The following is a 258,951-nucleotide window of genomic DNA, read 5'->3' as shown; positions in this document are numbered from 1 at the left end:
TCTAGAAAAGGTCGGAACTCGCTGTCCGCAGGAGATCGAGGAGGAGTGCAGTAGTCTAATTCTGCGCAACCGCGCTCGCATCTCCACCTCAGCTCCTGTTCCGGAAATAATCGAACCCTCCAGCCGGAAAGTGAGCTATGCCGGAGTTGGCACTTCCCAGGTTGCACTGAAGATCGTCGACAGTTAACTTTAAAAAGTAATACAATAAATGTTAGAGAAATACATTAAGAAAAAAGAAAGTGAAAAGTTTCTCCGGAGACGACTAGTCTGTGCTGGCGTGACGCCATCACGTAAAGAGAGTGACGTCAAGATGTACACGTCGGCTAGCCGGATGTCCAAGATGGTGGTTACGCGCTGGGCTTTCTGTAACTAGAGGAAGCGGTGGGTAACCGGCTTTTAGTACACGGGTGGCGGGAGCCGGGAGGTAAGCACTAGCCTCTCTTTCCTCCTGTCCCCTCGCTGAGGGATAGTTTATGTCCTGTCACACAGCCTCTGCTTTCCGACTTGTTTGATTCCGGCCGACTGTCTACTTGCGGCTAGGTTTCTGTGCTTGAGGTAGAATCTCCTCTGGCCACGGCCTGCGCCAATACAATGCTTCTCGGAGAACACCGATTTCTGTCCCGACTCTATATAGTCCACTAGAAGGCTTCGCATTAGGAAATGTGGTTTGTCATTGTGTGGAGGGGGTGAGCTGCCCCTGTGTTACCCCCGGGGGGGGGGGGAGGGGCAGAGCAGAGCAGGTGCTTAAGTAATGTAGTCTGCCTTGACAAATCACTGTGTAAGAGCCATAGCAGGGAACGATTGGTGGACGTTTTGGTTATATATATATATATATATATATATATATAGCCACGTATGTAAGCATGTTTCTAAAGTAACATAGTAGATGACGACAAGATCTGTATGATGTATCCAGTCTGCTCAACAAGAAAAAATCATTACATATGGTATGTGATACTTCATATGTATACCTGGTCTTGAGTTGGCCTTGCCATTTTCAGTGCATAGACCATAGAAGTCTGCCCAGCACTATCCTTGTTCTAAAATTTCTGAAGTTAAAATCAAAGCCCCAGAAAAGCTCCACTCCATCCTATTCAAACCTATTCAGCTATGATCAGGGCACAGACCGTAGAAGTCTGCCCAGCACTGGCCTTTTGCTCCAACTTCTGAAGCTGAATCTATCAAGTCACAATCAGAACACAGACCACAAAAGTTTGCCTAGTACTGGCTTTGCTTCCTAATTATCAGTGTTGCTTTTGTATCTCTGCTAAGCTTCTTTGGATCCATTCCTTCTAAACAGAATTCCTTTATGTATATTCCACGCATTTTTGAATTTGTTACCATTTTCATCACCACCACCTCTCACAGGAGGGCATTCCAGGCATCGACCACCCTCTCCATGAAAAAATACTTTGACATTATTCCTGAGTCTGCCCCCTTTCAACCTCGGTTCATGTCCTCTAGTTCTTGAGCCTTCCTGTCTGTGGAAAAGGTTTGTTTGTGGATTAATATCTTTCAAATATTTGAACGTGTGTATCATATCCCAGTTTCTCCTTTCCTCCAGGGTATATATGTTCAGGTCAGTAAGTCTCCTCGTATGTCTTGCAATGCAAATCCCGTACCATTTGGTAGAAACAATTTTGTCTCGAGCTTGGTTCCTTTCTTTACACATGAGTGGTTCACTGCAGGCTTACTAGCTGATCCTAACAGATGATTTTCTTCATAATTAAAATCTGGGTACAAAGCTAGTAAAACATTAGAAGTGATTGCTGAGTCTACCTAAATTATGCAAGCTTAGTCCACTCGAACAGAGCAAGTAAGATATGTGTAAGATTTCTTGTTGATTCAATCTAATAAGTGATCTTGGGCAAGTCACATAACCCAGTATTCCCTCAGGTACAAAATTAGATTTTCCCTGTCCCCAGAGGGGTGACATACCTATGAACTGCTACTTAAGAGGTGTGAGCTAAATCCAAAAGCTAAAACACTTGGCACTGTCTTCCTTTTATTAAGGTATGCTGATTGGCTTTTAAGGGCTGTTCTCCCTTATCGTGCAAGTTCTACTTGGTTATATAGAACATTTCATTATATTGGTATAGGTAACTTGCAGTAAAATTTTTCATAAGGCTCGGGGGTAGGCTCATGGGCTTTCCCCAGTACATACTCTCCATCTCACTTTATGCAGGGACTTGGCTGCTGGTACTGCTGCAGGAACAATGGGCCTGTTTTCCCTTGTGAGTGCATCTCTCAGTGAATTTGTGCCACACAGTACCCAAACTCCTGTGCCAATCTCGTAGGAGCAGTTAAGTGCTTTGCACAAACTCCCTGAGAGTTGTCCAGTGCTAGAAGACAACAGAACTTGTGCTTCACTGGCAGCAAACCTTACAGCATGATGATGGGGGAGGAGGGGTAACAACTGGAGGGAAAGCTTCTTTGTACAAATGTGGTGTGAAGACACAATGATGGAGGGTGAATGAGGACTGAGACTGTTTTTGATTGAGTTGGTGGCTGTGTGTATTGTACATAAGTATTGCCATACTGGGAAAGACCAAAGGTCCATCGAGCCCAGCATCCTGTTTCCAACAGTGGCCAATCCAGGTCACAAATATCCAGCAAGATCCCAAAAATGTACAAAACATTTTATACTGTTTATCCCAGAAATAGTGGATTTTCCCCAAGTCCATTTAATAATGGTCTATGGACTTTTCCTTTAGGAAGCCGTCCAAACCTTTTTAAAAATCCGCTAAGCTAACTGCCTTTACCACATTCTCTGGAAACGAATTCCAGAGTTTAATTACACGTTGAGTGGAGAAAAAGTTTCTCCGATTCATTTTAAATTTACTACATTGTAGCTTCATCGCATGCCCCCTTGTCCTAGTATTTTTGAAAAGCGTGAACAGACGCTTCACATCTACCAGGTCAACTCCACTCATTATTTTATAGACCTCTATCATATCTCCCCTCAGCTGCCTTTTCTCCAAGCTGAAGAGCCCTAGCCGCTTTAGCCTTTCCTCATAGGGGAGTGGTCCCATCCCCTTTATCATTTTAATCGCCCTTCTCTGCACCTTTTCTAGTTCCACTATATCTTTTTTGAGATGCGGCGACCAGAATTGAACACAATATTCGAGGTGCAGTCGCACCATGGAGCGATACAAAGGCATTATAACATCCTCATTTTTGTTTTCCATTCCTTTCCTAATAATACCTAACATTCTATTTGCTTTCTTAGCCGCAGCAGCACACTGAGCAGAAGGTTTCAATGTATCATCAACGATGACACCTAGATCCCTTTCTTAGTCCTAACGTGGAACCTTGCATGACATAGCTATAATTCGGGTTCCTCTTTCCCACATGCATCACTTTGCACTTGCTCATATTAAACGTCATCTGCCATTTAGACGCCCAGTCTCCCAATCTCGCAAGGTCCGCTTGTAATTTTTCACAATCCTCCCACGATTTAACGACTTTGAATAACTTTGTGTCATCAGCAAATTTAATTACCTCACTAGTTACTCCCATCTCTAGGTCATTTATAAATATGTTAAAAAGCAGCGGTCCCAGCACAGAGCCCTGGGGAACCCCACTAACTACCCTTCTCCATTGAGAATACTGACCATTTAACCCTACTCTCTGTTATCTATCTTTTAACCAGTTTTTAATCCACAGTAGAACACTACCTCCTATCCCATGACTCTCCAATTTCCTCTGGACTTTTTCATGAGGTACTTTGTCAAACACCTTTTGAAAATCCAGATACACAATATCAACTGGCTCCCCTTTATCCACATGTTTGTTCACCCCTTCAAAGAAATGTAGTAGATTGGTGAGTCAAGATTTCCCTTCGCTAAATCCATGTTGACTTTGTCTCATTAATCCATGCTTTTGAATATGCTCTGTAATTTTGTTCTTAATAATAGTCTCTACCATTTTGCCCGGCACCGACGTCAGACTTTTGGGGGGAGGGAAAAATGTAGGAGACAACAGGAGCAGCATGGAGGGAATATAACTATCTGGAGGAGATAATTTTGTTTTTACTACAGATGTACTTGGAGCATACAGGTGTACTCTGAGATGACACCCCTCTTATTGTCCAGGCATCAGCTGCTGTCCACAGTGGTCCTATGTATGTCACTGAATATTTTTTGCCAGACTGGCCCTTGCTTGAAAAATAGTGACGAGATCACTGCATTAGTAGACTATATGGGAAATAAGCAAGGGAAGAAACAGAGTATGAGATTCGTTTTTAGCGACACAGGGAAGTGACAGTGAGAGAAGTGACACTAGTTCCTGTGTTCAGTGTGAGTCTTCCACACTACCACTTGCCACAACCATCTCCTGTGTATGAGAGGAATCTGAAGTGCACGTACTGTGAATCTTTTTAAATACTGGTTCAGAAATTGTAAACTCTGAGATTGCTGGTCTGATAACTTAGTGATCTGTTAACTTTGGGTGTTGTATGGAATTGAGGATGGACACAGTGGATCTGAGTTTGAGGGGAGTTTCACTTTTTTTTTCTCAATTAAGTGTCAGAGACATTTTAATTGGTACTTGCCGATTTCTTGGGAAAAGGCCATAATTTTCCCTATTTTGAAAAACAATTCATTAGATTCAGCCTTACCTGAAAGCTATAGACCTGATTCTAATTTGACTTTTATTTCTAAATTAGTACAGAAAGTTATGGTGATGCAGTTTAAAAGATTTTGTGGACAAAATTAATGCTACCCCCTGCAAGTCAGGCTTCAGGGAATTATGAAACAATGAAACAACTTTGGTATCCTTGATTTGTGATATCCGTGAACATTTAGAGGTGATGTAGCACTGGTCACCTCGTTAGACTTATCAGCAACGTTTGATCTGGGGACTCACCACCACCTATGTTTCCTTAGAGACGTATTACAAGGGATGGCGTGTAGATGATCTTTCTGATTAAAAAAAAAAGTGGAACCATTTTTTGTTTCTCACTCCCCTATAGCATCTAAGACCATGAGTCTAGACTGTGGAGTTCCCCAAAGCTCCTTACTATCACCTTTATTATTCAATCTGTTTTTGAGTCCATTAGCACTCCTGATCCAGGAATTGGATGTTTTTACCCATTTTTTTATGCCAGTGACATTCAATTAACTTTAATTGATCTGAAAAACCATGATATTTCAACACTAAATGATTGCCTTGAGAAGATTGCTTCATGGTTAGAACCTCATTTAAAACTTAATGCTCAGAAGTCCAAAGCTACTTGGTTGACCAACTTCATATCGGTCCTTTCAGTGGCTCCATATTTATCTGGGCATACATTATCCTTGTTCCCATCTTTAAAAATTTTGGAAGTTACTCTAGATTCTCGGTTATCTTTTGATATACATACCGTAACTGCTTTGGAACCCTACATTTAATCAGATCTATTAGACATTAAACAAATTTTTGCTTCATAAACTTGTACATTCTTTGGTGTTGAGTAGGTTCTGTTGTGCAAATTCACTATTCAATGGTTTCCCTAATATTCAGAGACTTCAGTCAAGCCAGAATATGGCCATAAGAGTTATTACTGCTGCTAAAAGATATAGGATCACACTCCTTTTGAGAGCAGCTCATAGGTTCCCTTTCTCATTTTATATGAGGTATAGGTGCTCGTTTTCAAAGCACATACTTACAAAGTTACATAGAGGTGTATGTTCAAAGCACTTCGACTTACAAAGTTCCATAATAACCTATGGAACTTTGTAAGTCTAAGTGCTTTGAAAATGAGCACCATAGTAACATATGTAACTTCGTAAGTCTATGTGCTTTGAAAATGAGCTTCATAATTTTTTGGAGATTGCCTATAAAGTTCTTCATTCAGGTCAACTGGAATATTTGGCAAATTTATTCATTCCTTATTGTCTACCAAGAACATTAAGATCATTAAATCAAAACTTCTTAGTTCTTCCATCCCTACATGCACAAGACGTGAATCTATGTAGACTGCTGCATTTTATTATTTAGCTCCAGCTTTGTGGAATTCTTTGCCAACTTATCTTTGGTTAGAATTTAATTCAGTTGACTTTATTTTGGTTTAATCATCTTTATTGGATGTGAAACAACGTGTGTCAACTGTAAGAGATATCACTAACTTACATCCAAGCATTTTTATTAACAACCCTCTTCTGACTCATCACTGCCCTCCCCTTCCTCCCTAATGTCCAGATAGAACTGTCAATCTGAGTTTCAATTCAACAGTCTGCTACGTGCTAATGGTGAAAGTGTGTGCCAGAAGGGTTCCCAACGGACTCTCTTACCTATCTATATATTACATCTTTGCTTTATCCTTCACTATCAATTAAAATGTTTTATTATGTGTTGTGTTAACATTGTAAGTAGTATACTATGCCATACTTTGTATTGTTATTTGAATATTTTTACTGTTGTAATTGCTTATTGCTCATGTGTACTGCCGTGAGTGAAGTCCTTCAAAAAGGTGGTAAATAAATCCAAATAAATAACGAATCTACTGACTTTAAGAAAGGCCTAAAAACCTATTATTTTATCCTTGCCTTTCTTGGATCAGATATGGGCTAGGTTTTCGCTGCCTTAATAAAATAACATGACATCAAACAACAATACACAAGTGTCATTTTATCTTATTTTATGTCACCACTTTTATGATATTCTTTTGTTAACCATTCTGATTGGTAGTTCCAAATAGGACGGTATATCAAATCTAATAAATTGCGATGTTTTAGTCCAAATATTCCTTTTACCAGCCTAATGCTGCAAAATGCCATAACTTCAGAATTCTAGTTTTGAGTAAATAACAGTGGTTATATATGTGATTTTATTATTTTTTTTAACAAATCTTTTATATAAATTTTCACCATGACCTTTATCAAGTCTATTTTCCTCCAATCACACCTACATCCATACTGATCATTCATCCATATAATACTTACACAAAATATGCAAATTAAACTCAATACCTATTCTCACAGAATACAAGCTCCTATGTTAAACAGGATATAACAATCACTATAACCAGATAGTACAAACATCCCGTCATTAATCGCTGTTGATGTTTTCCATTAAATCTTCCAAGACATCTGTTCTTCAATCCCCACAATGGATAGTGATCTTATATCACTGAATACTTGAGTTCATTATTACTTTGATGTCCTTCAGCAATATTCATGCCACTCTATATCGATGATATGGAAAACACTTCCGTTTCTCATACCAGTCTTGTAACCAGGGTTGTATTCAAGCGAGCTAATTATCTTGTTAGCTGGCACTTGCTTGCATACTTTGGTTGTTTTACCACAGCCTTCAAGTTGGCTTAATGCTTTCAACTCCGTCAAATCCTCTCACGAGAGGACAAGGAGAGCGCTGCCCCCGGCAGTGAAGCTATATAATGACATAACTGGTAGTACTGAAAGTATGCCTTACGGGCCTAATTGATACTCCCTCTGTAGCTCTGCCCAAGGTTTTATCTGTCCATTATCTTTCACCACATGGAACAGATAAAGCACCCCGTTTTTAAACGCCCCCCTCTGAGAATCCCGGAGGAAAAACCTCATTTCCTATCAGTGGAAGAAAGGGTGTCCCATGTGTGCTTTGAGCTATTTAGTGATTGTCCCACCCGATACCACGCTTTATGGAGTGGAGTGTAAAACAGATCTAGTGGGGTGTGCATTCCACTCTAGAGTGTCTGTATGCAATAGGAAACTAAAATGCCAGGGTGCTCCCAAAGCAACCTCTGTCTCTTGTACTGAAAAATAAGCAGTTCTACGGAACCAATCTGCTATTCTGCTATATGTCGCATGCCATTCGCTAAAGTCAGTAATTGAATATCTAGGAGCCCCATTCCTCCCTTAGTCCATGGTTTATAAAGAACTGAAGTAGGTAGTCTTGCTCTCCCTCCCCTCCACAAAAATCGTGTTAGCATATTATTAATTTTTTTCTTGTGTGAAAGAGAGCGAGTTATCGTCAACATCTGAATAATATATATCCAGCGTGGGAGGATGAACATTTGTACTAAAGCTGGTCTTCAAAGCCCTGAAAGGGAATGGCCCTAAGTACCTGAAGAATAGGATGATCCTCCACACACCGCCAAGGACACTAAGGTCTTCCCAAGGACTATCACTAATCACACCCTCTCCAAAAGACATTACATGATGTGATACCCGCAAGCGAGCCTTCTCCGGAGTAGCCCCGACACTCTGGAATGCACTGCCTGAAAGGCTCCGCTTAACACAAGACTTTCTCTACTTCAGGAAGCAGGTGAAAGCTTGGGTCTTCAACCAGTCCTTTAATGGAAGAAGTAACTAACTTGTTAGTGTCACTCACATACACAAGGAGTGACTCAGGCTGCACATACTGCAGCAGGACATGTTTATCCACTCCTACCCTACCTGAGATAATATTTAACCATCTCTCTGACCACATGTACAACTTTCTTTAAATCGGTCACCTTACTTTCTATCTCTTCTTACTTTCTTACCTATCTATATATTACATCTTTGCTTTATCCTTCACTATCAATTAAAATGTTCTATTATGTATTGTGTTGACATTGTAAGTAGTATACTATGCCATACTTTGTATTGTTGTTTGAATATTTTTACTGTTGTAATTGCTTATTGTTCATGTGTACTGCCTTGAGTGAAGTCCTTCAAAGAGGTGGTAAATAAATCTAAATCAATAACAAATCTACTGACTTTCTAAAAACCTATTATTTTATCCTTGCCTTTCTTGGATCAGATATGGGCTAGGTTTTCGCTGCCTTAATAAAATAACATGACATCAAACAACAATACACGAGTGTCATTTTATCTTATCTTATGTCACCACTTTTATGATATTCTTTTGTTAACCATTCTGATTGGTAGTTCCAGATAGGGCGGTATATCAAATCTAATAAATTGCAATGTTTTAGTCCAAATATTCCTTTTACCAGCCTAATGCTGCAAAATGCCATAACTTCAGAAATCTAGTTTTGTTTTTATCAGAAATGTAATTTTTTTTTTTTAATGTGGAAAGGTAAAGTATGCAACTATTAAGTTGCGAACAACATATGGGGGCTGTCACTTGTATAATTGCTTCTTGGCAGACTACTAGTGGGGTGGGTTGCTGTTGGCTTCCCTGGTCATTTACCTAACACCCCCCCCCCCACCCCCGTTAATGCCAGGTACTTATTAAGGGGTCCTTTTACTAAAGTTTACTGCATGCTAATGGAATTAGCACACACTAAATGCTAAGAAGCCCATGAGTATAAAATGGGCTTCCTAGCATTTACCGTATGCTAATTCCATTAGCACGTGCTAGGCTTTATTAAAAGGGTCCCTACTAATTTAGGATAAAAATCGATTAGTTTTTTCTTGTACATTCCGTTGTCTTTTTTTTGTTATGCCTCCTTGCTATGGACTAGTCAAGATTAAGTCTGCCATCATTGCAAAAAATGCCCCCCACCCCAATATAAAATAACCGGAAGACTTTTTCTCCTCACTTTTTTGTGTAATTGCTTAAATCTCAGACTTTGTGCAAGCTGACTTGAGCACTTGGACAGTTTAACATATTAAATTATCATAAACACCAGAGGCTAGTTTGGATGTTGTCATATTTTGAAAGATTTGATTAAAAAGATCTGTCAATATTCAGCCAGCGGTGGTCAGAGAAAAAACACCGAGCATTGCAGGTAGAACTATATCCCGATATTCAATGCCAGGCCATGTCTGGGCGCCAGACCATATGTGGGCCCTGCATAACGGAAGCAGGTATCATCCCCCCATTTGGATATCCCTTGGGGTTTAGGGGGTCCAACTGGTAGGAGTGATACTCAGTTGCTTCTGCCCATCACTTCTGTGGACTCAAAATGGCCTCCATGACCTCTAGCAGCAGTCTCATGGTACTAGCAAGTACCGTGAGACTGACGCTAGAGGTCATGGCAGTCATTTCAAGTCCAGATTTGCAATGGGCAGGAGCAAGTGAACATTACTCCTGCCTTTAGGGTCCCCTAGATCACCAAGGATATCCAGTGTAGGCTGGGGGCAGGGGTCTGGTTGTGGTCTGTAATTACCTTTGGGGGGTATGGAGGGGGACACTAGAGACTCCCCTCATGCCACTACCCAGAAGTTAACCAGGCATCTGCCAATATTCAGATTGATGCCTGGTTAGCTTAGCAGCTAAAGTTAGGACAGCTTTTTGCTATTTTAATTTAGCTGCTTACTTAACTGGTTAGTGGTCTGAATATGGCAGTTAGCCACTTAAGTACCGGCTCTGCTCACAGACTGCCTGATATTCAGCAGTGCTGTCTGGTTAAGTGCTGCTGAATATCAGTGATTATTAGGCAGGCATAAACAACGGGGCAGGAGACTCTAGCTTAACGTTGAATGAAATAGAAAGTAGTAATTAGCTCGGGTATGGTGAGCTAGTGTTTTCAGTAGGATACTTTTCTTTGATGTTTGTGTAATGGCTGGCTGGTATTTGAGGATAAGAAGTGAAACCACATAATTTGTTATATTGAAACACTGGTTGATATTCTTATTTTGCTTAGTTTTAAAACTCTCTAGAAATCAGTGTTGCCTTCTTGTAAGTGATGAGTAAACAACTTATGCCTTTTATCTGGGGCCTGATATTTCTTTTTATATGTGGTGGTGATAAGCTTTTTATAAAATCAAATTTAGCTTTTTCCCTGACAGCTTTTGAGATAAACTTAACATAAATCAGGGTTATAACGTGTAAATCATTATTGTTCTCATTGTTAGTTTTCATGGCATAAATTACTCTTAGAATAAGATTGAATTTGCCAAGTGGTTACCTGATACCAGGATGTGTTGCTTTAGGGCAAAGCAGTTTCCTGGTAACATCCTGGTTGGCTGGAAGTTTGCTTTGTTGGAAAGAAGTGCACTTACATTTCAGGATCGAAAAGTTTGCAGTCATGCTGGTGGGCAGTTATAAAACCAGTCTCCACATAGAAAAACAGTTATTGGATGAAAAGCCACTTTCTGAGGTAGTTTAAAAACAAAAAAAAAAGGTAGGCAAGTTTTACAAAATGCCAGTAATCATTCTGATTCAACCAAGTCCCTTCAGAAAAGTTCATAAATCAAAATATTCTTTCTAAGCTATCTCCCTTGGCAGATTTTCAATATCTGCAAAATTAAATGTGATTAAATATATGTGAAATTCAAATCCAAAGTGGCATCTAAATAGGCTTTCATATATAAGAAGCCTTTATAGCATTTGGATTTTTTTTCATGTTGATCAATATTGAATAACTGCTTTCAGGAATTTTCCCTATTCCAGTTTTTATAAATGTTTTCATCATTTACCCATTCACAAAAAAAGAATTTACTCCAACTTCAAACTAGAAATAAAAGAACTATATTCATTAAGGACATTTCTTCCTTCTCTGTGCTCCCCTCTGCACCCACCCATCCACAAACATTAACTGAAACCATAATGGAGCAAACATTCTATGCTAGAATGGGATTTTTGGCTTTTTGTAAGTTCATTGTAAAGAATTAAGTCTTAAAGAATTGGGCAGTATATCAGGAGAATCACAAGTAGTTCTCCATTTTAGTATAGATGATGCATTAAGCTGTTCAGAACTTGATTTGTGGATCAGGTGAAACAGCTTCAGCATGAAAACCATTGCAGGGGAAAGTGGATGCAAGAACAGAGTTAGTGCTGTCCTATGCACAGTTCAAACTATATAGATTATCAGGTTTGGAGATCAACACTTAAAAAAAAATGAAGTATCTGTTTTGCATGTCTGCCTCATATTCACAGTAAACCTGATTTGGAGGAATGTTGTATGAGAGCCCTGATTTCTGTCATCTTGCACAGATCAATGTATATGTGGACTGAGCTTGAGAGGATACTGGCACCATAACCAAATCTGAATTTGGTTTAAATAAGGTGAATGTGTTACTTAGAAATATGCAGCCTAACTTCTGTTATACATTTTGCTGAACAGTACCTTAATGCAGTGGTTCCCAAATCTGGTCCTAGAGGCATTCCAGCCAGTCAGGTTTTCAGGATATCCACAATGAATATTCATGAGAGATTTGCATGTACTGCCTCCACTGCATGCAAATCTCTCTCTTGAATATTCATTATGGATATCTTGAAAACCTGGCTGGCTGGGTGCCTCCAGGACCAGGTTTGGGAACCACTTGCTTAATGGGCTGCAATCCAGTAGGACTTTTTGGATTTACACAATGTATATACTTGTGATCTTTTCCATATAGTGGATGTAGTGCATGCAAAAAGAGATCTCTTGCATATTTCTGGTCAAAATCCTGAAAACCCGACTGGGCTACAGCCCTTGAAGATGAGGGTTGTGAACCTGTTTTATATAATATTCAGACCAAACATTACCTGTAAGATCGGAAGACAGACACACTTATTCCACTGAGAAGTCTCACTAGTCCCAAAAGAAAAAGGAAAAATTCTACTCACCCCAATACCCAAAGACACAAAGAAAAGCGCAAGCGAAATAACCAATTACAGACCAGTAGCATCCATACCACTAATAACCAAAATAACTGAAGGAATAGTAACTAAACAACTCACAAACTATTTAAACACTCAATACTGCATGATGCCCAATCAGGATTCCGATCGAACCACAGCACAAAAACAGTATTAATTACCCTTATGACTAAGTTTAAACAAATGATTGCAACCGGCAACAATATACTCCTCCTACAATTCGACATGTCAAGTGCCTTCGACATGGTTGACCACGAAATCCTATTACACATACTTGAATATTTTGGCATCGGAGGAAATGTCCTAAACTGGTTCAAGGGATTCCTAACCCAGCGGTCATATCAAGTCACATCAAAGTCAATCACGTCTGCTGCATGGACACCTGAATGTGGAGTACCACAAGGATCACCCCTCTCACCAACCATCTTCAACCTAATGATGATCCCCTTGGCAAAACTCCTATCAAATCACAACCTCAACCCATATATATACGCCGATGATGTAACAATATACATCCCTTTCAAAGAAGACATTAAAGAGATCCTCAATGAAATTAACCAAAGTCTACACATCATGAACACCTGGGCAGATGCATTTCGCTTGAAACTAAATGCAGAAAAAACTCAATGCCTGATACTCACTTCCCAGTACAACACGAATGAATTCACTGCTATAAACACACCAAAACTAAACCTTCCAATCTCAGAAACGTTAAAAATCCTTGGAGTCACTATCGACCGCCACCTAACACTCGAAACCCATGCAAACAACACAACCAAAAAGATGTTCTACTGCATGTGGAAATTGAAAAGCATAAGACCATTCTTCCCAAGATCCGTCTTTTGCAGCCTAGTGCAATCCCTCGTACTCAGCCATCTGGACTACTGCAACTCACTATACGCAGGTTGCAAAGAGCAAATACTGAGGAAACTCCAAACAGCCCAGAACACAGCAGCCAGACTCATCTTCGGAAAACCAAAATATGAAAGTGCAAAACCCTTACGAGAGAAGCTACACTGGCTCCCACTTAAGGAACGCATTGCTTTTAAGGCATGCACATTAGTCCACAAAATCATTCACGGTGAGGCCCCAGCTTACATGTCTAATCTAATAGATCTACCACCCAGAAAAGCTAAAAGATCATCCCGAACTTTTCTCAACCTCCACTTCCCTAATTGCAAAGGCTTGAAATACAAGGCGCTGCATGCGACAACCTTTTCTTACATGAGCATGCAATTCTGGAACTCACTGCCACGCAACCTGAAAACGACCTATGAACAAGCCACCTTCCGCAAACTATTGAAGACCCAACTTTTTGAGAAAACTTACAGAAAGAACCAAAATACATAAAGCCCACACCCACGGTTCAACAATGCTTCAATACAGCCACTCTGAATTCTCATCCCCTGTACTCTCACCACACTCATACCTCTACTCATAGAAAATGTATGCCTTTATGCTTTCTTGTTGTATGTACTGCCCTTTTAGTTTCCCGTTGTTCCCCCAATGTTTAACTGCTTTTCCCCATTGTTATATTCCTAAATGATACTCTGAGTTTGTCTCGCCTAACTCCTCACAATGTAATCCATAACCGAGTAGTAACAAACTGTATTTCTATCTCTCACAACTTATTGTAAGCCACACTGAGCCCGCAAAAAGGTGGGAAAATGTGGGATACAAATGCAATAAAATAAATAAATAAATAGTAGCCCCTTAAAATCCACAGACTGAACTACGGTAGTTTGATAGTTGAAACCAAATTAAACCTAATGGAAGTCTTTGTGCGGTTTTCAATATATTTTGCATGCAGATCTTCTCATCTATAAATGGTATATCTTGCCATACTGTGGGGTAATTTTATAATAGGGTGCCTGTGATAGGCTTTGCATATGTGGTTTTTTTTTTTTTTTTAGACTTTTATAAAGGCAAAATAGATGCCTGTGTGCCTTTAAAAAATAAGCATTCACAACCAGCCTCAGTAGTGCATAAATTTACACCTGCTCTGGAGAAGGTGTAAACTTGTGCATATCCTATATAATAATTCTCACCTCCAACGTTCTGAGGCTGCCTGGAACCGTGGAAAAATGGAGTTGATCATCCCACTGATTGGCTGCGACTCGGATGACGTCAGCAGCCCAATGCACAGCAACAAACCGCGACCCAGGCAGGAGGAGGACCCCTCCCCCTGCCAACCGCTCTCAAAAAGCGCCGGCGACATCCCTGTCCTCTCACAAAACGCTGCCGCCCAGCTGACGAAAAAAACGCGACCCAGGCAGGGGGAGGAGTAGGGAAACACGCGGAGTGTGTTTCCCTACTCCTCTCCCTGCCTAAGAAACAACCCACATAGCCCCCCCCTCAGTGCAACACCCAAGTCCCTCCGCGATGGCGCATCACACAAGCACCTACCCCCACGGTGCAGCACCCAAACCCCTACCCCCCCCCCCCCCCCCCCGGCCACATCAACCCCTCGCCACACGCAGACGCAGCAGCCGGTACACAAACAAAAAAACAGAACAAAACTGAAACAGACATCTGCCAAAACGGAAAGACATCTGCCATTGGCTGTCGTCTCTGCAGCCACTCCTCCTCTCCCCTGCACGTCACTGCCCCTGGAGGAAACCCCAGAGGAGCACAGCGACGTCTGAGGGGAGAGGAGCGGCTGCAGAGACAACAGCAAATGCCAGGTGCCTTCACGGAGTTGAGGCGCCGCCAACCCACCCCCCCCCCCAAGCAACGCTCACCCCCCCCCCTCAAAGCCCCTGAACCCCCTCCAAACCCCCACCGCCGCTGCAACACACCTCCCACCCCGCCCCCTCCCAGTCCCTCCCGATTACTATACAAAGAAAACAGAGCTCCTCCAACCAGAAAAAAGAGGTGAGCGTATTTAGTTCCATGTAAGCAAGGAAGCCAATTTAGTTGATCTCTGTTTCCACTCTCCCGCACAGCTGTCATTGCTATACACTCAAAATACAACAAGCAAACTTAAGAGCTGCTGCATCCAGGTTGTCATTCTTTATTATTGGTCCATCTGTAACAACTCTAAAGCCCCTCACCACCCTCCAAGCCAGCAGCCATTCCCTCACAGTTTGCCATCCGCCCACCCCCCAAACATTCTCACACACACACACACACTCTAGCACACAAAAAAAACCCAAAACTGACAGCCACCAAAAACACGACCTGAAGGATCCCTCACTTTCAACCCATCACCACAGGAACGTAGACCCCCACTTCCAAAAACCCCTGCTACTCCCTCACCATCCGCCCCGCCACCCCAACCATTCACACACAAACACTCTCTAGCACAACAACAACAACAACAAAAAAAACACAATGACAGCCAACACAAACATGGCATGAACGATTCCTCACTTTCATATCATCAACCCATCTACGCACACCCCCCTCCAAGCACCCCGCCACTCCACATCACAAACCCCGCCCCCTCAAACATTCACACACACAAACAATCTCTACCACACCAAAAACCTACACTGACAGCCAGGACAAACACGACCTGAAGGATCCCCGACATTCAACTCATCACCACAGGAACGCAGAGCCCCCCTTCCAAGCACCTACTCACTTTCAACCCATCACCACAGGAACGCAGACCCCCTCCTTCTAAGCCCTCTCGCCACTCCCTCACAGTTCACCATCCCCCACCCCCCTCCCCCTAACATTCTCACTCACACACACCATCACACCCTCCCAACTAGCCAACCCCTCCCTTTCCCAAATCTCAAACAACATTCTGAAAACAAAAACACAATATCTATCACACACACAAAACACTTTACTAATGACAACAACCCACAACACGACCTGAAGGTGATGGGGCACAAGCAGGCGGTGGCCGACCACAGGGCCGTGGAGAACACCTGGAAACCTGTGCACAAAGTGGTGAGGTTGCAGGGGAGTGGGAGAGGGGAGGGAGGACGGCCTGTAAATCAGAAGAGAGGAAAGGGGGCCGTGGGACTCGGAGGGGACAGAGGAGGACAGCGAGGGGGGGGGGGGGGATAATCTTGCTAGCGCCCATTTCATTTCAGACAGAAACGGGCCTTTTTATGAGTATTTTATAAAATATACATGCACATTGCTGCATAAGCCATGTCTTTATTTGCTATCATTTCTGTGTTTCTGTCACAACTCTGTCGTGCTCTACCTAGTCCCTACCCTTAGGAAGGCCTATGTGCAGTGTATGTAAAAGTCCTGTGAAATTGCATCAACTTACACGTGCAGCATTTGCCTCAGTCTTTTATGAGCTATTTTCCATGTATAAAACATGCATTGCCCATGGAAAATGCTTTATAAAAGTACCCTTCCGTGTTTATAATAGTATGATTTAATCATATGTCTCAAAATCAACCAGAAACAAAGCAGGATATTTGTACTCGGAAAAGATTTTCTTTCAACAAAGATATTTGTGTTGCTTGTATGCAGAAATCCAGTCAGAAGAACAGTCAGTTTTAAAGCAGGTTTCTAGGTTTTCTAATTGAAAAGCTAATTGTTTTCTTTCTTGTTTACAGCTGTCTTGAAACTGAGGCATTCTGCTCATTTCATCCATTGTAGAAGGCCAAAGTTGCAGCAGTATTGTTGATTCTAGAAATTCATCATGCAGCCACCCCCACAGACAGTTCCTCCAGGAGCTGGTGGGCCTCCTCCCATGGGAATGCCTCCAAGCACATATTGGCGTAGCAGCCCCTTTAGTAAACGACCAAATGTACCTGCTTCAGTGCAACCTGTAACGGATCCATTTGCTTTTGGCAAAAAGACTGCTCAGAGCACACCACTAAATCCATCCAAAGGAAATCTAGTTTCACCTGGACCCGTCCATCAGCCGACCATAGTGCATTCTCATCACGCTGGGGATTATTCACAGGGAGTTCGTATTTCTCAGCCAGGAGCTGCAATGCAGCATGGAACACATCTAAACACATATAGCAATGTTTTGGCACCTTCAGCATCCCCAGCACATTCGACAAGTAGCAGCACAGTTATCTCTCAAGTCACAAACCCTGAACATCATGACCCTTCAGGACCACCTCACTATATTATGGGACATCCAAATGCTCATTTTCAGGATGGGGTCTTCATTCAGAACCGATCACAGAGTAGCCAGGATCTGACTAGAGACCGCAAGGACATAAGTTCAGTGGCACCAACCACAAGCTCTTCCCTCATTCAGCCTTCTTCACAGTGGAGGCCCATTCAAGGTGGCTCACAGCCTTCAGCTCAGAATTACTTGCCATTTACTGGCCATTCTTCCTTGAATACAAATTATGGTGTTCATCATACATCTCCACCCTCCCTTTACACAGCCAGTTCTCCTGTGCCTGTCCAATCTCAAATACCTTATGTTCAAACCCAGCATCAACAAATCCAGCAAAACATGACAGCAGCATCTCTGCCAATTGGTAGCAGTGAAAACAGGCTAAATGTTTCTCAAAGTAACAGTTCTCAATTTAATAATTCTTTTCAGCCTGCAAACATGTTCCATCAGAACACAGGACTGATCAACCCTTGGTTCAGCCAGCCTCATCAAGAGCAATTTTACCCACAGCCATATGTATCTGAGCCCAGCCTTCCAAATCCTGACCCCTTGACAGAAAATACACTTCAAGATGGGTCAGAGGCCACGAGCAATAGGATTCTTACAGATACAGGCACAGTCTCCGTGTTTTTCAAAACGGATGAAGCAGAGAATAAGGAAATACTCTCCTTGGATCGGCATGCTGACTCCAGAAACTTTGGCCATGATTCTCTCGAGCAAATTCCTGGACTAGTAAACCCCCCACCAGGTGATGCTCATCAGACTTCAGCAAATGTTGTGTCACAGACACCAGTTAGCATAAATTCAACCAGTGAGACTGCTCAGAAGGGGGCAGAAGTTCAGCAATATTTTCCACAAACTGAAAGCAGTCAGCATGATGCTCAGGCTGTGAGGTCTTTTGATGATTACAGTGTTGGTGATAAAACAGTTATTGATGATCGCAGTAGTGCTGGGCCGCAGTATGACAATGTTGAGAATATAGAGTGTGTTCAGAATCAAGAAGTTCTTCCTAGTGAGTCACTTAAGGTTAATTCCGTATCCTCCAACATAAATCCTGATCTTTTGAGGTATGGGTTATCTGGGCAGTCACTCTCGCAGAGTAGCATGGCAAGCCATGGAGAAGGGGGACCCAATCTGGAGTCTCCAGATTCTGTACCTCACCCTATTAGACCTGACAGTGTTTCATCAAACTATAGCAACATCAGCCACAGGAGTGCATCTAGTTCCACCAGGCCTCAGGAAGTGGGAGGGACATTTATCCAACAAGAAAGTGGCAAACTTGATGAGGACTTCTCCACTGGCTTTTTTAAACAGATTGACTCCTCTCCCCTGGGAGCAGATTCATGTGAACAAAACTCAACCAAGAATTCCTATCGTGATATGTCCCAACCCCCAACACCAAGTCCACCAAAACCAACAGGAATATTTCAGACTAGTGCAAATAGTTCTTTTGAGCCAGTTAGATCCTATGGTGTTGGCATAAAGCCTGCAGAAGTTGATCAGGCAAAAATGGTGGAAGAAGTAAGAGGTAATCAGATAGTGCAAAAGAACACAAAAGCAAATTCTGATATCCCAGCAGCTTCTCCAGGTAACCTTGAACAACCACCTGACAACTTGGAAACCATTTCCGTGCCCCTGGTTCATCCTTTTGGTCATACAGCTATTGGAGACCCTAGCAACTTGTTACAACCTGTGAAGGGACCTTCAACAGAAAATGTCTCAACATTACTCAATAAAAGGCCCTCATCAAGAGCTCATGGAGCAAATAAAAAGTGTGAAAGCCCAGCAACTACTCTGTGGGCACAAAACGAGCTGCCTGTTTTTGGAGGGAATGTCCTTTTGGCCCCAGCTGCTCCTCCTGTGCTTGTGACTCCTAAACCCCGGACAGCAGAAGTTATTCAGCCTCCAGAGGATGGCTTGCTGGGTCAGGAATCCAGTAAGATGGGTTCTTTTCTTGTGTTATCGTCAGATGGACATGTGTCTTCTGAAAACCTGGAGAATCCTCCCAAAATGGGAGATGACGAACCACTTCATTCCCAGGCGAGCTCAGGCTATGCAAGTCTGTTATCTTCTCCACCCACTGAGTCTTTGCAGAATCCACCTGTCTTGATTACGCAGCCTAATCAGAGCTATAGTCTGGCTCAGCCAATTAATTTTTCCCTTTCTTTACCCAATCAGCTAAACCCGAATCAGAATAATCAGTCCGTGAAAGATCCTGGAGTAGTTGAAAGGCCTGTTCCAGCTTGTCTAGCTCCACATGTTAGTAATACTGCTGGAGAGAGTGGTCATCTGTCTGTTATGCCAGCTGGATGTACACCACCATCTTTACCTACAAATGTCCCAACTGCTAATGCTGCATCAAACAATGCACTCACTTCTGAAACAACCTTCAGTTCAACTTCAAGCTTAGTACATCCTATGCCACATCAGCTTCCACTTAACTTAGTTACTGAAAGTCAAAAGAATTTCCCCCCAGAGTTTGCTGGTAAAGCAATGGTCCCTGGGACAGATCCATCTGCTGATAATGCAGGCGTAATGCTAGTACCACCGCTGAACACATCATTGTTAAATAAGTCTTCCACCAGCTACTCAATAGGGCAGGAAGAAACTGCAGGTGCCCTTGATTTCACGACAAGTCGAGCACCAACCAATCACAGTGGTGCTATTAATTTTATGCAAGGCTGCAAACAATCACATGCTGGCAGTCTAGTAGTCCCTCATCAGACTAATGCTCAAATTTCACAGGAAGGAGCAGAAACGAGTGATAAACAGCCTTTTTATCGACAGGTAACTAAAGATACGCAGCAACAGGCTGTATCGAAAAAAGTACAGGAAGGTCCACAGAGTTCACAACAGCCAATGGCATTGGCTTCTCAGCTGCCCACAACCACACAGCTTCCAGGTCCTCCAGCTTACCAGAAGACCTCTGGGAGTGTACCTGCTACAGCAACGCAGCAACTCGGAACTCAGGTACCAGGTGCTGTTCAGGCACCACTGCCACCTGTGGAGCCAGCTCAGCCATCAGGAGAACAAACCTTGTCCTCAAGTGGTCCTGCAGCTTCAGCCAATCTTTCAGTCATGCAGCAGGATGAGCAAAGGTTCCCACCTTCTCAAGCACCACAGCACACACCTGGCCCCCAAGTAGATCCTTCTACTTACTACTATTATCGGCATCCTTATGGGGCATATCTACCACCTTATCCACAGTCTTACCCCCAGCCTGATCCCAGAGCTGCTCAGCTTTATTACCAGGTACAGAGAAAATATCTTGATTTGATTTTTTTTCCTCTTAACATTTTGCTTTTGAAAATAAAATCTTAAGATGCTTTTTTTATTTATTTAATGTATTTATAACCTGCCTATATCTACATGCATAATCTTAAAATGATAAAAAAAAAAAAAAGTCCACAGCACAATAACAAACATTCCTTGTCACTTGCAGCAGGTGAATCCAGGAACTAGTGGGTTAAGTCTGCCTACCAGCAGGTGGAGATAGAGATAAACAAACTAAAGGCAGTGATGCCAGACGGCCAGCTCCTTCTTCAGTTAGTATGTCTCTATCTCAGCAGGTGGTGGATGGCTTTTTCTCCAGCTCCTGGGCCCAAGGCCTCTGAGGGTGCTCCTGGGCTGGTGGCCAGTTTGAACCAGGGGTGGCGGACTGGTGGTGTCCCCTTTGGCAGCATACACAGTTGCTGGGTCCCTGCTGCACCTCAGATTCCCTCTGAACAGGCTTTTGCTGTTCCTTTCCTTCCCTGTTTGTTTCTGCCTCCTCACTAAAAAAAAAGAGAAACAGGGAGTGTGTTTTTGCTGAGAGCAGGTTTGTGTTACTGCTGTCCGAGTCCTGTTTTCTGTTGCCTGCTTGTCTGAGCCTGCCTCGAAGTGGAGTTGTTTTTTTCTTCAGCTCAGCTGTCAGTTCCCGCGCTTTCCTGGTCCGGGGTAAGTCCTGCTGGGTTCCTGTTCGGGGACAGGCGATGGCAGCGGAGGCGGTAAAACGCTATTCCTGATGCGGGAAATGGCTTTCGGCGGCGGGCCTTTGCAGCGCAGGGTGCACTGATTTGTCGGGACTCGACGGAGTGGTGCCCCCCCCCCCCCCCCCCCCCCCGAGAGCATGCTTTCCCGCCCAGAGCCTGGTGATTCTCGCTCCATTTTGCAATCGGTTGCGGAGCCGGCTCTGGTAGCGGTTTTGGGCAAAGCTTCTTCTCCGCTGGTAGGGGAATCGGGGGTGCCGTCAGGCAATGTGGGTGGTGGTGCAGGTGCCATGGCTGTGAACTCCGTTGCGGGGGAGGGGTTTTCGCCAGAGTTTATTTTGCTGCTCCATCAGGCGTTTTTGTTGAAAAGGGCCTTGCCCCCCCCTCATACGGCTGCAACAGCTTCAGCCTTTGATTCTCCCTGGGGGTCTGGGGGTAACCAAGAGATTTTGGGTTTTTCCCCAGAGGATTTCTCCTCCCTTAAAAAGCCTAGGCTTTCTTTGGGGTCTGAGGAGGGGTCCTGCATACAGCTGCCTGCAGCTTCCTCCGTGGTGGCTCTTTCAGAGCAGACGGGGGTGGAGGACGGTGTCCTCACTGACCAACCGGAGGACTCTTCCGCCGTGAGAATTTTCCATAAGGAGGAGTTGTCCTCCTTTATCTCTCAGGCACTGGAAGCCCTGGATATAGAGGGTGAACCCCAAGATGGCTAGTACCAGACGACCTTTTAAGGCCTTTCCGGTACATGAAGTTATTGAAGAGTTGATTTTGGCCCAGTGGGCGAATCCGGATGGGGGGGCTGAAAGTAGCCAGGGCTATGGCCAGGCTGTATCTGGTTTCAGCAGACCGTTAGAGCAGTTTGCTCTACCTAGGGTGGATGCCTTGGTGACGGCGGTCACTAAGAAGACTACTCTTCCAGTGGAAGTTGTTGTGGCACTTAAGGATATACAAGACAGACAGCTAGAGGCCTCTTTAAAACATGCCTTTGAGGTGGCCACTTTGACACTTCAAGCTTCTGTTTGTAGTTCTTATACGGCTTGAGCTTTTCTCAGTTGGCTACGTTCTGTCATGGATTTGATTTCGGAGTCTGATATGCCGGGAACTCCTCAGATGTCACTGATGGATATTGGACTGGCGTACTTGGCGGATGCCTTGTATGATTTGGTCCGTGCTTTGGCCAAACTCATAGCCTTGACCGTTTCCTCTCGGCGTCTTCTGTGGCTCTGTCATTGGGCCGCAGATATGGCCTTTAAGCAACGGCTCATTAAATTGCCTTTCCAAGGGAAATTGCTTTTTGGGGAAGATCTAGAAAAGATTGTTTAAAGATTTGAGGGATTCAAAATCTCAGCGTCTTCCGGAGGATAGACCCAAGTCTACTTCCAGGCATGGAGCCTCGAGGTCACGTTTCAGAGAGACGCGACTGTATTGCCCTGGGCGTTCCAACGCAGCCTTGCAGCGTTCTTCCTTTCGCAACGAGAAGCGTCCGGCTGGACCCCCCTCTCATCAGGGGGCTCCTTCTCGGGCCTCCCAATGATGGGGCGCAGGTCCACTCGGGAGGAGAGCAGATCGGTGGTTGGCTTTCTCTGTTTCTTCCAGAGTGGGCCAGAATTTCTTCGGACCAGTGGGTCCTCGATGTGGTGCGAGAAGGTTACAAGCTAGAATTCTCTCCCGTCGCAGACTTTTTTCTGGAGTCCCGCTGTATATCGTGGGCCAAGAGGACAGCGGTTCTGCAGTGTTTGCGAGACCTGCTAAGGATAGGGGCTATCGTGCCTGTTCCTCCTCCTCGAAAGGCGCACAGGTCGGTACCCCATCTTCTTTGTGGTTCCAAAGAAGGGAGGGGCTTTTCGGCCTATTCTCGATCTCAGAAAAGTAAACCAGTTTTTGCGGGTTCGTCACTTCCGCATGGAGACATTAAGGGCAGTTATTGCTGCTGTTCAACCAGTTGAGTTTTTGACGGCTCTCGATTTAAGGGAAGCTTACCTGCACATTCCCATTTGGCAGCCCCATCAGAGATTTCTCAGATTTGCGGTGCTGGGTCAGCACTTCCAGTTTCGGGCCCTTCCTTTCGGAATGGCCACTGCCCCACGCACTTTTTCCAAGGTCGTGGTGGTGGCGGCGGCATTCCTGTGGAAGGAGGGGATTCGAGTGCATGCATATCTCGACGACTGGCTGATTTGGGTGATGACAGCAGGGGAGAGTCGAGTGGTCATCGACCGAGTGATTGCGGTGTTGCAATTCTTAGGTTGGGTGGTCAATATGGACAAGAGTCATCTAGTTCCTACTCAGAGTCTGGAGTATCTTGGAGTGCAATTCGATACAAAGCGGGGGAAGGTGTTTCTTCCCGAGGGACGAAGGATCAAATTGCTTTCTCAGTTATGGACCTTATTGAGTCATCGCGCTCCCCTAATGTGGGACTACGTTCAGCTCCTTGGTTCCATGACGGCGACCTTGGAGGTCATTCCATGGGCCAGGGCTCACATGCGGCCTCTTCAGAATTTCCTTTTGAGCAGATGGTTGCCGACGTCGCTGGATTATCAACAACGCCTTCCTTGGTCGAGCCGGGCCAGAGACAGTCTCGCGTGGTGGCTCCGGTCAACCAATTTGCACAAGGGTGTTTCTCTGGCGTCTCCCAATTGGCTGGTAGTCGTGACGGATGCCAGCCTTGCGAGCTGAGGAGCCCATTGTCTTCATCGAGTAGACCAGGGATCGTGGACCCCTCTCGAAGCGACTTGGCCGATAAATCATCTGGAGTTGCGAGCAGTCATGAATGCGCTGCAGAGTTTTCAGGACCTTCTGCAGGGGCAGGCGGTTCGTGTATTCTCGGACAACACCACGACGGTGGCCTACATCAATCGGCAGGGGAGCACTCGCAGTCTTCCCTTGGCAGTGGAAGCGTCTCGTCTTCTAGTATGGGCGGAAGCGCATGTTCAGAGTCTGTCGACAGCGCACATTGTGGATCAAGACCATGTTCAAGCGGATTTTCTCGGTCGGACTCTTTTGGACGCAGCGGAATGGACACTGTCAGACTCAGCTTTTCGGCTGATCTGTCAACGTTGGGGAAGACCAGTAATGGCTCTCATGGCCATGGCTTGCAATGCCAAAGTTCCACAGTTCTTCAGCCACAAACGGCAGCCAGGATCCGCAGAATTGGACGCTCTTCTTCAGCCATGGCCGGAACAACAGCTACTGTATGTTTTTCCTCCGTGGCCTCTGATAGGGAGAGTTCTTTGCCGCATAGGACGGCATCGGGGGCCAGTCGTTCTAGTGGCCCCAGACTGGCCCCGATGGCCGTGGTATGTGGCTCTCGTTCGTGCACTCTCAGAGCCACCATTGCAACTGACTCCCGATCTGCTGCGTCAAGGGCCAGTTCAGATGGAAAATCCCTCCCGTCTTATGGCCTGGCTATTGAGAGGCGGCAGCTGAGGAACAAGGGATTTTCAGGACCAGTCATTGCCATTCTTTTGGGGGCAAGGAAGCAATCTACTTCAGCAGCGTACACGCGAGTGTGGAAAGCTTTCTCGGCGTGGTGTGCTTTGCGTGCTGAATCGCCTTTTCGGGCGGACATTCCAGTTATTCTGGAGTTCCTTCAGGATGGTCTTCGAGTGCAGGTGGCTGCTCTAGCTTGTTTTAGGGGCAAACTGGACGGTTCCTCTTTAGCAGCTCACTCTGATGTGGGTCGTTTCCTACGCGGGGCTCTTCAGCTTCGGCCTCCTTTGCGGCAGCCGTGCCTGGCGTGGCATTTGAAGGTGGTACTGCGAGCCCTCCAGGTCCCACCATTTGAGCCGTTGAATAAGGTTTCTGAGAAGGATCTAACACTTAAAACAGTGTTTTTGGTGGCCATTGCTTCGGCTAGGAGGATTTCTGAAATTCAGGCTTTGTCTTCCAGAGATCCTTTTTTGCATTGTTCTGAAGCAGGGGTGTCAATCCGGATGGTGCCGTCCTTTCTTCCTAAAGTGGTTTCGGCTTTCCATGTTAATCAGACGGTTTATCTGCCGTCTTTTCGAAGAGAGGATTATCCGGGGGAGGTTGCCTCGCTACGTTTCCTGGACATGCAGAGAGCCTTGTTTCTGTACTTGCAGATCTCTAACGAGTTTCGATGCTCGGATCATCTCTATGTGCTCTTGTCGGGATTGAAAAGAGGTGAGGCGGTTTCTAAGGCTTCCATTGCTTGCTGGATTAGGGAAGCCATTGGAGCGGCGTATCTGCTACAAGGGCGGGCGTGTCCAGTGGCCCTGAAGGCACATTCTACTTGGGCACAGGCGGCTTCTTGGGCGGAGGCGTCAGCGTTATCTCTGGAAGAGATTTGTCGGGTGGCTACTTGGGCGTCCCATCATACTTTTGCAAAGCATTACAGGCTAGACGTCTCTGCTCGGGAGGATGCGAGTTTTGGGGCGGGAGTGTTGGCGCGGGGAGCGTCGGCTTCCCACCCTACTTAAGGAATGCTTTGGTACATCCCACTAGTTCCTAGATTTATCTGCTGCAAGTGACAAGGAAGGTAAAATTATGTCTTACCTGATCATTTTCTTTCCTTTAACGCAGCAGATGAATCCAGGATCCCTCCCTAGTTCAGCCGACATTTTATTTTTTTCATTTTCCACACAGTGTGGCTATTTTTTCCTTCCGGGTTCTCTTTGCAGAGTTCAGACAGATTTGGGAACACGGAAAGGATTCCGATTTCTGGATCAAGTTGCAGTTATTTCGAAGTTCTTATTTGGTTCTCTGTTTTTCATAGTGAGGATGGTTTCTGGTTGTTATTGGTTTCATATTTTTGGCCTTGGAAAATGCTTACGAATGACATACTTACTGAGGAAGGAGCTGGCCGTCTGGCATCACTGCCTTTAGTTTGTTTGTCTCTATCTCCACCTGCTGGTAGGCGGACTTAACCCATTAGTTCCTGGATTCATTTGCTGCGTTAAAGGAAAGAAAATGATCAGGTAAGACATAATTTTACCTTCTGAATGGAGGTCCAATAAATTAATGAACTACAAGTACACTGATGACTGCTACTACCCCTGAACTTCAATACTAAACGCTTGTGAATAAAGCACCGATTTCAGTTGTTTCCTAAAATTGAGTGTATCAGACAATAATCTAATATACCAGGCAAGCAGTTCATCTCTCAGGACCAGCAAACAAAAAAGCACATTTTCGTGTTTCTGCAAGTTGAAAATCCTTGAGAGGGCGCCACTAAAAGCTGTACAGTCTTAGATCTCAGTTCTCGCCGTGATGCATAAGGCCGCAAAGTTGTCATCAGATAATATGGTGCTTGTTGCTTCAAGGCTTGATGCACCAGTAGGAAGACCATAAACCAGATCAACTCCTTATCATGCTGCTGTTAGAAATCTTTATAATTTTATTTATGTTCAGTTTATAATGTTAAAACTTGTGAAGCTAAACTTTGTTCTCCTTGTGAAAACAGAAGAACATAACATAATTCCACTTTTTATGAAAATAAAACCTTTTGTTTTTGTAAAGCAACTTCAGAAGGGCTGTACTGTTCTTACTGTACTTGTCTGCAGTTCCCTGCCGATCTGCTAGGTGACTTTAAAAGAACAGTGAGTGGCTGGTTCGCTGTGACCTTCTTGTAGCCCTTGATTCAGATTAACTGCTTTCATGCCAAATCCTTCTTTCATCAAGTCCAAAACATGCTTATCTGTGCCTTCCTCCTCTGTTCACTTTCACTTTTTTAAGGGGATCCAAATACTGGCAAAACTTCTAAGTGCAATTATAATATTGATCCCTCTGTCAGAAAAAAAGGACTTTCCTCCTATAGGTCTCTATGTAGCCATAAATAGAAGTAAACCTTACCTTGCTTTTTCATATTTCACTGTGTTTCTGTGTAATTGTTTTATAGAAGACTAAGAATTTAGTTTTTGGGGTTTTTTTTTATCTTTCAGGACAAGTGCAAAGATATTGGGTATGCTGGCTTTTGCTTTTGCATTTTCTACCTGTTTGGCCATCTTAAGATCATGACATACATTCACACCTAAGTCCTGCTCCTCTTTTGTGCACAGAAATACTTACCCACCCCCCCCCCCCCCCCCCCCCCAAGATTTTGTAGCCCAAATATGATTAAGGATTTATTTATTTTTTTATTTTTTTTTTCCCCTTGCAGGGCCAGTTCAAAAGTATTAGGTATGCAGGCTTTTGCTTTCGGTTTTTCTACCTGTTTGACCACCTTAAGATCAAGACATACAATCACCCCCAAGTCCTGCTCCTCTTTTGTGCATAGAAATGCCCCCCCACAACGCCCCCAATAAACTGTACCGTTTCCTTGGGTTTTTGTAGGCCAAATGCATGACACCGCATTTTTTAGCGTTAAGTCTTAACTGCCAAATCTGGACCATTCTTCAGCCTTTACTAGGTCCATCCTCATGTTATCCACACCATCAGGGGTGTCTACTCTATTGCAGGTTTTGGTATCATCTACAAAGAGACAAACCTTACTAGACAGCACTTTTACAATATTGCTCACAAAAGTGTTAAAAAGAACTGGTCCAAGACCAATCCTTGCAGCACACCACTTGTAACATTCCTTTCCTCAAAATGAACTCTGTTTACCACTACCCTTTCTCGCCTTCCACTTAACCAGTTTTTAACCCAGTCAGTTATACTGAGGGCATTCAGTTTATTTATATCATTAATGCAGAGCTGTGTCAAAGGCTTTGCTAAAATCTAAGTACACCACATCTAGTATTCCCTTGAATGATGATTTTTTTTTCATTAGTAAGAGTAATATCTTTAGACCTTAATCATGCAGAATTTAGAAATACACAATATCCCCTGGAGTAAATCTCAGAACTGAGCTGTGTATTCTCTGAACTGACACACGTTGTTTTTTGTAGAGCTAGAGAATACTGCAGCCAGTTAGCTCCAGATATTCAGCCGTGAACACTATTTGAGAGTCGGACAGATTGGAAGCTTTAAAGATTATTCCTGCATTGTAGCAAAGATGTAGTTCAAGGTGCTAATCCTTTTATTGTAAATGGGACTCCTAAAACAGGGGAAAAAAAGACAATAATTGTAGCTTGTTTGGACTATGAATGACAGATGTGCAATAATTGATTTTATTTTACATCCTCTAAGAGGTGGTAATATAAAAAATTGTTTCAGGAGGATGCCTATGGAGCTTATGATCCTCGCTACCAACACTATAACAGCAGTTCCGCTTATGTGGATCCTGGGAAGTATCGGTACAATGAACAGGAACGTCCCAGCTCCAGATCAAGCCAGTGCTCGGATAGACCACCTTCAAGGTACAAAGTGCTGACACTGAACTGAAAGTGATAGTGTAATCTCCCCGTTGTTTGTAAGTCCTAGGAATAGGTCTTTTCTGCATAAAAACAATCAAAAATTCATTGTAGATATTGAAGCTGTCTTATTGTCTGACTTTTTTCTTAAATTTTGTAGAAGAACTTAGGGGCCCTTTTCAGAGTGCTGGTAAATCCAACACTGGCTTTCCACTTGCTATTCCGGGACTACCACTTGCCCAACACAGCTGCCGGTGGTTGTTCCGGGTCAAGTGCGTGGTTGTTCCGGGTCAAGTGCGCGCCACTTCCGGGAGAAAAAACCCCGGAAATGACCACTGGGTTACCACAGGAGCCTTTACTGCCACCTCAGTGAGTGGCGGTAAGGACTCCCTACTGCCTGGCCACGTGGTAAGAGTTTTCTTACCGCTTGGCCATTTTGTTCTTGGGGCTTTTTACCCACTGCAGTAAAAATGGTCCTGGTGTGCAAGAAAAACAGCCCCAGCCACTACCTCGGGGTCTTTTTTCCCGCAGCTTGGTAAAAGGACCCCTTAGATATTAAATTTTTTAAAAGTCACTTGCAAAGTTACACAGTGGGGTAAATGGAGGAACTGCTGTTCTGACTTTCAGGAGTGTCTTGTGCAGATATTTTACTGATAGTGTAATTCACGAATTACTCTAAAGCAGCTTTAAGGAAGTCAGATTTTAGAAACAGTGACTATCCATTTTATTCCAAGTCAACTAAAAAAATATAAGTAGTGGAATATGAGGATGTTAAAGAGATGGAAGAAAGACACAAAATGGTAGCATGGAGCTGAGGAAAAAAACTGTTTGTATTTTGAAGGATGAAGCTGATACAGGTTCAAGAACTTCTAAAAGCATCAGAAAAAAGTTGGCAGTGTTTGCTGACTGCACAGGAAAATATTTTTGTGAAGCGTAGTAAGGCCCTGCCTGACACCTTAAATTGAATCAGTCATTTCCCATACAGAAAGAACATGAGCTGTCATAATCAAACTCGGAGTGCTATCACTGTACACAGTTCTATGTAGTAATCACAAAATTACACAAGTCTTTTTACAAAGGAATTTTTAAAAATGTGTGGTGAAATATAGGGCTGTTTTTTATGTTTTAAATTATAACTGACCTTACTATTTACATGGAAATACTTTTAAAACAAATAGGAGGAAATATGTTTTCACTCAACGAATAATTCATCTCTGGAACTGTTGCCAGAGAATCTGGTAACAGTGGATAGTGTAGTTCCTGGAGGAAAAGTCCATAGTCTACTATTGAGATAGACATGGGGAAGCCACTGCTTGCCCTGAGATTGGTAGCATGGAATGTTGCTACTAATTGGGTTTGTGCCAGGTACTTGTGACCTGAATTGGCCACTGTTAGAACGATGCTGAACTAGATGGACCATTGGTCTGACCCAATATGACTATACTTATGTTCCAGGGAACCAGTTTTAGATAACTGTTGGTTAACCCCATTACTACCTTTTGTGGTTCTCTGTGTAATTTGTATATGCCTCCTTTTAGAATTTTTTTTAATCTTCTCCTTTCTTTGTCCTCCTGTTTTGTAGAAATCTCAGACCTTAATTGAGGGTTCATGGTTTTCACAGTAATGGGTTATTTTCTATGAGTGAAGGTTTTCTTCCTTTTTGTGCACTGTGATCCTTTCTCAAGTTTGTTCTTGAAGATTATGTACAAAGCTGATATAAAAATAAAACGAGGGAAGAGACTTGTATACCTTTTTTTCTAACAGATTTTAGTTTATTGGTGGGCCTGGGATTAAACACATCATCTTGCAATCTCAGTGGCACTGTCGATCCTAATATTTTACAAGTAATTTCCCATGTAAATTGTATGACAACAGATGTTTCTCATTTTAGTTTAAGTGCAGGCCATGGGATACATAATTAATACTTAATCTTTAAACCAGCATTGAAATATGGGCTTCAAAGTTTGGGCTTTGTTGAACTAATAGGGATTTACCCCCTTAATTATTGTTTAATCTTTTTTTTTTTTTTTGTCACGTGCTTCCTCTTCAGGCAAGAGTACCTGGATTATTCTAATCCAAAGAGTGGCTGGAGCTCGCATAGCGATTATTATGCAGACTATTATTACTCAGGCCAATATGATTATGGAGGTAATATTGATCAATATTTTCAGGAATTGGTGCTAGAGAGCACAGTATTCTGTTGGTGTATTTGATGTATTGATGTGGAATGTGAAAAACATTTTGGTTTATGCCTGAACAGAACTCCTTTGTGATCTTCCCAGCACGTAAATTTGATTCTGTACATTGTAAAACTTTTCACAGAAACTTAAACTTAAGACAGCCTTATTTCCCCCCCTCCACCTTTTTATTTCTTTATTTTTTTAACTGAGCATTAGTACATTGTTCAATAGCCAAACTAATTGTCATATTATTTTTGTAAGCCTTATTTTGTGAAAATTAATTTTGTCATTTTACTGGGTTAGATCCTACTCGATGGGACCGTTATCCAGCAGCTTATGATCCCAGGTACAGAGACCACAGGAGTTATGACCGTAGATACTGGTATGAAACGGATCATGATGCCTATCAAAGGCTCTATGCTACCAGGTTAGTGATAGTGGAACATAGGGGTACGTGTTAACTGGCTTGCAGGAAGTGGAAGGGAAGAGTTGTTTGTGTAATTAATTTTTAGTAATTTTTCTATGACATTTTGTTGATATAAAGATTTTCAAAATGTTTGCTGCCTTTTTTTTTTTTAAACTTTTTGCTTCAGCAGGGCCCCTCATTCCCACTGTCCACCAACAATCTCCAAAATTAGTTTAAAGAAAAAATTTTACAAAGCTATGAGCAGCTCATGCTCTTTTGCAGAAAAGAAATGTTAAAAACCAAGTTTAGTTTCTAGTAGAATTACTGTTGCTCTTGAGTAGTTTGCTTACTATAGTTCTGAATATCAGACAGGCATATTATATTGCCTTGAGGAATTAGAAGAGGATTTGTCAAGCAGAGGAGTTCTTTCTTTCAGGTCTGTTGCACTGTGTAAATTTTTGGAGCGTTTGTCCTTTTGCTAAAACAGTGGACAAAGCAAATTATATCTTGTCCATATCAGACCAGTCCGAGACCTGTGGGTTTGTGCCTGTCAACTAGCAGATAGGGCAGGTTGTACAACTCTTTGTCCTATATCTCCATTTTGGCAACATGCAGCTATAGATCCTCAGTATTTCACTGTCTCAGACAGATGGTAATGGTTGACTATGCAGCTCCTAGACTATGCTTGGTATTAGCTCCTGTGGCAGCTAGAGAGCTGTGAAGCAGGGAGCTCCCTGGCAAACAGTGGGAGATCTCAAAGAAGAAATAGAAAATAACACACTGCTGGTAGAGCTTGGGGACAGTTCAAAGGAACCCCCTCCCCCCCAACCCCCCCCCCCCCCAACAACAATAATCCAGTACTTCTCAGAAAGGGCGGTCTGTAAACAGACCTTGTTGAAGTTGAGTTCAGCTTCTGCTGTGAAGAGGTGAGTCTGTCTATTAACTTTTTGATCCCCAGGTGAACTTACTGGATATATTGTGGCTGGAAGAGACTCGCTAAGCTGTCCCGCGGTAGGTGGAGCAAACAGTCAGCTGAATGCAGGCCATATCCACAGGCTTGATTTGTTATTGCACCTAAGGTGCCTGAGGAGAGCTGTGTAGACTGGACTATGGCACTCCTGCTGAGTGTGTGAAGTGCTACAGGGACTGCTAGAGAGTGTCGGGGACTGCTCCTTATGCTCACTAAGCAATACACCAGCAGAGGATGCAAGAGGCAGCCCGTCCGCAAGCAGAAAGCAGGCTGTGGCGAACAAAGAGATTTCCTGCATTCTTCTAGGAGTCTGAGAAAGGCGCAGCCATTTTATTACATGCAGCTGCAGACTTGAGGGGGGGGGGGATCTGCTGAACATCGAGGCAAGCTCCCTGAGTTGCAGGAGGAGTATTTGAATGTTCCTAGGGCACAGCTTAATTCCTTCATACCAACTTCCTCAGCAGCGTCTCTGACAGCAGAGACTCAATTCTCTCCTGAATTTGTGCTTTTATCATATCAGGTGTTTTGTTAAAATGCAACAAGGGGGGGGGGGGGGGGGAGCGGCTTGTCTTTCCATCCTTGCTGGTGGTCTTGCGTTCGGTGTCTCCTTTGGACCCTCGAGAGTCCTGCTTACAGCTTCCCTCAGTGACTTAGAAGAGGGAGAACTTCCCGCAGTAGAAGGAGATGATCCCACTGGTGTGGCTGTTTGTTTCATAAGGAAGATCTTCCATCATTGCTAACCTTGAATAAGGTTAATGCAGTCTGGCTGGTATTAGACCTCAGAGACTTTCCCAGTCCCATTAGATGGTGCAAGTTCCCATTTGATTGGAGTGGACCGAGCTATGTCCAAGCGGTAGTGTTTGGTGCCTGACAAGAAGGAAAAGCTAAGACTGCACAGGGCTTGGTTACTGCAGTAACTAAGAAAGCAACTATTCCAGTAGAAGGAGATTCTGCCCTAAATGTTCAGGACCACAAGGTAAAATCTCCCCTGAAGCAAGCATGTTGCTACTAATTGGGTTTTTGTCAGATACTTGTGACCTGGGTTGGCCACTGTTGGAAGCAGGATACCGGGCTAGATAGACCATTGACCTGACCCAGTATGGCTATTATTCTCTTATGAGATAACAACCTTGGGGCTGCAAGCCACTATTTGTTCTGCTTATGTGGCCAGAGCATCAGTCCTTTTGACCCAGCAAATCACAGCTCCTCAAAGGTAAAGGACCTGAATCATTTGAGGGCTTCAGCCATTTAGAGGTTAATTTGTCTTGTATAGCCAATGCTTTGTATGATTTGGTCAGAACTTCAGCTACAGATATGGTAGTGATGGTATCAGCCTGACAGTCATTATGGCTTAGAAAGCGGGCAGTGGATACAGCTTTGAAGGTACACTTTAGTAGGCTTAATTTTCAAGATAAACTGCTGCTGGAGAAGTCTTAGAGAAAATAGTTAAGGACTTAGGAAAACCCAAACTATCAGTTACCTGAGGGTAGGCCTAGATGTCCTCTTTCCAGCCACATGCTAAAGCAAGGTTTAGGGATGTCAGGAAGCCAGCACTCTAGGAAACCCAGGCCTTGAGGTCCACTTATTCTGCCCAGTGATGGGCTGTAGATCATTCTGTGACAGTGCAAATTGGGGACGGTCGTCTCTTCTTGAGGAATGGACTTGATCACATTCGATCAGTGGGTACTGAATGTAATAGGTCAAGGTTAAAAATTAAAGTTGGCACAACCTCTAAAAGACCTCTTTCCTGATATCTTTGTTGAGAACCCAAAAAAGGGGACGCAGTGTCATCTCTTCAGAACCTAAGGGCAATGCTTGCTGTACTGAAATCCAAACTGGGCACAGGAAGGTATTCAGTTTACTTTGTTTTTCCAAAAAAAGGATTATATTAATGGAGGAGTGGCCTAGTGGTTAGGGTGGTGGACTTTGGTCCTGGGGAACTGAGGAACTGAGTTCGATTCCCAGCACAGGCAGCTCCTTGTGACTCTGGGCAAGTCACTTAACCCTCCATTGCCCCATGTAAGCCGCATTGAGCCTGCCATGAGTGGGAAAGCGCGGGGTACAAATGTAACAAAAAAAAAATATTAGCCCATCTTTGATCTAAAATCAGTAAATCAGGCTCTCCACTTCAAGAAGGAAACGTTAAGTAGAGTTATTGCGACTGTTTAGCCAGAAAAACTTGTTCCAGCGCTAGACCTCAGAGAAGCATATCTTAACGGAGGAAGAATTTCTTCAGGCTGTAAAGGCTACGCCTTCCCTGGTGTATAGTGCTAAATTACGTGAATGTCACTTTGCATTTTTATTAGGGCTTGTTTTTCACAATTGGAGGCCAGCCGAGCTGGATGCGTACCAACAGCTGTGTGTGTTAATTGGGGTAGCAGACTGTATCTGATGTATGCCTTCTGGAAATGCAAGTACATACATATGTTCTGGTTGAGTCTGATACAATATCTGCCATTGGTACTGGGGAAACCATTGACTCTAGTCCTTTTCCATTACTTAGCTTTCCAATATTCCAGAACATGTGAGGATAGTTGTCCATCAATCAGCAGGTGGAGATAGTGAACTGAAAACTGAGCTGAGATATATCTGTTGGCATCCAGTTCAGCTATTTCTATCTCCAGCAGGTGGATGGACACATTTTTCAGCCTTTTGGGTTTGAGTGCTTTGCTCCTGGACTAGTTGGTCAACTGGTCCCCAGTTGAGCTTTACGGGTGGTTTGAGTCTGCGGACTACTATCTGGAGGTCTTCAGATCCCTGTCTCTGGTGCCCCATGAATTTACTTCTTCCTTCCCTTCACCTCTTCCCTGTTTCCTGTGGAGTTCTCCTTTTCCAGCACATTAAAAAAAAAGGAAAGAATCAGTCCTGAGCCTTTCTCATCTGTGGTAAGACTTGTAGAGACTGTGAGCTTGGGGAGAACAGAAAGCAGTAGTAAGTCTGACTAAAGTTTGATGACTTGGAACCATTTAGAGGGCTGCAAGTTCCTGACTCACCTCTTGGGACACGTGCTGTGCTTGTGGCAGTAGGGGTGAATGGTGACTCCCATGGAGGCAGTTAAGCGGTTTTCCTGCTGTGGGACCCGGCGGCCAGCATCGGGGCATTGTTGTGTGTGCAAGCCAGGAATCGTGCAGGACACAGAGAAAATGGTTAATGGCAGCATATCTTCAGATTTGGCGCAGTATTTGAATATGTCGGGGTCTTCGGGCTCTCCAGCAGGGTCTTTGTGCAGTTTGATACAGGAGAGATCAGGAATGCGTTCCAATTTGTCAGGGCCAACAGGTAGCAAGGAGTGATGTCTGGTCACATGTGGAGCACAGCCGCCATTTTACAGCCCCAGTGCCCAATAGAGCATTCAGCTGCATTGGGATCTTTTTCTCCAGATTTTATATTGCTGTTAACGCCAGGCCTATTAACAGAAGCAGGGACAGTCAGAGCTGCTGCAAGGCACTTCACTTTCTCGCCCCACTGCCTCTTTGGCTCCTAAGATCTTGTTCAGACATCCAGGAGTGTTCAGATGAGGTGCTTTCTTTCTCTGCTTCTCCCTTCTTATCTGATGAGGCCTCAGTCTGTTCAGAGGAACCATCAATGAAGGAACCGTTAGAGGAGGGAGAGCTCCCTCCTGAAGAAAGGAATGATCCGAAAGTACTGAGATGGTCTTATAAAGAGGAGCTCTGTACTATTTCTGAGTCACTGGCAGTACTTTCCATTGAGGAACCTTCTGCTTTGGCATCAGGAATTCCATCTTTGTCGATCATGAGGAGGCTTAGAGGTTCTTCTATGGCCCTCCCGATGCATCCAGACATTCAGGACCTGGTTACAGTAGAATGGATTTCACCAGATGCAAGGCTGAGAGTGGGAAGAGCCATGGCTCGCCTCTACCCATTATTTCCAGAGGAGAAAGATAAATTGCAGCTTCCAGGATGGAATCCCTGGTTATTGTAGTGACTAAGAAGACCATCTTGTTGGTGGAAGGGAGCATTGCCCTAAAAGACCTACAGGATAGGAAGCTTGAAGCTCGCTGAAACAAGACTTTGAGGTGGCCTCTTTGGGCCTTCAAGTGACAGTGTGCAGCTCGTTTGTGGCAAAAGCTTGCTTGAAGTAGCATCAGCAGTCAACAACACAAGGGTGTCAACGCCCAGATGGAAGCGGGGATGGCCTGCTTGGCAGATGCTATTTATGACATGTTATGGGTTACGGCCTGCAGTACATCTCTGACTGTCACGGCACATTGGCAACTCTGGTAGTGACATTGGGCAGCAGATGTAGCATCAGTTACACCTAGCTAAACTGTCCTTTTGGGGCCAGTGGCTACTTGGAGAAGATCTCAGTAATTTGGTAAAAGAGCTAGGGGAAACTAAGCCACTGCAGTTTCTACGCTTTGCAGTTCTAGGCTGTTGCTTAAGATTTTGTCCTTTGGTCTTGCCGGGGCTCCAAGAATGTTCACCATGTTTATGGTGGTGGTCTTCCTTTGGCGCCAGGTAATTGGAGTTCACCCATATCTCGTTGGCTGGCTTATTCGGACTCCTTGGTGGCGATGGACAAAGTTGTCCATCTTCTTCAATTGAGTTGGGTGATCAGTTTCGAGAAGATCTGACTAACTGCATAGCAGACGCTGGAGTATCTGGGTGTTCTGTTTGACAGAGCGTGGATCTTTCTCATGGAGCACAGGAGGTCAAAGCTGGTTCAACAGATTTGTCTTCTCAATCAAATTAGGCCCAGAGTCTGGGACTATGCCCAGGTTGTGGGGTCAATGACGACGGTGGTGGAAGTTGTGCCATGGGCAAGGGCTCGTATGCAGCCATTACAGGAATCTATTTGGTGTCACAGAATTACTACCTTCATCTTCCTTGGACACTGGTTGCCAGTTAAGATGCAGTGGTGGTTGATGCCCAGAAAGTTGACCATTGGAGCTCCCTTTCTGATAACACAGCACAATGGGAGGTGGTGACAAGAGAGGCCAGTAAGTTGGGTTGAGGAGCTCTTTACAAGTTCCTTCTGGCAACAGGGCACCTGGATGAAAGAGGGAGTCCGAGTTGTTGATTAAATCACTTGGCGCTCAGGGCAGTATGGAATGCCTTATACTGCTTTGCTCCCTTTTCTGGTGATTGAGTTTTCTCCAACAATGCAACGGCGATGGCTTAGATCAACCAGCAATGCAGGACCCAGATTCATCTAATGTCAGTGGAGGTGGCCTCCCTTTTGAGTTGGGCAGAGAAACATCTTCTCTGCTTGATGGCAGCTGACATCTCTGAGTCCTTGAATGTGGAAGCAGACTGTCTTAGCAAGCACTCCTTGGACACAGGCAAATGGGAACTATCCAGCCAGGGGTTCTCTGCTGATAGTGGACCAATGGAGTTCTCCACTTCTGGACTTGATGGTGGTGAATGCCAAAGTGCCCGAGTTCTTCAGCCCTTAGAAAAAACCAGGCTCGATGAGGATCGATGCTGTATTGTAGCCCTTGTTGGAGACAAATCTACACAAAGGAATCCTTTATAGAAGGCATGCCATCTAATCATCGCTAAGCTTGTTGGTTCCAATACCAGTAATTGGGAAGCAAAACCAGTCTGGGTAGACTTCTACAGTCTGTGTCCCTGATTGTGGCTGGACATTTGGATGGACTGGAATGGGGCTTCGATGACAACTTCAGAAGTTGGAGACCAAGACCAGAGCTGGGCTGACTTCTATGTCTGTGCCCTGAAAATAAAAAGGACAAATCAAGATCAGGTATACATATGTAGTATCACATCATACCTTAGGCTAAGAATTTTACCTTGTTGAGCAAACAATGGTCCGTATCGGTCTTTATCTGCCTTCATCTACTGTGTTACTATGTATCTTCCCTCCTTGGACCATGGTAGGCCGTGTGTTGAAAAGCATCATATTGCACCGAGGTCAAATAATTCTTGTAACCACGGAGGCTGTGGTATGTGGACCTGATTCGACTGCTGGATGGGGATGCTGTCCATCTTTCACAGGTACACGGTCTACTGATCTGTGCCTCTTAGGGCTTGGCCATTGAAAGGACTCAGTTAAAAGGAAAAGGTCATTGCTACCTTGCTTCAGGCTCAAAACGCTCTACATCCATGGTATATGCGAGGGTGTGGAGGACGTTCGAGGTGGAGGACGTTCGAGGACTGGTGTTCTGAGCATGGACTTTCTCCCTTCTCTTCTCAGATTACACACATCCTAGTGTTTCCACAAGCAGGGTTGGGTTCTCTAAAAGTTCAGGTTGCGGCTTTGACCTGTTTCAAGGGCTGACTACAGAAGACGTCTCTTGTGACTCACCCGGGTATCATTCAATTCTTGCAGGGAGCGGGCCACTTGCAGACTCCCTTTCGTACACTGTGTCCAGAGTGGAACCTGAGTTAAATCCTTTGAGCTCTTCAGAAGCCTTTTGAACCACTCCGGAAGGCCTCCTTTTGAAGATCTTAAGCTGAAGACAGTATTCTTGGTGGCTGTTGCATCGGCACATAGGGTTTTGAAGTTTTAGGCTCTTGTCTGGCTCCCTTTCTTTGCTTTTTGGAGGTTGGGGTCTCCCTGTTCTCAATTCCTTCCTTTCCTCTGAAAGTGGTATTAGCATTTCATATCGACCAATCTGTGGAGCTTCCGTCCTTTTGCAGAGAGGACTCGGTATTCTTCCTTGGAACTTCTTGATGTGCATAGAGTCCTCATTAGATAACTGGAAGTCACGAGTGAGTTCTTGCAAATTGGATAGATTGTGCTTTTTTGGTAAACAGAGGCTTGGTCTCATGGCTTCCAAGCCCACAATTGCTTGATGGTTGATTTATCATGTCGGCTTATTTGCTTGTGGGGAAGCAGTTTCGTTCTACAAGGCGTACAATGACATCCTGGGTGAAGACTACCTTACTGTCTCTGGTGGATATTTGCAAGGTGGTAACATGGTCGCTGCATACGTTTTCCAAGCACTACAGGGCGGACGTTGCTGCACACTCAAAATCCAGTTTTGGGGCTTCGGTCCTCAGGGCAGCAGCGCTAGGATCCTACTCGCGCTAGGATTTGCTTTTAACCATTCTACAGGTTCTGGAATAGTGGGAGGCTACGTAGTGGAAGGAGGAATTAGGTCTTACCTGAAATTTTCTAGTTTGATTTCTTTATTGATTTTCAATACAGAGATAAACAAGAGCTCACAACATAGCAACAAGCAACATTCTACAAAATATGGCAATGCCTGAGCTCATGTTTAAGAAGCAGCTATCCAATTCTAGGTTAAGGTTAAATTAAGAAAAGAGAGAGGAAGAAGAGAGAAAAAAAAGGGGGGGGGGGGCTGGAGGATACAAATCAAAGCATGGAGCATGCATAGGCCATGAGATACACCAAGTTTAGTGTTTATCACTGTACAGTGTTAAAATAAGATACAAGTGGTAGCCATTTCTCCCTATATAAAGCAAAACGAGGAGATTTCTTTGCAAGGAGTGATTTGTACTGTATTTGTAAATTTGAGGCAATAAGTTCCACCATTCCTGGTAGGTGGCTTGGTGTAAGGACTTCCAATGTGAGAAGATTACCTTCAATGCTAAAGATACCATCAATGCTAAGAGTCCCTTCACTGTGAGTCAGCAAACTCTTGTAGCACTGATCTCTGAGTATCACAAATTTATAGGTGATTGAGCCAGGAAGGTGAAAAATGTCTACCAGTTGTGACCAGATTTCTAGCCAGTATTTACGAATGCACACACAATCAAATATAAGGTGCTTAATATTACCCATTTGAGACTGACAAGACCAGCATACATTAGAGTTAGAGGGAGCGATAACATGCATCTTATATTGCGTCCATAGAGATCTATGCATAAAGAAATACATAGACTGTATAGTAGTAGAAGAATTAGAGCATCTGAAGAGGGACTTCCAAAGCTGTTCTCACAATTTATCTGAGACTAGTAAAAAAGGCCCGTTTCTGGAACGAATGAAACGGGCGCTAGCAAGGTTTTCCTGGGAGTGTGTATGTTTGAGAGAGAGAGAGAGAGCCAGAGTGAATGTGCGGGTGTGTGACAGAGTGAGACTGTCTGTGTGACAGTGTGTGTGTGAGAATGAGAGTGTGTGGCAGGGCCCCCTCCCCTGTTCCTAATGCCCCTCACCCCGTTCCCTCCCCTCCTTTTCCTCCTCCTTCCCACACTTTGGGTTCCTTAAGGCTTTCAAAAGTCTATGTACCCCCCGTGGCCCTAACGCCCAGTATCCAGATACCCCACCGCTTTCCTCCTCACCCCTCCCCCAAGATGTAACACTTTCACGTCCTTCATTTTTTTTTTTTTTTTTTTAAGTGTCCTATCTACCCTGTGTCCAAATGCCTGGCATTCAGATTATGTTCCTCTCGTAATTTTCATTTCTTTCATTCATTCAGAACTTGCCCCCACCCCCAACACTTTCGGTTCCTTCAGTCTTTTAAAACTCTGCTATGTACCCTGTGTGCTAATGGCCAGCATAGAGATTGTTTTCCTGTCCCAAATTTGCATGTCTTTCAGTCGTTCACAACTCCCCCCCCCCCCCCCCCCCCCCCTTCTCCAGTTTAACACTTTCGTTTCCTTCAGTCTTTTAAAACTCTCCTATGTACCCTGTGTCCTAATGGCCAGCATTCAGATTGTTTGTTTTCCTTTCCCAAATGTTCGTGTCTTTCAGTCGTTCAGAACTCCCCCCTCCCCCCATTTAACACTTTCGGTTCCTTCAGTCTTTTAAAACTCTCCTATCAACCCTGTGTCCTAATGGCCAGCACTCAGATTGTTTTGCTTTGCCAAATTGTCTGTCACTGAGGTCAGTGCGTGCCTGCCTAGCAGACCACTTCCAGCAGGCACGGTCCCAGGCACATCCTGTTGGAGGTGAGAATTATTATATAGGATAGGTTGCTGAATGTCTTCCTCCCAACATCTACGTAAACCTGTACATTTAGTGCGGAATTTGCTGAGAAGATATTTGTAGATGTGGGAAGCAGCGTGGCCAGTATGCTGAAGCCTCAAATTAAAATCCATAAGCTCTGGGGTTTGGGTCAGGAACTGTATTTGTAATCTACCTTTATTTTTCTTTTTTAACATGGAACTAATCTGAAGCCATTGGTAAAATTGGGCATCTGATAACAAAAATTCTGTTTTGAAATCTGAGAGGGCTTTCCATGTCTGACTACTCATATGGATCATATCTTTTAAAGACCAAATTCCTATACGCTGCCACTGAGACCACGAGACTTGCTTATTATCAATTTAAAAGTTAGGATTATTCCATTTAGGGGTGAGTGGCGTATCAGACCAAGGAATACCCATAGATTTATCCAAGGATACCATTAATTTGTAAGTGGTGTTGATGATCGGATTGGAAACAATGCTCTTAGGAAGGCACATGCCAATTAGATGGGAATGCTCTAAAGGGTCGATAAGGGCTTGTTCAAAGGTTAACCATCTGGGCGGGGAAGTAACATTCACAGGAGCGATCCATTCCATGCCCTGCCGCATAATGAAGGCTTTATGATAAAGCAGGAGATCAGGAAATTTTACTCCTCCATGCCTTTTTGAAAGCTTAAGTTTACTCAGAGAGATTCTGGGCATTTTAAGATTCCATAAAAAGTTGGTGATAACCTTTTCCATTCGCCTATAGAAGGCACAAGGGAAGAGAAGAGGACTCATGCTCATTGTGTATGTGATTTTAGGGACTATGATCATTTTGATAGTATCTAGCGTTCCCCACCAAGTGAGGTTTAATGGGGACCAGGCCGCCAGTGAGGACTCAACCTGCGTAAATACTTTGTCAGAGTTAACTTTAATGGTGTTGGTAAGGTCTCTATCGAAGAAGACACCAAGATACTTTATAGAAGAGGACATCCATTTACAGGGCAGCTGTGGAGTGGTAAAAGGAGTACAGGTGTCGTTCAAAGGCATCATTTCTGTTTTATCCCAATTAACTTTATATCCTGAAATTTTTGAGAATCTAGATATTAGGTTAAAGAGGGCTTTCAAGGATGATTGAGGGTTGATGAGATATAACATGATATCCGCATAGGCTGAGAGTTTGAACTCCTCCTTATTCAGAAAGATACCAGCAATATCTGCTGATTTTCGAATTGCCACTAGTAGAGGTTCAAGAGCCATATTGAATAACAAGGGGCAGATGGGACAGCCATGTCTGGTGCCTGTATGCAGAACGAATGGGTTAGAGACGTCACCATTAGCTACTATACGGGCCAAAGGATGGGAGTATAGCAGCTGCACCATATGGATATACGGGTCAGGGAAACCAAATTGCTTAAGAACAATAAACAAGTATTTCCATTCTACCCGGTGAAAGGCCTTTTCCGCATCAAGGGAAACAGACAGTATGGGATAGTCCCTTGACCGAGCAAAGTGGATAACATGACATAGTAATCTGGTGTTGTCAGCACCACTTCTGGACTTAACAAAACCAGCCTGATCCCTGTGTATAAGAGAATGAACAATGTTCTCAATTCTGCAACATAAAATCTTTGCATAAATTTTATAGTCAGTATTTAAAAGCAAAATTGGTCTGTAATTCTGTACGAGGGTGCTGTCTCTGTTGGGTTTAGGCAGCACTATTATGTTGTCATCCAAAAAGCGTCCTGAAAAAGCAGACTCTAGCAGCGCATGAAAATAGGTCAGCAGATGAGTTGATATAGTAGAAGAGAAGGCCTTATAAAATTCCATAGGTATACCGTCTGGGCCTGGCGCTTTACCTAAAGGTAGTTTATTGATTGCAGAAATTATTTCATCATGAGAAATAGGTTTGCTAAGATGTCTGATGTGACAGTCCGAGACACGTGGTAATTGTAATGTTGATAGGAAACGGTGCACATCAATATCCTGAACTGCAAAATCTGAAGAGTACAGTGACCTAAAAAAGGATTCAAAGCCTCTAGAATTTGAGAAGAGGAGGTTAGTGATAACCCTGCAGGGGATTTAACAGATGCAGTCCTCTGGCTTGTTTTCCTGCCCTTTAGATAGGTTGCAAGTAGTTTACCAGCCTTATTTGCTTCTGAATAATATACAGCACTCAGTTTGAAGGTAATCACATTAGCGATATTTGACGGCAACGAATTGTACTGCATTTTAAGCGACTTAAGCTGTTGCAAAGAAGACTTGGACGATGAGGTGTAAAGCGACGCTTCAAGTTGATGAATCTCCTTTTCCAAATTAGTAATTTTAGCACTATTGACTTTGCGGATATGAGATGAATAGCTGATTACTTCACCCCTAAGGCAGGATTTAAACGCCTCCCAGACTACTATAAAAGAGGGTACAGAGTCTTTATTGTCCTTTATTGCCGACTTTTGAGAGACATGCTGTAGAAATAAAGCATCCAACAACAGGGTGACATGGAGTCTCTAGAGAGAAGAGCTAGGCTTACTGGCTGTCCAAACAAAGTCACAAGATATGGCAGTGTGATCGGAAATTGAAATTTCATGTATTTTTGCAGCTGTCAACATAGGAATCAAATCCTTGGTTCCCAGAAGGTAGTCTATTCTGGAGTAAGTGCAGTGAGGTTCTCAGAAAAAAGGGCAGCATCGTAGGATCCTACTCACTCTAGGATTTGCTTTTAACCATTCTACAGGTTCTGGAATAGTGGGAGGCTACGTAGTGGAAGGAGAAATTAGGTCTTACCTGATCTTTCTATTAGTCCTTCCTACTATTCCAGAAGCCTGCCTGAAGTTTCTGAGACGTTTAGTCTGTGCAAAGTAATGGGTCAGATAATGACTTTCACCTTCCATGGTTCTTCCTACATATCTCTTGTTCTCTACATGTTGTCCAGAGATGAATGAAGTACATACATTTTTGCACATCTGGTTAATGTTAGTTGTGTGTTCTGAGTTTCTCCTTACTGCTTGTGTACATAAATACTGAGGAGCTGGACTGAATGCCAAAAGAAAGAACTGAAAATCTTTATCTCCACCTGCTGGTTGATAGACAGAATTATCCCCACTGGTTCTGGAATAGTGGAAAGAAAATTCAGGTAAAACCTAATTTCGCTCTCTGTTTCATAGAAGTGGGTGTGATCATTAGAACTGTTTCCACCTTTCTTCCCAAGATGGTATCGTCTCTTCATTTTAATTGGGACATTATCCTTCCTTTTACAAGGAGGACTATGGGGAAAGTGTAAGTTGTTCAATTTGATGGATGTGTGCCAAGTTCTCCATCAATATCTCAAAGTGAATAATGAATTTTGCAAGTTGGATAGATTTGGTCCTTTTTGGAGGACCAAGGAAAGGATTAAAGTCTATTTCTTGTGTATGTTTTCTGAGGAAAGCAACTTTCTACAGGTTTGTGAGCTTATTCTACCAAAAGCGTGTCAGCATGTTGGGCAGAGTTTCCATTAGATATTTGTAGAGCGACGTCATACTTTTGTGAAGCATTACAGTATAGATGTTCGTGCAAGACTAGAAGCTGAATTTGTCACGGAAGTTCTTAGGACAGGTATTTCTTTGTCCCACTCACCTTGAAGATCATTGCCCCAGGTACAAATAAGTACCTGTATATACCATGTAAACCGCTTTGAATGTAGTTACAAAAACCACAGAAAGGCGGTATATCAAGCCCCATTCCCTTTCCCTTTTATACATCCCAGAGGTCCTGGACTGGTCTGGTATGGACGACAAGGAAGTAGTATTTAGAGCTTACCTAATGATTTTTTTCCTTTAGTCCTACCAGACCAGCTGTTTTTCTGAATTCTACTTTACCAGAGGGTTTGTATTTCTTCTCCTATTCCAGTTGTTTAACATGGTGTTGCTCCATACAGTTATGTGTTTTATCTTTGGGAGTATTTTTTAGATGTTTTATCTTCCTTGTCTTCACTGCTTGGTCATTCAAGATTCTGAGGATCTGTAGCTGCATAGTGCCCAAATAGGGCAGGTTGCACAACTCTGTTTTGTCTCCCATCTACAGGTAAAATGAGCACAAACCCACAGGTCCTGGAGTGATCTGGTAGGATTAAACAAAGGAAAATGATCAGATAAGCCCTACATTTTGGTGCATCTCAAATAATAGAAACAGAGAAAATGAAGGCAGATAAAGACCATATGTCCTATACAGTCTGCCCATCCATACCATCTACTATCCCTTTCTTTCCTTGGAGATACTATGTACATGTCTCAAGCTATAGAAAGAGGGAATGAAGGTAACGACCATCCACAGTGACCATAATGATTTCCTTTTAAAGTGAGAGTGTGCGCTAGTGGTTAGAGTATTGGACTAGATCTCAAATATCGTGAGGCATGTGTTCAAGATCCTTGTACTGCTGATCATGTGACCTTGATTGGGTCACTTGATTTCGGTGGGTTTCTGGGACAAAGAAAACACTTGCCTTAATATGGATTTCCCATTTAGTGGTAAACACATTATGCTTTGTAAAGATTTTTAAATGTTTTCCTGTGCTTCTGATCCATATTGTTACTCAGCCTTTTCTGACATCATATACAAAAAGACCACAGGAAACATGAGAACAAATATAGAGGCCCTTTTACTAAAACTTATTTAGTGTGCACTAAGTGCCACATGCCCATAGGTATAAAATAGGACATTCGGCATTTAACGCGGGTTAATGTCCGTTAGCATACGCTATACTTTGGTAAAAGGGCCCCATGGTGAACTGCTTGAGGTCGTCTATGATGAGAGTTAACCAAAGTGTGAGATATGATTTCACTCCATAATATTTGCTGCTGTTGCTTTTCCCTTTCATTGCATTTTTACCAAATCCCTTGTGAGGATTTTCAGCCTTTTGCTCTCTTTTAAGGCGGGAAGGGTATGACAGTCACTGGCAGTATGACCCTCGGTTTGCTGGCAGTTTTGATGATGAAAACGAACCCCGCAGGGATCCTTATGGTGATGAGTGTGATAGGCGCAGCATCCACAGTGAGCATTCAGTTCACAGCCTTCCTAGTTCACGTAGTGTGCACAGTCGGCGGAGCAGCTTCAGTTCTCGTTCTCAGCAAGTAAGTGTCCTGTAGGTTTGTGTTTGGCTGTTTTAAAGCAATAGTTCAGTTTGTCCCAAAAATAAATAAATAAATTGCTGGACAGTTCAGCAGTATGAGTCTCTGAAGAGTAAACTTAAAAAAAAAAAACTTCAAATATAATCTCTGAAAGAAAATGTTTTATATTACTATGGAAAATAGGATGCTTTAGGACCAGCAAAAAATTTTACCTAATTTATATAGTATTATTCAGTAACACTGTCCTGGATCAATTAGTTGGGAAGTCCTTGTACCAGATTTCAGTACATGCAAGGTTTTGAAGTAATTTCTAACATTGTGTGAACATAATTGAGAAACTAGTCCACAATTTAATCTTGTGTGAATAAGAAATGGAATGAAACTAGGTTAATATCGAGCTGATACTATGGTAATTAATCCAGACCAGAACAGTGTATGAAAACAATATTTCCATTGCGTAGCTTTCTACTATTTCAGAATCTGTGGGATTAGTTATGTCCATCAACCAGCAGATGGAGATAGTGAACTGAAAACTGAACTAAGGCGTATATCTCTGCATCCAGTCTAGGTCCTCCGTAGTTTCTATCTCTAGCAGATAGAAGTGTGTGGATGGACACACTTTTTTCAGCCTCTGGTTCTGCGTGTTTTGCTCCTGGTCCAGTTGGTCAACTGGTATCCAGTTGAGCTTTGCGGGTGGCTCGAATCTGCAGTCATATCTGGAGGTCTTCAGATCCCTGTCTCTGGTACCCTGCTAATTGACTTCATCCCTCCCTTTACTTCTCCCCTGTTTCCTGTGGAGCTCTCCTTTTCCAGGACAATCACCTTAGAGAAAGAGAAAAAAAAAAAAGGGAGAAGGAAAAAGGTTTGTTGGAGAGCATGGCACAGCGTATCAGTCCAGAGCTTTTTTTTATGTGTGGTAAGACTGTGAACGGGGGGAGGGGGGGCAGTCGGCAGTGGTAAGTCTACCTAAAGTTTTGACTTGGAACCGCTTAGAGGTTTGCAAATAATACTTGGTCCAGGGGAGGGATGACTCACCTCTTGGAACACCTCGTGCTGCGCTTGTGAGGTAAATAGTGACTCCCACTGTTGGACTATTGCAATATATATAAGCAGTCATAGCTTCGGGTCAAGCAAGTAGAATTTCTCACCACCCTCAGTCTCAAGGAGACGTACTTGCATATATCCATATGTCCGTCGCATCAGAGGTTTCTATGTTTTGAGGTGCTGGGCTGCCATGTCAGTTCAGGGCTTTGCCCTTCCTCTTCGTTACTGCTTCAAGGCCATTTACTATGGTGGTGGTGGTGGTGGCCTTCCTTCAGGAGGCCAAAGCTGGTTCAACAGATTTGTTTTCTCAGTCAAGGCAGTTTCTGGGGTCATTGATGGCGTTGATGGAAGTGTTGCCATGGGTAAGGGCTCATATGCAGTTATGGGAATTTCTTCTCAACCACTGGTCTCCAGTGTCAGTCGTTACCACCTTCATCTTGAATGCTGGTTGCCAGACAGAGTGTGCAATGGTGGTTGTCGCCCAGGGATTTGACTGTTGGATCTCCCTTTCCGATAACACAATGGGAGGTGGTAACAATGGTCAGGTTGGGAAGCTCATTACAAGTTTCATCTGGCACAGGGCATCTAGATGGAACAGGAGTCTCAGTGGTCTATAAATCGCTTGGAGCTCAGGGCATTGTGGAATGCCTTATATGACTTCACTCCCTTTCTGGCAGAGGCCCCATTTCGAGTTTTCTCAGACAATGCAATGGTGGTGGTGGCTTATGTCAGAGAAAACAAAAACATGGAGCAAGCAAAGAAAAAAAACCTGTAAAGATTATGAGAAAGGTATGATATCTTTAATCTTCAAACTGGCTCGACACGGACCGTGTTTCAGTGACAGGGCCTAGGTCAAGTGTGTAAACATGAGCATAGACCAGAAGCCTAGACAACACACTATATATCACACGAGTATAAAACTTGGAGATAAAGTTCTGTATACACTTGTAGATGATCGCAGATACTGCTGCATATCCAAAATTGCATCTAGTGATTTAAACTACCTACGCAGACCTGATTCCACTTCTGAATGGAGGTCCTCATCTTCTGCAAGTACATGGCCCACTGAAGCATGATCCAGTGCCCATAGAGAATCCGTGCCCCTTTTGTTCTTGCAGCTTGGCCATTGAAAAGGCTTGGTTGAGATGTAAAGGTCATTCTGATTTGGTCACTGGTACCTTGCTTCAGGCTCAGAAACGCTCTACATACATGGTGTATGCAAGGGTGGGGAGGACATTTAAGGGCTGCTGTTCTGACCGTAGTCTTTCTTCCTCTCAGATCGCGCACATCCTAGCTTTTCTCTAGCAGGCCTTCAGAAAGGATTGGGTTCTCTAAAAGTTCAGGTTGCAACTTTTGCCCCATTCAGGGGCAAACTAAAGAAATCTCTTATTGCTCACCTGGATATTGTTCAGTTCTTGTGGGGAGTGGGCTGCTTGCGGCCTCCCTTTCATATGGCGTGTCCAGAGTGGAACCTTAATTTGATCCTTCAGGGTCTTTAGAAGTTTTCTTTTGAGTTGCTTCAGAAGGCCTCCTTGAAGATTGTACGCTAAAGACAGTATTCCTTGTGGGCTTCAGGCTCTCTTGTCGGGATTCCTTTCTTCACTTTTGGAGGCAGAGGTCTCCATGTACCTGGTTCTTTCCTTTCTTCCAAAAGTGGTATCAGCATTTCATCTCAGCCAATCTGTGGAACTTCCGTCCTTTTGCAGAGAGGATGAAGAGGCTATGTATTTTTCCTTGAAGCTTCTCGATGTGCTTAGAATTCTCATTAAATATGGAGTGGAGAAGTGGCCTAGTGGTTAGAGCACACGTCTTGACATCCAGAGGTGGTCTGTTCAATTCCTACTGCTGCTCCTTGTTATCTTGGGAAGTCACTTAATCCTCCATTGCCTCAGGTACAAACTTAAATTGTGAGCCCTCCTTGGACAGAGAAATACCCAGTGTACCTAAATATAATTCACCTTGAGCTACTACTGAAAAGGGTGGGCTTTGTGGCGCGCTCAGAAGCCAGTTTTGGGGCATCTGTTCTGAGGGTGGCAGTGCCATGATCCCACAGGGTCTGGATTATTTATTTATTTATTGCATTTGTATGCCACGCTTTCCCACTCAAAGCAGGTTCAATGGTAGAGAGAGTAGAAATTAGTGGGAAGCTATGTAATGGAAGGAGAAATTAGACCTTACCTGACTTAATTTTCTTTCCATTAGTCCTTCCCACTATTCCAGAGGATTTTTGAGATGTTTAGTCGGTACAAAGTAATGGGTCATGTAATGACTTGTCACCTTGCTTCTCTTGTTCTCTACAAGTTCAGAAGTAAGAGATGTCCACACATGTTTGCTGGCTAATGTTAGGTTAACGAGTTGTTTAAGGTTTATTTATTTATTTTCAGCACTTGATATACTGCAAATGATCCCTGAGCATGTGGTTTACAATTTGTATTATAGGTACTTTGCACTGTCCCTAATGTGCTGACAATCAGTTTTATATATTGTACCTTGGGCAATGGAGGGCTAAGTAACTTGCCCAGGGTCACAAGGAGCTGCAGAGGGAATCGAACCTGGTTTCCCAGGTACGGAACCCGCTGCATTAACCATTGGGCCACTCCTCTCCACAGGTTGTTGTGTTTATTCTGAGTTTCTCCTTACTGCTTGCCTACATAAATACTGAGAAGCTGGACTTGATACCAAGAGATCTCAGCTCAGTTCTGTTTCCACCTGCTGGTTGTTGGACACAACTATCCCATAGGTTCTGAAATAGTGGGAAGAACTTCTTTAAAGAAAATTTAGGTAAGACCTAATTTCTCCTTGGGTACTGAGCCTTTTGTTTTAACAAGGGGCCTATATAGGCTAAGTAATTTTTTCCTGTGTTATTAAATTTTGCAATATTTTACTAAGTTATTTTGTTCTTCTCCCCTCCACCCCCACCAGAGTCAAGTTTATAAAGGCCAGCAAGACCTGACAGCAAATACCTATGGAGGATCAGCTCAGATAGCTTCCCTCCACAATGATTATTCCTATGGTCTGTACTCGGGTAGCTTTGATAATCAACACACCAATGCAAATTATCAATATGGCTATCCAGCTCAAAGTGGATGGCAGCCTGTAGATCAAGGTATGTGCAGATCTTGCAATAGAAAGATTTTTTTTTCCATTTATTCCAATAGCATTGGAAAATGGCAAGGGCCATTGGGATTGTAAACCACTTTGATTTATTTTCAAATAAGGTGGAATATCAAACTTAACCATAACCATTCTGTACTCAAGTGATGAAATTACAGTACATGCAGAAGGAATGGATCCTCAGAAGCTTAGCCGAGATTGGGAGGCCGGGCTGGTGTTTGGGTGGTGGGGCTAGTTCTGGGCAAGACTTCTATGGTCTGTGTCCTGAAAATGGCAGATACAAATCAAGGTAAGGTATACAGAAGAAGTAGCTAATCTCCAAATATGTCCGGTTGCAGATCGACTTCAACAATGTACAAAACACAGAGAACTGCTGTCACAAAATGACTACTGACACCTAAATAATATGCAAAAATAGCGGAAAAAGCCCCGCACTAGTATCTAAGAGAGAAGATCTAAGCGAACTTAGAGATTTACGCTGTCCACGAAGCACCCGCTATTAAGATAAGTGTGGTGTTTATTTAACATGGATAATGGATAGTACTATTAGTAAAGTACAACTAATAAGTTAAATGTTTGAAAATAAAGTAAAATTAATGAAATTTAAAACATTTCAAGTAATAGCGGTTTTTTGTGCCAGTGATGAAAGTAGGGTCTTTTGGCCCGACACAGCTTCAACAGGTCAGTTCAAGACCTGGAAGCTTTTTGAGGCTTTTTCCGCTATTTTTGCATATTATTTAGGTGTCAATACACAAGAAGTAGCACATATGAGTTTATCTTGTTGGGCAGACTAGATGGACCGTGCAGGTCTTTTTCTGCCGTCATCTACTATGTTACTATCAAGCTCATTTTCAAAGCACTTAGCCTCCCAAAGTTCCATAGAAACCTATGGAACTTAGCCTCCCAAAGTGCTTTGAAAATATGCCTATATGTTACATGGGTGAATTTGCTTTGTCTAGAGAGAGATCCAGTGGTGATCTGTGTTTTGTCTGCAGAAAGTGGTTACATTTTTAAATGTTTGTAAAATGTTCTACATACCAGAACAAAAATGAGCAAATAGACCAAACTGATACACAGCAACAGTATGCTGATCCCTTAGTTCTCTTCAAAACATCCTAAGTCAAACACATGGTTGTGAACATTTTTCCCCCTCTATAAAAAAAAAATATATATATATATTTGAATAGACTTGTTAAGTTATATGACCCTGTCCTGTAGAATTTACTACTATACATAAGTTTTTACACATCCCTAAATTTTGCTGAGTAAAAGCTTTTAATAAATACATAGAGGTTTTTTTTTGTTTTTTTTTTGGGGGGGGGAGGGTTCTGTCCTGACCAGTTCAATCAGAATCTCTTCCTACAGGGACGACTGTTCTTTGAGCCTTTGTAATTGTTAGTCTGGCCACCATTTAACCCACCTTCTGCAGTGACATTCCTTGGCTAATGATCACAAACTGCTGCTCCTGGAATATGTAGTTATTTTTATCTTACTTGTTGATGAGTGCTAGTGTTTTACATAAGTTGATTTTGAATGGTGTTTGTACAATTTTAATTGCCACATTCATTGATCACCCATCAGATAAAACTGAGTAATTTATAAAACAGCAAACATAAAATATAATGGTAAAAATCAATACAAACAGGCATAAGTTTGTTTTGTTGTCAAGTAAAGTTAGTTTTCATAAATAAATACCATTGAATGAATCTATATCTTTTTTTTTTTTTTTTTAATTTCCTTTTCACTTGACTGTTCAGAAATGTGGCCTAATAGTTCATTATAATGTTTCTTTGGTGGTTGTCACTACATTTTGTTTGTTTTTACATATTCACTTCCATAGTTCCATCGAGACCTCTAACTCCAGAGAAATTTTCAGTGCCTCATGTCTGTGCAAGGTTTGGTCCTGGGGGCTATTTTATTAAAATCATACCGAACCTGCCGTCTGAAGGGCAGCCAGCTTTGGTTGAGATACATAATATGGAGGTAAAAACTGATGAGCATTATTTTCTGTTTTCCATGTTTTGATGTGTAAGGAGATCAATAGAAATCAAACAAAATAAAACATGGAAAAGAAAATAAGATGATACCTTTTTTATTGGACATAACTTAATACATTTCTTGATTAGCTTTCGAAGGTTGCCCTTCTTCGTCAGATTGGAAATAAGCATATGTGCTAGCTGACAGTGTATATAAGTGATAACATTCAAGCATTACTATGACAGTCTGACAGGGTGGGAGGATGGGGGTGGGTAGGAAGTATGCATGGGGACATCAAAGCATATCATTGATATTCTAACAGGGTGGGTGTGGATAGGTGAGGGGAGGGTGATCAACAGAGACATACAGCTTTATGGTTTATAGTGGGCTAGGAACCCCAGATCCTTGTTAAGTCCTTTCTGTTGGGTGTTAAAATATTCAATCATTCTGACTTCAAAGGTTTTACGTTCTTGTATGGTTTTAAAGTTACCTTTGAGGATTGCTCAATGATATGCTTTGATGTCCCCATGCATACTTCCTACCCACCCCCATCCTCCCACCCTGTCAGACTGTCATAGTAATGCTTGAATGTTATCACTTATATACACTGTCAGCTAGCACATTTGCTTATTTCCGATCTGACGAAGAAGGGCAACCTTCGAAAGCTAATCAAGAAATGTATTAAGTTATGTCCAATAAAAAAGGTATCATCTTATTTTCTTTTCCATGTTTTATTTTGTTTGATTTCTATTGATAACCTTAAGAGTGGACTAACACGGCTACCACACTCCTCTACTTAAGATGTGTAAGGAGGAAAGTGGCAGTTTATGTGAAATACTTTCTTTGCCTGTACTGACAGAATATGAATGGAATTATGCAGTTCGCATAGGGCTGGTCTAAGACTACTAAAATTTGGCCCTGACATTTATAGCACAGTGGCCCAAACCAAGCTATACGGTCTCTTCATGTTCCAGTCTAACCAGCTAACTGGACTTTCCTCTTCTAGCATTTACCACAGTAGCCAGATTACCAGTCCAGGCTATGGCACATATTTATGTGGATCTAGGTTTTATGCAGGCATGTATAAGTAGAGCTGAACAGTTTGTACAAGTTATTGGATAATTTGGAGTTCATTACTGCTTATTTCTCAGATCACATAATTAATGAATCTGTCAGATCCTTCCAAGTGACTCTGATGTGGCCATTATCAGACAAAAGACTAGACTCAGTGGACCATTGACATGGCACTTCCATTTCAATTTCTTGCTGATTGCCCATTGCTCAGTATGCTTTGCTTTGGTTATTGGTGTGACACTTTGAATGGCTTGCATTAAAGCGACAATGCCTTCTGCACACTGCAGGAAAAAAAAAGTCATAAGTAGAAATGGTAATGGAGAGGAATCCTTTTAATAGACCAGAAAAAAAATACAAATTGAAGCGTGGCCAGCATTGATCTCTCCAACTTTCTCTTCATTAAAGACTTGTCAGAGACTAGTTTATTGCCCTACAGAGAAGGGAAAAGTGCACAGCTATTGAACACAGAGTTAGTGAAGGTATCAGTATTGGGATTTGTGTCCCTTGTTTTTACATCTTTTGTGCTGTAAGCCATAAGCCTTATTGTTCAGAGTTAATGGAATAAAGATTGTTGTAGGCTGAGAAATGTATATACAGGTTTGTAGTCTAGTTAGATATTTACTTATTTTGCAGACCATGTTAGAACATATTCCTGAGCAAGAAGAGATGAGAGCATTCCCTGGCCCACTTACCAAGTATGTTTCTGCATCCTTTTGTAAATATGTTCTGCAATTAATATTTTATGGAACTGTATAAGGTTGTCAACTGAATTGCTTTCTCATGTGATAGTGGTGTGTTTTCTTTAAGAGATGAAACCCACAAAGTTGATGTCATCAATTTTGCTCAGAACAAAGCCGCATCTTGTTTTCGGAATGAGAACTTAATTGATAAGGAGTCTGCAAGTTTGCTGTGGGAGTTGATTGTTCTTCTGTGCAGACAGAATGGGGTAAGGAGTTTTGTCATTCTGTAAGTATTTTTTTTCTTGATTTAATTCATAATTTTCCACTGTGATCAGCTATCAAAAACTCAGGGCACTAGAACAGTTCCATAGCACCACACTGTGGGCCCTTTTTACTAAGATGCATTACAAAAATGGGTTTAGTACATCCTAATATGGACTTTCCTTTGTGCTAAGCCCATTTCTAATGCATCCATAAAATAGGGCTTTTTTTTTTTTTTTTTTTTGGGCAGGTCATGCACTAACATTATCAATCATCCTCAACAGATCAGTCCAGGACTTCTGGGTTTGTGTCCATTTACCAGCAGGTGGAGATAGAGTACAGGGCAGTGTGCAGGTTACCCAATTCAGGGGCCCTTTTACTAAGCTGCAGTAAAATTTGGCCTGTGGCAGTTCAAGCACATCTTTTGGACCAGTTTTTTGCCGTGTCCTGGTAAAAGGACCTTTTTTAAGGGGCTGGAAAATGGACTTGTGGCAAAATAAAAACCAGCGTATGTCCATGTTTGGCTTGAGACCTTAGCGCCACCCATTGATTTAGTGGTAAGGTCTCACACGCTACCCAGACGATAGTCATGCAGCATGCGTCCACTGTCGTTTACCGCCGGATAAGTGCCCCATAGTAGAAAATAGAACATACTTTCTACCACGTGTTTTTGTTGCTGATTTGGCGCATGCTGGACTCTTGTAGATCCTTAAGCACCTTTGTAAAAAGGCCCCTCAGTATTTATCTCCAGGAAGTGGAGGATTAGTTTCTTTTTCAGCTCTTGGTCTACTGTTTTGTTCTTCTGGTCTGTAGTTGTGCTGGGGAGAAAAGCTTCCAGCTGTCTGCCCTGCTAGGAAGCATCTCCTGTGGTACTGGGTCACTCCCCACCCGCCTTTACATTTGTTCCTCCTGATGGCTCCTTCCTTTTTTGATTGCTGAGAGAAAAAAAAAGATTAATACCAAATGAGTGGAGAGCTTTGACAGTGCACTGAAGCCTGACAGTAACCTTTGGTTTGACAGAGAAACCTCTAGATCTGAATCTGGCCAGTATTCTGCTTCTCCAGTGGTGTCTGTGGTGGTAAGATTTCTTACGCCTTGCTGGTCTCTCCTGATTTATGGCTTTCTTGCTGTACTCTGTGGTTTTTAAGCCAGATCTTAGCTGATTTATGGCACTGCTGATAGAGGCAGTTAAATGCTATTCCTGCCATGGTACTAGGTGAGCCCCTTTGGGACAGTGGTATTCGTGCATTCAGCCCCTATGGTGGCAACCAGACAGTGAAAATCATAGAGGAAATTCCTGGTTCCAGTGCTAAGGAAGTTTGTTTTTCTGGGAGACAAATGTGCTTCAGCACAGTCAGTTGCTTCAATTCCCTCAAAGTACAGAAATATCAGTCATTTTGAATTGTTGACTCAGAAATACTGCTTCACTCTGTGCAGTTGACTTTAAAGGTTCTGGAAAATTGTAGTCCCTTCTTTCCTGATTTTGTATTCCTGCTTCATCAGGTTTATTTATGGAAAAAGTCTTAGGATTCCCTAGATAATCCTTCAACTTCTATAATGGCAGGTACTAAAAAGCCACATAGAGCCTTTCTAATGCATCTAGCTATGCATGAGTTAATTTCAAGGGAATGGGATTCTTCAGATGCAGGGCTTAAGTGTCTCTTTCCACCTCAAAGCTGTATCCCCTGCTACTTGATGGAAAGGTTAATCTTAAGCAGCCAAAGGTAGATGGCCTTGTTACAGCAGTAACAAAGATGATGATACTGGTTGAGGGAGGCAAAGTACTTTAAAGATACTCAAGAGTGTAAAATAGTTGTCACAATACGCCTAGCAACTACCTGGGGTTAACCCTGCGGCCACCTGGAGGGTCTGTCCCCAACACTGCTCAGGTCTGTCTGCACCTGGGCATGTTCTAGCACCCTCCTCCCACCGACTGGATTCAGCTTGCCTCTGGGCTAGTCTCCCACTCTCAGGTTATTCACCGGTGATTTGTAGGACACTCTAGGGGTCCCACAGCTCCCAGAAAGCACCCACAGACTCAAAAGGACAAACCAGGATTCTTAGTCAGTCCAGGACAGCAGAGTCAATAAAGAAGGTTTATTGTCACAGAACTTGAATAGGAACAGAAAAAGGTGAAATCAGCAAGCAATAGCAAGTAACTAAATATGGATCAATTATAAAATTATCTAAACTTTTTTTTTTTTTTTTTTTTACTACCTGGGTAGTACTTGGGAAGTTCAGGAAATACAGTGCTCACAGGTTATAACATATAACTGCTCACAGCGTCTCAGTAGAGTGATCTTTCTCTCGTCGCTCCCTGGCTGAGACTGGGGAAAATCCAGTACCTTCAGCCTTGATTTGAAATCCAGGGCCAATCAGAGCCCTGGGCATCAGTTTTGAAAGTAGCTACCCAATTGTACTGCAGATTGCCTTTCTAAAAGCTGAAACTGAAAGAGAAAAAGTCTTTTTCTGCAACAGCTTTAAAACTCAAAACAAGCACCATTTGCTGGCAATTAGGAAAAATACACAATGAAATAATTAATACAGTTTCCAGGCTCAGAAACCCACTTTTCCGTCACAATAGTCTTTAAGCTTTCCTTTTGAAGTAGCTTCTTTGTGTGTCCAAACCTTAGCATGTAGTTCTTACATCACCAGAGCTGGTCTATGCTGGGTTCAACAGGCTAAGTGCTGCTGATCAGGACACTGAACTTGTCTCCTCTGGAATTCCCTAAGTTGGAGGCAAGCTTGACTTAACTTGATGATGCTTTCTATCATCTCCTTCAAGCATTGATGAGGGAAATGGCCTTGGCAGTTTCAGCAAAACATCTTTTGTGGCTCAGGAATTGGGTTGGTACTGCATTTAAGTCCAGGCTCAGTAAGCTGCCTTTTAAGGGTAAGCTCTTATTTGGTGGTGGTCTGGAGAAATTGCTCAAGGGTCTAGGAGACACTCTTAAGCCTCTGCAGCTTCTGCAGGACAAGCCTTAAGCCCTCTTCTAGGTCATCTCATTCCAGATTGCATTTTTGTGACACATAGAGGCGTATTTTCAAAGCACTTGGACTTACAAAGTTACATAGCAACCTATGGAACTTTGTAAATCTAAGTTCTTTGAAAATGAGCCCCAAAGCGTTATAGATCGGATATTCTGGTTCCTTTCAAAGAACCCATTTTCAGCACAGGCAGTCTTCCCTTTGAGGCGATAAGAGAGTCAGGACAGCCTTCTCATTCCTCTGATATGTCCTGCCCATCACAGTGATGGGGGGGGGGGGGGGTCCAGGGCCATTCCTCATGGGGCTTTCTCAACGAATGGACCTTCATAAAATCAGATCAGTGGGTACTAGAAGTGATCAAACATGGTTACATACTAGTTTGTTTCTGCCCTCTTGCATATTCCTTCTTAGAATCTCTTTGCAGAGCTCTAGCCTAACAGGCAGTAAAATCCACCTTACAGAGTCTTTTAGATTTATTTTTATTACATTTGTACCCCGCACTTTCCCACTCATGGCAGGCTCAATGCGGCTTACATATACAGGTTCTTATTTGTACCTGGGGCAATGGAGGGTTAAGTGACTTGCCCAGAGTCACAAGGAGCTGTGCCTGAAGTGGGAATCGAACTCAGTTCCCCAGGACCAGAGTCCACCACCCTAACCACTAGGCCATTCCTGTTCTGAAGATTGATTGATTGGGATCTAGGAAGATGTTCCTTCCTTTTTGGGTACCACAAAATAGATGAGTTCCAGGATAGGACGAAATATTCCAAGAATATGAACCGAACTGTGCAGGCAGCTCATTTCAAAATGGAAATTCTGCAGTCAGTGATTGCTTTTCATCCAAGCGAGTTCTTAATTTTTCTAGATCACAGTAAGCTTATTTCCACATTCCAATTTGGCCACTTCCTCAGCTTTTTTTTTTTTGGTGTTGCAATTTTAGGAGGCCACCATTTGTTCCAAAGCAGTACCCTTTGGTCTTGCCACGGCCCCCAGAATCTTTTCCAAGGTCATGGTAGTGGTAGTCGCATTCCTCAAGCATGGGGAAGTCCAAATTCATCCTTATGTGGACAATTGATCAGGGCATCTTCCCATCAGAAGAGTCTGGAAGTCATCACCAAGATAGTGATTTGTAGACTCTAGAGTGGATAGATCAATTTCTCCAAGATCAAACTAACTCCCTCTTAGTCTCTGGAATACTTGGGAGTGCTATTCGATTATGGATGTTAAAAGGTTTATCTGCCAGCTCTTGGGAGTTGCAAGTTAATTACAAATCTGATTGCTGCTGGAGCAACTGAATCCACAAGCTTGGGACTATATGCAGGTGTTGGGGTTGATACAAACAGAACCAAGATAACACATTGGAAATAGCGTGCTCATAAAATTGATAAAACCATGAAAGACCAAACAGGTCGATCACTAATCTTTATATTAAGTTGATTGGAAAGAGCAGTTCAAGCTTATTTTGGGTTCTTTGAAACAGCTTGCCGTGAAACAAGGTCCATGTTGGGACCCTTGTAAGGAATCTAATTAGCTCTTTCCAGTCAACGTAATACTAAGATAAGTGTTTGGGTTTTTTTTTTTTTTCAAAAAAAGGTTCATATATTTTCACAAATAGGTTTCACTTGTGTGCAATGATTATATGCATAATTTAGACAAGCAATTGATCTGTTTGGTCTTGTATGGGTCTATCAATTTTATGAGCACACTTCATTTCCAATGTAAGCATTGTTTGATATAGATTTAGATTTTTTTTGTGTATGAGTGTTCTCTGTGGATCTTGGTTCTGTTTGGATGAATATTTTCCTTTCAGAGTTAATTGTATTATTCTTCTTTGGTATTTGGTGTTGGGATTGATGGCAGAGACATTGGATCTTGTCCCATGGTCAAGAGCACATATGAAACCTTTGCAAAAGTCTCTCCTGAGTTGGTCACCTGGGTGTCAAAGATTACAATCCTCACCTTCTTTGGATATTTCAAGAGAAAGCCAGTATGTCCTGGTAGCTCCAAACTCATCACCTACAACAGGGAATATATCTAGTGGCCTCAGATTGAATAGTGGTAACACAGATACCAAGTGTTTTTTTTCTTTTTTCAGGTGGGAAGCTCATTGCCTTCTCCAGATAGCTGAGAACAAATGATTTTCCAATGAAGTATCTTGGTCAATCGCTTACCTCAAGCTCAGGGCAATCAGTACACAGAACACTACTGGCATTTCTCAGTTTGGTCCAAGGGAAGCAAGTCCGAGTCTTTTTAGACAATGCAACAGCAGTTTATTATATCAACAGGTGTGGGGCGGGGGGGGGGGGGGGGGAAACTCTGCTGGCCTTAGAGGCCAGTACACAGCGATGGAAACCGGATTTTTCAGTTTCAACTGAAACCAAACTAGCAGCAAAAATTCACTGCACAGTTTGGGCCAAAACTGAAACCAGTATGTCACCCCGCCTTCCCGCCCCCCCCCCCCCAACCAAAAGCATCTCTTTGGGCCTACCTTAGAAGTCCTGGTGGTCCAATGGCGTAGTTGGGGCAGGAGAGATCTGCGGTCACTCCTGCCCATGCCAGCTCCAAATTAAAAATGTTTGCTGAGCCCTTTTAAGGTAGGCCTGGAGAGAGCGGTGCTTGTATTTATTTTATTTTATTTTTTTTTGGGGGGGGGGGAGTGGCAACCGCTTTCGAATTGGGGGGGGGGAGGAAGGAGTTTTGGTTTCAGCTGAACATGCATTTGCACTTTCAGCCAAATATCGAAACATCGACAAATCCAAATTTCAGACCAGTTTCGGCACCAAAGCCAAAACCGACATTTGGTCGGTCTCTAGAGGCTGCTTTTATCTTCAGGTAGGCGAAGAATCATCTGATGATTTTCAGCAGTGCACAATTCCAGAGCAGTTAAGTGTTTAGGCAGTTTACCTGAGCAGGTATTCTGGATCTGGTAGAGTGGAAACTCTTTAGGGTAGCCACCTTCTTCATCAAGTCATCATGGGGTCTCCTGTTCTGTATCTTATAGCCATGAGGCACATTGCTAAGGTGCCAAAGGGTTTTCAGTCATCAAAAAGAATTTGGGGGGAATAAACATCTCCCAACTGTGGCCACGAAACACTCTCCTTCACGTATTCCCTCTGTGGCCCATGGGGCAGAGTGCTTCACAAGATTTGTGTATCATTCGTAACTAGTGATTTTATTGACATCAGACTGACCCAGAAGACCCTGATACTCAGACCTGATTTGGCTTCAGGTGGATCAGCCATTGTATCTTCCTCTTTGCAAGAGTTTCTTGTTTCAAGGCCCCATTCTAATAGAAGATCCATTCCCTCTTTGATTTTATGGTGTGGTTCTTGAGAGGTCAAGGTTGAGGAAGAAAGATTCTGTACAAACCCACAAGTCCTGACCTGTTTTGTTGAGATTAAAGGAAAGAAAATTAGCAGGTAAGCACTAATTTCTCCTTTTTGTATATATATTTATAAATTGAAAGTGCCCTTGCCCAGAAAGCTCACATTCATAATTCATAGTGGGTTCTGCTAGGTTTCACAGCTTGTTTTCTGACACTAGCAAGCGTCTAAATGTAGAAGTTCATTTCCTAGTTGAAAAACTGGTACAAGTTTTACGAGTTAACATTTTGTTAGTTGTGTAACTATTTACAAAAAATGTTCTGGTATCTGCTGTGTTTGCAAAGAAAGATCCTGTAAATTCAACCTTTATCACAGACCTTAGGTAGGGGAGATTTTACAAACAAGGTGAAAATATTTTGAACATTATTTATTTTCTTCTCCTCTTCCCCCCATCCCGCGGTCTTAGACTGTTGTGGGCACAGACATCGCAGAACTTTTGTTGAGAGACCACAAGACAGTGTGGCTTCCTGGGAAATCGCCCAATGAAGCCAATCTGATTGACTTCAATAATGAAGCAGTGGAACAAGTAGAAGAGGAGTCTGGTGCCTCCCAGCTCTCCTTTCTCACCGACACAACAAACAGTATAGCCAGTGACGAGAAAGAGATTGAGAGATTCCGGGAGCTCTTGCTCTATGGTCGGAAAAAGGTAAACATGCGTAATATCTGTATATAAAAATTGGAAAAATGTATCTTTCTCTAGAATATCTGTTGTTGTTGTTGTTGTTGTCGTCATTCATTGTTCCTTGGCACCTGCACCAGTTTTCTCCACTGTCTTGAACCATCCATACATACAGGAAAAATAGACCTGACCCAGGCCTTCTCCACCTCTTAGCTCTGTCTAAACCTAATTAAAAGTCGTTCTGTCTGTAGGATGCATTAGAATCGGCCATGAAGCACGGCTTGTGGGGTCATGCCCTGCTGCTTTCCAGTAAAATGGACAGTCGTACGCATGCCAGAGTCATGACCAGGTAATGTATAATTGTAGTTTCCTTAATTTTCTACCCCTCTTCTCCACGCTGAGAATAATGCATGTTTAAACTAGTACATTTTGTTTGCTGGTTCTCTTTTCACAAATGGTTATGAAGTACACTATGTTTAGCTTCAACAGGCCTGAGCATCTAGACTAAATGTCACTGGAGCCCTTATTCTCTGCCTTTTTGTAGATTTGCCAACAGCCTTCCAATTAATGATCCCCTGCAAACTGTTTACCAGCTTATGTCTGGAAGAATGCCAGCTGCATCTACAGTAAGTTCAAATTTAAAATTTCAGAGTTGATGGCAGGTATTACAAACCTTATATTAGTGCTAAAACTGCATTTTCAATTTTTAGTTCTCACATGTCACGTAATTTACTTTCTGAGGAATGGACTGAAAATGACATTGTGATGAATGTGGATGAGCCAGAAACATTAGAGATGGAAGAAGGGGCATGACCATGACACTTAGAGGTGTGAAAGGCAGAAGTCATAGGCTGTATGTGATAAAACTTGCATGTCTGTGTGAGAATGTGTTCTAGGTATCTGACCAAAGCCACTGACAACTAAAAATAAAAGTGTATATAAATTCTCATTTTTTTCTCAGTACCTCTGCTGTATAATATGCACTTGATGCTTTTAATAATATAGAAAGCAAAACACTGTCCATCTGAATCCTATGGAACTTTGAAAATGAGCCCCTTAGATACTCAGGAACTGTGCCTATGTGAGGTTACAAATCCAATAACCTGTTAATTGTAATAACAATACAATAACTCCTTGTGATGTTTTTGTAACATCTGTCTTAGGTATTATACATGTTGCCTAATAATGCTTCAAGGTAAACTCGTTCCTTGCTGTGTAACGATGTGGTATTTTATCATAAAGTATTTTCAAATAAAAACAGGGAATGAGGAGTTAGTAAGATTTTGTAAACAAAGGAGATGTGTGATGAGCGCCTCTTCAAGCATATCACTAGATGTGGGGTTTGAAGAAGTTGCCTGTTATGACTGGTATACATTTAACTGACCCAAGGTTGCATTTGTGATTTTTTCCAGTGCTGCGGAGATGAGAAGTGGGGGGACTGGCGGCCTCATCTGGCAATGGTGCTCTCCAACCTGACCAGTAACATGGATGTGGAAACCAGGACTATGGTCACAATGGGAGACACCCTGGGTATATGTTCTGATGTTACATTACAGTACTCCCTAGAAAGCATTCCTGTAAAAAGAGATGAGATCTCACTAAAATTAAGGGTTGATCATGGCTTGTTAATCTTTTCATAAAACACATTTTGATGCTCTTCTTTGGTTATAAACATTATTTCAATTAAAATTTGTATTTCTTATTCTCTGTGGGCATCATTTCTTTCAGTTTCTAAAGGCCTTTTAGAAGCTGCTCACTTTTGCTACTTGATGGCCCAGATTGGATTTGGAGTTTATACCAAGAAGACAACCAAACTTGTTCTCATTGGTTCCAATCACAGGTGAGTTAAACATACTTCTCTGCGCCTTATTTAAAAAAAATGTTTGATTTGTATTTTTTCAGCAGTTTTGATATACTGCCAATAGGCCTGTATATAGGCAATAGTATTTATTTATTTCTCTCTCTCTTTCTTTCTCTCTCTCTCTCTCGTTTTCTAGTTAGCAACTTGTTGACTACAATATGTTTTATATATTTTCCAGACTCTTTTTAAGACGGTACTAAATGCTACTTCCCTAATATCTGTCTGTAAAATGTAAATTTGAGTGATCACAGTATTTTGAACAGCTGAGTTAATTTTGTTTTACATTTTTCTGGAATAGTTTACCATTCCTGAAGTTTGCCTCCAATGAGGCCATTCAGAGGACTGAGGCCTATGAGTATGCACAGTCTTTAGGTACACAGCCATGTTCTCTTCCTAACTTCCAGGTGCGTATATCATCTTGTGTGCTCTGGATTCTCACTGAGGTGCCCCCCCCCCCCCCCCCCCCCCCCCCAAAGTGTTAATTTTTCTAATTCTGTATGGAAGCTAAGTGAAGTCAACTTGTTTTGCTTGTTTAGATAATTCTGATTACCAGTAAACTTTTTGAGGGGAAAGGTTTTAAGCAGATCAGTCTTGGTACAACTTTTTTTTATAAGGTAAAACAATAGAATTACCATTTTTAATCTGCTTTACAAAGTGAGAAAATAGGCTTATGGGATGGCCATATCTGTATGCTTAGAGCAGCAAGTGGAGAACCAGAGAAACCAGGCTTCAAATCTTTGCTTCTCACCCAAGGAGACAAGCAGCCCCAGTGCAAGTCACTTCAGCCTCCGTTGCTTCTGGTGCAAGCAGATTGCAAGCCCCCTTGAGTAGGGAAATTACTACAGTACCTGAACTGTAAGGTAGCATGAGCTCAGATTTGGAAAAGGCAAATAATTAAATCTAAAATTCAGATCTCTCTCCCTACCAATACCTGTTGTATTCAGTGTCCTCGCCACACCAAAAGGTCCAAGAGAATCCTGGTAGGGGCAAGTGTTTAGAATCTGCACTTCCATTAGGTCCCTTTCCACTATTCCAGGACTTGTGGAGATAAATAAATAAAATAGCTTAGTTCTGTGTTCTTTATTAGGGTTTATTTACCACCTGTTTGAAGAAATTCACTCAAGGCAGAAAAAGTCAAACATAAGGAATAGACAGTTACAGCAGTAAAAATATTCAAACAATATAAAATAAGCATTGTATGCTACATTACAACTGGCCGATGACCAATCAGTACTAATTAGCAATATGCCGTATATCCTTAGTCAGCTAGCCTAGTATCTCAATATTTTCTGTCTCCAGCAGTTGGATGGACATAATTTCAGCCTCTGGTTCTGAGTGCTTTGCTGCTGGTCCAGTTGGTTAGCTGTTTCCCAGTTGAGTGCTGGTGCCTGGTACTTGTAGAGTCATATCTGGAGGTTTCAGATCCCTGTCTCTGATGCCCCACGGTACCTCTTCCTCCTCCCCTACCTGCCTCTTCTCTCCTGAGCCTACAACAACTTTACAACAACAACAAAAGAACAGAAGTAGGCAGAGAGTGGATGTTAAGGCACCTTTTGGAAAGTGTTGAAGTAGTGGAAGTTGAATCCTTTCACAGTAAGGCTTGTAGAGACAGTGAGTTGGGGGAAGCTGACAGTGATAAGTCCAACTAAATTTTCACTCTGATCTGCATTCTGGGCTGGGTTGGGTAATTCTTTTGTGTTGAAGGGGAGGGGGGAGCCTTCTTCCTCAGTGCCTGCGAACAGTGGCAGCTGTGCTGCAACAGACTTGGCTACATGGCGGCTCCCGCTGAAGCAGTTAAGTGGTGTTCTCACTTTGGAGTCTGCGGGTGTCTTCGTGCCACTGCAGTGCATGCAAGCGAGGAATCCTGCAAGATGTGGTTGAATCTGCCACTGAGATTGTGCGCAGCAGTGGGCTTTGCTGGTGGAGTCGGGCTGTCCTGTTCAGCAGACGTGTGGTTCCCCTCAAGAAACCCTAGGAATGACAGCCATTTTGGTGAGGCAGGCAGTGGAACGTTGACTCCTGATCTTCCTGCACATTCTGCAGCCTCCATTTTTCCGCCTCAGGGCTCAACAGAGTTGCAGCATTGTGGGCTCATTCTGTTTTCTTGAGTTTGTTTTACTTTTACATTAAGCTTATTTTCTGAAACAAGGGCAGGCTATAAGAACCCTTCAGTATTTTTGACAGCTGCCTCTCCAGCATTAAGAAAGTCTCATTTAGGCCTCCAGGAGGTGGCTGAGGAAATTTTTTTTCTCATCTTGTTTGTCAGACAGAGCCTCAATGTGTTCAGAGGAACCATCCATGAAAGAGAGGGATGACCTGAAATTCCTGCAGTTCTTTAATAAGGAAGAGTCGAGTTAGTTAATTTCTAAGGTGCTGGTGGTCCTTTCCATCAATGAGCCATCAACTTCAGGTACAGCCTGCATGTATTATGAAGAGCCTTTGGAGTCCCTCTAAAGCCTTTCCCGTATATCCTGACAGTTAGTGCCTGATTATGGCAGAGTGGATCTTCCCAGACTCAAGCCTTAAAGTGGGAAGGGCCATGGCGCACCTTTATCCTTTAGTTCTCGAGGAAAAAGAGAAGCTGCGGCTTCCTAAAGTGGACTGTTAGTTACTACGGTGATCAAGAAGACTACTCTGCCTGTGGATGGTGACATTGCTCTAAAGAAACTCAGGATAGGAAGCTAGGAAATGCTTTGAAGCAAGCATTTGAGGTAGATGCCCTAAGTCTTCAGGTGACCATTTGCAGTTCTTTTGTGGTGAGGGCATGCCTGAAGTGGAATCAGCAGTCCAGACTGCAGGAAAGCCCCCATGCATCTCAGAGGCAGGTTTTACTTACTTGGCGGATGCTATTTATGACATGCTTTGTGCCATGGCCAAGAGGATGTCTTTGGTATTCACTGTGCATGGACAACTCTAGTTGAGGGATTAGGCCATTGATGCTTCTAAGTCGTGCATCAAGCTGCTTTTTAGAGGCAAGTTAAGGATGTGGGAGAGACTAAGCCCCAATGATTACTTGAGGACAAGCCTAAAGCCTCTGCTCACAGTAGTCACTACAGACCTGGCTGTCAGCAATTTGGACAGAGGTCCTTCTTTGTCATGGCAGTCTTCCTTTTGTGGAGACAGGGAAACAGGAAGTCTGCTTTTTACAGTCAGCTTGGGGGTCTTGGCCTTCGCAGTGCTGCAAGGCTGGCCCACTCTTCTCTTTTGGTTGGAGGACGACTTCAAGAGGTACAGGAAGAGTGGGCCAAAATCACTAGACCAATCAGTTTTGGCTATTCTGAGGGAAGGTTACAGTCTAGAATTCTCTTGCCCAGTTGCTCCTCTTGTCTCCTTGTCAAGGAGATATCAAAGTGGCTCAGATTCAGGCTATTATAAATTCCTTCCTGGCACTTCGAGCCATTGTGCTTGTTCCTGTGACCGAACAGGGCCCGGGAAGGGAAGGTAGTCCATCTACGTCATTGTCCCAGAAATGGAGGGCACTGTTAGTCTGGTTTTGTGTCTTAAGAGCTTGAACCACTGCCTCCGTGTCTTCCATTTTCAAATGGAGACATAACAGACAGTCATTGCCTCGGTGCAAGCAAGAGAGTTTCTCATCGCTCTTGACATTGAGGCGTATTTTCATATTCCCATTTGGCCTCCACATGAGCTGCACTTTGTGGTGCTCGGCCATTGCTTCCAGATTAGGGCTATGCCTTTTGGTCTACAACTGCTCCGAGAACGTTTTCCAGGGTCATGGTGGTGATTGCAAAATTTCTTCGACACCAAGGCATCAGAGTGCACCCTTACCTTGGATGATTGTCTTATTCATGCATCCTCATATAGCTTATTCATGCATTCTCTTATTGGGACAGTGTGACAGCGATGTCCAAGGTTGTTCATCTCCTTCAATCGTTGGATTGAGTGCTCAGCTTTGATAAGAGTGGAGTCTGACACAGACCCCTGGAGTGTCTGGGCATTCTCTTTGACACAAAGAGGGAGCCGGGTGTTCCTCATGGGGAATGCAGGTGCTTGAATCTGATGCAGCAGATTCATTGTCTCTTCCTTCAGGACAAGTCCCAGATCTGGGACTTTGTCCAGGTTTTGGCCTCCATGACAGCCATGGAGGTGGTGCCCTGGGCATGGGCGCACATTCGCCCACTTCAGGAGGCACTGCTCAGCCACTAGTCTCCCAAAATTACAGCCTTTGTCTTCCTTGGACATGGACAGTCAGGTGGCATACACTGTGGTTGTTGCTGAAGAATCTCACCATTGTTCCATTTCCTATAGCTCAGTGGGAAATAATTACCACAGATGCCAGCCTGTTGGGCTGGGGTGCCCATTATAAGTTTCAACTTGCACAGGGCACTTGGATGTAGGAGAAGGCTCGGTGGCCTATCTATTGCTTAAGAGTTCAGAACAGTTTGAAAAGCCTTGATCACTTTTGCTCCCCTCCTTACGGGGATCCAAGTGATGGTGTTCTCCAACAATGTAACAGTGGTAGCTTATGTCAACAAGTAGGGAGGAACCCGCAGCTGTCAATGGAGACCAGCTTGCTCTGAAGTTGGGTAGAGAAGAATCTCTTTTGCTTTTCAGCAGCACACATTACAGGCTCTTGGAATGCAGAAGTGGATTTCCTCAGCAGAAACTCCTTGGATCTGGGAGAATGGAAGCTGTCCAGCAGTGCGTTTCAGTAGATCGTGGGGCGCTGGTGTGCTCCATATCTGGGCCTGATGGCAACGAAGAACACCAAAGTGCCCAACCAGATTTGCTGGGCCTTAATGCTCTACTTCAGGCATGGCTGGACAGTGAACTGCTGATTTACCTCCATGTCCGATGGTAGGCCGTCTGCTAAAAAGAGTGGATCTGCGTCAAGGCTGGGTGATTTATAGTGGCTCCAGGTTTGGCCAAGAAAGCCTTGGTATGCGGATCTGGTGCGGCTGCTGGATGGAGACCCTCTCCAGTTTCCTCAGGGTCGAGGTCTCCTGAGACAGGGCCTACTTTTCATGGAGGATCCCTCCCCCCTTTGGTCTTAAGGTTTGGCAGTTGAAAGAGCTTGGTTGAGGCGGAAAGATTCTGATTCGGTTATTGCGACCTTGCTACAGACGTGGAAACGATCTACCTTCACAGTATATGCCTAAGTGTGGAGGACATTGGAAGGTTGGTGTGCAGAGAGTGGAATTGCCCCTTTCTCTTCTAAGTTGCATACATCTTGGCATTTCTCCAGACAGGCTTTGCTTTGGGTTCTTTGAAGGTGCAGGTGGTGGCCTTGACTTGTTATAGGGGCCGTCGACAGAACAGAGGAGAATGGAGGAGTGGCCTAGTGGTTAGGGTGGTGGACTTTGGTCCTGGGGAACTGAGGAACTGAGTTCGATTCCCGCCACAGGCAGCTCCTTGTGACTCTGGGCAAGTCACTTAACCCTCCATTGCCCACCGCATTGAGCCTGCCATGAGTGGGAAAGCGCGGGGTACAAATGTAACAAAAAAAAAACAAACAAAAAAAAAAATCGTCTTTGGGCGACACACCTCGATATTGTCCAGTTCTTGAGAATGGCAGTCCACCTGTGCCTTCCTTTTCATACACCTTGCCCAGAATAGAAACTCGTTGGTCCTTGGAGCTCTTCAGAAGCCTCCATTTGAACTTCTCAGGAGGGCTACCTTGAAAAGTCTTGCACTGAAGGCAACATCCTTAGTGGCTATAACTTTGGCATGCAGTATTTCAGAACTCCAGGCCCTTTCTTGTAGAGATCCTTTTGTCCGGTTTACTGAGGCAGGAGTCTCCCTGAGAATGTTTCCTTCTTTCCTTTCTGCCTAAGGTGGTATCATGTTCCATATTAACCAATCTGTGGAACTGCCTTCATTTCACAGGAAGGACGGGGGATGCTCAGTATTCCTCCTTGAAACTCCTTGCTGTATGGAGAGTTCTTAGATATCTGGAGGTCTCAAATGAGTTTAGAAAAGCTGACAGGATTTTTGTGCTTTTTGGCAGAAAGTTGGGTCTGATGGCGTGAAAGCCCACAATTATTAGGTGCTGAAGGGGATCATTATGTCAGCCTACATGCTGCGGGGAAGCAGCCCCCATCTGCATTGTGGCTCATTCATTCTACAAGATATACAGCTGCCTCCTGGGCAGGGACTACTTTGGCATCCCCAGTGGACATCTGGAAGGTGGTGACATGGTCAACGCTACATACTTTTGCCAAGCATTATAGGGTGTATTTTGTGGCTCATCCGGAGGCCAGTTTTGGTGCTTCAGTTCTGTAGGCAGCAGTGCCAGGGGCCCACCCCCTCTAGGTATTGCTTTTGAACATCCCACAAGTCCTGGAGTAATGGGAAGAGATGCAATGGAAGGAGAAATTAGGCCTTACCTGATCATTTTCTTTCCATTAGTCCTCCCCACTATTCTAGGAGCTCACCCATGATTCTGAGTTTTGTTTTGGGTTTTTTTTTTTTTTTTTTGAAACAGTGCAAAGAGATGTATATGTTGTTTTCGGTTGCTTTTTGGTGGCCTGTTTCCCTATCTGATGCACCCTCTCTCTACAAGTTGTCCAGAGGGATGGCCCTTTTACTGAATTGAATCTGTCAGTTTGTTTTATTTTTACAAATTAAGGTGGTGGTTGTATTTTCTTCTGCTCTTGTCCATACCGTTTATCTTGGTAAATACTGAGGTATTGGACTATCTGACTAAGGCTATATGGCACAGCTTAGTTCTCTATCTCCACAAGCAGGTTGATGGACATAACTATTCCCCATAAGTCCTGGAATAGTGGGGAAGGACTAATGGAAAGAAAATTGTCAGATAAGGCCTAATTTCTATATTTCATGCATATCCTGAAAAGTAGCTCCACTAGCGTTGTGGAACTTCTTGAGCTTTTTAAATTTTTTGAACATTTTTTAATAAATACCAAGAAAGCCATAGTATTTGAAAGGTGGTTAATCAAATTTTAATAAACATAAACATTAGCAGGAGAACTTTATAATGGGAGTAAGCCTCCCAAAGACCATAACCTTTTGGAAACCAGATTTCACACTGGAAATTTGGAACTATTTTAATGAATTACTGACTGTAGAATACTTTTTTTTGTACTGGCAGAAAACTGATAAATCCCTCTGGTATTTATAGTTTTGTAATGTGCTCTGTTTAGATCTGGTTTACAGAGAGAAATCTGGTCATTTGGGTTAGAATAGCTGTCTCTTCTAAGTATTGCTGCTCATGTATGTCTTTTCTAAACATTGCTGCTCATGTGTACTTCTTTTTTGTTGTTGTTTTTGTTTTTTTTTAATAGGTGTTCAAATTCATTTATGCTTGCCGATTGGCTGAAATGGGACTGGCTGCACAGGCATTTCATTATTGTGAAGTCATCTCCAAAACAATTATAAAACATCCATCTTATTACTCCTCAGTGCTAATCAGCCAACTTATGCAAGTAAGGCACAGTGTCTCTTTTGAAATTTGTGTGATAAATGTTGTCTACATAAATACATTTTGTAGCCTGGTAGTTCTCAGCAACAGAAGGTAGACCTTAAAAATATTGATGGGGGAGGAGAGCAGATGATAGAAAGCCCTACTGGTAGGTGAGACATTGATGTCTCTGCTCTGTAAAATCCAGTCCACACACAAGTTTGAGGTTCACAGTATATTTGCTTTCATTTTGGAAATAAACATAGGATCACAAGCTTCAGACAAAATCCTAGTTTGCATTCATGTCTCCTAGAAGCAAGCGGCAGGAAATTGCTTCTTGCACTTTGCACTTGCTGTTCTTCTCCAACTCAAGATCTTAGCTCAAACAGGAAGCCACCAGTGGGGAGGGGGAGGGGAGAGATTAGCTATGTGATTCAGGTGAGTACCACTGCTGGATTTCCATATTTTCTAGACTAATGGGAATCATCCCAAAGATCTATAATCTTTGTGTGGTGATTAATATAGCATAGGTGAATTTTGCCAGCAATGACTTTTGGATTCAACAACACAAAATATTTGTAACTATTTTTGGAAGCATTAGAAACATTTTCTGGTGATCATTTATACAAAATAAGGGGTTTGCTCTGCGACCTCAGTCTGAACCCTGAAGCAGTAAGGCCCCGATATTGAGACAGTGGGAGTTAGACCAGCTAACTTCTGTTGTTGTCGGTGAACCCGGAAATTCAATGCTGGGGCTGTATCCGGGCACCAGTATTGAATTTCCAGGGTTTTTGTTTGGCACCATAGACATAGCTGGTTAAGTCAATATTTATTGGCTGATTGGCTAGGTTCTAGCAGCCAAAGATAATCTATTTACGCAGGACTGTCTGGCTGCTAAACTTAATCGTCAGCCAGTGAAAATCAGTGGTAACTGGCTATGTCACAGGACATAGCTGCTGACCGGTATATTCAGCGGGAGATAGCCGGTTCCTGGCCGGTTAAATACTTTTGGATATCAGACAGTAAATGTTTACTTCATTGGATCATTTCATTTTCCTGGGATAAACTTCTGCAGGTCTTTACTGTCTCAGCTTTTTCCAGGGAGCCTCCTGGAAACAATTTCTCTCTAATAATCACTATTTCTGTAGGAGGTTCTCAGAAACAGAGTTACATGGAATTAAAGCAATTCCATCTGTGCCAAATTTCAAACTATTCTGAAAAAGGAAGGGGGAAGGTAGGACTTAAGGAGTTTTAATATTTGCATTGCTAATAGTATTTCCTCTGATGTGGTTTTGTAAGGGCAATGCACATACAGTATGTACCACTTTTTTTATGAACTTATCCTTTTGTCTTACAAAGGGCAATTTTTTTCAAATAGTCTACAAAGAGACAGAATCGGCATATACTTTCTATGCATGGACTTCATACTGGTTTTCTAAAACAGTGCACTCTATTTTCACTTTTAAACTTGTACCGCAAATATTTGCTTCTGCTTTTTGTACACAGTTTTTTCATAGAAAATAGGCACACGGGATTCAAAATGCAACTCGTGCATGTAATTTTCTTGCCCAGACCATGCTGCTTCTAAGTTCAGCCAAAAGGTACATGTGAAATGCTGTATGTACCTTTTAGCCCTTCTGCATAAATCATGCCCACCCCACAATGTTAGAGGATTTTAACATTTATCTTGACAATAGTAGCTCCTTATTTGCCATTGACTTCATAAATCTAATATCTGACCTCAACTTAACCCAACATATGCCTTCTTCAACTCACCAGTCTGGCCATGTTCTCTGAAGAAAACACTTTCTGTCTCTTCTACACGATCGCTTAATTGGTCAGATCACTCCCTCTTACTTTTTCACTTTTCAAATCTCACCCTTGCCTCTACTCCCTCTCCAAACACTTTCTTTTCTAGAGAAATCACATATTACTGCTTCTCTCTCTGACAATCTCCAACTAGATATCTTCTCCTTCACCGCTCTAACTTTGGAAGAGCAAATTACTCAGTGCAATTATGATCTACATAGTAACATAGTAGATGACGGCAGAAAAAGACCTGCATGGTCCATCCAGTCTGCCCAAGACAAACTCATGTGTGTATACCTTACCTTGAATTTGTACCCGTCCTTTTCAGGTCACAGACCATATAAGTCTGCCCAGCAGTATTTCCCGCCTCCCAACCACCAGTCCCGCCTCCCATCACGGGCTCTGGTACAGACCGCATAAGTCCGCCCTCCCCTATCCTCGCCTCCCAACCACCACCCCCTCTTCCCCCCCACCTGCTCCGCCACCCAATTTCAGCTAAGCTTCTGAGGATCCATTCCTTCTGCTCAGGATTCCTCTATGCATATCCCACGCATGTTTGAACTCCGTTACCGTTTTCATCTCCACCACCTCCCGCGGATTTATAACTCTCTTGCTCCCTCAACCTTCATTGATGGTTCCAATTCTAAGTGTCACTTTGAACCCTGGTACTCTCCAAGTTACACTTCTTAAGACGACAACTTCATCAAACAGAAAGGAAATAGGTCAATACCCTCAATCATTCTTCTCTCCTTAGCTTTAAATCAGTGGCTCTTACTTACAAAACTGCATTTCTTACAGCCCAAAAATCATACTACTCTACTAAAATTACAAAAGCCCTGAATATGGCTATTTTATATCGTAAAGTCAGTAACAACCTTTAAGAGCTGTATTGGCCAACCAGTGAAACACCTTCCCCCATCTCAACATTTAGCAAATTTCTTTCAATCCAAAGTTGATAAACTTTCTAGTAGTTTTATTCCCAACTAGGCAGAATCTATCACTATTAGAAATAGGAGGTCCCCCCAGAGGTCAGATGTCAACCTGTGGCTTTGGGTTCCTTCCTTTTGGTCCCAAGTTCACTTCTTAGGGGCAGGAGGGTTTGTAGCACAATAATACACCACACAAGTGTGGCTTGGCAAAAGATATTTTATCTAGAATTAAGCTTATAGCGCTTAGGGTAGAAAGATAATACAGCCGTGCTTCAGTGTGTGTCAGGCCTGATGCCTTACAGTGAATGAGAGTCCCTGTAGATGTGGAATGGAGGCAAGTGGGAGGGTGTGTGTGTGTGTGTGTGTGTGAGAGAGAGAGTGTATGCATCCCTCTTTGTCCCTCTTTGGGGTTTTAAATCTGAATTCTTTTCCCACACACCGGGCTCTGGTGTAATTTGGTTTGCTTTGATCCTATGTCTCCTGATTCACCAAGGAAGTGTGAATTCCTGTGAATGAGCACAGTGGTGTATGTATTTCTTTTGTTTTCTTGTGCAGATTCTGGTCTATTTTATTGCTCGGAATCACAGGTGTTTTGAGACATCCTGTCTTTCACGGACATTCCCAGGGGATCAGATTATGAGGGGAGGAGGGAATGTTAGAGCTGCTCTCCCAGAGGTCTTAGGCTGATACAGAGTAGGCCTTGAAGCATTTGTTAGACTAGCTCTTAAGGCCTTGCACAGCATAAGGTAATGCTGACAGTCACTACATTTGCCACTATCTCAACATCTACTTCCAGTTCATCTTCTCCCTGCAGTACTTTATCCGATTTTAAAGTACCATCTGAGCCTGAGCTTACTAGGACTCTGTCCCACTTGCAACCATCGGCCACTCCTTTAGATCCTTTGCCCTCTTTCCTGGTTAAAAGGCACCAGATGCTATTGAGCCCCTTTCTACACTCCATGGCTACTTTATCCCTGATTACAGGATTCATACCTCAGGAATAGAAGCATGCCATTATTTACCCCAAAATTAAAGATCGCAAACTTTCTTCAACTAATCCTTCAAACTACAGGCCTATCGCCAACTTGCCTTTCCTTGTAAAGATAATCCATCATCCATTCACAACTTTTTCAAAACCAGTACTTTACCACAATCAAACTGGTTTCTGCCAATACCATTGTACTGAAACAGCACTTTTGAATATTTGTTACTTTCTAGACAAATCCCATTCAGTAATCCTTCTATCTCTGGATCTCTGCAGCCTTCGACCTTATTGATCATTCAGTTTTGCTTTCTCATCTGGCTTCTATTGGTGTTACTGGTCAGGCTCTCCATTGGTTTGAGTCATACTTAGCAAATAGGCATTATACTGTTCACTCTGCTAGTATGCGATCCCAACCGTTCTTTTCCTCTGGTGTTCCACAAGGATCCATACTTCCCCCTTTACAACATTTTCCTCGCACCTCTCCTTACCCTGGTGCAATCTATAGAGTTAACCATATTTGTTTATGCTGATGATATCATAAGAACATAAGCACCGCCATACTGGGAAAAGACCAAGGGTCCATCATGCCCAGCATCCTGTCTCCGACAGTGGCCAATCCAGGCCTCAAGAACCCGGCAAAAACCCAAACAAAACAAATTTTAAATTAATAATGTTCACCTGCCCTATTGGTCCCACTGATCCTTCTGATCTTTCTTCACTTAACACCTGACTTAAAACCACGGTTCTCCGACAACAAACTGGTTCTTAATCCAGAGAAATCTAAAGCAGTTTTATTTTCCATCACTGATCATTCATCATTAGTCTTTCCGATTTTACTAAATGATTTCCCAGTTTCATTAGTATACTGCATGCATATTCTAGGATTAGTTTTTGACTCCTCTTTCCTTTTGCGACTGAATCTCTAAGGTAGTCTTAACGTTCCTTCTGCAAGCTTCTTCTCATCAGATCTATTCAGCCACTGTTAAATACCCCTGCTTTCAATGTCTTAATTCACTCATTGGTTATTTCCCAACTCAATTACTGTAACTCCCTCTATCTAGATCTTTGGATTAAAGATCAACATCGTTTACAATTAGTACCAAATACTTCTAATAAGAGTCCACTATCAACTTAAGAAATTCAAACATATTACTTCTCCTCTGAAATCTTTGCATTGGCTTCCTTTTTCTCATTGCATTACTTATAAAACCATCCTACTTGTTACGAAACTCTTGCGGCCTCTGAATCTCTTCATCGTTTGAGGTACCTTACTTCATATCTACAAACTCATGCTCTAAAATCATCGCAACTCAATCTCCTCTCCATTCCATTTCACAGAGAAAATTTTCATGAACACAGTAGACATACAATGCCTTCTAAGGACCTAAGCTATGGAAGTCTCTGCCATCTCGTTTTCATCAAATCACCTCGTTATCCGTCTTTAAAACTGAACTTAAAACCTTTCTGTTCCATGACGCATATACCCATTGCTTTTTTTGTGCCGGTACTCGCCAGTACAGCGTGCCGGCACCTTTTTTTTCCCCAGGACCGGCTCACCTGCCCGCCCTTAGCTCCCTGACAGCCCTGCTTTCTGTTCCTGCCGCCCCGCTTCTAAATCTTTTATTTTTTTACCTGAAGTCGCAGCGCCGCCGGTGGCATTAGTGAAAGCAGTAGGCTCACCTCCTCCAGCCTTCCCTTCCCTCTGTGTCCCGCCTTCCTCTGATGTAGTTTTCTGTTTCCACGAGGGCAGGATAGGAGGCAAAGGAGAATCGCTGGGCATGGAGGGGAAGGCAGAGGAGAATAGCTGAACATGGATGGGAGGGGAGGGCAGAGAGAGGAAGTGAGATGAACATGAGAAATATTGGACATGGATGGAGGGGGAGAGGATTAATGCTGGACATGAATGGAAAGAGGAAGGAGATGCATACTGACGAGATGAGGGAAAGAAAAAAGAGGAGAAAAACTGCACATGGATGGATAAGATAGGCAAAAGCTGGATCCACTCTATACCTATACCTCCTACAGTCAAGTCCGTGGAGGACCCAGCTTTTACCTATGGATGTAGGGCAAGAAATGAAGAAGAAAGGAGGAAAGTAAAAAAAATAAATGGAAAGGAAGCCCTGGAAACGGAGTTAAGGGGACAGATAGCAGCAGAATCAGAGACTGGGTCCAACATGATCAGAAAAACAAAGTCACCAGGTAACAAAAGTAGAAAAAATTATTTTATTTTCATTTTAGTGTTTGGAAGATGTCCAATTTGAGAATTTATGTCTGCTGTCTTATTTTGCACTGGGTATACTGGAGCTGTAACAGCTTACAGAAATTATAATGAAAAAAATCACAAGTTATTTTTTTCTCCTATACTGGTATAGTATTTTCAATGATACTGCTTATATGCACCATGGCTGGTATAAGGGGTCTGGCTATTGTGGGTGTGACTTCCATAGGGGTGGAGCCATATATGGTGACCCCACCCATAATGAGTACCGATACCTTTTTTCCTACAAAAAAAAGCATTTTATATACCTAATTATATTTTGGATAAGGTCACTTTAGCTGATCAACAGTTTCTTCCCCACCCTTATTGTTTTTCCCTCCTTCCTCACCTTTTCTATTAATATTATAGTTCTACCCAGATTTCTTTTGTTTCATGTAAGTTATATATGTCGTTTCTCTTTTATTCTCCTTTCCTCTTTTTTTAGACTGTACACCACCTAGATAGCTTGCTCTGTTAGGCGGGATAGAAAGTTTTTAATAAATTTGAAACTTAAAAACATTCCTCACATAATTTAATATCCCTGTAACCGCAATATATATTTACTGCTATGATCTTATGTAGGATATCAACTTTTACTGCATGAAAAATAAACATCTTCTGTCCTGTTTGGCTAGGTTGCATCCCAGCTGCGGTTCTTTGACCCTCAGTTGAAGGAGAAACCAGAGGAGGAGCTGTTCATTCAGCCAGATTGGCTAGTACATCTCCAGCATCTGGATGCACATATTAAGGTAATGGTTGGATTCAGACATTTTTCCTCCAAGATGTAATACATGGTTTCCTGGCTATATCATGTGATGTAAATAAGCAAACATGTCTATACAAATTTTCTCGGTGCTTTCTTTACTAAAGAGGTGCCAATTTGACATAATTTGTCACGGCAGGATCAAAATCCTATATCTTTCTGCCATAGCACTTAGCAGAAAATGACCAGGAAGAAAGTCCAAGAAAGAAACCAAGAGCATAAGTACAGAGAGAGAGTTCTTATGTCTCTTGTTTTAAAATTACATTTCTGTAATGGGTATGATTTATACAAGTCTGTAATGGATGGAACCATAAAAGAGCAGCTGCTGTTATTGTGAACACAAATCTCAAATCTTGTGATCCAGTTCATGAGTTAATGGTTTTGCCTTTGTAGCAAGGTACTATCGTGTACAATTCAGACAGAACCACCCCTCAACAGTATGCCTGCAGCACACCCAGCTCTGAACTGGACCACATCAGTCAGTCCGACAGCACAGGAGCTGCACAGGAAGTAAACTTTGGCACAGATAATCCGTTGATGGCAACGTTGATCCCAAATACGGTACAACCAGTTCAAGGCATACAGCTGGCACTTCCAGGTTAGAAATACTAAACAAAAAGAGATGGTAAAAGTAAAGTTTAGTATTTGTTACAACTTGGGTAATGTGGTAGAGAAGCTGTGTTGGTCCAGTTTTAAAAGTAATAAATAGAAATAAAATGAGACACAGAAAAGAAACTAAGATGATACCTTTTTTTATTGTGCTAAAATACGTTGGGGTTTTTTTATGAGCTTTTGAAGGTAACCCTTCTTGAGATGATAACTTCACAAATGAGCATCAAAATATATCTGTGAATCATAAAAGCATTCTAGTGACAGACTCATGGGGAAGGTAAGGGCAGATGAGGAACGGAGTGGCCTAGTGGTTAGGGTGGTGGACTTTGGTCCTAGGGAACTGAGGAACTGAGTTCGATTCCCGGCACAGGCAGCTCCTTGTGACTCTGGGCAAGTCGCTTAACCCTCCATTGCCCGCCGCATTGAGCCTGCCATGAGTGGGAAAGCGTGGGGTACAAATGTAACAAAAAAAAAAAAACAGGTGATCAGAGTGACAAAGCAGTATAGTTTTATGGTTTATATAATATGGTAGGAAGCCCAGATCTTTACGTCCTGTCTGGTGGGTCCAAAATATTTCATCATTTTAACTTCAAAGGTTTTACATTCCTGGATGTTTTTTTTTTTTTATTTCTTTTTAGTATTCTCCAAATGTGGATGGATCAAACGCTCTACAACACAGTTTTATCTTGAATCCTATGTATATACACATTTATTTATTTATTTTGTTTTTATGTGGAGGAAAAAAGGCCTCTGCAGTCAGAGGTTTTAGCTATAGCAATCACTTGCTCTCTGTTGAACTAAGTGCTTCCGTTTCTTTTCCTGCTGCTTGATTAATTTTATAAGAAAACTGAGCAGAAATATTAGTGGGGGATACCCCTTGTAGATATTTACAAAGCATATGGTAGAGTTGTGCAAGTATATATACACAAAAACATTGGAATTTGTTTGGCCAATGGTTGGTTCTAGTCTGAAGGAGCTGTTAAGCAGCAGGTGAATACTACAGCTAAAACATTTGTCAGTTGAGGCCTTTTTACCTCCATATAAAAACAAAATAAGTATATATACAGAGGGTTCAAGAGAAAACGGTGTGGTAGAGCGTTTGATCCATCCACATTTGGTGATTTGATTCAGCATTTATTTGGTGGAGAGTGGGTTCCATTGTTTATTAGCTTTTAGTATTCTCACCATAAAGTCATTAGTGTAGTGCTCTGGTCTGGCAAAATGCTGTCCTACAGAGGTGTCATCCTGGTTAGCACTATAGTTTCTGATGTGGTGTCTGTGTAGATTCAGTATCGTCTTAAGCATTTGGCCTGTCTTGCTGGACTATTGACTTTATGATGAGAATACTAAAAGGAATAAGTAAAAAAAAACAACAAAAGTGGAGAAACTAGATCCGCTACGAGGGTAAAGATAAAAAAAAAAACCAAAAAGCGTGATCAACATGACACTTCCAAGACACCGTGGAGGTGAGTAAGAGATGATAAAACTTTATTAAGAAAGCAGTGCCTCAGCATTTTTGTTCAGTACTTTTGACTTTTCTAACAGGCTTGATTTGGCTTACTTGCTTAAGCTGCCCCATCCATTGACTTACAGAACAAACAGACTCCTGAAGCAGGTGGTTTTCACTGAAACGTGGCTCCGTGTCGAGTCTTTTGAATTTTTTTACATTGCTTTCTTAATAAAGTTTTATTATCTCTTACTCACCTCCACAGTGTCTTGGAAGTGTCATGTTGATCACACTACTTTTTTGGGAATACTAAAAGGAAATTTCAAAATCATTCAGAAACATAATTTGAAGTTAAAATGATGAAATACTTTTTTTGCACCTACCAGACAGTATTTAACAAAGATCTGGGTTTCCTATCATATTATAAATGATAAAATTATTCTGCTTTGCAACCCTCTGATCACCCATCCATCTCTCCCTGTTTCTTCCCCCCCCCCCCCCCCCCCCCCCCCATCCCACCCCTACTTTCCCCATGAGACTGTCATTGGAATGCTTTTATGTTTCACAGATGAATTCTGTTATGTCATCATTTCTGATCCAAAGAAGGGTTACCTTTGAAATATCAAAAAAAGTATTAAGTTAGTCCAATAAAAAAGGTATCTTATTTTCTTTCCTTTTTTTTGTCTTATTTTATTTGTATTTGTTACAAGAAATTAAATTTTTTTTTAAAATATTTTCCTTCTGCTTTAGATCCTCAGCCAATCCTGGGAGGACCTCATCCTGGTTTGCAAGACAGTATTAACAGTGTTTCTTCATATCCCATGGCACCACCTCTCACTCTTGTGCCAGCGCCCGGCTTTGGGGCTCCAATGCCTAATTCTGGCTCTGCAGTTCCATATGGCACAGAACCAACACATTTATACTCAGGACCTGCAGCACCACCAGTGCCGCCATCAACTAAGGCACATGAGTGTGTTCCTCAGCAGCAGTGGAACCCAGAGCCAGGTTTGTTACATAAGAGCACTTTAACTTTTTGCATACTTGATTTTTCCAGAATCAGTGTATACTTATTTCCTTCTTTGAAGCTGCTGTTCCTAGGTAGATTGTATTATAGTAAAAAATGTGTGTGTATATTTTTACTTAATTTGTAGCCTACCTATGAAACACTAGGTGAGCAGCAATAAAACATAATAATAATGCACACAGAAGAAAATGGAACAATCTAGAAAAGGCAGTAACAGTACGAGTGGCACAAGTCATAGAAACCACACTTGATTTTGCCTTCTAAGTAACCAAACATTATTCATAAGCCTGAGCCTTGAAGGTAACATATGGTTTGATGGCATTGCAGTGGCTCCCTATACATAAGTAAAATTTAAATCAGCCTGTGTGCTCCAAGTAATTTATAGATCTACTTCAGAAGTGTTGGGTAACCTGTTCTTTCAATTTCTAATTAGTCAGTCCTCTTGATTATTTAGTTTTCCCAGCTCAAGAGGAGTACGTTTTCTGAACATTTTTTAATGTTTGGGTTCCTTTTGCAGTACTTTCTGTTTGGAACTCTCTTCCCTCTTATGGTTCAATAATTTTTTTATTGAACGAACATAGAAATTTACATCTTGAGTAAGAAACAATGAGTCGTTCAGTTTTATAAACATATAATCCAACCTCCTCCCCCCCCCTTTTCACTTGCTAATATTAGGGTACGATGATTAAAATGAACAAGTGAAAAATGTCAGCACTGACAATAACATGATGATAAATACCCAAGTTATTAAAAGTACTATAAGAACATCAATTCTCCCCATTTTCCTTGTCACCCTCCCTCCCCAAGCATCCTGGTCCCCAAATACCCCTTCACCGTATGAAAAGCTCAAAAGAGTCCCTGGAATAGATACTGAGGGTCTGGGCTCTTATGACCCCCCCCCCAGGCATTCACACAGGGGAAGAGTATCAGTGCCAAACCCTCTCCTCCCCCCCCCCCCCAAAAAAAAAAGGTGCTTCATTAAAGATAGGGCTGCATAATAGGTGAAAGTAGAAAGGCCTCTAACCTATAAATTATTAAGGCGCAAACTCTGACCCTGTGGGTGAAGAATTCTTAGATAAGGATCCTAAACCAATAAAAAACGTTGTTTACGCTTAAAGGACCCCTTTATCTCTCTAGCGTTCCATGACGCCAACATATGCAATTGATTTCTCCAATGCCAGTAAGCCGGAGGTTCAGTTGAGGTCCAATATTGTAAAATGCATTTACGCGCTAGCAAGCTGATCTTACGAGTGAACAGAACATTACCCTTTCTTAGCCCTTGAACAGATCCTGGCACATCTAGTAGGAAGTGTTCCACTGTACCCAATGCCCCCTCTCCCAAAAGGCATACCATAAATCTCTGGATGCGGTCCCAAAAGACCTGAACCTTGGGACACGACCAGAATGAATGATGAAAGGAGTTACGAGGATGTCCACATTTAGGAGAAAAGGAATCTTGTATCCCACCCATGTGGAACAGTTGTGATTTGGTCAAGTAAGCCTGTGTAAGCATTCCCTTAAACGATCCTCAGATGTGAGAGCTGGAATACTCTTCAAAGTATGTGAAATATCCGAACTAGTCAACAGGGTTCCTAAATCTCATTCCTACCTGTCCCTTTGGGGTTCCCATTTGTTAAGGGTCCTATAGAAGCCTGAAATTGAAACTCCCTCTGCAGAGAGCTCCTGAAAACACTCCTGAATTTGATCTCCCATATGTTGACCCAAAGGTCTGTTGTCCAAGGAGGCTTCATAGTGCTTAATCTGACAATATGGAAACCTATTACCCCAAGTGGAACCCACCCGAACCTGGGGCTCCTCAAAAGGGAGTAGTGTACCCTCGCCACCCAGCAGATGCTCCAAGAGAAATATATCTTTACGTTCCCATAAAGCAAAAATGATGTTTTCCATTCCATGTTCAAAGGACAAATTACCTTGTATCTAGATCTGGTCTGTAATCTGGGGATCCCCTTCCCCAACCCCATAACAAGCACACTCCACACAGTCCTCAGCGTCCGAAGTAAAATGCTTCATCTAATGGCCGGAAGGAGTTGGGCCTGTTTATTAATGCAATAAAAAGTAAAAGTTATAAGGAGCATAAAATGCAGATTCTAAATCTAAAGACATGTGAGATTGAGTATGCAGGAACTAATCTCTCGTGTGGCGTAGCAAACGAGCCTGATTATATAGTTTCACGTTCGGCAGCCCCAAGCCTCCGTGACTCCATCCTCCTACCAAGAGGGAGAACCAGATATTTGGTTTCTTAGAGGAACAGCAAAACTGGGATAGTAAATGATTAAGGATCTTCAAGTCCTTCTGGAGTAATCATAAAGGTAACATTTGCAGACGGAAAAGCCATTTTGGAAACAATACCATTATCACCAAGCTCACCCTACCTAACAGCATCAAAGGGAGATCTCTGCAACCTTCCAAAAGTCTCTTAGTAGCAACCATCAGGGCCAATACATTCAGATGATAAAGCTGAGATACATCCATAGCCAGTTGAATACCCAAATAATGGAAAGAGTGGTCTGCCCACTTTAATGGAAATCCAAGACCCCAGATTCTCCATAACTGTTCAGAGGAAGGACAAGTCCTCCGACTTGGTTAAATTCAACCGTAAGCCTGCGTAATCCCCATATTCCTTGAGTGTTTCTAAAAGCACCGGAAAAGAGTCCAGGGGATGACCTAGGTGAAGCAAAAGATCATCCAAACCAAAAGATTGTCCGCAAAGTCTGCCACCTTAAAACAGACATCCTATAATCACCCCATGAATGGCCAGATTAGTCATAATGTCCCTTAGCAGGAGATCCAGTGTCAATACGAAAAGAAGGGGCGATAAAGGGCAACCCTGCCTAGTTCCTTGTAAAATAGAAAAATCAATGACCACATCGTTAACCATTAACTGGGCTTTAATCCCAGTGGACCCAGTCAAAAGCTTTCTCAGCATCAAAACTAATAAGTAGTGACTGCTTCTGTTCTGTGGCAATATTCTAGGGTAGCCAGTATTTTCCAAAATGCTGATGCGCCACACAGAGTGGCGGCCCAATCTCAGGATCTCCCGGTCTCTAGCCTTGCTAACATGATATGTGTAACTAATAATCCAGACTGCCCCAATTTGACTACCCCTATCGGACTGACTGTCTTTAGATTGTAAGCTCTTTGAGCAGGGACTGTCCTTTATGTTAAATTGTACAGCGCTGTGTAACCCTAGTAGCGCTTTAGAAATGTTAAATAGTAGTAGTAGTAATTTCCTCCCCGTAGAACAGCTTTTGCAGTTTCCCAGTAGAGTACTGGATCAGCTTTGTGACTCGTATTGTGGGTTTTATAATCCCTCCGAGCCTATGTGGAATGTGCCCAAGATTAATAAGTGTAGTCTTTCTCTTGAGGGTGGAGCACCCGCCATACATCTGTTAGATCCAACTGATGGCACATATTATGTAAACCTCTACTGGAGTGGAGGTATGCAGAAGGGATTTATCCACTATCAGGGGGGAAGAGGGGTTGGTGGTTGAGAGGCTAGGATGGGGGAGGGCAGACTTATAGGGGGTCTGTGCCGGAGCCGGTGATGGGAGGCGGGACTGGTGGTTGGGAGGCGGGAAATACTGCTGCACAGACTTATACGGTCTGTGCCCTGAAAAAGACAGGTACAAATCAAGGTAAGGTATACACATATGAGTTTATCGTGGGCAGACTAGATGGACCGTGCAGGTCTTTTTCTGCCGTCATCTACTATGTTACTATACAGAATTAAAGTCCCCCCTCCCCAACTACTAAAGACGTACCAAGATTAATAAGATGGGCAGTCAAGATGGGTTTGGAGCATAAATATTGCAAAATATCACTTTCTGATTATCTACTGTGGCCTGTCAGATCAGATATCTTATATTTGGGTCCACAAATATAGTTAGGATTTGTTCTGCTATCCCCTTCTGAAATAAGATGGCCACCCCCCCCCCCCTTCCCCTATGCTGCTGCTGCTACGCAGTGTCCAACCCACCACGTTTTAAGTTTAGCATGTTAAAGGACACTTAAATGTGTTTCTTGTATGAGAGTATTATCTATCTTATGATGTTGTAGATGTTGTAAAATTTTTGTACGCTTGTGGGCGAATTAATCCCCCCCCCCCCCCCCTCCACAACATTCCAAGTTATTATTTTCACTGTTAAAAAAACATTATAAAGATCTGAATCCGTAACAAAACTAGTGAGTATTTCCTGGGTGTCCCGTCCCAGCCTGCAGCCCCCCACCCCCCCAACAAGTTATAATTCTCCAATGACTGAGTTACCTATCAGCATCTCACCAGCAGCACACATCTGACAGAGGTAGTTATAGTCTACATCCAATTATCACCTTAATCAAGTATATTGATAATTTTATCTTTTCTTGTCTTTGTTTCTCTGATTTTATATTTGTTATAAAAAGGAAGGAAAAAGCCTCATCTAACTCCTTTTTGAGGCGAAACGCCTTAATATCTTGGAGTACAAATTATCATCATCTGCTCAAAAATCTTCCAACCTTCCTTAGTATATTTTTTTATTTCAATATTCAAAAACAACGAGCAACTACTTAGCTTTTAGCATTTAGCTCGTGTCGACAGTGGCCAAGGTTTTGTGACCTTCAGGGCTTGTGGAGCAGAAGTATAACTTGTTGACCGGATCCTTGCATAAATGTACGTGGTACCACTATAAGTAACCCAAAGCTTAGCTGGGTATAATAGCACAAAATATATTAAGTTGAAAACGTTTGGAGGATACAGTACTGAAAGCTTTACGTTGTTGCTATTCGCATGGAATAATGTTGGAAGCAGAGTACACGCTTGTTCTCATATATTAGTTGTTTAAGAGTTTTAGTACCACCACTCGCATCCTGGTAGAAGCGGCTTGATTGGGATCCCAGTCTATAAGCCCTTTCCACTCTCATCGGCCCATAACATTCTGGCAGGGCTAGCTTGAGGCAGCTTGGGCAGAGAAATTATATTTGTTAATTGGTGTTTAAAAGTTTGGTTCAGTTCTGCAAGTGATGGAGGAATGCCTTCTGGTTTCAATTGCTCAAGAATGTCTAGCTTTTGCTAGACTAGAGTTTAAAAGGTCAGAGAGAAGTAATTATTTACCACATCTGGAGGCCATTGGGCATAGTGGATAATCTCGAGGGATCAACAAGCAAACAGTGTTAGAAGATAGTTTTAAAAAGATTAGGCTAATGTTGGTTAGAAGGAGATAGAGTAGAGATAAATAATTCTAGATATTCTAGATGATTTAGATTTTGTCTTATAAGGAATTCTGATTTCTGCTTATTTTAGAATATGTTTTATTCTGTGTAATTAATAAGTTCTATTTCTATGTAGAATATTTTCCAATTCATTGTTACATCTTTGACTAACTTTTCAAGTGAAGCTTTGTCTGCCATCATCTGGTTTGAATTATCCACAGTCCTAGCGAGTTCTGTGTAGAAGCTAATAGGTGAAAGAGGTCAGGGAAAGTCTTGATTAATTATAGCTAAGTGTAGGACTGGTCCTGAAAGTAATAACAAACTATATCTGTATGCCATTAAGTAAGATTGGCCCCTTAGCCCCTCAATGAACCTAAGTTATGAAGTTAGCTGGGAATTTAATCATAATAAAATGCCAAGAGATAGGTGCCCCATTGTCTAGTGTGAGAGGCCCCAGGTCATAGGTCAGTTTAGGAAATGTCTGAAATCTATGTAACTGATATTTTTAAGTAATGTGTAAGTAATGATTAGTTCAAGGCAGGGTAATCAATCTATTCTTTACCATCTGGAAAGAAAGGGGGGCTAGAGGGGTTTAAAACTGTATATAACTGGGAGCAGAAGCAGCTTACGTTAGAAGAAGAAAGAAGGAGAGAGCTAAGAAGAGAAGGAGCTGAGACGAGAGAGAGAAGACACAGAGAGCTGAGAAAGAGAAGAAGAGACTTAGAGCTGATGTCCTACTTTGTTTGCTGGCAAATAAAGAAGATTTCTCCCTCATTCTGGTGTGTGCTGTTTGACTCCTGAAGTACCACAGATTCTGCTAACAATAGTGGTAATTCCTGCAACAAGCTCTCTTGCCAAACAGAGCTCTAGAATACCAATCAATTTGTTGTGTTGAACAGATTCTGGAATCCCCAGCAGATGCAGATTATTCCTCCTAGCCCTATTTTCCATGTCTTCTACCTTGTGCACCAAAGCCATGACTTGTTTAACCAATTATTCTTGGGACTCCTCCACTACAGTGACGCGGTCTTCCACTTTGCTTGTTCCAGCCTGGTAAGAGGAAAATTTGCAACTCATTTCAGATAGTTTTGTTTGTAGTGTACTTCATTTTGCATCAGTGGGGCAGAGGTGCTTATCCAGCAAGACTTCCAATACGGTAGTCATCTCTCCACAGTTATTTCCGCGATTCAAGCCGATGAAATCATATGATCCTCTGGGCTGGAGGATGCCGCCATTTTGTTGTCAGTAGCTTTCCCTTGCTCTGACACTACGAAGCGCCTTTGATTCCATTCCGCTGTCTATGTTCCGCTCTGAGCACTCAAGATATCTTGTGGTAAGAAATTTAAGTGCTCCTTTTTGACATGTCGAAGGAAACGGAAAACTTTTTTGTTTTGAATGTTAATTTTATTTTACTTGGTATGTAATCTGGAGTGATCTGTTTATTGTAATTCACTATCTTTTTTGTAAGTCACAGTGAACCTTTGAAGGGATATCGTGGTATATAAGTAACACATTGACCTTAAGACATCCAGTCTCTAAATTGTTAATTTTAACTTTAGACAATAAGTTTCTAAAATCTGTAAACAGCTTCGTTTCTTTTTTTTTCTGCTTAAAATTATTGGTGTTCTTGATATCTGTTTTCTTCTCCAGTACTACAAAGAAGAATTTCTCAGGAATCGCCCACAAAAAAGACCTTCCATGATCAAGGCACAGATTTTTATGAAATAATGGGCAAAATGGTAAGTTGTTTAATCACTCTACCTCTCTTAGTAGGCTGCATCTCCCACTGTCTGAATAATAATTTGTAAAATCTTGATCCATACTAAGAACGGGAAGCAGTACAAGCTGCTAGGTGACCAAGGATCCTGGCTGTCATTTGCTGGTGGGAGAAGGGCAGTGAGCTTGTCAGCAATTCTGCTGCTGTTCTATATTTGTGTAGTGGACTGTGGCAGCAGTATAAACATGCAGCTGAGTGGCATGTTTTGTCACTTTCTCCTTTTCAACTGTGATTGTCATGTATTTATTCCAGGGGCGTAGCTACGTGGGGGCCTGGGCCCCCATAGATTTGGTCCTGGACCCCCTGCCGATGACCCTCTCGACCCCCCCCCCCCCTCCTACCGCCAACCCTCCCCCGCCATCGCCGTGGGCTACCTTTGCTGGCGGGGGACCCCAACCCCCACCAGCCGAGGTCCTCTTGCTTCCCGCGGAAGGCTTCGTTCAGACTCACAGAAACAGAATGAAGCCTTGCGCGGGAAGCAAGAGGATCTTGGCTGGCGGGGATTGGGGTCCCTCGCCAGCAAAAGTAGGCGGCGGCGGGGAAGGGTTGGCGGGGGGGGGGGCAAAGTTTGTGGGGGGTCAGCAGGGGGGGGGGTAAAATGTGCCCCCTCACTGACCCCCCTCCCGCCGAAGTCTGGCTATGCCCCTGATTTATTCCATACAACATTTAGGGCCCTTTTCACTTTCTGGCCTTCTTCCATTTCCTTGCTTTTATCTGTAAAAGTATCACCTACAACTTGTTTACCTTTGACCTTTCTGCTAAGCTGCTTGTTAACCTTTTATTGGATTATGTCTAAGCAGGCACCAGCACCCAGATCCAGAACCACATCCCAGTCTTCAACACCCATGGTATGTTACACCTTAGGCTGCTTTTTATAACTTAATTTTGTATGAACCGTATGCCATAAGTAAATTGTTGTCCCAGCAGTTTCCTCTTGCTTCTTTCTACTTCCATCTCAGAACCAGAGCTGGGATCTGGTACAATAAACCTCCATTGCCACTACATGGGGGTTTCTCCCTTATTTTATGTTGTTACTTCCTCCTCACTCACTCCCCCCCCCCCCCCCCCCCCCCCAAAAAAAAAAAGTCTACTCTGGTCATTGAAATGATGGTTCTGGGCCAAAGGCCATGCACTAGGGCTCCTTCCAGAGCTCTGTGATTATGGACTCTGAATCTAGTGACAGAGTTATCACTGTTTAAGCAATGAGCATGACACCCCCCCCCCCCCCCCCCCAAGGCTGGAGACTAGAATACCCTACTTGAGAAACTAGCCAGTGTGCATCACTTCCATTGAGTCACAAGTCCAGCTTCAAATGGTGATTTGATTCTTCTCTTGAGACCCTATTCTGTACAGCTTCTATTGTAATAGCCACATTCTTGTCTTGCTTATATTGTCCTAATTTCGGAAGAAGGTTTCACCTTCAAAAGCTATTTTAAAATAAAAAGTATTAAGTCTAATTTTTAAAAAAATCCATCTTATATATATTTTTTGTTGGTTTTATTTCTATTTATTACCTTTTAAAGTGGACTATAAAACTTTGAGCTTATTACTGAGTAAAGCTTATGCATTGGGGAAGAATTGCATACTTAAGCATTGGATGCAGGAGGAGCCTTCTTCCTTTTGGTATTGGAGAAATAAATTGCACGCTTTTATGTTAGGGGAGGCGAAGGCTGTTAGCTCTTCTTCCCTTTGGAGAGTTCCTTTCATGTCTATCTGGAGTTATTTGCAAACTATCTCCCATAAAGCCAGAAGCACAGTATTAAACAAGTTTCAGAGTGTTTCCTAAGTTGGTACTGTTATAGTAGGGGTGGTTTGGGGATTCTCTGCCTGGGTAGGGGAGGGTGGATTTGGAATATTGGACGTTATCTTCTTATAGATGGCCTGGGGTTATAAGAGTCCAGATGCTGGGTCATCTCTGTGAATGTTTAAGATATGAGTTCCAGTAAGGTTGGGGGTGATCTTGCCTATAATTGTTAAATTTGAAAGGAAACTAGGGTAATGGGGAGGAGGGGTGCGGGATTTTTCTCACAAAACAAAAAATGGCTGCATAAGTTATCCAGCTCTTTGCTGTATGATGTTTTTGCTTATTATTATGCTAAGCATGATTATTGTTATGTAATTGCTCAATGTTTTTGTTTCATCTTGTTTAGCTGTTCAGTGTTGTTTTTTGTTTTGTTTAGATCCTGAATAAAATCCATTAAACCTTAAAGTGGACTAACACTGCTTTATGCATAGGTTTTTTGGTACAAACTGTGAGATCTTTAGCTTCCTTCAGTTAACAGGCTGATCAGCTCTTGATCCCATTAATGCATGTTGTGAAAGTGGCCATTGATAAACTTAATACCTGCGTGTTGAAGAACACTGGGCTGGTTATTTAATGTACAAAAGAGAAATACTATATATTTTGAAGATATAGATTGGCAGGAGGTTCCTAATCATCCTCCTTTTTGATAGTGAATTTATCCCTATGATTGAAGGCCATAATTTGGGAGTAAAATTTATGTTGCAGCTATGTTAGAATCGCAGATTGCAGGAACCTCCTAGAATGCATTATAGATTGCAGGTGGTTAGATAATTACATAAGTATTGCTATACTGGGAAAGACCAAAGGTCCATCAAGCCCTGCATCCTGTTTCCAACAGTGGCCAATCCAGGTCACAAATACCTGGCAAGATCCCAAAAAAGTACAAAACATTTTATACTGCTTATCCCAGAAATAGTGGATTTTCCCCAAGTCCATTTAATCATGGTCTATGGACTTTTCCTTTAGGAAGCCGTCCAAACCTTTTTTTTAATCTCCGCTAAGCTAACCACCTTTACCACATTCTCTGGCAACGAATTCCAGAGTTTAATTACGTGTTGAGTGAATTAAAACCATTAATTCAACCCTTCGGGTAACTGGAAAAGCCTTGTAAAGCAACAGCAGCAGGTTATTCAAAATGTGCTGAGACACAAGAAAAGGACAAGCATATGACCATCTTTGGGGAAAATTGCGTTAGTTACCAATTCAAGAGAATAAAATTCAAGCCTTTGGTATTTGTTACAATAGACAAGTATATTTGATTCAGAAATTGGGATGAATTTGTTTCCTGCATTTGCTGCCTTGCACTTAAGATATCAGCAGAGGTTGCAATTGTGATGACTCAGAGCAATATCTATGTGGTCCAGGGTTATGGAAGAAGGTCACGAACAACATCGGAATCCTCCAACCACTCGGTGGGATCTGGAAGACGCAACTCGGCTGCAAAGCAGCCTTCTCCCCCACCACCACCCATTCCAGAAGTGCCCAGAAGTACAAGACAAGCAAGCAGTAAAGAGCTCAAGGCCGGCACATCACATGGAAAGGTAATTTTTGTTTGTACAGCTTTCGAGGCCACTGTGCCTGACAAAAGCACTTTGTTTGTTTGGATTCCTTAGGCTAATCTATTCTAAATAGACTTGGCAGTATCATGTCCATTTCTCTCTCCATTTTATTTTTAGAGCAGTAGAAGTTGGTTTCCACTGAAAATTGGCTGGCTGATGGGGAAGGGAAAGAATGAGGCTCATTTACCAGATGACACAAACAGATCTGTAAGAACCTTAAAACAGATCAAACGTTTCACCACAGCACTTGCTCAGTTTGGCTTTTGAGGCTTGATGCCATCAGGGAATTATTGCTAGGAACATGGGACTGATTCCTGGGTTTATGCCCAGCTCTTCACTTGGCTTCTGTGATCTGAAATCATATTGCCTCCTCTTTTTTGTTTATACAATTGTAATTTAATTATAATATGTGTTCTCTGCCTCTTACCACTTCCAAAACTACCGTGCAGTGTGTGAAGGCCTTGGGAAAAATGTATCTGGCTATCCACTGAAAATAACTACATGAAATTGTTGGAGCTTGTGTGCTTACTTAAGCATTTTGAAGTGAAGTTTGGATGTTAGGTGCTGTATAGACCTGTAGTGGAAGCTAGATAACAGAAGGTAGAAGCATAGTATTTGAGGTGCAGTTCTTCAAGACAGTTGTACTTCAAGTAAAACTGTTTATACAATTTCTTTCTAGATTGTTTGGGATGAGAAGAAACAGCGTTGGGTTAACTTAGATGAACCAGAGGAAGAGGTGAGAGAGACCTTTGATTTTATAGTGTCAGATTTGCTGAATTGCAGAGTTTGCATATAGTTTCTTAAATAAGGAGAGAATTATTAAAATGTTTTGGGTAAAATTGTTTCAAGAAGTTTGGTGTTGTATTGGTTGGAAGGTATATGGGATATTTTGCAGATTGCTGCTTGTTATGATAAAAATGCCACAAAAGAAAATTATAGGTGAGTGTTAAGTGTCTGTAACCTTATAAGGCTTCGTAAGTCCTCTCTTCAGATATCTTAACTGACATGTTAATTTTTCTTTCCTTTTTAAGCACACTCATGAGCTCTGCTTTTATCTGTTCAAGCTCTGTTAATGGTTACCGTATTTTTCGGACTATAAGACGCACCTAGGTTTTAGAGGAGGGAAATAGGAAAAAAAAATGTTTTCCTTTTTCCTTCCTCTAAAACCTAGGTGCTCCGGTGTGTCTTGTCCGAGTTCGGGATCGCCCTCCCCTACTCATGTCAGCGATGTTCCCTGGTGGTCTAGTGACGTCGGGGCAGGAAAGAGCCCCCTCTTTCCTGCCCAGCGCGCTGCTCTCCGTCCTCCTCCGTCCTCCTGTATGCTGCCTGACGGTCTCGGCAAGATTCAAAATGGCCGCCGAGACTCTTTTGAATATCGCCGAGAGGGGGCTCTTTCCTGCCCCGACGTCACTAGACCACCAGGGAACATCGCTGACGTGAGTAGGGGAGGGCGATCCTGAACTCGGGGGGAGGGCGATCCGGAATCGCTACCTTCGGACTATAAGACGCACCCCCCCATTTTCCTCCCAAATTTTTGGGGAAAAAAGTGCGTCTTATAGTCCGAAAAATACGGTATATTTTTCAAGCACCTTAGAAACATAAGGAGTAGATTTTCTGTTTGTATTTTCTGGCACCTTATAAAAACATGGGGTACTTAGCCTGTTCAGGGTTATAGAGTAAAATATTAATACAAATTTTATCTGTTTGTAGAATAAGCCACTGCCGCCTCCACCTCCTGGCATGCTAAAGGGTCCTCAGACTACACCTGCTGGAACTGGAGCTCCTCCAAATTCCTCTGTCAATATGTTCTCAATAAGAGCAGGTAAACTATACCTTTTAACTTTTGTGCATGTCTTTATTGGTCAAACCATTGGTGGCATTTCAGACAGTAACATAATAAATTATGGCAGATAAAGGCCTGTATAGGTCATCCATTCTACCCAGCAAGGTGGCCAGAGTTGTAACTGCTGCTCAGTGCAGGTTACACCTTTATGTGCCCTGTTTAAAATGTGTAAGTTATTTAAATTTTGCTTTGATTCAGTCCTCCTTTATATGGATCCTCTTCTTATCCCATGTATTTGATTTCTGCCAGTTTTTGTCCCTACCACCTCCACTGGGACGGTATTCTAAGCATGCATCTACCACTACTGTCTGATGTTACTCTGAAGTCTAACATGCTGCAGTCTTAATGTCCTCTTGTTCTGCCACCTCCCCGTCTCTGAAAAAAGATTTGTTTGTATATTAATACATCATCTGTATCACATCTCCCTTGTCACTCTTTTCCTCTAGGGTATACATATTCAGGTCTTCAAGTCTCTTCTTATACATCTTTTGGCGCAAATCCCATACCATTTTTGTCTCCTTCCTCTGAACTGTTTCAAGTCTTTTCAGCAAGATACGGCCTACAAAACTGAACACAATACTCTGTGGGGCCTCGCCAATAAGTAGTGCAAGGGCAGTAACACCACCTACCTTCTATTGGTTTTGCCTCTCTATACAGCCTAGTATCCTTCTGGTTTTGGCCACTGCTTTGTCATATTTTCGCTACCTTGACGTCCTCGGACACTGTGACCCAAGGTCCCTTTCCTTGTCTGTGCATATCAGCCTGTCCTCCCCTATCTCATACAGCTCCTTTTGGATTTCTACACCCCAAGTGCATCACTCTGCACTTCTTGGCATTAAACATATAACCTCCAAACAGACTGTTTATTGTGTTATCCTGCTATCTTGCGCATATTCATTGTGGATGTCTTGAAAACGGTTGGCTAGGGGATACTAAAGGGCTGCTGGAGGATGTAGTCAAGGTGACTGACGTAGTGGAATTCAAAAGAGCTTTGGACAAGTTCCTGGAGGAAAAGTCCACAAAAATTATTAACCAGGTAGACCTGGGAGAGCTATTGCTCATCCCTGGAAATGAGCAATAAGAAATGGATCAAAGAGACTGACCACTGTCAGAAACATGATTCTGGGCTTAATGGACATTGGTTTGACCAAAATGGCATTTCTTATGTCTGACTTGAGAAATACTCTGGTTGAATGTATGGAAATAAAGGTCAATTTAAATCAAAAAATATATAAAATACTACTTTGTTTTTTTATTGGACTAACATTACATTTCTGACTTAAGTTTGAGGGGTTACCTTCATCAGGAGGAAACATTACATTTCTGACTTAAGTTTGAGGAGTTACCCTTCATCAGGAGGAAATGAAAATATCAATAGGTTTTTTGGTTATTGACTTTTAATGGCTTGTAAAGACTGAATTTAAAATTGCATTTTATTATTTCATAGGTAAAAATAATTTTTCCTTAGTTAAAAAAAGAAAAAAAAAGTATCTGCATTTCTCTCTTCTTCCTTCAGCAGGAAGCAGAGGTCGCTATGTTGATGTCCTAAACCCAACTGGCAACAGATCTAATAGTTCTGTCCCTCTACCAACTGATTTATTTGCCCCATTGGCACCGATGCCTATCCCCACAAACCTGTTTGTCCCAAGTGCAGGTATGTAATGTAAAACAAAAGTGCACATAGAGGCATCTGTGTTCAGAATTTAAACACGTCATCCAATAGTTCTGTTGTGGAACTAAAGTCTTTCTGCTGCCACTTACAGATGAAGTACAGCCTGCAGAAGGCGGTGATGCTAAACAGACACTGGCAGCAGAGCAAACCATCGCCGATCCTAGTACAGAATCTCAGGTTGGTTGCATCTGGATGAATCCTCCTTTCTGGGTCACAATGCAGTTATTTGCTGTCTTGCTGGATATTTGAACATGAGAGCCACATTGAAACTTGGCTTGTGAGCCACTTTGGAACTCTGCAGTGCTTGTCGTACTTTCTCACCCATTAAAAGACACCTTTATATTCTGCAGAAGTCTAGTCTCGTTACCATCCTCCATACCCAGGTGCTGTTATGCCAGCACATTGACAGCAGTAAGGGCTATAGCCTCTCTAAGGACACATCTAAAGAAACCCACACTCTGATCTTTTTGTTTGATAGCTTCCTTCTGCTTCTGAAAATCCTGCTATGAATGTGAATGGATCAGGAGAGGTAAGTGTAATCTAGTAGTTGTTAATAGGTATTTACCCATCATCCCATGGCCCAAAAAGTTGCTGGATTTGAGTTCTGTTTTATACAAGATGTTTAGTTCCAGAATAGCCGAAGCATGTACCAAACTCAATAGTAGAGAGCAATCCACCAGTTGAGAATCAGTAGCCTATATTCCAGTTACTGTCAAACAGGCTGGCCTATGGATCCAAAGGTACTCGTTTGGAATCTGTACATAGTTAAATAAGACAGTTGATAGAAGGAATGTCAGATTTGCAGTGGCTTTAAAATGTGCCTGGTCTAACATACACATATATCCTGATTTGCTGTAAGACAGAAAATGTAAAGGGCTTTTTCATTTTTACAAATTGGATTTTTAGATTTATTTCTTTTTCTAAATCCAAGCTCAAGGCAAGTTACATTCAGGTACATTAATTATTTTCCTGCCCAATGGGTTTACAAGCTAAGATGTATCTGAAGCAATGGAGAATGAAGTGACTTGCCAAAAGTCACCAAGCGTTAGTTGGAGAAGCAGAATTTGAATTCTGAGCTTCCCTGGTTTGCAAGCTGCTTCTCTAACCATTAAGCTAGTCCTCCAGCGATCAAATCTTTCCTCAAAATGTTCAAGTAATCCTCGTTTACTAAACTCCCTCTCTTCAAAAAAAAAAAAAAGTTTCTTCCTCAGCGACCCTCCAGACCGGTCAAGACGCGTGGGTTATGTCCTCCTACCAGCAGAGGGAGACTGAGAAAACACTAAGCTTTTGAAGCCTGTATATATAACCTGTGCAGAACCTCCACTAGCCAGTATTTTCTCAGTCTCAGCAGAGGTAGCAGTTGACAGCCTGTGCAGTCTCCAATAATCTGGTGAGGTAGTTTGTCATTGGGTCGTAGGATTTTTTCCTTCCAAACTTTATTCTGTTGCAGTACCCTGTACGTGTGTGTAAAAAAAAAAAAAAAAAAAGTGCTTTGGGGCCCTGGGTCTGGTGGGGCCCAGTTTTTCCCCCTGGGGTGTTACACCTATGTTTGGGTCCCTCCCCCTGTGCTGCTCTCTATTTCTGTTTGCTTGGCAGCTTTGTGCCTCGGCTGCTTTCTCAGTATTGTAGCCTTGAGTGCCTTACAATTTCCAGATGCCAGAGTTAGAGTACTGTGCCTTTAAGGTCAGTTATTCTATTTCATTTTGCTTGCCAGCTTTGTGCCTCGGCTGCTTTCTCAGTATTGTAGCCTTGAGTGCCTTACAATTTCCAGATGCCAGAATTAGAGTACTGTGCCTTTAAGGTCAGTTATTCTATTTCGTTTTGCTTGGCAGCTTTGTGCCTCGGCTGCTTTCTCAGTATTGTAGCCTTGAGTGCCTTACAATTTCCAGCTGCCAGAGTTGGAGTACTGTGCCTTTAAGGGCATTTATTTCTTTATTTTCAGCAGACCGAACGGGGGTTTTGATTCCTTGCTGGAACGAGAGAGCAGCGCTTTCTCCAGTGCTTTTGCAGTGTGAGTGAGTTTTTGGTTTGGCGCGTTTGCGGAACAGCTTTTCCCTTCCCTCGTGGTTTATGGCGGCCCAGCTCCTCCGATGTCGCGCGTGCTCGTGGCGAGGGGTAGAGGCGCCAGGCGCTCAGTGTAGCTTTGCGGTGCACCTATAAAGGTGGCTGCGACACCCCCCGACTTGACCGCGGAGGGATCGATGGTGTCGGGAGTCTCCGGGTCAGCGGGAGCGTAGGCAGGGCCGCTGTCAGCGGGAACAGTTTCGGCGGGAACAGCCGCCATCTTGAGTCTGACGCGGCCCGTGGAGCCGGCTGGTTTTGGGCCTGCGGCCTCCGTTTTTGGCACAAAAGGGCCTAATGACGGTCCAGGAATGGTGGGCTTTCCTCCAGATTTTGTCTGGACGCGGTATCAGGCCTGGAGATCGGGACCCCCCCCCCCCCCCCCCCCCCCAATTGGAAGAGGGGGCTATTTCCGTCTTGGCTGAGAGACCACGGTTAGAGTGGTCAGAGGACAGGCAATGTTTCTCTCCTGTAGCTGCAGAAGCTGCGCTTAGTGATCTGGGGGAGTCAGATGGAATTGACGGCTCTCAGGAGCAGGATTGTTGGATTCCTGGAGAGGATCCTTCAGTAGTGCGGATTTTCCATAGAGATGAGCTGTCAGAACTCATAGATCAGGTGTCGTCCACCCTTCAGTTTGGTCCTGAGGTGGCTTTGGGGGAAACTGTCCAGGATCCGTTGGTGAAGGGCATTCAGCGTCAGGCGTGATCCTTCCCTATGAACAAGGATCTCCGGGAGATGATTTGTCAGGAATGGGATTTGCCGTGTAAGTTGGCAAAGGCAATGGCGAGGCTTTATCCCCTCCCTCAGGACGATAGGGATTCCTTTAAGGCTCCCACGGTAGATGCAGTAGTGACGACAGTAATTATAGCTGCGGCTATCCCGGTTGATGGAGGAACGGCCCTCCGTGATCCTCAGGATAGGAAGTTGGGATCTTTTCTCAAGCGTAGTTTTGTTTTGTCGGCTCTAGCCCTGCAGGCCTCGGTTTGTGGGGGTCTGGTAGCTCGGGCATGTTTTCGTTGGGCCGAGAAGCTCCTGGATGATTCGGTAGATGTTGGTTCTTCTGGGGGTCAGGAGTTAGCCGACTTGGACATGGGTTCATCCTTTTTGTCTGAGGCTTTTATGATTTGTTGCCTACTTCAGACAAAAAATATGGCTATGGTTGTGGGTCTCTGCCACTTAAGGGAGCTATGCTCTTTGGAGAAGATTTGGACAAGTTAGTGTGAGGTCTTAGTGATACCAAGGTTCTATGGCTTCCAGATTTTCGGTTCAAGGCAGGGGCCAGAACTAGTTCCTCTCTGGGACGGTTTAGGGAGGCTCAGCGGTATAGGCCGGGCAGATCGAGTGGGACCTACCCCTAGCTGTCTGTTTGTCCAATTTAGATTGTAAGCTCTGTTGAGCAGGGACTGTCTTTTCATGTTAATTTGTACAGCGCTGCATAAGTCTAGTAGTGCTATAGAAATGTTTAATAGTAGTAGGACCTCTAGGGGTCGGTTTTTCCAGCGCACACAGTTCTTTCGTGAGAGTCGTCACGGAGGGCGTGGCTTTTCCGCGGGAGGTTAGTATTCAGGCCACAATTCCCAATGAAGGTGTGCGGGCTCAGGCTCTGGTGCATGTTGGGGCTCGGCTGAGTCTGTTTTACCAGAGTTGGGCCCAAATCAGGTCAGATCAGTGGGTTCTCAAGGTGTTTCGAGGCGGATGTGCGCTGGAATTCGAAAGCTGTTCTCCCGAAGTGTTTCTGGAATCCCTCTGTCGGTCTTGGAGCAAGAGGGCAGCAGTGAGGGACACTCTGCGGTGGCTGCTCGCGTTGGGAGCCGTGGTTCCTGTTCCTTCAGATCAGCAACGCTCAGGGTGCTATTTGATCTATTTTGTGGTCCACAAGAAAGAGGACACTTTTCGTCCCATTTTAGATCTCAAAAGGGTCAATGCGGCACTCAAGGTGCCCTCTTTCCGGATGGAGACGTTGCGGTCGGTCACTGGTGCGGTCAGGAAAGGAGAGTTTCTCACTTCCCTGGATTTGACGGAAGCTTATCTTCACTTTCCTTTGTGCAGCCTTTTGGTTCCAAGTTACAGGGTCCGATTCGTCGGTTCCTTGCAGAGAAGGCGCCGACGGCCCGTACTTATCGTCAGGTCCTGGGCCTGATGGCGGCGACCATAGAGGTAGTTCCGTGGGCCAGGGCGCACATGCGTCAGGTACAGTCAGCTCTGCTCAGTCGTTGGTCCCCTCTGTCGCAGGACTTGGAAATGGGTTGTCCGCTGTCGGTGGCCCCTCGTCTCAGTCTCCGCTGGTGGCTCAGTCCGCGCAATTTGGGAAAGGAATGCCGTTGGAGTCCCCACGGGGGCTGGTAATGGTCACGGATGCCAGTCTGCAAGGTTGGGGGGGCACATTGTCTCAGTCAGGTAGCTCAAGGCCGGTGGTCTCGGGCAGAAGCAGAGTGGTCCATCAACCGGCTGGAAACTCGGGCCATTCGGGTGGCGCGCCAGGCCTTGACGTCGGTGGTTCGCCACAAGGCAGTCCGAGTGCTCTGTGACAATGCCATGGCAGTAGCATATGTCAACCGTCAAGGGGGGAACAAAGAGCCTTGGCGGCGCAGTTGAACTCATCTTCAGGCTCTCTTGGCAGCGCATGTGGCCGGGGTAGGTCACATAGATGCAGATTATCTCAGCAGGCACACTCTAGATCCCAGAGAGTGGTCTTTTCTTCGGTCAGTGTTCCAGTGAGTTGTGTCGGTCTGGGGACTTTCGGTGATCTTAGCGCAACGGCTCGCTATGCGCAAGTTCAGAGATTTTTTTTTTTCAGTCGCTGAAGAGACCCTTGAGCGGAGGAAATCGACACTCTTCTGTTGCCTTGGCTTCGGGAGTGACTGTATGTGTTTCCTCTGTGGCTGTTAGTCGGTCGAGTAATATAGCGCATCGAACATCACTCCGGTCGGGTGATTCTGGTAGCTTCGGATTGGCAGCGTCGACCATGGTATGGAGACCTGGTGCGGTTGGCAGGGGCGGCGGCCCTGCCTTTGTTGGGATCAATTCTGTGTCAAGGCCCGATAATCATGCCGGATCCGGCTCGGTTTTCGCTTATGGTTTGGCTCTTGAGCGGCACAAGTTGAAGAAGAAGGGGCTTTCGTCCAGTGGCTTTGCTACGATGTTGAGTTGCCGTAGACGATCCACTTCCTTGGTGTATGTCCGGGTTTGGAGAATCTTTGAGCACTGGTGTGAAGACCATCGAGTTCGGCCGTTTCACTCTTCGGTGGCGGAAGTTTTGGAATTTTTGCACGATGGTGTTGATAGAGGTCTGGCCTTGTCTACACTGAAGGTTCAGGTGGCAGCTTTGTCATGTTTTCGTGGGAAGCTTCAGTGGAAGTCCTTCGCGTCTGTGCCTGAGGTAGTGCGTTTTTTGAAGGGTGTTAAGTTGCTGCGTCCGCCTCAGTGACGGATGGTGCCTCCGTGGGATTTGAAGCTAGTTTTGGATGCTTTGATCAGGCCTCCGTTTGTGCCTCTGGTATCGGCATCTTGTAAGGATTTATCTTTAAAGGCGGTCTTGTTGGTGGCGATTACTTCAGCACGGAGTGTTTCAGAGCTTCAGGCTTTGTCTTTTAGGGAACCATTTTTGTCCTTTCTGAGGGAAAGGTTTCGTTGCGGACGGTGCTTTCCTTTTTTGCCCAAGGTGGTTTCCGAGTTCCATGTTAATCAGGTCATCTCTCTGCCAGTGTTGGGTGATATGGCTGGAGATTCGGAGCAGCGTGGTATTGCCAAGCTGGATGTCAGGAGAGTTTTGAGTTATCTCTCTGGAACTCAGGACTTCAGAGCCTCTGACCGTTTGTTCGTTCTTCATGGTGGCCCAAAGAAGGGTGCAGCGGCTCCTAAGGTGACCATAGCACGGTGGTTGAAGGAGGCGGTTGCATCTGCTTACTTGGTGAAGGGTCCTGTGGTGCCTAGGGGCTGGTCTGCTCATTCCACTAGGGGAATGGCAGCCTCGTGGGCGGAGAATAGTATGATTTCTCTGTTAGATATTTGTCGGGCTGCGGTTTGGTTTTCGTTGCATTCCTTTGTGAAGCATTATAGGATTCCTGTGCATGCAAAGGTCGAGGTGCGCTTTGGGGCAGCAGTTTTGACCTCTGGCCTTAGTAGGTCCCTCCCATAAGTTAGTTACTGCTCTGGTACGTCCCACGCGTCTTGACCGGTCTGGAGGGTCGCTGAGGAAGGTGAAATTAGATCTTACCTGCTAATTTTCTTTCCTCTAGACCCTCCAGACCGGTCAAGAGCCCGCCCTGTCTGTATTGGAGGCCAGGAGGTGTATTTGTTGGATAATTCTTGGCTGCTGTAAATTGTTGTTTCTCTAATTGCAGACTGTTTATTTCTGTTTTGTGATAGGAGTCCGGGACAGGTGGGGCTCTTCTTTGATAGTCCACCTGTAGAAGCCCAACTGTTTTATCAAAGGCAAAGGAACATGTTTCCGTAAGAGCAAGCGGAAGATGTTTCTTGTTTTTGCAGTTTACTGTGACCACGTACAGGGTTGCTAGTTGTTGTTAGTGTTTTTTTTTGTTTCTCTGCTTTGTCAGGGGTATACTGGCTAGTGGAGGTTCTGCACAGGTTATATATACAGGCTTCAAAAGCTTAGTGTTTTCTCAGTCTCCCTCTGCTGGTAGGAGGACATAACCCACGCGTCTTGACCGGTCTGGAGGGTCTAGAGGAAAGAAAATTAGCAGGTAAGATCTAATTTCACCTTTTTTGGCATCCATTAACTTTTGGCATATATATGAATAAATTGAAGTAGGCGTTAGCCCTTTACAGTGTGAAGCCTGCTTGTCTTATACAGAATGCATCAGGCAGTGACCTGCATGACCATTTTCTTTTGTTTTTGTGTGTGTTCTTGCTGTTTTTGTAGCTTTCGCGCTCTAGTTCAATGAGTTCATTATCTCGTGAAGTAAGCCAGCATTTTCCACAGGTACCCATGGCTGGCCATTTTCCCACTCTTTGTTAATTTTATTAATTTTTTTTTTTTTTTTTTTGCATTGGATGAACTTCAACTAACATTACTTTTAAGTTTGCCTGCCCCTCACCATTACATTAACTTTCCCCAAAAGATGTTGAGTTTCCTTAATTTGATTTTCTACTGTACACAGAAGAAAAATATTCATCTGTGTTGGTCTGAAGCAGCCATAAGAGCTCAGATGTGCTTTCAATTTGCCTGATCATTATGTAAAATGTGTAGTATTTTGACAGCAGATCACATCAGCTGGTTAGGCGTTGTTAGCTGAGACTCTCAGCATATGTCATTCTTCCAGGTAGCACTATGCAATTTACTTGGGGGTGGGAGAAGAAGATAAAAAGTTGTGACCCTTAGATAAGCAAGGGAGTAAATATGTTTTTTGTTTATACCTGTGTTCTTTGATAAACAATATCTAGTGCAGTGTTGCTGTGGGCAGAATTTGGGTTTCTCTAAATTGTGGTTGTATTTGAATGAAATAGTTTAAAATGCATATAAAGCATGCTAACAATTAGCATGTAGAACCAGCGTTATTTTCTCTCTCATCGTCCTGCCTTCCTTTCATCACTTCCCCCTCTATTGCAAGTGTACTTAGACATGAATCTCATAATAATTTTGGATATTACTAGCTCAACAGATGGATGCCGTGAAATCACCACCATTTTCTTAGAAAATATTTCATGTAGAATATGGAACTTAGAGTGATGGAAGTTGGTATGTTTAGAGCACTTTTGTTAGAAATTAGATTTCCCCTCCAAATGAATTGCAGTAGTCATGCTCATTGGAAGAATAAGCTGCCCAAAAAGGAAATCCAGTTAACACAGACGCCTGCTTTAAAAAAATTTATTTTTTTAAATCCAAAATGTTCATTCTTACCTAATGGCAAAATAAAATTAATCCAATTCCGATGATACACAGCTGAGCCTTTCAGAGTGTAAAAGGGAATCCTTCATCTACTGTATGAATTGCACAGGGAGTAAGGTAAAGGGCAGATTAGATCTTGCTGGGATTTTGTCTTGTGGCACTTGCTGGAACTGGTAACTGCTGGCATGAGATTGTACTAACTGGGTTAACATTGCATTGCTGTTTGGCTCACTTTGTGTGCATGGTGGGGGGGTGTCTTCCCTCAAAAGCTGTTTCTAGTTTTGTTTTGCATGTTGTGGTGTGTTTTGCCACTATTCACACAAAATGTGCACAGCAGTTAAAGTGCACATACAGTAGCTGTGTTTGTGCCCATCAATGATAACCTGTTGCTTTTCAATGTTATGGATCTTCTTGCAAGTACTGCTTAGTTCTTTTGATAAATAAAACACATGTCAACCAGAGACATGAAGTTCCTTGACTAAACGTGCTTATGATGAAATATATTTTCCATGTGATGTAGGCACCGATGAATGCAACACCTCCAGAAGGGCCTCCCTCTGGAACAGTTCCATTTTACAATCCTTCTCAATTTGCACAAGTAAGTGGGAGTTTTGTCTTGCTAGAAATTGAACTCTGCAGAAAGTAATGCACTAAAAAATAGACAAGACAATGCAGTATTAGAAAAAAGCAGGGGAGTCGGCAGATCTGAATTGCTGCTGCCAGTCAGTGTAGACAGCACACAAAGAAACATGGCAAGAAGAGAGGTCACAGCAAAATGCTGACTTCACTCAAGCAGTGGTATGCAAAGGTGAAGACAAAGGAGGGCAAATTTCATTATTCTATTTGTTTATGTAAAGTATGGAATATTATTGATGATATCCAGCCTGTGTGATGGATTGAGATTTCAAGCATGGCCATGTCTAGGTAAGATGATTCTAAATACTGCACTATAAAGTGATAGGTAGAGGTTTTTTTTTCTATATTAAGCCACTTCCATGCCCAAGGATTTTCCTTCATTGTTAGTATATTGGAAGAAAATGTTTCTTGGTGGATTCCATTTTGTTTACAGTTTTATGTGTTGACTGAATGAAAGAGACCTTAAAGACATTGAAGTTGATTTAAAACAGTTAAATTGAACTTTCATAGTGTCCCTCTAGACCGGCACACATGGGTTATGCCCCCCTCCAGCAGACGGAGATAGAACTTCCAGTAGGCGTATAAGTGGAATGTGCAGTCCCCTGAAAGTGTCTATTCTCAGTCTCAGCAGATGGTAGGAGTGTTAAGTCTGTGCAGTCCCTTTGGTTTCAATTAATTAAAAAAAAAAAGAAAGAAAAGGAAAAGAAGAGAGACCCTTTAATAGCAAGAGGTGGTGTAGGGTTTTCTTTTTTTTTTGTACCACAAGCAGATTTTAAAAAACAATTTTTAATTGAACAAGTTGGTACAGGCCTACTCCTGCTTGCCAGACAGGGGCAGAGTCCCTTGGGAGTCTCTGAAGCCCCAGGGGTGCCACACTCAGGTGGTCAAGTCCCTTCCCTCCTTCCCCCTCATTGTGGTCTATTTTGGGGCTACCTTGCCTAATTCCTGGTCCACCTTTGCTGCTGTTGGGCATGGGGAGGGTCAGGAGTAAGGGGGGTTTGCCTGCAACCTTTCCCCTCGCCGGTCTTGTTTTTTGGTCTGAAGCAGATTTGTAAGCTCAAACTACTAAACAAAACAAAAAAAAAGACACTGTTTCAGGGGGCGGAGGAGTGCTTGATCCCAGCGCTTGAGCACACTGTGTTTTTTCAGCGCAGTGCTTGGCAGTCTGTGAAGACTCTGCAGCTGTTTCTCGTGGGCAAGCAGGAGGTTGTTACGTAGGGCCCGCACTCGTCTGTCTTGCGGCCTAGTCACACGGTCTGCAGCATTAAGTTGATGACGTGGCCTAGTCACACGGTCTGCAGCATTAAGTCGATGACGCGCCCAAAGTACTGCCTAATGTGTCAGCACCATGCACTGAATGCTTCCGGACACTGCGCTTTTTGTTTGGGGGACCAAGCTGTGCCTTTCTCGGCATCAATGTTGGCAGCACCAGGGCAGGAGCCAGTGAGTGCTTCAATGGCGGTGGGGCAGTTGGAGCAGCAGTTGGGGGTGGCAGTTCCAGTTTTAGTAGGAACTGCTGCCATATTGAATCCCCTGCTGCCTTCTGATATGCCGCCGCATCTGGAATCAGTAACTGCATGGGACTCATCTGGGTCGGATTTGGCGCATTCTGTCCACCAGCAGTGAATATTCACCGTGATTTTGTGTCAGTGCCAGCAGAGTGCTGCTGGGGGTGTTCAGGGGGAGTGGTCAGTTGCTGGGGTCATTTGCCTTTTTCTTCAAAAAAGAGGCACGTGGATTGGAACTTGGGTGCTGTGGAGGAAACTACGTATCTGCATTATGAAGAGGAGCCAGATTGGCTTATGGAGGACGTTCTGGTCTCGGAACGCAAGGGCAAGGACGAAGACTGGGTAGAAGACCTGCCACTTGGTGAGAATTGTGGTCTGTGTTTTTCAGAGGGACGAGCTCCAGGAGTTCATTTCCCAGGTGTCTGCCACCCTCTGGTTTGAGGATGCTCTGAAATACCCTGACGGAGGAACCCCTTCTGAAAGGCTTCCGGAAGTCCTCAAAATTTTTCCCTATGCATCAGGACATTAAGGATGTTATCCAGGCCCAGTGGAAAGCTCCAGCCGCCCCTTTTCATTTGGCTCATTCTATGGTGCGCCTATACCCTATTCCGGAGGAGGATCGGGAGCACTTGTGTCCGCCTCAATTGGATGCGTTTGTGTCCATAGTAATCAAGAAGAGTATGGTCCCGATGGACGGTAGTATGGCTCTGAGGGGGAGTACAGGCAGCCATTTGTGGTGGCTTAATGGCCTGGGTCTGCTTCCATTGGGCTGAGAGTGTTCTGGATTGTGATTTGGCAGAGTGGAGTCTCGTGGACCAGGTGGTATCCAAAATTGAGATGAGGACGTCCTTTATGTCATTCTGTCTTGTGTTTTCAGGGCAGTAAAAGGCTGTTTCATAGTGTGTGTAAGCAAAAAAACATAGAAGATAGTTTAACAAAACAAAAAAATCACTTTGTTTTGTTCTGCGTTCATAGTTCTGTACTTTGGCAGTGGCATAGCAGGACGACGGGGCTGTTTTCTTCGCCTTGTTACCTTCTCTTGCTTGTAGTCTCGTGTTCTGCTTTGCTATTCATAGACTGACTTTCAGGGGGCTGCACAGCCCACTTATAAACCTACTTGGAAGTTCAGTGTATTCTCAGTCTCCATCTGCTGGTAGGAGTGCATAACCCATCTGTGCTGGTCTAGAGGGACTAATGGAAAGTAAATTAGCAGGCAAAAGACCCAATTTCTCCATAGGCCATCTGCATGAAAGGGTGGTTTTTCACGTATGAAAATGAGACTGTAGTAGATAGGCTTCCCAGTGCATTTGAATAAAGCACTACTGATGTGAAGTCCCAGCGTTATTGCTGTAACTTCACGGTGCTTTTGTAGCATATTTTTTGACTTGGAAAGTTGATTGTATTTACACTGGTGCTGTGTCATTTCAGCCCTCTGCTACAGCTGGAGCCTCAAGAATAGGACGCTTTGGTCAGAGGAAATATCCATCCTTGAAGTAGAATGTCCTCATTTAGTAAGACACTTCAACACATTTCAAGTAAATCTGGTTTTGCAGAAATCGGACTCCTTGCTGCATTCTGTGGCTTCACATGGCAGAGGGCAAACATAATGTGCTGTTCTGGAGTGGGCTTCCTTCCTTGCTGACCATCAGATGTACTTACCACCAGTAGCAAAGCAAAACAAAACCTGTACCTACTCTAAAGAAACTGATCCTATAGGTTTAATCTTTTGGTGGAAAATAATTGACATTGGTGATGTAAACACAGCTGCCACGGATTCTTTATTTCCAAAGAGCAGAGAGAGCTCTATAAATGTGACCATTAATGGACTATGAATAACTTAATGCACATACATACAGTTATGTTCTGCTTCTTTTATTGGAAGTAACCACCAGCCAAAGCTAATCCACGTGAAGGGGCCTGCTCTATAGGCTAAGTTGGTTGAGCCCACAATTAAGGAGACAAAGGAAAAGAAAGGTTCCAATTTACAATAAAACTGTGACACTGATGAAAATCTATAACCAGTCTAGATTGGGAATTGTATTTAGTATAGACATAGCTTATGTTCAAGCACCCTGTAAAGGATAATGTATAGTTGTATAATAGTTTCAGCTTTACTATTCTGATGTGTGATTTTTTTTTAAGTGCAATATTAAGTGCTTACTCAGCCTTTTGACAAATTATAATTAAAGTGGCAACAGCTCAAGTTCTCTACAAAAAAGGTAATTTGATCTTGAGTAGTTTCTATTAGTAACTAAAAGTCTTAATAAGGAACTACCATACTGAATTATTAACTGAAATGATTAAACTTGAAAAGCTTCTAGCTGTTACTTAGGATATGTTAATTGTTTTCAACAGGCCATCTACCGAATAACCGCAAATCCTCCTAAGAGGTTAATAGTTAAGAAATCAAATTGTATTTTTGGCATTGAAACGGGAAGATGCCTAAAGTGCTTGCTTTGGGGGGGGGGGGGGGGGGGGGGGGGGTTGTTTGTTTTTTTTTAGGGGCAAAGTTTCAAAATTCTAACCCCAGCACCCTGTTTCTGAGCACATTCAAATCTACTCTGTTTACAAAAGCACTTTTACATGGTTGAAAAAGTGCTTGCAACCAGTGCTAAAATTGCCCAACCTACTTACTGTTCTTGAGCTTGGTGTGTTTTTAATTCATTGTTCTTGGCATCACCTGCATCAGCAATGCTATTGCTGCTGCTTGAGTACATTGCCACACTGTCTCTTAATTTAAGAAGGCTGGGGGGTAGGGGGAGAGGAGGAGCTGCTATTTTTCCTACAAGTATTAGATTTAAAATTGTAAATTCTTAAATAAAATATTTTGAGCTCTAGCGCGCTTTCACATATTACTTTGATTTTTAGATTTATTTTGTATGATCTAATTTTGTCATTTGAACTAAATCCTGAATAGTACCAAAAATTATTTGTATATGCAAAAAAAAAACTGTAGAGATTGTTGGAGATCTTCAGCTTTTGGGAAAACAGGGATGGGAAAAGGTGTTATGGACAGATTATAGAAATAAATATAGACCTTTCCTGCATACTAGTTATTAATCTATAGTCACAGCACATTAAACTTGGAAGCAGACTCAAAATTTCAGACCTTTTTCAGTTGGGGGGGGGGGGGGGGGGGGAAGCTGGAGAGCTTCACAGGAGCACAGGTCCAAAAACAGCATCAAATAGTCTTTTTAAAGGAAGGGTGGTACATTCTTGGAATGTGTAGTCAAATCTAATTTTTTTTAGACCACTGAATTCCTATAAGGGTCCATTGCTGTTTACAGCAAAGTAAGATCTAAACAATGATTTTATAGATTAAATTAGAAAATTACAGAAAATAATAATAGGAAATGACATCATTATAGAAGAATGATGAAGGAAATCATACAACAGGAGAGAAGTGAAACCATGTAATGAGTTAAAAACTAGACAGGAAGCCTTAAAAATAATCCTGGCTTTTACCGGCAGCCAGTGGAGATCCAACAACAATGGGGTAACTGTATCAAATTTGCTGCGAGGAAGTGGAGAAGAGAACACTGAATCCAAGAAGCACAGTATTTACACAGTGGATTTCTGGCGGCCAGATGAACCTAAACCACATTGCCATTGTACTGGGCTTCCTGAAAGCCATTGCAACAGTCCACAAGCAATATGTATAGCAATCTTGAACAGCTGTATAGTTGTCTTAGGCGTCTAAGAAAGCTGGGTGATTAGTAAACCCAAAACTTTGAGAGAGCTGCATTTTAACACACACATGTCCAGATTTTTAAGTCTTGATGTAGACTACCAGCAGGGGTGGTAGAGGCCATTACAGAGGCAGATTTTAGGCAGACTGTGGGGAGGGGGATATGGCGTGGTGGGCAGAGGTGAGAAAAGGCTTGGAGTAGGCTGAATGTAGAGATTGAGTTTCTTGCACATGACTTGCTGGAAGGCATGAAACTTCTTGCCTTATTTATCTGGCACAGTGTAGTAATTATGGTGTAGGCAGGTGAGGTGGTGGCAGAAAATCATACATAGCAGGAACTTTGTCTACATGTCCCCAACTTTTTAAATCATTCTGATAATTATTGCTATAGGTACAATTTATTTTAAAAATTTTCTTCCATGTTTTTTGCAAAAAAAACATTTAGCTGCAGTGTAAAAAAAATGTCTATAGTGAAATTCATTTTTATCTCTTCAAATAAATGTCTTAATAAATCCTACAGTTTTCATACAGAAATTAAAATGTTGCATGCCACTACAGGACCAGCCTTCAATGATAGTAAATTTACCATAGGCTTCAGGTTAGAGCCTTCATTAGAGAATGGCACAAGTATGGGCCCGCTGTTTAAAAAAAAAAAAAAAACGAAATTACCAAATTTTACCATAGGAGCCGTAAAAAGCCTTGCTCCCGCAGTTTAAAAAAAATGCTTACCGCAGGTCCAGCATATCCAACTCCTTCCTGACCCACCGCCACTTTCTTGGCTGTGCCCACTTTGAGTGTTTGGGGGCTGACATACACCCGGATGTTTGCTCATCTTCCAACTGGCAGTGACGACGTCCTGTAGTATACCTCAACCTGATGTGGTGCAGTGCTGTTGCTTTGGCCACGGCACCGACGGCTTCTTGGTTATGTCGTTCTGGCCAGGGCCAGCTTGTGAAGAGGTTAGGAGAAATGGAGGATGAGGACCTATGCTCTGCTCGGTGCTTTGGCGTTATTCGTCCAGTGCTTGGTGTTGCAGGGGATGGCTGGCAGTAACACCAGAGCTCTCCCCTCGATCAGTGATTACATCCCGTTCAGGCTCCCCTGGTCTGGTCCTGAAGTTATTATGATCAGTGGCCATAGGCAAAACCACGGTTACTGCATCCTATTGGTGACAGGTGGGCAGTGGGGTACAAATGGAAAGTGTATGGGACATTAGAGATGAGAGGGTTTGTGGGGGCGTCAAAGTGCTCTTATCATTAAACGTATTCAAAGTTTAATATTACCAAGTTCTTACATGTGATTTTCATAAGTTGGCTTGGTGTATAAAAATATATTTATTAGTGTGCCCATTTTAAGATCAAAATTTAGTAGTTTCAATTTTTCCCTACTTTGCGACCAGCTACCTCATTGCAGAAGTGGACTCTTGTCCTGGAAAGCTTATGCCTCAATAAATTGATGCACAAGTTCAGTTCTTTTGGGGGGGGGGGGGGCGGCTGCAGACAAGCCCCCCCCCCCAAAAAAAAAGAACTGGGGACCGGAGAAGGGGACAAAGGCAGCACTAGAGGGAGGGACGGAGGGAAGGAAGGTAAGGAGGGCTGGAACTGAAGGAGGCAGTTGCTGGTCCAGAGGGAGGGTGAGTTGCTGCATACTGATAGTATATGGAAACAGAGGAGGAAATGCCAGATATGGGAGGGGGTATATGGACACACAGGGATGATGCTAGACATGGGGGAAGAATAGGAACATAGAAGGGAGGTGCTGGGCTTGGGGGGGGCGGCTAGTAACTTAAAGGAATGATGCTGGACATGGGGCGGATAAGGAAATAGAGTAGTGATCATGAATGCAGGGAGATGGACACGGGGGAAATGCAGAACACATAGAAGACACAGAGAAGGGAGATGCTGAACATGGGGAAAGATAGGTGCACAGAGATGGAAGTTGGATGGTGAGCATGGAGAAAGAACAAATAATGTCAAATGGGCAGGAGACCCTGGCAAGTGATTTCAGAAGACAGAGGGAAACAGAAACCAGATCTTGGGACCAACATGATTTGAAAAATAAAATGATCGGACAAAAGGTAGAAAAAAAAAACTATTTTCTATTTTGTGATTAGAATATGTCAGATTTGAAATGTGTATCCTGCCAGAGCTGGTGTTTGACGTGGCTAGGGCCCAGGGCAGAAATTTGAGAGGGGACCCCAAAGCCCACTTTTAGGCCATGTGGCATTCAGCTTCCAGCAGGTTTAGGGCTCTCTGGCCACGGAACAGTTGCCCTAGTTCCACTCCCCTAACACCATTCCTGGCATCTGTGATCTTTATATTTTGCACAGTATAGGAGGAAATACTGCATCTTCTATTTCTTTGGTGTGGCTTCTTGGGGTTTTGGTTTAATATATGTTTTAACATTTTTGGTCAGCTAATTATGTATTTGGCATTTGTGTTCAATGTTTGTGTGACCAAGGTATTCTGTTAGCATAAATTTTCTATGTAGCATTCTGTAGTAATTTGGCTTGTTCAGTTTTTCCAGTAGTGGAGGGGATATTTGTGAGGAGAGACAGGGTTTTTGTTCATCCTTATTCTGTATTATTTGTGATTTATAAAACAGTTGTACAGAATATTGTTTCTTTTTATACTTTAATAAAATGATTTAAATATAAAACAACTTTTTGAGGCTTGTGCAGATGGGATCAGACAGAGCTGACAGGGACAAAGTTTGTCCATGTGTCATTCTCTAGCCTTCATTTTCTTTATGTATATGTTTTATTTAAAATAGTCATGGGAGAAAAATTTATGTCATGAATATACCATATATACTCAAATATAAGCCTATCCTAGTATAAGCTGAATTGTTTTCCTCAAAAAAAAAGAGACGGGGGGGGGGGGGGGGGGGAAACAATTAGCTCAAGTATAAGCTGGGGGGGGGGGGGGTCATTGTGTTGGAACATCTTGTGGAGGCAACATGCTCTCCTCCCTGGCTTTCATCCATTTTCTCTCATGTCCCCCTCCCTGGCTTTCATCCATCTTCTCTCATGTCCCCCTCCCCAGCCTCATTTACCTCTACAGCAGGGCTTGGGCTCTGGATTTTTTTTCTCCTTCCTCAGTTCAGTCTCAGTCCTGGTCTTCACCTGCACAGCCAGGCTCTGCAAATACTTGAGCCGCGCCATGCAGGAAGTTGGGGAAGTCCTGCGAGACTTCCCCAACTTCCTGTATGATGCAGCTCAAGCATCTGCAGAGCCCAGCCGTGCAGGGCAAGACAAGGACTTTGACACTGCGCAGAGAAAGAAGAAAAAATCCGGACCTCGAGCCCTGTTACAGAGGTAAATACATGGGGAGGGGGGCAGGTCTGCATTTTTTTAAAAAATCAGGTGGCGTTACCATGCTGACTCCACTATAAGATGAGACACCAATTTTTAGGCTTTTTTTGAGGGCCCAAAAATCTCAGCTTATGGTCAGGAAGTGACTTCACCACTGGGTATGGCTGCATAGCAGCAGATTTCCTGGAGATTTCCCCAACATTAGCATTAAAATCTGTACCTGTGGCCCTAGCTGACTGAGTACAGTTGCTGTTTAGCTTGTATTGATCTGTGGTGTGTAGCTGGGCATGAGTGAGCACCCCAAAACCATGGATTTATCCCTTCCCCTACTCTGAATTGGCAGGGCACAGTGCCACAAGGCCTGACCCGAAAAGCAAGATGGCATCTAAGCCTTTGCAACCTAACTGCTCCTAGTCTCCCGACCTGCTTCCAGTGGAGACAAATCAAGCGGGATCGCCTACACTGCAGGGTGAGCCTCTGCATGAAATTCAGGAATGGATCCCGGATATTAAGACTGATTTAAAAGCCATTCAAGAAGAGCTGGCAACACTGGATGTGGACCTCCGCTCGGAGACCAGAGCTTGGGCACCAGGTTGAGGACTCCAAGCAATGCATAGATGAGCATACGGCGGTCCTTATCAGAGTAGATACACAATTGCAGGAGCTGCGCACCTCGAATGCAACGCTGATATATAAGCTTGAGAACTTAGAAAATAGGAGTCAGCGCTCCAATTTACGCTTCCAAGGGGTAATGGAAACTCCCAACTATCTGTACTGTGAATAGGTGGTGCAGGCTATAACAGGCGCTCTGCTGAATAGAGATGGGGCCAGTATTGGACTGGACCATGCCCATTGTGCGCTGGGAGCACCTCGCACCAATACGCCTAAAGATATAGCTGCGTGCCTCAGCGACTTTAAAACTAAGGCGCAAATATTGCATACAGCACGGAAAATGGACAATTCCCAGTGGGTTTTGTATCCTATTGAAATCTACCAGGACCTGGCTGGTGCTACCCTGAAATGCCACTTGGAGCTTTGCCCTGTGACTCTACAACTTAGAGCAGCGGGAATACAATATATGTGGTGCCATCAATTTGCTTTGATATTTTACAAATGTGAAGAAACTGTGTGTTTTTAACCTGTAAAATTGCCTTTATTAACTTTGAAGTGCATTTCTCTAGTTTGGCCAGCAATTGGTGCATGTTTTGTTAAAGCTGTTATAAAAAAAAAAAAAAGTGCATGCCCCTCTTTTAGTTTCACTTAGTGAAGAAGTGAATCTACCTTACTGTGAGCAGTATACTTTTTAAAACTTGTTTACTGGGCTCTGATTGGCTTGGAGGTATTACCCAGCAGTTGTTGCTGGCTGTTGCTTCAGTCTTAGCCCGGGAGAAGAGAGAGACAGATCTCTTTGCTAAGGCTCTGTGAGCAGATATATGTCCTGATCTCCCCACGTACTGTTTAGACAGCATACAAATGTTAACTGAAATATGGATCAATTATAACATTCTATTATTGTTTGCTATTTGCACTATTTTGTTCCACTGTTTGATTTTTAAAATACAATAAACAATATTTAGTTTATTGCCGCTGTTAGAGAGTTGCACAGGGACAGAAATCTTACCCATCCCCACCCGTCCCTGCTGGAATCATATCCATCCCTGCAAGAATTTAACCCATCCCCAGAAGAATTTAATGGTACATATAAGAAAATTCTGGTCAGCTCTGTCTGGATTTGAGCCACAGCACTGCAGGTAAGGAAGGAACGAAAGTTGAAACACTCTGGTGTGCACATGTAAGATTTGTCTCTGATTCACTGGCACTATATGCTGAGAGGTCGTCATATGCATGCGCCAGTAGGTCAGGTGCCATCTGATGCTTGTGCCTTTGTCAGAGCTCAGGACTGCGCATCAGCCCGGGAGCAAAGTGGATTAATAGTAACATAGTAAGTGATGGCAAATAAAGACCTGAACAGTCCATCCAGTCTGCCCAGTAGTCACACTCATTATAAATTCATTATTAAATCAACAAGTATCATATTATATACTTGATTATGCTCTTTCTTTGGTGTTTGTGGGACATAGACCATAGAAGTCTACCTAGCCCTAGCCTTATTTTTCGAAGCCCACTCCAGTCTATTCTTCTCAGTTGTGGGACACAGACTGTAATAGACTGTTCAGCACTGTCCTCATGTTCCAGCTGCTGAAGTTGCTGTCTAAGCCCCGTCCAGCCCATCCTAAACCAGATTGCCATACATGAGACACAGATAATACATGTCCAGTATGGACCCTAATTCATCATAGCCAGAGTTACCATCCAAGTGTCACTCAACACATCCACACCTGTAGCAATTTAAGTTTAGGTTTTTTTATAACTTCCATTTTCTAATTAGAGATCCTCTATGTTCATCCCATGTCTTTTTGAATTTCATCATCATTTGTATGTCTACCACCTCCTTAATGGAAGACTTTCCACATTTGTGCTGTTAAAGCGAGGAGGATACAGCACTCAAAGAACTTGGTACTCAGTGAGAGGCTGGTGCAGCTTACACTTCCATGGCAACCCCGCAGGAATTGTTTCCATTCCCTTGCAGGTCTCTGCTCTCTGTCTGGACTGATCCTAGTGGTTTGTGTGTTGGGTATGTGAGTGCTTTCTGGGAACTGTGGGACCACTGTGAGTTTGGCCCCAATAATCTAGAAATTATGGGGGATAATTTGAGAGCTGGAGACTTGCCCAGAGGTGGTTGTGACCCAATCAGTGGGAGGGGGGTACTAGTGTAGAGCACAAGTAGCATGCTGATCTGAGCTGGGCATAGACCCTCTTAAGTGGCCGTGAGGTAACCCCAGGTGTATGGCTAGGCATTTTGTGACGACAAAGATTGCAAATTACACCAGATCTGCACAGCAGCGGAGGCCCAACATCTCTTACCGAACTTGGAGGAACCCACTACGGCATCACCGTCAACCAGTTGCAAAGCCAGTCTCTCTAGCAAACTAAAGTGTCTGCAGGTCACTAAAGGAAGGATCTGTCTGCAGGAAGTGTCAGCAGTCAGTGAAAAATTTGCCTGCACTGGCTACAACCTAAGAAGACTATGAGTAATGGGTCATGAGGCCCTGGATGTCTTGGCCACTCTGGGAGCTGCCACTGCATTTGTGGACCGGCTTGACTTACGAATGAGGCACTGATGCCCTGCAGTCATTCATTTGGTTTTGGAATACACTGTTGGATGTACTTAGTTGCTAGTTCCTGGCTATGAATTTTCTATGAGTGATCAGCTGTTCGGTAAGGGACATCTTGGCCCAGCTGGAGGGTATTACCCTTGGATTTGTCCGTGGCTCCTGGAGTTGCTGAGCTGGCTCCGTAGCCAGGCTGACGTCACTCAGCTGATTCCCAGGCAGGGGGAGGAGTAGGGAAACACGCAGAGCAACTTGCTCCGCCTGTTTCCCTACTCCTCCCCCTGCCTGGGCATCAGCTGTGAGTGCGCCGCTCAATCCCCTTTGCGCATCACTCAAGCCCCCCCTCCCCCCTAAGCACAAACTGCCTCGCCCATATTTCACACACCTTCCCAGTATCTCCCTCCGAGTGTCATAATCTCCCTCCCAGATCCCCGAGTTTCAGGGTCTCCCTCCCACTTCCAGGATCCCCCCTCGCTCACAGTTCCATGGTCGTTGTGCCTCCCTCCCGTCCACTGCCAGCCCCCCTCCTCATGAATTTTTGAAGTCCCAGTTACCTAGTCGGGGTTATGGCGGACGACAGTGGCAGCAGCATCGGTAAACGGCGTACAGGCTCGGCCCGTCTGTCTCTCAGCTCTGGTCCTGCCCTTGCGGAAACAGGAAATGAGGGCGGGACCAGAGCTGAGAGACGGCCCGAGCCTGTACGCCATTTACCGATGCTGCTGCTGCCGCCGCCGTCGTCCGCCGTAACCCCAACTGGATAAGTGAGACTTTAAAAAATTCGTAAGCAGGGGGGCTGGCAGTGGAAGGGAGGCACGACGACCCTGGAACTGTGAGCAAAAAAATCCTCAAACTTCGGCATCCATTGCCTCAGAACCAAAGAGGAAAACAGTCAGGAAGCGAGTGTCAGAGAAACGTTGGAGATGAGTTCAAAAAAGAAGGCAAAATTTATAGATTGAGAACTCAGGATGCTGACGACAAAAACAACACTTGGAACGGAAACTCTACTCAGCAAATGTAGTTTCTTCCAAGTAATGGATGTGTAATAACCTTTTTTTCTTCTTTGATTTAAGTCAACTACATTTCTGCAGGATGGGGTATGGGGAGCAAGTTTTGCATTTTGTGCCCTGATCTATCAGTGTAATTTAATTCTGTTATGGTATGAGATTCCAGCCCAAAGAAGGTCAAAACATCTGTTGTATCTAATTATTATGGCATGATATGGTACCAGTAACAGTACTATGAATGCTTAGGATTAAAGAGCTGTTTCACCTCCAAAAAAAAAAAATGTTTTTAAACTGCTGCACACCAGATACAGGATGCTTGGAAATGTATTTGGCTGAACCTTGTGTATACTTTTTACTACAAAACTAAGGCATATTTTTAATCAAACAAATACACTCACATAGCCTTGCTGTGTCTCTCTGTGTGACACACACACACACACAAAATCAATCAATCGATATTCTGTCTTTCTCTCTCCCCCACACACACACTCTGTCACAGTCTATCTCTCTCACACACACACACACACACACACACAATCGCACATTCACTCTCTCTCTCACACACACAGTCACTGTCAAACACACTCTGTCAAACATACACACTCAAAGGAAAACCTTGCTAGTGCTCGTTTCATTTCTTACATGAACGGGCCTTTTTTACTAGTACCTCTTATAAGACAGTAACTTTCTTACAGGAATATTCCTCAGTCTGACATTAAATGAAGGCATCAAAAGAGGCAATTGGTTGGAAGGGGGAGGGATATATATATATATATACACACACACACGAGAAAGTAGGCCTCCATGTTACTCTCCTCACAGAGTCCCTGTTCCTATGTCAATTTACCCCCAGCCCCTGTCAGAACAGTTAGGGAATTGTCACTGTAATTAGTGCTGGAGCTGTGAGCTCCTGCTTCTCTGATCAGTGCTGGGGCAGTATGCTTAGTGCCCACCTATGTTATCCTTGAGACCTTCTAGAAATTTAGTATTGACTATGGCACTATACTGGAGGATGCCAGTATGGGTGAGAGCAGCAACTAAGATGGATTACAGTTTTATGTTATAAAAACTGTAATCTCAATTTTCCCACTCCTTGACTTTCATCATTCACTTTTATAAAGGCTACATGTATTCTTGGATAATATTTGTGTATATTCTGATTCAGTATGCTTTATAAAGAAACTCCACAATTATTATCCAGTTTGAGTAACCTAATCTATAATAGATCTAGTTCTCATACACCTTCCTTATGGTTAAGTTTATGCTGTACCTAAAATTACTAGATATTACAGAATAGGATTATGGTACAGTAAACTGGGCACATGCCCAAAAGTTTGGGGATGTATGTTGGATGTGCTCAGGAGGTAGGAGGCTATGCTAGAGTCTGGCATGAGTCAGACTTTTACAGATTTATTAAGTAACTGAATGCCAGAAGGATGGCTAAGGTAAAATTATGTATCATACCTGATAATTTTCTTTCCATTAATCATAGCTGATCAATCCATAGACTGGTGGGTTGTGTCCATCTACCAGCAGGTGGAGATAGAGAGCAATCCTTTTGCCTCCCTATATGTGGTCATGTGCTGCCGGAAACTCCTCAGTATGTCGATATCAAAGCTCCATCCGCAGGACTCAGCACTTAGAGAATTACACCCACAAAGGGACACTCTGCCCAGCTCACCACCGCCGAAACGGGGGAGGGGAATTAACCCAGCTCATCCCCACACAAGTGGGGGAGGGGAATCTGTCCAGCTCATCCCCGCGGAGCAGGGGAGGGACACCACACCCACCGATGCGGGGGGATCTGGCTTATCCTGCAACCGCGGGAGGAGCTGACTGACCCTAACACCGCCGAAGCGGGAGGGGTACAAAGCTGCCCTACAGCCGCACGAAGCGGGAGGGAGTGCCGGCAGAATTTAAATCTCAATCCAGCCCCGTAAAACGGAGGGGAGAGGAATGCAGCAGCTCACTGTAACACAAACTCGTCTCAACTCTTGAAGAATCCAAGTGAAAAAAGAACTTGAACACGAAGTCTTCCTGAACAGGAACTGAAGACTAAACTTGAATCTGAAATGCAACCAGAATATAAACAGTACAGATATCTGGGAGGGACTATGGATTGATCAGCTATGATTAATGGAAAGAAAATTATTAGGTATGATACATAATTTTACCTTCCATATCATCAAGCTGATCAATCCATAGACTGGTGGGATGTACCGAAGCAGTACTCACCCAGGGCGGGACATTGAAATCCCTGACCGCAACACTGAAGCTCCAAACCGGGCCTCCGCCCGAGCAGCCACAGTCAAGCGGTAATGCTTGGAGAATGTATGGGCCGATGCCCAAGTTGCCGCCTTGCATATCTCTTCCAAGGAGACGGAACCGGCCTCTGCCATCGAGGCCGCCTGAGCTCTTGTGGAGTGAGCCTTCAGCTGGATAGGCGGCACCTTCCCCGCGGCCACATAAGCCGCTGCAATGGCTTCCTTGACCCATCTTGCCACCGTAGGCTTAGCAGCCTGCAGACCCCTACGAGGACCTGCAAACAGGACAAACAGATGATCCGATTTCCGGAAATCATTGGTCACTTCCAAGTATCTGATGATGACTCGTCTCACATCCAGACATTTGAGAGCAGAGTATTCCTCTGGGTAGTCCTCCCTACGAAAGGAAGGGAGACAGAGCTGCTGATTCACATGGAAGCGAGAAACAATCTTGGGCAGGAAGGAAGGCACTGTGCGACTAGTCACTCCTGCCTCAGTGAACTGCAGAAACGGCTCTCGACATGAGAGCGCCTGGAGCTCGGAAACTCTTCTGGCTGAAGTGATAGCCACCAAAAAGACTGCTTTCAACGTCAGGTCTTTCAGAGATGCCCTAGACAAGGGTTCAAAAGGCGGCTTCTGCAAGGCTCTTAGCACCAGGTTGAGATTCCACGCAGGCACCACTGAGTGCAGAGGAGGGCGCAGGTGATTAACTCCCTTGAGAAAGCGCACCACATCTGGCTGTGAAGCCAGGGAAGCACCCTTCAGGCGGCCCCTGAAGCAAGCCAGAGCCGCTACCTGGACTTTAAGGGAGCTGAGCGACAGGCCTTTCTCCAGACCTTCTTGCAGGAACGCCAACACTGAAGAAATTGGAGCAGTGAAGGGAGAAAGGGAGCCTGCTTCACACCACGCTGCAAAGGTACGCCAAACCCTGGCGTAAGCAGTAGAAGTAGAGCGCTTCCTCGCTCTCAGCATAGTGGCGATGACCTTGTCTGAGAAGCCCTTCTTTCTCAGACGCTGTCGCTCAATAGCCAGGCCGTAAGACCAAAGGGGGAGGGATCCTCCATCACCACGGGACCCTGATGTAACAGGCCCTGCTCCACAGGCAGTCACAGAGGATCGTCGACTGAGAGCCTGATCAAGTCCGCATACCAGGGACATCTGGGCCAGTCCGGACCCACCAGGATTACCCGGCCCGGATGCTTTGCCACCCGGTCTAGCACCCTGCCCACCATGGGCCAGGGCGGAAACACATAGAGAAGCTCTTGTGTCGGCCACTGTTGGAGAAGAGCATCTACTCCCAGGGATCGAGGGTCCCGTCCTCTGCTGAAAAAGCGCGGCACTTGGCAATTGGCCGATGACGCCATCAGATCTAGGCTCGGCTGGCCCCAGCGCTTCGTGATGTCCAAGAACGCCTGAGCAGATAGTTGCCACTCTCCGGGCTCCAAGGTATGGCGACTGAGAAAGTCCGCCTTGACATTCATGACTCCAGCAATGTGGGCTGCTGACAGCTGTTCCAGGTTCGCTTCTGCCCACTGGCATAGATTCATGGCCTCCTTGGCTAGAGGGGCGCTCTTGGTACCTCCCTGGCGGTTGACATAGGCCACAGCCGTGGCATTGTCCAACAGGACCCGTACTGGCTTCAACGCCAGGACCGGGATGAACTCCAAAAGCGCCAACCGAATGGCTCTGAGTTCCAGGAGGTTGATCGACCACTTTGCCTCTGCAGGAGACCAGAGCCCCTGCGCTGTCCTTCCCAAACAGTGGGCTCCCCAGCCCGACAAAGAGGCGTCCGTCGTGACGACAATCCACTCTGGGGTCACCAGAGGCATTCCTGCAGACAACTTGTCTGTCTGCAGCCACCAGCTCAGCGCCTTGCGCACTGCTGGGTCCAAGGGAAGGCGCACAGCATAATCCTCCGACATCGGAGTCCAGCACTGCAGCAGAGAGAGTTGTAGTGGTCTCATATGAGCCCTGGCCCAGGGCACTACTTCCATCGTGGCCGACATAGAGCCCAACAGCTGCACATAGTCCCAAGCCCGAAGAGGAGAGGCTACTCGGAACTGGTCCACCTGAGCCTGAAGTTTGACAATCCGATTGTCTGGCAGGAACACTCTGCCCACTTGGGTGTCGAATCGAACTCCCAGATACTCCAGGGACTGAGTCAGGCGCAGTTGGCTCTTCTCCCAGTTGATGATCCACCCCAGGGAGCTCAAAAGAGCAACCACCCGGTTCACAGCTTTGCCGCACTCTGCATAAGAGGGGGCTCGGATCAACCAGTCGTCCAGATAAGGATGGACTTGTACTCCTTCCTTTCGCAGGAAGGCCGCGATGACCACCATTACTTTGGAAAAGGTCCGCGGAGCAGTAGCCAACCCGAAAGGGAGGGCTCTGAACTGGAAGTGTCGTCCCAGGACTGCAAAACGCAGGAAGCGTTGATGAGGAGGCCAGATGGGAATATGCAGGTACGCTTCCTTGATGTCCAAGGAAGCCAAGAACTCTCCTGCCTTCACTGCCACTATAACAGAGCGGAGAGTCTCCATGCGAAAGTGCCGCACTTTCAAGGCCCGATTGACCCCTTTGAGGTCGAGGATAGGCCGGACAGAACCTCCTTTCTTTGGTACCACAAAGTAAATGGAGTAACGTCCCTTGCCAATCTGATTTTCTGGCACCGGAACGACCGCACTCAGGCGGATCAGGTTGTCCAAGGTCTGCTGCACTGCCACAGCTTTGACCGGAGACTTGCAGGGAGAGAGTACAAACCCGTCTCTTAAGGGTCGGCAGAACTCTAGCTTGTAGCCGTCTCTGATGACTTCCAGCACCCAAGCGTCTGAAGTTATTGTGGTCCACTCGCCCAGAAACGAGGACAGCTGTCCTCCAATCTGCCCTGGGGCGTGGACCAAGGCCCCGTCATTGGGTACGAGACTCTGGGGGAGGACCGGAGGGAGCACCTCCGGGACGGCGGTCTCTGCGAAAGGAATGCTGCTTGGGGGAGAAATTCCTCTTGAAGGAAGAGGGGGCAGAGGAGCCCGACCTGCCCAGGCGGTACCGACGGGCTTCCTGAAACCGTCCTCTGGAGGTACCGGGACGAGTACTAGCCCGAGCCCTGACCTCTGGTAACTTCTTGCCCTTAGACGTGCCGAGGTCGGTCACGATTTTGTCCAGCTCAACCCCAAAGAGCAGCTTGCCTTTAAAAGGCAATCTAGCCAGGCGGGATTTAGAGGCGTGGTCAGCAGACCAATGTTTCAGCCAAAGCCACCGCCGCGCAGAGATAGTCTGAGCCATGCCTTTAGCTGAGGCTCTCAAGACATCATACAGCAAGTCTGCCAAATAGGCTAAGCCCGATTCCAGGGCCGGCCAATCAGCCCTCAAGGAATGATCCGAGGGGGAAGCCCGCTGCACCATAGGCACGCCCTGGCCACATAGGAACCGCAAACCGAGGCCTGCAAACTTAAAGCAGTCTCCTCAAAGGACGACCTTAAGGCCGCCTCCAATCTTCTGTCTTGGGCGTCCTTTAGGGCCGTGCCACCTTCCATCGGCAAAGCCGTTTTCTTAGTCACCGCAGTGATTAAAGAATCCACGGTAGGCCACAGATAGGCCTCACGTTCACTTTCAGGCAAAGGATAGAGGCGGGACATAGCCCTAGCCACTTTGAGGCTCGCTTCCGGGACATCCCATTGAGCCGAAATTAAGGTGTGCATGGCATCATGCACGTGGAAGGTTCTAGGCGGGCGCTTCGTCCCAAGCATAATGGCAGAGCCAACAGGGGCTGAGGAAGAGACGTCCTCCGGAGAGGAAATCTTCAAAATGCCCATGGCCTGCACTAACAGGTTGGGCAAATCCTCTGAGCTAAAAAGCCGCGCTGCAGAGGGGTCATCCGCTCCAACCGAGCGGGGATCCGTCTCCTCCAAGGAATCCGCAAAGGACCGTTGGGAGAACTCAGATACGCTGCCCTCATCTACATCGGAGGAGACAAGGTCCTCCAAGGCCTGGGAATCAACCCGAGGGCGTTTACCTCCGGGGACCTCAACCTCTTTACCAAACGAGGGAGCAGGGGCAGCGTTTTGCATAAGGAAGGCCTGATGCAGCAGCAAAACAAACTCGGGGGAGAAACCCCCCAGACTGTGCACTTCCGCAGCCTGGGCTACAGCCCTAGACGCACCCTCAACCGGCGCTCGCAAGAGCGGGGGAGAGACATGCTGCGCATCCAAAATGGCGTCCGGCGCGACACTCCGCGAAGGAGCCGCGCGGGAAGAACGGCGCTTAACTTTAGCCGCTTTGGTGCCGTCGCCCAAATTAAGGGCGTCCATGGCATTAATGTCTCCCTCAAGGGCGACCCACGAAGAAGCCGTCCGAGCCGCGTGGCCGGCCAAGATGGCGGAGGCGAGCAGCGGGGGATGGGCGTTTATGGCGGGAAAAACCGCCACGCCGGAGGAAGGACCGGGACACTCATCGGTCACGAAACTGTCACCCAACAAGGGCGAATCAGACTTTAAGACCCCCGCATCCCCTCTAGAAGCGCCTAAGCGATCCGGGGAGCGACTCTTTGCGCCCTCGCCCTCCAACGCCATATGCCACGTGGAGATCAATCGTGGAACCCCCTGCCCGCTATAAAAAGGTAAAAATGACCTGCTTTCCGCTCCGAGCTGTAACGACCTGGTGTCCCAGTGAGTAGCTGCAATAAACGTTGAAATAAACGCCTTTAAGGACGTCCAAAATTTTTTTTTTTTTTTTAATGGAGCCAGCGGGAGGGGGGAGAAAAGGAGGGACCTGGCGCCACCAGGTTTGCACTTGCTCAAGAAGAGCCCTCAACCCCAGGCACTCAACAAAACCTAAAAATTAGGCTTGGAGGCCTAGCCAGAGCTGCTGCTGTGTGTGACCACCACCTGCTGAGATAGAGAACATACTGAGGAGTTTCCGGCAGCACATGACTACATATAGGGAGGCAAAAGGATTGCTCTCTATCTCCACCTGCTGGTAGATGGACACAACCCACCAGTCTATGGATTGATCAGCTTGATGATATGGAAAGGATCTTTATTATTTAACAGTTTAGCCCTCTATCATTCTCCAACCCCCTCTCTATCCAGCGTAGAAGGATGTGAGCTCTTGTTGGACTTTGGCGGTAGCCAGTGACAATCTTAAAGAGATGAGGAGGAGGGTTGTTCAACAAGGGCATTTCCTCTGGCGCACCCTGCTTATGTGGAAATAGGAAGTTGTCAGAGGAAAGGTCCTGATGGGAGTAGAAGGCTGACTGCCTGCGTAGCTACTGCTACCAGCAACAGGAAACCTGTCCTCAGGGAGAAGGAGAGGAAGAAATGCTGGAAAAGGGCTGAGAGAAATATGCCAACCCCAAGGGGGGTTCGGAGTGAAGCAGGCTAGTGAGAGAAAAGGATAGATATAGCTCTAGGGAGTAGCTGATATGTGGAGTCAAGGACAGAGAAGGGATGATGGGTAGGGAGGAGAAAGGGACATGGACACAGAGGGACAATGCTGGAAAGAAGGGGAGGCGAGAACAGAGAGACAATGCAGGAAAAGGGGGGATATAGAGAGGTGAATGCCAGATGTAGTGCTAGAAAACCTCATTCAGTGTGGTGAATATCATTCTTTAGAATAGGCCACTCTCAGCATATGATAATGTACAGTATGTGAAGTAGAAAGCATACCCAATCTAACCTGATGTAGGAATGAGGTCCATTATTGGCACAGTATGTGCAAACCCTAGATGCTGGCACTGGTCCCAAGCAGCATGCAATACATAGATACACACACACATATACCCAAGTGACTTGACCTATCATAAACAAACATAAGCAAATCATCTATCTACTGGTTCAAATAACCACTATCTACAATGACCCAGAAAAGCTCCTACCAATCTTCTTACCCTCCATGCTCTTCCCATCTTCTCTTTAATCGCTCCACCGCCTTACCTATCCCTATCCTTTTTCTCATACCTCTTCTATCCCATTTACTCCTTGTTCATGTGTCCTATCACATACCCCCTTTGTTGATTCTGTTACTATTAATTGTATTCTCTTGTTACTATGTAAGCCGCATTGAGCCTGCAATGAGCGGGAAAGCGTGGGGTACAAATGTAATAAATAAAATCAATCATAGGTGTTAAAGTGCTGTCCCAAACAGCTACTAAACAAATAATGGGAGCACAAGGATTCCTGTACTTTGGGTGCTGAGTATTCAGGAGTGGGGTTACCATAGGTCCAGATTTACCCGGACATGTCCTCTTTTTGAGGGCATGTCCGGGCAACAGGGCGGGTTTTGCCAATCTGCCCATTTGGTTTGTCCGGATTTGTGGACAAACAGGCAGGCTGGTGGGTGGGCTGTCCTATAGGACTGCCCGCCAGTCCAGAAATCCGGACAAACGGGCAGATTGCTAGCCTCCCCTCCCCTTGCTTACTAGTGCCCTGGTGGTCTAGTGACCTCTTCCGCCTTCGGGGCAGGAAAGAACCCCCTTTTTCCTGCCTGGAGCGCTGCCCTGCATGCATCCTTCCTGTTCTGATCCTCGGCACCGATTCAAAATGGCCATCGGGAGTTGAAGTGACCTCACGAGACGTCAACTCTTGGTGGCCATTTTGAATCGGTGCCGAGATCACCAACAGGAAGGATGCATGCAGGGCAGCGCTCCAGGCAGGAAAGAGGGAGCTCTTTCCTGTCCCGAAGAGGTCACTAGACCACCAGGGCACTAGTAAGGTAAGGGGAGGGGGGTGACGGGGTATGTGACAGGGGACGGGCAGGGTGTGTGGTGGGGGCGGGGCATGTGTCCTCCTTTTTGGGGGATAAAATATGGTAACCCCTATTCAAGAATGAGTGTCATGTGAGCACGAGACAGTAGTGCCACTTTGGCATTCAACTCCTCCCACTGCCACTAGAGAGCACAGCCCTCATCAGTACCCATGTATCACCACACCTACCTCACATCCTGTGAAGCAACAGCTGCTGCTTCTGCAGTTGCACCAGTACTGCACATGCTCCTTGCCACTACAGTCTCTAGTTTGAAGCAGGCATAGCGATCATGTGGACCGAGTGAAGACAGTCCTGTTCAGTTTCTCCCTACTGTGGCAACTTGCAGGCTGCTGAGATTCTACTTCGCTACCCTAGGCTGTGGAAGTCATAAGGTTTCAATCCGCAGACTGGAAGAGGAAAGGGGCAGTGAATTTAGATCCATAAGAATTATCCCACTGGGTCAGTCCAAGATCCTGCTTCCAACAGTAGCTAATCCAAGTCATAATTATCTGGCAAAATCCCACGCTATTATGGCACTCCACTATTTATTTTCCAACAACCGAGAATTGGTCATTTAAACCAGGGGTTCTCAAGACACACCTTGCCAGTCAGATTTTCAGGATACCCACAATGAATATTCATAAGATATTTGCATGCCCTACCTCCATTGTATGCAAATTTCTCATATTTATAATAGGTATCCTGAAGACCTGACTGGCTAAGTGTGTCACAAAAACTGGGTTGAGAACCCTTGATTTAAAGCTACTCTGGTTTTCTATCTTTACTGGTTCCCAATCCACAACAGGACATAGCTTCAGAAGGGACTCCTGAGGAACTTAAAAGCCATAGAAAAGGAAGCAGTCAGAAACTTTTGAAAATTCAGTAATCAACTGCCTCAAAAACAAATATATTCGCAAAATTGATGGAAGGCATAGTAACGAAACAACTCACGGAATACCTGACCAAACACTCAATTCTACATGAGTCTCAATCAGGATTTCGATCAAATCATAGTACTGAAACTGTACTAGTGTTGGCAATGAACTCATTCAAAAAAACGATCGCTACCGGCAAAAACATACTCATACTACAATTCGACATGTCTAGTGCCTTCGACATGGTGGATCATGAAATATTGTTACACCTACTAGAATACTTCGGAATCGGAGGCCCAGTTCTCAAATGGTTCGAACGATTCCTCACCACCAGATCCTACCAAGTAATAACGAATACGGACAGATCGCCACCTTGGATACCGGAATGCGGAGTTCCTCAAGGATCCCCCCTCTCACCAACTATCTTCAACCTAATGATGATACCATTAGCCAAACTCTTAGCCAATCAAAAGCTTAACCCCTACATAAATGCCGATGACGTTACGATCCATATCCCGTTCAAAAGTGACTTAAACGAAATCAACCAGAGCTTCCAGATCATGCACTCTTGGGCGGACTCATTCAAGTTAAAACTCAACGCAGAAAAAAATCAGTGTCTAGTTCTCACCTCCCAATACAACACAAACAACTACCCCACAATAACCACACCCTATTGCACACTTCCTATCTCAGAAAATCTGAAAATCCTGGGAGTCACCATTGATCAAAACCTCACGCTTGATACCCACGCGAAGAACACACAAAAAAAAAAATGTTCCAATCGATGTGGAAATCAAAAGAATAAAACCTTTTTTCCCGAGAAACATCTTCCACACCCTAGTACAGTCATTGGTGATAAGCCACTTGGACTACTGTAACGCTCTGTACGCAGGCTGTAAATAACAGACCATCAAAAAACTCCAAACAGCCCAGAACACCGCAGCCAGACTCATTTTTGGAACACCCAAATACGAAAGCGCGAAACCCCTAAGAGAGAAACAGCACTGGTTACCGCTCAAGGACCGAATTGAGTTCAAGATCTGCACGACTGTACACAAAATCATTCACACAGATACCCCACTCTATATGTTAAACCTAGTGGACTTACCTCCCAGGAATGCCGTAAGATGAGCCCGCAAATTCCTGAATTTGAACTTCCCCAGCTGTAAAGGAATGAAATACAAACAAGCCTATGCTACCACCATTGAGTACAAAAGCACAGAGTCTTGGAACGCATTACCCATGGCCCTGAAAACCTTGACCAATCTAACCAGCTTTCGCAAAGCTCTGAAAACACATCTCTTCAACAGAGCCTACAAAAGTCATCCTCAATGAAACAAATCATTCCTAAACCACCCAAATACACCAAAGAACACCTCTCTCACGACGTTACCTAACACCCTTCCACCTTAATCCTCTTTCACCAGCTTATGATCAACTATTTTTGTAAAATATGTAATGACATTCTCATATCTATACTCTGTAAGCCACAATGAGCCTGCAAAAAGGTGAGAAAATGTGGGGTACAAATACAATAAATAAATAAACTAGAAGGATTTATATTCAAGTACACAATAAGTCCTCCCCCCCCCCCCCCCCCCCCACACACACACAGTTACCTGCATTTCTTCCTCTACCCCCTTCAAGTACTGGCACTTTAGTTCCTACCTCAGGCTGATGATGACAAGGCCCTGCACATGGCTTTCTGCATCTGCATCAGCCGGAGCTAGGAACTACAATGCTGGTAACAATGGGGTTGAGGAAGAAATTCTGCTAGTGGGAGAGGGTGAAGAAACTTTAATATAAACCGAGATCTCCATTTTTGGCCCAGAAATCTTGGTTTATACATGAGTTTATACAGTAAACTGCAGTTGTTTAAAAAGAAATTTGCTGTAAAGGCAAAAACTCATAATATAAACTTTTTCAGGTACATTAAAAACAGGAAGCAGGAGAGATCCAAGATGGCAGCATAGCGTTTAATCGCACCAGACGCGCCCAGTTACTTGATCGAAGTACTGTTGGGAGAGGCTCTGGATCCCCGCAGACAATGGGGAAAAGGAGAGAGAAGGTGCGGGAGAATCCCTCAACCTCCACCGGGACCGAACTCTACCACCAGACAACCTTGGATCAGTTCGGGTTAGCGCCTGGACCCAGGCAAGCCTCTTCTCCTGCCGTCAGAGCTGGCGCATCATCACTGGCCAGCAGTGTCAACAGGGTCTCCTTGAGCCCCGTCCAACGTGCGGCTCCCCCTCAGCCAGGAAGGGGCAGCGTGGAGTCAAGTCCGGCAGCTCAGGCTCCAAATGTAGGGGACCGGGGTGTGCAGGGAGGGAACCTGCCCACGCTGGGAGAAATGACTAGGAGCACCAGGCTGGAAGAACAACTAGCAATACAAACATTGCCATCACAGATAGTGAGTACTTGAAACAGTCTATTGATGCTCCCCTTCCTGTTTTTTATTCGGGGACTATAGCAAAACCAGCCATAGTGACAATGGAGTCACTCTGGGACCTGACATTTAACATTCATCTCTTTACAAGTATTGATAACTAAAAACACTAGTGAAATTAAGGTATTGTCTGAAGCAGCCATTATCCAGGCATAGGTAACTGCTCAACAATCCTCTGAATTGAAACTTTTAGATAAGAAATTTAAAAAATTAGAATCTGTGGGACAAGTCTCAATTAAAGAAAGAAACTTTACCTTTTGTCATTTGGAATACTTAGAAAATGAATCTAGGAGGCTTAATTTGAGGCTGACGAATTTTCCTAGATCACCTTTAATTATAGCTATAGAGATAAAATATTTGGTTGAAATACTAGGAATGGCTGGGGATTCACTGCCTCCTATAACTCGGGCGCAGTACTTGCAAATTAATGTAAAACCTTTACCTGGAACTTCTCAAATCCAAGTAGGAGATCTGTGAACCTCACATCTTTCTTGGAATCCTCATTAGAGGTAATTAGAGAACTACTGTGGTGGTTTCCTTTGCCCTGGAGATGGATCGAGATGCAGTACTGAGACTTTCATCATTTGGATTCTCTATTCTTGGGGTCTAAAATAATAATTTATCCAGACAGAAAAGGTGTAAAGCCTTTTTGGTTTTGTGCCCAAGGACTTTGGCATTAGGTGCAAATTTTGTACTTAAATTTCCTTGTATATGCCGTATATTATTTCAGTCTAAACAATTTCAATTCTTTGATCCCAAGCAATTAAAAGATTTTTTTTGTTGTATAAAGAAGAGGTTAATGTTATTGTCTAGACACAGATGTACACTGTAAGATGGCTTGGAGTAGACTACCTGGGTAGCATTAATTTAGTATTGCTTCTTAGATACAATGTTAAGTAATCTTTTTCCTTTCTTGGATCTAATTTACCTAATGTATAGTTGATGAAAGTGAAGATATTTCAGTTATGGATAACTCTGAATATTTTGTTATGAGGTATTTCCAGTTTCTTGTATTATTGCTCTATGAGTTGAATAATATATATAATTTAATAAAAATAATTAACATAAAAACAGGAAGCAGTGCATGCAAATATCTCCCATAAATATTCATTGTGGGTATCCTGAAAACCTGACTGTCTGGGGTGCGTGCCTCCAGGACCAGGTTTGGGAACCAATGGTCTTGGTACCTGAGAACCGGACGGAGGATAGCCATTGTAACACCAATTTTCGAGGAGTGCTCCAGGAATTACAGACCAGTGAGCCTGAGGTCAGAAACTATTAAAATGACCAAATGTACTGCTCATATAGATAGATGTGGTTTCATAGGAAACAGTCAACATGGGAATTAGCCAAGGAAAGGCTTACTTTAATAATTCAATGATTGAAGTAGTCCTGTTGTATGCCTCCAAACCGCAGTGATTAAGGGAAGCTATATCAGATGAGGAAAAAATTCCTCACTTGCAAATGAAGGTTCAAGGTCCCAGATCCTGACACTGGTTCAAAACGAGTCAGAGGAAACTGGGATTAATGACTTTCTCTTTGTATGAGCTAAAAAGGACAAACTTAGACTGTGAGCTCACCAGGGACATGGAAAATACCTACTGTACCTGAATCCAAAATAAAACTGGTGTGATAGGAGAACCGTTTGGTGGAATACACTTCTCATTACCTAAGTCCAAAGAAGGCACTTTTTTCTGGTTTTGGTAGGCAGTATGGCTGGTTCTGCTATCTGTTGTAAGTTTTCAGAAAATAAATCATATTAAAATACATGCACCACATTTTTAGTCCAATTATATAGAAAACAATATTAATTTTATTATATAAATTGCCTTTAAAATGTATTTTAAAACAGAGAAAAAAAAACAACAGAAAACATCTCTAATGTCCTGAATGATGGAAATTCTAAGCAACAAAATATTAACGGGTTAAGGAATATTATTCTGAAATCTATCACACTGTAATAGTGAAAATGTTTTGCTAGTTTACTTTAAGATTTTTCTTCAGGACAGAACCATTAAATATACTAAAAACATACATTTAAACCTCATCATTCAGCACTGTTTCTTAATATTGTATACACATCTCTTAAAATGGCCTAATCTAATTCTATTTCTGAATGTTCAAAAACAGTGCTCCCAGCTCCGTACTGTTTTTATTTTTCTAATATGACCAGAAGTTTAAAATGTAAAGGATTAGCCCCATGGTTCACATGAGCAGTTGGCGCTAGGCAGGCACAAAGGTGGAACCAGCTCAAGATGCAGCCATTCACTTTCTCCTCCTCTTGCAGTGCAATTTCATTGGGGGAGAGGGAGAGGGAGAGAGAGAGAGTGAGAGTGAACAGCGCAGCTGCTGCCTGTGGCTATGGATAGCAGGAGACAAGGCAATGCGAGCGTGAAATGGGGATTGGGGCGCTAAACAAGGTGACTGTGCACCAAAGGGTGGGGCAAAGCAAGGGGATGGTGCACTTATGTACATGTTAAATTTATTTCAACTTTTACATATGGATCATGTCATTAAATAAGGGCTGTATGTCAATTAAAAATTTTTATTGTGTGATTAAACAATTATTATAACAATCCTAGAGAGGGCTGCAAATAAATCTGGCTTTCAGAACATGCCTCAAGTTGGTGATGGGTGATTAAGAAATGTGAATTAAGTATATGGTACATCAGCTCTATTTACATTCACATGGTTAAAAGAACAAAACTCGCCCTCTTGGCCAGGAGTTGAAGCCCGCTTGCCCCCATACACTTTTAGGGGTATAGGGAAAGGAGGTAGCAAGTGGGAGAAACTTGAAATACAGGGGGTGGAGTGGAAGTCTTTTTAAGTACATTGACATCCTTGTTAAGTAGTTACCAGCATTAAGGCATGTATATACAACACTGTGCTGAAACTTTTGAAATACAACCTTTGTTTCTTATATTTTGCAAACTCATGCATACATTTGCAGCAGTAGGTCCCTGTCATACAAAGAAATCAACTTTAAAATAACCAGCACATTAAGAGGAAGAGAGGCTTCCACGCACAAAACCCCTTTGTTCTCCTTCTGTTAATTTTCACCTATAGCAATGATTCAAAGGAACGTTAGCCAGAAAAACTATAAGCAAACAGAACTTTAGTCTGGATACTTGTCAAACTGGTTACATTCAAATGTGAACAGTAAAACTAATTATTTTTGATAGGCGAGGCGGTTTAAAATAAAAAAATCATGACATGAAGTCTATCTTATTTTCAACTAAACAGGAAGAGTGTAAAAAAAAAGTTTTGCAAATGTAAGTCTGAAGGACAAAAGGAATCAAAAGACATTGGCTGCCTGATACAAATGGTTAATAGGTTTGGTACCTCTTTGAGCAAAAATGACTTCCTTGACTATTTCTATAAGTCTCTTTTTCTAAGGTCATATGGTTAAAAAGCTCTCTGTTGCATGTCTGTCTATATTTCAGTGGTTTCAGCCTGTGATTGGAGCCTTCTTCAGCTGCTTTTCTTTAGTGGTCTTTCACTGATCATCTTCCCCCTTCAGTTCATATATTTTGTCCACAGATTTGAGGAGTTCAGCCACAAGATTCAAAGAATCTGCTCCAGACATCAACTGCCTGAAGTAAGAAACAGAAGCATGAGTAGTGATAGGAGTAGCCTGAGAAGAAATGTAATCTGTGTATACCAGTGGCGTAGCAAGACTTGACATTTTTTGATGGGGGCAGATTTAACATGAGGGGACACTAGGCATATAAGTGTGAGCAGTGCACTTGATGACAGATTTCTAAATAAATCGTCTATCCTGCATCAAACAAACCCCATACATACTTATGGAAACTTTAGGCTCCATTTACGAAGCCACATTAGTGATTCCCAGTAAGGCAAATGTGACGAAGCCCATCCAATTCTTATAAGCTTCATCACATTCGCCACATAGGAATCACTACTGTGGCTTTGTAAAATGAGCCCTTTGGAAACACTGACATTTTAAAATAAATTTGCATTATCCTATAACTTAAACTTTGCTATTACAGTAGAGTTGAGTCTGGTCAACATCTCATCACAGTATCCTGCAAAATAATTACCACCATGGTACATATCCTTTATATTTGCTTTACAACACCTTAATACAACAGGTACATTCTTTTGAAGTAGCAGTTTAAATATGTAGCCTAAAAAAATCTAATAAAAAAAATACCAACCCCCTAACACTGCACACTGGCCTATCAAGCAGTTAAATTAAATTTTGCTTCCACAGAAACCCCCATAGCTCCTCCTCTACGAATGGATGCAAAGCAGTAAAAGGGCATTCTCCGAGGCCAAGCAGGCTGCTTGTTCTCACATGTGGGTCGATGTCCATGTCGGTCTAGGAATCGGACAGCATTTTGCAAGCAAAATATTTAAAAAAAAAGTTTTTGCCAGAGTCTTCTGGCGTGCGTGGACTGATTTCCCGCCCGTCGCATCAGCGCGTTCCCTTAGTTTTCTTTTTTCCATGTTGAAGTGCAGTAGTTTTTTTTCTGCGCTCCTCTCAGGCCCAGGAAAGTCTTTGAGTTTTCACTTTTTTTCTCCTAATTTTTTTCTTTATTTTATTATTATTGTTATTAAAAACAAAAGTTCCCGTGGAGGGGAACAATCGAACGTCGCCGATCTATTTTGGCGGCGGTGCTACAGCTGGCCGGAACCGTATTATCGAAAAAGATGGCCGGCCATCTTTTTTTTTGATAATACGGTTTAGCCCAGCCAAATGCCAGAGTTTGCCGGGGTTGAGATGGCCGGTTTTGTTTTTCAGCGATAATGGAAAAAAATGCCGGCGATCTCCAACCCGACGACATCCAAGGCATTTGGTCGTGGGAGGAGCCAGCATTTGTAGTGCACTGGTCCCCCTCACATGCCAGAACACCAACTGGGCACCCTAGGGGTCAGTGCGGTGAACTTCAGAAAACGTTCTCACATGCATAGCTCCCTTACTTTGGGGGCTGAGCCCCCCCAACCCTCCCCCCCCAAAACCCACTACCCACAAATGCACAACACAACAAATGCCAGAGCCGGTGGTGGGAGGCGGGGATAATGCTGGGCACACTTATACGGTCTGTGCCAGAGCCGGTGGTAGGGAGGCGGGGATAGTGCTGGGCACACTTATATGGTCTGTGCCCTGAAGAGCACAGGTACAAATCAAAGTAGGGTATACACAAAAAGTAGCACATATGAGTTGTCTTGTTGGGCAGACTGGATGGACCGTGCAGGTCTTTTTCTGCCATCATCTACTATGTTACTACCCTAGCTCTTAGGGGTGAAGGGGGCAACTACATGTGGGTACAGTGGGTTTTGGAGGGCTCCCATTACCAGCACTTGTTACAGGTAGGGGGGGGGATGGGCACGGGTGCGCCTGCCTTAAGTGCACTGCGGTACCCACTAAAAGTGCTCCAGGGACCTGCATACACGCAGGCCTCTAGGACTGGTTGCTGCTATATAACATTGGCACAGCAGTTGACACCTGAAGACTAATCTCTTTGAAAAAGTCCTTTATTTGAATAAGCATGTTTACTCACAGTTAACTGCAGATCAGAGGTTGTGCCCCACTGGCAAAGAGTCTCCCTGGGACTGAGATTAGCAGTAGGTCAGAGCTGGCAGAATGGTGTACAATGCCCTCTTTCAGCAACATTCAAGGTAATAACTAAGGTCTCTAATGTGGGTAACACATGAAAGGGATCTAAAACTGGCTTACAAAAATGGCCACTACCTCATGGACTACTGGAAACAAAACAGGGCACACTCTGACCCAGTTAGCAGAGGGAAAAGCACCATGGGAGTAGAGCCCACTACCCCACACCCACCACAATGCATTGCTGATTGACTCTGCAGTGCACCTTACAGAAAAGGTGTCACACTCACCCGAGAGCCACATCACAACCAGGGAAAGGCTGTCAGAGGATAGAACACATTCTGCTGTCATGGAGGTGGGTACGGCATTTGAGGCTGGCAAAATGTGTTTATAATTGTGTTTTTTAGTGTGGGAGGGGGTTGTTGACCACTGGGGGAGTACGGGGAGGTCATCCCCGATTCCTTCCGGTGGTCATCTGGTGAGTTGGGGAACTTTTTTGAGACTTGGTCGTGAAACTAAAAGGACCAAGTAAACCCGGCAAAATACTGCTTAACGCCGCTTTTTTTCTTCCATTATTGGCGAAAGCCGGCCATCTGGTAGCCACGCCCATGCCCGCCTTTGCTAAGCTACCGACACGCCCCCTTGAACTTTCAACGGCGAAGCAGCAGGAAAGCGGCGATGCTGTCAAAAATGCCGCTTTCGATTATACCGATTTCGCCGCTTTTAAGAAATCGCCAGCTATCTCCCAATTTATGTCGAGAAATGGTCAGCGATCACATTTGAAAATAAGCTTGATAGTGTACTTTTAATTTTGTCTCCTTTCAAGTTTCCTTTGTTTTTCATTGCAACCAGTTTTTAGGCCGCACGGTCAGGTTATTCCCTTATTTTTGTGCCTTTTTCTTTTATCAGGCACAATCGTGTCTTTTGATTTTGCCGAAACCATTTTTCCTTCCATGTCATCGGAGACACCCAGCAGCTTCAAACGTTGTACTCGGTGCAACCGGACCATTTCAGGTACCGATACCCACGCCTGGTGTATCCAGTGCCTCGGGCCCGACCATAGCCCAGCCGCTTGCAGTCTGTGTCTTCATATGAAGAAACGGACCCTAGTGGTTAGGGTGGTGGACTTTGGTCCTGGGGAACTGAGGAACTGAGTTCTATTCCCACTTCAGGCACAGGCAGCTCTTTGTGACTCTGGGCAAGTCACTTAACCCTCCATTGCCCCATGTAAGCCGCTTTGAGCCTGCCATGAGTGGGAAAGTGCGGGGTACAAATGTAACAAAAAAAAAAAAAGCGTCTCAAGAAGCCCAACGAAAAAGCTTTTTGGAGCTCGGTCCGATCCGTTGACTTCGGTACTGAGGTCGGCGACATCAAGGGAAGCACCGACGTTGGGAGCGGAGGTAATGGCTGCTGAAAGACCAATTCACGCTGGGAACAGTGAGGCATCGAGTGGGTCTCCACCTGCCTCAAGGCCTCCTGTTATGCAGGCCCCCTGGGACCGACCTTCGTCGGACCCGGCCCCGAAGAGGCGTGAGGATTCCACGTCCTCCTCATCGGTACCGAGGAGTCTCGATGATGCAAACTATGCCAAAATATTTCACAGGACCCCAAAGTCATCCACAAAGGAAAGATATTCAACATAAAGGGATCTTTCACTTGCTCGTCTTCCAATGTGGTATATATCATTCAGTGTAAAAAATGTAACGAAGCTATATTGGAGAAACAGGCCAGATGCTTAAGACAAGATTCAATTTACATAGACATCACATGAACAATACTGGTGCCAGTAGGGTTCCCACGCCTGTTGGTCAACATTTTACAGGACCAGGACACTGTACCAGTGACTTCACAGTGAGAATCCTAAAAGGTAACTTTAAAACCATACAAGAATATAAGACCTTTGAAGTCAGAATGATTGAATATTTTAACACCCAACAGAAAGGACTTAACAAGGATCTGGGGTTCCTAACCCATTATAAACCACAAAGCTGTATGTCTCTGTTGATCACCCTCCCCTCACCTATCCACACCCATCCTGTTAGAATATCAATGATATGCTTTGATGTCTCCATGCATACCTCCTACCCACCCCCATCCTCCCACCCTGTCAGACTGTCATAGTAATGCTTGAATGTTTTCACTTATATACACTGTCAGCTAGCACATTTGCTTATTTCCGATCTGAGGAAGAAGGGCGACCTTCGAAAGCTAATCAAATGTATTAAGTTATGTCCAATAAAAAAGGTATCATCTTATTTTCTTTTCCATGTTTTATTTTGTTTGATTTCTATTGATAACCTTAAGAGTGGACTAACACGGCTACCACACTCCTCTACTTAATCACAACAGAGTAGAACTCTGAACCCTAAGTTCCTGCCAAAGGTGGTGTCGGAGTTCCATCTGAACTAGTCAATTGTCTTACCAACATTTTTTCCCCATCCTCATACCCGCACTGGCGAAAGCAGTTTGCATACCTTGGAATGCAAGAGAGCATTGGCCTTAAACGTAGAGCGGACAAAGCCCTTTATACAATCCGCCCAGTTGTTTCTTTCGATCCCAACAGGAGGGGAGTCACCATCGGTAAACGCACAATCTCCAATTGGCTAGCAGACTGCATTTCCTTCACTTATGCTCAAGCTGGGTTGACTCTGGAGGGCCATGTCACGGCTCATAATGTTAGAGCCATGGCTGCGTCAGTGGCTCACTTAAAGTCAGCCTCCATTGACGAGATTTGCAAAGCTGCAAAGTGGTCATCAGTCCACACACTCACATCGGCCTTCAGCAGGATACCCGACACAACAGTGGGTTTGGGCAGTCAGTGCTGCAGAATCTGTTCAGGGTTTAGAATCCAACTCCACCCCCCTAGATCCATTTTTGTTCTGTTTCAGGCTGCACTCTCAGTTAGTTGTTTATGGTTTCAGGTCAATCTAAGTTATGTCCTCGCCGCTGCAAGGCCCAATTGACCAATGTTCATTGTTTTGAGTGAGCTTGGTTGCTAGGGATACCCCACATGTGAGAACAAGCAGCCTGCTTGTCCTCAGAGAAAGCGAAGATAATTACCTGTAGCAGTTATTCTGCGAGGACAGCAGGCTGACTGTTCTCACAAACCCGCCCACCTCCCCATTGGAGTTATTTGCTTCTCTTTATGCTTTTTGATTTAACTGAGGGAAGGCGCTCACGAGACGGACAGGAAATTAATCTGCGCATGTGCGCTGCACGCGCACCAGAAGACTCTGGCAAAACTTTTTAAATATTTTGCTTGCAAAATGCCGTCCGATTCCTGGGCCGATGCAGATGTCAACTCACATGTAAGAACAATCAGCCTGCTGTCCTCGGAGAATACCTGCTACAGGTAAGTATCTTCGCTTTTCCCCAGGAACTTGCCATACAAAAAAAAAAATGTTGATTTTGGTGTAATCTCAGTAAAAACATAGATCCTTTCCAGTCCCAAGCATATGGTGGAGTACCTGTAATACAAAGCCTACAAAAATCACTCAAGACCTATTGAGCTGATTTATACCGTAACACCACTAACTTACAGAAGTAATACAACAAGGATCCTACCTAGGATAATGCAACACAATAAATATTGTAGTCAGACCTAGAACTTCAATATGCCTATTGGGAAACTGAACAAGCTGAATTATTAGAGGCTTAAACAGAAACTCCATGCAAACACACTATCTCTCCCCTCGATCACAAACACTGAACACAAATACTAATTGTAACTCATATTGAGCTACTCAAAAATCAGGCATTAAATCTCAAACCAGTCCACAGGACTCGGTCTTGAGGGTTCCCTATGAGTTTATCTTGTTGGGCAGACTGGATGGACTGTGCAGGTCTTTTTCTGCCGTCATCTACTATGTTACTATGTTACAAATAGACCCTTGCCAGGTACAAAGTAAGTGACCACAAACTTAAAATATGGATACGTAAACAAAATTTAAACTTAAAGCCCAAGAAGCCATACTCTGCAAGCAGTGAAACACTAGAGCAAGAGAAATAGAAACAGTACCCTCCACTCTTCAAACTATCAAATCAATTACTGTATACCGCTAATATCTCCTTTCCAGGGTTCAGTGAAGTTTACAGTCTAGGTGAGACTGTCAATAAATGTTAGGGTGAGGTATGAGAACAATTAGAGACCATTGGTGTAATGAATGAGACCAAACATTATAGGAAAGTATAATGGATGATACTAGGAGGAAGAAAGTCAATGGATTGTTATGAAACATGTCAAATGTGCAAGTAAAATGAAATACCTGTCAACTGTGCAAATATTCCATGTACTCTTTTTAAAAGAATACTTACGTTACAAAAGACTGTGCATTATTTATCACTTTATGAAGATTCTCTAAGGCAATGTGTGTGTTCTGTTTTACTGCAGCCACACTCGCTTTTTCTGCCAGACGGAGGGCTTCATTCTCAGTCCTGCACATCCCCAGCTCAGTCTGTCAAAGAAAAGACCTTAATGAAGTCCCGTTGTATCCTAATACTGTTCTTCAACCCACTCTGTAAAACAAACAAGCGGCTTAGAGAGTGTTATGTTACCACAGTTGTAGTACTATTGGCTTGGCCGTTTTTATATGAATTATTGCAGAGGCAGCAAGAACACAGCATACGTCATCACATTTCACCTTTATTTAATACTACTGGAACCATGCCTGTTTCCTCAACAATGAAACAGGCCCTAGGAAGGCTGTCATGTAAGCTTTTTTTTTCCCTCTCTCCCCTGCCCTCCCCTCCATGTCCAGCGATTCTCCTCTTCCCTGTCCTCCCATCCATGTCCCGCAATTCTCTCCTCTACTGTCCTCCCATCCCATCCATGTCCATCAATTCTCCTCTGCCCTGCCCTCCCCTTCCCTTCCTCCCTCCCCTTGATGTCCCGCGGATTCTCTCCTTCCCTCGATTTGTACCTGAACGTTCTCTGGCTGGCTGGCGCTGGCTTCCGTTCCATTCATAACATCCCTCCTGACGTCAGCTCACCTCCAGCGTACCCTTCCCTCTCACTGTTCCGCCCTCTGTCATTACGTCTTGACGCGAGGGCGGGACAGTGAAGGGGAATAGAACGCTGGAGGCTGGATGACGTCAGGAGATGTTACGAACCCAGGCAGCCAGACATGGAACGTTGGGGGTGCAAATTATTATATAGGATAAACTACAATCAAATAACATTTTAACAGGAAAACAGGCACCATATAATAGCTGACAAATTGGAGTAATTCTGACATTTTCACTATATATTAAATCATGATAGGAGGGGAGGAAGTAAAAAGGAATGCAAGACTTCAAAAGGGAGGAAACTTACAGGAGCACCACAAAATGGAGGTTGACGGTAGGGTTCTATGTTACAGTTATGGAGAAAAGCCTGCACAAAATACTAAGATTTAAAGAGTTACTCCTGAAGGAGGATTCAGAGCAAATATGGAGAGGAACTTAATTCCAAAGCATAGGTGGCCAAACTCCCAATCGTGCTTTTAGATCTCTTGATGCCAATCATCTTGTGCTCCCCCTCCCCAAGGAAAGCTCACTATGAGTCAACTAGGAATTCTACTTATTGTCTGGAACCTAAGCCCTGGAAATAATCTTTCACCTTTTCTTGGTACAGAGTTCCTATTTGCCAAGTTTAAGTTTGGCTTGAAACCCCACTTTTAGTTATTTAGGTTGCTGACAATCTGATTGGGGTCTGCTTGCTTCAGACAGTCTTTATATTGTTATGAACGGTAAGGAAATCCTTTATTATTGTTGTCTGGTTATTTGAATGCTTGAATTATTTGTTCTTTTATTTGGTTGGTGTTCCTTTCACTCTGTTCTTATTAGATATATCAACTGCTTTACCCGGCATGTCAGAAAGGCAGTATATCAAATGCACTAAAACAATAAATGCTAAAAGCCACTGTGCTACACAGAATGGAATTAAAACAGAACAGTTGTGTTTCTAATTTTAAAATGGTTGTGCGCAGTTACAGAAAAATGTTCTTAGTTACTGAGGAAAAGATAAAAGGACATATTTGTGGCTGTTATAGCACCATTGTAATAAATACATTTCTTGAGAGCACAATTTGAGTGTTGCTAGACTGTAAGCTCCACGCAGAAGGGACAATCTCCCTTGTATAATCTACAGTGCTGGTAACAAACTTTCTTATACCCACTCTCCTCCCCAATGGAGTGGAGGAGTGGCCTAGTAGTTAGTGTGGTGGACTTTGGTCCTGGGGAACTGGGTTCGATTCCCACTGCAGGCACAGACAGCTCCTTGTGACTCTGGGCAAGTCACTTAACCCTCCATTGCCCCAGGTACAAATAAGTACCTGTATATAATATGTAAGCCGCATTAAACCTACTATGAGTGGGAAAGCGTGGGGTACAAATGTAAGAAAAAAAGAAAAAAATATATTGAAAATTTTCTTATTTTTACCTGCAGAAATGTTATTTCTTTCTTCAGCTTTGCAACACTGCCTTCTGCTTTCATAGCTCGTTTCTGTAATGCAGGCACATTTAAAACCACCAATATAAAACACCATTAGGATTTCCCGAGTCCCTTCCTACCACTGAACACTCAACAACTGGTCGTTCAGTACTGCCCCTCTTCCCAACCCAAACAGCCACTGGCTGAAATATCTCACAGATAATAAAAACGCTAAATATCTTCTCTGAAATCTTGTTCTAGTATTAGCAAATATATATCTATATATAAATATAAATGCTTAGGGGCCCTTTTACAACATTATGGTACAGCTATCACGGCGCTGGCAAGCACCAATCAGGTACTACCACAAGGATACCACAGGAGCCCAGTGGTAGTGCCTGCTCCCTCCACGTGCCATTTCCAGCACACTGGGTTTTCTTTTCCTGCACCGGATTAGCGTGGGAGCCCTTAAATAGGTAGCAGTAAGGGCTCCCCCAAGAAACGGTCACGCAGCAAGTGGTTAACTTGCCGAACGGTCATTTCCTTTAAAACAAAATGCCTTTTACCTGTTGCGGTAAAAGGGGCCTCGCCATGCTGCAAACCTGTGCACTGATGCCACCACTGCAGGCCCCCTTTTACCGCAGCATGGTAAAAAGTGCCCTTAGTGTTCATCGTCGGAAGATCGATAAAGATTTGAAAGTAACAGGAAGAGCTAAACAGAAGACCCACAAAAAGGCATCCTATATAATAAAACACACCTCCAACGTTCTGAAGCTGAGAAAGTGAAGCTGTATCCATCTCCTGAAGTGATGTCAGCGTACTTCCGGGTACATCACACACAGCACTGACCAACCACAGGTGGGAGGGCGGGCGCACGGCGGCAATTGACTCTACCGTTCAGTGGGCGTGCACGCTGAGCTGTGCACGGCAGCAGAGGTTGGGCAGTTGACGGAGGGGCAGAATCGCTGGGTGCCTGGAGGGGAGGGGCAGGGGACATAGGAGAATCGCTGCGTGGCTGGAGGGGGGGCAGGGGAGAGAGGAGATTCGCTGGCTGGCTGGAGGGGGGACAGAGGAGACACACTCACACCCAGCAGTCTCACTCTCCCTCTGTCACACACACAGTCGCACATTCACTCTCACACATACTCTCTCAAACATACACACTCTGAGGAAAACCTTGCTAGCGCCCGTTTCATTTGTGTCAGAAACGGGCCTGTTTTACTAGTTTTCTATAAAATATACTTTTTACTTCCACATTTAAAACTTCTTGTCAAACATCATTTCTGAAACATTAATCCATATTGTGGCAAGCACCTTCTAGCCACTCTCCTGCTTTTAGATTCAGGGGGAAGTTTTAAAAAATGCTTTCCTCATGCTCATTCCAAGCCTCCGTGATCTGATGACAAACTGGAACGAGAGGGCATAGGATGAAGGTGAAAGGGGCTGGACTCAGAAGTAACCTGAGGAAATACTTTTTCACAGAAAGGGTGGTGAATTCATGGAACAGCCTCCCGATGGAAGTGGTGGAGATGAAAACAGTATCTGAATTGAAAAGAGCTTGGGACAAATAGGATCATTAAGGGAGTGACAGAGAGAGCAGATGGCATAGATGGGTAGACTGGATAGACCATACGGTCTTTAACTACCTACATTTTTCTACGTTTTTAGTCTACAGGCCCTCAAACAGCTTCTCTATGATAGAAACCCAGGACAGAACCCCACCGATTTTGAGTTCCAGCAACACTGCAACAAAGGAGCAGTTACATGAGAAAGCAATGTGTTAGATGTGAATAGACCTCTCCACCAAAGGACAGCAGAAAGACAGTGACTTACTGTCATCATCTGCAAGTTCTGCTCCACCTGTTGCACCACTGATTCCAGATCCCACGCTTCTTTTTCGTCTTCAATCATTTTTGCTTCCAATTTCCTTTCAAGGTTTCTTACCCTTGAAAAGACACAAATGTTAGTTCTAGGTTTTCCAGATTTAGTTTAAAACAATGGTTCTCAACACACCTTGCTGGCCAGGTGCTGAGGATACAAAGGAAGCAGTACATGCAAATTTTTTTCGTGCATTGTGGATATCTTGAAAACCTGACTAGGTGGGTATATCCCAAGGACTGGATTGAGAAACCCTGATTTAAAGAATCCATGTAGTCTCTTGCTTATAAGATAAGAATTCTTCCCAGGCTCAAATGGCTCTTAACCTACCATTTTCTTGATTTATTACACATTAAAAAAAAAAAAATCAACTGCACCAAAGCTAATAGAAAAATACAGACTTAATGGAAGTGGGAAGAAGTGTGAAGAAATGCTCAGTACGAATGGTGACTTCAAATACTATAAGAGCTTTCTGGAAAAAATCCCCCACTGAATGATGTATTATTTTAAAAGCCCTAAAATACTGTGAGATGAACTCATGACTCCCATGGAGAAAAAGCAGTTAAACGGTGCAGTGATCAATTTGCTATAACTGATCTCAGCTGAATGTGGTCAGCCTATATTTCAAGGTAACATGCAAAATAAATTTATCAAATATTATAAAGCTGAGTTACCTAAACCCCTCCCCCCCCCTCCACTATGGGCTCCTTTTACAAAGTGGCGTGACCGATTAGCAGCAGGCTGAATGTGAAGAAGCCCATTAAATTCACATGGGCTTTTTTCCATTCAGCACACACTGATCGGTAGCGCCCCTTTGTAAAAGGAACCCTATATTTTCTTGCTCTCTAAAACTAAACTACCACTGGACTCCGGAAATCACTGTATGTACACACAAACCTGAAAGTCATACATATGCACTTGGTTTTATCAACTTAAACCCTTTTTTCTATCTTAGCACAAATTTTATACAATCAACTTGCATACTTTTCTGTCTGTGTCTCATTTAACATCTGAAGCTCTTTAATTGTTCTCCAAAGCTGAGAATTTTCTTCTTTAACCTGTGAGATAGCAAGAATACCAGTTACAACAATTCAGAGAGAGAATACAAGTTCAACTCAAAAATCAAACACATAGCAACATGCCAATACTAGGTATGGTATTCTGAATAAACTTATTGCTTTTAGATCCCCGGTAAAAGTTAATGAATTTGAAACAACAAGCGATGCTGAAATTTCATGCAAATGAGCTTCTCGAAATTACAAGCGTCTCAGTAGGGATAGTACCAGTACATGCTTAGGATAGCCATCCACTAAGCGACAAATGTGTAGGACAGTCACTCGCTATGCGTAGATGCTATGCACATGCCCACAACAGCATTTGCTATGGACGTGCTTTCACAGCGTACCATTACTACACACGTTTGTTATACACACATATAACCAATAAACCACCTAGGCAGTGAAAGTTTCTTTTTATGGAGTTCCATGCCAACTTTCACGCCCCGGGGGTTAAGTGTGTGCTTTTTTCAACACAGGTGCAGCGGACGTGCCTCCACAACATGCTTTTTGTTACCAAGACAACTTTTTCATAGCGCTGATTCATGCGGGACACATGCATATTATTGTTTATGTCATCTGAAAAGTAGAACAAACATTGTTCTAATTTTCTCATTCAAATGTGGAAGAATTCACATATGCATGTACTACTAAGTATATTAATAATGTAGTGTTTGTAAGCATACCAGTACCTCCTAATACTGGAAGAAATATAAAGAATGCCCAACATTTGCAAGAACAACGAATGAACATTTAGCTGCTCACTTAGTAAAGAATTCATAAGATTTCCTCTCAGTATTATTGTGCACTGCTGTGTTAGCATTAGGTAATGCCATTGGTATGCACTGTTTTACTGCGGGTCACATGTTATACAATGGGACCTAATCTCTCTATATAAAACGCACCTCCAACGTTCTAATGAAGCCGGAAGGACGCCTGAAACCAGAAGATGTAGTTGTGTAGATCGCTTTTTCCCCATGACTGTCTGCCCCACCCTCGCATCACAACGTGATGACGTCGAGGGCGGAGCACTGACACTCACAGAAAGCTTCACTACAACGCTGGAGGTGCGAGGAGTGGCGAAAGGGACAAGGCACAGGGGCGGAGGCGGAGCTACACAGAAAAACAGAGTGTCACGACCAATAAAACAACACGGGTACGGGCCCAGGGGCAGAGGCGTAGCTTCAAAGAAAAACAGAGCATCGCGAACAATAGAAGAACCCGGGTAAGAGTGCACGGCGAACGGGAACGTTTCACTGAAACTGGGAGGAAGCGAGGGAGGAAAGCAGCCTGAACGTGGGAGGGAGGGAGCCAGCCTGAACGTGGGAGGGAGGGAGAGAGCCAGCCTGAATGTGGGAGTGGGAGGGAGGGACCCTGAAAGGCGGAGGGAGGGGGGACCACGACCCTGAAGCTGGGAGGGGGAGGGGAAGGAGGGCGGGAGACGGAGGGGGGGGCCCTGCAGCACACTCATTCTCTCTCACACATGCACTTTCATTCTCACACACACACTCTCACACAGTCTCACTCTATGTCACACACACACACTCACTCTGTCTCTCTCTCTCTCACACAGTCACTCTCACACACACACACTCCGAGGAAAACCTTGCTAGCACCCGTTTCATTTGTCTCAGAAACGGGCCTATTTTTACTCGTTATTAATAACACGCGTTGACAGGGCAGCACACTTTACTGACTCTAGCTGATGATGCTAATCGGTGATCTGAGAAACTTACCTTCTAGTTTCTTAGAACAACTAGCAAAGGACTTGACTATGGGATGATGCACTTCAAAATGGGCTGCCAAGTCTCTGGCATGTCTTATTCCTTTTAAAATGGACTATACACTTAGGATTTTGGACTAGCAGCTGGTAGAGCCTGGTTTACCACTGAGCACTGGAACACATTACTCAGTGACAAAAGCACACATAGCCACAGTGCTCACCATCATCTTCCCATATAGTGGCTGTTACCTTTTACTAATCGGGTACTCTGGTATTGTGCTAACAGTGCAGAACTTCATTAATATGAAGTAAAAAGAAAAAGAAAAATCAAGTCTATCAGATCTGTATGGAACAGCAACTCTACTACCTAATCCTGTCATATGAATTTCTTATGCAATAAGATACATCTGTCACAGCACTTAATTATAGTCGGTCTGATAAATCATTATATTGTCAATAATGCAACATTTCCTAAAGTTATCCATCCTCTTTTGGTACTAAGACTTAACCTCTTTAAGTCTAATATGTGGTTTAATTTTGAATGTTTTTAAAACATACATTTTCATAATCTTTTTGCAGGGAATAAAAATCCACATGTTCCACTGGACTTCTGTCTGCAACAAAATCTTGATCTGTGCTGTGCAATTTGAAGTCATTGCTGTCATTTAATTGCCAAGTTACAAAAGACTTGATTCCTGCCAGTTCAGATGGATTCAGGGAAAAGGAATCATAAGTAGTACTTAGAGAGGGACCAGCAGTTCTAGCTCCTTGACTTTCTTCAATGACAGAGGGCTGGTAACTCCCACTCCAGTCACCATCTTCCTCATCGTCATCAAGAATGTCATCAAGTGTTGGGTCTTTGAAAAATGTCTCCTGAAAATCCGGATTTACATCAGTTTCATTCAGCACGAAAGGAGAATTGTCAGGCATCACTGTGGGCCTGGGTGATCCCTACACAGATAGAAACATAGAGTCACATTTGCTCTCATTACTCCCCCCCCCCCCCCAAAAAAAAGCTAATCTCAGTATTAGGGGAGAAGACACGAACACAGAACAAAATGACCCAGCCCTTACAACCAATCCTTATCCCAAAGTTACGGATCTGACTTGCCGACTTCCCTTACCTACATTGTTCTAAAATGACAGAGGCTGTTCACCTTGGAGACCTGCTGCGGATATGGGTATGGCCCAGCGTGAGATTTACACCCTCTCCCCTGGATTTTCAAGGACTGGCAAAAGCTCACTGGACGCCGCCAGAACCGCGATGCTTTCCAAAGCTTGGGCCCCTCTCTTGAGGTCAGCCCATTCCAGGGCGTCCTGCCCTTCACAAAGAAAAGAGAACTCTCCCCAGGGCTCCCGCCGGCTTCGCCACACCATTTCTAATTGGCTGGCAGATTGCATTTGCTTCACTTAAAATTATTTCCATGTAATTTCATTGGGTGTCCTCCCCTTGCCCCAGAATATTTTTTCCTCTCCTCTACCTTTCCTTCCCCCCAGCCCCAGAATATTTCTCTTCTTCTCCAGCTTTCCTTCCCCTCAGCCGCCAAATATTTTCTCTTGTTTTACCAGCTTTTGTCCCCCATCTGAATATTTTATTCCTTTTTTCTAGTTTTAAAGCCCCAGTCCCCCCCCCCCATTTTTCTCCTTTATTTTTCCCACCTTTGCTTCTGCTGCCCCAGTGCCAAGGAATGTTCTTTCCTTTCAACAGCACCCCCAGCCCACCTCTTTCTAGAAACCTTTAGTCTTAATTTACAGATTCTCACCCTCCCACCACCACAGCAGGAAATATTTTTCTTTACTCAAAGAATGGCTAAGCTCTGAAACTCGTTTCTGGAGGGCATGGTAACAGCAGTTAGCATTATCTGGGATTAAAAAAGGTTTGGACAAGTTCCTGGAAGAAAAGTCCATAGTCTGTTATTGAGATGGACATGGGAGAAGCCACTGCTTGCCCCGGGATTATCAGCATGGAATATTGCTACTAATTGGGTTTCTGCCAGGTACTTGTGACCTTGATTGGCCACTGTTGAAAGCAGGATACTGGGCTAGATGGGCCACTAGTCTGACCCAGTATGGGGAGGAGGGTGGGGACAGTAAAGCAAAGATACTTACCTGAAGAAAGGTATTCTCCAAGGACAGCAGGTCTTATATTCTCACAAGTGTGTAAAGAAGGTTGCGTCGCCCGGTTTGATCTTAAGACAAGCATAAGAAGAGCTTTGTGGAGTGCGAGACATGCTCCACCTCACGTGCGCGAGTGCCTTCCCACCCACCGCGCGAACAAGTTCAATTGAGTATAACAACAAAAAAGGAAAAATAATAGAGACAGCTCCAAGGGGAGGTGGGAGGGACTGCGAGAATATAAAGCCTGCTGTCCTCGGAGAATACCTGCTACAGGTAAGTATCTTGGCTTTCTTCAAGGACAAAAGCAGGCCTATTTATTCTCACAAGTGGGGAATTCCTAGCATCCAGGCTCACCGAAAACAACAAACATTGGTGAACTGGGCCTCACAACGACAAGGACATAACTCAGATTAACATGAAATTATATACAAACTGAGTGACAGTACAGCCTGGATCAGAACAAAACGGGCCTAGAAGGGTGGAGACCCCAAACAGATTCTGCAACACTGTCTACCTGAACCGACTGTCACGTCGAGCAGCGGCGGGTGGGGGCGGTCCGCCTTGGGTGCACGCTGCTGGAGGGTGCAGAGAGCAGCCGTGCACCTGTCGGCTCCGCAGGTTCCCTGCGCCCTCTGCCCCGGAACGGGGGGGGAGGGGGGGCTTGATGCGCTGGGGGAGGGGGGTGTTGTGCTACACCCTGGGGGGACAGACGCCGGTGCACCTGGAGAGGGGGGGCGCAGCGGCGATCTGCCCTGGGTTGCGGCCGACCTAGGATTGCCACTGATGTCGGGTATCCTACTCAAGGCAGTAGTGTGATGTGAATGTGTGGACTGAAGACCATGTCGCAGTCTTGCAAATTTCTTCAATGGAGACTGACCTCAATTGGGCTACCGACGCAATCATGGCTCTGACATTGTGAGCTGTAACATAAGCCTCTACGGCCAGCCCAGCCTGGGCATAAGTGAAGAAAATAAAATCTGCCAGCCAATTAGAAATGGTGCATTTCTCGATGGCGACCCCCATCCTGTTGGGATCAAAAGAAATAAAAAGTTAACGGACTGTCTGTGGGGCCTAGTCCACTCCATGTAGTAGTCCAATGCTATCTTGCAATCCAAGGTGCGCAAGGTGCTTTCGCCAGGATGGGCATGAGGTTGGGGAAAGAATGTCAGCATGACAATCGACTGATTCAGGTGGAACACTTACACCACTTTCTGCAGAAATTTAGGGTGCGTGCGGAGGATTATTCTGTTGTGATGAAACTTAGTATAAGGTGCATCCACCACTAAGGCCTGAAGCTCGCTGACCCTACAGCCACCAAGAAAATGACCTTCCAGGTCAACTACTTTAGATGGCAGGAATTCAGTGACTCAAAAGGAGCTTTCATCAACTGGGTGAAAACAACGTTGAGGTCCCTTGATACAGGTAGAGGTTTGATAGGAGGCTTTGAGAAAAAGCAAATCTCTCATGAAGCAAACAATTAGAGGCTCTCCAGAGATGGGCTTACCCTCTACACGGCGGCAACAATAAGAACTAATTGCACAAAGGTGAACCCTTACAGAGTTGGTCTTGAGACCAGACTCTGAGAGGTGTAGATTGTATTCAAGCAGGGTCTGTGTAGGGCAAGCAAGGGGATCTAGGGTCTTGCTCTCACACCAGAGGACAAACCTCCTCTGTTTGAAAGAATAGCACCTCTTAGTGGCATCTTTCCAGGAAGCCAGCAAGACCTGGGAGACACCCTCTGAAAGACCCAAGGAAGGGAATTCTAGGCTCTCAATATCTAAGCTGTGAAAGCCAGATACTGGAGGTTGGGATGTAGAAGAGACCCCTCATTCTGCGTGATGAGGGTTGGAAAACACTCCAATCTCTACAGTTCTTCAGAGGATAACTCCAGAAGCTGAGGGAACCATATCTGCCGTGGCCAGTATAGAATGATCAGAATCATGGTTCCTCAGTCTTGCTTGAGTTTCAACAAAGTTTTCCCCACTACAGGTATGGGAGGACCTGTCCCCCCCAATTGAGAAGGAAGGCATCTGATGCTAGTCTGTTGTGGGCCTGAAGCCTGAACAGAACTGAGGGACCTTGTGGTTGATGTGAATGACAAAGATCTACCGAGGGGGTGCTCCACACTGAGAAGATTTTGTGAGCAATGCCCATCTTGAGAGACCACTCATATGGTTGCATTATCCTGCTGAGTATGTCGGTCAGGCTGTTTTTGCCTGCCAGATAACTGGCTCGAAGGAACAAGCCACATCTGGACGGCCTCCTGACACAGAGGGCGTGATCCGGTGCCCCCCTGCTTGTTGGTATAATACACTGCAACCTCATTGTTTGACTAAATAAACACAATTTGATGAGATAGCCGATCTCTGAAAGCCTTTAGAGTGTTCCAGATTGTTCAGAGTTCCAGGAGACTAATCTGAAGATTCGTTTCCTGGGTGAACCAAACACCTTGGATGTGAAGCCCATCTACATGAGCCCCCCACCCCCCCCCCAAGGAGATATGCGTCCGTCATCAGCACATTTTGTGGCTGAGGAATTTGGAATGGAAGTCCCAGAGTCAAATTGGATTGAATGGTCCACCACTGAAGGGCGTGTACAAGATCTGGGGACACTTGGATGACATCTTCCAGGCTCCCTGTGGCTTGACACCACTAAGAAGCCAGGGTTCATTAGGCTGATCTCATGTGAAGACGTGTCATAGGTGTAATGTACACTGTGGAAGCCGAGTGGCCCAACAATCTGAACATCTGCTGAGCTGCGATCTGCTGAAAGGCTCAAAACCTGGAAGTGAGTGCGAAAAGAGTGTCCGCTCTCGTCTCTGGAAGGTAGACTCGAACTTCCTGTGTGTTGAGCAGGTATCCTATGAATTCCAATCACTGGGCAGGGTGAAGATGGGGGAGCTTAAAATGAACCCCAGTAGCTCAAGCACCCAAATAGTCCTTCGCATGGACTCTTGAGCACCATCCTCAGAGGTGCTCTTTACCAGCCAATCGTCGAGATATGGGAACACATGGACTCCCAGTCTGCGTAGCAACACTGCAATTACCGCTAGACATTTGGTGAAAACCTTAGGAGCTGATGCGAGTACAAAAGGCAACACGCGGTACTGAAAATGTGTTCCCAGCCGAAATCGAAGATACTGCCAGTGGGCTGGAAGTATCGGGATGAGAGTATATGCATCTTTTTAAGTCCAGAGAGCATAGCCAATCGTTTTCCTGAATCATTGAGAGAAGGGTGCCCTGGAAACCAACCTGAATTTCTCTCAGACTAGGAATTTGTTCAGGGTCCTTAGGTCTAGCATGGGACGCATCATCTGTTTTCTTTTGCATAAGGAAGTAACTGAAATAGAATCCCCGCCCTTCCTCCCCTGGTGGAACGGGCTCAACCGTGTGGGCCTTCAGAAGGGCTGAGAGTTTCTCTGCAAATACCTGCCTATGCTGAGACATGAATGAGTGAGCTCTTGATGGGCAATTTGGAGGATTCCGAAACCAATTGAAGGCGTATCTGAAATGGACTATTTGAAGAACCCACCGGTCGGAGATGATACGGGGCCAACTTTTTTGAAAAAATTTCATCCTCCCCTTGACCGGCAAGTCATCCGGGATGGACACTTTTATTGCAGCTATGTTCTGCTGGAGCCAGTCATAAGCTCAACCCTTGCCTTAGGCGCAATGCTGCAGACGTGAACGAGCACACTGGGGCTCAGCCTGAGCAGGCTGGTGAACCGAGGGGTTGTACCTACGCCTCTGATAGTAATAGGGACTCCTCAACTTGCCAAAGTCCTCCTAGCTGAGGAGGTAGATGCAGAAGGAGCCTGGTGGAAGAGAGAAGAGATGGTATCCATATGTTTCTTGATTTGGTCCGCGACCTCCTCAACCTTCTCTGCAAAAAGGTTATCCCCCCCCCCTCCCCTCCCCAGCATGGGGCATCCGCCAACTGCTGCTGAACAGAATGTTGAAGTCAGAAAGACACAGACATGAGAGTCTGCACAATGCTATACTCTGGGCAGAGATCCTGAATGCCATGTCAAAAGTGTCCCTGGCCAAGTATTTTCGACACGCCTTCTGCTGACTCAGCCTGTGTCACGCTGGTGAGGAAAAGTGAGCCCTTGGGCCGCTGCTGAGCAGCAGCAGCAGCAGCGGCAGGCAAATCACCCAAACAGGAGGCAAGGCAGACCACAGACAGACCGGCACAGGCTGGACTGGAACAGAAGCACTAAGCAGAAGCAGGAGAATAGTCCATGAATCAAGCAGAGTCTTACCGGCAGGCAGCAAAGCAGAAGGGAAACCAGGAACCCAACAGAGTCAATAGGCTGGCGGCAATCAGTAGTAAACCAGGAAACAAGCAGAGTCTTGGGCAGGCAGCAGACAGTAGAATAAACCAGGAAACCATCAGGGTCAAAGGCAGGCAGGCAAAGCAAGCTTTCAGGGCAGGAACCGCAACAGACCAACAAGGACAAGAACACAACTGAAGACCTCTGTTGCCAAGGCAAAGTAGAAAGTTTCCAGGTGGTTAATAAAGGCAACATACAAGGGAGTTCACCAGGTAAGGGTGCTGCTAAGTTCCAAAAATCCCAAGACAGTCTGGAAGGCTGGAAGATCCGGACCGGCCCGGCATGACTTCTGAAACATGGGAAACAGCAAACAGACAGTCCATCGCAGCCACCAGGTCTGACCACCAGATGACAAGATGAATAAGAGCATGAAACATGGGCACAATCGTGACAGCCTGCTCCATCAACTTGCTCACCGAGTTTCACAAGTAGAGGCTCATGAAGAGCTGGTAGGATTGTATTCGGGAGATGAGCATAGAGGCCTGGAACATCTTTCTACCAAAGAATCCAGGGTTCTAGCTTTTCTACCTAGGGGCGCCAAGGCACAGTCCCTGGGACTCCTGGCTCTTTTACAAGCAGATTCCACCACCATGGAATTGAGGCAACTGAGGCTTATCAAAATCAGGTGTGCTGTAGATCCGGTACATGGAATCTTCTTGGACAGTACCAGGACCAACAGAGGGGACTCCCAATTCCTAAAGAGGACTTCCTGGAGTACCTCGTGGAGAGGGACAGTCACAGCCTCCCTAGGAGGCGACGTGTAGTCTAGGGCCTTGAGCATCTTGACCCTGGGCTCGTTCTCCACTTCTAAAGAAAATGGAATGGCATCAGCCATTACCTTTACAAAAGATGAACATGAAAGGCTCTCCGAGATAGACTTTCTCCTTTCAGGTGGAGGGGGGTGTTCAGAGGATATCCCATAGGACTCATCTGAGGAGAAGTACCTGGGATCTTCCTCTGACTCTCATAAGTGCTCCTCTATCGGTGTCAGACAAAACCTCTCTATAGGAGGGTCGAGACCGAGTCTGTCTCAATGCAGAGGAACCATGTCCTCAAGACTCCAGCGAAGCTTCCTCCACTGACATCGAGGGGGTCCTAGCTTGGGTGGCAGTCGACATTGGGGCCACACTGCAGGCTGAGGGCCAGGCAAAGCCGCAATGGGAGGCAGGGTAGGTGCAAGCACCCCTGGTGACGATGAACACTGTTGCATATGGACATTAAGCAGCTCAGAAAGCAAAGACCAGATGCGCTCATTGAGGGCCGACGTTGGAAAAAGCTGGGGCTCCGGTTGGGAGACAGACTGCAGAACTGTCGGGCTCGATACTGGAGCCAGCTGGTGGCTGCTGGTAGAAGAGTGCATTGGTACCTCCTGTATGGAGGGAGAGCGGTTCTCCCAGCACCTACGCTTCTCGGATGCCAAATCTCTCGACGGACTCCCATCACCATGCATCGAGGGGGCTCGATGACGATGCTTCTTGGCCTTAGCCTGAAGTTTGTCACCTTGGTATTTATTTATTGCATTTGTATCCCACCTTATCCCTATCTATTTGCAGGCTCAAAGTGGCTTACATAGTATTATTAACATGGTTTTTCCAGTGTATCAAGTATTGTTAGTATTGTGTAGAGATTAATTAGGGAAGAAAGAGAAGGAAGGGATTTATTAGGGTATTTATAGAAGATGGGCTTTCATAACTGAATGGGTTGGTGAAGTGGATTAGTGGGGCTGTAGGTTCTCATTGTAGGCTTTGTTGAAGAAATATGTCTTCAGAGATATGCGAAAGGTAGTTTTTTCGATTGTTTTCAGTTCTGCGGGTAATGCGTTCCATAACTGTGTGCTCAAGTAAGAGAAGGTGGTGGCGTGCATCAGCTTGTATTTTAGTCCTTTACAGCTGGGGAAGTATAGGTTGAGAAATCTGCGAGATGATCTTGTGGCGTTTCTGGGAGGTAGGTCCACGAGGTTTAGCATGTAGGTTGGGGCGTCTGCATGATTTTGTGTACAATCGTGCAGATCTTGAATGCAATGCGTTCCTTAAGTGGGAGTCAGTGAAGTTTCTCTCTTAAGGGTTTTGCACTTTCATATTTACTTTTTCCATTTATGAGTCTGGCGGCCGTATTCTGGGCAGTCTGGAGTTTTTTAATAGTCTGTTCTTTGCAGTAGTCCAGATGACTTATTACCATTGACTGTGCCAAGGTACGGAAGATGTATCTCGGGAAGAAAGGTTTTACTCTTTTGAGTTTCCACATGGAGTAGAACATCTTTTTCGTAGTGTTTTTCACGTGGGCATCAAGAGTGAGGTTTCGATCAATGGTGACTCCGAGAATTTTCAAGTTTTGTGAGACAGGAAGAGAGCAGTATGGTGTGGTTATAGTGGAGAAGTTTTTTGTGTTATATTGTGAGGTAAGTACAAGACATTGTGTTTTTTCTGCATTAAGTTTTAGTTGGAATGCATCTGCCCAGGTGTGCATTATTTGGAGGCTTTGGTTGATCTCGTTGGTGATTTCATTTAGATCATGTTTGAACGGGTTGGAAATTGTGACGTCATCTGCATATATGTAAGGGTTGAGGTTTTGATTGGCTAGGAGTTTGGCTAGAGGTATCATCATTAGGTTGAATAAAGATGGTGAGAGGGGGGATCCTTGGGGTACTCCACATTCAGGTGTCCATGGGAGTGATCTGTCTGCGTTCGTTGTTACTTGGTATGATCTTGTGGTCAGGAATCCTTTGAACCATTTGAGAACTGTGCCTCCTACTCCAAAGTATTCTAGTATATGTAAAAGTATTTCATGATTAGCCATGTCAAAGGCGCTGGACATGTCGAATTGTAGGAGTATGTTATTACCAGTTGCAATTGCTTGTTTAAATGAGTTCATTGCGGACACTAGAACTGTTTCGGTGCTGTGATTTGACCGAAATCCTGACTGAGACTCGTGCAGGATTGAGTGTTTATTTAGGTATTCAGTAAGTTGTTTCATCACTATGCCTTCCATGAGTTTAGTTATAAGTGGAATAGATGCTACTGGGCAATAGTTGGTTAGGTCCATTGTGCTTTTCTTAGCATCTTTCGGTAGCGGAGTAAGTAGGATGTTTCCTTTATCAGTGGGAAAGAGCCCATTTTGGAGTCTGTAATTTATGTGGGTCGTGAGGTCTGCTTTGAATTGTTTGGGTGCAGATCTTATTAGTCTATTAGGGCAAATGTCTAGTTTGCATTGCGATTTGGCATATTTTCCGAGCCAATGTGAGATTTCGTTTGATGAAAGCGTGTCAAAGTTGGTCCATGATCGATCTGCTGGGCATTCCCCGGGTTTCGGGTCTAGACATTCAAGGATATTTGTGTAATCTGTTATGTTGGTAGGTATCATGAGTTAGAGCTTTATGATTTTTTCCTTGAAGTAATTTGCAAGATTGGTTGCTGATGGGGTATCTGTGTTGTTGGAGGTAACCGTATTAGTATTTAGGAGATTGTTTACGAGTGAGAAGAGTTTGTGTGTATCCTTGTAGTTTGGTCCTATTTTGGTTTTGTAATACATCTTTTTAGTTTGTCTCGTAGTGTATTTGTATTTTCTTTGTAGTTGTTTCCAGTCATTGAGTGTATTTTCATCTTTTTTCTTGCTCCATGCTCTTTCTAATCTTCTGACCTGTGTTTTTAGTTCTTTCAGTTCTTCGTTAAACCATGGTATTGAGTTTTTTCTATGTGAAGTTCTGGTTTGAAGTGGCGCTATATCGTCTAGTATTGTTCTGATCTGTTATCCCATTCTTGAAGAAACTGAAGTGAGTCTGTAGGTGTTGTCCATTCGTCGGTGTATAATTGTTGCCAGAATATTAGTGGGTCTATTTTGCCTCTCGTAGTGTAGGTTTGTTGTTTTTGTTGTGTCTTTTTTGTTCTCCAGCGGAGGGAAAGGTTTCCACTGTAGTGATCGGACCATGGCCTGGCTGTCCATTCTGTATCTATTAGTGTGAGATTTGGTTCTGATGAGAATTTGTGGGTGATGATATCTAGTGTATGTCCTTTGTTATGGGTGGGTTGTATGTTTGGCCAGTGGAGCTCCCATAGTTGGAGGAAGTCTTTGCATTCGCGTACATTGTTTGAGTTAGTATCTTCAAGGTGAAGGTTGATATCTCCTGCTATGAGAAGGTTCTGGGTAGAAACACAAGTATTCGCTATGAAATCCAGAAAGTGCGTTTGTGCGTCTTGCCAGTTGCCCGGGGGTCTGTAAAATAAGATTAGGTCTAAGTGATCATGTAAGTTGGAGTGGTTGATTCTGACTGAGGCTATTTCGAGTTGGGGAAGAATAGATTCTGCTGTTGTTGTGACTGTGAATTGAGATTTATAGACTATTGCTATGTCTCCTCCTCTTTTTCCTTTTCTTGTCCAGTGAGTAACTTTGTATCCTGGGGGACAGAGGTCTAAGATTATTGGATCTTTGGGATCATGGATCCAAGTTTCGCTAATAAGTAGGAAGTCAAGATGGTCAGTTGTAATCCAGTCGGTTAGTATCGTGGTTTTATTGACTGCCGATCTGGCATAGATGTATCCTATTTGTATTTGTTGGTGGTGTTCAGTTAGATTTGAGGTAGTGATCATTTTTATCAGTTGTCTGTCTTCTTGATGTATAAGTTTGTTATGTCCTTTCATTCTTTCCTGTTGATGGTGACCGTGGCTAGTGGATTTTTCATGCCAGAGTTTAATTTTTTGGATAGGTATGTTGTGTATGTGTTGTGTGGATGGTTTGAGAATTGTGGGAGTAGTGCTGCCTGGATTAGGGGTTGTGGTTGTGTAGTGGATTAGGGAGAGATAATAGCTGGTTAGGAGTTGTAGTTTGCTGGGGTTCATATCAGTTTTTTAGGTAGCGTTTAGCAAATTACAGTTCAGATGCAGTATTATGATATTTGACCGATATTTAATTTACAGTTTTAGATTCAATGTAATGTTCTGAGATGCTTAATAAGCAGTTAGAAGCCTTACAGATCTTGCTTCATTAAAGTGTTATGGAAGACCTAGCAAACATTTACAGGCATTTAAATTACTGTTTTAGATGCAATATTATGATATGAGATGCCTGCTAAGCAGTTAAAAGCATTACAGATATTGCTTCAATATGATGCTATGGACAACCTAGCAATCCTAGCGAACACTCACAATTTTAGATGCAGTGATATGATATGAGATGTCTAATAAGCAGTTAACAAGCATTACAGATTTTGCTTCGATATAGTGCTATGGAAAACCTAGCAACAGTTAAATTACAGGTGTAATGATCATTAAAAAGATTATAAATCTTGCTTCATTGTGGTGCTATGATATGTAAAGCAAGCAATTGAGACCTGGAAGCATGCTTGGAAGAACACCGTCCCTTCCAAGTGGAGTCAGTCCCACGGTTCATGTCCGGTGCCAATAGGTTTCAGAGGCTCGCACCGAAGGTCGTGTTTGTGTTCTCTCCTTCCTGTGCGTTTGGTTCTGGGAAGGCTGCTCCACAACGCCTCGAGGTGATCCGGGCTCGTCGATCTGCGCTGGGATCTTCTCGCTTTTTTTTGTTGTTGTGGATGATCCCGGGCACTCTGCACAGCAGTAGGCCACGAGACAAGTGGAAACCCACTCGATGCACCACTGCTCCCAGCGTCTGCAGGTCTAGCAACAGCCATGCTTACCGATTCTCCTGACGCCGATGTGATGATCGACGTCAATGCTGACACCTCCAACCTCAATGCTGATATTGACGCCGAGGAACCAGACTTGGCTCCAAAAGGTTTCTCACATTGAGCCTCTCTGGAAAGTTGGGTCCTTTTCGTCATACAAAGACAAAGGATGTAGTTTGCAGGGCTATAGTCGGGCCCTAAACACTGGAGACACCAAGAATGGGTGTCTGTTCCAGAGATCATCCAATTGCACCAGATACAGCGCTTGAAGCCACTGGGAACTTTAATGACATGGATGGGAAAATTTTGTTGGCTAAATTAAATGAAGTGATGATGCCTGAAAAAGGGGAGAGGCACCCCCCCAAAAATAGAGCATAAACCTGGCCAAGGCCCGAAAGTGGCCTTGAGGCATATTTTCAAAGCACTTTGGGAGGCTAAGTTCCATAGGTTTCTATGGAACTTTGGGAGGCTAAGTGCTTTGAAAATGAGCCCGCTTGTGACGACAAAAAAATAAGAAAACTTAAAATCTGGCAAAAAACCTAAGAAAATAAAGGGAAGGGAAAAGAAAATTCCATGAATGGAAGCACCACCAAAAAGGCAAAGGAAAACATGCCAAAAGGCACAAAAGAAGCTCTTGGACTGAGCAGTGTGTGGAGATGGTGAAAAAGTACATCCTCTCCTCTCAGTGGCAAAAAAGCAACTGAGGTGACCGCATTTGCACGGCGGGCAGGAAGGCACGCACACATGCGTGGTGGATCATGTCTCATGCGCCACAAAGCTCTTCTTGCACTTGTCATAATATCCAGACTGGGCAACGCAGCCTGCGTTACCCACTTTTGAGAATAAATAGGCCTGCTTGTCCTCAGAGAAAGTACAGGAAGATGCTGTACCACATTGTGGGGGAGATTTTTACAGGGCAGAGGGATGGACACTGCTATGAAAAATGGAGATTGTGGGGGTGATGTTTCCATTCCAATCTGTTTCCTCACCTAGTCCTTGGGACACTGACCAATCCAATTTCTAAAATGAGCCCCTATGTAACTGTAAGTCTGTGCACTTTGAAAATGAGCACCATAGTAACCTATGTAACTTTGTAAGTCTATGTGCTTTGAAAATTAGCACCAAAACGGTATAAATGAAAAGGTATTTTAAAAAAAACAACCTTTTGATACATCTTATTGTTTTGTTCTTCATTTTTCACTGCAGAACGATTTTTGCTTTTCACAAATTCCTTAAAAGAAAACGGATTTGTTTCATCTTCTTTTAGTGTTCCATCTGAAACGAGAAATAGGTTACCAAATAATTTCAAAACTGAGGTTGTGTGACAGGTCTGTTTGAAGTATTCATAGTTTTATCTATTTGTAAGCGGATCACTGTTTTTTTGTTTGTTTTTTAACCGCAATATAGGACATGTAAGGGAGAAGAGTGAAAGACGCTACATTGTTTTTTGTTTACCGCAATATAGGACATGTAAGGGAGAAGAGAGAAACGCTACATTGTTTTTTTTAACTGCAATATAGGACAAGTAAGGGAGATGAGAGAGAAACGCTACATAAATGACTAATAATAATCACTGAACTACCCTGGCATGCAAATGGTCATCGGTAAACTGCAGAAAAAAATACAGAAAAGGATCATTTAAAAAAAAAAAAAAAAAACCTCCACTCTAAGCTAAACACTGACCAACTGTTATCTTTTTATTTTCGTACCCTGCGCTTTCCCACTCATGGCAGGCTCAATGCGGCTTACATGGGGCAATGGAGGGTTAAGTGACTTGCCCAGAGTCACAAAGAGCTGCCTGTGCCTGAAGTAGGAATCGAACTCAGGACCAAAGTCCACCACCCTAACCATTAGGCCACTCCTCCACTAAAGGAACCGATGCACAAACAAGCCAACGTCACAGTATAGAGGTAAGGGTTTCTCCGCGAATATGTTTAGCACGTGAACCTTATTCAATCACAACATCCATAAGCTCACGGCTGGTAATAAAGCACGGAGGACGGGAGGGGGGTCGGGTTGCTTTACTCACCATTGAGTCTGACAGACATGACAGCACCGACAGCGCTTACAACACTGCCAGGAGAGACCACCCGCAGCGGCGGCTGAAAAAGAACTAATTACAGCCAGGTCCCGTTCTGCCGTTATCCCCCCAAACAACTTACACACATAACATAAAAAGGAATGGATGGATGAAAACATCACCCCGCCTTTCTAAACCCGGCGCTTCCCATATGGGCCATAACGTGAAACTGTAGTGCCAGAAGAGAAAGACGTCAGTTACCCTGGAAGCCGGAAATGCGCAAGATGGGGGAGGAGGCTAGAGTGCTCGCGTCACGCGTGCGCTGGGGGCGCTCTGGCTAGGTCAGGGAAATCATAAGGCATGATGGCGGCCTTCGTGATGGGCGTGCGAGCATGGAGCCGGTGCCGCCGGTGAGGAGAGGAAACAGTTGGCGTCGGTGTCTCGGGGTGGGGTGCGGAAGTGCGGCTTACACATGTTGGAGGGAGCTGTAAACTCCTCCTGGGAGTCCCGGCATCCTGTACAAGGATTCCCCTATTTCCGAGGCGCCGGCAGGCTAGCAATGAGTTACAGCAAGAAATAATTAAAAAATAAAATGGGAGCCACAGTTCCAAAAATAGGTCTTTCCTCCCCACTGAATTCTGCTGATCAAAGAGATAAAGTTCAGAATGCACTGGGTTGGTTGTACATTACGAAACTGGGAACCGTTGAAGGTCTGTCGGAGGAAACTGCTACCTGAGCGCTTTGTTGTCACAGGATGGGCAGTCTTCAGATGCAGCTTAGAGGGACTTCGTCTTCGTGTAAAGCCTTATTAAGATGGGTGGAGTACTTTTTTTTTTTCTCCCGTCTGTAGATCAAAGCGAAGAAGTGACCCTCTAAATGCATGATGGCTTGTTATGTACGATATTACTTCCCTAAGGGCCTGTTTTACCAAGCTGCGGTAAAAGGGTCCTTGTGGTAGTGTCAATGTGTGTGGTTTTGTGCACTGAGGATGCTTTTACTGCAGTGGGTAAAGGAAATGGCTGCCCTTACTGCCACCCATTGAGGTGGCGTTAAGGGTACCTGTGCTAACCTGGAGGTAAAACATTACAGCTAATTTCCATGAGCCCATAAATGAGCTTGAGGGTACGAAAGGCCCGGTTATCTCCACGAGCACCTCAGACTCAGTGCCTCAGCTTGTAAGGGCATCTGTCACACCAAGGTTGGCAATCCAGATTACTGGTAGTTACAACGAAATTCATATTTCTAGCCTAATTACAAGTTTACATTTTATTCCTTTGGGTTCTTCAGTATTTATCTTCAGAATATGCAGTTACCGCTAGTTATGGATGCTAGGAGTCTGATAATTGGTAGTAGTAGTAAATATTAAAAACAAGAAGCTCCTGTGTGACGAACTATTTTAAAACAAGCAAAAAAGCCCGTTTTGTGAAAAATGAAACGGGCTCTAAGAAGGCTATCATCTAAGCGATTTCTCCTCTCTCCCCTGCCCTCCCATCCAGTCCATGTCCAGTGATTCTCCTCTGCCATCCCATCCAATCCATGTCCAGCGATTCTCCTCAGCTCTCCCCTCTTTTCCCATCCATATCCAGTGACTCTCATCTAAGCGATTTCTCCTCCCTCACATCCCCACCATGCCCAGCGATTCTCCTCTGCCCTCCCCTCCTGTCCATGTACAGTGACATCCCAGCCCCCACCTGCCCCCTTTTAAGCACCCAAGGTCGAGTTAACCCCAGCCCTCACCTACCTGCCCTCACCTCCCACAACAGCATTCTTTTCCTTCCTGCCGCCCTGCCTTTAAAACTTTCATTTTACCTCAAATCGCAGCGGCAGCAGTGAAAGCAGCAGGCTCACGTCGCCTCCGTTCTTCCCTTTCCTTCATTGTATCCCGCCCTCCTATGACATCATTTCATCTTACTGCGAGGGTGGGACACAGGGAAGGCTGGAGGTGAGCTGACGTAAGCTGATTTGCATACTGTTAGGGACGCAGATGGACAAATTATTATATAGGATGGTTAAATTAATCATAAACCTAAAAGTACTCCTTTTTCTCCCTCATGTTTCAAATGCTGTCGTTTCAGATTTGGATTGGTAGGGTACAGACAGTATAGCAGCGGAAACAGTTACCCCAACATCTCCCTCTCTTCCTCCCTACCTGGTTTGCCCAAGCCTATTTTTGCCACAGTTGATGGGCAGGAAAAGTTTGAAACAAAAATAACAACACTGGAGAATGGACTACGCGTTGCATCACAAAATAAGTTTGGACAGTTTTGTACAGTAGGAAGTAAGTATAGTATATGAGAAAGCAGTTTGTGTGTACTGTTAGTATGCAAAATTCATATATTTATTTATTGCATTTGTATCCCACATTTTCCCACACGTTTGCAGGCTCAATGTGGCTTACATTGCTCCGCCAAGTTGTCACCACAACAGAATAGTATATACAATTATTCATTTTATAAAAACATTGGGAAACATAGTGTATAAAAGCATCATATATATAGATAACATTATTGGAATAACAGGTAACGCGGCAATGTATTAATGTTCAAATGATGGATCGTTATGGTATATTCTATTAAAGAGGTGAGTCTTCAAGGATTTCCGAAAGTTAAGTAGGTCGTGCATTTTTTTCATAGCAGTTGGTAGTGCATTCCATAGCTGCGTACCTATGTAGGAGAAGCTGGATGCATGTGTCAGTTTATATTTTAATCCTTTGCAGCTGGGGAAGTGGAGATTCATATCCGGACATATATGCATTATAGCTAGCTATGAAAATATACAATTTAAAAAAGAAGCAAACACTGCAGTGACTTAGGACCCTGTTTACTAAGGTGTGTGTTTTTAGCACACCTACACTTAGCGCATGCGCTAAACATGTAGGCGCCTATAGAGATATTGTAGGTACGTACATGGTTAATGCACGTTAAAAATGTTAACGTGCCTATAATGCTGCTTAGTAAACAAAGCCCTTAATGTTTTGCATAGATGAAGTGATAATAGAGAAGCAACTATCTTAGAAAGCATGGTAACTTTTTTTTTTCAAGTATATTGGCTTATTTAGTTCCCTGTTACTGGAACAAACTACCTATTGATTTGAGGAGGCAATCAAACTATAATATTTTTCAAAGATTGTTGAAAACGTTTCTGTTAAGGAAATGTTTGGCTTGATCTTTTTTTTTTTTTTTTTGTCATGCTGGATTTTATATGTATTATTCCTGGAGTTGATCTAGCTTACTCTCTTATGAGCCAAACAACTGTTACGGTAAGTGTGGGAAAGAAATGTTATGTTATATACTGCCTAATTTTAGTGGGCTTTTCTTCTTTTTAAAGAAATATACAGTTGGCCACAATGGATGATTTTTAACAACAACAGTATTTTTTTTCTCATTGTATTATGTCAGTAATCATTTGTATTCTTACAGTTCTTATTAATTCAGGCGCAAGACACGAAGCAAAATATCTTAGTGGAATTTCACACTTTTTGGAAAAACTAGCCTTTTCAGTAAGTAGCCTTTCCTTGTTGCTGCTGACAGTCGATTACTGTGATTTTCAGTGTAGCTAAATTCTCACATGGTTGAGTTAAATCTTAGTGGTACTTCCAATGGTAAGAGTAGGGAGAATATATTGTGAAGGGGAGAAATGCATGTGCAGTTATGAGCCTGCATTCTCTATATGAAAAGTTACCAGAAAGGGCTAAAAGTATTCTCAAAAATCAACAATGTTTGGTTCCCATTTGAAAATGAGTAGCCATAGAGTATGTATGCTAATAGTGCCCGCATACTGTGCGCCTGTTATTCAAATTGGCAGCATGTACATTAGAAAATGCCAAACCTATTCATAGAAACAGAGAAAAATGAAGGCAGATAAAGACCATATGGCTTATCCAGTCTGCCCATCCATGCCATCTACTCTCTCTATCACTCCCTTAGAGATCTGATGTACTTGTAACATAGTAGATGACGGCAGAAAAAGACCTGCACGGTCCATCCAGTCTGCCTAACAAGATAAACTCATATATGCTACTTTTTGTGTATACCTTACCTTGATTTGTACCTGTCCTTTTCAGGTCACAGTCCATATAAATCTGCCCAGCACTATCCCTGCCTCCCAACCACCAGCCCCGCCTCCCACCACCGGTTCTGGCACAGACCATATAAGTCTGCCCAGCACCATCCCCACCTCCCAACCACCAGTCCCGCCTCCCACCACCGGTTCTGGCACAGAACGTATAAGTCTGCCCAGCACCATCCCCGCCTCCTGCCACCGGCTCTGCCACCCAATCTCGGCTAAGCGCCTTAGGATCTATTCCTTCTGAACAGGATTCCTTTATGTTTATCCCACGAATGTTTGAATTCCGTTACCGTTTTCATTTCCACCACCTCCCGCGGGAGGGCGTTTAAGTACAAAATATCTCATTAAACCTATTCAATAATTAAGAAAACACTTTGCCCTACAAACTCTCATAATACATTAATAATTATGTTAAAACATTTTTGTCCCAAGCTTTCTTGAGATACAGTTTTTGTCTCGACACCTCCGCCAGGAAGCCTTTTCCTTGAAGAAGTATTTCCTCAGAATACATCTGTTACCTTTCACCTTCATCCTGTGCCCTCCTCATTCCAGAATGTCCTTTCACTTGAAAGAGACTTGCCTTCTACTACTACTATTTATCATTTCTATAGCGCTGCAAGGCATATGCAGCGTAGTGCATTAATGCCACGTAGGTATTTAAATGTGTCTATCATATGTCTTCTTTCTGACTGAAATGGCCCCGAGTACTTGAAGAACAGGATGACCCTCTACACACCTCCAAGGACACTAAGGTCCTCCCAAGGTGTATACCCAGTGGTGTGCGAGAGCTGGTTGTTATTTTTTCAGAATTTTGGGAGCCGGTTGTTAAAGTAGCTACTTTAACAACCGGCTCCCAAAATTTGGGCTCTGGTCCTCACCTGCAGTGTCTACGGCGTTCCCTGTGGCTTCGGGCATCATCGGCACACGCAGCGCTTGTTTCTCCTCCCCCCCCCCCCGCCCCCCCCCCCCCCAACCTCTCTTCTTTAGCTTCGTGCGGACGGAACCGGCGCTTAACACTGCTTTAAAAAAAAATTAACACGTCAGCAGGAACAGGCTGCTTCAGCCAATCCCAGGAGCCTTCCTTCAGCCCTCAGGGGCGGAACATGCTGAAGGAAGGCCCCTGGGATTGGCTGAAGCAGCCGGCGACGGGCAAGACTAGAGGTGGACCGGGGAGAGAGCCTGTTGTTAAACATTTACCAGCACACCACTGGAAAGACGTTACACGATATGATACTCTCAATCGAGCCTTCTCTGGAGTAGCCCCCACACTCTGGAATGCACTCCCTGAAAGGCTCTACTTAACACAAGACTATCTCTACTTCAGGAAGCAGGTGAAAGCTTGACTTTTCCACCAGACCTTTAATGGAAGAAGTAACTAACTTGTTAGTCTCACTCACATACACATGGAGTGACACGGGCTGCACATACTGCAACAGGACATGTTTATCCACTTCTACCCTAGCTGAGATAACATTTTATCTTCTCTCTGACTTCATATGCAACTTTCTTTAAATTAGTCACCTTATTTTCTCTTACTCTCTTATCTATATGCTCTTCCTTTGCTTATACCCTGCTCTGTCTATTAAAATGTCTATTATGTACTGTGTTGACATTTTAAGTAGTGTACTATTCCATACTTTGTATAGTTATTTGAAGACTGGTAAAACATGCCCGTTTCTTGCGGCAATGAAACGGGCGCTAGCACGGTCTCCTTACGGACCCCCCCCCCCCCCCATACTCACTCCGTTGGCGTTCATCCGCCATTGTTGCTGACCTTGCATGCCACTTTCAATCTGCTGTCATTGCTCCGCCCTCAACGTCATCACTTTTGATGCGAGGGCGGGGCCCGAACACTGTTTTCGGTGGCTTCACCACCACGAAGGCTTCGAACCGGAAGGAAGTGCCCGGAGGACCTGACAGTGACGTCAGTGTCCTCAGAACGTTGAGGGTGAGTTTTATTATATAGGATGTTTACTGCTTTAATTGTCTGTTGCTTATGTTTGGATTTATTCTTACTGTACACCGCCTTGAGTGAATCTTTCAAAAAGGTGGTAAATAAAGCCTAATAAATATTGAGATCTTTAAGTCTGTCCCTATACGCTTTATAACAAAGACCACTGACCATTTTAGTAGCCGCCCTCTGGACCAACTTCATCCTGTTTATATCTTTTTGATATAAACAGGATTGTACACAATATTTTAATGAGGTCTCACCAGAGTCTATTGAAGATTTTGATACCATCTGCAAAGAGACAACCCTTAACAGACAGCCCTTCAGCAATATCGCTTACAAAAATGTTAAAAAGAACCAGCCCAAGAACCAAACTTTGTCTGGTACCATCCCTTTTCCTCAGAGTGAGCCTCATTTACCACTCCCCGCTGTCACCTTCCATTCAATGAGTTTCTAATGCAATCAGTCACTTCAGGGCTGTACCAAGGGCACGCAGTTTATTTATTAGTCATCTGTGCAGAACTGTGTCGAAGGCTTTGTTAAAATCTAAGTACACCACATCTAGCACTCTCCCAACTCTCTGGTCACCCAAACAAATGAATCAGATTTATCTGACAAGACCTGCCTCTAGTGAAACCATGTTGCTTCAGGTCCCATAATCCATTAAACTCCAAAACCTTTACTATTCTCTGTTTTAAAAGCGTTTCCATTAATTTACTTACCACAGAAGTCAGACTTACTAGCCTCCTCTGATTCAAAGGTAAACTTTATTATTATTTGAAAACCAACATCTTGTGGAATTTGAAAGAAAAGTCTTTTCTATCCTATGCATTTGAGTTAAACACCCCAATTCAAACCCAAAGTGTATATGTGTTTTTAAAATTTGACCTTAAAACTTTAAGTGGGATTCACTGGGCATTTTTCTTTTTACACCTAAAATCATATGGCACAAATATGTTGTAGATTAAATAGTATTCTCTCTCTCCTTTTTTTTATGCTAGTCAACAGCCCAGTTTGGCAGTAAAGATGAAATTCTTCTCACATTAGAAAAACATGGTGGCATTTGTGATTGTCAGTCTTCCAGGTAACTGTTTAAATGTCTGATTTCTGGTTAGGGTAAAATGAAATATTCTTCAGCAATCACAGAACACACAAAAAGTTAGAAAGATTTAACCTCTCCAACGAACAATTCTGAGACAAGGGTGAATAAAAATACTAAACAATACATCAGTTTTTGTATACTGCAGTATGTGATTTAAACATGCTTACTAAAACATTCTAAGGAACTTAGGGCCCTGTTTACTAAACTATGTTCCCTATCATCAAGCCGATCAATCCATAGACTGGTGGGTTGTGTCCATCTACCAACAGGTGGAGATAGAGAGCAATCTTTTGCCTCCCTATATTTGGTCATGTGCTGCCGGAAATTCCCCAGTATGTTCTCTATCTCAGCAGGTGTGTGGTCACACAGCAGCAGCTCTGGCTAGGTCTCCAAGCCTAATTCTTAGGTTTTGTTGAGTACCTGGGGTTGAGGGCTCTTCGTGAGCAAGTGCAAACCTGGTGGTGCCAGGTCCCTCCTTTTCTCCCCCCTCCCGCTGGCTCCGTTAAAAAAAAAAAAAATTTTTTTAAACGTTCAAAAAGGACGTCCATTTGCAGCTTCTCACTGGAACAAGTAGTTGCTGCTCGGAGCAAGAAGCAGGTAATTTTTACCTTTTACTAGTGGGCAGGGGGTTCCCCGAACGGTCTCCACGTGGCTATGGCCTCGGATGGCAAGGGTGCGAAAAGACGCTCCCCTGAACGCGTTCGCACGTCTAGCGGGGAAGCGGGGGGCTCAAAAGTAGAGTCGCCCTTTTTGGGCGCCCTTTCGGAGCCGGGAGAGTTCACCAGTTTTTCCTCCGGTGCGGCGGCCTTTCCCGCCTTAGGCGCCCATCCCCCGCTGGCCGCCCTCCCGGTCGTGACCGGCCATGCGGCTCGGTCGGCTTCTTCTTGGGCCGCCCTCGAGATGGGGGATGTTAACAGCTTGGTCGCCCTTGAATCGGGCGACAGTAAGAAGTTGGCGAAATTAAAATGCCCTTCTTCCCGCGCGGCTCCTCGGAGTTTCGCGCCGGACGCCATTTTGGAGGAGGGTGCCTCTAGGGCCGCGGCACAGGCTGCAGAAATGCACAGACTGGGGGTTTCTCCCCTGAGTTGATTTTGCTGCTGCATCAGGCCTTTCTTATGCAGAACACTGCCCCTGCTCACCTCTCTGATCGGGGTGATGAGGCCTCTATGCTTAAGCGCCCTAGGGTGGATCTTCCACCCTCGGGGGACTCGGTCTCCTCTGATGTGGATGACGGCAGCGTGTCTGAGTTCTCCCAGAGATCCTTAGCGGAATCTATGGAGGAGACTGATCCTCGCTCGGATGGAGCGGACGACCCCTCTGCATTGCGGCTTTTTCGCTCAGAGGATTTGCCCAACCTGCTTGTGCAGGCCATGAGCATTTTGAAGATTGCCTCTCCGGAGGAAGGCTCTCTCTCAGCCTCTACTGGCTCCGCCATTATGCTGGGAACGAAGCGCCCGCCTAGAACCTTCCACTTTCATGCAGCCATGCAGAACTTAATTTCAGCGCAATGGGATGTCCCTGAGGCGAGCCTGAAAGTAGCCAGGGCTATGTCCCGTCTGTACCCCTTACCTGAGGGGGAACGGGGGAAGCCTTTGTCTGGCCCACGGTAGATTCCTTAATCACTGCCGTAACTAAGAAAACGGTGCTGCCGGTGGAAGGTGGCACTGCCCTGAAGGACGCCCAGGACAGGAGAATGGAGGCGGCCTTAAAGTCGTCCTTTGAGGCGGCCGCTCTGAGTTTGCAAGCCTCGGTTTGCGGCTCCTATGTGGCTAGGGCGTGTCTGAATGTTTTGCTACGGCGTGTCTGACTGTTTTGCAGCGGGCTTCCCCCTTGGACCCTTCCTGGAGGGCGGAATGGCCGACCCTGGAGTCGGGTTTGGCCTACTTGGCAGACTTGCTGTATGATGTTTTGAGAGCCTCGACCAAGGGTATGGCTCAGACAGTCTCTGCGCAGCGGTGGCTCTAGCTTAAGCACTGGTCTGCTGACCATGCCTCTAAATCTCGCCTAGCCAAGCTGCTTTTTAAAGGCAAGCTGCTCTTTGGGGACGAGCTGGACAAGATCGTGTCGGAGCTGGGCACGTCCAAGGGCAAGAGGTTGCCGTAGGTCAGGACTTGGGCCGGCAGTGCCCGTCCTGGTTCCTCTAAGGGCCGATTCCAGGAAGCCCGTCGGTATCGCCCAGGCAAGTCGGCCTCCTCTGCCTCCGCTTCCTTCAAACGGAACTTCTCCCCCAAGCAGCATTCCTTTCGTAGGGACCGCCGTCCAGGAGGTTTGTCCTCCGGCCCGCCCCCAGGGTCGCGTACCCAATGACGGGGACCTGGTCCATGGCCCAGTGCAGATAGGAGGAAGGTTATCCTCGTTTCTGGGCGAGTGGACCAGGGTAACTTCAGACACTTGGGTTCTGGAAGTCATCAGAGACGGTTACAAGCTAGAGTTCTGCCGACCCCTAAGAGACGGGTTTGTAAACTCTCCTTGCAAGTCCCAGGTCAAAGCAGCTGCCGTGCAGCAGACCTTGAACAACCTGATCCGCCTGGGCACGGTGGTCCCGGTACCAGTAGATCAGCTTGGCAAGGTGCGCTACTCCATTTACTTTGTGGTGCCAAAGAAAGAAGGCTCTGCTCGGCCTATTCTCGACCTCAAGGGAGTCAATCGGGCCTTGAAAGTTCGGCACTTCCGGATGGAGACCCTCCGCTCCGTAATAGCTGTGGTGAAAAAGGGAGAATTCCTGGCCTCCCTGGACATCAAGGAAGCTTACCTACATATTCCCATCTGGCCACCTCATCAGCGCTTTCTGCGCTTTGCAGTGCTGGGCCGACACTTCCAGTTCAGAGCCCTCCCGTTTGGGTTGGCTACGGCTCCGCGGACCTTCTCCAAAGTAATGGTGGTCATCGCGGCCTACCTCCGCAAGGAGGGAGTGCAAGTCCATCCCTATCTGGACGACTGGCTGATCCAAGCCCCTTCTTATGCGAAGTGCGGGAGAGCTACAGACAGGGTCATTGCTCTTCTGAGTTCCCTGGGATGGGTCATCAACTGGGAGAAAAGCCAGCTGCGCCCGACTCAGTCCCTGGAGTATCTGGGAGTTCGATTCGACACCCAAGTGGGCAGAATGTTCCTGCCGGACAACCGGAGCGTCAAGCTTCGGACCCAGGTGGACCAGTTCCTAGCCTCTACTCTTCGGACTTGGGACTATGTGCAGCTGTTGGGCTCCATGACGGCCACAATGGAGGTAGTGCCCTGGGCCAGGGCTCATATGAGACCACTACAGCACTCTCTTCTGCGGCGGTGGACTCCAGTCTCGGAGGACTACGCCATACGCCTTCCTCTGGATCCAGCGGTGCAAAAGGCGCTGAGCTGGTGGCTGAGGCCAGGCAAGCTGTCCGCAGGAATGCCTCTTACGACTCCGGAGAGGGTCGTCGTCACGACGGACGCCTGCTTGACGGGCTGGGGAGCCCACTGCCTGGGATGGACAGCGCAGGGGCTTTGGTCTCCTGCAGAGACAAAATGGTCCATCAACCTCCTGGAACTGTGAGCCATTCGGTTGGTGCTTCTAGAGTTTCTCCTGGCACTGGTGCTGAGGCCTGTATGGGTCCTGTCGGACAATGCCACGGCTGTGGCCTATGTCAATCGCCAGGGAGGTACCAGGAGTGCCCCTCTAGCCAAGGAGGCCATGAAGCTATGCCTGTGGGCGGAAGTGAATCTGGAACAACTGTTGGCGGCCCACATTGCGGGAGTCATGAATGTCAAGGCGGACTATCAGTCGCCATACCTTGGATCCCGGAGAGTGGCAACTGTCTGCTTGGGCGTTCTTGGACATCACGAGACGCTGGGGCCGGCCGAGCCTGGATCTGATGGCGTCCTCGGCCAAGTGCCACGTTTTTTCAGCAGAGGACGGGACCCTCGATCTCTGGGAGTCGATGCACTTCTCCAGCAGTGGCCGGCACAGGAGCTTCTCTACGTTTTCCCGCCCTGGCCCATGTTGGGCAGGGTGCTAGGCCGGGTGGCAAAGCATCCGGGCCGGGTGATCCTGGTGGGTCCGAATTGGCCCAGACGTCCCTGGTATGCGGACTTAGTCAGACTCTCGGTGGGCAGCCCTCTGCGGCTGCCAGCGGAGCGGGGCCTCTTACATCAGGGTCCCGTGGTGATGGAGGATCCCTCCCCCTTTGGTCTTATGGCCTGGCTTTTGAGCGGAAGCGGCTGAGGAAGAAGGGCTTCTCAGACAAGGTCATTGCCACTATGCTGAGAGCGAGGAAGCGCTCTACTTCTACCACCCACGCCAGGGTTTGGCGTACCTTTGTGTCGTGGTGCGAGGCAGGCTCTGTATCGTTCTTCACGGCTCCAATTTCTTCAGTGTTGGCGTTCCTGCAAGAGGGGCTGGAGAAAGGCCTGTCGCTCAGTTCACTGAAAGTCCAGGTGGCGGCTCTAGCTTGCTTCAGGAATCGCCTGAAGGGGGCTTCCCTGGCTTCACAGCCAGATGTGGTACGCTTTCTCAAAGGAGTTAATCACCTGCGCCCCCCCTCTGCACTCGATAGTGCCTACGTGGAATCTCAATCTGGTACTACGGACCTTGCAGAAGCCACACTTCGAGCCCTTGCCAAGGGCATCGCTGAAGGACCTGACGCTGACAGCGGTCTTCCTGGTGGCTATCACATCAGCCAGAAGAGTTTCCGAGCTCCAGGCTCTCTCGTGTAGAGAGCCGTTCCTGCGATTCACTGAGGCAGGAGTATCGATTCGCCCAGTGCCCTCCTTCCTGCCTAAGATTGTTTCTCGATTCCATGTGAATCAGCAGCTTTACCTACGCTCCTTTTGTAGGGAGGATTACCCAGAGGAGTACCCTGCGCTCAAATACCTGGATGTTAGACGGGTCATCATCAGATACTTGGAAGCAACCAATGATTTCCGGAAGTCGGATCAGCTGTTCGTGCTGTTCGCAGGCCCTCGTAAGGGTCTGCAGGCATCTAAGCCTACAGTGGCACGTTGGGTCAAGGAGACGATCACGGCAGCTTATGTGGCGGCAGGGAAGATTCCGCCTATTCAGCTGAAGGCACACTCTACTAGAGCACAGGCAGCCTCGATGACGGAGTCCAGATCTGTCTCCTTGGAAGAGATTTGCAGAGCGGCTACTTGGTCGTCGGCTCATACCTTCTCACGACATTACCGCTTGGATGTGGCTGCTCGGGCCGAGGCCCAGTTTGGGGCTTTGCTTCGGTACATTCCACCAGTCTATGGATTGATCGGCTTGATGATAGGGAAGGTAAAATTATGTATCATACCTGATAATTTTCTTTCCCTTAATCATAGCCGATCAATCCATAGCCCCTCCCAGATATCTGTATTGTTTGTGTTCTGGTTATATTTCAGGGTCAAGTTCAGTCTTCATTTCCTGTTCACGAGGACTTCGTGTTCAAGTTCTTCCAATTGAAGTCTCTTCGAGTTGAGACGATTTTGTGTTACAGTGAGCTGCTGCTTCCTCTCCCCCCGTTTCGGCGGTGGCTGGATTAATAACTAAATTATGCCGGCGCTCCCTCCCGCTTCGTGCGGCTGTAGGGTAGCTTTATATCCCTCCCGCTTCGGCGGTGTTAGGGTAAGTCAGCTCCTCCCGCGGTTGCGGTAGCAGGATAAGCCAGTTCCCCCCGTGTCGGCAGTTGTGGTTTCCCGCCCACTGCCCCGGCGGTGGTGCGCTGGAATATTTCCCCTCCCCCGCTTTGGCGGTGGTGAGCTGGGCAGAGTGTCCCTTTGTGGGTGTAATTCTCTAAGTGCTGAGTCCTGCGGATGGAGCTTTGATATCGACATACTGGGGAATTTCCGGCAGCACATGACCACATATAGGGAGGCAAAAGATTGCTCTCTATCTCCACCTGCTGGTAGATGGACACAACCCACCAGTCTATGGATTGATCGGCTATGATTAAGGGAAAGAAAATTATCAGGTATGATACATAATTTTACCTTATGTTTTTAATGCACGTTAACCACGTACGTGCCTACAATATCCCTATAGGCGCCTACATGGTTAGCGCGCACGTGCGAAGTGTAGGCGTGCTAAAAACCTAACGCACCTTAGTAAACAGGGCTCTTAGTGTGTTGCTAATGTTTATTACAAGCATGCTTATGATTACCTTTATTCCTTTTAAACTCAAGTTTAAAAGAATCTCTACCTGTGTTGCAGAGATACAACAATGTATGCTGTATCTGCCAATGCTAAAGGATTAGACACTGTTGTCAGTTTACTGGCAGAAGTTGTTCTTCATCCAAGGCTATCAGGTAACATTTTTCAGTGCTTTTGCTGCTTTTTAATTTTGTCACATAGATACAAAGACAATGAAAGGGATTGAGCCTTAAACAGTAGGGAATAGGGCCAGTTATAATTATCTAAACTAAAGGTGCACAGATAGATCAAGTAGTGTGCCGAAGGTTACACAAAGCCTGTGGCAGAGCCAGGATTAGAAGTCAAGTCCTAGGACATCTTTTGACGTATTTATATTTGATGCTATGCCTGGGTTTTAGTAAGTGATCATGAAAGGGGATGGGATTTGATATACCTCCTTTCTATGGTTACAGTCAAAGCAGTTTGCATATTACAGGTACTTGTTTTATACCTGGGGCAATGGAGGGTTATGTGACTTACCCAAAGTCACAAGGATCTGCAGTGGGAATTGAATCCGGTTCTCAGGCTAAGAACATAAGGCTGCTGCACTAATTATTGGGATACTCCTTTACTCAGTCTGCCTGATTTCCTTTTTGATATAGAAGAAGAAATTGAGATGACACGCATGGCTGTAAAATTTGAGCTGGAAGATCTGAACATGAGACCAGATCCAGAGCCACTGCTTACTGAGATGATTCATGCGGTAAAAGGAACCTAATCACCTTGCAAAACTAGATTTAATTCTGGCTTATGTTTTGTTAGACTGTCTCTTTATTTTTCTTAGATGTATATTATAGAAAACCTTGTGCTAGTGTAATTAGAGATTAAAAGGAGGTGGGGTGGCAAGTCAATAAAAGTGTTAGATAGGCATCATTAATCTGTATGGCAAGTCAAAAGCAATAGATAGGCATCATTAATCTGTATTTCTGGAATTTGTTGCCAGAGAATGTGGTAAAGGCGGTTAGCTAAGCAGAGTTTTAAAAAGGTTTGAACGGCTTAAATTGGACTTAGGGAAAATCCACTATTTCTGGGATCAGCAGTATAAAATGTTTTCTACTTTTATGGGATCTTGCCAGGTATTTGTGACCTGGATTGGCCACTGTTGGAAACAGGATGCTGGGCTTGATGGACCTTTGGTCTGTCCCAGTTTGGCAATACTTATGTACTTAAGGTGATTAAATCAGTGTATGGAGATGAGACCTGAGTTTTGCCTGTGTAACTGCACTATGCCTTTTAGCTTCTGTCTCCTCAAGTTCCATGTTTACCAGTCAATATAAAGGGCTGCAGCTTATGTTCTGTCTAGAACTAACGACACTATATCATATAATTATGATTTCTATTAAAATTATAGAGAAAATTCAAATGTTAATCTCTCAGAAGAGTATATGGTGGAGGAAATTTTGGTTAGTTGCTGCTTCTTCTGTGAGGTGGAGGCTTGATGTTTCTGTCTTGTGCTTCAGCTCTTTGTGTCTCCAGATTTCAGTTTCATATTAGATATCTTCAGCATTACACTAGCTTTGATGATTTGAGCTTGTTTATCTAAAGTGTAAACTGTTACAAAAGATTCTCCTGATTAGATTTGTTAGGAATGGGGCTGTATGCCAAAATTTCTATTCTTTCTTTTTATACAATGATTTATAGGGGTGTATTACAGCCAAAACATATGCTTTTTATGGGTGTGATCTAGATTAGACTATTCTTCTTTCTCATAGGCTGCATACAGAGAAAACACAGTGGGTCTTCCCCGGTTCTGCCCTGTGGCAAACATAGAACAAATCGATCAGAAAGTCCTCCATGCTTACTTGAGGAATTATTACACTCCCAGCCGGATGGTGCTAGCAGGTGTAGGAATTGAGCATGAGCAGCTCACAGAGTGTGCCAGGAAGTACTTGGTTGGAGTAGATCCAGTTTGGGCTTCAGGAAAGTCCAAGGATGTGGACAGATCAGTGGCACAGTATACTGGTGGAATCATCAAGGTAAAATAAAAACAGTGGTAAAGGTAATATACTGCAGATGTGCCATCCATCTGAAACTTGAACTTTTACACTGTTGCAGTAGAGCAAACTCTGCCCAAGCTGATCGCATTGTGGTTCCCTTTTATGCGCTGCTTTTTTTTGGGGGGGGGGGGGGGATATGGAAGAGATTTCTCATTTTGAGAGCCACCATTTGTTTATATAGTTGTATCACAGTTCTAATTTGTTAGTCTTATCAGTAAAACTTTCTGAATTTGTTTTTCAAAAATAAGTCAGTCCTATCTTAAAAGAAATGATTCTTCATACTCTTGTCACTGGACTGGCTTTTCTTGACATGAGATGAAGATAATACAGTAAATGAATTGCTTTCTGGGATAGGGAGAATGTGCAACACATGCCACCAGAGAAGAATGAACAGATTCCCTTTATTACAGTCTTAAAATCAAGCAAGGGATTTCCCTAACTTAAAGAATGCAGCAGGCTTGTCTAGCACGTTCACACTGTAACAGCCTTAGGCTGCTGTGGTTCCCTTTTTATAATTCATACATTTTTACAGTTTTTCCTGATTGTTGGATAAAGGATTTCTTCTTTTGCTTTGTTACAGATTGAAAAAGACATGTCCGATGTTAGTCCAGGTCCTACCCCAATTCCAGAGCTAACCCATATCATGATTGGACTGGAAACCTGTTCATTCTTGGTGTGTATCACAGAGGGGTTAATGGTGTTCAGATTACAGTTCTGACCAGTGGGGGTCGATATGATCATGCAATGCCCCTTTTCCTCATCGACCCTCCAGACCGGTCAAGACGCGTGGGTTATGCTCGCCTACCAGCAGAGGGAGACTGAGAACACTAACTTCAACTATGTACATATAACCTGTGCCCATCCCACAAAAGCCAGTATTTTCTCAGTCTCAGCAGAGGGTAGACAGGCAGCCTGTGCAGCTTGTCCGGTCTGGTAGGAGTCAGGGATCAGTTGAGAGTTTTAGCCTGGTCTATTGATCGTTCCTGAGGAACTTCCCTGTGCCTGGACTACTCTGTGTGCTGGGGATTGGCGGTGCCGGTGGGGCCTGCCATTGTCCCCCCTGGGGTGTCACACCCGGGTGGCCGGGTCCCTCCCCCGAGCTAGCTCTCCAGTTTGGGCAGCTTTGTGCCTCGGCTGCAGTTTTTATATTGCAGCCTTGAGTGCCAGGGATTTAATAGCAGCAGGGCTCAAATGGTGCTGCAATAAAGTTTAAAAAAAAAAAAAAGACCCAGACGGTGTGGAGAGCTGTGCAGCTGCACTCCGGAGTGCCGGAGCTGGGCAGCCGTTCAAGTTGAGCTGTGAGTGGCTTCTTTGGGTGAGTTCCCAGTTCTTTTACCTTTGGGGAGGTTTTTGGCGCGAAGATGTCCTCGAAGCCGCTTCGCTGTCGTTTTTGCGCTCGTCGGGGGGTCGACGCGATTGGCGGTTCCTGCCGCTTTTGCGGGGAACCGAAGACTCAGGCCTCCGCTCCGCCGGTGTTAGCGGCGGAGCTTCCCGCGCCAGCCTTGCAGGAGGTTGCAGGGGCTTCGGCTAGCGGTTCAGCGGCGGTCCCGGTTTTGGCGGGAACCGCCGCCATTTTGGATTCGGGCCCGAGAATCCCGGATTTAGTCAGCGGCCCTCAGGGCAGCCCGGTGGCTGGTGCTTCGGGAGGGGACGTTTCGGGAAGGATGGGTTTCCCTCCGGAATTTGTTTGGTCCTTATTTCAAGCCTGGCAGGCGGGACCATCGCGCACGGAGCCCCTTAGTCCGGGGGCGGGCTTGAGCGCTAAGAGGCCACGTGTTGAGTGGGCTGAAGACCTGGACTGTTTTTCTCCTCCAGAGTCAGAGGGCGACTTTAGTCCCCTGGAGGAGGAGGAGGGGTCCTTGTCCGGACCAGATAGAGAGACAGTGCCCGGGGAGGATCCGTCGGTGGTCCGCATTTTTCACAGGGAGGAATTGGCGGATCTTATTGAGCAGGTGTCTACTATGCTCAAGTTTGACCCGGCAGTAGATCCGGCTCCCTCTGAAAAGCAGGACCCGTTGGTTAAGGGGATCCGCAGGGTATCTCGGACCTTTCCTATGAATGCGGATCTTAGAGAGATGGTAACGCAGGAATGGCTCTCGCCGGAGGCACCTTGTAAGGTGGCACGGGCCATGGCTAAGCTCTATCCCCTTCCGCAGGAAGATAGAGACTCTTTAAAGCCTCCAACTGTGGATGCCGTAGTGACGGCGGTGACCAAGGCTACTGCAATTCCTGTAGATGGAGGGGCTGCCTTGCGGGACCCTCAGGACAGGAAATTGGAGACATTTCTGAAGCGCAGTTTTGATTTATCGGCGCTGGCTTTGCAGGCTTCAGTTTGTGGAGGTCTGGTGGCTCGAGCATGTTTCCGCTGGGCTGAGCGGCTGCTAGATGCTCCGCAGGTTGATAGAGCTGCCTTAGTGCAGGATTTGGCAAAGTTGGAGATGGGCTCGTCCTTCTTGGCAGATGCGCTATATGATTTGTTGCGTGCATCGGCGAAGAACATGACCCTTGCAGTGGCGGCTCGAAGGGCCCTGTGGTTGCGAGGCTGGCTGGCAGATGCCGCGTCCAAGGCAAAGTTGTGTTCGCTTCCCTTTAAGGGCGCTTTGCTTTTTGGAGACGAATTGGATAAGTTGGTTAGGGGTCTTGGTGACACTAAGATCCCGCGGCTTCCAGAGCTTCGGCCTAAGGCGTCTAGGGGCGCGGCGGTGCGAGGCCGTTTTCAGGAAGCTAGACGGTATCGGCCGGGTAGGTCCTCGGGGGGGTTCCGGGGTCGTTATTTTCAGAGAACCCAGCCCTTTCGTGGGGGCCGCCGGGGGGGGGGCGAGCTGCCTTTTCTGGAGCGGCCAGTACGTCCCGTGGGTCGCAATGATGGTTTGGGGGTCCAGCCTCTGGTTCGTGTAGGGGCTCGCTTGCGCTTGTTTTACCAGAGGTGGGCCCAAATCACGTCGGACCAGTGGGTGCTGCAGATAGTGCGAGACGGGTACGCGCTGGAGTTCGACGGTCCTCTGTCCGATTTCTTTCTCGTCTCTCCCTGTCATTCAAGGCGCAAGGCAAGGGCAGTGCGAGACACTCTGTCACGTCTGGTAGATTTAGGTGCTGTGGTGCCGGTTCCGCCAGAAGAACGAGGTACCGGTTGTTACTCCATTTACTTCGTGGTGCCAAAGAAAGAGGATTCTTTTCGGCCCATTTTAGACCTCAAGAGGGTCAATGCGGCTCTAAAGATTCCTTCCTTTCGGATGGAAACGTTGCGCTCGGTCATTGTAGCGGTTCAGGAAGGGGAATTTCTGACTTCATTGGATTTGACAGAAGCTTATTTACACAACCCCATTCTAGAGGCGCACCAGCGCTTTCTTCGTTTTGTGGTGTTAGGGAGTCACTTTCAGTTTTGTGCGCTCCCGTTCGGCCTGGCTACAGCTCCTCGCACTTTCTCCAAGGTGATGGTGGTTGTGGCAGCGGCTTTACGGTTGCAGGGCATTTTGGTGCATCCGTATCTCGACGACTTGTTAATTCGAGCCAAAACGCAGGCGGAGAGCGAGGTGGCTACCGCCCGGGTGGTGACCTTTTTGCAGTCGCTGGGTTGGGTTGTCAATCTGGCCAAGAGTCACCTAGTTCCGTCACAGTCGCTGGAATATCTGGGAGTTCGGTTCGACACGGAGCGAGGCCGGGTGTTTTTGACGGCTCCTCGCATTTCCAAACTGCAGATTCAGATACATCAGCTCCGAGCTCAGAGGGCGCCTGCGGCGCGGGAATATCTTCAGGTGTTAGGTCTGATGGCTGCGTCTATAGAGGTAGTCCCTTGGGCCAGGGCCCACATGAGACAGTTGCAGAGTTCGTTGTTGACTCGTTGGTCCCCTCAATCCCAGGAGTTGGAGGAGCGGTTAGCGCTGCCGGAGAGGGTTCGACGCAGCCTCCGCTGGTGGCTTCACACTCCGAATCTAGCGAAGGGTATGCCGCTAGAGGTGCCGAATTGGGTGGTACTGACCACGGATGCGAGTCTGTTAGGCTGGGGGGCGCATTGTCTAGGGCAGGTGGCCCAAGGGCGATGGACGTCGGTAGAGGTGGCGTGGTCCGTCAACCGCCTGGAGACTCGAGCAATTCGGTTGGCTCTTCGGTCCTTCCAGAGTCTGCTAGAGGGCAAGGCGGTCAGAGTTCTTTCCGACAATGCCACGGCCGTCGCTTATGTGAATCGGCAGGGGGGGACGAAGAGCCCGGGATTAGCCGTAGAGGCGGCGGAGTTGTTGGGGTGGGCAGAGGCCCATCTTCAGGCTCTTTCGGCAGGCCACGTAGCAGGAGTGGACAATGTGGACGCGGATTATCTGAGCAGGCACATGTTGGATCCCGGAGAGTGGGCCCTCCATCCCTCAGTGTTCGAACGGATAGTGTTGCAGTGGGGTCGGGCGGTGTTGGATCTCATGGCATCGGCCGACAATGCGCAGGTCCCGCGGTACTTCAGTCGTCGAAGAGATGCTCGAGCCGAGGGTCTCGACGCGTTGGTTCTGCCGTGGCCGACTCAGCAGTTGCTCTATGTGTTTCCGCCGTGGCCGCTGGTGGGCCGCGTGGTACAGCGGATCGGTCGTCATCCCGGCTTAGTGATTCTGATAGCGCCCAATTGGCCTCGTCGGCCATGGTACGGAGATCTGATGCGGTTGTTAGTGCAGGATCCTTTTCCCCTGGGGTCTCAGGTGAGACTGGTGCAGGGACCGATCGAGATGGCCGACCCCTCTCCATTCTTGCTTACGGCTTGGCTCTTGAAAGGCACAGATTGAGAAAGAAGGGTTTCTCGGCCAGAGTCATTGATACAATGTTGCGATCGCGTAAGAAGTCCACGTCGTTGGCTTATGTGCGGGTGTGGCGCATCTTTGAGAGTTGGTGTCTTGAACGGAATGTTGTCCCTTTGCGGGCTTCGGTGATGGAGATTTTGGAGTTTTTGCAGGATGGTTTGGACAGGGGGCTCTCCCTTTCTTCCCTGAAGGTGCAGGTTGCTGCTTTGTCTTGTTTCAGAGGTAAGGTTGGAGGAGTCTCCTTAGCAGCTTCTCCGGATGTAGAGTGGTTCCTGAGGGCAGTGAAGTTGATTCGGCCGCCCCGTCGTCCAATGGTTCCGCCTTGGGATTTGAATTTGGTCTTGGAGACTCTGGTGGGTCCTCCGTTTGAACCATTGGCGTCCATCACATGTAAGGATCTTACCTTGAAAACAGTTTTTCTGGTGGCCATTGCTTCCGCTCGGAGAGTATCAGAGTTGCAAGCCTTGTCTTGTAGGGAGCCTTTTCTGTCCTTTGCGAAAGAGAAAGTGACTTTGAGGACGGTTCCTTCCTTTGTTCCTAAGGTGGTTTCAGCGTTCCATGTGAATCAAGTGATTTCGTTACCGGTGTTGGGGGATCGTTCGGGGGATGCCTCTCAGCGTCGGTTGGCTAAGTTGGATGTTCGGCGCGCCTTGCGGTCCTATTTGAGCAGAACGCGAGATTTCCGGGCTTCGGATAGGTTGTTCGTTTTGTTTGGAGGTCCCAAGAGAGGAGCTGCGGCCTCCAAGGGGACTCTGGCTAGGTGGTTGAAGGAGGCTATTGCCTCGGCGTATTTGTTGAGGCGGCGTTCGGTGCCCCCGTTGCTTAAGGCGCATTCAACTCGGGGGGGTTGCCGCTTCCTGGGCGGAGAGTAGTTTTGTTCCTCCGCAGGATATTTGTAAAGCAGCGGCATGGTCGTCCATTCATTCCTTTGTTAAGCATTATAGGATTGATGTTCAGGCAAAAGAGGATGCAGGTTTTGGAGCGGCTGTGCTGTCTTCTGCGTTTCGAGGGTCCCACCCTTAAGTTTCTACTGCTTTGGTACTTCCCACGCGTCTTGACCGGCCTGGAGGGTCGATGAGGAAGGTGAAATTAGGCCTTACCTGCTAATTTTCTTTCCTCGAGACCCTCCAGACCGGTCAAGAGCCCGCCCTATGGATTTCAGAGATATTGTTCGTATCAGAAGTATTTGAGCCGTGTTCTGCTATGACTATTCCTTTTATCTTTCATTGGGTCGGAGAGTTTTCTTCGTCCATAATACTTGACAGAGCGGGGCGCTTGACGTTCCGTCTGTCTGAGCACACTGTTGGTGTTGTCTATTGGTTTTCCAGGTACAGGGGTTTTTCTACATTCAGAGTTCAGGTTGCAGGGGGTTTTCTCTGCTTTGCTAAGTGTATACTGGCTTTTGTGGGATGGGCACAGGTTATATGTACATAGTTGAAGTTAGTGTTCTCAGTCTCCCTCTGCTGGTAGGCGAGCATAACCCACGCGTCTTGACCGGTCTGGAGGGTCTCGAGGAAAGAAAATTAGCAGGTAAGGCCTAATTTCACCTTCATTTTGATCAACATTGGTTTCCTGTGTACTCCTGAATTAAGTTTTAGATCCTTCATCATGGTGCAAAGGGCATATTACCAAGGAGTTCCTGAGCACTTTGCAGACTTGTTGATTTCCCTGTTCTCCAAATTGATCACTCTGTCTGAAACTTTTAGACAATTGTGTTGAAGCAATGACACTGAACAATCTGTTCAGTGTCATTGAAACCTGTTTTTTTTTTTTTTTTGGGGGGGGGGGGGGGGGGGGGGGTAGGTATTTAATATACTGCCTTTCTGTGGTGTAACCAAAGCAGTTTATATATTCTGTTCATGGTGCTTTCTCTGTCCCTAGTGGGCTCACAACCTAATTTTTCATACATGGGGCAATGGAGGTTTAAGTGACTTACCCAGGGTCACAAGGAGCTGCATTATTTTTTTAGTGCCACCCATGTGGAATAGTTTGGCATCAAGCTTTAAGACTGGTGTCAAACTATAGAAAGTTTGTCGGGCCTTAAAACCTAATTTTTTTTTTTTTTTTTTAATGTAGTATGATCCCAAATAATGTTGTGGATTATCTTCTTTTTTAACTTCTTATGGTTGCCTATGCTGTGCTGAACAGGGACTGGAGGCATCTCGTAAACGTTCTGTAAGCTGTTTTTTTCTCTCTCTTATGTGTACCTAATTTTAATTTTACTATTTTATTGTATCCTTTCACCTTTTCTGTAATGTTATTGTAGCCTGCATCTAATATAATTTTTTATGATTAAATATTGTAAACTTTTTTCCTTATAACTTTTACATATGAAAATAAGAATAGCCATACTGGATCAGACCAATGGCCCATCTAGCCCAGTATCCTGCTTCCAACAGTGGCCAATCCAAGTCACAAATACTGGCAGAATCCCAAATAGAACAACATTCCATGCTACCAAACCCAAGGCAAGCAGTGACTTCCCCCATGTCCATCTCAATAGCGGGCTATGGACTTTTCCTCCAGGAACTTGTCCAAACCTTTTTTAAACCCAGATATGTTAACCGTTGTTACCCCATCCTTTGGCAGTGAGTTCCGGAGCATAATTATTTTTTGCATGAAAAAATATTTCCTCCTATTTGTTTTAAAAGTATTTCCTTGTAATTTCATTGAGTGTCCCCTAGTCTTTATACTTTTTGAAAGGGTGAAAAAATCAATTCACTTTTACCCATTCTAGGACTGGAGGAGTGGCCTAGTGGTCAGGGTGGTGGACTTTGGTCCTGGGGAACTGAGGAACTGAGTTCTATTCCCGGCACAGGCAGCTCCTTGTGACTCTGGGCAAGTCACTTAACCCTCCATTGCATGCCGCATTGAGCCTGCCATGAGTGGGAAAGCGCGGGGTACAAATGTAACAAAAATAAATAAAATAAAATAAAATACACTGCTCAGAATTTTATAGACCTCAATCATATGCCCCCTCAGCCATCTCCAAGCTGAAGATCGCTAACCTCTTTAGCCTTTCCTCATATGGGAGGAGTTCCATCCCCTTTATCATTTTGGTCGCTCTTCTTTGAACCTTTTCTAATTCCTCTATAACTTTTTTGAGATATGGCGACCAGAATTTGGCGCAATACTCGAGGTGAAGTTGCATCATAGATCAATATAGAGGCATTATAATATTCTTGTTTTTATTTTGCATCCCTTTCCTAATAAGTACATAAGTAATGCCACACTGGGAAAAGACCAAGGGTCCATCGAGCCCAGCATCCTGTCCACGGCAGCGGCCAATCCAATTCCTAGCATCCTGTTGCTTTTTTGGCCGCCGCTGCACACTGTGCAGAAGATTTCAGCATATTGCTAAAATGACACTGTTTATTTACACCTTATATAAGTGCAAACAAAGAAACTGACACCTATTATAAAGAGGAATAATCAAAAATTTTTATTTTTTTCAACTGTCCTCCCTTGGACAGAGGCAGTATGAGAACATCACACTGGAAGCAAAGTATACTCACAAAATATATATTCAGCAGTAATACAGAGATATATGTTTGCTCAGCAGTAATACAGAGATATAGGTTTGCTTTGCTTAAGATACATATACTCTCCTCAGTTTATATACACTTACTTTCGTACTACACCCAATGCCTGCACGTCAGCAACCCTTTCCTTTGAAGCCTGCCTGTTCTTTCTTTTCTTCCTTATCTACAAATGCCAGCAACATTCTTTCTGCCTCCTTGCACAGACTTTCTCTGCTTCACACAAGGCTACCCAGCTCAAGGCTGATTCTATGACTCCCTTATTATTTTCACAGGTTTGTGACTCATATCTCTTTTGCCTTAATACTTGCATTCCACTGACCATAGGAACTTTCTTTTTTCCTCATTATATTTAACAACACCTATATCTTTTTCTTGGGTGCTGATGCCCAAGGTGGACCCTAGCATCAGGCAACTATGATTTGGATTATTCTTCCCAATGTGCATCACTTTGCATTTGTCCACATTAATTTTCATCTGCCATTTGGATGCCCAGTCTTCCAGTTTCCTAAGGTCTTCCTGCAATTTTCACCATCCGCATGCATTTTAACAGTTTGAATAGGTTTGTGTCATCAGCGAATTTAATCACCTCGCTCGTGGTTCCAGTTTCCAGATTATTTTTAAATATGTTAAATAGCATCAGTCCCAGTATAGATCCCTGCGGCATGCCACTATTCACCCTCCTCCACTGAGAAAAATGGCCATTTTATCCTACCCTCTGTTTTCTGTCCAATAACTAATTCCTAATCCATAGAAGGACATTGCCTCCTATCCCATGACTTTTTAATATTCTCAGGAGTCTCTCACGAGGAGCTTTGTGAAAAGCTTTCTGAAAATCTAGATACACCACATCAACCAGTTCACCTTTATCCACGTGTTTATTTATACCTTCAAAGAAATGAAGCAAATTGGTGAGGCAAGACTTCCCTTGGCTGAGCCCATGCTGACTCTGTCCCATTAAACCATGTTTGTTTGCATGTTCTGTAATTGTATTTTTATTTATTTATTTATTTGTTTGTTTGTTTGTTACATTTGTATCCCACATTTTCCCACCTATTTGCAGGCTTTATAATAGTTTCCACTATTTTCCTCGGAACTGAAGTCGGGCTTATTGGTCTGTAGTTTTCAGGATCATCTCTGGAACCCTTTTTAAAACTCGGCATTACATTGGCCACTCTCCAATCTTCAGGTACTACGGATGATTGTATCGACCGATTACAGATCACTAACAACAGATTAGCAATTTCATGTTTGAGTTCTTTCAGTACCCTGGGATGTATATTATTCGGTCCAGGTAATTTATCACTCTTTAACTTGTCTGTTTGGCTCAGTACATCTTCCAGGTTCACAGAGATTTCTTTCATGTCCTCCACATTGTCACCCTTGAAAACCATTTCTGGGACAGGTAGATTTCTTACATCTTCTTCCGTAAAGACCAAAGCAAGCAATTCTTTCAATCTCTCCGCATTGGCCTTGTCCTCCCTGAGTGCCTCTTTTGCTCCTTCATGATCTAATGGTCCTACAGATTCCCTCAGAGGCTTTCTCCTTCTGATGTATCTGTAAAAGGTGTTTGTTATTCCATAGCATCTCTCTAGACTGGCACAGATGGGTTATGCACTCTGACCACCAGATGGAGACTGAGAACAAACTGAGATTCAAGTGAGCCTATAAGTGGGCTTTGCAGTCCTCAGGAAACCAGTATGTTCTCAGCAGATGGAGGAGTGGTAAGCCTGTGCAGTTGGTTACTTGTGGACCCAGTAGTAGTAGTTTTCTTTCTGGGGCTACTGGGTAAGAGAAAACATTTTCTTTATTAAATAAATAAATAAATAAACAGGGAAAATAAAAATGCCAGAGGTAGCTTTGGATTTTGCTTCCCTCTTGTCTGCCTGCATGGTAGGTGTTGAGGCCTGCGGGGGTCTCTTTTGCGCCAGGTGTGTTAAACGTGGGTGGCCGGGTCCCTTCCCCACTTGGACCCTGCTGCATGTACCTTTGGTTTGTGAGCCTCAGCTGTCAGGCAGACCAGCAGTTTGGAGGTTTGGAGTGCTGTAGGGTCTCCCTTGCTGCTACTTTCTGACCTGAGTGTCAGAAAAAAAAAAGTGTCACCAGTATTTTACCGCAGGGAAGCCGCATGTAAGAGAAAAACAAACAATGAGAGTAGCAGACTTTTTTTTTTTGGGGGGGGGGGGGTTCTCTTCAGTGGTTGTTTTCCTGCTGCCCCGAAAGTTCTCGGGGCAGCCGTGGAGTTCCCGTGTTTTTTTTTTTCTTTCTTCGTGGCGATGTGTTAGCGCCTTAAGTGCTGTGCAGTTTGCCAGCACTAGGGAGTGAATGTGGCAGGGCATTGTGGCCTCTGCATAGCTCCGTAGTGCAACGAGTTGGGATGTGGGGAATCTGGGCAGGCGGCTGCGCTGACTCCAGTGTCCAGGGTTTCAGTGGGACCATCCTCTAGGAAGCCCGTTTGGGCGGTTTCTTGTTTTCGGTGAGAACCGCCGCCATTTTGTCCCCAGCATCTGGCCTTGATCTCCCTCTGCACTTGGAGGCCTTTTCTACCCCGGGATCTCTGCTCTTTGGCCCTACACCACCAGGTGCTTTGGGGGTTGATTTTCTCCCGGAAATTGTTTTGGCCACGTACAAGGCCTTTTGCGCGAAACAGGCTGCGTTGCAGGGAGACTCCTCTTCCTTCTCCCCTTCTAAACGCAAGTGTGGGGAATGGGAGAAGGATGAGGAACCCCTTGACTGTGCTTCCCAGGGGTCGGAGGCTTTACCTGGCTGGTCTGAGGAGGACCACCTCAGGGACCAGGTGCAGCCGGGGGTGAGGGACTACCGCCTCCAGAGGAAGACGCGGTTGTCTTCATTTTCCATTGGGAGGAGCTGCATGAACCTATGTCCAAGGTGTCTTCTGTGCTGTGGCTCGAGGAGTCTCCCCCAGAGGCTACTCGGATGGTGGATCCCTTGCTTAAAGGGGTTCTCAGATCCTCCCACTCTTTCCCCATGCTCCAAGACATTCAGGATGTCATCCAGGCGCAATAGGCTTCTCCTGATGTCCATTTTCGGATTGTGAAGTCCATATATCGCCTTTATCCCATTCCAGAGCAGGATTGCGAGTCCTTGTGTCCCCTCACGGTGGACGCTGTAATCTCAGCGGTCACCAAGAAGACTACAGTGCCCATGGATGGTGGCGCTGCCCTTAGGGACCCCCAGGATCGTTGACTGGAAGCGCTGCTGAAGCAGAATTTCAATGTGGCTGCCTTGGCTGTTCATGCGGCTCTGTTTGTGGGCGTTTGGTAGCCTGGATGTCTTTTCGTTGGGCAGAGCACTTTTTGGACAGAGTTGGATGATTGGTTCTTAGTGGATCAGGCCACCAAATTGGAGATGGGACTTCTTCTTCTTGTTGGATGCCTTGTATGATCTACTCCATGCATCCTCTAAATCTATGGCTCTTAGTGCAGCTGCCCAGTGGTGGTTGTGGCTTTGGAGCTGGTTGGCGAACGTGGCGACCAAGTCTAAATTGAGCAAGTTTCCCTTCTGAGGCTCCCTTTTGTTTGGCAAGGATCTGGATAAGTTGGTCAAAAGTCTAGGGGAGATTAAGGTTCCTTGGCTTCCGGAGGATAGGCCTCATCCAGTGGGCAGAGGCATGTCCGGGAAATCTAGGTTTAGTGAGTCACGTTGCTATAGGCCACGTAAAGTAGGTGATCCTCAGCATAGTCATTTCTTTCAAAAAATGCAGTCCTTTCGGGGGGGGGGGGGGAGGAGAGGACCGGGACTCCGGACCTTCGTGGCTGACTCTGGCAGACCTGCACAATGAAGGTGTTGGGGTCCAGTCCTTGGTTCCCGTAGGGGCAAGACTGAGGGAATTCTACCAGGAGTGGACCCGGATTACCTCGGGTCTGTGGGTACTCTAGGTGGTTCGCGACGGTTATGCACTGGAGATCAACTGTCTCTTGCCGGATACCTTTGTGGTGTCTCCTTGCAGTGCCCCTTGGAAAGTACAGGCGGTTCAGCAGACCCTGTGTCAGCTGATGGCCTTAAAAGGCGGTGGTTCCCGTATCTGAGAGGGAATGGGGCACAGGTTGTTATTACATCTCTTTTGTGATCCTATCGGCCTGTTCTGGATCTCAAAGGGGTTAATCGTGCTCTTCAGGTCCTTTCCTTTCACATGGAAACCTTGCACTGTCATTTTGGCGGTGCAGCCCGGGGAGTTCCTGTGTCTTTGGATCTGATGGAAGCGTACCTTCATATCCCCTTCATCACCCGTCTCATCAGCATTTCCTTCGCTTCGCCATTTTGGGGAGGCATTATCAGCTTTGTGCACTCCTCTTTGGTCTGACAGCAGCTTCCCATACCTTTTCCAAGGTAATGGTGGTAGCTGCAACTGTTCTGCGCAAAGAGGGCATTTTGGTGCATCCGTATCTGGACGATTGGCTCATCCAAGCGAAGTCTTACCGGGAGACTGTTCAGGCTACGGCCCGAGTGGTGCACACATTCCAGTCCTTGGGCTGGGTAGTCAATCTTGGACAAAAGTCATCTTCAGCCGTCCCAGACTGTGGAGTATTTGGATGTTTATTTTGATGTGCGGGCAGAGATTTTCTCCTGGTGGCCAGGATTTGCAAATTCCAGTCGCAGGTTTGGTCTCTTTTGGACTCCTAGTGCCAGAGGGCCAAAAATTACTTGCAAGTGCTCGGCTCCATGGCAGCCTCGTTGGAGGTGGTACAGTGGGCCAGGTCTCACATGTGACCCTTGCAGTGGACTCTACTGTCCTGCTGGTCTCCCCAGTCGCACTCCCTGAAGGATCGCCTCCCTCTTCACAGCCTGGTGAGACATAGTCTGTGTTGGTGGATGGTGTTGAGTCATCACGCAGGAGGCATGAATCTGGATTCCCCACAGTGGACTGTGGTGATGACAGATGCCAGCTTATCCAGTTGGGGGAGGGGGGGCACATTGTTTGAGAAGAGAGACTCAAGGGGAGTGGTCTCCTCTAAAGGAGAGTTTGTTGATAAATGTGTTGAAACTCAGAATGATCCGGCTGGCCTTCCTAGCCTTTCAACCTCTTCTGATTGGAGCGGTGGTGCAAGTCATGTCAGACTGAACCACGGCAGTCACCTACATCAATCATCAAGAAGGCACAAAGAGCCAGTCAGTGGCAGAGGAAGCATCTCTTCTCGTGTGGGCGAAAGTTCATATGGTAAGTCTCTCCACAGTTCATGTCGCTGGGGTGGACAACGTGCAGGTGATGGAAACTCAGTCCAGAGGCCTTCTGTCAGATAGTGGACTGCTGGGGCCTCCTGTTCATGGACCTCATTGCATCCGCCGTCAACACTGTGCTTCCTCACTTCTTCAGCTGGCGGAAGGATTGGCCCATCATCAGCCTGCTTTATGTGTTCCCCCCTTGCCCTTGATAAGCAGAGTTGCTGCTTCGAATTCAGCATCATGCCGGACAGGTGGTTTTGGCTGCGCCAGATTGGCCATGCAGGCCATGGTAAAGAGACCTCATTCGGCTTCTCTTGGCAGAGCATTTTCAATTTCCACTGGTGATGGATACAGTGTCCTGTGGATTGCCCTCCTTTCACCAGATCTCTGAGATGTCTATTATATCTACTTCTGTTGGTCTAGACAAAGGACAGTATACTTTTATTAAACTTCAACTCCTTCCCTACTCTTGTTCCCTTCCTTCACTGAGGAAACTCAGCAGGAGGTGGTATTTCTTGAGCCCAGTTTTAGAGAATGATCACAGTAAATGGACATGCTACATGATGTAATTTGCTCTTTTTTTTTAACCTGGCAGTTAGGTCTTGCTCCTTTTGGGCTTTCAGCTCAATTGAAACCAGCCTCTATTAGATGAAGCCCTAATAAGCTTTGTACACAACTACTTTAAAAGTTTTCCCCTGTTTTTATCTCCCCTCCCCCCGACAACCTAGCCCAGTTATTGCAGTAACAGTTACATCACCAGAGTTCTTACTGTTGTGGACTTTAACTCTGGCCATTAGCTATCACTGTTGCATGAGGATGATGACTCCATTTGCCCGCTCTTGTCCAGCCTCGGTCCACCTGGGATGTGAAAGATGAGGACTAGGAATTGAACCCACGTCCCTCCCCATGACAGGCCATTTACTTTCCATTAAGAATACAGCTTTTGCATTATCTGTCCACAAAGGTTTCCTAAATACTAAGAGCACCCGTTAGAGGTACCACATTCTTTTATTAAAATATAGGCATTACTGTCTGTATAGTCTGGGCCCAGTGCATGCCAGCCAGCTCAGGGGTTGTTGATCCATTACAGCTGCAGTAGGTAGCTGCACAAGCGTATCTTTAATCAATAAATGTTTATTATGTGGTTCTTAATTGTCCTTAGTTAGTGCCTGATGTCCTAGTACAATCTCCTAGCTGACCCATCTTCTCTTACTGTAGGAGGAAGACTTCATTCCTTTTGCAGTGTTGAACATGATGATGGGAGGAGGAGGATCTTTTTCTGCAGGAGGTCCAGGGAAGGGCATGTTCACCAGACTTTACCTCAATGTTCTCAACAGGTTTGTATCCAAGTGTCTTGTGCTGGGTAGCTAGGATGGGTCTAAACTTTTCTGTCGCTGTTATCTCAGCATGCTCAGGATAGGAGGGAGATCTGTGAGGCAAAGCAACTTGTAACAGACTAAGGAGTACACTAAACAAAATTGTTATTCTTATGACAATAGGTAGGTGCCATCATAATTTGAGATGGCTGGATGAAGCAGCCCACTGGATATGGGGGCATGGATTCAGTAAGAAACCAACTAGGATGTCTGTCCACTAGAAGCCACATAGCTATCAGGAGATTCTAATGAGTTTTTAGGTCTTGGGGACAGTCAGTTACTGGTACAGGAATCTGTTGCAATGGAGTCATTTGGAAATATGGTACCCTCTAGTGATAAGGGAATAGGTTGCGTCTGAGATCAATAGAATGGATTTATTTTTTTAGTTTGAAGTGCTCATTTGATAAACTTCAGAACAGTTTGTTGACACATCATTGGTAGTGGCTGAGATGCTGCATGTCTTGCTGTCCCACTGCCTCTTCACATCAGTAATGTGTATTTTTAGGCATCACTGGATGTATAATGCAACCTCGTATCATCACAGTTATGAGGATACGGGCCTCTTATGTATTCACGCCAGCGCAGATCCAAGACAGGTAAATCCTTAGACTGTATTTAATCTATCTATGAATTGCAATCCTCTAATTTGCATACTGTCATTTGGTTAAGTTACAGTCACGTAAGATTCAAGCCATGAGGGTTGGCTTGGTTTTTCTAGTTAGGAAGGAGACACACAGCGGTATGCTCTGGTTCATCATTTTCAAACGTAATAATGATCCATTCTACTTTCAGGTCAGAGAAATGGTAGAAATCATTACAAGGGAGTTCATCCTAATGGCAGGAGCAGTTGGAGAGGTAAGGGATTGTTTCTTTAAACAGGACCACAAAAAGACTGGCTTGTTGACCTCACTCATTTCTTTCTTTTCTCATTTTCCATTGATTCTGTTTTCAGGTGGAGCTGGAGCGAGCAAAAACTCAGCTGAAATCTATGCTAATGATGAACTTAGAATCTCGACCGGTTATTTTTGAGGATGTAGGAAGACAAGTGCTGGCCACTGGCACTCGAAAGCTGCCCCATGAGCTCTGTGATCTTATAAGTGAGTTAGATGTGCACCGTAATTTTGTAAAATTTACATATACAGTGGTTTTTTATGTCACATTCTATTCAAAATTCAATGGAATTATAAAGGTTACAAAAATAAAATTTAGAAATGACATACCATAAGTGTGGGAGAAATAATAATGCTATATAATATAGCACCTTAGCTGGCTCCAGTGTATTTTAAAATCCAACTCCAGTCCTTGAAGGCTGCAAAACAGTCTAGTTTCTGGATACCCCTCATTGCATATGCACAAGATATTTGCATAGGAAACTAGATGTATTTATGACCCTCAAGGACTAGATGTAGACACCCCTGAGAAAGAGTTGCTGCAACCAGTAGGCTTGCTAGTAATGCACAAGATAGCTTTTAGATAGATAAAAAGGTGTAGTGTTTGTTATATCAGCATGAACAGACACTTGGAAGATAAATACCTTTCCTTATCATCTATGCCAGACCATTCCCGACATGTAGGTAATATGCTCTCCTACCAGCAGAGGGAGACTGAGAACTACTGATTAGTGACACCTGTATAAAGGACTGTGCAAGTCTGACCTGCTCAGTATTTCTTAGTCTCTCAGCAGAGGAGCGTGAGTCTGTGCAACTTGGTCCTTCTTTATTTTTTCTTTTTACTGGGAGTGCCATTTTTTGGCCCCATTTAGCCTAATTCTAAATTGATAAAGGTGCTTCCATTGCATCCCCAGATCAATCCAGAGACTTGTGGGTTATGTCCCTCAAGCAGCAGGTGAAGATATAACAAGATTGAGTGGGAAAAAAGAACCCAAATTATAGCTATGTCATGCAAGGTTCCATGTTAGGAGTTACGGACCAAGAAAGGGATCTGGGTGTCGTCGTCGATAATACACTGAAACCTTCTGCTCAGTGTGCTGCTGCGGCTAGGAAAGCGAATAGAATGTTGGGTATTATTAGGAAAGGTATGGAAAACAGGTGTGAGGATGTTATAATGCCGTTGTATGGCTCCATGGTGCGACCGCACCTTGAGTATTGTGTTCAATTCTGGTCGCCGCATCTCAAGAAAGATATAGTAGAATTGGAAAAGGTGCAGCGAAGGGCGACTAAAATGATAGCGGGGATGGGATGACTTCTCTATGAAGAAAGACTAAGGAGGCTAGGGCTTTTCAGCTTGGAGAAGAGACGGCTGAGGGGAGACATGATAGAGGTATATAAAATAATGAGTGGAGTGGAACAGGTGGATGTGAAGCGTCTGTTCATGCTTTCCAAAAATACTGAGACTAGGGGGCATGCGATGAAACTACAGTGTAGTAAATTTAAAACAAATCGGAGAAAATGTTTCTTCACCCAATGCATAATTAAACTCTGGAATTTGTTGCCGGAGAACGTGGTGAAGGCGGTTAGCTTAGCAGAGTTTAAAAAGGGGTTACACGGTTTCCTAAAGGACAAGTCCATAAACAACTACTAAATGGACTTGGGAAAAATACATAATTCCAGGAATAACATGTATAGAATGTTTGTACGTTTGGGGGGCTCGCCAGCTGCCCTTGGCCTGGATTGGCCGCTGTCGTGGACAGGATGCTGGGCTCGATGGACCCTTGGTCTTTTCCCAGTGTGGCATTACTTATGTACTTATGGCGGCACAGGACCACATATAGCAATCTCAGTATTCTCTCTAGCTAGCAGGTGGAAGGACATACCTGTGCAGCTCTGCGTTGATCTGACTCCTATCCCATTCCCTCGGGGGCTGTTGTCTTTTTGTGGGGCTGAGGTGCCGTGTGATGTTCAGGATACCTAGTGGGGCCAGGTCCCTCCCCTCCTCCCCCTGCCAGCCTCACTAGCCAGTCTTTTGGGGCGCATTGGCGCGTGGTCTGAATGCCTGTGTCAACTCTCTCCTGTCTCTCTGTCAGGTAGAAAAATAAAGCGTTTGCACTTATTGCAGGCTTTTCCCCGCAGACTGATTAGAAGGGCACTGGGCCAGTGCCGAGTCTCCTGCACGTGGGAAGGCTAAATTAATATTGCTTTGGGGGCCTGTCATGTCAGCGTCATCAGAATCATCGAAGTGCTGCTTGTGCTGCGGGAGCAGAAGTGCAGCGTCAGGTGCATGTGACATGTGACAAATGCTCTAAGGCCGGGCCCCAAGGCAGGAAGCAGAGCGGGGAGCCGCCGGTCCGATCGCCGGCAGGGGAAAGCTCTACCATCTTTGGCGGGAACGCCACTGGCAGGCCCAACGCGTGCCTCTGCTGGCACCATTTTTTCTTGCCATGCGGTCAGCCCCGCGGCGGCGGAATTGCAGTCCGCCCTGCTCTCACTCCTGCAAGAGGTGAGTGGTGCTGGTAATTCCTCGGTAGAGGCTGTGACGGAGGTGACTCCCTTTCCACCAGAATTCGTGCTTCTCATGCACAGGGCATTTTTATTGAAGTCTGTAGGGGGTTCAGCTACAGAGGCTCCTTTGACTAGTCCTCAGAACCCCCAGTCTGTCATGACTCAGAGTCTCCCTAAGAGGCCACGTTTAGAACTTCCAGGCATTGAGGAGGATTTCTCTGGACCATCTGACCCAGAGGAGGGCCAGTTTTCAGGGGACTCCCTGCAGGCTGCTGCTGATGGGCTGGATGAGGGGGAGCTGCCGCCAGGTGAAGGGGATGACCCTACAGCAGTGCGGCTATTCTGCAAGGAGGAACTCCCTGCTTTGATTGTGCAGGTGCTAGAGGTGTTTAAACATCTCTTCTCTGGATTCGGCACCTCCTGCGGTGTCCACCCCTTCCATTATGTTGGGTACCAGAGGTCCATCCAAGGCCTTTCATATCCATGAAGCCATGAAGGTTCTCATTACGGCACAGTGGGACACGCCAGAGGCAAACCTGCGGGTGGCGTGGGCTATTAAACGGCTTTGTCCTTTGTGCCCGGAGGACTTGGACTCCCTGTGTATGCTGGTAGTGGACTCCTTGATCACGGCGGGCACGAAAAAGACCACCTTGCCAGTGGAAGGAGGAACAGCTTTTTTGGACCCTCAGGACTGAAAGCTGGAGTCAGCTTTGAAGTGGCTTCCTTGTGCCTGCAGGCATCCATCTGTGGGTCTTACGCAGCATAGGCTTGTCTTTCCTGGGTCCAGAAGGCTTCCTCTACGGAAGAGCTCATTGATTGCCTGCCGGCTTTGGAGTCTGAGATAGGGTACCTAGCGGATTTGCTGTACAATATTCTTTGGGCTTCAGCTAAAGAGAGTTCCCTAACAGTGACAGCCCGACAGTGGGTCACTGTCGCTTGGCACGGTTCCCTTTTGGGGTAAACTCCTCTTTGGCGATGTCCTCGTACAAACTGTGAAAGAGCTAGGGGAATCTAAAGGTCAGCGTCTACCGGAGGACCGCAGTAAAGCGTGATCTAGGTATGCCCGCCCCTGTTTTAGGGAGGCTAAGCGCTACAGGCCTGGTTGGTCTGGCACCTTCCAGCGGCCTCGCTTTTAGCAGAAGGAGCAGTCCTTTCGGGGTGACCGTTGTGCAATTGCCTTGGGACCCAGAGGACAACAGGGAAATAGAGGGGCTCAATTATGGGGCCCTGGCCCATCACCTTCCTGCTATTGGGGGACGCCTGTCCCTTTTTTGGGAGGAGTGGGACAGGGTCACTTCAGACGAACGGGTCTTGGAAGTTATTCAGGACGGCTACAAGCTCGAATTCGCTTGCCCCTTGACGGATTTTTTCCTCGAGTCCCCCTGCAAAGCTGTGGTCAAGCGAGCGGCAGTTCAGGAGACCCTAGCCGAGCTGCTGCATTTAGGAGCAGTCATCCCAGTACTGTCCACTGAGGTCGGGCAGGGTCACTACTCCATCTACTTCGTGCTTCCTAAAAAAGGCGGGACCTTCCGCCCTGTTCTCGATCTCAAGTCTGTCAACAGGTGTTTGCGGGTGCAGCATTTCCAGATGGAAACACTGCGCTCCGTCCTGGCGGCGGTTCAGCCAGGGGAGTTCTTGACTGCTCTTGACCTCAAGGAGGCATATTTGCACATTCCCATTTGGCTGCTTCATCAGCATTTCCTACGCTTTGTGGTTCTGGCTGTACATTACCAGTTCCAGGCCATGCCCATCGGGCTGGCAACGGCACCACACACCTTTTCCAAGGCTATGGTGGTCGTCGCAGCTTTTTTGAGGACTTGGGGCATTCAGTGCACCCGTATTTAGAAGACTGGCTGATTCACGCGGCATCACACACAGAGAGTGTTCAGGCTACGGAGGAAGTGCTACGGCTACTGCGCTCTCTGGGTTGGATAGTCAACTTGCAGAAGTGTCAACTCAAACCGTCGCAGTCTTTGGAGTATCTGGGGGTCCTGTTAGACACCCAGCAGGGCAGAGTGTTCCTCCCAGAAGCTCGCAGGGTGCGGTTACAGAATCAGCTTTCTTCTCTGCTTCAGGCTTCGGCTTCCAGAGCTTGGGATTATGTGCAGCTTCCGGGATCAATGGCAGCAATGTTGGATGTGGTCCCATGGGCCAGGAGCCACATGCATCCTCTGTAGTGGTCCCTGCTTAGCCATTGGTAGCCCCTCTCCAAGGATTATGCAATTCGAATCCCATGGTCTCCGTGAGCACGCTTTGCGATGCACTGGTGGCTCATGACACAGAATCTCTTAAAGGGAATGCTCCTCGCGATACCAGAGTGGATCGTACTGACCACAGATGCCAGTCTGTCTGGTTAGGGTGCCCACTGTCTTGGCTGGACGGCCCAGAGCACCTGGTCCCTAGTGGAAGCGACACTACCAATAAGTCTTCTGGAGTTACGGGCCATCCGTCTGGCGATGCAGGCCTTCGAGGATCTTCAGAGTCAGTCGGTCAGGGTGTTATCCGACAATGTGACAGCTCTAGCATATGTCAACAGGCAGGGGGGCACCAGGAATGCCCAGCTGGCAAAAGAAGCCTCCTCCCTTTGTCTTTGGGCAGAGAAACACCTTTCCCTCTTGGCGGCGCACATCGCGAGAGTATTGAATATGGAAGCAGACTTCAGCTGGACCTGGGGGAGTGGGAGCTCTCCCAACAAGTGTTCGATCTGATCATGCCCTGTTGGAGAGTTCCGGTGATCGATCTGATAGCTTCAGCAGGGGCAGAGAGGCCCACTCCGAGGGCATAGACGCGCTTCTCCAGCCATGGCCGGAGGATCTCCTTTACGTGTTTTCTCCGTGGCCCATGATAGGGCGTGTAACCTTGCAAATTGCTTGGCATCCGGGGCCGGTTATTCTAGTGGCTCCGGGCTGGCCCAGGCGTCCGTGGTACGCAGATCTCATCCATCTGCTTGCTGACAGTCCTCTGCGGCTGACAGAACACGGCAATATCCTGGTTCAGGGTCTGATAGTCATGGAGAATCCCGCCACCTTTGCGCTTACAGCGTGGCTATTGAACTGATGCGCCTCAGGCATAAGGGTTATCCAGACGTGATTGCCACGATGTTGCAGGCGTGGAAACGATCCACGTCAGCTTACGCAAGAGTATGGCGCACCTTTATCTCTTGGTGTGCCTTAGCGGGCATTTTGGTGGAGTCGGCATCGCTGTCATCTATCCTGGCATTTTTGCAAGAGGGTCTCTATAAAGCACTTTCCTTGAGCACCCTTAAAGTGTAAGTGGTGGCTCTGTCCTGTTTTAGGGATTGCTTGTGTGGTCACTCTCTAGCGGGCTCATCCGGACGTGGTACGGTTTTTACGGGGAGTCAACCATATTAGGTCCCTGCGGCCGCCGGTGCTTCCAGAATGGAATCTGAACCTGGTTTTCTGAGCAGTGCACTGACCTCCTTTCGAACCCCTGGGTCAGGTATCCCTGAAGGACCTGACGATGAAGACTGTGTTTTTGGTGGCTGTGGCCTCTGCAAGGAGAGTATTGGAGCTCCAGGCTTGTCATGCAGGGATCCCTTCCTTTATTTCACCGAGGCGGGGGTGTGCATTCGGACCATTCCTTCCTTTTTGCCTAAAGTGGTATCTCCATTTCATCTTGGTCAGGCTCTGGTGTTGCCAGCCTTTCGGCAGGAGGAGTACCCAAGTGAGTTCCGGGTGTTGCACTGTTTGGATGTGAAGTGCATTCTTCTACGCTATTTAGAAGCCACGATTTCCTTCCGTCGCTCAGATCATTTGTTTGTGCTGTTTGCGGGACGTGATAAAGGGGCTATGGCCTCTAAGGCAACGGTGACCTGTTGGCTTTGGGAAGCGATCAGTTTGGTATATTTGTCCTCCTCTTAAGGTGCGAGCGCACTGTACTAGGGCTCAAGCTACATCCTTCACAGAGGCTCGTTTGGTGCCGTTGGAGTACATTTGCAGAGCGGCTACGTTTAGGGGCAAGTTGCTCTCAGAGAGGATTTGGAGAGTCCAAAGTGGCACAGCTTCCAGAGGATAGGTCCCGATCGGCTGCGGAAATTTTCGGTGGTATCGACCAGGTAGAGGAGCCAGGTCGCAGCGTGCTCGTTTCTGGAATAGGGGCCAGTTCTTTCAGACCTTTCTTTCCTTTCGATGCGGTAAAAGAGGGGGCCGTGAAGGGCCTTCCGGAAGCCCGGGCTTCCTAATGATATTCTGGAAACCCAGCATTTGGTGGTGCCCATAGGTGGCAAATTGAAGCTGTTTTACCAGAGGTGGGTCTGTATAATGTTGGGCCAGTGGGTCCTCGATATTATCCAGGACGGTTATGCCCTGGAGTTTTGTCGCTGTCTTCCAGATGCCTTTCTTGTGTCTCCTTGCAAGTTGCTGGTCAAAGCAGGGGCCGTACGTCTGACCTTACAATGTCTGCTGGCTCTTCGGGCGGTAGTTCCAGTCCCTCCAGGCGAGAGAGGTTCTGGGAGGTATTCGATTTATTTTGTGGTGCCCAAGAAGGAAGGTTCCTGGCATCCGATTGTGGATCTTGAGCGGGTGAATCTGGCTCTCCGTGTTTCTCCTTTTCGCATGGAAACTGTCCAGTAGGTAATAGTAGTGGTTCAGATGAGTGAGTTTCTCATGTTCTTAGATCGGATGGAGGCGTACCTGCATATCCCAATGCTCCAGAACATCAGAAATATCTTCACTTTGCAGTTTTGGGGGAACATTACCAGTTTTGATCAATGCCCTTCGGCCTGACCATGGTGCTGAGAATCTTTTCCAAGGTAAGGGTGGAGGTGGCGATAGGCCATCTGCGGCAGGAGGGCATTCTGGTGCATCTGTACTTGGATGACTGGCTTATTCGAGCGAGAGAGCAACAGCTCAGGTTGTTCTCCTACTTCAGCATCTGAGGTGGATAGTCAGTGTAGCCAAGAGTTCTCTAGTCCCCAGCCAGACGCTGGAATATCTAGGGGTACGTTTCAACACCTGGAACGGGATGGTGTATCTTCTGGTGGCCAGAATGCAGAAGATTTGGGCTAACATTCACCATATTTTCACCTTTTTGGCTTTGGCCGCCTGGGATGGTCTGCATGTTCTAGGTTCCGTGGTGGCAACCATCGAAGTGGTGCCATGGGCAAGAGCACACATGAGGCCTTTTCAGGTGGTGCTGCTGCTGCTGGCGTAGTGGTCGCCTCAATCGGAGGCTCTCTCTTACCGCCTTTGGCTTCGCTGGGAAATGCGTCTCAGCCTTCTGTGGTGGCTGGACCAGCACCACATGAGTCGGGGCATGCCTCTGGACTCGCCGGATTTGAGTAGTAGTGATGAGGATGCGAACCTCTATGGATGAGAAGCTCATTGTCTAGGACAGGTGGCTCAGGGGAGCTTGTCAGAAGAGGAGTCCCAATGGTCCATCAACCGCCTGGTGACTCGGGCAATACGTTTTGCCCTGTTGGCCTTTCAGCACCTGTTATGCTGCTGAGACGTGCAGGTCCTATCGGACTATGCAACTGCGGTGGCTTATGTCAGTCGAAAGGGAGGTATGAAGAGCCTTTGGTTGGTACAAGAGCCAGCCCTTCTCGGCCTGGGCAGAACAGAACCTGTGATTGCTGTCTGCTGTGCATATGGCAGGGGTCAACAATCAGGAGCTGGATTTCCTTTGTCAGCATCGACAATCTGGGAGAGTGGAGTCTGGTTCCCACAGCTTTCCAACTCATAGTCGACCAGTGGGGTCTGCCGGTCATGGATCTCATGGCCACAGCCTAGAACGCCACGGCTCCACAGTTTTTCAATCAAAGAAAAGAACTGTTGTCAGAGGGGCTGGATGTGTTGGCTGAGCCCTGGGTTCTACAGGGTCTGCTCTTCGCATTTCCTCTGTGGCCGCTGATCGGTCATGTTCTTGATCGCATTCGAGGACACAGCGGTTGGGTGGTCTTAGTCGCTCCCCGACTGGCCTTGCCATCCCTGTATGTGGACCTGGTGCGGATGCAAGTGGATGATCCACTTTGTCTTCCTCTGCAGGACAGACTTCTGAAGCAGGGTCCCATTTTAATGCCAGATGTGGGTCAATTGTTGTTGCTTCAGTTTCAGCCTGGGAGAAAAGAAAATGAGAGATCTCTTTGCTAAAGTTCTTTGAACTGATATATGTCCACTCTGTGACCCCCTCATTACCTCTCCTCTCTCATTTCTCCCCACATTCCTCCCCGTGAACTCCGCTCTCTGAACAAATCTCTGTTATCGTCCCCCTTCTCCTCCACCGCTAACTCCAGACTTCGTTCCTTTTATCTCGCAGCACCTTATGCCTGGAACCGTCTTCCCGAACCCATACGTCTAGCTCCATCTCTACTTGTTTTTAAATCTATGCTGAAAGCCCACCTTTTCACTTCTGCCTTTGGCTCCTAACTACTACTCATTTGCCCTCCTCCTCTCTACCCATTAATTCCCTTGCTCGTTAATGTCTTGTCTGTCTGTTCTACCTAGATTGTAAGCTCTTTGAGCAGGGACTGTCTCTTTATGTTAAGTGTTCAGGGCTGTGTGCGTCTGGTAGCGCTATACAAATGCTATTAGTAGTAGTTAGTTTTCTAATTGATCCATTTTTCAGTTACTTGTTACTGTTTGCCCTTATTTTTTTTTTTTGTCCACTGTTCCAAGTTCTGAGAATAAACACATTTGTTTGCTTTGCCTGTCTGGACTGATAAACAATCCTGGTGGTTTGTGTGTTGGGTTTGTGAGTGCTTTCTGGGAACTGTGGGACCACTGGGAATATGGCTCCAGTAACCTAGAAATCGCTGGCAATAATTGGAGAGTGGGAGACTTGCCCAGAGGCAGTTGTGACCCAGTCGGTGGGAGGAGGGTGTTAGTGTAGAGCACAAGCGGCAAGTGCAGGCGGACCTGAGCTGTGCTGAGGATAGACCTTCTAAGTGGCCACTGGGTAACCCCAGGCGGGTGGCTAGGTGTTTTGTGACAATACCCATTTAAGTTCTTGCAAGAAGTTCACCTTTCTGGCCTATGTTCGAGTCTGGTGTATTTTTGAAGACTGGTGCGAGGACGAACCGGTGGCCCCCCTTTGGGCCTCGTCACTCAGATTCTGGATTTTCTTCAGTGTGGCTTGGAAAAGGGGTTGTCATTATCTTCCTTTTGGGTGCACTTGGCAGCGCTATCTTGTTTTCGGGGCCCATTGCAGGGGCGTTCCTTGGCACTCCATCCAGATGTCTCAGTTTTTCCAGGGCTCAAGAGAATGGACACCCCCCCCCACCCACCCACCCCAAATCCAGCCAGTTGTTCCCCTTTGGGATTTGAATTTGGTGCTGTCTGCCTTAACTAAGACTCCATTTGAGCCTCTTTGGCAAGCCACTTTTAAGGATCTTTCCTCTCAAAAGTGGTGTTTTTGGTGGCGATCACTTTGGTGCGGTGTATTTCAGAGTTGCTTGCTTTGTCATGTAGAGAGCCCGTTCTGGTGTTTTTGAAAGAGAAGGTGTCATTGAGGCCGGTCCCTTCCTTTTTGCCTAAGGTACTTCCCCTTTTCATGTTAATCAGTCGATTTTCTTGCCTTCCATTTCACGGGAGGAGGCGGCTTCTTCCTCCTTGCATAAACTAGATGTTGTTAGGGCACTGAAGTGCTATATGCGCCGGACGGAGGAGTTTCGGTCCACAGATCGTCTGTGTTGTTTGTGGGGCCATGCAGAGGATAGGCATCTAAGGCCTTGATCGCTCAATGGATTAAGGAAGCAGTTTTGTTTGCTTACTTGCTGTGTGGTAAGACAGCGTTGCCAGTGTTGCGGGTCCATTCTACAAAGGCACAAGCCACCTCATGGGCGCAGCATTCGCTTATCCTTCCACTCAATATTTGCAGGACCGCTACTTGGTCTTCTCTGCACTCTTTTGTTCGACATTATAGGTTGGACACTTCTTTTGGTGCTTCCGTGTTGATCTGGGGACTTTCCCACCCTCGGTGAGTACTGCTTTCATACTTCCCACTCATCGGGAATGGTCTGGAGTAGACGATAAGGAAGGAGAAATTAGATCTTACCTGCTAATTTACTTTCCTTGAGTCTCTCCAAACTAATCCCAAACCCTGCCCTGGAAGAGTGTGCTTTGGGTGGTGGTGTGGGGGGTCTGAGAGCTGCAGCGTCATAGTACAGATATATATTTATATTTATTTTTGGTGCTCAGTTCTTTTCCTAGGGTTTTGTTGGTTATTACACTGTTCCTGTTTTAGGTTGTTTCCTGTTCTTTTTTACTGCTTTGGCTATGCGAAATACTGAGCAGGTCAGGGTTGCACAGTCCGTTATACAGGTGTCAGTAGTCTCCCTCTGCTGGTAGGAGAGCATATTACCCACTTGTCGGGAATGGTCTGGAGAGACTCGAGGAAAGTGAATTAGCAGGGTAAGATCTAATTTCTCCTTCTGTATGTAATTCAGTGAATACACACAATCATTATGGCCTTCATAGCCTAGGAGCAGAGAAATGGTGAAAAGTAAGTTGGTATTTTTGAGAAATATAAAAGCAAAACAATTGGAGAATAATTGTTTTGTCACTTAAAATAGACATAAGCAATAACTTCTGATCTTCCTATTTTGTTCTGTTTCATTCATGAGGGGAGAGTTAACAAAAATTCCTCATCTTTGGCCTATGCTGATTCTTTAGCAGTGCAGGCCTCAGGTGTTTCCCAAGTCGATGTTGCACAAACAAAATATATTACAGCCATACTCCATGTTTTTATTAAAGCAGCTAGTTCCACAAACAAATGATGATGAAATTAAAAATAAATAAATACATTAGAGCCAGAAGAAAAGAGGTCTGACAATAAGGCCAAAGGAAGCATTAGTATTGAGCTAACACCCAGAAACTCAATGCTAAGTTTAGGAGGTTCTAGGTATAGTTTTGCCTCAGATGCTGTCTCATTAATCCTGTACACTATTCCTAAAGCAGTGTTCAGGAACTTATTTTTATTTAATAGTACTTCTTTCGTCAGTTTAAAATTAACATTGCATCTTGTTATCTCATGTAGGCAATGTGAAATCAAGTGACGTTAAGAGAGTGGTCACAAAAATGCTTCGCAACAAGCCAGCTGTGGCTGTATTGGGGGATCTGACAGAGTTGCCGGAATACGATGACATCCAGACCGCCCTCACTAGTAAAGATGGCCGTTTGCCAAGGACTTTCAGACTTTTTCGATAAAACTTTGCCATAAAGGGTGGAAAACAAGGTGGTTTTTTTTTTTTTTCGCAGATAAGAGGGGCACTGTTTAAAGTGCATAGTGAGGCACTGTTTTCCTTTTTAGCTGAACATTCTACATTGTTGATGGATTGGTTATTTGTCTTGATACAAGTGGGGTAACATTTTGAGCAGTGGAGGAAATCCTGGAACACCAGCTGAGAGCAAGGGCCTCAAAAATATAGAACTTCAGATCCCAAGAGAGACATAAAACAGAGCGCTATACAACATCCTTACAGCCCAGTGAGATATATACGGTAAAGGCTTTTCCCAAACACTCTTCTCTTTCCCCCCCCCCCCCCCCCCCCCCCCCCCCCCAACCTTCCTTTAGTCAGATTTTCAGGATATCCACAATGAATATGCATGAAAGATTTGCATACAGTGGAGGCAATGTATGCAAATCAGTCTCAAGCATATTCATTGTAGATATCCTGAAAACCTGACTGGCAAGGGAATATTCCAGGACCGACTTGGGAAACACTGCTTTAGTGAACATAGCTGCAGTCCTAGCTACATTTTATCCATGCATTTTTATTGTAGATATCCTGAAAACCTGACTGGCAAAGGGGGGGGGGGGGGTGTATTCCAGGACCGACTTGAGAAACTTCTTTAGTGAACATAGCTGCAAAATCTGCAGCTACATTTTATCCATGCATTTTTCCACCTGTTTTGAAAGTCAGAAAAATATCACTTATCACCTAAGGAAAAAGGTACCAGCAGATACTCGCACCTCCTGTGATGTTACTTTTGAAAATACAACAAATACCTACCCTCGATATGGGCAGAGGTGTAAGTGGTGGTTTAATCCACATCCTGGGAACACTTGACCCAGGTATAACAATGTGTGTACTTTTAGTATACGCAGGTTGGGAATTTTTCAGTTAGCTCATTTCTGTAGATGGAGCACTTTTATCTATAAGAATGGCTTTGAAAATTGCCCTCTAATTGTTTTTGCAGTTTCTTTAATTTTAAACATGAAGTATTTAATGTATCCCTCTCTTCTCTTCGTTAGCACTATAAAAGCATTTGCATTTAGAAAATACAGGTACACAACCTGACCTTAAAATAAAATATGGTGGTATAACTCCTATCATCAGTGGTATCTGAAGATTAAATTATGATTAGCTCATGCAGCAATTTGTTCTGCAACCACAAGTAATTAAGCTGGACCTAGCTTTAAGCAGGAATTACATTATACTTAAATCCAATTTTCTGCTTTTACTTCAGATTGTGAAAAGCTACCAGTTGTGTTGAACCTGTCTTTAATTCCATAGTATTAAGTGCAGTCTATGGAGGTCAGGATTTGTAGGTGGTACAAGATTCTGTAACACTGTACACTCTACCTATGGAGAAGTAACATTTTTGGAGTGCTACAAGAAATTGATGCTGTTTACTAAAACAAAATCCATAAACAGAGAAAATTGGTATAACACATTTCTACCTCTGAGGCTTTTTGTCAATTGCTGAAACTCCATTTCAGGCCTGAGCTCAAATTGTTTTAGGCAATGGCAGACTATTACTATGAAAAGCATTTCAATGTGAGGTGGAAGAAAGAAGGCAATTTTTCAAGACTGGGTCCTGTAATTTTTTTTCTTTTATATATATATACTAGTAAAACATGCCCGTTTCTGCCACAAATGAAACGGGCGCTAGCAAGGTTATCCTCAGAGTTCCAGCTTGGCCCCCCTCCCTCCCTCTCCGAGTTCCAGCCCCTCTCCCTCCTGCAAGTTCCAGCCCCCCTCCCTCCCTCTCCTCCCATGCCCCGCCCTCCCTCTCCGAGTTCCAGCCCCTCTCCCTCCTGCGAGTTCCAGCCCCCTCCCTCCCTCTCCTCCGAGTTCCAGGCCCCCCTCTACGAGTTCCAGGCCCTCCCCTCCCTCTTCTCCCTCTCATCCGAGTTCCAGCCCCCCCTCCCCTCCCATACCTCCCTCCCTCTTCCCCCTCCAAGTTCCATGCCCCCCTCTCCGAGTTCCAGACCCCCCGCGCCTCCCTCCCTCGCTCCCCTCTGAGTGCAAGCCCGACCTGCATTGCCCACCCTCTTCTCCCTGTCCTTCGCCTGCCCCTCGCCTTCCTGCGTGCCGCCCAGAATTTAAAAGTTCTTACCTCTGGGTCCGGCGGCAGCAGTGAAACACGAGCAGGCACGGCGCTTCAGCCTGCCTTCTTTTCTGTCTCAGCTCTGCCTCTGGTCCCGCCCTCATTTCCTGTTTCTGGAAGGGCGGGACCAGAGGCAGAGCTGAGAGAGAAGGGAAGGCAGGCTGAAGCGCCGTGCCTGCTCGCCTTTCACTGCTGCCACCGGACTCCGAAGTAAGAACTTTTAAATTCTGGGCAGCACGCAGGAAGGCGAGGGGCAGGCCGAGGACTGGGAGAAGAGGGTAGGCAACGCAGGCCAGGCTGCCACTCTGAGGGGAGAGAGAGGGAGGGAGGCGCGGGGGATGGAATTCGGAGGGGAGGAGAGGGAGGCGGGCTGGAACTCCGAGGACAGGGGGAGGGAGATTCTCCCACGATTGTATCCTCACCGCCAACGTTCTGTGGCTGGCTGGTGCTGGTTTCCCTTCCCTCTCAGGGATCCGCCCTCTGATGTCATCATGTTCAGACGCGAGGGCGGACCAATGGGAATTGTGTTACGAACCCAGGCATTCAGACATAGAAAGTTGGAGGTGCAAATTATTATATAGGATATATTCTCTTCCCCTCACATATATGGATATACAGTAAAGTATGCTAATGGCTCTCTCACAGGACTGTCAACTCTGCATGTCTATTGTTACAATTCTGTGTATCATTTACTGTGGTAATATTTTCAGGAAATGTAATTAAATTATATATGTACAGATGCTGGTGGTGTATATACTGTAGCACTGGACAAACGAGACAAACTTGCTCCTACATCTGGCTAATGTGAGATTTCCTTATTTAATGCACACATTTGAATTATGTGGTACTTAATGCTATATTTCAATCCCACTGGTCCACTGAGTGTTAGAAGTTTAAAAACATGAGGTAAAACCTAAAAGTAGGCATATAAAATAGCAGTAGTAGGCTAATATTCATTGCAGCAGTTCATCCTAACTTCCAATCAGATTTTGTGTGATTACTTTTTGTGTAGACAGGATTTTAAACATATTACGTTTTCATCTTTGCCAAGACAAAACTCAAGGGTAAATTTCAATTTTGGTACTGTAATTGTGAGCCATTTGCGGCAGGGAAATAATCTAAACCGGAGTCAAAACAGAATGAAGTGACTTACATAAAGTCACAAGAAACAGCAGTGGGAGAAGCAGGAGTTGAAGCCTAGCTTTCCTTATTCTCTCAGCCTACTGTTCTAAGCACTTTAGCAACCCTCCATACCGGTCAAGACGCTTGGGTTATGTACATCTACCAGCAGAGGGAGACTGATAACTCCTGACTTACTGTATAACCTTCCTGCGCAGACCTCATCCAGCCAATATTTCTCAGTCTCCCAGTAAAGGTGGACGTGCAGCCTGTGCAATCTTAGCCATTCTGGTAGGCCCTGGGAAGCTTTCTTGGATATTTTTTTTTTTCTGGTATGCAGCTGTACCCAATTGGGAAAAAAAAAAAAAAAACTGCTCAGTGTTGACTGTGCTTCAGGAGTGTTGGTCTGTGTGGCCACGTTACACCTTCAGGTGTTACACTCGTGTGGCCAAGTCCCTCCCCCTCCTGTACCTTCTGCTCTCAAGTGGGCTTTTGTGTGCCTCAGCTTCTGGGTCTCCCAGGAGTCTTGAGTGCCCCTTAGCCAATGAACGGCTTGCAGCAACTTTCTGGGAAAAAAAAAAAAGGAAGATAGAACCAGTGCTAGTGGATAGCAGAGGGCTGGCCTTCAGGTGCATGTTTTTAGGCTCCGGTGCTGACCTGTGTAGTTTTCTGCCTTTTTTTCTGGTTGTTGGGTGCACTGCAGGTCACAGGCATGAGGTCGGGGAAGTTACTTCATTGCCTCGAGTGTGCGCAGCACAGCTTGAAGGCACCCGGAATGCAATGTCAATTTTGCGGAGAGCCGAAGTCAGCTCTCGGCCCCCAGCAGGACACAGTGTTGGATCGGGGGGTTGCTGAGGATTCTGCGTTGGCAAGATCAGCTCCAGCAAGCTCTTAGGGGGCGGTTTTGGTATTAACAGCCGCCGTTTTAAATCCTTCCCACACTTCTCAGCCTCCTCTGCGGCTTTTCCCTGAGGCGCCCTCCTGAGCCCTTATTCTGTGGGGGAGCCTTAAGGGAGTATGGGTTTCATTTCATAATTTTTTGGTCCATTTTTCAGGCCTGGAGAGCAGGATAGACCTTTCAGGGAGATTCGGGGTGCTCTCCCTCTCTAGGGGCTGCAAAGAAGCCTAGGTTGGACTGGGGATATGGAGGAGACCTCAGTCCCCTTCTCTGAGGAGGAACTAGGGGCGCGGGGCATGGGCGGAGATGCTGTGCTGTCTGGAGAGGAGCCTTCAGTGGTTAGAATTTTCCATAGGGAGTAGCTAGAAGAGTTAATTCTGCAAGTTTCTATTACACTTAAACCATGTTTTTCTATGTGTTCTGTAATTTTATTCTTTTCACTGTTTTGCCAGTACTGAAGTCAGGCTTACCAGTCTAATTTCCCAGATCACTCCTGGAACCCTTCAGGCACTACGGACAATTTTAATGACATTACAGATCACTAACAGCAGATCAGCAATTTGTTTGAGTTCTTTCAGTACCCTGGGGTACTGTTTAACTTGTCGATTTGGCTCAGTACACTCTTCCATGTTCACTAAGATTTCTTTCAGATCCTTCACATCATCACCCTTGAAAACCATTTCTGGTACAGGTAGATCTCATACATCTTCTTCAGTAAAGACCGAAGCAAAGAATTCATTCAATCTCCCCGCTATGGTCTTGTCCTTCTTAAGTGCCTCTTTTGGTTCTTCATAATCTAATGGTCCCACGGATTCCGTCACAGGCTTTCTGTGTCTGAGGTTCTTGAAAAAGATGTTACTATGAATTTTTGTCTCCGCATCAAGTTTTTCTTCATATTCTCTTTTAACCTCCTTTATCAGTGCTTTGCATCTAGATTGACAGTGCTTATGGTGCTTCTTACTTTCTTCATTCAGATCCTTTTTCCATTGTTTTGGCTCTAATAGCTTCTTTCACTTCACCTTTTAACTATGCTGGCTGTCGTTTTGCTCTTCTTTCCACCTTTGTTGATACATGGAATACATCTGGTCTGGGCTTCCACGATGGTATTTTTAAACAATGCCCGTGTCTGATTTAAAGTCCTAACTTTTGCGGCCGATCCTTTTAGCTTCTTTTAACCATTGCCCTCATTTTGTCAGTCGCCCTTTCAAAAATTAAATACTGCTATAGTAGATTTCACTTGAGATTTCAGCCAGATTTGATCATGTTATGATCACTGTTTCCCAGCAGATCCAACATCGTTACCATTCATACCATGCCCTGCTGTCCACTAAGGACTAGATCTATAATAGCTCCCCCTCTTGATGGTTCTTGAACCAGTTGCTCCAAGATGCAGTCATTTATTAACATCTAGGAATTTTACCTCCCTAGTGCTCCCTAATGTAACTTTTATCCAGTCAGTATTGGGGTAATTGAAATCAATTGGGTATTCCTGTTTGTTTGTTTTTTGTTTGTGCAGACCAGTGACCATTAGATGAGTATCATTATTTCTTCTGCCATTTTGAAAGTTGAAGACTGCTGTTATTTCAATTGACCTTATTTGTGCAGAAGCTTGATGAACATTAGTCCAATGTGGTTTTGGATTGCCCATTTGATGTTTTGTGGAGGGTTTTTTTTTTTTTCTGACCTATGATTACCTAAAGGTCTACCTTTGAAATAGCTACAGGCTGGTATGGCTCCTTGTGATTGAGGTCTTTTTTCTACATGATTTTTTGTGACGTGAGTGGGCATTTCAGAAACTCGCTGGAAGACAGTGGATATTTTTGTGGAATTTTGGTTTGTTCTATTCTTCCCTACTTGGTAATTAAAATCACCCATTATTATATTGTTGCCCAGTTGGTCAACTTTCCTAATTTCTGTAAACATTTCTTCATCTGTGTCTGTTGTGTCCTGGTGGATGGTAGTACAGCCCAACCAGTAGTATACTCCTTCCCTTCACACATGGAATTTCTAGCCATAAGGATTCCACTCATATCTGTCATGTAGAATGTTTATTTTTATTTATTACATTTGTACCCCGCGCTTTCCCACACATTGCAGGCTCAATTAACTCAATTCCTTCTTTAACATAGCGCAACTCCCCTCCAATTTGATCCACTCTGTTATTGTGATATAATTTGTACCCTGATAACACAGGGTTCAAATTATAACACAATTATCAGAAACTTACCAAAGAAAGTGGAGTCTGGAAATGAGAAGGGCTAATATATAAGCACATGAAAGGTCAGCGAGCAGTTTAGTAACTAGATCAAGACAATTCTTGAGAGGAGCGATGGAAGGAGAATATGGATTAGTAGGAAAAAGGAGGATGATATCGGCATAAAAATAATCTGAGATGCCAGATGTGTGGATGATGGTAGCAAAGGGGCTTAGAAAAAGATTAAAGAGAAGGGAGGATAGTATAGAGCCTTGGGGAACCCTGTAAGGCAAGGAACTAAAGGCGGATGTGGAAGAATCAGTGACAACCTTGTAAGAATGACTGGGAATGAAAGTGTTAGAAAGTTTTCCTTTTTAAGAGTGACATGAAGATTGGCAACAGAATGGCCACCCCAGACGGAGTAGAGTGTATGAGAAGTGATCTACAAAAATTAGAAGCTTGGGCTAATTCTTAGCCATTAAAACTTCAGTGAGAACTTAAGAAAGGTAAGGTGATGCATTTGAGGTGGAGAAACCCAAAGGAATTGTATGTAATAGGTGGTGAGAGATAGATATGCACAGACCAGGAAAAAGACCTCATGATGTCAAGGTGGAAAAATAATAGGACAAGGACAGAAGGACCCATGGCTACAATGAGTGGTATAAACAGCAGAAAAAAAAGGTGGTAGTGCCCCTGTACAAGTCATTGATGAGACAGCACTTGTAGTATGTATTCAGTTTTGAAGGTTATATTGTGCCCAGGACATGAACAAACTCAAAGCTGTTTAGAGGAAAGCAATCATGATGGGAAAGGGTCTGCAACAGAAATAAGAGACTCAAATATGTATACTCTTGAGGAGAGAGAGGATACGGGCATTAAAATTATTGATAGAGTAAGAAACAAAACAACCTTTTCCAACACCGGAGGCTACAGAACTAGAGAACATAATTACAAGGAGAAAAGCTTACAATTGGCATCAGTAAATGGTAGATGCTTGGAATGCTTTTCTGGGGGAAGTGGAGGGGTTGAAAACAGTGATGGAATTCAAACATGGGATAAGTACAGAGGTTCCCTGTATGGTGTGATGATGGAATAAAAGTATAAAGCATTTAAACTCATAGTAAAACTTAAACTTTGCATTACGTAGCTTCCCACTATTCCAGAACCTGTGGGATAGTTGTGTCCATGAACCAGCAGGTGGAGAAAGAACTAAAAATTGAGCTGAGTAGCTATTGGCAGCCAGTCTAGCTCCTCAGTATTTTCCATCACCAGCAGGTGGATGGAAATGCTTTTCAGCCTCTGGTTCTGAGTGATTTGCTCCTGGTCCAGTTGGTCCCCAGTTGAGCTTTGCAGGTGGCTAAAGTCTGCAAAGTCATAGCTGGAGGTCTTCAGATCCCAGTCTCTCGTCTCCTGCAACTTTTTTTTTTATCTCTTCCCTATTTACTGTGGAGCTCTCCCTTTCCAGCATGCCTACCTTACAAAAAGAAAAAGAAAAAAAAAAGAACAAAGAAATTTGCTGCAGAGCGTAGGACAGGGCTTTTCTCATTTGTGGTGAGACTTGTGGAGATAAGATTGTGAGCCCTCTAGGGACAGAGAAAGTACCTGCATATAATGTGTACAGTGCTGTGTACATCTAGTAGTGCTATAGAAATGATTAGTCGAATTTGCTCTACTACTATTTAACTCGGAACTGCTTGGAGGGCTGCAAGTTGTGCAGGGGAGGGATCTCGACGCACCACTTGGGACATGTGCTGCGCTTGTCACAATCGAGGTGAATGGTGACTCTTGCGGAGGCAGTTAAGCAGTGTTCTCGCTGTGAAACCCACCAGCTGGCGGCAGGGTGTTGCAGTGTGTGCAAGCTGGGAATCAGGAAACAGCAGCAGCACATCTTTGGATTTGGCACAGCATCCAAATAAGCCGGGGTCTTCAGGCTCTCCAGCAGGGCTGGTGCAGTTTTGATACAGGACAATGCGAGAATGGGCACCATTTTGTCAGGGCACACTGGCAGTGATGAGCAGCCTCTTGTCTGATCACATGCAGAGCACAGCCAATGTTTTACAGCCTGATTCAGCAACAGTTCTATTTTATATCTTCATAAAGTGTTTTTTTTCCTGAGTTTCTTATGGTGTATATAAGGGGTTAGCACAGAAAGGACTCCCCCCTCCCACAATTTAAACCAAGGCTGAATCTGTGACTTTTGAATTTTGACTATTTTTTAGCAGTGGAATAATAGGTTGCCGAGTAAATGCAGGTTTACCTTTGTTTTAATCTCTTTCTTATGAAAGGAAGTCAGATTGAGAGATCTTCTTCTTCTATACCCACCACACTTATGAGATTATAATTTTTTAAATATTTTATGTCTCATAGGTTGCAATGTTCATTTTCCTGCTGCCGTTGACAACAGTTCACAAAAACAAACAGCAAATCCTCTTCTGTGGAGAATATGTTCCCATTCATTACTTTAATAAGGAGCTCTTATTCAAAAAATTTTTTTGTTATTTTGTTTCTTTTATATAAAAGGTAAGTTGAAGGGTAAGAAGGGCTAGCTAATGATTCAGTGTATCTAACACTTTTAGTAACATATCAAGATGATATGATTTCTCAAGCTACCTTTTTGATAACACTTTCATCATAGAGTGATAAACTAGAGAATGGACATAGGGATGGAGTGGGCTGAGGCACAGAGACTTTGTCCCCGTGTCATTCTCTAAAAGCATGAGCCTAGTCTTAAACAGGTTATTCCAACTAGATGGAAAAGCATCTATAAAATGCTGGAAGCAACATATAAAAACAACCCCAACTGCATTCAATGATTAAAAAACAAAAACTGCAGAAGCTGCTTTTGGATTGAAATGAAGCATTCTTCAATGACATCACTGGTGTCTTGTCTGCCTTTGATGTGGCAACAAGAGTCTTGTCTGATGATCAGATTCCTACAATCTGCACCATCTTTCCATCACATGCCCAGTTGCTCAAGCATCTTACTGTTACTGCAACAGATTCATCCATTGTTGCTGGCATCAAGGAGCATTTCCAACACATTGACATTTATTTTCCTGTTCAAACATTACACAGTGTTGGTTCTCTTCTACACCCACATCTGAAAGTCAATCTAATTATCTTCCCAGATGACGTAAAAACCACAGGCAACTGAATCTTTGAGAATCTTGTACCAAAACCAGATGGAAATAGGAGGCTTGAGTCCATCAACAACTCAGACTCCTCCAAATCTACATTCCCAGAAAGCATCACATCCATGGAAGTGACCCCTCCAAAAGAATGAAAATGGATGTTAGTTTTCTGAGCAACTTTTTATGGAACAATGTTCTTTTTAAGACTATTGTCAATGAATTGGACAATTATGTTTTGAATTTTTGGAAAATTGAATGTTTTAAATGGAATATGTTAGCTTTTGGATATGTGCATAGCAAATGTCTTTGTATTGTGTTCAGTAGAAAAGGAAATGCATTTGTGTTTTATGTCTCCAGTGTTGAAGTAATGCTAAGTTTAACTTCTTGGGGTTACCATTCAATTTTTGTCTATATGTTATTTCTAATTTGTGATCCCTTGTTCTGAATTTGGTGAGGGTCTGTTGGTGTGATAATAATAGCAGGTGGGAAATTGGAGGGGAGGCAGAGCAGGGAGGGGAGCCCTCCTTTATTTTCTGACCTTGGCCCAAGCAGATCTAACACCAGTCCTGACCCTTGATGTATAGCTGGTGAGGATTCCCAAGCATCCCCAGCTAAGGACCTTCTCCAAGGACAGCCAGAACTCCCTTCTACCAAGCTCTGCAGTTGGCAACAGCATCCTTGAGCCATTGACAACTAAGCATGTGTGGGGTACCAGCATGAGTGGCTCAGGGTTATTGCTGCTGTCTGCCAAGCTTGGTAAAAGAGAGTTCTGGCCACGTTCAGAGAAAGTCATCAGCTGACAGAGCTTGGTGATCCTTATTAGCTAAAGTATTTATATTTTGAGGTGGGGGTAGGGCAGAACAGAGAAAAGTTTGTGCCCACACACTTTGGGTTCAGGCCCACCCAAAACTGGCTGTCTGGCTACACCACTGACCAGAAACAGTTTTTAAAACTAAAGGTATGTACACTTGCTGTGGGGGGGAGAGGAACAACTTTTTTTTAACAATTTCCTTTTAGATGTATAGCAAAATGTTCTGAAAATCAGTATGTTTTCTTTCATGCAGTTTAGAACAATTCTGATAAAGAAACTACTGTAGCTAAGGAAAAGTCATTTGCATGTATTACCACAGGTTTATATTTTGTAGATAGTTCTACCCTTGAAATTTTTTTTTTTTAATGTTACTGTCTCATACTGCCATAATGTGGCCCCTTTATTTCCTTTGAAATTTGGTTTATGTCTTACATTTTTATTGATGTAGTTAATAATTTTAAGTTGATGCACATGGCCAAGTTGTATTAATTTATTATTTTAAATTTTCCATCTTGTTATTTTCTGTGTTCTTGGATTGTCTATTTTGTACTTGTTTTGTAACAATTTTTTATGAGTACATATTTTTGAATCCAGTTTGTAATCATCAGGGTATTTATAGTTCCACAGTCACTCTTCATCCTACATAACTGGAAGTGCCAATCTGTATAACTTAATGCCTCAGTAATACGTCGTCTTTTCAGTTTTTTCACAAAGCATCAGGAGGCAGGCTGGCAGCTGCAGAAGACCTAGCTGAAAACAAATTGACAAAGTACAGCAATCCTTCAGAGGCTGGATACTTCCCTGCAAACACATGGATCTGGACTGTAGAAGGCTTTTTTTTTATTTTTTTTAATTATTTCTGAATAAACAATTGATAAAGCAAATCTCTTTACTCATAACTAGCAAAATAAATAAAAAAAAACCTTGGAGATCCCAGTATAAATAAGTTAAAAAATATATATTTTTACTTAATAAATAGAAATGCCAATGTGAAAGGTTCAAGTAAAGGTGTAATGGTGCAGGTTAGCAGAAAGCAGCATGGGTTGGAGGCCAGCACAGGACCATTTTCCCCAATAACTCCAGTATGGGAGAAGGCGGTCCTTAGTGAGCATGGTCCTAGAATCCAATGCACAGCAGTAATCTGAAACTAGGGAGGATTTCCAGAAAAACTGCCAAGGAGTTTTAAAACCTGAACTTCTGCAGTGTCAGGGAAATCTTATTTATGACAGGAACCCCCCCCCCCCCCCAAGCTTCCTCTATAAATTTCAATGTCATGCTGCACAGCTATTTCCAAGAATAGATTTTTTTTTTTAAACTTCAATATGAAGATAATTTAGCCAAGGGAAATCAGACTGCTTTCCTGGGGTGCTCACACAGAGAGAGCAAATGCAGCACCATTAGCCTCTTGTCACTTTAGCTCACTTAGAGATAGGAAGGCAAAAATGTATTAAAGACTAATGAACTGGGCATATATCACAAGAAAGTCACCGTAAAAACTTGTTCACACACAGTACAGTGGATTGACAGTAGCCTGAACAAAAATTTAGAATTTTAAAATATATCCACTTGATTCCCACAAACTGGCATATTTAAAAGTCCTGGAGGTATTGCTACTTAACATATTTACCCTTTGAAAGGGGAAACACAAAAGGAAAAAGACAAAAGGCTCAGGCTGCTTCTTTCAGGTCAAACAAGAAACAAACATGTCATGAGATCAGCTCTGAATAAATAAGCAGAATGAGTAGAACCTGCTGAGGTGCACAGCACCTTCCTCAACACAGCGTGAAGTTCTAAAGTTTACAGCAACTTTGATCAGAGACTTATGTTAAATGTACCAGCACAAAGTGATGGCTGATATAGGAAAAATAATATATATACTTTAGCTGCTTTTTGATATACCTTATGTAAAAATCCATTTTGAAGATGTAGATTAATTCTGAAATCCACAGGTGGTTTGTCTCAAGTAATTGGGAGTGACTAATTTAACTACGCAAAACAAATAAAAGTTTATAGAAACACCGTTTGACCAAAGACCCTCCTTGAAAGAGTCTGAATACTATCAGCATTCCCAAAGCTTATTCTGTTTCTCTTTGTCTCCTGGCGGACCAGGCAACAACACAGCAGTCCCCAGAAGTAACAGTTGGCCACTAGAAAATGTGAGTCCGCAAAGAAAAGCAGTTTAAGGTGGGGCAGCAGGCTGCAGCTAGTGAGCCACGAGTTATCTGTATTTTATGCAGGGGGTTGCTCAACTCCACAAATCAGTGCACTGTTGCCGCCACACTTTGTTGGGCTTCCAGAATCAGGAAATAGTGCAGACCAGGCTGGCTCTTTGGTTCTTCATTAGCTGTCGTTTCTTTATCTCCCTTGATATTCGTCTCTTTATACCTAGTAAATACAGCTCTCTGTCGAACAGCCCTGCAGCCAGTGGAATGCTAAAAAGATAAATTATTAATACAAGTAGTACTCATACAATGAGCAGCCTGAAGGACCCTTACTGGCTGTAAGGTAACACCTGACTCTTCTGCTACAGCTGGAAATTTCCTAGGGTGGCCATAGGAAAGGTCAGGAGAAGTTGGTGATAGATGGCATAATGCAGTTCACAGACAATGGCCACAGGGTCCTATCATGCAGGACGCCTTTCCTTTATGGCTGACAGCACTGGAGGGTGTGTGTGTGTGCTACATTCCAGAAGGGGCACTGGAAGACAAAGTTAATGCAAAATCTCTCTCCCCTACCTATCCCACATCAATCCCACAGTGACCAGAAGTCAAAAAGTTCCCATGCACATTCAGACATGTACCTGAGAAACTTGTTACTTCCTCTATGATGCTCAGCTAACCTAAGGTACCCATCAGCTGTCGCCTCCCACTGTAGGGGTTAGCATACCCACAAGAAAACTCCAGACTCCACAGAAAAGATCTTTTCAGTACAAACTTACTCTCCTTTCTTGCTTATAGTAACATAGTAGATGACGGCAGAAAAAGACCTGCACGGTCCATCCAGTCTGCCCAAGAAGATAAATTCATATGTGCTACTTTTTTATTTGTACTGTCCTCTTCAGTGCACAGACCGTACAAGTCTGGCCAGCCCCATCCCCGCCTCCCAACCACCAGCTCTGGCACAGACCGTATAAGTCTGCCCAGCACTATCCCTGCCTCCCACCACCGGCTCTGGCACAGACCGTATAAGTCTGCCCAGCACTAGCCCCGCCTCCCAACCACCAGCTCTGCCACCCATTCTAGGCTAAGCTCCTGAGGATCCCTTCCTTCTGCACAGGATTCCTTTATGTTTATGCTTATGTATACTACACTAGTCAGAGAGAAATAAGAGAGTTCGCTTACTTGTCTCTCCCAGGCCGCACTTTCACCTGGAATACCCCAAACACTGGCCTGTGGTCAGAGGTCTTCAGCACAGAACAAGAAGTATACTTCACTGCCTGGATGTCATCTTTTTGACGACTTTTGTATAGAATGCGATCCTTGGGAGAGAATAAAACAGATAAGAATGAGGGTTTATGAATCTCCTTGTATAATAAATACTAGAATAGCAGGACATGTTCCATCAAAAAGAGGTATTTTTACCCAGAAGACTAACTCATTAAGAATTTCTTCACCTTCTGTGCATAGTCAGTAATATGTGCTTACAAAATTCCTGGTAAAAATGGAGGGTGACTTTTGACTTTCTCTTGTGTTTTAAAACTTCTTTGCATGGTTGCTTAGACATTAATGTCAGAGCTTTCCAGATATCTCCAAGATGATTTACACATGTTTTAGGGGTGCACCAAGGATCTGCTGTAGCATTTTATTTGTAAGAGCTACATTTACACATGCATTTTATGTGCACAATAAATGAGGCTACCCTGGAAGGAAGTACTGTTCTAAGCACATCTTACAGTGTAGGAAGGTGTTCGCTGCTTGGAGGTGGAGTCATAAGTATCACAACGGACATCAAACTTATATGTAGGAAGGAAATTGATGGCAGCTTCTTGGAACCCCTTGAAAATGGATCCTGCAAAGAAGATGGCAACACAGGGAAAAAAGATCCACTTTCTATAGTCCATTATTCCATTTTTAAATTCAGGCAACAGTAGCATGGGGTTCCATTCAAGTGGGATGATATCCTACTAAAGATAGAAACAGAGAAGGGAAGGAGGAGGGGAGATTTTAAAAGAAAATAGGCTAAGTTAAAATAAAGTCTCAATATTTTTCAACCAATTGGACAACAGTCCCCGCACTGGAGAGTTCTGACAGTCTCAGGAAAGATCTGCCATAAAATGCTAAGATCAGGCACCAGAGCAAGGAAAACAGAGTGCAAAGTTTTGTTTTGTTACCATCATTCATTTCTTTACTGAGCTGATCGTACTGTAGCAGTTCAGGTATGCTGGTGTTTAAATCAAGTTCTAGGATGGTGTTCACGCCCAAACGGTCCTTACTCAGCCGGAAATTGAAATCACCAAACCAAAAAACTTCATCAAATCGAGTTGTGACATCCGCTACAAGACCAAAGAAAAGATTTAGCAGTCTTGCATTTCCATGCTTTCTGTTATCTTGCAATCACAGGAAAGCAGAAGGCAGCTTATATGCTTAGAATTGCAGGGTGCCAGTGCTGGCTCTGCTCTCAGGGCTATACAAATTTGAATGAGTCACTCTATGAGGTCCTTTTACTAATGTGCGAATAAGCAGCTAATGTGCGAATAAGCATGTGTTATCTGCTTCCTCACAAGCGCACCAATTGTTACCGTAGGAGCATGGCAGTTACCATATGCTAATTCATGTGTTAACTCTATATTGTGTTAGGGGTGGGAACTAGGCAGAGAATGGGCATGGACTGCATACTATAGTTAGTGCACTGTACTTACCACGCGCTAATCATCACTTTTGCAATTAGCACAGGTTCACTTAGCATCTCTTCAACAGGAGGCGTAAAGTGTATCTGCACTAATTGCAACCAGGTTTATATGAACTAATGTAGTTCTCACTGTGGTAATTGCTGAGGACATGCTGGATACACTTCCAACATGCACAGCCTTTATACTTAGCGCATTTTAATTTTTGCTGTTAAGGGGCACTAAGTTCAAAAACATAGCACACTTAAAGACCCCCTATAACTTCCTTAACACTTTGGTTCTTTGCCATCCGTGTACCTGAAAGTTCTCAATCAAAGGAGACTAGAACGCTGTATAATTTGCTCCATTAGTGTGTTGGTTAGTCTGTGATGTTCCACAAATCATATTTGCACTGAATTTCTGGGATATTTACTAATTATGTTTTCTTAGGGTTTACTCTTTGTTATCCCACCAAAAACTGGATCTTAATCACCTTAATGGAAACCAAAATACAATTCAAATGACTTTCTTAAAATAAGACTGGACATACATATGTCGTGCAACAGTGAATGTTCTATGTTCTTTCAGCTGTACCAGACGGCACATGTGTACAGGCGAGGCAAAAAAAAAAAAAAAGGAACCCCCCCCCCCCAGAGGTTTTTTTTGCCATTTTCATAGCAAATGCTTTGAATTTCAATGAGAAATTTTACATACTTTAGTCATCATAATTAAATGTTGTTTAATAGTAATACCTAAGTATCTTAAGCTATGTTGATGTTACTGACATTTTAGCATTACTACCTAGAGATTTTTGCACGTTAAAAATGTTTGAGCTAAAACACAGTAAAAGAACATCATTCAAATGATACAATTAACGTGTCAGAATTTCTCAGTCACTGTGAATGTTCAAATTGTCCACTCCTAGCTTTTAACACAGGCCTTCAGTCACTTTGGGAAGTTCTTAGCAGCCTTATCAATCGGTCCATGTAGCAGGCAGTCCCAGATCATCTAGAGCGCTTCCTCAAGTTCGGCAATTGTTTGTTGCTTTGGGTGAACCTTGAAACAGGCCTCCAACATTGCTCCCCAGACAAAAGACTATGTCATTGTGACATCATTAACAGTAAGTAAATGTTTGTGAATTTATGAACATCTCTGTGTGGTCACGCTAAAAAGTCTGTACTTCACCGTTCCACTCTGCACTGTATAAATCTGTGGGCAATAAGATGGTGGACCACTGTGTAACTCTTAAGATGCCTGCCTTTTTTTCTGTGAAGCAGAGTTTGCCCAACTCTGTAAAACAGCAAGGTAAGGTCAGACATTATTCCAGTATAATCTTATCTTAATATTCCACTTGCAAGCACAGCAACAGGGAGGGGTGAAGAAGGAGGTTAAACAAGCCCTAGGACTATTCTGTGCAAAGATTTATGGTTGGAGGTCATGAGACTGGTTTTGCTGGAACAAGTAAATCAAATGCTGTTTTTAGATAATGGGACCATCAACTGAGACAGCAGACTGAGAACTGTCATGTACACATAGTTAGAAAAAAAAGTTATAAAAGGAATGGTTTATTACAACAAAACCAGGAATCTTGCTAGCACTGCGTTTTGCTCCAGGCTGGTAATTCCTCCACAGGAACAGAAAGGAATAAGACTATTTGTATGTACTACTTATGAATTGTAATTGGCAAAGCAGCAATTAGATGTCTATTTTCCTATTTGTAATAAATAAGCTTCTATGATAAATTTATGATTGGCTAATGGTGTATCTCTTCCTATGTTCTTTAATCCAAATCATTTTATCCAGGGAATAAATGTCTGAAAGTTTAGCCTTGCATCTTGCAGCCTGTCTGATAAGGGGGCATAGGTATAAGGTTAAACACAGTCAAGGAGTTTTTCTCCAAGGAAGGAGAACTTCTCTAAGGCTAAAGTGTAATCCCCTCCCCAGACATAAACATAAATAGTAATAAAGCTGTAAAATTTCACATTAAAATTCCAAGAGGTTGCCAAGAAAACAGCAAAAAACGCTGGTTGGGAGGTTACTTTTTTTCCTGTATGTGGTTTGGAAATTAACATCGAAAATAGAAAATGAGAAATGAATGCAGAGAAAGAACAGGAACTCTATGGGAAAACGAATATATGGAAGAAATGAAATGGAAAAGGCAAAGGGTTTAAGCAGAGACAGTAAACACAGATTCAGAGACAGTGATCTTGAGGAGCAAAGTTGTGGCTTAATGAATATAGTGAGCCAGTTTTATAAAACATCCTAATTCATTATCATATGTTGGTTAAATGGATTTTCTGTGCCATTTGTGATGTGACCAGATAATCTAGTCACACTGCCTGAATATCCATTAATACCTTTTGCGTTCTTTTTTTTTTTTCCTTCTTTATATTTTTGTTGTATTTCATCCAATTAAAACACCACACAAAGCCATGAGGTATTTAACTTTAAACAAGGAAAAATGAAAATAAAAAGCAGTAAGGGCCAATTAGGGCTGCTGGGTATTAGCTGGAGATAATGCCACCCAAAGAACCTTATGTTAATGCTTCTAGTACTCACAGGAGTTGGAGTGATATGGGTTGGTATCTGGGAGATTCTTGGGAAGCTGAAGTGTTTCAATGATTTTATTGTAGTCGAGAATCCTCTCATACACCTTTTCATCTCCAGCTAAGCAAAGAAAGCGGAGATTGTCAATGTCACGGCACCACACTTACACACACAGAACACTGCAGGCATCAGGTAAGCAGGGGAGCAGAATGCCTCTGCCTAGCTCCTGATCCATGCAGTCCTAGAGGCAGAAAGTCCAGCATTTCTGTGCTAGTGTCTGGGAAGACTAACACAGCAACCTCATTCTTTTATGCTCCTCCAACCTGCAAAAAATATGATGTTTAAAAAAAAAATTTAAGATGCGAGCTTTAGGAAGTACCGATATCCCATCATTAAACCACTGCCAGAGGGGTCACGTGATGCTTGGCTGAAAGAAGGACGCCGCATCCGACAGCTCCGAGGCCCCAATTCAACATCTAGCCTGCAGTGCCGAGAACAGCTAGCGTATACAACACGCAAAAGCAGTAATCGCTAGCGGAAGATCCCCAGCGAAAGCGGCTGGCACGGAAACGGAGGAAAAATCAAGTTATGACCACAAAATCCAGCCGTAAGGAGGGAGCGCGGAGCCGCGTGGGCGAAGGCAAGATGGTGGAGGCCGGCCCCGCGGGAGAATCAGTGAGTTCGGCTTGGGCTGCCGAAATAGCGGCGGAGGTCTCTGCTCTCCTTGAAACATCAGTAGACAGGAAGCTACAAAAAATATCGGATCAAATAGAGCAGCTTGATGGCAAATTTGAAGGACTGCATGCGGACTTGGCGGTATTTCAACAGCGGCTTTCAGACATGGAAGATCAATGCCTGCAATATGAAAGCCGTCAGAAAGCCATGCAGGGGAAACTGGATGAGCTGAGTGCAAAAGTTGAAGACCTAGAGAACAGGTCGCGAAGAAACAATCTCCGTCTCGTCGGTCTCCCGGAAGCCATTCGTGAGGTGGATCTGAGGGACTTCTTAGAGTCTTGGATGCCAAAAGTTTTAAACCTCAAACGGCTGGAAAATAGCCTACAAATTGAGAGGGCCCATAGATTGGGACGAACAAGACAGGAGACTGAAAACCCAAGAGTGGTAATATGTAAAATATTGAACTATAAGCACAAGCAGGAGATATTACGAGAATGGCGCTTGAAGGGAAAGGTGCAGTATGAGGCACATACGATTTTATGTTTTCAAGACTTTTCGGCTGCAGTAGCAGCCCAGCGCAGGCAGTTCACGGAGATATGTAAGCTGCTGTATGACAAAAAAGTGCGCTTTGCCTTGATGTTTCCTGCTAAGCTGAGAATCCTACACGAAGGCAGACAACATTACTTCACATCACATGAGGAAGCCCAACAATATGTAAACCGTATGGGCAGGAGCGCAGAGGCGGGACAGACGGGAGCAAGGGCAGACAGTCCGCAGCAAACCTGAGAAGACCAGCGGCAGAGGGAATAGAGATGAAGACCAGAAAAGAGGGATGTCAGGCGTAGACGTGGTCAAAGACATAAAAGACTAAAGTAAAGTTCATTAAGGAGAGGTATATAGCTCCACTACAGGGAGGGTTATAGGTATGAGAGGAGGAATCAGTTGGGGGGCTTAAGTTCCAAAGGGAGTAAAAATGTGTTTGTAAAGTTTGTTCACTGCTGTTAATGTTAAGTGAAATTACATCCATTGAAATGGGGGTTTGTTAGGATACGACATAGGTGGGTGCTGGACAGGCAGGGGCGGAGCGGAGGCGTGACTGGTTCTCTTGTGAGAACGATTGATAGGAAATGGGGGGGGGGATTGGGGGAGGGAGGGAGGGAGATGGGGGGTTGCTACATTGTGTTAAAATTTTTGAGGGCTTGTGTTTTTATTATAATTGTTTTTTTTATTTTTCTATATCGTGATAGCTTGGTGGAGCATTGGAAAAGAGGGGGTCCATTCAGGGGCTGGGGAGTGGACCCCACATTTAAGGACACATATGTCGGGGAGTATCATTGCAAAACTGAAGAGTAAGGTGCTCTTAAGTTAATCTCTTGGAATGTTGGGGGTATCTCCTCGCCTATAAAGCGTACCAAAGTACTGCAGGCCCTGCGGAGGCATAAGGTAGATGTGGCATTCCTGCAAGAAACGCATTTAACAACGGCGGAGCATAATAAATTTAAGAAAGGCTGGGTAGAAATAGCAGAGGGGTCTCCGGCGGTGGGGAAAAAAGGGGGGGTATTGATGCTGTTCCGCAAGGGCCTACAGGTAGGCATAAAGACAGTTAAAAGAAGTACGGAGGGCAGGATTGTATTAGTGGAGGTGGAGAGGGGCAGAAATACTTACATTTTCTGTAACATATATGCACCCAATGTATATGATCCCAAGTTCATGGCTGCGCTGGTTGAGCTGCTGAGTCCCTACCAAGGGGGTAACATCATACTAGGAGGAGATTTCAATATGACATATGATCCCAGTGTTGACAGGAGCAGCACCTCGAGACGGAGTGAGGATCAGTCCCGGGGGGGGCTGGCTTTTCTTTGTGACACCTTAACTTTGATGGATGTGTGGAGGGTGCTCCACCCGACGCAAAGGGATTATACACATGTATCAAGGGCACATCTCTCCCAGTCCCGCATAGATTATTTTCTAATATCACAGGAACTGTTTCCCAAAGTCCACGCGGCAGAGATAGATGTGTGCGAAATTTCGGACCACTCCATAATCTGGGTGCAGATACAGCTACAGGGAGAGGGGAGAAGGGGGGGTGGCTGGAGATTCCCAATGGATCTTTACCGTGATCCGAACTTTAAGGCACACATGGGGGAAAAATGGCAGGACTTTGCAATTCACAATAGTGCTCATACAGAACAAGCAAGTTTATACTGGGAAACAGCAAAAGCAGTAATGAGGGGAGAAGTCATTGCATACAGAGCCCGAGCGAGTAAGATTAGAGATAAGGAAATTATTCGCCTTGAAAAAGAAGTCTGTAAACAGAGGAGGCGACTTGGAAAGGTAACTTCGGCAGAAAATAAAAAGGAATTGTTAACCACCCAGAGACAATTAAATGAGCTGCTTCATCAGAGGGCCCAGAAGTCACACACGTTTTATAGACACCAACTTTTCATGTATGGGAATAAGGCAGGAGCCTTGATGGGGAGGTTAATTAATGGAACTAGGAAATCGGTGAGGATAGTACAAATCAGGGACCGAGGGGGCAAGCTCCTACGGGAAACTCCACATATATTGAAGCGCTTTCGGGACTATTTTGAAGACCTGTATAAGGATCCAGTGGAAGTTATGGAGGAAAGTGAGGTTTACCTGAAGAATCAGGTTCTGCCAAGGGTAACGGAGGCGCAGAGGGAAGCACTTAACAGTCAAATAGAGGAGGGGGAATTATTGGTGGCTATACAGCAGAGTCAATTACATAAAGCTCCAGGGCCAGATGGGTTCAGCCTAGCTTTTTATAAACTGCTACAGGAGCAAGTTATACCTCCACTCCTGAAGCTATATAATGCTATGGCTACATCAGGAGAAATGCCAGATGCATTGAATTTAGCGAAGGTGATAGTGCTATTAAAACCTAGTAAAGACGAGTTAAGTGTTGAGTCTTATAGGCCCATTTCACTACTCAATTGTGATATAAAGTTATATGCGAAGATCCTGGCAAATAGATTAGCAAGGGTGCTCCCCACTTTGATAGCAACTCCGCAGGTGGGATTTGTGAAAGGAAGATCAGTGACAAAGAACATCAGAGCACTCCTAGCTTCGTTAGAGACTGTAGAGATGAGAGCAGAGCCTTCACTGCTAGTCAGCTTCGATGCGGAGAAGGCTTTTGATAGAGTGGTCTGGGGTTTTATGTTTGCTGTGATGAAGCAGATGGGGATAGAGGGTTTATTTAGGAGTGCGGTGGGGGCGTTATATAGGAACCCGCAGGCCTATATGTGGATAAATGGGGAGCAGTCGGGCCTATTTCCCATACGTCGTGGCACGCGGCAGGGGTGCCCTTTGTCTCCCCTGCTGTTTGTACTGGCCCTAGACCCATTGATTAGGGAAATTGAGACGCATCCAGAAATTGGGGGCATAACATGGGGGTCTTCCTCATTCAGGATCTCCGCTTTTGCGGACGACATTTTAGTGCATATCACTCAGCCTAAACAATCGTTAAATGCGCTGCTAGAGCTGTTCCAGGAATATGGAGATTTCGCAGGTCTAAAAATCAATTATCCCAAATCCCAGGCTTTAACAGGGAATCCACGAGTGAGAGGCCTGTGGGGGCATGCGTTCCCTCTGAAATGGGCGTCAGAATCCCTTCAGTATTTAGGGGTGCGAATCCCTATGCGTACCACAGCACTTTATCAGTTAAATATTAGTAGAAGACTAGAGGCGCAGAAAGAGCAATTAAGAACATGGAGAGTCTTGCCACTTAATTTGCACGGGAGGATACATCTGTATAGGATGGTGGAGTTCCCGCGGTGGCTCTACTTGTTGCAGACCCTCCCACTGCGGTTGAGGGGCAAAGATTTAAATCTGATAAATAAGGGGATAAGGAAATTTATATGGAGAGCTTCGAAGCCTAAATTGCCGTTAAAGTTACTGATGGGGCCCTGGAAGGAGGGGGGGATGGGTCTCCCAGATATACGTCGCTATAACCAAGCGTGCTTACTAAGGCACTTAGGGGACTGGTTTATGGACAGACAGGATTTCACGTACAGAAGATTAGAGCAGGAATATTTTAAACCATACCACTTATACTACCTGCTACAGTGCCCAAAGAAAGTGCTGCCGAGTCCGATGAGAGGCAGTGTACTGTTGAGCCCATTGAGAGAGGATGGCGGGACTTAGTTCATAGTTGGGGTCTGGCGGTGGATAGCTCTGACCTGTTGCCCATTCAGGGCAATCTGAGCTTCAAACCAGGGATGGACAATATAGTGTTCCGTAGGTGGGCTGAAATGGGAATCACAAGGCTAGAACATGTTTTGGGATCTAGAGGTCAGATGCTGGAGTTGGGGGCCTTGGGGGTAGGAATAGAGACCAGCTCCATGTTTGCACATTGTCAACTTGCACATTATGTTAGGTCCCTGGAGCCTGGGAAGTTGGGGGGTGGACATGGACGGCGCCTTAGAGCATTTTTTCGATCAGTGCCGGGGGATCACCTATCAGTTTCGGGTCTTCAGAGAGCTTTGGGGGAGCAAAGTAGGGGGAGGGATACAGGGAACATACTGCAACGCTGGGCCCAAGATCTGCAACGACCTAATTTGAGTCTTGATTTTCAGAAATTAATTGCACGCATTCCCACGCTGTCGGGTAATGCGACACTGCGTGAATGTCAATTTAGAATCACGTATAGAGCATACATGACCAAGGGTCAGGTATTCCGATTTGGAGGTGTCCAAGATCCGACCTGTATGAAATGTGGACTGGGAGAGAGTACATGGTTTCACTCGCTATGGGAATGCCCAAAAATAAAACGTTATTGGGGGGATATAATTAAGTATTTGGAATCAGTGTTACAGGGAGGTGTTCTTTCTTCCCCAGAGGGATTCCTGCTTGATAGATATGAAGTCTTTGGGCAGTATAAGGGGGGGACTCGGCAGTTCATTCGCAAGGCGGGAATTATAGGGAAAAAACTTATTATGGAGGCGTGGATGCAGGAGGAGCCGCCGGACTATTGGCACTGGAGGAACCGCTTACATGAGCTGATGATGCAGGAACGTAGGCTGGTGGGATGCTCCCCTAGAAGACGGAAGGCGTTCTTGAAGATCTGGGAGCAATATATTCAAACTCTGTCAGCCAAGGCTCGCAGTTTTGTTTTGAATCGCCTTTGAAGTTTTTTTTTTTTTTTCTTTTTCTCACTTTAGCTTCATTAGTTATTGGTGGTTTGGGGGGGGGGGGAGGGGGAGGGAGGGAAGGGTGGGAAGATAAGGTATGGGGCCTGTAGGATAAATATCTGTTAAGGAAGCTTGTCTCAATGGGAGGGGGCGGGATGATTGGGTAAGCGGTAGCGTTATGTGTTCAAAGGTGTCTTAAAGGGGGAATGGGGTTGGAATTCATCACTGTTTATAAGTCAGTCTAATAGTGTTATACTCCATGTTGTACTACAGAATGGATAAATGTTTATTAAGGGAGGGGGGGGGGGGGGATGGCATGGGGAGAAAATCAAAAATAATTTGACGTCGGAAGGAACACCGACAGATGCCTGTTGCATTAGTTCTGTTATTGATGTATTATTAATGAATGAAAGATGATGAAAGCTGTTTATTCTGTGTGTTAAATTAATAAACAGATTTAAACATAAACCACTGCCAGATCCACTGAAGCACTCAGGCACACACCTTAATATTACAATAACAAAATTACACTACAAACCTGTCTGCACTTAAAGCTAGATTTACCAAAAGGTGATACTGCATTAGTGCATGCCACCATACATTAAATGCACCTTATTACTTCACCAAATTGCATGTGTTAACTTTAGTAATTCCAGCACTTAACCCAGGGCTGGCTCAAGGAATTGTAGCACCTGACTCAACTGGTGCCTCCCCACCTCAGCTAGCCCTTCAGCCAGCTTGCATATCTCCAACACCCTAGGGGTCCTGGGGGCAATAGGAGCAGAATCGATCCCCACTCACTCCTGCACTCGTGGCTGCCTTCTTCAAAATGGTGTCATTAGGGAGTTCAAGCTGCCATATAAAAGAAAAAAAAGCTCTTATATAGCAGCTTGACCCCCCCCCCAGCTGTAAGTACTGCGAGACTGCTGCTTGGTGTCAGCAACACCCAATTAGTCTCAATCTTTTTTTTCAGTTGGGACACACCTGACAGATGATGCTCGTATACATGACCCTCATAGACCTTTGGTCTGATGCAGTATGGCAGTTCTTATGAATAAAATGTAAACATGCTCTGCATCCACAAAAGCCCTATTCCCCACCCCCCAATAACCGATGCAAATCATAACTAGCAGATTTTCACCATGGAAGTTATCATACAAAAAATAAATAAAAACAAAATAAATTCTGATTCTCATGTCATCTGCGTAATAGCAACAAATCTCTCCACTACGAGATATATTCTGAAATACAAAACCCGAAAAAAATCCTAACTCAAAATACACATAGCAAAGCTACTATAAAACAGTAGCACTAACTCCTGTGATTCAAACAACATGAACTCTACCCTAAGAACAGGCAGCACTAGAAATATTACACAGGGCCTTAGAACAAGTGGGACTACTAGAGAGTTCTATACAGAAACTACACTGCCTCGGTCACAACAGACAAGCCTTCACCAAGTACTGAACAAGTGATCACAAATAGACAGAGAAATATAAAGACAAAAGTTGAACTGGGAACCCCAAGAAGTCAAACTAAGCATGTACCATAACACAGGAAAAATAAAACAGAAATGCATTTCCTTTTCTATTGAATAAAACACAAAGACATGTGTGTTGCACATTTTCTAAAGCTAACATATTCCACCTAATAAATTAAAAATAAAACACCTTTCTTTTATCTTTGTTGTCTGGGCGTTTTATTTTTCCAAGCATGTTGGTCCAAATTTTTCTTTTTTGCTTTCTTGACTCTCTTTTGTTCTTCTTCCAGTGGGTACTATCCATTTGTCCTTTCTTCTATTCTCTCACTTCATCCACCTTTGACATATTTCCTCTCTCTTTTTTTTCTGTCTGCCCACTCAAATTTCATTCTCTTACTCTTCAGTTCTCCACCTATATTTTACTAACCTATCAACTTTCCATCTCCACCCTCACCTCCTAGCTTTTCTGTCTCACTTCTTTCCTGGCCTCCTATTCTCTTCTTTTTCACCCACTCCCCATTACTATACCTCTACCCTCTGTGCTCTCCCATGGTCTCTCCTACATGCTGCTACCATGCCAAGCATTTCCCCTCCCTCCCCCTTCCCACACCCTTGTAGCCCAGCATCTCTTCTCTCATTCACCCCCATGGTCCAGCAACACTCTCTCCCCTCTCTATTTCCTTTCACCCCCATAGTGCAGCAACTCTGTCCCCTTTCTCTTCCCCTCCACCTCCATGGTCCAGCATTTCTCTGTCCCCTCTTCCTTCCCCTCCCCCTTTATAGTGCACCAACTCTGTCCCCCTCTCCCTTTCCTTCTACCTCTATGGTGAAGCAACTCTGTTCCCTTTCTCTTCCCCTCCACCCCTATGATCCTGCAACTCTATGTTCCCTCCCTTCCCCCTTATGGTCCAGCAGCAAACTGCTCCCTCTCTCTCCCCCCTCACTAAAAAACTGCAGCTTCAATATTCAGCAGGGCAGTGGCTCAGAGGGGAGAGCGGCCACAGGAAACCCAGCCTGGCAGCAGGAGATGCAGCTACACAAATCCTGATGCTGTGCTCCTTCTTGGTTTGTGTATGCAGCAAATCACATCTCCTGTGGGTCCGGCATCTGTCTCTCTCTCTTTGTCTTCCCTCCATCTCCCACAGCCCAAGATCTCTTGCTCTCTCCACAGACTGGCAGTCCCCCCTCTCCATAATGCTCACCCCCACCCCTAGTCCAGCATCTCACCCCACTCTTCTGTCCCCTTTCTCTCCTCAGGTCCAGCATTTCTCCTGTACTCCCCCCCCCCCCCCCCCACTGCACCTCTCCCCTTATGGTCCAGCACCTCCCCCTCCCCTCCAAGGGTACCACACCTCTCCTCCTTCATCTTCAGCCTCCATCCACAAGTTCACCACCTTCCCTCAGCCCCCCCCCCCCCCCCGAGTACAGAACCTCTCTCTTCTGCCCCCAGTCTCCCGCAAATCCTCTGCCAGTCCCTGGACAGGTAGGGAGTTGACCACTGCCTGGAGGCCAGAGAGGCAGGCTTTTTGCGCCCTGAGGCTTGGCGACCTGAACCAGTGCCTCACCAGGCCCATGCCTTGAGCAGGCCCTACCTTAATTTTACAAGCAGTTGTGCAAGCCAGGAAGCAACACGCAGTAACAGTGCAAGAAAACAGTGTGGATTAATCTTCCCAGCAAATTTTTAGTGACACATCATAGAAAGTGGTATGTTGTTGCAATTGTTCAATTGTACATGCAGAATTAAAAGACCAGAAATCAAGTTATAAGTGAGATCTTTTCATTAAATTGATATCATGCTTGTGTGATGGGCTCTCAAGACTCACATGTGAAATGGGATGTGATGAAGAGAAGTGACGTGCCAAAGAACATGAAACAGACTCCCAGAGCTCCTTTGGTCTTGATTTGAGAGATGATACGTGTGGTCACTGTAGCATATTCCACTTCTGTAAGATAAAGGGGGGGGGGGGGGGTAGGGCAGAAAGTACACTTTAATGCATAAAAGAAGCAACCATGTATGTACCATAAACGCCCAATCACCATTTGTTAAAAAACACATTTTTTTTGCCTGTTACAGGACAACAATGAGTATGAAGGCAGAAATTTTAAAATTATACATAATTTCTACAAAATATAATCTACCTAGTATCAGCTGTTACCTTATTATATAAGCAGATGTCCTAAGCAGTGTCTTTGGTCAAATATCACCACTCTATAACATCAGGGGGTACGGAGAAAGAACAACTGTTCAATTACACAGACCGCTTGCCTTTTACAGGCATCACTGAACTTTAGCAGTGTCAAGGTTTCCAATATTCAGGTCCTTAGAACATTCAAATAAGTATGGATCTCCACCAAATGAATGCAAAATGTAAAACACTCATTGTGGATATCCTGAAAAATTGACCTGATTCAGGGTCCCAAAGTTTGAGTTTGGATCTCACTGGTATATACATGGCCTGACTTCTATTTGTGCCACTAAGCTCAGCTCCACTCTCCCACATGCACACCTGAGCAGAACCAGATGAGATCTCTTCTGATGAACACGGCCAAGTACAGCACACCGTGCGCAGCCGAATGCAGCAGCACGTAATGAGGTCCAAGTATCTCCTGCAGACAGGTTTCCCACTCTCGCCTATGGGCAGGAGAAAAACAGCACAGCAAGAAAGAAAAAGCACTGAAATTATCTTAAGCCTTGAAATCTCTTACCAAAATAAAATTAAAGTCTGGCTTTCAGCTGACATTAATTAACCTGCTGTCAAAGAATAATAAAAATTAAAAAAATAAAAAAAAGTTATGAATGGCAGAAAAACATACCAATAATCAGCTTAAAAAAGGTGACACTTTGGGAATGTGAGACTAGTTCATTTTTTAGATGACAAACTGCAAACTACATCTCGAATTACAAAGTTCTATTATAGGTGAGAACTCAGGATGAAGAGCTGGTACTTATGAAATGAAAGGCAGCAGAGTACATGTCTGTCCTGACTGCAAAAAGAACACTTGCGTAGAGACAGAGAAAGGCAGCAGTTAAAGTTCACTCTACCTGTCTGGACAGCCTTCCTGAATCCCAACAACATACATATCGTGCACAAAATCATCATCTGGAGGCAGCAAAAAATCCTCCAGATTATCAGGAAGATCCTGTGAAAAGGAAAGGAAAAGAAGGAACAGGCAGGAAGTTAGGGGGCTTCAGTTCCTTGGGGGCACTTTGATTTCTTGTGGGTCACTAAACATCTCAGACAAAACATGGGTATCTGCAAGGTAGCTGAATCTGAATTCCTTGGTGGGAATGTCTTTAAACTAAAGCAGGTAACAAACACATGAGAGTGGATGATACAAACATAAAAATTATCCACTGCTCAGAAAACAAGCAGGGTTACCAATGGCCATAGAAAACAGATGGGCAAGTTACAAACCAAGATAAGAATCAGTCAAAGGCAAAGAGAAATTAGTTTTTTACCTGCTAAATGTTTTCTTTTTCAATCCCACCAGATCAGTCCAGTCCAGAACCTGTGGGTTAAGTCCATTGACCAGTAGATGGAGACAGCAAACAAAGGACTGTGCAACCTGCCCTATGAAGAGCACCCTGCAACCTCAGGTGATCAGTATTTCAATAGAAGAGCAATGGTGACTACCTGACAATGCAAACAGTGAACTTCTTCCATGCCCACTTCCACTCTTCTCATAATGAGCTCTAATTTGTTCTTTTAAAATAAAAACAGCAACTTGGAACTAACTGAAGTAATTCATAACTACAGCAGAAAGGTGGGTAAACTGGACAGGTCTGGCGGGTCTCAAGGAAAGACAATGAGAAGGTAAGAACTATTTCTCTTTCCTTATCGTCCCTCACCAGACGTCCAGAATACAGCCCAACCGAACCCAGGATCTTTGATTTCTGCTAAAACCAAATCTGCAACTGACTCCCCCCATTCCTGACCAAAAATGCCCCCTCCTGAGCCCAGCCATCCCCAGCTCCCAGCGGCCACACACCCCGTCCCGCCTGATCATCTGTAGGCCCTTCGCGGGCCTACCTTAAGAATTCCTGATGGCCTAGTGGCCTCTTTGGGGCAGGAATGAACCCCACTTGTTCCTGTCCTGTGCCACGTCTCCTTCGCTATGGCTGCCGAGACTGCTGTGGGAAGTCCTGGTAGCCATTTTTTGAATGGAAACAGCACAGGCTAGACGGAGTCTCCCTGAGGGAGGTGTGCAATTCAGGAAGCCTTACTGTTGATGTACTTGCTGCTCATTCAGAATCCACCAAAGATGACCTAATGGCCTCTGCACCGTGTACAGCGCTTTATGCGCTCTGCCAATTCTTTCCCCCATCAGGTACAACTGCCACAGGACTACATTTTGAGCAGTACTCCACTGACACCTCAACTCATCTGGAGGCAGGGGTTAGACAATGCTGGTTGCAGAAACAGCAGACACTGCTTCCCTAACCACCACCTGGCTCACTTGCATGTTTCCACAGGTAGGACCAAGTATGCTGCCTCTGTTGCTTGAAAAATAACCAGAGTAGACGTTTTCTAACATACTTCTTTCAAAGCACAGCAGATGATCTTAGCTACAAGAATTTCAGTACTAGCAGAGAGAGGGTAAAGAGAAAATAATGGAGAAGAAAGGGGATGCTCAGAAAAGTATAATTCCCTCCCCAATTTAGGCAGCTAAAGATCTAATTAGCCATGCTCAGCTGGTTTTTGGTCAACAAAATGGCAGTCCAGGAGCTGCTGGAGAAATATTGAACACCTGAAGGCTGCAGGGTGCCTTTATAGGAAAGGGTTCCACAATCTTTTGTTCTCTGTCTCCATTTGCAGGTTGATGGACATAACCCACAAGTTCAGCACTGGCCTAGTGAGGAACAATAAGGAAGCAAGATTTTTTTTAAATAAAACTATTAAGCAATGTTGAATGAACAATTTTGACTAGTTCACTTGTACTTGCATCTTTAGTAGATAATTTTCAGGGGGACACTATTTTGAAGTTTCCTTTTGAAGGCTGTCTATTCAGTATGCAGGTTAGAAGTGACTGCATACATCTGCCCCTGGGTATGTGGACTCTGCTTCCACAACATCCACCAGCACTGGATAACCTGGGGAGCAGAAGACCTGATCTGGGAACTGAATCCAGATTCTCTACATAAATAAACTATCTGGTGGCTCCTCAGACCCATCTCTGTTTGGGGTATTCCAGGTGAAAGTGCGGCCTGGGAGAGACAAGTAAGCAAACTCTCTTATTTCTCTCTGACTAGTGTAGTATACATAAGCATAAACATAAAGGAATCCTGTGCAGAAGGAAGGGATCCTCAGGAGCTTAGCCTAGAATGGGTGGCAGAGCTGGTGGTTGGGAGGCGGGGCTAGTGCTGGGCAGACATATACGGTCTATGCTGGGGCTGGTGGTCGGGAGGCGGGACTAGTGCAGGGCAGACTTATACGGTCTGTGCCAGAGCCGGTGGTGGGAGGCAGGGATAGTGCTGGGCAGACTTATACGGTCTGTGCCAGAGCCGGTGGTGGGAGGCAGGGATAGTGCTGGGCAGACTTATACGGTCTGTGCCAGAGCTGGTGGTTGGGAGGCGGGGATGGGGCTGGCCAGACTTGTACGGTCTGTGCACTGAAGAGGACAGTACAAATACAAAAGTAGCACATATGAATTTATCTTCTTGGGCAGACTGGATGGACCGTGCAGGTCTTTTTCTGCCGTCATCTACTATGTTACTGTTAGGCATATTTTCAAAGCACTTAGCCTTCCAAAGTTCCATAGAAACCTATGGAACTTTGGAAGGCCAAGTGCTTTGAAAATATGCCTCTATGTATCTCATTCTACTCCAGAAAGCTTTTCCAGAGAAATGTAGTCTGACAAGAAAATCCAGAAAAGAAATTAAGGGCTTTTCTGCTGGGACCCATGTGCATGCCTATGCCCAGCAACTGCATGCATCCAAAGCCCTGAATCAAATCTCCACTGTGTGCATGCTGCTTCACCATGTTGCCAGATGCAAACGTGCACAAAGGACATATGACAAGGAAGGCAGTCAGGATGCACATGCTGGAGATGTGGCATCTACTTTGGACTAGAATTAAAAAATTCAGATCCAACATTACAGCACTGGGAACATCGGAGAGCTCCTGGGGTCTAGCCGGAAGGAAGAGAAACAGTCCTGAATTAGAGTGGAGTTGGGGCAGGGAGGAACAGAAGCACAGGGAGCGATGAGTTCACTTTTTTTTGTGTGTGTGTGGGGGGGGGGGGGGGGGGGGTTGGCATAAAAGTGCTGGAAAAAGAAAGAGGTGAGATTATGGGGAAAAATTTTGCGCGTACTGAATACTGGCCAGAGAGACAGAGTATTCCTCGGGGAGAGGAGGGGAAGGGCTCCAGGAGAAGGTTTGAGACAGTAAGTGTACGTGCCTACTATCCATCCTTTTTGAAGGGCCATTCCACTAACTGTATTTTTGAAGATGACAGGAAAACTGTACAACAAGAAAAACAAAACAAAAACTACTGGCTACCAGTAAGAGTCGAACCAAATTCAAAATTCTTATATTAGTTTTTATGGCAATTAATGGCTTAGGTTTGGGTTATCTCACTGATATGTTAACAGTCTTTCTAGACAAATGTGTTCATCTACAGAGATTAGACTGACTATTCCCTTGAGAAATGCCTGGCGTTTATTCGCTATGAGTACAAGGACATTAGTAGGGAAAGGACCTGAACTGTGGAACTCATTGCATGTGTATATAAGAATGATCATTAATTATGTGAAGTTCAGGCACACTAAAAACCTGGCTTTTTGAAAAATACGTTGAACAATCTTTTCTTTAATGTTTTCCTATGGGTTATTTTTAATATGATGTTATTTTCTGTAAATGCCCTCCTGAGGGAGGTGGTGGAAAAAAAAAACCCAAAAGGCATGAGATGAACACAGAGGGTCTCTAAGTAGAAAATGAATGATATGAAAACCAAACTTAAAGGGTTGTATATGCATTTGCATGTCAAGTGGTACTTAGATGGCAACTCTGGCTGCACCAACTAAGGCCGGTGCTGGGCTGGTTAGTACGGTCTGTCCCACATATAGCAATCTGGTTTAGGATGGGCTGGAGACAGCTTTGATGGAAACACCAGTAATTTGGAACGTGAGGACAGTGCCGGGCAGACTTTTATGGTCTTTGTCCCGCAAATGACAAGACGGATTCGGATAGGCTGGAGTGGGCTTTGATGGCAACTCCAGTAGCTGGAACACAAGGACAGAGCCGGGTGGACTTCTATGGTCTATGTTCCAGAAACACTATGATCAAGTACATAATACAGTGGCGTACCAGGGGGGGGGGGGGGCGGTGGGGGTGCCGTGGCGCGCACCTGTTGCTCTGTCTCCGAGTTCGCAATTCGCATGTGTTCACTGCTCCCTCTGAGTCTGCCCCGGAACAGGTTACTTCCTGTTCCGGGGCAGACTCAGAGGGAGCAGTGAACACATGCGAATTGCGAACTCGGAGACAGGGCAACAGGCGCGCGCCGCGGCACCCCCCCCCCTCCCAGCAGCGTGCACCCGGGGGGGGGCATTGGCGATCCGCCCCCGGTTGTCAGCCAGCGTCAGAACGCCACTGACATAATATCTCATTCATTGCTGATTTAAATCTTGAATTGATAATGACTGTGACTGTTGGGCACACTGGATGGAGCATTCAGGTCTTTATCTGCCGTCACTTACTATGTTACTGTGGTAATAAACAGAAATAAATCAAAACGGAGAAAAGAAAATAAGATGCTACCTTTTTTTATTGGACTAACTTAATATATCTTTTGATTAGCATTCAAAGGTAAACCTTCTTCTTTAGATCGATTTCCGGAAAGTCCAGGACAAATCTCAAAGGGTAGATTACATTTAAGTGCAGAAGACCTTTCTAAGATTACCCCCTTCATATAAGGCGTTATCTTGCAACAGGAAATTTCCATTCTTATTTCAGAGTCGATTCCATTTGTCAATTCTGACTGCATGGAATTTTGTCTTCATGTGTTAATTTATTCTCTCAGAGAATTTAAAAAAAAAAATTGGTGGAAAAATGTCACATGTGCAGCCAGAAATAAATGAAGCCTGTTGTTAGCAGTGCTCAAGGGAAAACAAAGGCAGTCAGAGGAGAGCAACCACAGGAAAAAAAAAATTACCATTGCAGTGCCAAGATCTCCAAAGCACCTTTAGTTGCTAATGCGATTGTCCAGAGGCTCTGACTGCAGCAGACACCAATGTCTTGAAGTTTTATTGTACAAACCTTGCAATAACAAGACTAATCAGACTGCCAAATGCCTCTGCTTTTAGACATTTATATTTTATTTGATTTCCTATGGGGTAAAATGTCAAAGGCTCAAGTACCATTTTTTGCAGGTAGCAAACAAAAATAAAATCTGATTCTTGCTTTAAGTCCACCACTTCTGGGCAAACAGATTTTTAGCTGCCTCAAAATGTGCATGTGCTTTGTCCTACACAGAAAAGATGCATTCTGGGGACTGTTGTACATGTAGTTTTCAAAACATGCCTCTACATGTAATTACCCCCAAAAATATACGTATTGTAGGCATGTACTTACATCCAAATCTGCACCAGAACAGAAACAACAAAAGGAGTAAACAACATAAAAAGATTTTAAAATTTGGAAGAACAATGTTTGACAACTACAGTTTTACCCCTCTTCCCCCCCTCCCCCCCCCAAAAAAATATGGATTTTGGCATGCAGAAATTCAAAGACCAAATATCTTTTTGAAGAACTAGCAGTCACACAACAGGAGATACCTGGGGGTCATCACCTCCAATGACCTTAATGCCGCAGTGAGTGTGCCAGTGGTTAGGAAAACTAATACTACAGGGTGAAGCAAAAAAAAAAAAAAAAAATAGTAACTTCCCTAGAGTTTTTTTTGCAGTTTTCTCAGCAACCGCTTTGAATTTCTTGTAATGTATTTATAAAGTTCAATTATATGATCACAAGAATAACATCTTGTAAGTAACACAGAACAGAAAATATTTCATACAATGTAATATAAAAGGAAACAAATCAAATTATCCTTAGACCACTACAATGGGGAGGAGAACCCAAAGCCAGAAGAAAGCAAAGAGAAGAATAAAGGACAGAAAATATCCAATATAGAAGATACATAAGGCTTAGCAGATTTCACCCCTCAAAACTACAGTAAAGCTCAAAAGCTAACACTCAGACGATCTTCATTTCTAGAAAACCCCTCAATTGTTTTGGCGCAAATAAGACATTTAGTTCCTCCTAATTTAATCATACATTTACACGGATAAGCCAATAAAAAAGTGGCACCAAGATCTCTAGTCTCTTTCCTTATAGCCAAAAATTGTTTCCTCCTCTCTTGAGTAGATTTAGTCACATCAGGGTAGATCAAAATATGTTTGCCATGAACCACTTTGAATTTCAACAAGAAATTTTACATACTTATTTAGTCATCATACTTATGCATTACTATTAAATAATACTTAATTATCTTAAGCTATGTTGATGCTACTGACTGACCTTTTAGTGTTACTACCTAGCGATTTTTGTGCGCTAAAAAATGTTTTGAGCTAAAACACAGTAAAACAACATCATTCAAACGATACAATTAACAATGTGTCAGAATTTCACAGTCATTGTGAATGCTCAAAATGTCCACCCCCAGCTTTAACACAGGCGTTCAGTCACTTTGAGAAGTTCTTAGCAGCCTTGTCGATCGGTCCTCGTGGCAGGCTGTCCCACATCATCTGCAGGGTTACCTTGAGTTCGGCGATTGTTTGCAGATTTGGGTGGAGCTTGTGATAGGCCTTCAACATTGTTCCCCAAACGTGGTAATCCAAGGGGTTTAGGTCAGGTGAATTTGTTTACAAAAGTCTACATCATTGTGACATCATTTAACAGTAAGCTGGTACCCCGTTTGTTTTATTTTTTTTTCCAAATGATTGTAGTTTTACAGTGCAAACATTTTTGAATGTGAAAAAAAAAAAATCGCCTGGTGGTCATATTAAAAAGTGCCATGTTTAAAGATAATATTCCACACAGAACATAAACATACATAGTAACAAACAAATAAAGCTGTAAAATTTCAGATTGAAATTCCAAGAGGTTGCTGAGAAAACAGCAAAAAAAAACTCTAGGGGGTTACTTTCTTCCACGGAAATAGAGATAAACACTAAATTGCTAGACCAAAGGTCCATCAAGCCCAGTATCCTGTTTCCAACAGTGACCATTCCAGATCACAAGTGCTTGGCAGGATCCCCCAAAACATCAAGATTCCATGCTGCTTACTCCCAGGGATAAGCACTAGGATTTCTCCAAGTTTACCGTAACAATGGTTTATAAAGTTTTCCTCCAGGAACTTAGTCTAGCTGGTTTAAAAAAAAAGGTTTGGACACCCCTAGCACATCTCTTCATTTACAGTCTTAACTTCATAGTCAATTATTCTAATTAGGATAACAAGAGGGAAGTTTTCATTATATTTAATTACTTTCTGAGAAGCAAACACTAAATAAATCACACAATATCTAATATAATAAAACTCACCCTCAACGTTCTGAGGACACTGACGTCACTTCTGTAATGAAGGGTTCGTGGTGGTGAAGCCACCAAAAGCACCATGTCGCTGGGCCCCACCCTTGCGTCAAACGTGATGAAGTCGAGGGCGGAGCAATGGCGTCATGCATCGAGGGCGGGGCAATGGCGTCAGTGGCTTCACAACCAAGAAGCTGATGAAGGTGCGTTCACAAGGTGCAGACCTATGGCGTCAGTGGCTTCAGAACGACGAACCGGTGGGTAGGGAGGGAGGGGGTGTTGGGGAGGAAAACCTTGCTAGCGCCCGTTTCATTTGATCCAGAAACGGGCCTTTTTTTACTAGTATCATATAATCTTAAGGCTCTTTATATTAACCTAATATCCCTAATACTTAAGAGAAGTTTTAATTAAACAATACAATAATACTAAGATGCAGACAGCAGTCCAGCAGCGAGGGGTGCTACCCAGTCTTTTGCATTGAGTGTCACACGTATGATTATCTCCCAGTTGGAAAGAGGTTATACGTGTGTGCTCGATGAAAGGAGCTCCTAGCTCTCAGAGAATCAATCTGTTCTCTTGAGGCTAGAGCAGCAGACTTGGAGAAGCTCAGGGAGACAGAGAGGTATATAAAGGAGGCCTACAGAAATGTTGTAGAGGAGTCCCACCTCCAGTCTGGCAACCCTTGTGCTGCCTTGGAAGAGAGAGGTCTCCTAAAAGGAGAGCATCACCCTGGTGAAGTAGGAAGTAATCCTGTAGCCAGGACCTGCTCACCAGGGGATGCAATATCCTCTCACACTGAGGATGTGTCTCCAGGAGCTTCTGCCCAGGAGGGAAGGGTTAGGACAGGTGTTGTAGTTGGTGATTTGATCACTAGGCATGTAGATAGCTGGGTCACTGGTGGACGTAAGGATCGCCTGGTCACTTGCCTGCCTGGTGCAAAGGTGGCGGACCTCACGTGTCAATTAGAAAGGATTTTAGATAGTGCTGGGGAGGGGCCAGCTGTCTTGGTACATGTGGGTACCAATGACATAGGAAAATATGGAAGGGAGTTTCTGGAAGCCAAATTTAGGCTTTTACGTAGAAAGCTGAAATCCAGATCCTCCAGGGTAGCATTTTCAGAAATGCTACCCATTTCACATGCAGGACCCAAAAGGCAGGCAGAGATTTGCAGTCTCAATGCGTGGTTGAGATGACTGTGCAGGGTTGATGGATTTAGATTTGTTAGGAACTGGGCAACATTCTGGGAAAGGGGAGCCTGGTCCAAAACAATAGAATCCACCTTAACCAGGATGGAACCAGGCTACTGGCACTACTTTTAAAAAGGACACAGAGCAGCTTTTAAACCAAAATGGGGGTGAAGCCGACAGTCGCCCAGGAGTGCATGGTTTGGTGTGGAGTATCCTTGAAGGATACTATTGAAACAGGATCTCTAGGGAATCCCAAGAGATTTCAATAATGGTGAAAGAAAGCCAGGAGAGTTTAATGGGAGAACACAGTAAAGGATGCAACTTATCCCCATCACCTTTAAAGCAGCCTGTAGATGCAAGGAAAAAACACAATCTGAAGTGTCTATATACAAATACTAGAGGCCTAAAAAAAAATAAGATGGGAGATTATTTAGTGCTATATTCTCCAAATCTCTCATCTTATTTTTGCCTATTATAGCTACCTCTTTATTTAGTGCTATATACTCCAAAAGAGGTAGCTATAATAGGCATCTCAAAGACTTGGTGGAAGGAGGACTATCAATGGGACACTGTTATCGGGGTACAAATTATATCGCAATGATAGAGTGGATCAAATTGGGGGGGGGGGGGGGGTGTTGCAAGCCATGTTAAAGAGGGAACCAAGTCAAACAAAATAAACATTCTACATGAAACAGATAACGTGGAATCCTTGTGGATAGAAATTCCATGAGTGAAGGGAAAGAGTGTACTGGTAGGGCTGTACTACTGTCCACTGGGACAGAATGGACAGATGAAGAAATGTTTACAGAAATTAGGAAAGCTGGCAAATTTGGCAACATTATAATAAATGGGTGATTTCAATTACCTGAAAAATTGTGGAGAAAAAAAGACCTCAGTATAACCGGCAACACTTCCTTCCAAAGGAATCACCTTATAATAAGAGTGTGCGCCTCATTAATCATGAGTCAAAAAAAACTCCACATTAAATTACTTCATAATATATTGTCCATCCACCCTCTACAACACTTCATAGGTGGAAACACGTAAAAAATGTAACAAAATGTTACTTATCTTGGATGGCAACAATAACATCAAAAAAATCTTTTATAAATCCCAGCAGATATTTCCACAGCCATATCAATGTTGTTATGCCTTTGGAAGTACACGGGGTGAGCTCATCTCTTGGATGTGGTTATTAATAATTTTTTCCCCTGACGCAGCCAATCATCGGCGAAACAGGGCTTCCCTGTCGGGATATGACGAGAAAGCAGGACATAAGCTAATATAATCGCTGTGGAAATATCTGCTGGGATTTATAAAAGATTTTTTATATGTTATTGTTGCCATCCAAGATAAGTAACATTTTGTTACATTTTTTACCGTGTTTCCACCTATGAAGTGTTGTAGAGGGTGGATGGACAATATATTATGAAGTAATTTAATGTGGAGTTTTTTGGACTCATGATTAAAGAGGCACGCTCTCTTTTTATAAGGCGATTCCTTTGGAAGGAAGTGTTGCCGGTTATACTGAGGTCTTTTTTTCTCCACAAGTTTTCATGTATTTAAGTCCATGATTTCCCCTCAACACTTGACTATATTGTAGAAAATTGTGAAGTAGTGGTGATTTATATTCTACATATTCTATATTGTTGATTTCAATTACCCCAATATTGACTGGATAAATGTTACATCAGGGAGTGCTAGGGAGGTAAAACTCTTAGATGTAATAAATGACTGCTTCTTGGTCCAAGAACTGACAAGAGAGGAAGATATTTTAGATCTAGTCCTTAGTGGAATGCAGGGCATGGTACAAGAGGTAATGGTGTTGGATCCACTGGGAAACAGTGAACATAACATGATCAAATTTGAGCTGATATCTGGAGTGAAGTCACCAAGGAAACCTACTGTAGCAGCATTTAATTTTTGAAAGGGTGACTATGACAATTTGAGGAAAATGGTTAACAAGAAGCTAAAAGGGTCAGCTGCAAAGTTAGGACTTTAAATCAGGCATGGGCGTTCTTTAAGAATACCATCGTGGAAGCCCAGACCAGATGTATTCCACGTATTAACAAATGTGGAAAGAAGAGCAAATGACAGCCAGAATGGTTAAAAGGTGAAGTGAAAGAGGCAATTAGAGCCAAAAGAGCATCCTTCAAAGAATGAAAAAAGGATCCGAACGAAGAAAATAAGAAGCAACATAAGCGCTAAGCTAGATGCAAAGCACTGATAAAGAAAGCTGAACAAGAATATGAAGAAAAACTTGCCGCAGAGACAAAAACTCATAGTAACACCTTTTTCAGGTACATCAGTAGCAGAAAACCTTTGAGGGAATCCTTGGGACCGTTAGATCATGAAGGAGCAAAAGGGGCCCTCAGGGAGGACAAAGCCAAAGCAGAGAGATTGAAAGAATTCTTTGATTTGGTCTTTACAGAAGACGATGGAAAGCATTTCTGTTATAGGTAGATCTCTTACAATGGTGACGATGTAGAGGAACTAAAAGAAGTCTCAGTGAACCTGGAAGTCATACTGAACCAAGGTTTGGACAAGTTCCTAGAGGAAAAGTCCACAGTCTATTACTGAGATGGACAAGGGGGAAACCAATGCTTCCCCTGGGACTGGTAGAATGGAATGTTGCTACTAATTAGGTTTCTGCCAAGTACTTGTGACCTGGATTGGCCACAGTTGGAAGCAGGATACTGGGCTATATGGACCATTAGTCTGACAACAGTATGGCTATTTTTATGAGCCAAATTGACAAGCTAAATAGTGATAAATCACCTGGACTGGATGGTATACACTTTGGGGTACTGAAAGAACTCAAACATGAAATTGCTGATCTGCTGTTAGCAATCTGTAATCTGTCATTAAAATCATCTGTAGTACCTGAAGATTGGAGGGTGGCCAATATAACGCTGATTTTTAAAAAGGGGTCCAGGGATGATCCGTGAAATTACAGACCGGTAAGCCCGACTTCAGCGCCAGGCAAAATAGTGGAAACTATAATAATAAAATTATGGAGCATGTAGACAAACATGGTTTAATGGGACAGAGTCAGCATGGGTTCAGCCAAGGGAAGCCTTGCCTCATCATTTTGATTCATTTCTTTGATGGCATGAATACACATGTGAATAAAGCTGAGCTGGTTGATATAGTGTATCTAGATTTTCAGAAAGCAAATGTTCCTCAAGAGAGACTCCTGAGAAAATTAAAAAGAAATGGGATAGGAGGCAATGTCCTTCTGTAGATTAGGAATTGGTTATTGGATAGAAAACAGAGGGTAGGATTAAATGGCTATTTTTCTCAGTGGAGGAGGGTGAATAGTGGAGTGCCGCAGGGATCTGTACTGGGACTAGTCCTATTTATATTTATAAATGATCAGGAAATTGGAACGACAAGTGAGGTGATTACATTTGCAGATGACACAAAACTATTCAAAGATGTCAAAATGCATGCAGATTGTGAAAAATTGCAGGAAGACCTTAGGAAACTGTAAGACTAGACATCCAAATGGCAGATGAAATTTAATGTGGACAAATGCAAAGTGATGCACATTGGGAAGAATAATCCAAATCATAGTTACCTATGCTAGCATCAACCTTAGGACTCAGCACGCAAGAAAAACACCTAGGTCTTCTGCCCGGTGTGTAGCAGCGGCCAAAAAAAGCAAACAGGATGCTAGGAATTATTAGGAAAGGGATGCAAAATAAGACTAAGAATATTACAATGCCTCTGTATTGCTCCATGGTGTGACCTCACCTTGAGTATTGCATTCAATTCTGGTCACCATATCTTTAAAAAAAAAAAAAAAAGATATAGCGGAATTAGAAAAGGTTCAAAGAAGAGCGACCAAAATGATAAAGGGGATGGAACTCCTCCCATACGAGGAAAGGCTAAAGAGTTTAGGGCTCTTCAGCTTGGAAAAGAGATGGCTGAGGGGGGATATGATTGAGGTCTATAAAATCCTGAGTGGTGTAGAACAGGTAAAAGCGAGTTGATTTTTCACTCTTTAAAAAAATATAAAGACCAGGGGACACTCAATGAAATTACATAGAAACTAGTAAAAAAGGCCCGTTTCTGTTAGAAATGAAACGGGCGCTAGCAAGGTTTTCCTTGGAGTGTATGTTCAGATGGAGCGTGCGTGAGAGATGGAGCGTGTGTGTCAGAGAGAGAATGTGAGAGAGAGACAGAGTGTATGTGTTTGTGCGAGAGAGAGAGTGTGTGAGAGACAATGTTTGTGTTTCTGTGTGACACTGTGTAATAGAGAGGGACAAAGACAGTGAGTGTGTGAGTGTGTATGTGGCAGACAGAGAATGAGTGACTGCGTGTGTGGTGTGAGGAACCCCCTCACCCCCTCCCTCTCCCCTGCCCCCTTGCAGCCAGGCATCTGCAGCGACCCTCCTCTCCCCGTGTTCCCCCTGCAGCCACCCATGTCCAGCATCCCCCTGCAGCCACCCATGCCCATCAACCCTCCTCTCCCCCTGCTGCGTCCTTCCTGTCTCCCCTGCTCCCCCTGCAACCACCCATGTGGTCTCAGGCCCCCCCCCCCCCCTCAGCATCCCTCCTGTCCCCCTGCAGGCACGCATGTGCAGCGTCCCTCCTCTCTCCCCTGCAGCCAGCCATGTCCAGCGACCCTTCTGTCTCCCTGCCCCCCCTGCAGCTACCCATGTCCAGCGACCCTACTCTCCTGTGCAGCCACCCATGTCTGAGGACACCCCTCTCCTTTTTCCCTGTTCCTCCCCTGTGGCCAGTCATGTCCATCGACCCACCTGTCCCCCCTGATGATCACCAACCCTTCTGTCCCCCTGCCCGCCCTGCAGTGTCCGTTCTGTATCCCCTGTCCCCCTTGCAGGCACCCATGTGGTGTGTGGAGCCCCATCCCTATCTCCCTGTTCCCTGCCCTCCCTGCAGCCACCCCTGTGCAGCAACCCTCCCCTCCCCCTGCTTCCTTCCAGCCACCCATGTCCAGCGAGACCCCCACTACCCCCCCCAGCCGGCACAGCACCCAAAGCAAGCCCCTTGTCCCCCCCCCTTCGCGCATCACCCGACCCCCCCCCCCACCGTGGCACATCACCAAGCCCCTCCCCCCCTCATCAACCCCCTTGCCACCCGCAACCGCTAATACAAACTGTGTCCGGCGGCTGCTGCTTCTGCTATTCATCAGCAGCAGCCCGTACATAAAGAAAACAAAAAAAAATCCTTTTAAAACGCTCCTCCGTTGAGAAGCATCTCACATTGGCTGAAGTCTCAGCATGCGCTCCTCCTCTCCCCTCTGACGTCTCGGCGTTTCTCCGGGGTCTTCCGGCAGGGGCACTGATGTTGAGGGGAGAGGAGGAGCGGCTGCAGAGACGTCAGCCAATGTGAGATGGTTCTCCATGGAGGTGCGTTTTAGGAGGTTGTTTTTTTGTTTGTTTTCTTTATGTACGGGCTGCTGCTGCTGAGTAGAAGCAGCAGCAGCCGCCGGACAGAGTTTGTATTAGCGGTCGCGGGTGGCGAGGGGCTTGGTGAAGCGGCGGGGGAGAGGTTGGGTGATGTGGCAAGGAGGGAAGGGGGTAGGGGCTTTCTGATGCCCTGTTGCATGGGCTGTTGTGGCGATGCGGCGGGGGGGCACTTAGAGGTGCACCGTCGAGGCTGTTTGTGTGTGTGTGTGTTTGTGTGTGTGTGTGGGGGGGGGGTGTTGCGGGTGGCTTTTGTGGTTGTGTGGTTGGGGAGTTTGCCAGCAGTCTGTAGCGATTCCTAGGCAAGGGGAGGAGTACGGAAACACTCCCCCTGCCTGGGTTGTTGTTTGTTGGAGGGGGTTGCCAGTTGGTAGGGGTGCCTTTATGGATCCCTTTACTCTCTGTGTTCCGCCCTCGAGGGCGGGGCAGAGAGACATGGTGAGTTGGATGGCTTCACCACCATGAACTTACGAACTGTTTAGGGATTTTGCAGATGGCTTCAGCAGGTTGTCTTCAGAATGTTGAGGTAGCGTTTTATGTACAGATGGGGAGTGGCTGAGGGCGGGTCTATGAGTGAGGGTGACTGGTCCTAGCCTATGAAGACTACAGGATTTTTGTGCTTCTCTGTCTTGGAGTGAGCTTCAGAATGTTCAAGGTGGGATTTATTAATATAGGTACTTTTAAAACAAATGGAGGAAATATTTTTTTTTTTTTACTCAAAAAAATGGTAGGCTCTGGAACTCGTTTTTGGAGGATATGGTAACAGCGTGTCTGGGTTTAAAAAAAGGTTTAGACAAGTTCCTGGAGGAAAAGTCCATTGTTATTGAGATGGACACGGGGAAGCCACTGCTTGCCCTGAGACTGGTAGCGTGGAATGTTGCTACTAATTGGGTTGCCCTGGATTGGCCACTGTTGGAAGCAGGATACTGGGTTAGATGGACCACATGGCTATTCTCATGTTATGCTTTTACCACATCCTCTCGTAATGAATTCTAGAGCTTTATTACATATTGAGAGAAAAAGTATTTTCTCCTATTTGTTTTAAATGTACCCACTTTGTAACTTCATGGTGTGCCCCCTAGTCTTTGTACTTTATAAAAGAGGAAGCAATTGTGTCCCTCTCTGGGAAAAAGTGACTACAGTAGCAGATACAAAATGTTGAGAATGATTCATTTTTCATGCCAAGGATCCATAAGCAGCCTGAAAGACTTACATGTCTGACTGAACTTATGTAACTTTTTTATTTGTTTCGCATAAAAGGATGTGGTTTGGCCTGTTGTATTACAAATTGTTTGCTCTAACAGAATTCATTAAAACCTCATTTTTTGTTTCTGGTGACTTTGGTCACAATTGGATCATGTTTATCCGTTCCACTCAACTCATGATTTACCCACCTCTTTCATATCTCCCTTCAACTGTCTCTTTTCCAAGATGAAGAGGCCTAACCTCTTCAGTTTTTCCTCACAGAGGAAATTTTTGTTCACTCGATAGTAGAAAGAGAGAAGTTATGTTTGGTTATGGAGACCATACCTTAAAAACACAAAAAAAGGACACCGAGAACGTAGAGGCAATTCAAAGGAAGGCTACCAAAATTGTGCATCAACTGCACTGCAAGCCATACACAGAGCCTGGACCTTTCGTCTGACCAGTATGCCACATCTTAAGTTATTGGCGCCAAAAAGAAACAGATATTCCTGGGAGAGACACAAAGAGACCTTTATGGCAAACACAGTACATAGGCCATAGATCAAATAAGCCCTGTGACAGCACAGTAGCCAGGAGGACCAAATGCACCTTCTATGTCAACTAAATCATCACACACACACAAAATCCCACAAAGTATTAGTTCCGAATCTGGGATTCCCAGTCATTTCTCAAACATGATGATTACTTGGGGGGGGGGGGGGGTACTTAAAAATGCACCTGTGGTAGGTTCAGGAAAAGAACACAGATTCATGCTGCACAGCTTGCCTTGATGAAAGGAGAGTTAGACAATATGACGGAAACCCCTAGGTAGGCACAAGTCACCTTCAGACTTGGTCTCCGCCCTTATTACTAACAGAAGCCCAAACAGTAGAAAAAAGTCTCTCTATCAATCAATTTATTAGAATTTTAAAATAGAAATACTTCAGCAAACATGTTAGTGTCACCTTTTTGCCTTGCATATTCCACGTGGCCACAAAAATCCCTATCTTCCGGTCCGGGAAGTAGCGGTCTAGCTCATCTGCTCCTAAGAGTGGACCATTAGCCAAGAGGCTACCTTCCAAATAACTTCTGCAAAGAAACAGAACACAGTTAGGCTGACAAAAGCTAATACCTAGAAACACTAGTTAGCAACTTAGTGTCATCGTTTACACAAAGAAAAAAAAAAACAACTTTCTAGATTTCTTTATCTACCATTATTATTCCACGATTAGACATCTGTTCATAGACCCTTATCACAGCCGACTGCTGCCAGGTTAAATTGGTTTTTTTTTTTTATTTATAAAGAATAAATAAAATAAACAAAGTATAGGACAACATGAAACACAATACTACCAAAACACATAAGTAAACTTATAGACAAATAGAAAAACAAAATTAACAGTCCAAGAACAATGCCTTAAACAGTTTGCAAAACTATGGATAACCCTGTTTTTCTAAAGTATCTTTCGAATAGGAGGCTCATCAATTGATCTATTATGAATCTTTGAGGTAGCAGAGTATTTCTAGGGACTTACGACCCTACAACCAACCAAACTAGGTGAATCATCCTGGACTTTCTATTTTGTCTCTAAGCAACACTGCCTGACTGAACAAACACTTCCCGAGATGCAGTACCCCAAGAGAAAAAGATGGGGCACAAGTAAAGCCAAGAATATATAAATTTGCCAGAATGTGATCTGATAGAAAATACCTGTTCACAAAGGCACTGCTTCTTATAAAAATGTCTACCACCATAACAAAATATAGTTTGACCATCTAACACTGTCCCTATTTCCAAGGGCGTTCAGAATGGCTAACAATCATAAAATACATTTAAAAAAAATCACATAAAAGTTTTAAAACCCCTTACTGAAAGAAGTAAAAAGTGACCAAGGTCCTCTTTCATTCCAGGCTGGATGTATGTCCAATCCTGTGCGCACAGACTTACTCTGATAGAGCGACAGCAGCTGACAAAGCCATTTTAACTTAGCTTATGTTGGTGATCTCTAAGACTACTTAATCACTCTATAACATATGTTCCTGTACAGGTACAAGTACTTTTTCTTACACACCATCATTCTATCAGCTCACTAGTAGTCTGGCTTCCAGGCAGAATTAAATTAAAAAGAAAGAAACACCCTAAAGAAATAAGATACTCTGATGAAGAACAATTCAGTTAAAAGAAATGGAAGGCTGCACTACAAAGTAGCAAAGAGGTCATAATTCCTGCCACAGGAGCCATCCGAGCCAACTTTTCAAAATGATTAGGAATGCTAAACCCAACACACATTACGCCTCTCGCTGGACACAGTAAAGGAGTTTGCTCAATATTGGGGGTGTTCAAGCATCCATAGAGCTGGTTCCCATTTCCTGCATTATTAGGACAAGGGCTGAAATAACACTGAGGGAGCAGGTGATTAGGAATTGTATTTAAAGAAGTATGAGCAAGAAGGAATTAGGACTCTGGCTAAAAATGGTATCTCCAAATGCCTAATAAAAGTGAAATGTAAAAATGGTCCACTTTGAGCGGTTAGTTTTTCAAAATTTTCAATGGGACAAGTCAGCTGCTTGTGAGTTATCAAGCTACAAAAATTAGATCTACTCAGAGGTGAAAGATTAGCTGAAGAATGCTGTACATGCCTGCATTTATGACACACAGAGGAGACTGGAAAAGAACAGCAAAGCATAAAGGAAAAGCAAAAGGCTGCTGGCAGACATCTGAAATGCAGGATGGAAAAAGGATTGTAGCTCATCTTTTGCATGAAAGACATTATCCAAAAATCCTAAAAGGATTAAACAGCTCAGCTCTGACATGTCCTGTTTTAGCGGCCATGAAATCTTCTATTAATAACCAAAGATCTTACATATGAACTTTTAAGACCATATACATTTCCCCCCTGAAGAAAGGATCTAGATCCATATGGTCTCAAAAGATCACATATAGCATCATCTCTGGACAATATGTATGTGCATGCAAATAATCTACCTCATGCTTTTGACTTTTGAAAATTTATTTTTCTAAACATTTATTTTATTGTATAACTTTACAAACTGCTTATTAAGGCACATTTAAGAAAAACCTTGCAATCTATTCTGCATCAAAGCCTGCTTTTCTAACAGGGCCCTCACATATCATGCAGGTATTTTATCTTTTCCATACCTGTTACGAACATCCTGAGAACGAATGGGTGTAAGCAAGCTGAAGTTGGACCTCATGGAGTCTGTAGATCTATTATCAAAGACCATACTGGAGAGCCGCCTGCCACTCAGGCTACTGCTTTGCCTCACACAGTTGGTATCAGAGGACGAATTACTATAATCCACACAGTCTGGATCTATCTTATTAGAGGTCCTCAGTGACTGAGAGGAAATGCTGAACTCTAAGAGGGGGAGTGGCACAGGAGGCATTATTTGAGTCAATATGGGTTTATTCTCTGTAAGTCTGCCAGAAACATTTGGGTTCCTATGACTAGTCTTTAAAGAGCCATTACTATTTGAACTCACAGATGGTCCATCCTGTGGCCCATGGTTCAAGGAGGGAAGACTTGTTGCTAATTCTTGAAGAGAGTCGTTTGAAGAAGCAGTGTCGTTAAGGTCCCGTAGGCTCTCCTGGCTGGTTTTAAACCTTCGCCTCCAGGTTTTTTCATCCAGAGACAGTGCTCGTTCCAGTTTTGGTTGCATGGGAGGCTTCGGTTGGCTTGGTGGTCTTGGAACATCATAAGTACTTATATTATGTTTATTTTCCTCAGCTGGAAGCTGTACACTGTCATTCAGCAAAGATTGCTCTGCTGGTTCTTCCTGAGTGATTTCCTGCTGTTGAGCTTCAGGTTTTGTTTCAGCTGGTTCACAGACCTCCAGCTCCTTTATCTTTTTTAATTTTCTGCCTCCTTTAGCAGCAGCCCTACCAGCTTTTGGCTGCCGTGAAAGGCTGGTTTTTTGGTCCATTCTCATAGATGGTTCACAATAAGATAAGGTGGGACATTTTAAAGGTTTCTGTCCCTTTTATCTAGGAGGAGCCATGTTTAAGCACTTATTTCTCTTGCTGTCATATTTGGAGAATTGTACTTCACTTTTGGTATCCTGAGTCAAGGTGAAAAGGCTAGGAATTGAGAAAAATCACACACTTCATCTGTAGTGAGGTAGAATTAGTGCAGATGGGTTCATAGCTGAATCCTGTCATTTTTCAAAAAGAAAAAAAAATGACACTTAATTTTACTTACATTATTGAGAAACTAATTCAGCAAAGAGCATGCCTTTGAACAAATGGGATAGACATTTAAACTCATGACTGGCACAGCCTGTTCCCAGTGACCCAGGGCCACTCGGTAACCCAAACATATCAAATTAGCAATTCTCCAACAGATCAAGAAAAACACACAGAAGTGTTTTTGCAACCTGTACTGCAGGTTTGGATCTCTTTGTTTAAAATTCAGCAGGTCTCAACATTTTACCTTTATTTTTTCATTCAAGGTACTCTTGGGCTCCAGCTCTATGCTGCTTTCACTGGCTCTTCATTGTGCTACTGTGGTGTATCTAATTCGGAAAGGATTTCCCAAGAGCACTTTTTTTTTTTTTTTTTTAAATATTGTTGTACTGCAATTTATATCCCATATGAAGGCCCCAAGGACTGTTTTCTCTTGTAGGAAAATAAGACAGAAGAAAATCTTAGGTCTCAGTTCATCAAGCTATGTTGGTCTCAGCACATCCTCGATTGGTATTTTAATTGATCTAAGCAGACTGGATAAGCTGTATGATCTTTATCTGTCATCAGTTTCTCTGTTTCATACTATGTAGCTTTCTAACACAGTAAGCAGCTTCCAAGTTCACTGCATTTTAAAATTCATTATCTCTGCCCTGTGCCATCAACCTGAACACTGGAAAGAAACATTATCACATCATGTTGCCACAATCAAATACTGAACAAGACAATTGCAGGCTATGCATGTGATTTTGTGGTATACTGCAAGAAAAGTCAATGTTCGTATTGAGATCGGAATGGAACACTAAAGTGTCAACATCTGCACTATTACTAAAACATTGAAAAATGAAAGCAGAGAAAGCATGCATGGCTTTGGGAATGCTTCCCAACATAGAAGGTGTAGGGTATGATGTTGGTTATGTCTGAAGAATGGAGATTGTGGGTGTGTGTGGGGAAGATGCGTTTACGTTTGTGGGAAGTATAAATGGCAGTGTCTCCAAATGGGTTCATTTTGCGTATACAAGGACAGTAATTAACCTCATTCCTAAACCAGAAGTATGTGCAACATGATCTCAAGCTTTCAAATTTACTGCTAACACTTGCTGTAGTCCTTGCATTGTGCCAAAGAGAGTTTACTTCTGGCGTTCATAGGATGTAACATGTACAAGGTGTGCTTGAAAATTGCTTTAGACTTGCAGCATACAATACATTGGGACTTATTTCAGTATCTTTCTGCCACATTTCTTGGACTCCTGACTTCATTGTTTGTGTAGCATGAGGGTGTATATCTGGGAGATGGATGGGAGAGGTTGGTGTACACATTTTAAGTGTATGATGTGTGTGTGTTTACCTTTTGATGGTATGGCTGTATATTTGTTGGTGGTGGCTGTGGTTATTATCTGTACAGTGAGGCGTTTAAAGGAATTGCTCTCTATGGAAACTTTTAGTATAGTGATACAGAGTATCATAACACCACATTTTGACTACTGCGACAGTTTATTGAAGGACTGTCAAAGAATGTACTGAGGACTTTACAGTTAGCAAAATGCTACTGCTAGAGTCTTGTGTGTATTGTCTAGATGCGATCACATTTTAGGTGCATTAGCAAACCTACACTGGTTATCAATAGAATTTAGGGTTAGATATAAGATTCTTTTTTTTTTTTTTTTTTTTTAATGGATTTAATGCTTCCAGTAATTTCAACAGCCTTGCATTTACATAAACCAACAAGATCTTTAAGGTCAGCATCACTGAAGGTGTTAGATGTGCCTTCTTTTAGGATAATCCAACTGGAGGAATATAGGTCCTCAATTTTCTATGTCACTGGACCTATTTTATGGAATGATCTTCCCTTGTCATTGAGAGTGATTGATAAGGTTGACCAGTTTAGGAAAGCTTTAAAAACTCATTTATATCAGACTGCTTTTAACATGATCACTTGAAAGGTTAGGTGAGTGATGATTGAGAATGAGAGTTCTTGTCTGACATCTAAATGGTGATTTAATAATATAATTGTTATGATAATGTGATGTTATTATATGAATATTTTATGTACATTGTTAACAGCTTAGAATTGTAGATTAAACGATCTATACATTTTTATAATTAAAAAATAAGTATTGTGAGGGATTATGCAAATGTTATATAAGTGTGGAAAAACTAGTTCTTACCTGGTAGTTTTATTTCCATTAGTCCCAACAGATCAATCCTGAGACTTACAGGTTATTCCTGTCTGCCAGCAGGTGGAGATAGAGAGAACATCAGAGCTCTGCCATATAGGACCCTGTGCAGCAGCCTTACTGTTAGTATTGCCGATAAAGCAGTGAACAGAAAGAACAAGAAAGAGAGAAGTCTCCTGCCTCATCAGAACATTTCAATAAACAACACAAATTGGTTGAACTCTCAAACATAAACATTGAAGAAATCAGTCTGACCTATTGGGACATGTGATGTGCTTCCTCAGCACAAAGCACCTGCATTCAGGTTGTGAATATACCCCGTTTCCTTGAATCTTTTTTTTTGTGTAATAATAAAGGTTTCTTTGTGAACCATTTCTGCGAACATTCCACACCTACAGATCTAAGTGGATAGAGAGGCGATAAAGATCACCAAGATGCAGGGTCGGCCTCTGGATTGATCTGTTGGGACCAGGTAAAAATTAATTTTTTCTTCCACAGATCAATTCAGAGACTTGTGAGATTTAACAAAGCAGTCCTCAAGTAGGGCAGGACCTGGCAATCCCTGCTGCCAGAGCTGAGGCTCTGAAGACTGCATTCCTCTGGGCCAAAACATCTAATTGATAGTGTCTAGCAAAGTTATGAATCGAGGACCTATACATTTCATCAATAGATATAGCCTGCATCTCTGCAAAAGATGTAGCTTGTGCCCCAGTAAAGTGAACCTTTAGCTGTAGAGGCAGCAACTTCCCCGCCAAGATGTAAACAGAAGAGATGGCTTCCTTAAGCCACCTTGCTACAGTACCCTTAGACACCTGGTCACCCTTCTTGCAGCCAGGCAACATAAACAGATGATCAGACCGACAGAACTTGGTCACTTCCAAATAGTGGACAACAATCTGACAAATATCCAGACAACGAAGACCATGAAAGAACTCTGGGTAATCCTCCCTATGGAAAGAGGCAAGAGATATCGAGTGGTTCATATGGAACCCCATACCCACCATTGGAAGAAAAGGACAAACCCATCCTGATTGTGACCCTTGCCTCAGTAAAATGGAGGAACAAGTCCCGACACGAAAGCGCCTGCAACTCTGACACCCTTCTGGCTGAAGTCATGGCCACCAGAAAAACTATCAATGTCAGATCCTTCAGGGAAAGTTTATCCAACAGCTCATATGGCACCCTCTGAAAGGCCCGCAGGACCAAATAAAGCAGTGGTTGGCTCCTCAAAGACGGTGGCCGCAGAGCCGCAGAATGCTGCAATTCCCGTGGAGCCCACCAAAAGTCCCCTGATGATCCCAATGAGGTGCCCGGGCTTGAGGTACTTCATTCCGGCCAGAGGAGAGCTCTGCGGTGAAGCGCAATCACAAGTGCCACAAACTCCCAACATTGCGAGCAGCATTTAACAGTTTTGGCACGAGCAGCTATCGCACAAGAAAGGCTATACTCACAGTTATGCTGGCAGAGGCAGAGCAGGAAAGAAACCAGGTGCTTAGAAAATCTGTCTCCATCCTCAATGGATTCTTCAATTTTATAGCCTTTGAAGCCCCCACCACCACCACCACCAAGAGGCAGAAGATTTCTAACTTAGAGGCAAGACAGCACAACAAAAAGGGAGACATGGGAAGGAAGAGCAGGAAAGAAACCAGGTGCTTTTTGTCTCCACCCTCAATGGATCTTTCAATTTTATATCAGCCTCTGAAGCCATCCCCCCTCCCCCCACCCAAGAGGCAGGAGATAGTAACATTGTAGATGACGGCAGAAAAAGAGCTGCACGGTCCATCCAGTCTGCCCAACAAGACAAACTCATATGTGCTACTTTTTGTGTATATCTTACCTTGATTTGTAACTGTCATTTTCAGGGAACAGACTGTACAAGCCTGCCCAGCACTATCCCCGCCTCCCACCACCAGCTCTGCCACCCAATCTCGGCTAAGCTCCTGAGGATCCATTTCTTCTGAACAGGATTCCTTTATGTTTATCCCACGCATGTTTGAATTCCGTTACCGTTTTCCTCTCCACCACCTCCCGCGGGAGGGCATTCCAAGCATCCACCATTCTAGAGGCAAGACAGCACAACAAAAAGGGAGACAGGGGAAGGGGGGAGGGACCTGGTACCACTAGGTGTATCCCGAAGCCCATATGAGTATCTCAACCCCTACGCTGAACTGCAGCTAAAAACTAGGCCAGGAGCCAGCACCAATACAGTGCTGCACAGGATATGTCCGACCTCCTGCTAGAGAGAGAGAATACTGAATGTGAGGCTGTTGTACAGGGTCCTATATGGCAGAGCTCTGGCATTTTCTCTATCTCCATCTGCAGGTAGACAAGCATAACCTGCAAGTCTCTGGATTAATCTGTGGGACAATATGGAAAGGGGCATTTAAGAGGTATTGGTGTGTATATACACTGGAGGCTGTAATTGGAGTGTAGGTACTGGGGGAATGGATGTGTGTGTATGGGTAGAGATAGCTTTTACTGTATGCATAATACCGTGCCAAATAGCTAAGTATATGCAAATTTTTTGTTTGCAGAACTTGAATGCTAATCAAGGACAGGAGTGGAGGAGGAGCCTAAGAGCTAGTGCAGTGGGCTGTGAACCTTGGGAACTGGGTTTGAGTCCCACTGCAGCTCTTTGTCAACCTGGGCAAATCACTCATCCCTCCACAGCCCAAGGTACAAAAATTTAGGCTGTGAGCCCACTTAGAACAAAAAAGTACCTGCATATATTTAAACCTCTTTGCCTGTACCATAGAAAGGCAATATATCAAATCCATGTACCTTTGACCCTTTACACGAGCACAAAGGTTTCATGGTAAGCATGGCTTTTTGTGCACGTCAGAATAAAAACAAAACATATCACCCATCAGCACCTCTTCCTCTGCATATAAACATCAGCCCCACAAAAATTTCTTGCACGTAAAATTCTTGTGAGGCTGGTATTTATGTGGAAAAGAACAGATGCCATTGTGTGATGCCGACACTGCTTTCTGGTTGCAAAACACAACAAAACTGGCAGTTATATCTTAAAAAATTGGCATTAAATTCTCTCCACTAAACCCTCAATGCTGCCTCAGACTTGGCAAAATTTCTCACATTGTGCACACGTCAAAAACCATCGTTTCCTTCTTGGCATTGAGCGGAATTCTTAATGGCCTCATTACTGTATGTTTAAATGTAGTGTTAACACCTGAACCCAATCTGCATGGGTTCCCCAGTGTGGCTAATGTTTGGTAGGCTGTATGATAAAGGGGCAGGGTGTACTGCTATGTTTACAGATGGAGAGGATGAGAGTGTGAGGTGTGCTTGGCACAGGAATGCATATAGCCTACACGTCTAGCTTTGCTATTTGAGTGTGTAAATTGAGAAGCTGTGTGCGGGGATTTGAGGGGAGGGGGGACGGTAATAGATAACGAGTGTACTGGGGGCAGTTCTAACATAGTAACTGTCAGCACATAAAGACCTGCACAGTCCACCCAGTCTGCCCAAGCTGGACAGATTTGAATCAGCACTTTGCACAGCTTCCACTTCTTCATGATTAAACACTAATATACTTTTTGTCTCTCCCTGCCAAGTTTGGGGCAAAAACCATAAAACTCTGCCCAGCACTGGTTCTACTTCCACATGGAGTTGCAGTCAAAGCCCACTCCAGCATTGATCCTGATCTATTTTTGCAATTTATGCGACCTAGACTATAGAAGTCTGTCTGGCACTGGTCATACTTCCCAACCTCTCAAGCTGCAGTCAAAGTTCACTCCAGTTATGAAGTCATTTAAGTTTTGCTTTAATTGGAATCCATCCTTTTTCTATACAGTGTTCCTCTGTGTTTATCCCACACATTCTTGAATTCCGTCCCCATTTGGTCTTCATAATCTCCTGCGGGAGGTCATTCCAGTCATCTATCACCCTTTCTGTGAAAAAGCATTTCCTGATATTGCTCCTAAGTCTCCCACACTGCAACCTCAACTCATGATCTCTAGTTCTACCGCTTCCCCATCTCTGAAAAAGACTAGTTTGCATATTAATATCTTTAAAATCTTTGTGTTTATATCATATCTCTCCTCTAGGATATATATGTTGAGGTCTTCAAGTCTCTTCTCGTTCCATCTTTTAGCACAAACCCCATATCATTTTTGTTGCCTGCCTCTGAACAGCCTCCAGTCTTTTGATGTCCTTAGCAAGATATGGCCTCCAAAATTGAACACAAACTCCAAATGGGGCCTCACCAATGACTTGTACAAAGGCATCAACACCTCATTTCTTCTACTCAGGGCGTTTTTTCTAGCAAAAGAAGGTGCCGGTACTCAAATGCTAGGCCACCCTTCAGGGATGGGGTGCTCACCGAGGGACCCACCCCACAATAGCCAGGCCCCTTGCAACCGGTCACAGAATCCATGGCAAGGCAGAATTGGTATGTAGAGCCTGAGCTTTTTCCATTAAAACTTTGGGTCCATGGGTCAATTTTAGCAGACAATGGAAAAGATGCAGGTACTACTACTTAACATTTCTAGAGCGCTACTAGGGTTACGCAGCGCTGTACAGTTTAACAAAAAGGACAGTCCCTGCTCAAAGGAGCTTACAATCTAATGGGCGAAATGTCAAATTGGGGCAGTCTAGATTTCCTAAATAGAGGTATGGTGGTTAGGTCCCAAAGGCGACATTGAAGAGGTGGGCTTTGAGCAAGGCTTTGAAGATGGGCAGGGAGGGGGCCTGGCTTATGGGCTCAGGGAGTTTGTTCTAGGCATGGGGTGAGGCGAAGCAGAAAGGGCGGAGCCTGGAGTTGGCGGTGGTGGAGAAGGGTACTGAAAGGTGGCATTTGTCTTGAGAGCGGAAGTTACGGGTAGGAATGTAAGGGGAGATGAGGGTAGAGAGGTAAGGAGAGGCTGCAGATCGAGTGTATTTGTAAGTTAATAGGAGAACCTTAAACTGTATGCAGTACCTGATCGGAAGCCAGTGAAGTGACTTGAGGAGAGGGGTGATACGAGTGTATCGGTCCAGGCGGAAGTTAAGACGTGCAGCAGAGTTCTGAATGGACTGAAGGGGGGATAGATGGCAAAGTGGGAGGCCAGTGAGGAGTAGGTTGCAGTAGTCAAGGTGAGAGGTAATGAGAGAGTGGATGAGAGTTCGGATGGTGTGCTCAGAGAGGAAAGGGCAAATTTTGCTGATGTTATAAAGGAAGAAGCGACAGGTCTTGGCTATCTGCTGGATATGCGCAGAGACGGAGAGGGAGGCGTCTACTGGCTATGCCTCTCTATGAAGTCTAGCATCCTTCTGGCTGCAACCACCATCTTGTCACACTGTTTCACTGCCTTAAGATTCTCTTACATTATCACCCCAGGTCCCTCTCCCAGTCTGTGATTATCAGCCTCTCACCCACTAGCAAATACAACTCTTTTGGGTTTCTACATCCCATGTGCATCACTCTACACGTCTTTCCATTAAATTTTAACTACCAAACATTAGATCCTTCTTCTGATTTCTTTAGATCACTTCTTATGTTGTCCACTCTGTTGCAAATCTTTGTGTCATCTACAAAACGACAAACTTTCCCTTCTAACCTTTTGGCAACGTCACTCAAGTTGTGTATCTCTGTGATATGTCTGGGGTGTAAAAATGTGTGGGGTATATGGATAGAAGTCTGTGGGAAGTGTTTGGGAATGTACGTTGGGGCAAGAGTGTGTGTTTGTGGGGAGGCGAGCTAATGATAAGAATATATATGAAATTAATGGTAACACCCCCTCCCCTTTTAGATGGGAATATTAGAAAATAAAGATGAATATTAGAAAATAGGATGAAGATGAATGCTTGTCTGCCACTCTGCCCTATCTGCTAAAATGCTGAATTGAAAGCTTCTGTAATAAGTAATGGTCTTACCAGCAGTGGCGTTGCCAGGTGGGGCGCAGGGAGATCGGTCACTCCCCCAAACTGATTTTTAGAAGCGATGGCGCTAAGCGCCAAATGCCTGCAATGCCAATGGCTTTCTCTGCCTCCTCCTCCCTCCCGCGCCAGTCTTGCACCTACTCCGAGTCCCTCTTCCGCCCGCTCTCACCCATCCGCGTGGTCGCTCGTTTTTGAAGTCCTGAGGCGTTCTCCCTCCGACACCGGCGACTCACTTAGCCAGCCTTTTGCCAGCATCGGGGCCTCTCTCTCCGACGCCTCCCATCTCTGCTGAAGACAGGAAGTTGCATTAGAGGAGGCGGGACGCGCCGTTCGGAGAGAGAGGCCCCGACGCTGGCCTGGCACTGGCAGAAGGCTGGCTAAGTGAATCGCCGGTGTCGGAGGGAGAACGCCTCAGGGCTTTAAAAACGAGCGACCACGCGGATGGGCGAGAGCGGGCGGAAGAGACGGGACTCGGAGTAGGTGCAAGACTCGCACGGGAGAGGGAGGGGAGGCAGAGAAAGCCATTGGCACTGCAGGCATTTCATCTCTTCTAAAAATCTCCCTACGCCACTGTAAAAATAAGGAACGATGGCAGTGGATTTAAATGCAGAACGAAGAAAGCAGCTCCAGAAAGAAATCGCGGAGCTGGAGAAGAACTTGGATCCTGGTGGTGCCACATTGATAGATGCTCTGTCAGAGTGCAGCCTGGACTCAGATTCAGGATCAGGTAAGAGATGGACAGCAATGACCTGACTGAAACCTGAAATGCTTCTACAGGGGTACACAAACAAAAATGCCAAGATCTGGACCGCTGTGAATTTGAGACTATTACTGGGACTCCAATTCTCAAGGCTCACGGTGCTTGCAACGTTTTATTTATGTTGGTTATAGCAGATGTAGCGCGCATGTTATTCAGTGATAAATGCACAAAGGGTTCTGTGTAACTTTTACAGTTCGTGGTTGCAGCTACTGATAATTCTATGCAAATGTATTACAATGACCTCATTAGTATTAAAATTAGCATTCCATGTGATGCACAAAAAAGAACACCAATCTTTTAATGTTTAAAATGTTCTGGCACGTCTGTAGCTGCTGTTTCATGAGGGCGACTTCTGAGTGGAGATGTCTGCTTGCGTTTTTTTAATAGTATCTGCACATGTGTGTGAAATGTGGCATGTATGTGTCCTACATGTAACAGTAGTATTAAAAAGTTGGAGGTTAAAAAGGAAATTCCATGTGACATCATGTCACTAGACTCACACGTGGTTGTCGCTTTTTTTTTTTTTTTTTTGCTAGGCATGTGTAGAACATCAACAGTTTGTGCAAAACTATTCTATGTATGCTAGGCGCTTTCCCTACCAATCCGCTTTCAGAATTTTTGTGCTTCTCATTTGCATGCAGTTTCCTTTGAGCATTGATCACTGTTTCAAACCACTGGTTCAAAATTGGTATTTTAGCTGACTTTTGAACATCGGGGCCTGGATTAGATCTCAGAGTTGGAGTATGCTGTTGGTTAAGTTATTGGCGTGTGGTGCCTTATGGTTTTCAAAGTACATTTATGATGTGTAAAAATATTGCCTTGTGTTCTGAGAGATTGTAGGGCAGGAGGATATTGTCATAAATGGATGCAGGAACTGTGGGTAGCCATTACTTAGTGTGGGAAAGTAGAGTTTGAAGAATTTCTGTTCTTCTTACAGCCTAATGATTTCAACAATCTGCTAATTCCCTATTGGTTCCTATCAGGGCTGAAAAAATGCCTTCTTAATTCTGAACACAGTGATCAGAATAAAGATTCAGTTAGGTTTTCTTTTAATATCTTTTTTGCAATTTCTTTTTCAAGTTTTTAAATGATTATGTTAAATTGCAAGAGGACTTACAAGACTGGGAGACTGGGCATCCAAATGGCAGATTATATTTAATGTGAGCAAGTGTAAAGTGATTCATGTGGCTAGAAAGCAGTGTTACGAATTATTAGGAAGGGAATGAAAACCAAAAATGAGAATGCTATAATGCCTTTCTTTCACTCCATTGTGTGACTGCACCTTGAATACTGTGTTCAGTTCTGGTCACCATATGTCAAAAAAGATATAGCAGAATTAGAAAAGGTACAC

The 258,951-nt window shown here is 44.5% G+C and overlaps 4 protein-coding genes across 13 annotated transcripts; 2 read left to right on the top strand and 2 right to left on the bottom strand.

Moving 5' to 3' along the window:
- Positions 1-336: 336 nt before the first annotated feature.
- On the top strand, positions 337-106,800 carry SEC16A (SEC16 homolog A, endoplasmic reticulum export factor). 4 transcript variants are annotated; one of them, XM_030207637.1, is made up of 32 exons: positions 337-424; positions 16,989-20,764; positions 28,591-28,733; positions 30,778-30,875; positions 31,211-31,334; positions 46,027-46,225; positions 50,189-50,372; positions 52,221-52,363; positions 54,065-54,126; positions 54,239-54,377; positions 61,150-61,389; positions 61,614-61,711; positions 61,907-61,988; positions 62,775-62,892; positions 63,091-63,202; positions 63,522-63,627; positions 70,486-70,626; positions 77,217-77,330; positions 77,738-77,942; positions 80,154-80,408; positions 87,286-87,374; positions 88,213-88,260; positions 90,581-90,757; positions 90,893-90,982; positions 91,455-91,511; positions 92,486-92,597; positions 94,135-94,272; positions 94,382-94,467; positions 94,769-94,819; positions 101,234-101,293; positions 102,720-102,797; positions 105,772-106,800. In XM_030207637.1, exons 2-32 carry the CDS (start codon positions 17,075-17,077, stop codon positions 105,838-105,840), a joined length of 7,308 nt encoding a protein of 2,435 aa, XP_030063497.1. In that variant the 5' UTR covers positions 337-424; positions 16,989-17,074; the 3' UTR covers positions 105,841-106,800. The 4 variants fall into 4 exon arrangements, with proteins under 4 accessions (XP_030063497.1, XP_030063498.1, XP_030063496.1 ...); XM_030207638.1 differs by having other exon boundaries at positions 88,210-88,260; positions 94,138-94,272; XM_030207636.1 differs by having other exon boundaries at positions 88,210-88,260.
- A 22,175-nt stretch (positions 106,801-128,975) lies between these two features.
- Positions 128,976-158,824, bottom strand: ENTR1 (endosome associated trafficking regulator 1). Of its 3 annotated transcripts, XM_030207633.1 has the most exons (8): positions 158,606-158,824; positions 157,739-157,851; positions 145,049-145,441; positions 142,697-142,770; positions 141,668-141,779; positions 139,844-139,906; positions 137,740-137,879; positions 128,976-131,440 (listed from the first exon to the last, which is right to left on the bottom strand). In XM_030207633.1, the coding sequence occupies exons 1-8, from the start codon at positions 158,622-158,624 to the stop codon at positions 131,344-131,346; spliced, it is 1,011 nt and encodes a 336-aa protein (XP_030063493.1). In that variant the 5' UTR covers positions 158,625-158,824; the 3' UTR covers positions 128,976-131,343. The 3 variants fall into 3 exon arrangements, with proteins under 3 accessions (XP_030063493.1, XP_030063494.1, XP_030063495.1); XM_030207634.1 differs by lacking the exon at positions 139,844-139,906; XM_030207635.1 differs by lacking the exon at positions 128,976-131,440 and having other exon boundaries at positions 137,858-137,940.
- A 76-nt stretch (positions 158,825-158,900) lies between these two features.
- On the top strand, positions 158,901-201,666 carry PMPCA (peptidase, mitochondrial processing alpha subunit). The gene is made up of 13 exons (XM_030207632.1): positions 158,901-159,006; positions 160,672-160,874; positions 162,016-162,095; positions 165,617-165,699; positions 171,881-171,975; positions 172,462-172,562; positions 173,572-173,835; positions 174,437-174,529; positions 188,576-188,694; positions 189,239-189,329; positions 189,526-189,588; positions 189,686-189,830; positions 201,126-201,666. Exons 1-13 carry the CDS (start codon positions 158,957-158,959, stop codon positions 201,293-201,295), a joined length of 1,557 nt encoding a protein of 518 aa, XP_030063492.1. The 5' UTR covers positions 158,901-158,956; the 3' UTR covers positions 201,296-201,666.
- Positions 201,667-211,737: 10,071 nt separating this feature from the next.
- Positions 211,738-257,109, bottom strand: INPP5E (inositol polyphosphate-5-phosphatase E). Of its 5 annotated transcripts, none has more exons than XM_030207624.1 (11): positions 256,835-257,109; positions 247,743-248,755; positions 245,548-245,671; positions 229,296-229,393; positions 228,760-228,884; positions 228,076-228,195; positions 218,960-219,067; positions 215,906-216,067; positions 215,468-215,583; positions 214,917-215,053; positions 211,738-212,325 (listed from the first exon to the last, which is right to left on the bottom strand). In XM_030207624.1, the coding sequence occupies exons 2-11, from the start codon at positions 248,531-248,533 to the stop codon at positions 212,322-212,324; spliced, it is 1,785 nt and encodes a 594-aa protein (XP_030063484.1). In that variant the 5' UTR covers positions 248,534-248,755; positions 256,835-257,109; the 3' UTR covers positions 211,738-212,321. The 5 variants fall into 5 exon arrangements, with proteins under 5 accessions (XP_030063484.1, XP_030063482.1, XP_030063483.1 ...); XM_030207622.1 differs by lacking the exon at positions 211,738-212,325 and adding an exon at positions 212,481-214,007; XM_030207623.1 differs by lacking the exon at positions 211,738-212,325 and adding an exon at positions 212,481-214,007 and having other exon boundaries at positions 257,010-257,109.
- Positions 257,110-258,951: the final 1,842 nt, after the last annotated feature.

Source organism: Microcaecilia unicolor, chromosome 6 (assembly GCF_901765095.1).
Source record: "Microcaecilia unicolor chromosome 6, aMicUni1.1, whole genome shotgun sequence".
Lineage (NCBI taxonomy): Eukaryota > Metazoa > Chordata > Amphibia > Gymnophiona > Siphonopidae > Microcaecilia > Microcaecilia unicolor.
Note: the sequence above shows the minus strand (reverse complement) of the source record. Positions and strands in the feature narration are given on the sequence as shown.

Coding starts and splice junctions, on each gene's coding strand:
- INPP5E (XM_030207622.1), bottom strand. CDS start 248,533: ATGAGAATGGACCAAAAAACCAGCCTTTCACGGCAGCCAAAAGCTGGT. Junction 219,068..228,075: donor CATCACATCCCATTTCACAT/GTGAGTCTTGAG, acceptor TTCTTTGCTTAG/CTGGAGATGAAAAGGTGTAT. Junction 215,054..215,467: donor AGCGAACACCTTCCTACACT/GTAAGATGTGCT, acceptor TTCTCTCCCAAG/GATCGCATTCTATACAAAAG.
- PMPCA (XM_030207632.1), top strand. CDS start 158,957: ATGATGGCGGCCTTCGTGATGGGCGTGCGAGCATGGAGCCGGTGCCGC. Junction 172,563..173,571: donor TTACTGAGATGATTCATGCG/GTAAAAGGAACC, acceptor TCTTTCTCATAG/GCTGCATACAGAGAAAACAC. Junction 188,695..189,238: donor TACCTCAATGTTCTCAACAG/GTTTGTATCCAA, acceptor GTGTATTTTTAG/GCATCACTGGATGTATAATG.
- SEC16A (XM_030207636.1), top strand. CDS start 17,075: ATGCAGCCACCCCCACAGACAGTTCCTCCAGGAGCTGGTGGGCCTCCT. Junction 50,373..52,220: donor ATGGCAGCCTGTAGATCAAG/GTATGTGCAGAT, acceptor TCACTTCCATAG/TTCCATCGAGACCTCTAACT. Junction 91,512..92,485: donor TAGATGAACCAGAGGAAGAG/GTGAGAGAGACC, acceptor ATCTGTTTGTAG/AATAAGCCACTGCCGCCTCC.
- ENTR1 (XM_030207633.1), bottom strand. Junction 141,780..142,696: donor AATGAGACACAGACAGAAAA/GTATGCAAGTTG, acceptor TGTCTTTTCAAG/GGTAAGAAACCTTGAAAGGA. Junction 139,907..141,667: donor AGAACTTGCAGATGATGACA/GTAAGTCACTGT, acceptor CCTGCATTACAG/AAACGAGCTATGAAAGCAGA.